The sequence below is a fragment of the Heptranchias perlo genome, chromosome 11 (genome assembly GCF_035084215.1).
Source record: "Heptranchias perlo isolate sHepPer1 chromosome 11, sHepPer1.hap1, whole genome shotgun sequence".
Classification (NCBI taxonomy): Eukaryota; Metazoa; Chordata; class Chondrichthyes; order Hexanchiformes; family Hexanchidae; genus Heptranchias; species Heptranchias perlo.
Genome location: NC_090335.1, coordinates 19,628,352 through 19,916,709, shown reverse-complemented (window position 1 = coordinate 19,916,709; position 288,358 = coordinate 19,628,352). Strand labels below are relative to the sequence as shown.

Below are 288,358 nucleotides of genomic sequence, written 5' to 3'. Positions count from 1 at the left end.
CAATGTGAGTCCTGCATGGTGTGTTGTCTCCCTGGTGCCAGGGTAAAGGACATCACTCAGAGGGTGCAGAACATTTTGAGGGGGGAAGGGGAACTGCCAGAAGTCATGGGCACCAATGACATAGGTAAGAAAAGGGTTGAGGTCCTGCAGTCAGACTTTCAGGAGCTAGGGAGGAAGTTAAAAAGTAGGAACTCAAAGGGAGTAATCTCTGGATTACTCCCAGTGCCAAGCGCGAGTGAGTATAGGAATAGTCGGATAAGACAGGTTAATACATGGCTGGAGCAATGGTGCAGGAGGGAGGGCTTCAGATTCCTGGGGCATTGGGACCTGTTCTGGGGCAGGAAAGATCTGTTCAAATGGATGGGTCGCACCTCAACAGAGCTGGGACCAATGTCCTCGCGGGGAGGTTAACTAGTGCTGTGGGGGAGTGTTTAAACTAATTTGGCAGGGGGATGGGCACCAAGATGAAACATTAGAGAGGAAAAACAAGCTATGCAGAGGACTGGGAGGAACAAGTAGCACTAGAGTGAAGAATAGTTCAAAAATAGGAGGGATCAGACAAGGGGCAAATACGAGGCCGTCTAAGATGAGATTGGAGTGCATGTACGTAAATGCATGTAGCAAGGTTGGTGAGCTACAGGCTCAAGGCGCCAAATGGGACTATGATATAGTGGGAATAACAGTGACCTGGCTCAAAGAAGGGGAGGATTGGGTACTTAATATTCCTGACTACAAGGTATTCAGGAAAGATAGGGAAGGAAAGAAAGGAGGCGGGTGTGCTGGCAGTATTGGTCAAAGAAACTATTATAGCACTGGAAAGGGACAATGTAATTGAGGGGTAAAAGACAGAATCTATTTGGTTAGAATTAAGGAACAATAGAGGAGCTATTACATTACTAGGTGGACATTAAGGCCACCAAATAGTGGGAAGGAGATAGAGGAGAACATTTGCAGGCAAATTACAGAAAGATATAAAAACTATCGAGTGATGATAATGGGGCCTTCAATTACCTGAATATAAACTGGGACAGTGACAGTGTAAAGGACAAAGAGGGGCAGGAATTCCTGAAATGTGTTCAAGAGAACTTTCTGCAACAGTTTATTTCCAGCCCAACGAGGAAGGAAACAGTACTAGATCTAGTTTTGGGGAATGAAGTGGGGCAGATGGAGCATGTTTCAGTGGGGGGAGCATTTGGGGAACAGTGATCATAATATCATTAGGTTTAGAATAGTTACGGAAAAGGACAAGGAACAATCAAATGTGAAAATGCTTAATTGGAGGAGGGCTAATTTCAGTGAGTTAAAAAGGGATCTTGTCCAGGTGGATTGGAATCAAAAATTGGTAGGCAAAACAGTAATTGAACAATGGGAAGCCTTCAAGGAGGAGTTGGTTCAGGAACAGAGTAGTTACATCCCTATGAGGGTGAAAGGAAGGGCATCCAAAGCTAGAGCTCCCTGGATGACTAAAGATATAGAGATTAAAATGAAACAGAAAAGGGAGGCTTATGACAAATATAAGGTTCATAACAGAGTAGAGAACCAGGCTGAATACAGAAAGTATAGAGGAGATCTAAAAAAGGGAATCAGAGGGGCAAAGAGAGAGTATGAGAACAGATTAGTGGCTAAAATAAAAGGGAACACAAAGGTCTTTTATAAATATGTAAATAGTAAAAAGGAATCAAAGGAAGCATGGGAGTGATTAGGGAAAAAAAAGGAGATCTTCTTGTGGAAGCAGAGAGCATGGCTGAGGCACGAAATAAATGCTTCGCATCTGTCTTCACTATAGAAGAGGATGCTGCCATTGTAGCAGGAAAGAAGGAAGGAGTAGAGATTTCAGATAGGATAAAAATAGATAAAGAGGAGGTATTTAAATGATTGGCAGTATTCTAAGTAGAAAAGTCACCCGGTCCGGATGGGATGCATCCTAGGTTACTGAGGGAAGTAAGGGTGGAAATTACGGAGGCTCTGACCACAACCTTTCAAACCTCCTTAGATATGTGGATGGTGCCAGAGGACTGGAGGATTGCAAATGTTACACCCCTGTACAAACAAGGGGAGAGGGATAAACCCGGCAATTACAGGCCAGTCAGCCTAACATCGGAGTGGAGAAACTTTTAGAGACAATAATCTGGGACAAAATAAATTGGCACTTGGTAAAGTATGGGCTAATAAATGAAAGGCAGCATGGATTTGTTAAAGGAACATCGTGTTTGACTAACTTGATTGAGTTCTTTGATGAAGTAACGGAGAGGGTTGATGAGGGTAGTGTGGTTGATGTTGTGTATATGGACTTTCAAAAGACATTTGATAAAGTACCACATAATAGACCTGTTAGAAAAATTAAAGCCCATGGGATTAAAGGGACAGTGGCAGCGTGAATACAAAATTGGCTGGGGGACTGAAAGCAGAGAGTAGTGGTAAACGGTCATTTTTCAGACTGGTGGGAAGCATACAGTGATGTTCCCCAGGGGTCAGTATTGGGACCACTGCTCTTTTTGATATATATTAATGACCTGAACTTGGGTATACAGGGTATAATTTCAAAGTTTGCAGATGAAACAAAACTCAGAAATGTAGTAAACAATGTAGAGGATAGTAACAGACTTCAGGAGAATATAGACAGACTGGTGAAATGGGCAGACACATGGCAGATGAAATTTAACACAGAGAAGTGTGAAGTGATGCATTTTGGAAGGAAGAATGAGGAAAGGCATTATAAACGAAATGGTACAATTTTAAGAGGGGTGCAGGAACAGAGAGACCTGGGGGTGCACATACGCAAATCTTTGAAGGTGGTACGACAAGTTGAGAAGGCTGTTAAAAAAGCTTATGGGATCCTGGGCTTTATTAAAAGAGGCATAGATACAAAAGCAAATAAGTTATGCTAAACCTTTATAAAACATTGGTTAGGTCTCAGCTGGAGTATTGTGTTCAATTCTGGGCCCCACACTTTAGGAAAGATGTCAAGGTCTTAGAGATGGTGCAGAAGAGATTTACGAGAATGGTGCCAGGGATGTGGAGAGACTGGAGAAGCTGGGGTTGTTCTCCTTAGAACAGAAAAGTTTAAGGGGAGGTGTTCAAAATCACGAACAGTTTTGACAGAGCAAACAAAGAGAAATTGTTTCCAGTGGCAGATGGGTCGGTAACAATAGGACACAGATTTAAGTTGTTTGGCAAAAGAGCCAGAGGTGACATGAGGAAACATTTTTTTACGCAGTGAGTTGTAATGATCTGGAATGCACTGCCTGAAAGGGTGGTGGAAGCAGATTCAAGAGTAACTTTCAAAAAGAAATTGAATAAATACTTGAAGGGAAAAGAGCAGGGGAATGGGATGAATTGGACAGCTCTGTCAAAGAGCTGGCAAAGACATGATGGACCGAATGGTGTGCACATACATGAAATAAGAACGCCCTCTTTTACTACTTTATTGTACATTAAATTACAATTGTGAAAGAGTACAAAACAAGGTTGAGAGATAATAAAGACAAAGATCAGTATTTATGTAGCACCTGTAAGATACCCTATTCTTATAGACATATATACGTAGGATTAGGATTTGGTTTAATCTCACATGATTAAGGATTTTGCTTTCCTGTGAAATGTGAACCGTGATCACGATCCGTCTGTATCGGTAGTCCCCACCTGCAGATCACCTCACTCAGCAGCAAGCATTCCAACAAATTCCTTGCCTAAAGTTTGGTTGGGAATCAGATACTGCGAGTGCCAATCATCAGCATTTCACATTGACATCAAGCATTTTGGGCCCCGGGTCAGCGTGTCAGTGTTTTCTAACCCAAATCATCACAACTGGGCCTCCTGCTCCACCTGCACCAAATCCTATCATCCTGTGTCTGGTGACTAATTCGCTGGACAGGTTCCAATCCTCCTCTCCGTGCTGTTCCCAGTGTCATGGCACCTCTGTGGAAACCCTTGTGTGATGCGGAGTTCCTGCTTCCAGTGTGCCAAGGTGGTAATCCCAGCCATTAGCACTGGAAGTGGTGCTGAGGTCAGGAATGGGATCTCTCCTTTGCATTAGCCATTAAACTCAAGTAGGAGCAGGAAAGGGAAATGGATGTCAAGGAGAGCAGAATGTATCGCAAGGGGAAGGGAGGTGGTAGAACTTATGGAAATGGGGGAAGGGAGGGCTCAGAACTTATGGCAAATATAGAATGGATTGGGAGGGGAGGAGTAAAATGCACATCGGTGGGCAGGAGTAAATGGTCATGAAAGAAAGGGGGTGGATGACAGTGAAAGAGGAGAATGAAAGGGAGGGAGAAGGACAAAATGCAGGGAAGAGGGAAGAAGAAATTCAATGCCAATGAAGGGGTAGGTAAGCGGACAACAATAGAGGGAAAGGGAAATGGATGATAATAAAGGGAAGAGGGAAGGGCACAGAAGCTGTGATCCTGTGCCTTGGAGGTAGGGAGGGCACAGACGGAGAAGCAGGGAGCAGTATTTTGAGGTGAGGGGAGAAAGGAAAATGTCAAAATTAATTGAGAGGGAGTGGGGAGGGCGAGTGTTAGTAATAACTAAGCTAGTGAGTGGGGAAGGGGAGTGTCAGCATTAATTGAGAGGGAGTGGGGAGGGAGCATGTCAGCATTAACTGAGAGGGAGTGGGGAGGGAGAGTGTCAGCATTAACTGAGAGGGAGTGGGGAGGGAGAATGTCAGCATTAACTGAGAGGGAGTGGGGAGGGAGAGTGTCAGCATTAACTGAGACGGAGTGGGGAGGGAGAATGTCAGCATTAACTGAGACGGAGTGGGGAGGGAGAATGTCAGTATTAACTGAGAGGGAGTGGGGAGGGAGAATGTCAGCATTAACAGAGAGGGAGTGGGGAAGGAGAGTGTCAGCATTAACTGAGAGGGAGTGGGGAGGGAGAATGTCAGCATTAACTGAGACGGAGTGGGGAGGGAGAGTGTCAGCATTAACTGAGAGGGAATGGGGAGGGAGAGTGTCAGCATTAACTGAGAGGGAGTGGGGAGGGAGAATGTCAGCATTAACTGAGAGGGAGTGGGGAGGGAGAGTGTCAGCATTAACTGAGAGGGAGTGGGGAGGGAGAGTGTCAGCATTAACTGAGAGGGAGTGGGGAAGGAGAGTGTCAGCATTAACTGAGAGGGAGTGGGGAGTGAGAATGTCAGCATTAACTGAGAGGGAGTGGGGAAGGAGAGTGTCAGCATTAACTGAGAGGGAGTGGGGAGGGAGAGTGTCAGCATTAACTGAGATGGAGTGGGGAGGGAGAATGTCAGCATTAACTGAGAGGGAGTGGGGAGGGAGAGTGTCAGCATTAACTGAGAGGGAGTGGGGAGGGAGAGTGTCATCATTAACTGAGAGGGAGTGGAGAGGGAGAGTGTCAGCATTAACTTAGAGGGAGTGGGGAGGGAGAGTGTCAGCATTAACTGAGAGGGAGTGGGGAGGGACATTGTCAGCATTAACTGAGAGGGAGTGGAGAGGGAGAGTGTCAGCATTAACTGAGAGGGAGTGGGGAGGGAGAGTGTCAGCATTAACTGAGAGGGAGTGGCGCGGGAGAATGTCAGCATTAACTGAGAGGGAGTGGGGAAGGAGAGTGTCAGCATTAACTGAGAGGGATTGGGGAAGGAGAATGTCATCATTAACTGAGAGGGAGTGGGGAAGGAAAGTGTCAGCATTAACTGAGAGGGAGTGGGGAGGGAGAGTGTCAGCATTAACTGAGAGAGAGTGGGGAGGGAGAGTGTCAGCATTAACTGAGAGGGAGTGGGGAAGGAGAGTGTCAGCATTAACTGAGAGGGAGTGGGGAGGGAGAATGTCAGCATTAACTGAGAGGGAGTGGGGAGGGAGAGTGTCAGCATTAACTGAGAGGGAGTGGGGAGGGAGAGTGTCAGCATTAACTGAGAGGGAGTGGGGAAGGAGAGTGTCAGCATTAACTGAGAGGGAGTGGAGAGGGAGAGTGTCAGCATTAACTGAGAGGGAGTGGGGATGAGGAGTCTCAGCATTAACTGAGAGGGAGTGGGGAAGGTGATGCACTTTGGAGGGACTAACAAGGCAAGGGAATACACAATGAATGGGAGGACCCTTGGCAAGACAGAGGGTCAGAGGGATCTTGGTGTGCAAGTTCACAGATCCCTGAAGGCGGCGAAACAGGTAGATAAGGTGGTAAAGAAGGCATATGGGATACTTGCCTTTATTAGCCGAGGCATAGAATATAAGAGCAAGGAGGTTATAATGGAGCTGTATAAAACACTGGTTAGGCCACAGCTGGAGTACTGTGTGCAGTTCTGGTCGCCGCACTACAGGAAGGATGTGATCGCTTTGGAGAGGGTGCAGAGGAGATTCACCAGGATGTTACCAGGGCTGGAGCGCTTCAGCTATGAAGAGAGACTGGGAAGATTGGGTTTGTTTTCCTTGGAGCAGAGGAGGCTGAGGGGGGACATGATTGAGGTGTACAAAATTATGAGGGGCATAGATAGGATGGATACTAAGGAGCTTTTTCCCTTCGTTGAGGGTTCTATAACAAGGGGGCATAGATTCAAGGTAAAAGGCGGGAGGTTTAGAGGGGATTTGAGAAAGAACTTTTTCACCCAGAGGGTTGTTGGAGTCTGGAACTCACTGCCTGAGAGGGTTGTGGAGGCAGGAACCCTCACAACATTCAAGAAGCATTTGGATGAGCACTTGAAATGCCATAGCATACAAGGCTACGGACCAAATGCTGGAATATGGGATTAGATTAGACTGGGCTTGATGGCCGGCGCGGACACGATGGGCCGAAGGGCCTCTATCCGTGCTGTATAACTCAATGACTCTATGAGAGTGTCAGCATTAACTGAGAGGGAGTGGGGAAGGAGAGTGTTAGCATTAACTGAGAGAGTGGGGACGGAGAGTGTCAGCATTAACTGCGAGGTATTGTGGGGAAGAAGAGTGCTAGCATTAACTGAGAAGGAGTGGGGAAGGAGAGTGTCAGCATTACCCGTGGAGTGGGGAAGTAAATTGTCCGCTATAACTGAGAGGGAGTGGGGAAGGAGAGTGTCAGCATTAACTGAGAGAGTGTGTGGGCAAGGAGAGGACCAGGATAAATTACCAAAAGGGAGGGAGAAGAATCGAATTTGAACTTGAAAGTTTGGAAGAGAAGAGTGGGGTTGTTTTTAGCTAACCCGCCCAGCGGGAAACTGACTTCAATGTAAAGTAAAATCGAGTGGGGCGTAAAACGGAGTGTAGCTCTCAGTGAACTGGGTCCACAGAGAGTACAGTGCCTTTGTGAACCACGGTGGTCTGGGGAGTGGGGTGGTGTGGTGGTGCAGGGGAGTTGGATGTGAGAGAGCAACTTTTGAGGTAATTTCTGGGTAAGTGTTGGTCTGGTTGATGTGTTGAAAATCGAAATGTCGCTTTGTTTTTCCTTTTTTAACATTAAAAATCTGTTAACTGTGAAGTATAAAATGAACCAGTACCATCATTTTTAATGTATTTTAAAAAAAATTTCAGTGGAGCATGCACCTGGAACCTCCCTGGAAATGCACCATGAATTTTGGACTACTCCTGGAGATTTTCATGGTTTTTTCCACCTCTAATACAAGTTTAGGAATGTTGGGGATTCCGACAGCTTGAGGTGCAAAGCCCATGTGTAACTACTTGTTTTCACGTCAGGGATGTTCTTGATTTGTCAGTTTTTTGGGGGCTTTGTCAGTTTTTAGAACCTCTTGGTTCTAAACTTTTGCTACTTTCTAGGCTGCATTTTCTCCACACAAGGATAGAATACAGATCTACCTTCACAGAGCTGTATAGTAGCCATGTGTTCGGTTCCATAACCTTCCATGCTGTTTGGCATCCTTTTCACTCCTCAGTCTGAATCGGTGTATCGAAGAATGGAACATTCAGTGACAGTTAAATAAAGAAACAATTGCATTTATAAAGCACCTTTCACGACCTCACGCTGTTCCAGTTAAGCATCGAATATTCCAGTCTCAAATGCCTGAGCACTGAAACGGCAGCCAAATGGTGCAGAAAATGATGGAGCAACTTGCTACAGGAAAACTATAGTTGAGGTACGGCTTTGTGAAGTCAAGTCTCTCATCTGCCCCCTTGGGCAACTGAAAGGTGTTGTGCAAAGAGAGTTTGGGAGGTAAAGTAAGAGAAGATATGTAAATGTGTAAAAATACATGATAAAAACGTATGCCTTTCTCTGTACCTTTTATGCAGGCATCTTTTGTGTCATCTTTGCTGCTCCTCTAGCCCTCATGTTTGCAGTGTGAATAATACATGCACCTTCTCTCAGCTTTATCTGTGATTTGTTCTCCACAAGGATTTCATTCAATAAAATTGCACAAAATGTTCCAGCACTTCTATTTTCCACCCAGCCCATGAGGTTTGGGCTGATTGGCCATTCTGATGTTTTGTGCTAGCCTTTTGAATTTGCAGCCACCTCCGACCTATGTTCCTCAAAGTCTGGAACGGACAGTCAGATCAGGGGCAGCAGCAGGACCATCAGAACAACAAATAAGGTGGGAATTGCAGGACTGGATTGGATCCAGTCCGAAAGCTACAAGAGGCTGGCAACTGCCACAGGTTGCACTGGGGGCCACATAATGAGTAGGCCTGCTCTGAATCAATACATACAGTTAGTGATTCATTAATACCCTCTTTCAGTCAGTGCTTTACCTGTGGCTATAGAACTTTTAAGAGAACAAACCATCAGTTACAGCACTAATTTGCTGTTCAGCCTGGAGACAATCTTATGATGCATAACTGCACATTCATGTGGTTTCCCAGCCGAGCTTATGTTTCTGAAATACGAGATAATGGTTAGTCACCAATATGATGTTTCAGCCTTCAAAGTGGGTGCTGATTGCTGCAAAAGGAAAGTATGATCGGCATGCGACGTCCAGATGTCAGCCCCGAAGAACATGAGTAGAAATCGCAGCTGTGTATAAAATAATCCGCTTGCCCATTTTTGCAGCATGTTGCCAAAATTATATTGATTTAATATTAAATTATATATATATGTCTTTCCTCAATAATTAGAGGGATTTAAGCTGTCATTCAAATTCTGTTTCGTCACATCAGATTTCCTTTGTAATAGACTGAGTATGGGGATGATGGCGTCTTAAAAACCACATCCAACTTGGATCAGCTAGCTTGTGGCAATTACATTTCTTTTAACAGATCTAAAAGATCAGTTTTCTGGAGTAAGCAAGCAGTGAAAAGAAATACATTTATATGTGTGGATGCCAGCTGCACACTGTCCCAAAACTGACTGAAGACTGCAGACAATGAAGTAAAAAAAACCTCTCATCAGCGATAGTGTGCACTGGATGTTCTTAGGCTTGTGATAATGAACTTCATGATTCATGAATACTCATTAAGAAGCACTCCTGACTCCTGGTGATCTACCCCAGTATATATATATATTTATTTTTTAAAGTTCTGAGTGCAGGGTTCTAGCAGGGTCAGAAAATTGCTTCTTAACATAATTCACTTTCAATCAGTGGACTGACAATCAGTAGCTGAATGCATGTGCCAGAGGCTGATGAGTGTTGACATGTCTGTAAGAGTCATGGGCTCAGCCAGAGAAAGAATATAAGGATCCACATTACAAATGCCAGAGTGGATAGGATAAATCAAGAAGTAACAGTGAATGAGTACTTTGCATCGGTCTTTACCAAGGAAGAAGATGCTGCCAGAGTCTTGGTAAAGGAAGATATAGTTAAGATACTGGATGGGCTTACAATTGAGAAAGAAGAGGTACAGAAAGGCTAGCTGTACTTAAAATAGATAAGTCACCTGGTCCAGATGGGATGCACCCTAGGATGCTGAGGGAAGTAAGGGTGGAAATTGCGGAGGTACTGGCCATAGTCTTCCAGACATCCTTAGATACGGAGGTGGTGCCAGAGTACTGGAGAATTGCAAATGTTACACCCTTGTTCAAAAAAGGGTGTGAAGATAGACCCAGCAACTATAGGCCAGTCAGTTTAATCTCGGTGGTGGGGAAACTTTTGGAAACGATAATCTGGGACAGAATTAACAGTCACTTGGACGGGTGTGGATTGATTCGGGAAAGCTAGCACGGAATCGTTAAAAGCGAATCATGTTCAACCAACTTGATAGAGTTTTTTGATGAGGTAACAGAGAGCGTAGATGAGGGCAATGCAATTGATGTGGTGTAAATGGACTTTCAAAAAACGTTTGATAAAGTGCCACATGGTAGGCTTGCTATTAAAATTGCAGCCCATGGAATAAAGGGGGCAATAGCAACATGGATACAGAATTGGCTAAATGACAGGAAACAGAGAGTGGTGGTGAACGGATGTCTTTCGGACTGGAGGGAGGTGTGCAGTGATGTTCCCCAGGGGTCAGTGATAGGACCACTGCTTTTCTTGATATATATTAATGACTTGGACTTGGGTGTACAGGGCAAAATTTCAAAATTTGCAGATGACACAAACTTGGAAGGGTAGTGAACAGTGAGGAGGATAGTGATAGACTGCAAGAGGATATAGACATGCTGGTGGCATGGGCGGACACGTGGCAGATGAAGCTTAACGCGGAAAAATGCGAGGTGATGCATTTCGGTAGGAAAAATGAAGAGAGGCAATATAAACTAGAGGGCACAATTCAAAAAGGGGTAGAGGGACCGAGGGATCTGGGGGTATATGTGCACAAATCGTTGAAGCTGGCAGGGCAGGTTGAGAAAGCGGTTGAAAAAGCATACGGGGTCTTGGGCTTTATAAATAGAGGCATAGAGTACAAAAGCAAGGAAGTCATGATGAATCTTTATAAAACATTGGTTCGACCACAACTGGGGTATTGTGTCCAGTTCTGGGCACCACACTTCAGGAAGGATGTGAAGGCCTTAGAGAGGGTGCAGAGGAGATTTACTGGAATGATTCCAGGGATGAGGGACTTAAATTACGTGGATAGGCTGGAGAAGCTGGGATTGTTCTCCTTGGAACAGAGAAGATTGAGAGGAGATTTGATAGAGGTATTCAAAATCATGGAGGGTCTAGACAGAGTAGATAGAGAGAAACTGTTCCCATTTGCAGAAGGATCAAGAACCAGAGGGCATAGATTTAAAGTGATTGGCAAAGGTAATATGAGAAAAAACTTTTTTACACAGTGAGTGGTTGAGATCTGGAATGCACTGCCCAAGGCGGTGATGGAGGCAGATTCAATCATGGCCTTCAAAAGGGAACTGGATAAGTACTTGAAACGAAAAAATGTGCAGGGCTACGGGGATAGGGCAGGGGAGTGGAACTATCTGGATTGCTCATGCATAGAGCCGGCATGGACTCAATGGGCCGAACGGCCTCCTTCCATGCTATAACCTTTCCATGATTCTATGAACAGATTTGAAAAGACTGTACATTGTCAAAAGACAGAGTGAAATTTGAGATCCAAAGTTGGAAAAGAGTGATTTAGAACAGAAGATGGTTTGACGAATCTCAATTTCAATATGGTGAGGATTTAGGGAGGGTTAGATCCTCTAGGACAGCACATTTGGGGTTTAGACAGAATAGGAAGGAAAGATTGTGGAGAAATGGCCATAGTGGTGTCAATAAAATAGAGAGAGATGAGAAAGGTTGTGATTAAGAGAGAGAGTTTTGAGGCTAGAGGTGAGACGAGGATATTATAGGAGTTTCTTTCTCCCACCAAAATTCAAGTTTGATTCACGAAAAGCAGCTACTGAATGACTGTCTACCTGGGGCCTAATTCAGGTACAATGGTACTAGTTGCTATTACTGGTGTCTTAATATCATGGTAGCAGAACAAACTGTGTCAACAGCTGCAACCACAGGATACAAAATTCCGTTTTTAAAAGTACTTTATATTCAAATTTGTTGTGGTGAATGAAAAATATGTCTCCAATTTTGTGGCCTTGTGGAGGGCATAGAGCAATTAGAAACATTCCATTCTAGACTTTGTGAAATGACGCATTCCAAAAATTGAAGTACAATGCATTTAATATTTTCTGAGAGTACAGTCAGCAGGATAATTGAACAGGAACAGAGCTTGGAGTGAACCAATAGTGCATGGCATGCCTGATGAAGATTCTATAATAAACAGCATGCACAATTTACTGATATTTTTGAATAGAAGTGTAACTTATTCTAAGCACAATAATCTTCAGGGCCAACAGTCACTGAGGGCTGCTTTAGGCTTAGCAGGCAACGTGAAAACTAACTTCAAAGTGTTAATTCTGATTTTGATGCAGATTTTGTTAATAGTTTATCAAGTGGGTGCTTTGGTCATATGGTTAAATCAGAGGTATGTTAAAAGCCAAATGAACATACAACATATATGCTTACATATCAAACAAAACAAATACTTGGAGGAATCCCAGGCCCTTCTGGAAAAATATTTATTTACATAATATGTCTTGGGTTCAGTGGCCACCTGAATTGTTGTTATCTGAAGAGTATTCTCAATAAAACGATGATTGTGTTTTTTGTATCAAATCTGTAATTAAAAATAGTTCAAAGGATTTTCCTTTCTTATTATGAATTCCAGAGATGGGAGCAAGCAAAGAGGGAGCACAAAATCCTAAAACTACTAGATGAGTCTTTCACGATTTTCCTATGGAATGAGATATACTGCCAAACCGAGTGATTTGGTACCAAGTACAACATTATCCAGTACATAGTTGGTCTCCTATACTCTGATCTGTAAATACTGTTGAAAGGATGAATTGGTTGCTACAGAATAACTGGTGGAAAAGTGTCCAGAGATCAATATTCAATGGGGTGAACTCACTGTGATGTCTGTGGGACAGGCGGGAATAGAATGGTGTGGCTTTTGCCCCCCCGGCATGGAGGATGCCCCCCGAGTCTTCTTTGGTCTGACCCATTTATATATTTATAATGGGCTTGCAACATGAATAATGCATGTCATTGGGAGCTTACTGTTTGGGGGATATACACCACTGCAGTATGTTTTTGGAGGCAGAAAATTCTGGGCAATCAGGAACATGGAGCAGGTAAATAGCAGAGAACGACAGTTTATTGATTCCTCTATACAGGTGTTGATGGAGGAAGAACAGGAGAGGACGGTGGCCTCAGGGACAAAAGACATGCACTATGCAATTTGTGGGAAATGCATTTGGTTGCAATTTATTTCAACTCCTTCCATTAGTGTTTTCTTGGATGGTGTAATACAAGATTTTAGCAAATATAAGGAATGGGATCTGTGGTAGCTCAGTTGGTGCAGAGATGAAATATTGGAAAAGGATTACTAAAAAATACTGTAAGGTGTCGATGTGGAGAAACTGTTAATTTATTGGGTGCATGAGGTTCTTAGGTGAAAGTTTCATCCATGAAAGCCAGCCTCGTGACTCTGGCTGCTTGCAAAGGTAAATCTCTTCTGGCGCCTGTTCATTTTGCTGGCTCCTGACTACAGGTGGCTGTCTTCCTCCTGTATCTACTTCATCATTATGTCTCTTTGTACAGCAAAGTTGTGCAGCACACAATGACAAACTTGGATAGGATGTTATGGTGGAGGTTTATAACTTACATTTATGTAGTGCCTTTAACATAGTAAAACATCCCAAGGCGCTTCACAGGCGTGTTATCAAACAAAATTTGACGCCGAGCTACATAAGGAGATATTAGATTAGGTGACCAAAAGCTTGGTCAAAGAGGTAGGTTTTAAGGAGCGTCTTAAAGGAGGAGAGAGAGGTAGAGATGGGAGAGGTTTAGGCAGGGAATTCCAGGCCCTAGGGCACAGGCAGCTGAAGGCACAGCCGCCAATGGTCGAGCGATCAAAATTGAGGATGCGCAGAGATCTCGGAGGGTTGCAGGATTCCAATTAGAATTCCTGTAATTACATACAATTACAGTACTTAGAATTTGCAGTACAGAAACAGGCCATTCAGCCCAACTGGTGTTTATGCTCCACACAAGCCTCCTCCCACTCTACTTCATCTAACCCGATTAGCTTATCCTTCTATTCCTTTCTCCCTCATGTACTTATCTAGCTTCTCCTTCAATGCATTTATGATATTCGCCTCAACTACTCCATGTGGTAGCAAGTTCCACATTCTAACCACTCTCTGGGTAAAGACGTTTCTCCTGAATTCCCTATTGGATTTATTAGTGACTATCTTATCTTTTTGATCCCTGGTTTTGGACTCTCCGAAAGTGGAAACATCTTCTATATGTCTACCCTATCAAATGCCTTCATAATTTAAAAAACTTCTATTAGATCACCCCTCAGCCTTCTCTTTTCGAGAGAAAAGAGCCCCAACCATAATGGTTATTGTAACTGCATACAAAAGGTAACTGGCCATTTTTTTTTTTATTCGTTCATGGGATGTGGGCGTCGCTGGCGAGGCCAACATTTATTGCCCATCCCTAATTGCCCTCGAGAAGGTGGTGGTGAGCCGCCTTCTTGAACTGCTGCAGTCCGTGTGGTGACGGTTCTCCCACAGTGCTGTTAGGAAGGGAGTTCCAGGATTTTGACCCAGCGACGATGAAGGAACGGCGATATATTTCCAAGTTGGGATGGTGTGTGACTTGGAGGGGAACGTGCAGGTGGTGTTGTTCCCATGTGCCTGCTGCTCTTGTCCTTCTAGGTGGTAGAGGTCGCGGGTTTGGGAGGTGCTGTCGAAGAAGCCTTGGCGAGTTGCTGCAGTGCATCCTGTGGATGGTACACACTGCAGTCACAGTGCGCCGGTGGTGAAGGGAGTGAATGTTTAGGGTGGTGGATGGGGTGCCAATCAAGCGGGCTGCTTTATCTTGGATGGTGTCGAGCTTCTTGAGTGTTGTTGGAGCTGCACTCATCCAAGCAAGTGGAGAGTATTCCATCACACTCCTGACTTGTGCCTTGTAGATGGTGGAAACGCTTTGGGGAGTCAGGAGGTGAGTCACTCGCCGCAGAATACCCAGCCTCCGACCTGCTCTCGTAGCCACAGTATTTAAGGGTATGTCTCCCAGTCACTGTAGTCTTCTGGAACTTGTTCCATCACCTTCGGGGGTCGGAGTGAGATTTTCCAGAGCTTTTTCCGAAATTGGCCTAAAGATTTTTCTCTTCTTTTTCTCTCCAAGGAGATTACGTGGCTGGTGGGCAGGTGGGAAGGGGATAGCCAGTAGGGGTGAGGGTGTGTAGAAGTCACATCATGACATTATAGGTCAGGCTCAATGGGACAGCTAGTCCTTCATTTTTGTATATTCATAATGCCCTAGAATGCTATGGACCAGCTTGGCTCAGCTATCACAATACTAAGTCTGCCACAGCAGACTGACATGGTTTTGAGCTTACATTACCAGACATATCCTGTCGGAAACATCTCAATTCCAAAGAGACCCTACTTACCTTCCCTCCATCAAGGATGAATAGGCAAACGTTGGCCAATAGACAACCATGAAATTCAGGACATATCAAACAGAGCATTTTGGGTACATTCTGCCTGACTAGTGTCAGACGGGAGAAGGGGGAAAAAAATCGTCCCTACTAAGTTTCACCTATAGTACCATTTCCAGCATGAAGGCAAAAAAAGGGTTTGCATTTCTTTCTTCAGTGCCTCCTTCGATCAGACGCTTTACTCTTCATATTGTTGCCTCTGCTATCCAGGTAAATTCTTGCCGTTGCTTCTTTAGGTCATGTACTTATTTCCCTTCATAAACATTTACTGACCATTGTACCTTGTTTTATCCCCTGTGCAAAGAGAGAATTTTTCTGTTGAATTAGCAAGCTATAAAGGGATATTTCCCCCAGATGAAAATCAGTGTGTCTGCTACCATGTATCATTAAAATGTTCAGCCTGCAGTGGTTCTCCTTTTGTTTCCACAGGAGACCTATTCCAGATTAATTGTAACCAAGCTGGCAAATTCAGTTAAAATCTTGTTAAGCACATCACATTGATATTGGAGCTAAACAAATTATGAATAATGCTTCCTGTAAACATTATGAATTTCCACAGCTAATTGTACATGAACCTGTGGAATAGTCCAAGTGATTCATACGGTTCATACAGAAACATAGAAATTAAATAGCACCTTTTCAGTTTGTAGACACTCATTGTCAAAACTGAAATGTGCAGTTTATCAAAGTCCATAAAAGCCACGTCAAGAAATAAAGTGACTTTGTAATGCAATAGTCTTTGATGAACTGCACCTTCATATGTAGGGCTCATCGAGGCACCAAAATGGCTTCTTCTCCCGTGCATGCTACCTTCAGATAAAATCAGCCAGAAATACAGTCAGCTTCCAAATATTCACTGGCATCACCCAACTCCACCTCTCCAGCACCACCACTGACTTCAGGGCCGGTGTTGCACAATCCAACTTTTTTTTATTCGTTCATGAGATGTGGGCGTCGCTGGCGAGGCCAGCATTTATTGCCCATCCCTAATTGTCCTTGAGAAGGTGGTGGTGAGCCACCGCAGTCCGCGTGGTGAAGGTTCTCCCACAGTGCTGTTAGGAAGGGAGTTCCAGGGTTTTGACCCAGCGACGATGAAGGAACAGCGATATATTTCCAAATTGGGATGGTGTGTGACTTGGAGAGGAATGTGCAGGTGGTGTTGTTCCCATGTGCCTGCTGCCCTTGTCCTTCTGGGTTGTAGAGATTGCGGGTTTGGGAGGTGCTGTCGATGAAGCCGTGGCGAGTTGCTGCAGTGCATCCTGTGGATGGTGCACACTGCAGCCACGGTACATCGGTGGTGAAGGGAGTGAATTTTTAGGGTGGTGGATGGGGTGCCAATCAAGCGGGCTGCTTTGTCCTGGATGGTGTCGAGCTTCTTGAGTGTTGTTGGAGTTGCACTCATGCCTTGTAGATGGTGGAAAGGCTTTGGGGAGTCAGGAGGTGAGTCACTCGCCGCAGAATACCCAGCCTCTGACCTGCTCTCGTAGCCACAGTATTTATATGGCTGGTCCAGTTAAGTTTCTGGTCAATGGTGACCCCCAGGATGTTGATGGTGGGGGATTCGGCGATGGTAATGCCGTTGAATGTCAAGGGGAGGTGGTTAGACTCTCTCTTGTTGGAGATGGTCATTGCCTGGCACTTGTCTGGCGCGAATGTTACTTGCCACATATCAGCCCAAGCCTGGATGTTGTCCAGGTCTTGCTGCATGCAGGTACGGACTGCTTCATTATCTAAGGGGTTGCGAATGGAACTGAACACTGTGCAATCATCAGCGAACATCCCCATTTCTGAACTTATGATGAAGGGAAGGTCATTGATGACTCAGCTGAAGATGGTTGGGCCTAGAACACTGCCCTAGAACTCCTGCAGCAATGTCCTGAGGCTGAGATGATTGGCCTCCAACAACCACTACCATCTTCCTTTGTGCGAGTTATGAATCCAGCCACTGGAGTTTTCCCCCTGATTCCCATTGACTTCAATTTTACTAGGGCTCCTTGGTGCCACACTCGGTCAAATGTTGCCTTGATGTCAAGGGCAGTCACTCTCACCTCACCTCTGGAATTCAGCTCTTTTGTCCATGTTTGGACCAAGGCTGTAATGAGGTCTGGAGCCCAGTGGTCCTGGCGGAACCCAAACTGAGCATCGGTGAGCAGGTTATTGGTGAATAAGTGCCGCTTGATAGCACTGTGGACGACACCTTCCACCACTTTGCTGATGATTGAGAGTAGACTGATGGGGCGGTCATTGGCTGGATTGGATTTGTCCTGCTTTTTGTGGACAGGACATACCTGGGCAATTTTCCACATTGTCGGGTGGATGCCAGTGTTGTAGCTGTACTGGAACAGCTTGGCCAGAGGCGCGGCTAGTTCTGGAGCACAAGCCTTCAGCACTACAGCCGGGATGTTGTCGGGGCCCATAGCCTTTGCTGCATTCAGTGCACTGAGCCGTTTCTTGATATCACATGGAGTGAATTGAATTGGCTGAAGACTGGCTCCTGTGATGGTGGGGATATCGGGAGGAGGCCGAGATGGATCATCCACTCGGCGCTTCTGGCTGAAGATGGTTGCAAACGCTTCAGCCTTGTCTTTTGCACTCACGTGCTGGACTCCGCCATCATTGAAGATGGGGATGTTTACAGAGCCTCCTCCTCCTGTTAGTTGTTTAATTGTCCACCACCATTCACGACTGGATGTGGCAGGACTGCAGAGCTTTGATCTGATCTGTTGGTTGTGGAATCGCTTAGCTCTGTCAATAGTATGTTGCTTCCACTGTTTAGCATGCATGTCGTCCTGAGTTGTAGCTTCACCAGGTTGGCACTTCATTTTTAGGTACGCCTGGTGCTGCTCCTTGCTTGCTCTTCTACACTCCTCATTGAACCAGGGTTGATCCCCTGGCTTGTTGATAATGGTAGAGTGAGGAATATGCCGGGCCATGAGGTTACAGATTGTGCTGGAATACAATTCTGCTGCTGCTGATGGCCCACAACGCCTCATGGATGCCCAGTTTTGAGCTGCTAGATCTGTTCTGAATCTATCCCATTTAGCACGGTGATAGTGCCACACAACACGTTGGATGGTGTCCTCAGTGCGAAGACAGGACTTCATCTCCACGAGGACTGTGCGGTGGTCACTCCTACCAATACTGTCATGGACAGATGCATCTGCGACAGGTAGATTGGTGAGGACGAGGTCAAGTAGGTTTTTCCCTCGTGTTGGTTCGCTCACCACCTGCCGCAGGCCCAGTCTGGCAGCTATGTCCTTCAGGACTCGGCCAGCTCGGTCAGTGGTGGTGCTACCGAGCCACTCTTGGTGATGGACATTGAAGTCCCCCACCCAGAGTACATTCTGTGCTCTTGCTCCCCTCAGTGCTTCCTCCAAGTGGTGCTCAACATGGAGGAGGACTGATTCATCAGCTGAGGGAGGGCGGTAGGTGGTAATCAGCAGGAGGTTTTCTTGCCCATGTCTGGCCTGATGCCATGACATTTCATGGATTCCGGAGTCAATGTTGAGGACTCGCAGGACCACTCCCTCCTGACTGGATATCACTGTACCGTCACCTCTGGTCGGTCTGTCCTGCCGGTGGGACAGGACATACCCAGGGATGGTGATGGAAGAGTCTGGGACGTTGGTTGAAAAGTATGATTCTATGAGTATGGCTATGTCAGGCTGTTGCTTGACTAGTCAGTGGGACAGCTCTCCCAATTTTGGCACAAGTACCCAGATGTTAGTGAGGAGGACTTTGCAGGGTCGACTGGGCTTGGTTTGCCTTTGTTGTGTCGGGTGCCTAGTGGTCCGATGCCGGGTGGTCCGTCCGGTTTTATTCTTATGACTTTTTTTGGCGAGATTTTACAACTGAGTGGCTTGTTAGGCCCTTTCAGAGGGCAATTAAGAACAAGCCACATTGCTATGGGTCTGGAGACACATATAGGCCAGACGGCATAAGGATGGCAGGTTTCTTTCCCTGAAGGACATACGAGAACTAGATGGGTTTTTATGACAATCCGATAGTTTCATGGCCACCATTACTGTGTTTCCTTTCTTTCAAATAATTTGAAATTGCTTTGCAGTTGTTTTTGTGACTGAGATTGGCTGTGGTTTCCTGTGACTTAAAGGCCCATCTTGTGCGAAACACAAAGTCAGTCCAGCAATCTACCTCGTCTGACTCAACAGCCAACATTGTTTATTCCACTGAACTAAAAAACACGAGAAAACAATGTGGGTAGATTGTATTTGTTCATTTCTCAGCATCCTGCTATTTTTATTACGTGTGGGAGCAGTCAGTGTGGGAATTAAATGGTTTTGTGAAAGAGTACAGTATGTGAAGGAAGGATAGAGACTTCTGTTTGATCGAACTCAGCAGCATCATTGCTAAGGGAACCATGGCCCCGGGGAGGCGGAGAGGGAATGGGAGCGCATGTACGCAGGGGAGGGAGGAACCCGGAAATGCAGAGGATGCGGAGGTCCTACCGAATTTAACGACAGGGCCTCATTATCATTTTCTTTACTCCCTTTCCCGCCTGGCAGACGCTCAGATTGACATGCTGGCTGCCTGCCTGGTGGGAAGGCCAGCGGCAGGAAGCAGAAGACTGCTGGGAGCGATCCCCGACCACTGGGAGACATCTCTGATTGGTGTGGCGGGGGCAGGGGGGTTGGACCAGCAATTGGGAGGGGGGGATCATTGCGGGTTTGTCGGGGGGTGGGGGTTGGCCGATCGCGGCAGATGTTTTCCTTGGGGGGCGGCCTGGGGAAAGCACTCTTGCTCCTCCTGGCCCACATGATGTGGAGATGCCGGTGATGGACTGGGGTTGACAATTGTAAACAATTTTACAACACCAAGTTATAGTCCAACGATTTTATTTGAAATCTACAAGCTTTCGGAGGCTTCCTCCTTCCTCAAGTAAATCTGGCCCACAAGCATTGCTGGAAAAGCACTTACCTGCTGGAGCTGGCTGTTCCTGCCTTCGTTTAGCTGCCGGGATTCCTGAGCCCTGGGAAACCCAGCCGACCAGCATTAAATTCAAATGGCTGCCAAAATTTGAGGAATAGAGCGCTATTAACATATTATAATGACGGATCTTGCCTCTCCAGAGCGGGTTACTTGAACTCTCCGAAACCCACCGTGGTTAAAACAGAAGCATGTGTGTTTGCAGTGGGTTGGGGTCGGGTTTCGCATATTTGCCAATTTAACCCCCCACCCCCCGACCCTCTCCCACCTGTCATGAGGGTGGGGGGGACGTTAAAATTACCCCCCATGTGTTAATTATGCATAAAATGGCTACTCCCAGCACACTTCTTCCTTATTTGCAGCCAGGTACGAGGGATCTGGGTGAATATATTAACTCAGCCAGTCACCTCCCTCTATGCAGCTCTGCCTCCTGTGATTTTGCCCCAAGCCAGGACAAAGAAGAGCAACTTTCTGATTGAAGCATTGGTAAACCTCTTAGCTTTGTGCTCAGGCTGGCAGGCGTTTTTCAGGAGTTTCTCTTCAAGTTATCGGAGTGAATTTTTGGCCTGCTGCACTCAGGCTGGTGTATTAATCATGTGAAGTACCTGAGGAATTATCAAAGGGTTCCCCTGAAAGGCATATATTCATGAATTATGCTCACAAGCTGGCACTACAGTACCTGTATATAGTTCATGCTGGAACTTCCTTGCATCAGTGTAGTGAAACCTTGAACTGAACTTTTCTTGGAACTTGAAACATAGGGAATTTTATTTTCAGAGTTATCCAAGGCTATGCTGACATTTTTATTTTAGTGTTTTGGAAGCACTTTTCCAGAATGCAAGCTCTTTTAAAGATGAGAAACTTTTAATCGAAGTGCTGTTTGAGGATCTGACAAAAACTAGTGGGGGTAATTTTACCCTGTATTCCTGAATGCTTTCTAGGAGCTGAAGCTCTCTTTCAACAGCACAGATCTGTAAAATTACCCTAGATATTCCACATATCATTGGTTTTAAGTGCAAGTGCAATTTCTAAAAGTTACTGGCTGAGTTTTCTATTATTCGTGGTTCACAAAGATAAAAAAGGATTTTTATTGACCTAATTAATGTACATTAGTGGGAGTGCTTGAGATGAAAAGTTTAAAGACAAGCATGAACAGTGGTCTAGGTCAGGAGTGCCCAAATTGTGGCTTATGGACCACAGGTCGACCTGTGAAGCTCAGTCAATTCAATATTATGTGCGGCTATATTTCTTATTCATAAATGATGCAGCGTGCTTGAGCTGCCACATATTGTGCTACAAGGTGGTAGAACATGGGCTAATGCCTCTGTTTCCTCATACAGTGAGCTGCTGATTTTGGTCATCCTGTTTAGGGAGGCACGAAGTGGAGAGCAAAGGCCTGACTTTACCCCTGTTTTCCGGGGGAGCGGGGGGAACGGAGGCGGGGGTGGGGGTGGGGGTTAAAATAGCATTTGTGCGCATCCCATTGCATTCTTGACATATTCCTACCCACCCCCATTTTAACCGCATTGTTTTTGGTTGTAGGAGAGGTGCCAGCCACAGGCAGGAGGGGGCCTCATTAAAATGTAACGGTCATGCTCCGATGATGTCATCCGGACCCCAACGCGATTTTTCCTCAAAATTGCGGAAGTTACGCCCAGTGCCCAACCCGGCAGTAAAACGTAGCTGGGTGACTGGTGTGTGAGAGCCACCAAAGCCTTATATAAAAGAGCTCTCCGCTGTAGCTCAGTGGATTGGAAGGTCTTGTTGCTGTCTGCTTTGCTGGAAAAGTTTCCTGTTTCCAAATCACTTCCTTTGCACTTTTTTTTGCCTTACCACCCTCAGAAAGCTTTCTGTGCTTATCACGGGTGCAATCATTGCTAGTTTCTTCTGGATGGAGGAACACTTGGAGCAACAGGAGCAGCAACTGTCTCAGCAACCAGCAGCAGCTGGGCCTGTCAGAAGACAGCAGGTGAAGGGTCTGCCAGTAGCCAGCACACAGGGTGTACTGGACCTATCTGACAAGCAGACCTCTGCAGTCTCCTGCAACAGCACCTGCTGCCTGCTGGACCAGGGGGCCATGCTTTCTCAGTGACTCTCAAAGTCACCACCGCACTTAACTTCTTCATCACTGGCTCCTTTCAGTCTGCTACAGGGGACATTAGCCTCATATCGCAGTCTGAAGTACACAGGTGCATTATACAGGTCATCAACGCCCTGCTCACAAGGCTAACCAGTACATCACATTCTCCATTGACCTCAACAGTCAACAGGGCAGAGTTTGGGGTCTTGCAGGAGTGACTGGCTTCCCCTGTGAACAGGGGGCATCACTGACTCCACACATGTTGCCATCAGGGCACCAGAACACCAGCCAGCAGCACTCGTCAATAGAAAAGGATACCACTCCATTAATGTCCAGTCAATGGCTTACCACACATACAGGATCACGCAAGTTTCTGCAAGGTACCCAGGCAGCTGTCAGAATGCTTTTATCCCGAGACACTCTACCGCCCTCCACCCCCCCCCCCCCCACCCCCGCCCAGTATTTGACCCTCCCAGGACCGTGCTAGGATGGCTGCTGGGGGACAAGTGATACCCCCTACAGATGTGGTTCAAGACACCCCTCCGCAACCCCACCACTACTGAGCAATACAGATCTATTTGAAGCTAGCGGACCACCAGGATTTAATTGAGCATACCATCGAGATGCTGAATCAATGGTTCAAGTGTTGCAGCAGATCTGGGAGCTGCTTACAATATGCCCCACGATAAGTCTTCTGCATCACGATAGTGCTGCATCCCACGCATCCTCACCATACAGAGAGGCCTGGATTTGGAGGAGGTAGAGCAGCAGCAGCAGTCCTCATTGGACGAGGAAGACTCGAGGGAAGACGAGGAAACAGCAGCAGGAGGGTCGCCTCAACGCCTTGCAGCAAGAGATGTGAGAGATCAGCTAATTGCTCAGCAATTCTGTTGACCTGTTCATTCATCTGCCCTGAGAACTTGCACAGAGCCCCTCTGCATTAACAGTCCTTGTTTCACCATTGATCACTCCCTTCATTCTGCCTTAAAGAACATTCAAACCTCTATATCAATGATGTACTAACAGTGCAAACTCAGAAGCTGATATGAAACCATACTGCAGACCAAAGTGTCAAATGTGATTCTTTTAATGCCAAACATAATAAATGGCTTCCATTCATTTCTCACCCAAGTGAACAACCCGTAATGCTTTACTTTAAAGAAGTTTTACTAACTCTACAGCTCTTACAAGATACTAACCTCACGGCTTCAGCAAAATTAGTCATCGTCATATCGTATTGTATCTTCACACTCTTTGCTGCCACAAGGCTACACATGCCTTGGCATTACCATTGTATTTGGCAAGGCCAGTAGCAATACAGGATTCAGACAGGAGTTGGCAGCAGAGCAAGTGGTCCATCATTCCCACATCATTACTTTTGAATGACCAGTACCAGTGCATAAGTGATTAAGGCATTGCCAATTTGGCCATGGTTCAGGAGCTCCAACTGAGAGACGCTCATCGGGTTCCATACCCAGACGATGTGGCTTATTCTGTAGATATGTTCTCCAGGCGTTAATTCTCCAGTGTTTCACACTGGAGACGAGAGGGTTGGCAGAGTGCAGGAAGTTGCGTCTCGACTTCAGTCTTCAGACTCTGAGCAGGATGGTGCTCGAACAATGAATGGCGAAGATCATTCGGTTCTGGCTCCGGCTGCACTTTGTACGTCTGGAGGCGCAATACCCGACACTAGGTAAAGATCATCTACCGTGGCAGATTTAAGGCAGCCTGTAATGCAATGGCAGCATTAAAAACTGAGTTCAATTTCTTTGCATGGGCAGAGTGCTCCCATATCAGGCAAGCATATTTGGCAGCAGAAAATCAGAGTTCCAGAGCTGTAGTCCTGATAATGTTTGGCTCAGTGCCCCAGTTTGAGTTGGCCAGATTTCGTAAGACATTATTCCAAGCTCCAACTTAGTTTTGGTCTTGATGATGTATTCCTTGTAACTCAAAGTGCAATCCAGTGTCACAACAAAGTGGACAGAGTTGAAACAATGATATAGTCTTTTCCCGTACCACTCGATATATAATTCCTGTTTGGCTTCTCTATTCTTAAGGTGGAATGCACAGACCTGTATCATATCTGGATTGCTCCTCAGTTGATTAGAGGTTTGTGAACAATTTTACAACACCAAGTTATAGTCCAACGATTTTATTTTTAATCCCACAAGCTTTCGGGGGCTTTCCCCTTCCTCAGGCGGTGTGGCGGCCTGAGGAAGGGGAAAGCCCCCGAAAGCTTGTGGGATTAAAAATAAAATCGTTGGACTATAACTTGGTGTTGTAAAATTGTTTACAATTGTTAACCCCAGTCCATCACCGGCATCTCCACATCATGATTAGAGGTATAGTATTGTGTCAGGCCAGCTTGGGCATTCCTCAGGATTCCTTTCATTCTATCAAAAGTCTGGCTTTGAGCCGTAACAGCAAGTTGGTGAAAGGCTGCTGTTCCTTATGTTGGGACCCTTGAGATGCTTGTGACCAGTGACTTTTGGGTGCTTGGGCCTTTGAGGGCCTGGCTGCAGATTGCTGCACCTCAGCTGCTGCGTGTTCCTGTGCTCTTCCAGTAAAAATCCAAGCAGGGAATGTAACCTTGCCTTAAATAAGCCTTGGGAGTTGCGCCGAATATTGTGCGCAGCAGGGCAAGCTGCCCGATTCGCAATGCGATTTGGACAATTTCAAAGAGACCGCGCTACCAAGATACATGGGCCACTTTTACATTTTTAAATGAGAAATTGTGGGTCCAACACTGAATTTTGCAGGTTTGGGTGAGGTTCTGCCCACAGTGAGAGTTTCTCTGATAAATGCTGGCACTTTAGAGAATTTGAAAGCTTGCCTGCTCAAGTAAGGAAGGTAAGTTTTTTACTTACATAGAATTACATAGAATGTACCGCAGAGAAACCGGCCATTCGGCCCAACTCGTCTATGCTGGTGTTTATGCTCCATACAAACCTCCTCCCACCCCTCATCTCATCAAGCCTCATCTCACCCTATCAGCATTACCTTCTATTCCTTTCTCCTTCATGTACTTATCCAGCTTCCCCTTAAATGCATCTATGCTATTCGCCTCAACTACTCCTTGTGGTAGCAAGTTCCACATTCTAACCACTCTCTGGGTAAAGAGGTTTTTCCTGAATTACCTCTTGGATTTATTAATGACTATCTTATATTTATAGCCCCGAGTTCTGGTCTCCCCTGCAAGTGGAAACATCTTCTCTACGTCTACCTATATCAGGTCACCCCTCAGCCCTCTCTTTTCTAGAGAAAAGAGTCCCAGACTGTTCAATCTTTTCTGATTGGCATAACCTCTCAGTTCTGGTATCATCCTTGTAAATCTTTTTGTACTTTCTCCAGTGCCTCTATATCCTTTTTATAATATGGAGACCAGAACTGTGCATGGTACTCTAAGTGTGATCTAACCAAGGTTCTATACAAGTTTAACGTAACTTCTCTGCTTTTTAATTCTATCCCTCTAGAAATGAACCCCAGTGCTTTGTTTGCTTTTTTCCTTAATGGCCTTATTAACCTGTGTCGCTACTTTTCATGATTTGTGTATCTGTACCCCAGATCCCTTTGCTCCTCTACCCCATTAAGACCCTTATTTTCCACGGAGTATGTGGCCTTCTTATTCTCCTAATTATTGATTTTTTAAAAAATTTCCATTTGTATGTATCCGTGACTGCATTTTGCTCCATACATTAATTGGTTTTATTGGGGAAACCTCCATTTTTGCATTTTTTTTCCCCTTGTCAATACTTTTCTTCATTACTCTTACATACTACTGGCTTTAATATGGCACTTTGCAAAGCAATGAGGATGGGCATTCCTTTGGGTTCTGAACATACTACTCAATTGTGATGAAGAAGAAGAGTTCATGAGGAGCCAACAAATCCAGGGATAAATGATGCCTTAGATGTTTTGGTCATGCCTGTCACTGGACCAGGAGCTGTACTTGGATAAGTCAGAGGAGACAATTATTTGCTGCCTTCACTTTACAAGATGTGGAGATGCCGGTGATGGACTGGGGTGGACAAATGTAAGGAGTCTTACAACACCAGGTTATAGTCCAACAGCTTTATTTGGAATCACAAGCTTTCGGAGCTTTCCTCCTTCATCAGGTGAGTGTAGGATTCCGTAAATGCACAGCATATATAGTCAGAGAACAATGCCTGGTGATTACAGATAATCTTTCCAAATGCCCGTTATCACACCTCGGCATATCTATGCTGTGCATTTACGGAATCCTACACTCAAGTGTAGGACACTCAGCTTTATTTGGAATCACAAGCTCCGAAAGCTTGTGATTCCAAATAAAGCTGTTGGACTATAACCTGGTGTTGTAAGACTCCTTACATTCACTTTACAAGACAGACTGTCACAGAGTTGTGCCATCTGCAGCCCAAAACATCTGGATCAGGGATGACTTTTCCTATAGAAGTGAAGCTTACCACAGCACGAAGCTTTCTTGCTACCACATCCTACCAAGCCACCAAGGAAACATCTGCGACATCAGGAAGTCTGTAGTGCACACAACCAACAAGGAAGTGGCAACTTCATCACTTTCCCTGTGGAGAAGGCATCTGATGAATAAGACACACAACTTTCACAGAATTGGCGAGTTTGCTTGTGTGCAGAGAGTGGCACGTGGTTCCCATGTGGGCATCAATGCTTTTCATATAAACCCCATGGCCTTCATGAAGAGAAAGGACTTGCACTCAATTAATTTTCAGGTGGTATCTGACCACAGAAACGTTGGCATGCATCACAGTGGCTATTATCCAGGAAGCAGCAAAGATGCCTTCATTGAGTGCCATTCCATAGTACCCACAATATTTGAATGAGAAAGAAACAGTAGGGGATGCTTCTTAGAAGAACAGGGCTTTCCCCTGCACATCCATGGCTACTGGCTCCACCAAGAAGCCTTCTAATGAGGTGCACCCCAGCCTGAATGCTTCAGCATCTGTTTGCTGTTCCTTAGCTGCTATCTCCATCTTCAAGAAAAGTATGCCATGGAGCTTTGACCCAATGAAAAAGTGTGTGCAAAAGAGCAATGGTTGTGCACTGTGCTTCAAATGGTACCTCTCAGAGGGGATGGGAGTCATACCAGCAAATTTCTGCTTCATCTGCATCAAAGCATCAAGCTGGGTGATTACACTGACTCAGTCACCAGTCTCTCTCCACGATGCTGGCCCCCATCCATTTAATACAGGGTGGCCTTCAGCCCCAAATAGGGCTACACTACTTTGGTGCATGTTTTACATAGAATTATATAGAAATTACAGCACAGAAACAGGCCATTCAGCACAACTGGTAAGTGCCGGTATTTAAACTCCATACAAGCCTCCCCCCACCCAGCTTCATCTAACCCTATCAGCTTATCCTTCTATTCCTTTTTCCCTCGTGTACTTATCTAGCTTCCCCTTAAATGCATCTATGCTATTCGCCTCACCTACTCCATGTCGTAGCATGTTCCACATTCTAACAACTCCCTTGGTAAAGAAGTTTCTCCTGAATTCCTTATTGGATTTGTTAGTGATTATCTTATATTTATGGCCCCTAGTTTTTGACTCCCCACAAGTGGAAACATCTGCTGTGGCAGGAATTCCAAGTCTACAGCATCAAAGAGAGAAGCGTTGTCTACATGTCTTCCTACACTCTGAACAACTGGGGAACTTTTCTGTCACCAGCACGGCTACCTGTTTCCTGGAAAACTACAACTCTTTAAGAACTGCCCCATTGCTAGATTTTAAACACCAAGCTGCAGCCAAGCTCTCCGGGTAAGCTTTTCCTGTTCTTTCAGTATATACAATACCTAGGGTAATAGTGAATCCTAGTTCTCCTCCTATTATGGGTTTTCCTAACTTCTCCCTTCATTCTTTTGGTGATGATCTTAAATTTATGCCAGCTAGTTACCAACTTACCAACCAGTAGAAATAATTTTCCCAATTTGCCTTATCAAAACTCTTCATTATTTTGAACATCTCCATTAGATCTTCTCTTAACCTTTTGTGTTCTGGTGAAAAGAGCCCCAGTTTCTCTCGTCTCTCCTCATAACTACATACGAACATACGAATTAAGATCAGGAGTAGGCCAATCGGCCCCTCGAGCCTGCTCTGCCATTTGATAAGATCATGGCTGATTTGATTGTGACCTTAACCCTACTTTCCCGTCTACCTACTATAACCTTTCACTCCCTTGTTAATCAGGAATCTATATAACTCAGCCTTAAAAATATTCAATGACCCTGCCTCCACCGCTCTCTGGGGAAGGGAGTTCCTCAGACTCACGACCCTCTGAGAGAAATTTTTTTTCCTCATCTCTGTCTTAAATGGAAGCCCCCTTATTTTTAAACTGTGTCCCCTAGTTCTAGTCTCTCCCACAATGGGAAACATCCTCTCAGCATCTACCCCTTCAAGTCCCCTCAGGATCTTATATGTTTCAATAAGATCACCTCTCATTCTTCTAAACTCCAATGTATATAGGCCCAACTTGTCCAACCTTTCCTCATAAAATAACCCCTTCATCCCAGGAATCAGTCGAGTGAACCGCCTCTAAAGCAATTATGTCCTTTATTAAATAAGGAGACCAAATTTTCCCACATTATACTCCATCTGCCAAATTTTTGCCCACGCACTTAACCTATCTATATCCCTTTGCAGACTCCTCGTGTCCTCTTCACAATTTACTTTCCTACCTACCTTTGTGTCATCAGCGAATTTAGCAACCATACATTCGGTCCCTTCATCCAAGTCATTGATATAGCTTGTATATAGTTGAGGCCTCAGCACTGATCCCTGTGGCACTCCACTTGTTACATCTTGCCAACCTGAAAATTACCCATTTATGCCTACTCTCTGTTTCCTTTTAGCTAACCAATCCTTTATCCAAGCTAATATGTTACCCCCTATACCATGAGCTCTTATTTTGTGTTGTAGCCTTTGATGTTGCACCTTGTCAAATGCCTTCTGGAAATCCAAGTACACCACATCCACAGGATCCGCTTTATCCATGATGCTTGTTACTTCCTCAAACAACTCTAATAAATGAGTCAAACATGATTTCCTTTTCACAAAGCCGTGTTGCCTCTGCCTGATTGCATTGAGATTTCCTAAGTGCCCTGCTATAACCTCCTTAATAATAGATTCTAGCATTTTCCCTATGACAGATGTTAAGCTAATTGGCCTGTAGTTTCCTGCTTTCTGTCCCCTCCTTTCTTGAATAATTGAATAATTCGTGAGTTGGTAACTAGCTAGCATAAATAATTGAATAATTCGCTATTTTCCAATCTGATGAGACTCTTCCGGAATCTAGGGAATTTTGGAAAATTAATACCAATGCATCTACTATCTCTGCAGCCACTTCTTTTAAGACCCTAGGATGAAATCCGTCAGGACCTGGGGACTTGTCAGCTTTTAGTTCTAATAATTTTTTCAGAACCCTTTCCCTGGTGATTGTAAATGTTTTAAGTTCCTCCCTCCCTTTCACCTCTTGATTCACAATTATTTCTGGCATGTTATTTGTATCCTCTACAGTAAAGACGGACACAAAATATCTGTTCAATTCATCCGCCATTTCCTTATTCTCCATTATTAATTCCCCAGACTCACTCTCTCTGGAGGACCAAAGCTCACTTTACTTATTCTTTTCCTTTTTAAATACCTGTAGAAACTCTTACTATCTGTTTTTATATTTCTCGCTAGCTTTCTCATGTACTCTATTCTCATTATTCTTTTAGTCATTCTTTGCTGTTTTTTATATTCTGTCCAATCGTCTGACCTGTCACTAATCTTCGTGGAATTGTATGCTTTTTCTTTCAATTTGATACTATCTTTATCTTCTCCTGGAGTCTTTCTTTCTCACTGGAAAGTATCTTTGCTGAGTGTTATGAAATATCTCATTAAATGTCTGCCACTGCATCTCCACTGACCTATCCCTTAACCTAAGTTCCCAGTTCACTTTAGCCAGCTCTGTCCATACCCTCATAATTGCCCTTATTTAAGTTTAAAACACTAGTCTTAGACTTACTCTGCTCTCCCTCAAACTGAATACAAAATTAAATCATATTGTGATCAGTGCTACATAGAGGCCCCTTTACAATGAAGTCATGAATTAATCCTGTCTCATTACACATTACCAGATCTAGAATAGCCTGCTCTCTGGTTGGCTCCAGAATGCGCTGCTCTAAGAAACTGTCCCGAAAACACTCGATGAACTCATCTTCCTGGCTACCTTTGCCAATCCAATTCTTCCAATCTGTATGTAGATTAAAATCACCCATGATTATCGCTGTTCCTTTCTCACAAGCCCCCATTATTTCTTCCTGTATACCCTGTCCTACAGTGTGGTTACTGTTAGGGGGCCTATAAACTACACCCACAAGTGACTTCTTGCCTTTACTATTTCTTATTTCTACTCAAACTGATTCTACATCTTGGTCTTTAGAACGAAGGTCATTTCTCTCTATTGTACTCATGTCATCCTTAATTAACAGAGCTACCCCTCCACCTTTTCCTAGCTTTCTGTCCTTCCGAAATGTCAAGTACCCTTGAATATTCAGGTTCCAGCCCTTGTCATCTTGCAGCCATGTCTCTGCAATGGCTGTCAGATCGTACATATTTATTTATATTTGAGTTGTCAATTCATCCATTTTGTTATGAATGCTATGCGCATTCAGATACAAAGCCTTTAGTGCTGTCTTTTTACTATTTTTCCTACCTCCAGCCTTATCTGCTGGCGCATCCTTAAGTTTGCACGCTCTGTCCCTTCCTGCCACTCTCTGATTATCATTTCTCTTATTGCTACCTTGCTCTCTTGCCTTGTCTTCTTTTTTAAATTTATTACATCTTCCCTTACTTGATCCCTCGTCCCCACTATTTAGTTTAAAGCCCTCTCTACCGCCCTAGTTATATGATTCGCCAGAACACTGGCCCCAGCATGGTTCAGATGAAGCCCGTCCCAAAGGTACAGCTCCCACTTTGCCCAGTACTAGTGCCAGTGCCCTATGAATCAAAACCCATTTCTCCCACACCAATCTTTGGTGTATTGCTGTCCTCTGGGGAGGGTGCCCTGAATTGTAAAGCAGGACAGTCCTCCTTGCACCAACATCCTGCAACTAAATGTCCATTTTGCCATAAACCAAACAGGGATTCAGGTGCTTTACCACACCATAATTTGCCCACAGAAACTATTTTGTGCCTCCACATTGGGTTTCCTTTTACACCATTTATGCCCAGCACTTCTTCCTCACCCATCCTTGGAAACCGCTTGACAAATATCTAAAACTCACGTGGAAGCTTGAGAAAGGCTGAAAAAAATGTTTGTCTCAATATGTAGTTATTCACCTTTAAGTGCACGCATCCCTTTAATTTGGACCTACTGGCCAGATTTTCTGCTTCCCTCATTACATTCGCCCCCTCCACAAGATGAAAGCTGCACAGGCAGCTGTGGGTAATTATTCAAAAGAGCTAACAGCAAAAGTTGGAACAGTCAGTTCACTGCTTTACTTTGCTCCGTCAATGTGATGCAAAAGCCACAATTGCATCAATGATGGAAAATCTCCTCCAACAGTCGAACTGAGATCTAACCAATGATTTGTATAGGTAATTTGCATTACTGCTTTGCTCTTTTTTATTCGTTCATGGGATGTGGGCGTCGCTGGCGAGGCCGGCATTTATTGCTCATCCCTAATTGCCCTTGAGAAGATGGTGGTGAGCCGCCTTCTTGAACCGCTGCAGTCCGTGTGGTGACGGTTCTCCCACAATGCTGTTAGGAAGGGAGTTCCAGGATTTTGACCCAGCAACGATGAAGGAACGGCGATATATTTCCAAGTCGGGATGGTGTGTGACTTGGAGGGGAACGTGCAGGTGGTGTTGTTCCCATGTACCTGCTGCTCTTGTCCTTCTAGGTGGTAGAGGTCGCGGGTTTGAGAGGAGCTGTCGAAGAAGCCTTGGCGAGTTGCTGCAGTGCATCCTGTGGATGGTACACACTGCAGCCACAGTGCGCCGGTGGCGAAGGGAGTGAATGTTTAGGGTGGTGGATGGAGTGCCAATCAAGTGGGCTGCTTTGTCCTGGATGGTGTTGAGCTTCTTGAGTGTTGTTGGAGCTGCACTCATCCAAGCAAGTGCAGAGTATTCCATCACACTCCTGACTTGTGCCTTGCAGATGGTGGAATGGCTTTGGGGAGTCAGGAGGTGAGTCACTCGCCGCAGAATACCCAGCCTCTGACCTGCTCTTGTAGTACAGTATTTATATGGCTGGTCCAGTTAAGTTTCTGGTCAATGGTGACCCCCAGGATGTTGATAGTGGGTGTTTTGGCGATGGTAATGCCGTTGAATGTCAAGGGAAGGTGGTTAGACTCTCTCTTGTTGGAGATAGTCATTGCCTGGCACTTATCTGGCGCGAATGTTACTTGCCACTTATGAGCCAAAGCCTGGATGTTGTCCAGGTCTTGATGCATGCAGGCTCAGACTGCTTCATTATTTGAGGGATTGCGAATGGAACTGAACACTGTGCAATCATCAGTGAACATCTCCATTTCTGACCTTATGATGGAGGTAAGGTCATTGATGAAGCAGCTAAAGATGGTTGGGCCTAGGACACTGCCCTGAGGAACTCCTGCAGCAATCTCCTGGGGCTGAGATGATTGGCCTCCAACAACCACTACCATCTTCCTTTGTGCTAGGTATGACTCCAGCCACTCGGCACTTCTGGCTGAAGATGGTTGCAAACGCTTCAGCCTTGTCTTTTGCACTCACATGCTGGACTCCGCCATTATTGAGGATGGGGATGTTTGCAGAGCCTCCTCCTCCCGTTAGTTGTTTAATTGTCCACCACCATTCACGACTGGATGTGGCAGGACTGCAGAGCTTCGATCTGATCCGTTGGTTGTGGAATCGCTTAGCTCTGTCTATAGCATGTTGCTTCCGCTGTTTAGCATGCATGTAGTCCTGAGTTGTAGCTTCAGCAGATTGGCACCTCATTTTTAGGTACGCCTGGTGCTGCTCCTGGCATTCTTTTCTACACTCCTCATTGAACCAGGGTTGATCCCCTGGTTTGTTGGTAATGGTAGAGTGAGGAATATGCCGGGCCATGAGGTTACAGATTGTGCTGGAATACAATTCTGCTGCTGGCCCAGAGTGCCTCATGGATGCCCAGTTTTGTGCTGCTAGATCTGTTCTGAATCTGTCCCATTTGGCACGGTGGTAGTGCCACTCAACACATTGGATGGTGTCCTCAGTGCAAAGACGGGACTTCATCTCCACGAGGACTGTGCGGTGGTCACTCCTACCAATACTGTCATGGACAGATGCATTTGCGACAGGTAGATTGGTGAGGACGAGGTCAAGTATGTTTTTCCCTCGTGTTGGTTCGCTCACCACCTGCCGCAGGCCCAGTCTGGCAGCTATGTCCTTCAGGACTCGGCCAGTTTGGTCAGTAGTGGTGCTACCGAGCCACTCTTGGTGATGGACATTGAAGTCCCCCACCCAGAGTACATTTTGTGCCCATACTACCCTCAGTGCTTCCTCCAAGTGGTGCTCAACATGGAGGAGGACGGATTCATCAGCTGAGGGCCACTCCCTCCTGACTGTATATCACTGTACCGCCACCTCTGGTGGGTCTGTCCTGCCGGTGGGACAGGACATACCCAGGGATGGTGATGGAAGAGACTGGGACATTGGCTGAAAGATATGATTCTGTGAGTATGGCTATGTTAGGCTGTTGCTTGACTCGTCTGTGGGACAATTTTGGCACAAGTCCCCAGATGTTAGTGAGGAGGACTTTGCAGGGTCGACTGGGCTTGGCTTGCCGTTGTCGTGTCCGGTGCCGAGTGGTCCTATGCCGGGTGGTCCGTCCGGTTTTATTCTTATTATGACTTTTTTTAAGCGAGATTTTACAACTGAGTGGCTTGTTAGGCCATTTCAGAGGGCAATTAAGAATCAACCGCATTGCTGTGGGTCTGGAGTCACATATCGGCCAGACCGGGTAAGGACGGCAGGTTTCCTTCCCTAAAGGACATTAGTGAACCAGATGGCTTTTTACGACAATCCGGTAGTTTCATGGCCACCATTACTGATACTAGTATTTTAATTCCAGATTTTTTTATTTAATTAATTGAATTTAATTAATTAATTGAACTTAAATTCCCCAGCTGCCGTGGCGGGATTTGAACTCATGACTCCGGATTACTAGTCCAGTAACATAACCACTATGCTACTGTACCCTTTATATCTTATGCCCTTAATTATAAAATGTAGCACCCTACATGCTTTGTTAGAACTTTATTTACTTGTCCTCATACTTTTAAATGTATCAGAACCCCTAAGTCTCTCTGCTCTTCTACTCCTTTTAGAGTTTTACCATTTAGTGTGCATTTCATTTTCTTAATCTTCCCCCAATATGTATAACTTCACATTTCTCTGTATTAAATTTCATCTGACATCCATCTGCCTTGTCTATGTGCTCTTGAAGACTCTAACAGTGCTCTTCACATTTAACCATGCCCTGCATTTTTGTGTCCTCTGCAAATTTTGATATTGTGCCCTTTGTACCCAATTCCAGATCATTTATTTCTATATATTGAGAAGATGGTTCTAACACTGACCCTTGCAGGCACAAATGTTCATATCCCTGTGGTCTGAAAGTATCCATAAACCACTACTCTCTTTCTATCCTTCAGCTGATTTTCTATCCATGCTGCAACATTCCTTTTAATATCATGCATCTTAATTTTATCAAAATGCCTCCTCTGTGGCATCTTACTAAACTCCTTTTGAGAATCCATATACACAAAATCCACTACATTTCCCTTATCAATACATTCTGCTATTTCTTCAAAGACGCCACTGAATTAATCAACGGTGTCATTAACATTCATATAAAAGACATGGGTTAATTAAGGACAGCCGGCATAGATTTGTAAAAGCTTGCCTTTTACAAATCTATGCTGGCTGTCCTTAATTAACCGATGTCTTTTTACGTGAATGTTAATTTTACCCTATATTGTGGCTTATTAAAATCTTACCCACTACTGTTAGATTGGCTGGTCTGTAGTTAGATTGTTTATTTATTTCTCCCTTCCTGAACAGGCATGTTACGCTGTCCCGTGTTCCAGTGTCCTACATTACTTTCATATTGAAGGATGCTTCAAAGATTGTAGCCCTATGCTCTACTATTTCCTCGCTGACTTCCCTCTGCATTTCCCAGAGACTTTTCCACTTTGACTACCACCAACTTTTTTGGTACTACTTCCTTATTTATAGTTATCTTATCTAATTGCTCCACTTCCTTCTTTATACCTTTACATTATCACTACCACACTCTTCTGTATGAAAACTGAGGCAAAGTACTCATTTAATGGTCTAAATGGAGTGGAGGAGCAAAGGGATCACAAATCATTAAAAGTAGTAACGCAGGTTAACAAAGCCATAAACAGTGCAAACAAAGCCCTGTAGTTCATTTCTGGAGGAATAGAATTAAAAAGTAGAAAAGTTATGTTAAACTTATATAGAACATTGGTTAGACCACGCTTGGAGTACTGTGCACAGTTCTGGCCTCAATATTACAAAAAGGATATATAAGCACGGGATAAAATGCAAAAAGATTTACAAGGATGATACCAGAACTGAGAGGGTACAACCATCAGGAAAGACTGAACAAGCTGGGGGTCTTAGAAGAGAAAAGACTGAGAGGTGACCTGATAGAGCTCTTCAAAATTATGACGGGGTAGATGTAGAGAAGATGTTTCCACTTGTGGGGTAATCCAAAACTAGGGGCTATAGACATAATAAATCCAAAAAGGAATTCGGGAGAAACTTCCTTACTCAGACAGTGGTGAGAATATGCAACTCCCTACCACATAGAGTGGTTGAGGCGAATAGCATAGATGCATTTAAGGAGAAGCTGGATAAGTACATGAGGGAGAAAGGAATAGAAGGATATGTTAATCGGGTGAGATGAAAAGGGGTGGAAGGAGGCTCGTATGGAGTATAAACTCTGGGCCGAATGACTTGTTTCTGTGCTGTAAATTCTATGGTCCAGAAATCGCTGGAAAAATAATGGTGATTTCATGGCATTATTAGTGTGTAAAAAAACCCAGCAATTTGTGGCGAGAAGGTTTTTGCCGTGAGTTGCGAATCGCTGGACAAATTGCTGGACAATTTGCACTGCTCCACAAAAATGGGAGCTCGCCGTCAACCTCCCCATGTGTGTCAAGAAATTGATGGATATGCATTGTAAATACTAATGAATCTCGCTACAGCCATTTAGGGCAGATACTTCATGTCGTAAGGACACCAACGTGATTTATGGTCCTGACATGCCACTGAACCTTGGAGACCCAGAAAGGGAACATTTGGAACTGTGGAGTCTCACTCCTCCAGGTAGTAAATTGTTCCTAGAGTTTTTTAAATCTTAAATCAACATTTTAAAAAAAAATTCTTACTTTTCCTTTCTGTTTCTTTTTTCTATCGCCCTTAATCCAATCTCAATTCACTGTCTTTATTTCTCTTTCTGTATCTAATTTGACTCTAATTGACCCTATTTCCTTCTCCATCGTTCGCTCTGTTCTGTTCTCTAGTCTTAAATTTCATTGGTTAAAGAAGTATATCATTGGTCCCAACGTTCAGGAGGTCCCAGACGCCCCATTGAGGTTGCCGTGCTGTTCTTAATTTCCGGTGCAAAAATAATATGATCGGAAGGGTGTGGTAAAAAAATCCAATTCACAGCCCTCACCGTGAGATGCGCTGCTCCAGCAATTTCTGGGCCTATGTAATGAACTCCACCACTTGCATGCGATATCATCAAGATGTAAATGTTGCAAGGTTGTTTTCCCCACCCTAAATAAATAATAGTTTCTGTCATTCAGTGCCACTTTAAAACTGTACCTGAAATAAGAATCAGAGCAAAACTTACATCACAGCCCCACCAGAAATAAGAAGGAACCACACCTTCATAGACACTCCCAGAAATGAATTAGGGCAGTAGACAATCCCATCAACAATTTATCAGGTAACATTTAGGCAACAAGCACTTGGAACTCATCCCTTTTTAAACAAACAAAACAGGGTGTGAGACAAAGGAGTCTCACTTGATTAAATTGAAGCTTGCTGCAAATAAACAATAACTGCTTGTGAAATCTCTTTTTCTTCATGTTACAGTCTGATTGAATATTTGTTAAAGACAACTGAGCTGCAAGTAAGCTGCACACATCAGTACCATCAAGTAGAAGCACTCTATGAGGTTCTGAATGCCTAACACCAATGGATTCTGTCCATATCATTCCTGCTTGATTGAAATTTGTCTCTTCTAGGCTCTATAAAGAAAGAAAGACTTGCTTTTATATGGCGCCATTGATGACTTCAGGCCATCCTAAAGCACTTCACAGTCAATTAAGTACTTTTGAAGCGTCGTCACTGTTGTGATGTAGGAAACGCAGCAGCCAATTTGCCACTAACACTGCAAGGTACCACAAACAGCAATGAGATAATGACCAGATTATCTGTTTTTGGTAGTGTTGGCTGAGGGATAAATGTTGGCCAGCATCCCGCGAGAACTCCCCAGGATTTTAAAAGAGGTGGCTATAGAGATAGTGGATGCATTGGTTGTCATCTTTGAAAATTCCATTGATTCTGGAATGATTCCTGCAGATTGGAGGGTTGTAAATGTAACCCCACTATTTAAGGAAGGAGGGAGAGAGAAAACAGGGAACTACAGACCTGTTAGCCTGACATCAGTAGTAGGGAAAATGCTAGAATCTATCATAAAGGATGTGATAACAGGACACTTAGAAAATAATAATAGAATTTGGCAGAGTCAGCTTGGATTTATAAAAGGGAAATCATGTTTGACAAACTTATTGGAGTTCTTTGAGGATGTAACTTGTAGAATAAATAAGGGGGAACCAGTGGATGTGGTGTATTTGGATTTTCAGAAGGCTTTTGATAAGGTCCCACACAGGAGGTTGGTGAACAAAGTTAGAGCACATAGAATTGGGGGTAATATACTGGCATGGATTGAGAATTGGTTAACAGACAGAAAACAGAGAGTAGGAATAAACGGGTCTTTTTCAGGTTGGCAGACTGTGACTAGGGGGGTACCGCAGGGATCGGTGCTTGGGCCCTAGCTATTCACAATCTATATCAATGATTTGGATGAGGGGACCAAATGTAATATTTCCAAGTTTGCTGATGACACAAAACTAGGTGGGAATGTGAGTTGTGAGGAGGATGCAAAGAAGCTTCAAGGGGGTATAGACAGGCTAAGTGAGTGGGCAAGAACATGGCAGATGGAATGAAATGTGGAAAAATGTGAAGTTATCCACTTTGGTAGGAAAATGCAGAGTATTTTTTAAATGATGAGAGATTGGGAAATGTTGATGTTCAAAGGGACCTGGGTGTCCTTGTACATGAGTCACTGAAAGCTAACATGCAGGTGCAGCAAGCAATTAGGAAAGCAAATGGTATGTTGGCCTTTATTACAAGAGGATTTGAGTACAGGAGTAAAGATGCAATTATTTAGGGCCTTGGTGAAACCGCACCTGGAGTATTGTGTACAATTTTGGTCTCCTTACCTAAGAAGGGATATACTTGCCATGGAGGGAGTGCAACGAAGGTTCACCATACTGATTCCTGGGATGGCTGGATTTTCGTATGAGGAGAGATTGAGTAGACTAGGCCTGTATTCTCTCGAGTTTAGAAGAATGAGAGGTGATCTCATTGAAACATACAAAATTCTTATAGGGCTCGACAGGGTAGGTGCAGGGAGGATGTTTCCCCTGGCTGGGGAGTCTCGAACCAGGGGCCACAGTCTCAGAATAAGGGGTAGGCCATTTAGGTCTGAGATGAGGAGAAATTTCTTCACTCAGAGGGTGGTGAATCTTTGGAATTCTCTACCACAGAGGGCTGTGGAGGCTCAGTCATTGAATACATTCAAAACAGAGATCGATAGATTTCTAGACATTAAAGGCATCAAGGGATATGGGGATAGTGCAGGAAAATGGCGTTGAGGTAGAAGATCTGCCATGATCTTGTTGAACGGCGGAGCAGGCTCGAGGGGCCAGATGGCCTACTCCTGCTCCTATTTCTTATAGCCTTATTTAGTCTTCTTCGAATAGTACCATGGAATCTTTTACATCCACCTGAGAGGGCAAATGGAGGCTTGGTTTAATGTCTCATCCAGAAAATGGCACTTCGGAACAGTGCAGTATTCTCTCAGTACTGCCCAGGCTATGTGCTCAAGACTTGAACCCACTACCTTCTGACTCAGAGGTGAGAGTGCTACCACTTAGCCAAGGCTGACACCTATAAAGAAACCAAAAGTACCTTTGGGAAAAAAAGGAAGTTGTTAAACAATAAAAGCACAATGTGAATGTAGAGCGCACAGTCCTTGGAGCGGAGGGAGCGTCCGATAAAAGGCGGGATTTCAGAGCGCTGAGAGGAGCCGAGCGGAGCTGCGACCGAGTTCGAAGTGACGTCAGGAATCAGATCGGGACGCGACACAGGGGAGGCACCTGATTGGTGAGTAGGTTCAGGTGAGTATTTCTCCTTATCTGCAGTAACTGAAGTAAAAGGAAAGGGAAGGTCTGCAGGTCTTATAGGAAGTAGCGTTTATTTTTTAGTGAATCAAGGTCCCTAGTGTAGTTAACATTCTCTAAATTGAGAACAATTTAAAGGAGTAAACTCCTTAAAGGGAGTGGTAAGTAGTTTTTCTTTCTTTTTTTTCTCTCTTGACATTGTAGTTGTTCTTAAGCTAATTTAAGGGTTAAGTCATGGCAGGAGATCCCAGCGCCGTGTCATGTTCCTCTTGTGGGATGTGGGAATTCAGGGCTCCTTCCTGTATCCCTGATTCCTTCACCTGCGGGAAGTGTGTCCAGCTGCAGCTATTGTTTGACCGCTTGACGGCTCTGGAGCTGCGGATGGACTCACTTTGGAGCATCCGCGATGCTGAGAAAGTCGTGGATAGCACGTTCAGTGAGTTGGTCACACCGCAGATAAAAATTACTGAGGGAGATAGTGAATGGGTGACCAACAGACAGAGGAAGAGTAGGAAGGCAGTGCAGGGGTCCCCTGCGGTCATCTCCCTCCAAAACAGGTATACCGTTTTGGATACTGTTGGCGGAGATGGCTCACCAGGGGAAGGTGGCAATGGCCAGGTTCATGGCACCGTGGCTGGCTCTGCTGCACAGGAGGGCAGGAAAAAGAGTGGCAGAGCTATAGTGATAGGGGACTCGATTGTAAGGGGAATAGACAGGCGTTTCTGCGGACGCAACCGAGACTCCAGGATGGTATGTTGCCTCCCTGGTGCAAGGGTCAAGGATGTCTCGGAGCGGCTGCAGGACATTCTGGAGGGGGAGGGTGAACAGCCAGTTGTCGTGGTGCATATAGGCACCAACGATATAGGTAAAAAACAGGATGAGGTCCTACAAGCTGAATTTAGGGAGTTAGGAGTTAAACTAAAGAGTAGGACCTCAAAGGTAGTAATCTCAGGATTGCTACCAGTGCCACGGGCTAGTCAGAGTAGGAATGACAGGATAGCTAAGATGAATACGTGGCTTGAGAGATGGTGCAAGAGGGAGGGATTCAAATTCCTGGGCCATTGGAACCGGTTCTGGGGGAGGTGGGACCAGTACAAATTGGACGGTCTGCATCTGGGCAGGACTGGAACCAATGTCCTAGGGGGAGTGTTTGCTAGTGCTGTTGGGGAGGGTTTAAACTAATGTGGCAGGGGGATGGGAACCGATGCAGGAAGTCAGTGGGAAATAAAGTGGTGACAGAAACAAAAGGCAGTAAGGGAGAGTGTACAGAACATGACCGGACAGATGGTCTGAGAAAGCAGGGCAAAGACCAAGGGAAGACTAGATTAAACTGCATTTATTTCAATGCAAGAAGTCTGATGGGCAAGGCAGATGAACTCAGGGCATGGATGGGTACATGGGACTGGGATGTTATAGCTATTACTGAAACATGGCTAAGGGAGGGGCAGGACTGGCAGCTCAATGTTCCAGGGTACAGATGCTATAGGAAAGATAGAGCAGGAGGTAAGAGAGGAGGGGGAGTTGCGTTCTTGATTAGGGAGAACATCACGGCAGTAGTGAGAGGGGATATATCCGAGGGTTCGCCCACTGAGTCCATATGGGTAGAACTGAAAAATAAGAAGGGAGAGATCACTTTGATAGGATTGTACTACAGACCCCCAAATAGTCAACGGGAAATTGAGGAGCAAATATGTAAGGAGATTACAGACAGCTGCAAGAAAAATAGGGTGGTAATAGTCGGGGACTTTAACTTTCCCAACATTGACTGGGACAGCCATAGCATTAGGGGCTTGGATGGAGAGAAATTTGTTGAGTGTATTCAGGAGGAATTTCTCATTCAGTATGTGGATGGCCCGACTAGAGAGGGGGCAAAACTTGACCTCCTCTTGGGAAATAAGGAAGGGCAGGTGACAGAAGTGTTAGTGAGGGATCACTTTGGGACCAGTGATCATAATTCCATTAGTTTTAAGATAGCTATGGAGAAGGATAGGTCTGGCCCAAAAGTTAAAATTCTAAATTGGGGAAAGGCCAATTTTGATGGTATTAGACAGGAACTTTCAGAAGTTGATTGGGAGAGTCTGTTGGCAGGCAAAGGGACGTCTGGTAAGTGGGAGGCTTTCAAAAGTGTGTTAACCAGGGTTCAGTGTAAGCACATTCCTTATAAAGTGAAGGGCAAGGCTGGTAGAAGTAGGGAACCTTGGATGACTCGGGAGATTGAGGCACTAGTCAAAAAGAAGAAGGAGGCATATGACATGCATAGGCAGCTGGGATCAAGTGGATCCCTTGAAGAGTATAGAGATTGCCGGAGTAGAGTTAAGAGAGAAATCAGGAGGGCAAAAAGGGGATATGAGATTGCTTTGGCAGATCAGGCAAAGGTGAATCCAAAGAGCTTCTACAAATACATAAAGGGCAAAAGGGTAACTAGGGAGAGAGTAGGGCCTCTTAAGGATCAACAAGGTCATCTTTGTGCGTAACCACAAGAGATGGGTGAGATCCTGAATGAATATTTCACATCGGTATTTACGGTTGAGAAAGGCATGGATGTTAGGGAACTTGGGGAAATAAATAGTGATGTCTTGAGGAGTGTACATATTACAGAGAGGGAGGTGCTGGAAGTCTTAACGCGCATCAAGGTAGATAAATCTCCGGGACCTGATGAAATGTATCCCAGGACGTTATGGGAGGTTAGGGAGGAAATTGCGGGTCCCCTAGCAGAGATATTTGAATCATCCACCGCTACAGGTGAGGTGCCTGAAGATTGGAGGGTAGCAAATGTTGTGCCTTTGTTTAAGAAGGGCGGCAGGGAAAAGCCTGGGAACTACAGACCAGTGAGCCTGACATCTGTAGTGGGTAAGTTGTTAGAGGGTATTCTGAGGGACAGAATCTACAGGCATTTGGAGAGGCAGGGACTAATTAGGAACAGTCAGCATGGTTTTGTGAGAGGAAAATCATGTCTCACGAATTTGATTGAGTTTTTTGAAGGGGTAACCAAGAAGATAGATGAGGGCTGTGCAGTAGACGTGGTCTACATGGACTTCAGCAAAGCATTTGACAAGGTACCGCATGGTAGGTTGTTACATAAGGTTAAATCTCATGGGATCCAAGGTGAGGTAGCCAATTGGATACAAAATTGGCTTGACGACAGAAGACAGAGGGTGGTTGTCGAGGGTTGTTTTTCAAACTGGATGCCTGTGTCCAGCGGTGTGCCTCAGGGATCGGTGCTGGGTCCGCTGTTATTTGTTATTTATATTAATGATTTGGATGAGAATTTAGGAGGCATGGTTAGTAAGTTTGCAGATGACACCAAGATTGGTGGCATTGTGGACAGTGAAGAAGGTTATCTAGGATTGCAACGGGATCTTGATAAATTGGGCCAGTGGGCCGATGAATGGCAGATGGAGTTTAATTTAGATAAATGTGAGGTGATGCATTTTGGTAGATCGAATCGGGCCAGGACCTACTCCGTTAATGGTAGGGCGTTGGGGAGAGTTATAGAACAAAGAGATCTAGGAGTACAGATTCATAGCTCCTTGAAAGTGGAGTCACAGGTGGATAGGGTGGTGAAGAAGGCATTCAGCATGCTTGGTTTCATTGGTCAGAACATTGAATGCAGGAGTTGGGATGTCTTGTTGAAGTTGTACAGGGCATTGGTGAGGCCACACTTGGAGTACTGTGTACAGTTCTGGTCACCCTATTATAGAAAGGATATTATTAAACTAGAAAGAGTGCAGAAAAGATTTACTAGGATGCTACCGGGACTTGATGGTTTGACTTACAGGGAGAGGTTAGACAGACTGGGACTTTATTCCCTGGAGAGTAGGAGGTTAAGGGGTGATCTTATAGAAGTCTATAAAATAATGAGGGGCATAGATAAGGTCGATAGTCAAAATCTTTTCCCAAAGGTAGGGGAGTCTATAACGAGGGGGCACAGATTTAAGGTGAGAGGGGAGAGATACAAAAGGATCCAGAGGGGCAATTTTTTCACTCAAAGGGTGGTGAGTGTCTGGAACGAGCTGCCAGAGGCAGTAGTAGAGGCGGGTACAATTTTGTCTTTTAAAAAGCATTTGGACAGTTACATGGGGAAGATGGGTATCGAGGGATATGGGCCAAGTGCAGGCAATTGGGACTAGCTTAGTGGTATAAACTGGGCGACATGGACATGTTGGGCCGAAGGGCCTGTTTCCATGTTGTAACTTCTATGATTCTATGATATTATCTAGTGTTATTGTATGGTATTATTCCACTGTATTTCAACTTCCCCAATATACAAAATGTTCATGCCACAGTGGCAAATAAGGGGCAATCAAGTCCCCACTAATGCAACCTCTCAAATGCTATCAATGTAATTTCCACATTTATCGGTGCCCTTATTTCTGTGGCTAGGCATTGCTCTGAATACCACTTTGATGTGACTAACTTTTTGGGACTATTACCTATTTGGCCTGGATGGCATTTTGATTTAATTTGTTATTTTGTATAATGTCAGGGTCTGTTTACCGGCACAGACCAGTTGGGCTGAATGACCTGTTTCTGTGCTGTAATTTCTATTTAGTTAAATCCCAGAAAATGCTCAAACCATTTAAAATATTGATTTGGATGATTGGGCGTGGCCTCAATGGAACAGCCAGTAAATTATGTACTTTTGCATATTATGTGAGCTTTGAGACAATGGGAAGTAATTGGGTACATTCTGTTGCAGTTCGCACCCTGGTGACAGAATGGTTTTTACACATTAAGCCTGGCAGGGGCTTAACTGAACAGGCAATGCAAGTGCCATGAGTTTCCACATCAATCTGGTGGCATTTCAAAGTGGGTAACTTTGATTGGCAGCTTGGCATGCCAATTCTGGACCACACAGCTGAGGAAGCCTCAAAGGGCAGTCTTTGTTTTCTCTCTCTCTCTCCCTCTAGAGCAGAAGTTTGGAACAGTGAGAGACACAGAGATCTCTCTCTATAGACATTCAGGTTATAGTCCAACAGTTTTATTTGAAAATCACAAGCTTTCGGAGGCTTTCTCCTTCGTCAGGTGAGTGTCGGATTCCTTGAAAATTACCGCATATATAGTCATAGAACAATGCCTGGTGATTACAGATAATCTTTCCAACTGCCCGTTACCAAGGCCATCAAATGAATTGAATAGTGTTCAGACAGAGAAACGAGAGAGAGAAACATCCGAAAGGAAGAGAAAGAGAGAGAATGACCAGTTGTATTAAAAACAGATAACTTTTTTTTCCGCTGGTGGGGTTACGTGTAGCGCGACATGAACCCAAGATCCCGGTTGAGGCCGTCCTCATGGGTGCGGAACTTGGCTATCAATTTCTGCTCGACGATTTTGCGTTGTCTTGTGTCTCAAAGACCGCCTTGGAGAACGCTTACCCGAAGATCGGTGGCTGAATGTCCTTGACTGCTGAAGTGTTCCCCGACTGGGAGGGAACCCTCCTGTCTGGCGATTGTTGCGCGGTGTCCATGGCGAGTTTGATGGTGGGATGGAACTTGTTGATGTTATTGTGTAGTCTCTTCAGTGATTCTTCGCCGTGGGTCCATAGGAAGAAAATATCGTCGATGTATCTGGTGTATAGCGTTGGTTGGAGGTTCTGTGCAGTGAAGAAGTCGTGCTCGAACATGGTTCATACTCCTGTGACTCGGCCAACATTGTCTACCTCATACGTTGCAGGAAAGGATGCCCCGGAGCATGGTATATTGGCGAGACCATGCAGACGCTGCGACAACAGATGAACAGACACCGCGCAACAATCGCCAGACAGGAGGGTTCCCTCCCAGTCGGGGAACACTTCAGCAGTCAAGGACATTCAGCCACCGATCTTCGGGTAAGCGTTCTCCAAGGCGGTCTTCGAGACACAAGACAACGCAAAATCGTCGAGCAGAAATTGATAGCCAAGTTCCGCACCCATGAGGACGGCCTCAACTGGGATCTTGGGTTCATGTCGCGCTGCACGTAACCCCACCAGTGGAAAAAAAAGTTATCTGTTTTTAATACAACTGGTCATTCTCTCTCTTTCTCTTCCTTTCGGATGTTTCTCTCTCTCTCTCCCTCTCTGTCTTTGGTTCTGGCCGTTTGTATATTCAGTAGTCTGGTATCTAATGTTTCTCTGTCTGAACACTATTCAATTCATTTGATGGCCTTGATAACGGGCAGTTGGAAAGATTATCTGTAATCACCAGGCATTGTTCTATGACTATATATGCGGTAATTTTCAAGGAATCCGACACTCACCTGACGAAGGAGAAAGCCTCCGAAAGCTTGTGATTTTCAAATAAAACTGTTGGACTATAACCTGGTGTTGTAAGATTCCTTACATTTGTACACCCCAGTCCATCACGGGCATCTCCACATCATAGACATTCAGGGAGATTAAGACACTGCAAGCCTCAGTATGAATGCATTTCACCTGTAGCAGAGAAGTCATATGCTAGTAGATTCAGGGGCAGCTGATTTGTAAATGAATTTAGTGTATAAAGGGAGCAGAATTGTGTCTTTATTTTTGTATGGTTTGAGCAATGGTAAGAAATAGAAGTCACTGGAAAGCTGTATCCTGTTTATCCATACATTTCATGTAAAATAAACACGTTTGTAACTTACAATTGGTCTCTTCTCACAAGAGTGCATTTCAATTTGCCTTCTGAAAAGACAGCAGAATGCATGTGTGGGATCATAGTATTCAGTACATGCAACAAGGCGTCTATATTCTGATCTCCAGGACATATTATTGTTTAATTAGATACTGGGCAGTAAAAGTGCACTCCTGATGATTGGGGACACAAGAGAATATCTACTATAGTCCCCTAAAATTTGTAACAGTGACACAGTAGTGCTGCAAAGATGAGAATGTCAAAAATTAATAAAATATCTGTGGACTCAAAGCAAAAGTTTCCGATAAGACATTTACACTTAATAAAACTGTCACTGTAAAGGTTTGGGAGAGAGATCAGTTGCTTCAACACAGATAGAATTTGCATCCATTCTTGCCTAGCATTCCAGCCAGTATATAGCAGATGTGTGGCAAAGTACTTTGGAGGTATATTCAAATTAATATGTTCTTATAACAAAACCAAAAACCACTTTGCATCACCAAATTTATTTTTTGTGCTATACCATAATAAATTGCCCATTGTAACAGTCTCTGTTCAAACATAAACTCAAAATAAAATCCAGCCCTATTTCTCATGAAATAATCTGAATAGCGTATTTTTTAAAAATTGGAAATGTAAACTACATTATTTTAAGAATCTTTCCGTTAATTAATTAAACTATTAACAAATCAGTTTCAGAGACATTTTTGCATAAAAAGAATGTTTTAAAATTATTCTTTCAATGCCTGCAGAGACCAACAGAGGGCAGCAGAGAATGGCTAAGAGAGGAGCTGATGGCCAACAGCCTCCTGTGGAATGTGCGAAACTAAATGCCATTTTTCAAAGGGAACTTTCAGTTCCAGCAATTGTGTTTGCAATTAGGAACCCATTAATGAAGCTGTGATTCTTGGTGGCATATTTATACATGTTTTAAATAGAGGTGCAGTTTTGAAAGCAATGGCATTGAGATGATGGTGGCAATTTTAATTCCTCCGCCCAGTGGAAACAGGGCTGGGAGTGGGCAGTTAAAATGGAGCTGGAGACTTACCCACTGGGCTCCTGCCCCAATCCTGCCAACTGCAATTTTAAGTTGCGGGTGCCATGGACACCCGCCCAAAGCCAGCGGGGTTCTTCTTTAAATATATAGATCAGGATTCGATGTGCGTCATCGGGACCTGACTGCAATATTAACCCCAGGTCTGCATGGTGAAGCCCTGGTAACTTCCCTGCCAGGCCAAACCTGTCAGGAAGTGGATCCAGGGCTAGCAGAGGCCCAGCAAGGTGAGTTATTTTTAATTTTTTGTAGTTTGAAGCCCTGAACCTCCCCTGCCCTGGCTTACCTTCCCTCCCCCCTTGACCAGGTGGCTCCCAGATGGGGCGGTCATTCTCACTTGGCTGCGTTCCCCCAAGGAGTTAAAATCGACCCGGATGAGTTTGGTCGATAAAGGATGAAGCCAACAATGGCTTTATCACGCACCATTCATCTTAAAAATACAAGTAATATAACAAAAAATATTTATAATTCAATTTTGTTGGAACAAGTTCACCATGGGATGACTGGGCTCCTAACTGGAATATCCATTTTTGCTGTATTTCTATGGTTGGGGCAGGAAAACATAATAGGCATGATTTTCTCAGCATTCTTTTCTGAGGAAGATCAGTGATCAAATGAACAATTACTGTTCATTCGGCCCTAAGCTCTGGAATTCCCTGCCAAAACCTCTCCACCTCTCTACCTCTTTCTTCTCCTTTAAGACGCTCCTTAAAACCTACCTCTTTAACCAAGCCTTTGGTCACCTGTCCTAATATCTCCTTATGTGGCTTGGTGTCAAATTTTGTTTGATTACGCTCCTGTGAAGCGCTTTGGGACATTTTACTATGTTAAAGCACTATGTAAATGCAAGATGTTGTTGTTGTTGACTGACCTGATACAAGACCAGGAACAGACCCCTCACTGTGCTGTTGGGTGGGGAGGGCAGGTCCTCTACCAAATAGAGGGAGACATTGAACAGGGTACACAGATGTGAACCTTCACTTCCCTAATGCAATCCCCAAGTACATAGGAGTGCTTAACCCAAAAGGGCATTGGTGAGACCTCACCTGGGGTACTGTGTACAGTTCTGGTCTCCTTATCTAAGGAAGGATGTACTTGCTTTAGAGGCAGTGTAACAAAAGGTACACTAGATTAATTCCTGGGATGAGAGGGTTGTCCTATGAAGAGAGGTTGAGTAGAATGTGCCTATACTCTCTGGAGTTTAGAAGAATGAGAGGTGATCTCATTGAAACATATAAGACTATAAGGGGGCTTGACAGGGTAGATGCTGAGAGATTGTTTCCCCTGGCTAGAGAGTCTAGATCTAGGGGGCATAATCACAGGATACTGGGGTCGGCCATTCAAGACTGAGGTGAGGAAGAATTTCTTCATGCAGAGGGTTGTGAATCTTTGGAATTCTCTACCCCAGAGGGCTGTGGATGCTGAGTCATTGAATATATTCAAGTCTGAGATGGATAGATTTTTGGACTCTAGGGGAATCAAGGGATATGGGGATCGAGCAGGAAAGTGGAGTTGTGGTCGAAGATCAGCCATGATCTGATTGAATGGCGGAGCAGGCTCGAGGGGCCGTATGGCCTACTCCTGCTCCTATTTCTTATGTTCTTATGACATAGCCAGGTAATGATAAAACTGCAGCGTGCTTTTAACCGCATTTCCAGAGACTTCAGTTTACTGGGAAATGTTTTGTAGAACTGCAGTTCACGGTTGTCAGAGCATGTTATCTCTTTAGTGAATATGCCCTACAACCTTGTGTGAACTCAACAGTGCTCCTGCTTACCATTCCAGGATATTGCCATTCAGACTTCCACAGAGTCAGCTGAAGATGTCTTAAGGGAAATGTCAAGAAATCATCCAGTGGCAATGTGACTCATGTTCCACTCCATAGTAAGAATGACTCCACTGGATAATGTCTCCACTGAGGATTCCTCCTAAGTTTCTTTTCCCGATCTATAAATGCAAACATTGTAAATGGTTAAGAAAACATTTTCTTGCAAAATATTCTGTTTTACCACAAGTTCCTTTCTTATAGTTAAATGTTTACAATATTGGTGGAATGTTAATTGTACTCATACATTTCTCAAAATATTTTTCCATTCAAATTTCATGCTTAATATTTCATATGTATTTAAAAAACATTTTTTTTAAGAAGTCAACATCTTTCATGTAAGGAATCGCACAACACCAGGTTATAGTCCAACAGCGTTATTTGAAATCACAAGCTTTCGAAGCTTTGCTCCTTTGTCAGGTGCAAAGCTCCGAAAGCTTGTGATTTCAAATAACGCTGTTGGACTATAACCTGGTGTTGTGCGACTCCTTACATTTGTCCACCCCAGTCCATCACCGGCATCTCCACATCATGGCTAACGTCTTTCATGGTCCGTTTACATCATAATAATTTCACTACTTTCTGTAACATTTTCCTGTGGTGTTTGAAATAAATGAAGATAGTGAGTATTATGGTGAGCATTTTGACAAGGAGTAAGCCAAGGAGAATCATAAGAAGCCTGTTCAGGCTGATATTGGCAGGGATGGCTAGCGCCAGGGAAACAAAAGCAAATGAATATTTGGAACAATCAAGTGAAGACAATGCCACCCAAACACAAGGAGATGGAGGGAAGAAAATACAGAGCCCTCATACCACCAATTCCAGTGTTGGAACAGGCCCAACTGAGATCATCAGGATGAGCCCCTTCAAAAAGGGATACCGCACACAAATAAATGTAGCTTGAGACACATGAAGGGAATGCTTATTCTATCTGATTGAGCCACCTTCCTCCAACTGAGTGAGATGCCATCATGCTTGAAAGACAACAGTTTGCCATGTGTCGATCAAATGTCCCATTTTAATGGAAGGTGCAATATAATGGGTTGGATGCAATAGAAATATTCTACTCTCCACAGTGTTGTGTTGACTTCTAAAACATTTTTCTCCTTTTTTTTCCTTGTATGTTGTAGCTGTTGTGTAATTCAAAAATCCCAAAGTAAAAAGTATGTTAAAAAAAACAGGTTTCTACAGATCAGCCTTGGAAATGCAGAAAAGATTACAGTCCAAATTGAGAAACCAACCAAATCATGATACATTTTGTGAATACAACTTTTAACTTTTAAAAGAAGAATATAAATATTTGGCATAATCTCATTGCATTTGGTCTGGGCAGGGAGGAAATTTGGATGAGACTTGGTTCCATCAGGACTGTACCAAATTTTGCATCTAACAGAGGTTCTGCTTCTTTCATCTGCCCTCTTCTGTGTGATGTCAATGAAACAGGCAGCAAGCCCATCATCCTCTCAAGTTCCTGCCAATCCCGTCTCAGTTGCCTCCGATGCATGAAGCAGGGATATATATTTTGCCAGGACCAGATTTAAAAGGCAGGTTTCCCTACGGCAATTGATCGCAGAGCAATCAGTTGCTGTGAGGAAACCAGTCTATTGGAAATGGGCATCTGTCCTCAATTTGCTTTTTATTGGTGCCCTTTTTGTCACTGTTTAGTTTGAAGTAGTATTCCAGGTTTTTTTTATTTGTTCATGGGATGTGGGCGTCGCTGGCAAGGCCAACATTTATTGCCCATCCCTAATTGCCCCAGAGAAGGTGGTGGTGAGCCGCCTTCTTGAACCGCTGCAGTCCGTGTGGTGAAGGTACTCCCACAGTGCTGTTGGGTAGGGAGTTCCAGGATTTTGACCCAGCGACGATGAAGGAACAACGATATATTTCCAAATCAGGATGTTGTGTGACTTGGAGGGGAACGTACAGATGGTATTGTTCCCATGTGCCTGCTGCCCTTGCCCCTCTTGGTGGTACAGGTCATGGGAAGTGCTGTCGAGGAAGCCTTGGCAAGTTGCTGCAGTGCCTTTTTACTTTTTTACCTTTTTATATAACGTTTACTGTCTTATTGTCACATTTTGGGGTTTTATGAACTTTTTTTCACAGAAAGGATTTGAGACCAAACTTTGTTCAAGGGTTGTATTTTACAGCAAAGTGAATTGGAATAGATTTAAAAAGTCAATGGAAATAAAAATCAGGAGAGATGTAAGACGGGCAGCTAATTCGCCATCATCTGTTTAACACTATCGCACAAAGTCAAAATTACTCCCATTAAGTTTATTAGATGTCTGCTGTTTAGCTCGTTGAACCATCTTCCATGAACTGATTCCAAGTATATTAGCTAATACCACCATAAGCATTAAGGAGGACATGAAATACTTGAGTAAATATTATTAACCAAAACAGTTCAATGGTTACCAGGCTCAAAGGTAGTATCATCGTAAGTCAGCATCAGCTGGGCTCTACTTAATACAGCACAGAGTTACACTTAATGCACAAGATTAAATGGGTCACCAAGGCTGTTTGTTTACAAAGCTGGCAGGTTAGCAGTGGAAAACAAATCTATCCAGGTATGTTTAAAGTCTATTTCAGCATATAGTTGATGAGCTTCTAGCTTTGACAATATTATTCTTGGAATACATAAATCCATGTCCTTCCACATTGACTGCACTTGAATTGAATGGTCACTCTGGGGATACCCGCAAGATGGATCGCCATCTGTAACGCATGCTCCTTCATTTTTCCCTTTGTCTGCTTTTCTTCCTGGCAGATCTAACCTTGGACCTTACTATACATGTATGCTCAGATTCAATATTGGAGAAGGATTGGAAGTGATGTACCCCAGGGATCAGTGCTGGGTCCACTTTTGTTCTCTCTCTCTCTATATATATATATATATATATATATATAGTTATATAGATGATTTGGACTTGGGTATAAGGAACATAATTTCAACATTTGCTGAAGGCACAAAAAGAGGAGGTTTTAGCAAACAGTGGGCAGGACTGTAAAAGACCTCAGATAGACGTAAGACAGGTTAGCACGGTGGGCAGATGGGTGGCAGATGCAATTTAATGTGGATAGTTGTGATGTAACAGATTTTGGGAGAAAAAAAACCAAAGGACAGGAGTATACTCTGAAGGGTGTGGATGAACAGAGAGACCTAGGGGATTCAAATATATAAATCCTTAAAAGTGTGAATCAGATAAATAAAGCCATGAAAAAGTCCAAAAGAATGTGAGGTTTTATCAAAGAGACATACAGTACAAAAGTAAAGAGGTAATGATGAATTTATACAAAACATTGGTTGGGCCACAGTTAGATCACTGTGTGCTGTTATATAGAGGATATTAAAACCATGAATAGCTTGCAGCATAGAATCGCCAGGATGATGCTAGGGATGGGAAACTACAATTATGAAGAGAGACTTCAGATACTGGGAGTATTTCCACCGGGCTAGAGAAGCTCAGTGGAGATTTAATAAAGATTTTTTAAATTATGAAGAGTTTTGAAGACTGGATAGGGAAAGACTATTTCCTCTGGTTGGAAAGTCAAGGATAAGGGGGATAAATTTAAAATTCTCACTAAGAGAGTGAAGAGAGAGGTTCGGAGAAGTTTCTTTGCAGGAAGGATTGTTGAAACATGACATGCTTTGCCACAGTGAGTGGTTGAGGCAGATACCATTGTATCTTTTACAGGAAAATTGGATAAGTATTTGAAAGGAAGATACAAAGCTATGGGAAGAAAGCAGGGCAGTGGGATTAGTTTTGGATTGCTCTAGCTAAGAACCAGTACAGACACGATGGGTCAAATGGCCTCCTTCTATGTTCTAAACTTCTATAGTTCTGTAGGTGATACACTTAACATTTGCTTATATCTGACTAGACGTCTTAAACTTTTTGAACGCCCACTCTTCATACTTTTTAGCAAACTGTCTTCATCAGCTATTCTTAATTTAGATTTCTTCAAACTTCTCCAGACCACTTTTACTTCCATCAATCTTCTGAGTTGGGTGTCAAAAACACAATTTTTTATACGCTTAATCACAAATAGTAAGGCACTTTTCCCCACCTATTTCAACGTCTGACTAATCAAACTGCATTTATTGCAAAGATTCACCTTTAGGTGTAAATTACCGTAAGCAGACACGTGTCAAGGACTTATAATGAGCAAATTGTATTTATAAGCCAAAAACCAGGCTTGCTTGTTGGCTGGTTACTCCTTTCACTTTCCTGACTTTAAAGCAACCAAAACTGCACAACACCTGATAAAATTAACATTCTTTTGATCTAAGAGGTGTTACCTGAACTTCCCAGAATGTTGAGCATTAATGCTTTCAATTTTGCCAGATGTAATACCATTTTATAGCCACCTTTAAAACACCATTTTTAAGGTAACTTTTCCTACAATGTACATCTCTGATACAGGTCTGAATTGTATTTTGCATTACAAAGGATACCTCAAGGCATTATTTTGTTTAATATATGTGGCATCTCAATGAGATAATTATCACGCGACTACTTATAACTCATTATCTGTATGGCAGCAGTCACGGTAATGGTATTTTGTCATCATTCCATGTTTGAAAATCACTGCAAAGCTAAAGGTAGTTCAGTGATACACACATTGCAGCCTCAGTACAATCCATCGTAGAGTACTAGACAGTGGGTTTACGTTCACATCCTCCATGCACCAGGAGGAAGATAGCCCTGTATGCCACTCCAGGGCATAATCTGCATAGATCAGGATTGCAGTATGTCTGGAAGGAAGTGGAGGCAGTTTTGAGGCCATAGTTGACCGTTACTGTCACTGAGTGTGCTAGGCCTAAGGTGCATGTTTATGCAGGTGTCCTTGAGGCAAATGGTACAGCTCTGCACATGGCTCTCTGTCGCTCTCAACCTGTGAATACAGCTTTGCGTGGCTGTTGCCAGGTTGGTGTGCCAGGGTCTGCAGATCTTAGCAGCCAATCAGGCTATGTTGGCTATTGATCAGTTTGGCATGCTTTCCTTCATGCAGCAGCATTTAACGCAAGACTTACTGTGATTGGTGTTTACAGCGTACCAGTCAGCATAGATTAGTCAGACCTTCATATATTGTAATTGTGCTGTCGGCTCTTTTGTCACAGCGTCCCTTGGGGACTGGAGCCTCCGCATGCACCTCTGAAAAAGTGAGGTATGTGCACCTCTGTCTGTAGATGTGATGTGAAGGTACCAGCGGGTGGGCACAGAATATCACTGGTGGAGCCTCACTTGCCTGGCATCCCGCTCTTGGTGCTTCTCTTCTTCCTCCAAAAAGCTCAGAAATAGGCTGCGTTCTCACTGGGAAATCCCCTGTGTCACTAATGGAGCTTTAGGACATGTACTTTTCAGACACTGGTAGTAAAGCAGAGGCATTTTGAGTAAATGGTAAACATCTCATTTTAGGTAAACATTATTCTCACTTGCGGTCAATGCTGTTCACTTTAATATTCTGGTTCGAACTAGTGGGATAGATTTATTCTGCTCATGCTCCTAATTTTCTCAGTGTTGAAAAGCAATCTCTTATCAGCAAAAATTATATGGCATTGATTTTTTTGACAGTTTTGTATTTCACATTTTTTGTTCAGTCCTCCCTCTTATAATTTCCACATATCATCTAGAATCTCTTTCTGAGAGAATAAGTCATGGCCAACATGTCAATGTCGCTATGTAACTAGTCCATAAAAGATATGTGAGAACAGCCTTAGGTGCCTTGACTGCTGAGTTCACTTTCATTCCTGTAGGGAGGTACATTGTCTCCATGGCCTCAACCTTCCCTATCTCTAACTTCCTCCAGCCCTATAATCCTCCGAGATTTCCGTGCTCCTCCAAACCTGGCCTCTTGCACATAATTGATTTTAAATCGTTCCACCATTGGCGACCATGCCTTCAGCTACCTAGGTCCTAAACTCTGGATTTCTTTCCCTAAACCTCGCCACCTCTCTACCTCTCCCTTCCCCTTTAAGACACTCCTTAAAACCTACCTCTTTGACCAAGCTCTTGGTCACCTGTCCTGATATCTCCTTATGTGGCTTGGTGTCAGATTTTGTTTGATAAAGCACCTAAGGATGTTTTACTACGGTAAAGGTGCTACATAAATGCAAGTAGTAGTAGTAGTAGTAGTAGTAGTTGTTGTTGTTGTTGTTGTTGTGAGTCTCCCCTGATAGTGAGTCATGGTCCAGAACTTGCCACAGAGGCCGTCATAATGACTACATAATTAAATAAATTTAAACAGTGAGGCCGTGTTTGGGAAAAACTTGTGGGAGTTTGGAAGAATTTCATTGTTATATTAAGAAAATTCAGACACAAACTCCGCTGTTCAAGGATATACAAGCTCTTCCCACAAATACATACTCTGTTCTCTGTTTATTTTCTTGCTGACAGTTAAGAATGTTGAGGATTGTTTTAAGCTATTACTCTGGGTAGGAATGTACCTTAAATGTCACATTTTAGGTGTGTTCCTTTACCCTGACCATTTAAGAATTGGACATCATTGCTGAGCCTGATCCTGTTCTCAAGTAATGTCTACACATGCTCACCTTCTTGCCAGTAGATAACAGACAGGAATGGGATTATTCTTCTCCCTAGCTGGCACATGTTGAGGCCAATTGTAGTGCTCCAGTTGATGCCAGCTATCTCAGTAAAGACCAGAGATTAAATGTGGGGCCTTCTTGTGAGTTAGTACCATTATCACTGGAAGACCTAGCCCAATTGTTCTGACCAGGAATGAATCAAAATTAAAATGAGCTTATACTCCACTGTAGTAACCTTTGCAATATATTTTTCCATGCTGTCTTGTTTTCACATAGCTATTACTCTTTCCTGAGATTCCTATTGGTTCACTTCCTGCAACTAGAATTGCTTCTCTTTCCCTTCTCAAATATAGATATTATTGCTGCTTGCACTGAGGCTATAGTGATTTCCATTGCCAAGACAACAACAACTTGCATTTATATAGCGCCTTTAATGTAGTAAAACTTCCCAAGGTGCTTCTCAGGAGCGTAATCAAACAAAATTTGACACTGAGCCATATAAGGAGACCACAACTGTTTTTCTCTGTCGTGTGTCTGCTATCTCAGAGTTTCAATCACTTTCCTTCCCAAAGCTAACTCTATCCTCTGGATACCTTTTGCGTCAAAAATTCAGTGAACTACTGATGACCTTTAGCACATCGATATACTGAAAAGTTTATTAAATTAAATTTATATGTTTCTATCTAAATATTTTTAACCTAAAAATATGTCACCAGATATATAGTTCCTTATTTAAGCTCTAATCCTCCTCACTTGTACATGTGCAATGTGGCAACCAGCTGTGCGTGGCAGAATAATTTAACAAGTGCTTGTTTTTATTAGCATTTCACATTTAGAAACACCTGCAACCAGCAAATATCCGAAGCATGTTCTATGATCTCATGGTGCCAAACTGCTGAATGTGGTATTAATAGGTGTTTCACACTGGGGAACTAAGCAATCCAATTGGCTTGCAATCCATTGCAACTTCTAATAATTTTTCACAAGCAGTGATCTAACTGAGTAGACACAAATGGCGATCACACTATTTCTGAGCATATATATAGTTGCTTATAGTTGCTATATTATTTATAGTTGCTTATTTTATATATGTCAATCTCTCTCTCTCTCTCTGTTGTTTTCTTTTCTACCTTTTCTAATATTGAAAACATTCTTTTAAATTGAGAAACTGAGATGAATGGCAAAGGCCCAAAGTGCAGGAGACCACCAAGATTGAAAAGAATAGGGAGTAAGACAAAACAGCGAGGAAGTGATGAAAAGTTTGTCTTTAAAAGCCTGTAGAATATTGGAGGAAATAGAGGTTGAGGGAAATAAAGAGTTCCACAGTTTTGAGGTTCTGGAGAAGAGTGAGTTCGAGTAGGATACGGTATGTTGAGTTTTGATTTCAACATAGTGAGGACGCAGAGAAGAGGAATGGTATGTTGGAGAGGCTACTGACAAATTCGGAGGAAAGTTCAGAGGAGTAACAACCATAATGTAAAATAGAGATCAACAAGAACAGTTGCAATGCAACAAGAACTTGCATTTCTATAGCGCCTTTAACATAGTAAAACATCCCAAGGCGCTTCACAGGAGCGTTATCAGACAAAATGTGACACCGAACCACACAAAGAGGTATTAGGGGAGATGACCAAAGAGGTAGATTTTAAGGAGTCACTTAAAAGGAGGAGAGAGAGAGGTAGAGAGGCGGAGAGGTTTAGGAAGGGAATTCCAGAGTGCAGGACCTCGGCAGCTGAAGGCACAGCCGCCAATTGTGGAACGATGGAAATCAGGGCTGTGCAAGAGGCCAGAATTGTAGGAGCAGGGCAGTTGGAGGCAGGAGGTCATGTGATGACACATCCAAGAAGATGTCCAACCAGAGTTGGCAACCCTTCTGCTGCAGTTCACAGCCCCAAAAGCACAAAACAAATTGTCTGAGAAAGAGAGGCAGAGTTAGAGAACAAGAAGAGACTTCAAATGGCAGAAGGATGAGCAGCATAGGGATGTCTGCTGTGCCAAAGCCCCAAGATTGCTAGAATCTTTGATGGAGGTAATGTTGGTAGAGGTACGGGCAAGAAGAGACAGGCTCGTTGACACCCAGGATGGGAAACCACAGAAAAGGATGGTGCAGGTGGTATGGAGGGAGGTGGCTCAGGCAGTCAGTGCCGTATTAGTAATCCAACAAATGGTAATACAGTGCAGTAAAGTTTTAATGACATCATGAGGTTGGCCAAGGTAAGCGAGGCACAGGTACTCATACAGCTCCTGAAATAATACTGGAAGCATGACTCACTTCCACACCATCCATGTCCACACAGTGTAGGTGAAGAGATGAATGAGACAGTTAATATGCACAGGATACCTCCCTAGCTCTTCTTCCTTCACATATCCCTCTACCACCATTTCACTGTTCCTTATTCCATTTCCTGAGACCAAGGATGGTAGTGTTTGAGCGAAAAGTGAAGAGATTTCTGTATAGCCTGCACCTGAAAGTATTATCTTAATGGAATGTCTGCAGACATCTGGATGAAATTACATTTTGAACTAATCATTAGGCTTTCTAAATATTTATTTTCTTTGCAAAGGAAAAGGTCACCAATAATCAGCAGGAAAGAAGTGTCACAGATCAAGGAACAGCAACTATCAAGCCCTTACATAGGCATAAAGAGGAAACAGAATGGATTGCTTACAGTACTGAAAGGTTACAGTCTTCAGACATTCTGATGAATTGAACGGCCTCCTAAAATGAATGACCTTGTGTCCCTCACAGGTGCTGATCGTTTAGGCAATGAAGGAACTGATGAGCAGCCTGGCAGCTCCTCAGTACCATTCCTGCACCTGATTCACATACTCTGTCACAGCACTTTATTTAATCAAGCACCAGTCCTGATATACCTACTTGGGGGTTGTCAATTGTGAGACAGAGAGTATATCATAGGGTGAAGTACAGATTACTGGAGTGCAGAAGGAGCTGGGAAGGGATGATACGGAACCAGCTGTCTCCCCACGTTGATGGGAGGGGCGGAAAAGACTATCCTTACAGTGGAGCCCAGGGACCCAGATCTCAAAGGCCCACCTTGTAAAGAACTATGATTCGAGAGCATAGATTGCATGTGCAGGCAGTGGATGCAGTCTAATTTATTGTATTGGAGATAATGGATAAGTTGGAGGAGTCCATGACTTGCATCTGCAACACAATGCAAGAGGTACGTCAGAACTCCCAGATGTCTCCTGGTAATAGGCCAGGAGACATCTGAGGCAACAAGATGTCAGGAAGAGCATCTAAAGGTGATCGTTGATTTGAGAGTGGCAGCCACGACTGCTTCCATAGATTCCTTGCATGAGACCCTCAAGAGCATCATGGCTCAGCACTTTGAAGAGTTACATGGGTCTATTTGGCCAGTTCTCATGCAGACCATTAGCCCAACCGTGACCATACCCAGAAAAATGGGCTGCAAGGAACGGTTGCAGATGTCACTGTTTCTCATGATGTTGACATTGTGGCTACATGAATCCAGCCTCCTCCAGTGCCAGCACAGGAGGGAACTTCTGGCTTGGGCTGTACAGGCACTGGACGTACAAGCAACACGATACCAGAAGCAGCTCCTGCAAGGACAGCAGCATCACTGACACAAGTACCAGCGTAGTCCTCCAAAGCTCCACCAGAGATGGGGAGGTGTCATCAGTCATGCCTGAAGTGGGTACCCCTAGTCTCCAAGCAATTATCTTGACACATTGTTTTGGCTAAGCAGTGCAGGTATTCTGGATTGTCTGAGAACAAAAGAATCATAGCTGCTTTCTGGGTAACATGAATTGATATTCAGATTGTGGTGGCTTGCATCACTCATAAACAGCACATTCAGTGAACTCAATCGCTTCCTGTTGATGAAATTTCAGGGCTTTTATTGCCTTATTGTTTGCTGGTGCTCACTCAGATGGCACACCACTGGTTGACAGGGACGAAGTAAATCGATATGACAGGAGAGTAGCTAATTCCTCAGACAGGCTTTAAGAATTCAGACATCAAAACCAATAGGACCAGCGGCTTCACTGGGATCAAATTTTTGAAGGGATTCTTATCCTTTTTTGTGCACTAACCCTTTAGCTAGCATTAGTACAACTAAACTTTTGTTTTTTTTTGTGTTTGAGGAAAATTAGGGAGTCTGCCATAAAGAAGACTATCCCACCCTGACTGGTGTGTCCCTTTGCATAAGTTAAATTCAGCTCCCCACATTATCATTCAAGAGTAGGCAGAACCTGGTGGCTTTGTAGGTTACTACACCTCATGGTGCGGTACTAAACCATACACACCAAAAGTCCCAAGGTCAATCCCTCGTCTGTACTGAGTAAGCTGATCTCAATCAGGGCAGTAGGTAGTTGCCTCAGTGCTCCTGGATGAGCAAGGGGGAAAATAACGGCCATGATGTCCATTTCTATCAAATAATTCACTGTCTAGGCTCACACATGAAAAATAACAATTCGGGTGCTGTATTGGAAAGCTGTCACTGTCTATGGAACTGTATCTCAGCAAAAATCAATACTTTCAGAAGAGGGTATAGAGATATTCGATATTTTATAGGAGAATTATTCTGTGGACAGATACAGGAAGGAAAGCTGTTTGCCAGAAGGGAAAAAGAGAGAATAAGTGTGTTCTGGACATTGCTTGCATATTAACAGATTGTTATAGTTTTAAAACTGAGACACTCCACTATATATAAAATAAAACAGGTAGAATTATGCACATCCTCTTTCCCAACTAGAAAATAACAGTTCTGGATCAGTGCACAAGTTTCAAAACTGAACTAATTTATTAGTTCAAGGCTGGAAATTATTGTTGGCATTATTAACAAATAAATCCTTAACCTAAGAACATAAGAAATAGGAGCAGGAGTAGGCCATATGGCTCCTTGAGCCTGCTTCACCATTCAATAAGATCATGGCTGATCTCTACCTCAATTCCACTTTCCCTCCCTATCCCCATATCCATTGACATGTTGATATATATTAATGACTGGTCTTGGGTATAGAGGGCAAAATTTCAAAGTTTGCAGACGACACGAAACTCAGAAATGTCGTAAACAGTGAGAAGGATAGTAACAGACTTCAAGAGGACATAAACAGACTGGTGAAATGGGCAGGCACATGGCAGATGCTATTTAACGCAGAGAAGTGTGAAGTGATGCATTTTGGTAGGAAGAATGAGGAGAGACAATTTAAACCAAATGGTACAATTTTAAAAGGGGTGCAAGAACAGTGGGACCTGGGGGTGTATGTACACAAATCTTTGAAGATGGCAGGACAAGTTGAAAAGGCTGTTAACAATGCATACGGAATCCATGGCTTTATAAACAGGGACATAGAGTATAAAGCAAGGAAGTTATGCTAAACCTTTATAAATCACTAGTTAGGCCCCAACTGCAGTATTGTGTCCAATTCTGGGCACCACACTTTAGGAAGGATATCAAGGCCTTCGAGAGAGTGCAGAGGAGATTTCCTAGAATGGTACCAGGGATGAAGGACTTCAGTTACGTGGAGAGAATGGAGAAGCTGTGGTTGTTCTCCTTGGAACAGAGAAGATTAAGGGGAGATTTGATAGAGATGTTCAAAATCATGAAGGATTTTGATAGAATAAATAAGGAGAAACTGTTTCCATTGGCAGAAGGGTTGGTAATCGGAGGACACAGATTTAAGGTCATTGCAAAAGAACCAGAGCCGACATGAGGACAAAAAAACTTACGCACTGAGTTGTTATGATCTGGAATGCACTGCCTGAAAGGGTGGTGGAAGCAGATTCAATAATAACTTTCAAAAGGGAATTGGATAAATACTTGAAGAGGAAAAAATTGGAGGGCTATGGGGAAAGGGTAGGGGAATGGAACTAATTGAACAGTTCTTTCAAAGAGCTGGCACAGGCACGATGGGCCGAATGGCCTCCTTCAGTGCTGTATGATTCTATGATTCAATGATATGACATTTCTCTGGCCTCTTAACCTTTTAACTGAGGCGTTAATCCATTTAAAACAAATGGGTTCAATGCCTCCAAGGACCATCGTGCGGCATGTTAAGCGTTTGTTCGATAATATTGGTTACAATAATTTCCAGTCTTTACTATTTAGCTAAGTATCTGAACAAATTCATTATTTCCATACTTTTCCCAGTGCTTCTGTTGGAACATGAGGAAATACAGGAAAGCTATCAAGGAGATAGAGGGAAAAATATATTGGGAGTAATTTTCCAAATACATCCTGGCACCAGTGAGCATATTGGAAAATTACTGGGATATTGCCCATGATTTTCGGATATGCGCTGCACTGGGTGAAGTTCTCCATTACCAGTGTGTACTCAGAAAATTACTTTTATTGTCTATAAAATTCCAATCAATACCTGGGAATGCTTACTCTAATTACCTATATCATAATTAATTCGCCATGACATTTTCTGAAATCCAAGATGCCTTTTATACGATAAAGGCTAATAGAGGTAAGACAGCAACCAACTGAAAACAAACAAAAGTCCTTGAATTATAACCAATGGTAGATAGCAAGGATGAGCCAACTGTGGCAATTCAAGAACTCAGGCAGTACTGTTTTTGATTAGCTAAGTTATCTCTGGGGATGTGGTTTTTAACCACACATTAAGACCAGAAATGTTAACCATTTGAAAAAAAAATGTCAAGTTGCTAAAAGATATTGGAGGCCGATATCGGATTCATCTGTTATTCATCTCTCCCGGTTTTCGTTTCCAGTGACGTGGATGGGAACGAAAATCAGGAGAGGTGTATAACATGCCAATGATACGATATCGCCCGTTTTACACTGTTGCCCAAAGTTAAAATTACTCCCATTTAGTCAAGCAAAAATGATCTTGGCCGACATACCATTGATATGGAAAAACCTATTCAATTAAATCGTTTTTAAAAAAGACATACTCGGTCTATCTCTCTCCTATCCACTTGTATTGCTTCTTTACAGTACTCAATCTACTAATGTTTAGCATATATCAGGCATAACACGACCAAGTCTTGCGACAAACAAACGTTTAGTAAATTCTATTTATGTTTTGCTGTGGAGAGAGATCTTGGGATAATCCCAGAAAATAGTGAAAAAAGTTCATTTATATTTGTATTTCATTTACTGCATCAATTTTGTGAAAGATAGTCGATAAAAATGTGATGACTTTTGATGAAATGAAGAGTGCTATTTGCAAAACCTTCCAGCACACAGAGGGACTGGAGAGTGAAAATTTGATGCTATTGCAATGGTGTCTTATGATTTTGAATTTTGTTTTTATTTCAGATGCAGAGGGAAAAGATTCAATGAGAGTCCACATCTCCATGCAATTTTTGTCCTCAGTTGTGTGGTCTTATGTCTTATCCCATTGAAATTGAGCCGGAATATTATTTTTGTCCATTTTAATAATATGGCAATAATAATAATAGTAGTCTGTGTGATTTCCCACAAGTATATAAGTGGTTCTCCAAAATGGTTTGGATTCTAGTAACTGGTTTTAATTTTCCAGTTGACATTGGTGATTTAGTTTTATTTCTGTCTGCTGTAATACGAAGTTTCCTTTGAAAGTTTCTGTAATTAGCTAGTGATACACTTATGGTCTGTTTTCATTTTCTCTAAATGCTCTTCTGAGGTAGTAATTCAAACCACCAGTGTTAATATGTGGCAACTGAGACCCTGATGAAAGAACATAATGAGAGAAAAAGACTTCAGCCACACAATTTTCCATGAAAATTCCAGAGATTATTAAGCATATTTTTGGATCAAGTTAAATCTGGCCTAAATCAATTTCTGACTCAGCAAGGAGCGGAGGAGGAGTATAACTTCTGTTTTTGAAGAAGATTTCAAAAAAATGATTCTGCTCAGATAAAACAAGTAAGAGCTCCTCTTGATCATGGGAAGTTGTAGAGCTCTCAGGAATATTGTAAACATTTTAGCCTATGATCATCAGAGTGGCTGATCAGATTAAGGGAGGTTACATTTGTCGAAGGTCTTCTGAGACCAGAGAAGGTCAGCCAGCTCATAGATGCTCTGCTCCATATGTAACCAGACGGGACATCCAGTTGTACAAACTCTGCAGCTGGATGGCCCAATAATATTGTCTCAAATTTGGGAATCCAATCCCTCCTAACTGTGTGACCAACTGCAGTCTTTTGAGTCTTATCCTTCTACAGCAAATTTGTGATTCATTTATCCAGATCGAAAAAGGTTTTCAGCCAGAACTTGGCTTAGAAGGGTTTGAAAACTTTCCATGAAATTGCACAGGACTCTGACGAAGAATAAAATTAAACAATCACTCCAGGTCCTTCAATTGGGAAATGGATTTCTGGACATGATATGATGGATAGCTTTGTAAAGAATTTAGCTACTATTTGGGCAACAAAGTATGTAAAACTACTAATGGACCATTTGATTGGAGAAGGAGAACCTTCCTACATAAAGTTATGCCTGAAATATTGGTTAAATTTGAGGGACAGAATCCCATTCGAGCACACTTACAAATTAAACCACATGAGGGAGGGAGACCAGGAGTCCTTCTTAAGTACAATAGAATAATGCCTCTTTATAACAAAATGTGATCGTTTCTTTTTCCTATCGTAACCCTCCACCATACAACTGCATTGTGACCACTTGAAAGAACAAAAGTAGCTTTGCTTTTCTCCACAGTCAATTTGAGAAGCAGTTTGTGTTCCTCTGAGGTTAGTGTAAGTGATGACTGCCCATTTGAAAATCCCTCTTATGGGTTAGATTTCTGGGGGAAAAAACACCTAACTAAATACCTTTTGGCATTTACGATAAGGACAGGGTCAGTGAGCTTAAACCAAAGCAATGATCATGTTGAGACATCTAATATTATTTGCTCTTCACCAATTTTCAATAAAGCCCATCAGAGCAGAGTGAATACTTTTAGGTTAAGAGATAATTTTAGGTCCTCAGATTTCGAAATAAAGTTCTTCGATTGCTGCTCAATCATAATATTGGACAGCACAAGGATCTGTTTAGTCGACTCTTACTCTTTTTCCAGTTTCACCTGAATAGCAGCACCATTAATGTATCTCGGTATGACCTAATCAGAAATGTACAACTAAAACCTGCAATAATAACAATGTTTGTCACAAAGGATTCACCTTCCAACATGATTTCAATGTACAACTGTAGTTTGTATCTTTGACTGTGAGTAACTTTAACCCTGTTGAGAAGTCTTCATTTTTGTTTAATAGCGTGGGAGTTTGACTTGGCTGTATACAAATGTTGGAATGGAAACATTGGAGGAGGCTTCAGGAGAATAGACATGGGAGTTCTGCAGAATGGCAGGAGGATTAATGCCCCACGTTGAGGGCAAAAGCATAAGTGACAAGAGAGTAATGGAGGAGGATCAGATGCACAATCATAAAAACAGGAAGGATCAGAGACTTGGAACCAGAGAGAGTTACATCAAGTTACATTGAAACTACAGCAAAGAAACAGGCCATTTGGCCAAACTGATCTATGCCGGCGTTTATGCTCCACATGAGCCTCCTCCCGCCCTACTTCATCTAATCCTATCAGGATACCGTTCTATTCCTTTCTCCCTCATGTGCTTATCCAGCTTCCCCTTAAATGCATCTATGTTATTTGCCTTAACTACTCCTTGTGGTAGTTTTACATTCTCACCACTCTGGGTAAAGAAGTTCCTCCTATTGGATTTATGAGTGACTATTTTATATTTATGATTTCTAGTTTTGGACTCCCCCACAAGTGGAAACATTTTCTCTATGTCTCCCTATCAAACCCTATCATTATCTTAAAAACCTCTATCAGGTCACCTCTCGCCTTCTCTTTTCTAGTGAAACGACCCCCAGCCTGATTAGCCTTTCCTGATAAGTGTATCCTCTCAGTTCTGGTACCATCCTTGTGCATTCTTTTTGCAGCATCCAATGCCTTTATATCTTTTCTATAATATGGAGATCAGAAATGTCCACAGTGTGGTCTAACCAAGGTTCTATATAAGTTTAACATAACTTCTCTGTTTTTCAAATCTATCCCTCTAGAAATGAACCCCAGTGCTTGATTTGCCTTTTTTATGGCCTTATTAACCTGTATCACTACTTTGTGATTTGTGTATCTGTACCCCTAGATTCCTGTGCTCCTCTATCCCATTTAGACTCTTAGTATCCAAGCAGTATGTGGCCTCCTTATTCTTTCCACCAAAATGTACCACTTCATGCTTATCTATAGTGAAATTCATTTGCCAGGAGAGGGGAAAACAAGAATGAAGATACCATTGTCCATATTTTCCCCAATCCACTAAATTCTACAATGAATTCAGTAACAGTAGGACATGTTTGAACAATGGATTTTAAGGATATGTTCAACAGATGTTGACCTTTGATTCCAATGCAAGTCCTGCCGCTGGTGTCTAACTTTGAATTGGATGATAGTAGTGAGCCTTGTTCAGGAATCGAAGAGGAGGATATTTTAGGTTGCCTCTAGCTAATAAATGCAAATGTATTCATTAATGCAACTCTCAAGCCCTACCTCAAATTTTCTTTGGTTTGTTCGTTGTTTGAAGACAAATTTAACCCTCCCTTCCTTTTTTGGGCATCTCCATGCCATCCACCATCCGTGGCCTTTAAAGGTAGATGAATGAACTGCTCACAGTCCTGTGCCGACCTGAAATTGGCCATTAGAAGGTACATGAGAGCAGCCTTCTAATTTTCTCTTCCTGTTTATGAAGAAGCACCTGACCTCTGTTTGGTGCCTCCTGAAGACTGAGTCCAGGAACTCAGCATGTCATACTCATTAAACCAGGTTAAAAACACAAGCTAACCTAGTGCATTACATTAACACCATTACTCAATGAACCATGCTCTGAATTCTGTCAAGATTAAAATATAAATTTCATGCCCCCATTGCTTAAATAACATGCCAAAACAATGTATGTATTGGATACAAATTGATGAATAATTCTGAATTTAAGTGTTTAGTGGAGAGAGCACAAACACTTTCAAAGGTTTTTGTGTCAAATACTTAGAAAAATTATGGTTATTTCTGCAGATTACAATATTGTATTAGAAAATGGTTTGATTATAGACTTATTCAAAATTTATTGAAAAAAATCACAGTCCTTACATGTGATCCTCAGGGGGAGATCACAATAATGGTCAGCATGTATTTAAGGTATAAAGGTGCACAGATGTATCCTGACTGTTTGAAGTAGGTGACTGCCGAAAACAAATGAAAAAATCATAAATATCTCAACTTCATTGAACTACTGACAAACTTGTGCTACTAAATACTTTAATGGTTGAAAATAAGAGTATCAAGATACATTTACACCGTACACCAAGCTCAATTTAAGATCTCTACTTTGATGTCTCATTTATTACAACATGTGAGTTAATAAATTTGACTTGATTAAGCAAAACTATAATTTTTTTATCTTAAAATACTTCTCCAGACAGGATCCGAAATAGGTAAAATACAAACAGTCTTAATTAAATTGGCAAATAGTTCCACTTTCTATGATAGTCAATCAAAGATTTCAACCATTAAATTTAATTTTAGAGATTATTTACTCACACTGTTGCAACATGGATACAAAATTGACTAGGGGACAGAAAACAGAGAGTAGTGGTGAACGGTTGTTCTTCCAAACTGGAGGGAAGTACAGAGCGGTGTTCCCCAAGGGTCAGTGTTAGGACCCCTGCACTTTTTGATGTATATTGATAACCTGTACTTGGGTATAGAAGGTATAATTTCAAAGTTTGCAGATGACACGAAACTCGGAAATGTAGTCAAGAATGTGGAGGATAGTAGCAGACTTCAGGAGCACATAGACAGACTGGTGAAATGGGCAGACACATGGCAGATGAAATTTAACGCAGAGAAGTGTGAAGTGATACATTTTGGTAGGAAGAATAAGGAGAGGCAATATAAATGAACGGTACAATTTTAAAGAGGGTTCAGGAACAGAGAGATCTGGGGGTGTACATACACAAATCTTTGAAGATGGCAGGACAAGTTGAGAAGATTGTTAAAAAGCAGATGGGATCCTGGGCTTTATCAATGGAGGCATAGAGTACAAAAGCAAGGAAGTCATCATAAACCTTTATAAAACACTGGTTAGGCCTCAGCTGCGGGTTTTGGCACTAAATTGGGCTGTATAGCGCCCGTTGTTTCAGCGCTACATGGCCTCTCCGACATCCGAGATGGAAGCATGTAAAGTAGGGAGAAAATGGCTGCAATCAGTGTACAACACTGATTCAAAGTGATACATGCCATTTTTGACGTTAACGCTCAACTCAAGGCACAGTCTTATCCCCGACCATCTAAACGTTTCTTACAGTGCCTGGAGGACCCCCCACCAGCGCTATTTAAAGGGCCACGCAGGTGTTGCAGGTTAGTTGCTGGATTATTGCTTCTGGCTACTGGAGGAGTAGGAAGTGTTTTTTGAAGCTCCCTATTCTTATTGAGAGTTCCAACACTACTTTTGAGAGTGGTTTGACAGGTACTGCCTTATGGGTCGGAAAGTTACAACCCTGGTGGAACAACATACCTGCCAACCATGGGCTGTCTGCTAGGGCTCCTGCTGGGCATTGAGCATGACTGGGAGCATGCAGAGGGGCCACGCCCAGCAGGTCAAGCTGCGAGGAGATGGAGGACAAGGAGGCGCAGGGCACTGAGCAGGAGGCCCTACCCAATGAGGGCCTTCCAGGATCAATTCTCTTACCTCAACATGACCGAGGAGGATTGCATCCGATGTCTGAGGTTCACCAAGGAAGCCGTCACCGAGATCTGTCAACTGGTGCGGCCACAACTGCAGCCTCAGACCAGGGCGAGGACAGCATTGCCTGTGGCTGTGAAGGTCACCATGACACTGAATTTCTAGGCTCAGGATCATTTCAGGCCTCTACTGGCGACATGTGCAACATCTCGCAGTGTGCAGTGCACTGCTGCATAAGGGAGGTCACAGACGCACTGTACCAGATGGGGAACAGGTTCATCACCTTCCCTCTCTACAGAGACAATCAGAACGAGCGAGCACGGGGGTTCGCCCGCATTGCTGGCTTCCCCATGGTGCAGGGTGCCATGGACTGCACACATATTGCCCTGCGTGCCCCGCACATCAACTCGGCTGTCTTCGTCAGCCGAAAGGGCTTCCGCTCCCTCAACATGCAGCTGGTGTGTGACTGCACGCATCACATCATGGAGGTCAATGCCCCCTACCCTGGGAGTAGTCATGACGCCTTCGTCATGCGGCAGTCCAACGTGCCAGCTATCTTTCATCCGACTCGGCAAGTCAAAGGCTGGCTGCTGGGCGACAAAGGCTATCCTCTCAAGCCATGGCTCATGACTCCGGTCAGGAATCCACGCACACGTGCACAGCAGGCCTATAATGAGAGCCATGCTGTCACACGCAACATCGCGCAGCACACCATAGGCCTCCTCAAACAATGCTTCTGCTGACTAGACCGGTCTGGAGGAGCCCTGCAGTACTCCCCTGAGTGGGTGGGCAGATTTGTGGTGGTCTGCTGCATGCTGCATAACCTCACCATCATGAGGGACCAGCCTTTGCCAGCAATGATTGGAGAAGACCCTGAGTCAGAGGTGAAAGAAGAGGAGCACGAGGAGGAAGAGGCTGAGGAGGAGCAGGAGGAGGGGGTGGAGCCAGAAGAGGAGGTGGAGGAAGTCGCAAGGTTGCAGCAGGAACCACATGCCTTGTCTGCAAGGGCTGTGTGTGCTCGCCTGATCTGTGCCCGCTATCAATAATTGGAACTACATTCCCCAACTCACCAACAGTCCTACACTCCCCACCTTTCCGCTCCCACAAGACAATCAAATTGCCCTCCATTTGATTACACATTGGTTTCCCTCTCAGCTCATTGCATAAATAAAAACCACCACCAGATGCAAAATCAAACTCTCATTTATGGATTAATAAATGAAATTATGCAAACATAACAGTGCTATTCACCCTTGTGCATTCCCTTAGTGCCTGTTGTTCGTGTGCCTTTACCTATCCTGGTGCTCCTATGAGGTGCTTCCCCAGTGGGTGGAGCATGGGTGGTGGAAGGCTGCTGGTCTTCAATGGAGGAACGTCCAGATGGCCTTGGAGGACGTCCTCGAGCAGCTCTGGGCCAGGAAGGCCCGCCTTCAGACTGCACCATTTCAGCATGGGCTGTAGCAGTCTGGCCTGGTTGGCCGAGAGGCAACAACAGGGGTATTGGCGGAGTGGCAGGGGTGGGAGCAGGAATGTTGTTGTCCTGGGAGAGGACAGCAGGTCCGACAGCCATTACGCCACTGCCACTCTCCCTGGGCGGCGCCTCAGCAATCCTGGTGATCAGCTGGAGAACAGATTGCTGGCGTGCTGTGATGCCCTGGAAGCCCCATTCCACAGTGGTCCCCAGAGTCATGTTAGCAGCAGTCTGAGCTGCAAATGCAGCAGTCAGACCTTGGATGGCAGATGTTTGTGCTGCAATGGAAGCTGTGACACGCTGCATCATGGTGGGTTCCACGGATGCGCTGATGGAGATGACCACCCATTCCATGTTGGAAAGGATGGGCTACAAGCTCTGCGCAAAGCCCTGCACCATGCTGCTTCTCATTATGCGCAGGCTTTCTGGCAGGTTTCCAGTGCCCCAAGCATTTGTTGATGTACGCACATCAGCCGTCTTCTGTAGCCTGGCCCATCGAAGTCCTCATCTGACGCCTCTGCAGCAGAACTAGTGAGCGACCTCGCCCTCCGGCGAGCTGGCATCTGTGGTATCCGTTCCCTCCGCCCCGGCTCCTGCACACTTGTGCTCGGTGTCTCACCACGTGCAGATCCCTCCTCTAACCTAACCTCTAAAGGATGCGCAGTGTCAGTCTCTGAGCTGGTGGAAGCAAGTGTCAGATCGAGTGACGGTGTGGCTTCAGTGTCCCCCTCCTCCTCCTCCTCCTCCTCCTGTGCCGTCACGTGTTCTTGGGTATCTGCAATGACAAAGGGAAACAGGTTGAGTTGTGGAGTGGGGAGAGGAGCAAGTAAGAGGTGTGTGCTGACAGCATGTGCAGCACGTGAGTAAGAAAAGGTTATGGGAGGAGGGAGATGTGGAAAAGGAGAAGGAGCATGAGATATGCAAAGACCCTCTTGACCGGAACCTCCAGAGCAGCACGTTATGACGGCTGCAGCGACGGCCCGCCTAATGATTCGCAGCAACGTCTCCTCTAGGGGGATGAGGACATGCTGATGTGCCCGTCCAGCCTCAGGTCCCTCCTGCTGCCGGGTGTTGTGCGCCACCTTCTCCTGCAAGACAGAGGACAGTGTGTCAGTCAGTGTCCTGCAAGGTGTGTGGGTGATGTGCCTGTCATGGTCGAACAGCTGCCAGTTTGTGTGACTTGTGAGTGGTGGTTGTATGGCCTGCAAGTTTGGTACTATGTGCGGGTGAGATGCAGCATTGCGTATGGATGGGCAGTGTTTGTTGGTGGGTGGGTGACGGCAGGTGTCATGCATGGAGTATTGGTGCAGTTGGTAGGATGTGCCACTTGACACTTGTATTCACTCACTTTGACCACTCGTGTCAAATCATTAAACTTCTTCCGGCACTGCACCCACGTGCATGGTGCAATGCTTCTAGCATTCACCTCCTGCGCCACAGCCTGCCAATGTCTACGCAGCTGTAGTCTGGAGGGTCTCCAGCCACCCTGTGGGTACATGCTTGCCCTCCTTTGGTCCACGCCTTCCACCAGGGCCTCCAGAGCAATGTCCGAGAATCGTGGAGCCGTCTCTCTTGCCAGTGCAGCTACTCGCAATGCATTTCTCCCTTCTCCTATTTGGCTGTGTATTTGTCATTGGAAATGTGCCTGCACCTTTAAGAAGTGCAGGCTGCTGATGACCAACAGTTTCAATGGAATGATGAGCTACTTGGGCTGAGTGATTTATATAATTATCTTGGTGGTCTTTCACTGGAAAGTGAGAAGAAGCAAGAAATCACTATGAAGTCAGCACTATCCCAGCATTCACATTGACAGTGAAAGGCCTTTATTAAAACAGTAGATCCTAGAAAACACTTGCAAATCCCAGAACTAAGTAAGCCATGAAGAGAGGAAGAGAAATACAGAAAAAGGGAGATAAATAGAACAAAATAGAAAGGAAGATAGGGAAAAAGTATAACAAAGAGGAGAGAAGAATACATTAATGCCACTTGCCATCAGTGTTCATCCATTTAGGATGAGCCTAAAGTCTCCCCAGTGTAGCATCATTTCTTAAATGATTCCAGGGTTTTCACCTACACTATTCTATCTAGGAGTTCATTCCATGTATTGATCACTCCTTGAGTGAAGAACAGCTTCCTGATATCATTCCAAAACTTACCTTTTCATTTGTTTGACTTCTTGTCCTACCCTCATAATTTAAAGTAGTTTTCTGGGTTTTCCCTTTCCGTACCATTTACAATCTTGTACGTCTCTATAAGAACACTTCTCAGATGCTTCCTTTCAATGCTGAAAGGCCCAAGATTCTCCAGTTTTTCCTCAGACCTACACAGACCTTCCTTTGATAATTCAGACCTTTAAGACTCGGAATCAGCCTTGTGGTTCTTTGCACTCCCTCCATTGCATCAATATCTCCTTTGTTGACTAGAACTGGACACAGTACACAAAGTGTAATCTGACAAGGACACTGCACAGTTTGATCATAACTTTCTCTAACTTGTATCCTACTGTTTGGTCATCTGGTTGAACATTGTAATGGTTTTGTAGATTGCTGCTCTGCATTGGTTGAACATGCTAATTTATTCTTAGCTATTTGAACACCAGTGTCTACGGGCTCAATTTTGAAATGGTGGCTGGATGGCAGCAGGGGGCAGGGGGGGTCAAGGTGCGCGCAGCAAACCCGAATAAAAAAAACTTACCTTTCCCCGAGTGATCGCAACTTAATTGATGCGCATTGATCTTGGTTCCGGGCTTCGCGCCCGGCAGCCAACCTGATTGACAGGCTAGCTGCCGACAGGAGCTGCAATGCAGAGGCGGGGGGGTGGGGGGAGAAAGAGAGAGACGTCATCCGGCATTGGGACAGAGAGTGGGGGGGGCATAAAGATCGAAGGGGTGGAGACAAAGATGGGGGGAACAAAGATTGGGGGATACATCTGGGGGGGGGGGGGTGAGAGATTGGAGAAGAGACGGGGCGTGCAGGTGACATCGTTAGAAAGGAAGGTGTATTTAATTTTTGACGTTCTGAAATGTCATTTTATTTAATTTATTTCTTTTATTTTTGCCTGATCCAGCCCTTCACGCCTGGTTTCCCAAGCCATGAATCGGAAGCCGTGGGAAAGCCGCCCAGATAAGTTTAAAATCGTTTTATCTACCTAATATGTCTGAAATAAAGTACCTTAAGAACCTCAATGAGGTACATTTGCTTCTTTAATATCGCCCGCTGGCTTTAATTGCTGGCGGGACTTCCGGGTTCCGGAATGCTGCACGCATCCAGGTAACTCTGGGTTGTGCGGGTTCCTCAGCAGGTTGGAGCTGGGAATCCTGCTCGCTCCAGAAAATCCCGACTTTTGCTGCCCCCCTTCCCCCAACGCACCCACACTTCCATTTGAAAATCGAGCACTATGTCTCCATTCATGTAGTATGTGTGTGATCATTGCTGCAGGAGTTCCTCAGGGCAGTGTCCTAGGCCCAACCATCTTCAGCTGCTTCATCAATGACCTCCCCTCCATCATAAGGTCAGAAATGGGGATGTTCGCTGATGATTGCACAGTGTTCAGTTCCATTCGCAACCGCTCAGATAATGAAGCAGCCCATGCCCCCATGCAGCACGACCTGGACAACATCCAGGCTTGGGCTCATAAGTGGCAAGTAACATTCGCGCCAGACAACTGCCAGGCAATGACCATTTCCAACAAGAGAGAATCTAACCACCTCCCCTTGACATTCAACGGCATTACCATCACCGAATCCCCCACCATCAACATCCTGGGGGTCACCATTGACCAGAAACTTAACTGGACCAGCCATATAAATACAGTGGCTACAAGAGCAGGTCAGAGGCTGGGTATTCTGCGGCAAATGATTCACCTCCTGACTCCCCAAAGCCTTTCCACCATCTACAAGGCACAAGTCAGGAGTGTGATGGAATACTCTCCACTTGCCTGGATGAGTGCAGCTCCAACAACACTCAAGAAGCTTGACACCATCCAGGACAAAGCAGCCCGCTTGATTGGCACCCCATCCACCACCCGAAACATTCATTCCCTTCACCACCGGCGCATTGTGGCTGCAGTGTGTACCATCCACAGGATGCACTGCAGCAACTCGCCAAGGCTTCTTCGACAGCACCTCCCAAACCCACGACCTCTATCACCTAGAAGGACAAGGGCAGCAGGCGCATGGGAATAACACCACCTGCATGTCCCCCTCCAAGTCACATACCATCCCGACTTGGAAATATATCGCCGTTCCTTCATCGTCGCTGGGTCAAAATCCTGGAACTCCCTACCTAACAGCACTGTGGGAGAACCTTCACCACACGGACTGCAGCGGTTCAAGAAGGCGGCTCACCACCACCTTCTCAAGGGCAATTAGGGATGGGCAATAAATGCTGGCCTCGCCAGCGACGCCCACATCCCATGAACGAATAAAAAAAAAAATCCATTTTTCATTCCTATGTGGAATATTTTACATTTGTCAGTATTAAATTTCATCTGCCTACTTACACATTTTGTCCAGCTCATTGTGTAATTTCTAATATGGCTCCTCTGATTCCACTGCCACTCCTAGTTTGGTATCACTCCACAAATATCACCAGTTTCTGAGTCCAAGTTATTGATGTAAATTAGAAACGGCAATGGTCCAAACATCGATCCTGGAGCACCGCACTCAGTACTTCACCCCACCTTTACATGACTCCTGTTGGTTTCTACCATTTAGCTAATTTCCTGTCCATACCCAAGATTTACGCTGAATTCCCACAGGATTGAATTTAATTAATAACCTTCCATTTGTCTAATGCCTGCTGGAACTCTAGGTACCTGACATTGTAGGGTTACTGCAGTCCACTTAGGATGACACTTCCTCAAATAAGTCAAGGAGTTTGGTCAGGCAAGATCTTCCCCTCTGCGTCCATGTTATTGCTGTTAATTTACACCTGATGATCAGTTCCATTATCTTACATGGGATTGAAGTTAAACTGATGGGTCTGTGGTTGTCCATATCTGTTACAGGTGCAATTAGTTGTTTGTAACCATTTCCCTGATGTGCTCCTCGATGCTTTGCTCTGGGAGAGCACTCCTTTTATGCAAATTGAAAACATTTCAACTCTTGTTCAATATTTGCTGAGAGGCAACAACTGCAATTAAATATTCGTAGGATATAAAAACATAGGGGGTTAAATTGGTTAACTCCCGAATCCGGGTGCGGGCAGCGCAGTGCATGATTAGCCCATGCCCGTTGGTTCCAATGCAGGCACCAGGAGACAATCGTGCTGCCTGGTCACTTACCTGATAGAAATGCAGCATGGGGGCCTAGCTATGATGGTTGCACCAGATTCGCACTTCCCACCAGCAGTAGAGGCCCAAATCTCACGTGATTTGCTTGCACCTTTTAAAAGTAGGCTGCACTTCTTAAAGGCAGCCTGCACCTCTTATCTCCAAAAAATAAGTTACAGGTCCTCATGGAGTCTGAACGGAGATCAGATATCGCACACGTAAAACAGAGATGTAGGTCCCATCCCTATGTTTACAAACAGTTGAGTTATGTTAAAACATTGAATAAAGGTTACACACTACTAAATCCCACATCCTCCAATCTGCACACCAGACCTCACCAATCTGCCGATCTGAGTTTGTACCGGGCCTGTGAGAGAGCATGCACCAAGGTTCTCTGATGATGCGCTAGAGGCCTTGGTGCAAGAGGCGGACAGAAGGAGGGGCATCCTATATCCGCGGGGTTGGGGGGGGGTGGCAGGCAAGAGGCCCTCCAGACACATGCTCCCGACGCAGTAGGGGACGAAGTCAATGCCAGGCGTATAGCACCACGAACATGGATGCAGTGCAGAAAGAAGTTCAATGCTTTGATATGAGTGGTCAAGGTGAGTGAGGTCAACTGTCAAGTCGCATCTCCTACCAACTGCACCACTAGCCGCATCCACTGCTCCACACACTACACCCCCCATCACCTGCCTACCAACAAACTCTTTCAATCAGTACTCAACTCTTCCAATCAGATGTTTCATCTCACCCTCACACATTACCACTGTTGCAAGCTGCAAATCCACAACTTACGGGTCTCACACACTGGCAGCTATTCAACAAAGACAGGCACATCACCCAGAGATCTTGCAGGACACTCATCGACACACTTCTCGCTTTCTTGCAGGAGAAGGTGGCACATAACAGGAGGCAGTGGCATTTAGCCCCTCGAGCCTGTTCCACCATTCATTGAGCTCATGGTTAATCTGTGACCTAACTCCATATAACCGTCATAGCCCCATATCCCTTAATACCCTTGATTCACAAAAATCTATCAATCTCAGATTTAAAATTAACAACTGAGTTAGCATCAACTGCCGTTTGCAGAAGAGCATTCCAAACTTCTACCACCCATTGCGTGTAGAAGCATTTCCTAGCTTCACTCCTGCAGGTCCTGTCTCAGAATGTTAGGCTACGTCCCCTCGTCCTCATATTCAAGTACAGGAGGCCTCCAAAAACAGGTATAAATGCATCAGCAGCCAAAAGCAAGAATCCATCAACTAACCTGTAAACCCCACATAGTCCCTTTAAATAGTGCTGGTGGGGAACGTCCAGGCCGTCTAAGACATGTTCAGATGTTTGTGCTTCAGACAATGCGTTGAATGGAACGTTAAGTGCCAAAATGGTGTCTATGCCTTTAAATCAGCGTTGCACACTGATCTAACATATATTCTCCTTACTTTACATGCTGCCGGCTTCCGTTATCTGCGCATGCGCGAAATCTCTTGCCAAGATGGTGTCCAGTGCACGTAATGCTAGAAGTGCGCGCGCGCATTCCGGACGCCATTTTGGAACTTCAGGAGGCAGCATAGTGCTGATGCAACGGCCGCTACACGGCCACCTTTCTCGCCCACTATTTCTTTATTTATTAGCGGTACTGGTTAGAACACTTAGTTATAAATTAAACTATATTTGTTTACATTGACTTTAGTGTATCCAAGAATCATGCTTTAAGGATGTGAAAGGTTGTTGCTTTCTGTAGTATGAGAGATTGCTGCCACTATGCTGTGAGTTGTTACTGCCTATGTCTTACTTACCTGGCAGGGGCGTTACATTGATCACGAAGGTCGGGCATTTAGAATCAGCTATAATTAGTTGGAGCTTTGCTGACATAAAGGTGGATCCTAGTGCTGGCCAGAGACTGGTCGAACATCTTTTTCCAGTAGGGTGAAAGCTATTTTTTTGCAGCGGACATGGCGGCCACAGCTTCCCGAGCACCTGGGCATGGGGTGTGCAACACTGTCAGGCTGACCGCAAGGACGGGTGAAGGAACCTCGCTGTGGCAGCAAAACGATTTGGTGAGGAAGGCCGCGAACATCTTCTGGCTGCAGGAGTTCCCGAGGAGCGGATACTTCGACTTGACCATCAGGGATGTCACAGGATGCCTAAATTTGCTCCAGGCCTTCAAGAAGAAGGGGAAGGAAGCGCCATTGTCACTTCACACCATGGAGTTGCTCTTCACGCTCGCGCAGGAGAAGAAACGGACGCTGACGGTCCACATGTTCAAACCGCATGTGCCCGTCATGGATGTGCTGATGTTCCTCAAGAGGTACGTGGACGGAGCGGATCAGAGCATCGACATCGAGGACATGTTCGGGAACTGGACCAGCAAGAGGAGCATCAAGGCAATGTTGAGGGTGGACGACGAGGGAAACATCGCTCACCTTCCGTCAAGTTTCGCGATTGGGACGAGTCATGGGTATGTGGTGTACCAGGGGCAGCCTAGGATGTGTCGATCCTGCAGCAAACCCAGGCACGAGGTGGCCCCACGCAAGGCGGTGATCTGCAGGAACTGCAGGAAGGAGGGACACCAGACACTGGACTGTCAGGAGGTCAAGTGCTGCAACCTGTATGGAGAGACTGGTCACCTGTACAGGACCTGTCCAAACCGCAGACATAGCTATGCACAGGCAGCGAGAGGCGAGGTGACGCAGGAGAAGACAGCACCAGTCATGGCTGCCCCAAAGGAGGCCAGACCCCTCCACCCCACCATGGCCCCCTGTGTAAGAGCCAATGACCAGGAGGAGGACAAAGAGCAGGAAGGGAGAGTCGAGGAAACCAACCAAACCCTGACACCCAATACCGAGACCCTCCCTGAGCACGCAGAGTCGATGGAAAGTGACCCAGGGCGGAAGAAGGATGAATGACACATGAAAAGAAAAAGAGGAAGTCCTGTAGGACCAGAGGAATGAACAGTAAAGGTGTGATCAGCAGCAAGAGGTGCTTGGTTTCCTCAATGACAGCAGCGACCACTCCTTGGCTGTTGAACAGAGAAAAAGGGGTAAAACCCACTTTCGTCAAAGGAAGCAGCAAAACGCGATGATGACCAGTGACACCGACAGCACACTCCAGCTCCAGGAACCCGAGAGCAGTAACACCCAGCTCCGCGGAGTGTGCTGGGAGCAGCCACGTGCCCAGCGCATCCCAACTCCGGGCTGCCGGGACCGGCGACGCGGAGAGCGAGGTCCCACAACTCCGAGAAATCAGGAGCAGCACGACGGTCGCAGAGAACGAACCATCAGCGAAGGCCGAGGAGCCGGACCAAGTCGTGGATTACATGGACACAACACCACACGAGACCCCCGCCAACAACCCCCGAGCGTGGACACTCCTCCAATGGAGGAAAGACTATTCTTCCTCAGCCCGTACAGAAGTTCCAGAAGACCCGGAGGCAGTTGATCTGGTCGGGAGGCAATGATAGTCATTCTTCAGGCCTGGGGATTCTGCTGTGAGGAAGCCAATTCACCATCACTGAGGTTAAGGAGATGGTGGGAGGCCGCCTGCTCATAGCAGATGTTCTGTATAAGAACGCCCTGCTCCGACTGATCAATGTGTACGCCCCGACACTCAGGAGCGAGTGGCTGGAGGTCTTCCAGCACCTCCCAATGCTGTTGGCGACATCCAGGCTGGTCATTCTTGCTGGAGATTTCAACAGCATCATTGATACGGCTGGACGATTCAGCAAGGTCGACAGAATACTGGACACCACGTCCAAACTCCTGATGGAAATGGTGAAAGACACAAAGCTTTACGATATCTTCAGCAACCCTGCAGATGAAGCGCCGGAGAGATACACCTGGTCCAGGCCAGACAGGTCCATCTGTTCCAGGATAGATTTCCTATTTGTGTCCCCAACGCTCAAAGTCAGATCCACCGATGACCAGTCAGTGTTCTTCTCTGGCCACTGCCTCCTACTGGCCCACTGTCAATCGCAGGAGGACCAGAAGGCAGGTGGGGGATATGGAAGCTTAACGTGAGACTGTTGACCCCGGAGAACATCGAGGAACGAAAGAGGGATTACACAAGTTGGAGGACTGTGAAACCCCTCTTTGACTCCATGGTGCACTGGTGGGAAGCGATCAAGACCAACATCAAGAGTTTCTTCATCGTCAAGGGTCTCCAGAAAAGCATGCAGGATTTGCTCCAGCTGCAGTCGATGGGGGTCAATGTTGGGGAGGAACTCAGAGAGGTGAAGGACCAGCAAGCCTTGCTCTTCGCCTCAGAGGCCTCAAAGATCATCTTCCGGTCCAGAGTCCACTCCATGGAGCAGGACAAGAAGTGCTCGTGCTTCTTCTTCCAGAAGCTGCACAGAGAGAGCTCTGTGATCAGCAGTCTGAAGGAGGAAGACAGCACGGTGACGTCTTCGCAGGCTGACATACTGAGGATCAGCAAGTCCTTTTATGCCGGGCTGTATGACGTGAAGTCCACAGAGAGCATGGCCTCCCAGTCCTTCCTGACTTTGGGCGAGCTGACAAAGGTCGTCCGGTCCTTCGAGAAGAGTAGAACTCCCGGAAGCAATGGCTTACTGGTTGAGTTGTACTCAGCTCTGTGGGACTAGATAGGCCCAGAACTGCTGAAAGTATATGGAGGTATGCTTGTGGAAGGCAGCATGTCAGAGTCCATGTAATTGTATATTTACATTCAACTGTGTGTATCCTTAAATTTTATGAAATAAAGTATATATTGAAACAAAACAAAAGTTACTGCCTATTTCTCAGTGCTGCAAGATGTTGTCCTCTGTCTCAGTGCTGTGGCGGGATTAATGCCCCCTGTCTCAGTTCTGTGGGGGGATTACTCCCCTTGTCTTATTGCTGTGGGGGGATAACTGCCCTCTGTCTCAGTGCTGTGGGGGTTTACTGCCCTCTGTCTCTGTGCTGTTAGGGATCTGTTCAGGGGCCTCAATTTTTCACCATATTTATTAATGATTTGGATGAAGGAATAGAGCATTGTATATCCAAATTTGTAGATGACACTAAATTAGGAGGAACAGTAAGTAGAGCAGATGGGAGCAGGAAGTTGCAAAGGGACAGACAGTGGGCAAAACTATGGCAAATGGAGTTCAATGTATTTGGAGGGTTAAGTTATGAGGAGAGATAGCATAAACTTGGCTTATATTCTCTTGATGTGGAGATGCCGGTGATGGACTGGGGTTGACAATTGTAAACAATTTTACAACACCAAGTTATGGTCCAGCAATTTTATTTTAAATTCACAAGCTTTCGGAGGCGACCTCCTTCCTCAGGTGAACGATGTGGAAATGAAATCCTCGAAATGAAGTCGCATTTATAATTCACAGAACAATGCTTGGTGAGTACAGACAGTTTTTTCAACTGCCCGTTGCCAAGGCAATCAGTGTGCAGACAGACAGGTGTTACCTGCCAGGTCTCAGAATATACAAATCACCAAAAAAAAAACAACAAACACAAAAAAAAAACAGAGATAGAGAGGTAGAAACATAGAAAAGACAGCAACTGACCCGTTATATTAAAAACAGATAACATTTGTTCGCTGGTGGGGTAACGTGTAGCGTGACATGAACCCAAGATCCCGGTTGAGGCCGTCCTCATGGGTGCGGAACTTGGCAATCAATTTGTCCGACCACACCCTTCAACCAGACGAAATCGAAGTTCTCAGCTGAGGGCTCAATTTCTGCCCCACAACCAAAATGGACCCCACTAGTCTCGCGGCGGACACAGAGGAATTCATCAGGAGAATGAGGCTCCGGGAATTCTACCACAAACCACAAAATTTCAGCAGCGAACCCAATGAGACAATCGACGATCCGGAACAGCAGACAGAGGGATCCGCGGTACAACAACCGAAGAGGAAAGAGTCAAACTGGACTCCTCCAGAGGGTCGTTGCCCTCAGCTGGACATGTATGCTCAAGCTGTCAGGAAATGCGTCAATGCCAGATTCATCAGCCGCACTCAGAAGACAGTCCAGAATGTCACCCGAGCACAACGCAACGCCATCAACGCTCTCAAGACCAACCGCAACATCATCATCAAACCAGCGGACAAAGAAGGAGCCATAGTCATACAGAACAGAACGGACTATTGCAAAGAAGCATACCGACAACTGGACAACCAGGAACACTACAGACGGTTACCCACAGACCCGACCAAAGAACACACCCACCAGCTCAACAAACTGATCAAGACCTTCGATCCAGACCTTCAAAGCATCCTACGCACTCTCATCCCACGTACTCCCCGCGTGGGAGACTTCTACTGCCTCCCAAAGATACACAAAGCCAACACACCCGGACGTCCTATCGTATCAGGCAACGGAACCCTGTGTGAGAACCTCTCTGGATACATCGAGGGCATCCTGAAACCCCCAGCTGAAACCCCCAGCTTCTGTCGCGACACTACAGACTTCCGACAAAAACTCGGTACCCACGGACCAGTTGAACCAGGAACACTTCTCACCACGATGGACGTCTCGGCACTATACACCAGTATCCCCCACGATGACGGCATCGCTGCGACAGCATCAATACTCAATACCAACAACAGCCAATCTCCGGACGCCATCCTACAACTCATCCGCTTCATCCTGGATCACAATGTCTTCACCTTCAATAACCAGTTCTTTACCCAAACACACGGAACAGCCATGGGGACCAAATTCGCACCCCAATACGCCAACATTTTCATGCACAAGTTCGAGCAGGACTTCTTCACTGCACAAGACCTCCAACCAACACTATACACCAGATACATCGACGACATTTTCTTTCTATGGACCCACGGCGAAGAATCACTGAAGAGACTACACGATAACATCAACAAGTTCCATCCCACCATCAAGCTCACCATGGACTATTCCTCAGAATCAGTTTCTTTCTTGGACACACGAATCTCCATCAAAGACGGGCACCTCAGCACCTCACTCTACCGCAAGCCCACGGACAACCTCACGATGCTCCACTTTTCCAGCTTCCACCCTAACCACGTCAAAGAGGCCATCCCCTATGGACAGGCCCTGCGAATACACAGGGTCTGCTCAGACGAGGAGGAACGCGATGGACACCTACAGACGCTGAAAGACGCCCTAGTAAGAACGGGATATGACGCTCGACTCATCGATCGACAGTTCCGACGGGCCACAGCAAAAAATCGCATAGACCTCCTCAGGAGACTAACACGGGACGCAACCAACAGAGTACCCTTTGTCGTCCAGTATTTCCCCGGAGCGGAGAAACTACGCCATGTTCTCCGCAGCCTTCAACATGTCATCAATGACGACGAACACCTCGCTATGGCCATCCCCACACCTCCACTACTCGCCTTTAAACAGCCACCCAACCTCAAACAGACCATCGTTCGCAGCAAATTACCGAGCTTTCAAGAGAACAGCGTCCACGACACCACACAACCCTGCCGCGGTAACCTCTGCAAGACATGCCAGATCATCGACACAGATACCACCATCACACGAGAGGACACCACCCACCAGGTGCATGGTTCATACTCCTGTGACTCGGCCAACGTTGTCTACCTCATACGTTGCAGGAAAGGATGCCCCAGAGCATGGTACATTGGCGAGACCATGCAGACACTGCGACAACGGATGAACGGACACCGCGCAACAATCGCCAAACAGGAGGGTTCCCTCCCAGTTGGGGAACACTTCAGCAGTCAAGGACATTCAGCCACCGACCTTCGGGTAAGCATACTCCAAGGCGGCCTTTGAGACACACGACAACGCAAAATCGTCGAGCAGAAATTGATAGCCAAGTTCCGCACCCATGAGGACGGCCTCAACCGGGATCTTGGGTTCATGTCACGCTACACGAACAAATGTTATCTGTTTTTAATATAACGGGTCAGTTGCTGTCTTTTCTATGTTTCTACCTCTCTATCTCTGTTTTTTTTTGTGTTTGTTGTTTTTTTTTGGTGATTTGTATATTCTGAGACCTGGCAGGTAACACCTGTCTGTCTGCACACTGATTGCCTTGGCAACGGGCAGTTGAAAAAACTGTCTGTTATCACCAAGCATTGTTCTGTGAATTATAAATGCGACTTCATTTCGAGGATTTCATTTCCACATCGTTCACCTGAGGAAGGAGGTAGCCTCCGAAAGCTTGTGAATTTAAAATAAAATTGCTGGACTATAACTTGGTGTTGTAAAATTGTTTACAATTATATTCTCTTGAGTATAGAAAATTGAGGGGTGATCTGATTGAGGTGTTTAAAATGTTAAAAGGATTTGATAGGGTAGATATTAAGAAATTATTTCCTCTGGTGGGAGAATCAAGAACAAGGGGCAGAATCTTAAAATTAGAGCTTGACCATTCAGAAGCAAAATCAGGAAGCACTTTTTCACACAAGTAGTAGAAATCTGGAACTTCCTTCCCCAAAATTCTGTGGATGTTGGGACAATTGGAGCTTTCAAGATTGAGATAGATAGATGTTTGTTAGGTAAGGGTATCAAGGGATGTGGAGCAAATGCGGGGAAATGGAGTTGTGGTGCAGATCAGCCATGATCTAATTCAATGGCAGAGCAGGCTTGAGGGGTTGAGTGGCCGACTCCTGTTTCTCATGTTCCATGATGTTCACTGTGAGAGGTTAGTGTCCCATACGAGAGTGTTGTGGGGGATTACTGCCCCCTGTCTCACTGCTGTGGGGCATTACTCCCCATCTTAATTCTGTGGGGGTGTTACTGCCCCTTGTTTCAGTGCTGTGGCAGGGGGGGTGGGATTACTGCCCCTTATCTCACAGATGGGTGGGGGGAGTTACTACCCCTTGTCTCATTCTTGTGGTGGGGGGGGGGAATTACTGCCCCTTGTCTCAGTTCTAAGGGGGGGGGGGGGGGGGGTTAATGCCCATTGTCTCACTGTTGGAGTGGGGGGGGGGTGGGGGAGTTGCTGCTCCTTGTCTCACGGCTGGGGGGGGGAGTTACTGAGTTACTGCCCCTTGTCTCACGGCTGGGGGGGGGGGGGGGGGGGAGTTACTGCCCCTTGTCTCACGGCTGGGGGGGGGGGGGGGAGTTACTGCCCCTTGTCTCACGGCTGGGGGGGGGGGGGGGGCGGAGTTACTGCCCCTTGTCTCACGGCTGGGGGGGGGGCGGAGTTACTGCCCCTTGTCTCACGGCTGGGTGGGGGGAGTTATGGCCCCTTGTCTCACTGCTGCTGGGGGGTGAATTACTGCCCCTTGTCTCACTGCTGGCTGGGGGGGGGGGGGGCAGGGACGTTGCTGCTCCTTTTCTCACTGCTGGGGGGTGGGGAGTTACTGCCCCTTGTCTCAGTGCTGTGGGGGGGGGGGGGTGAATTACTGCCCCTTGTCTCACTGCTGTGGGGGGGTCGCTGCCCCTTATCTCAGTGCTGGGGGGGGTGGGGGGGGAGTTTACTGCCCCTTGTCTCACGACTGCGGGGGGGGGGCGGGGATTACTGCCCCTTGTCTCAGTGCTGCTGGGGGATGAATTACTGCCCCTTGTCTCAGTACTGGGGGGGGGGGGGGGTGAATTACTGCCCCTTGTCTCAGTGCTGGGGGGGGGGTGAAATTGCTGCCCCTTGTCTCAGTACTGGGGGGGGGGGTGAAATTACTGCCCCTCCCCTTGTCTCAGTGCTGGGGGGGGGGGGATTACTGCCCCTTGTCTCACTGCTGGGGGGGGGATTACTGCCCCTTGTCTCACTGCTGGGGGTGGGTGGGTTACTGCCCCTTGTCTCACTGCTGGGGGGGGGTGGGGAGTTACTGCCCCTTGTCTCACTGCTGGGGGGGGGGGGTTACTGCCCCTTGTTTCACTGCTGGCGGGGAGTTACTGCCCCTTGTCTCACTGCTGGGGGGGGATTACTGCCCCTTGTCTCACTGCTGCGGGGGGGGGGATTACTGCCCCTTGTCTCACTGCTGGGGGGGGATTACTGCCCCTTGTCTCACTGCTGGGGGGGGGGGATTACTGCCCCTTGTCTCACTGCTGGGGGGGATTACTGCCCCTTGTCTCACTGCTGCGGGGGGGGGGATTACTGCCCTTGTCTCACTGCTGGGGGGGGGGATTACTGCCCCTTGTCTCACTGCTGGGGGGGGGGGATTACTGCCCCTTGTCTCACTGCTGGGGGGGGGGGATTACTGCCCCTTGTCTCACTGCTGGGGGGGGGGATTACTGCCCCTTGTCTCACTGCTGGGGGGGGGGGATTACTGCCCCTTGTCTCACTGCTGGGGGGGGGGGATTACTGCCCCTTGTCTCACTGCTGGGGGGGGGGATTACTGCCCCTTGTCTCACTGCTGGGGGGGGGGGATTACTGCCCCTTGTCTCACTGCTGGGGGGGGGGGGTTACTGCCCCTTGTCTCACTGCTTGGGGGGGGGGGGCTTACTGCCCCTTGTCTCACTGCTTGGGGGGGGGGGGGGCTTACTGCCCCTTGTCTCACTGCTTGGGGGGGGGGGCTTACTGCCCCTTGTCTCACTGCTGGGGGGGGGTTTACTGTCCCTTGTCTCACTGCTGGGGGGGGTTACTGCCCTTTGTCTCACTGCTGGGGGGGGGGGGGTAGTTACTGCCCCTTGTCTCAGTGCTGGGGGGGGGTTACTGCCCCTTGTCTCACTGCTGGGGGGTGTTACTGCCCCTTGTCTGACTGCTGGGGGGGGGGGGGTTACTGCCCCATGTCTCACTGCTGGGGGTTGGGGGGGGGGGGGGGGGGGGGAGAATTACTGCCCCTTGTCTCACTGCTGGGGGGGGGTGGAGTTACTGCCCCTTGACTCAGTGCTGGGGGGGGGGGTTACTGCCCCTTGTCTCACTGCTGGGGGGGGGTTACTGCCCCTTGTCTCACTGCTGGCGGGCGGGTTACTGCCCCTTGTCTCACTGCTGGGGGGGGGGGGTTACTGCCCCATGTCTCACTGCTGGGGGGGGGGGGGGGGGGGGGGGGGGGGAGAGAATTACTGCCCCATGTCTCACTGCTGGGGGGGGGGTGCGGTTACTGCCCCTTGTCTCACTGCTGGGGGGGGGTTACTGCCCCTTGTCTCACTGTTGGGGGGGGGGTGGAGTTACTGCCCCTTGTCTCACTGTTGGGGGGGGGGGGGTGGAGTTACTGCCCCTTGTCTCACTGCAACTGCCCCTTGTCTCACTGCTGGGTGGGGGGGGTGGGTTACTGCCCCTTGTCTCACTGCTGAGGGGGGGGGGGGGGGGGGAGTTACTGCCCCTTGTTACACTGCTGGGGGGGGGGATTACTGCCCCTTGTCTCACTGCTGGGGGGGGGGGGGGAGAATTACTGCCCCTTGTCTCACTGCTGGGGGGGGGTGGAGTTACTGCCCCATGTCTCACTGCTGGGGGGGGGGGGCGGTTACTGCCCCTTGTCTCACTGCTGGGGGGGGTGGAGTTACTGCCCCATGTCTCACTGCTGGGGGGGGGGGGGGATTACTGCCCCTTGTCTCACTGCTGGGGGGGGGATTACTGCCCCTTGTCTCACTGCTGGGGGGGGGGATTACTGCCCCTTGTCTCACTGCTGGGGGGGGGGGGGGGGGAGAATTACTGCCCCTCGTCTCACTGCTGGGGGGGGTGGAGTTACTGCCCCATGTCTCACTGCTGGGGGGGGGGGCGGTTACTGCCCCTTGTCTCACTGCTGGGGGGGGGTGGTGTTACTGCCCCATGTCTCACTGCTGGGGGGGGGGGGGCGGTTACTGCCCCTTGTCTCACTGCTGGGGGGGGGGGGGTTACTGCCCCTTGTCTCACTGTTGGGGGGGGGGTAATTACTGCCCCTTGTCTCACTGTTGGGGGGGGGGTGGAGTTACTGCCCCTTGTCTCACTGCTGGGTGGGGGGGTGGGTTACTGCCCCTTGTCTCACTGCTGGGTGGGGGGGGTGGGTTACTGCCCCTTGTCTCACTGCTGAGGGGGGGGGGGGGAGTTACTGCCCCTTGTTACACTGCTGGGTGGGGGGTGGGTTACTGCCCCTTGTCTCACTGCTGGGTGGGGGGGTGGGTTACTGCCCTTGTCTCACTGCTGGGGGGGGGAATACTGCCCCTTGTCTCACTGCTGGGGGGGGGATTACTGCCCCTTGTCTCACTGCTGGGGGGGGGATTACTGCCCCTTGTCTCACTGCTGGGGGGGGATTACTGCCCCTTGTCTCACTGCTGGGGGGGGGGATTACTGCCCCTTGTCTCACTGCTGGGGGGGGGGCGGGGAGAATTACTGCCCCTTGTCTCACTGCTGGGGGGGGGGGATTACTGCCCCTTGTCTCACTGCTGGGGGGGGATTACTGCCCCTTGTCTCACTGCTGGGGGGGGGGGGATTACTGCCCCTTGTCTCACTGCTGGGGGGGGGGATTACTGCCCCTTGTCACACTGCTGGGGGGGGGATTACTGCCCCTTGTCTCACTGCTGGGGGGGGGATTACTGCCCCTTGTCTCACTGCTGGGGGGGGGGGGATTACTGCCCCTTGTCTCACTGCTGGGGGGGGATTACTGCCCCTTGTCTCACTGCTGGGGGGGGGGGGGGATTACTGCCCTTGTCTCACTGCTGGGGGGGGGATTACTGCCCCTTGTCACACTGCTGGGGGGGGGGATTACTGCCCCTTGTCTCACTGCTGGGGGGGGGATTACTGCCCCTTGTCTCACTGCTGGGGGGGGGGGATTACTGCCCCTTGTCTCACTGCTGGGGGGGGGATTACTGCCCCTTGTCTCACTGCTGGGGGGGGGATTACTGCCCCTTGTCTCACTGCTGGGGGGGGGATTACTGCCCCTTGTCTCACTGCTGGGGGGGGGATTACTGCCCCTTGTCTCACTGCTGGGGGGGGGATTACTGCCCCTTGTCTCACTGCTGGGGGGGGGGGATTACTGCCCTTGTCTCACTGCTGGGGGGGGGGGATTACTGCCCCTTGTCTCACTGCTGGGGGGGGGGGATTACTGCCCCTTGTCTCACTGCTGGGGGGGGGGGGAATTACTGCCCCTTGTCTCACTGCTGGGGGGGGGGGATTACTGCCCCTTGTCTCACTGCTGGGGGGGGGGGGAATTACTGCCCCTTGTCTCACTGCTGGGGGGGGGGGGGAATTACTGCCCCTTGTCTCACTGCTGGGGGGGGGGGGGATTACTGCCCCTTGTCTCACTGCTGGGGGGGGGATTACTGCCCCTTGTCTCACTGCTGGGGGGGGATTACTGCCCCTTGTCTCACTGCTGGGGGGGGGGGGGATTACTGCCCCTTGTCTCACTGCTGGGGGGGGGGGGATTCCTGCCCCTTGTCACACTGCTGGGGGGGGGATTACTGCCCCTTGTCTCACTGCTGGGGGGGGATTACTGCCCCTTGTCTCACTGCTGGGGGGGGGGGGATTACTGCCCCTTGTCTCACTGCTGGGGGGGGGATTACTGCCCCTTGTCTCACTGCTGGGGGGGGGGGATTACTGCCCCTTGTCTCACTGCTGGGGGGGGGATTACTGCCCCTTGTCTCACTGCTGGGGGGGGATTACTGCCCCTTGTCTCACTGCTGGGGGGGGGATTACTGCCCCTTGTCTCACTGCTGGGGGGGGGGATTACTGCCCCTTGTCTCACTGCTGGGGGGGGGGGATTACTGCCCCTTGTCTCACTGCTGGGGGGGGGGATTACTGCCCCTTGTCTCACTGCTGGGGGGGGGGGGGGAATTACTGCCCCTTGTCTCACTGCTGGGGGGGGGGGGATTACTGCCCCTTGTCTCACTGCTGGGGGGGGGGGGGGGGAGAATTACTGCCCCTTGTCTCACTGCTGGGGGGGGGTGGAGTTACTGCCCCATGTCTCACTGCTGGGGGGGGGGGGGCGGTTACTGCCCCTTGTCTCACTGCTGGGGGGGGTGGAGTTACTGCCCCTTGTCTCACTGCTGGGGGGGGGATTACTGCCCCTTGTCTCACTGCTGGGGGGGGGGATTACTGCCCCTTGTCTCACTGCTGGGGGGGGGGGGGGGGGAGAATTACTGCCCCTTGTCTCACTGCTGGGGGGGGTGGAGTTACTGCCCCATGTCTCACTGCTGGGGGGGGGGGGGGGGGCGGTTACTGCCCCTTGTCTCACTGCTGGGGGGGGGTGGTGTTACTGCCCCATGTCTCACTGCTGGGGGGGGGGGGGGGGGGGCGGTTACTGCCCCTTGTCTCACTGCTGGGGGGGGGGGTTACTGCCCCTTGTCTCACTGTTGGGGGGGGGTAATTACTGCCCCTTGTCTCACTGTTGGGGGGGGGGGTGGAGTTACTGCCCCTTGTCTCACTGCTGGGTGGGGGGGTGGGTTACTGCCCCTTGTCTCACTGCTGGGTGGGGGGGTGGGTTACTGCCCCTTGTCTCACTGCTGAGGGGGGGGGGGGGGGGAGTTACTGCCCCTTGTTACACTGCTGGGTGGGGGGTGGGTTACTGCCCCTTGTCTCACTGCTGGGTGGGGGGGTGGGTTACTGCCCCTTGTCTCACTGCTGGGGGGGGGGATTACTGCCCCTTGTCTCACTGCTGGGGGGGGGGATTACTGCCCCTTGTCTCACTGCTGGGGGGGGGATTACTGCCCCTTGTCTCACTGCTGGGGGGGGGGATTACTGCCCCTTGTCTCACTGCTGGGGGGGGATTACTGCCCCTTGTCTCACTGCTGGGGGGGGGGGATTACTGCCCCTTGTCTCACTGCTGGGGGGGGGGGGATTACTGCCCCTTGTCACACTGCTGGGGGGGGGGGATTACTGCCCCTTGTCTCACTGCTGGGGGGGGGGATTACTGCCCCTTGTCTCACTGCTGGGGGGGGGATTACTGCCCCTTGTCTCACTGCTGGGGGGGGGATTACTGCCCCTTGTCTCACTGCTGGGGGGGGGATTACTGCCCCTTGTCTCACTGCTGGGGGGGGGATTACTGCCCCTTGTCTCACTGCTGGGGGGGGGGGATTACTGCCCCTTGTCTCACTGCTGGGGGGGGGGGGATTACTGCCCCTTGTCTCACTGCTGGGGGGGGGGATTACTGCCCCTTGTCTCACTGCTGGGGGGGGGGATTACTGCCCCTTGTCTCACTGCTGGGGGGGGGGGGATTACTGCCCCTTGTCTCACTGCTGGGGGGGGGGGAAATGAAACCCCTAAACTGTGCAACATGTGGGACTCCCCCGCGAGCCGCCCTGCAACGTGAGTCATCCGTGCACGCGATGGTCCTGACGTCGCGGTTACGCAATGGAACATGGCGGCTGCGTGGAGAGGTTGCTGCTGCGGAGCCTGAGCGCTTGACACTGCGGGTGAGTAAGGGCTAAGACTAGGATTGGGGATGAGGTTGGGCGATCGGTCGGTCGGTGGACGGGCTCCGGTGTTGTCTGTCGGGGTCGCTGTTTATTTTTTTTTTTGGCGATGGGTCGCTGTGGCTGAGCGCGGGGAGCCGCATGTCCCGACGTTACAGCTCGAGCTCCAACCGCCGCCGCTCGCGCCGGGCTGGGAGAGGAGAGGAGCGGCGCGCGGCTCAGCCCGAGCCCCAGCCCGAGCCCCAGACGCAGCCGCAGACCCGCTCCCCACGGGGGCAACAAACAGGAGCCCCCACGGGTCCCCGACTCACCTGTCGGCTCCTTCGCTCGAGATCTCGCAAGAGTTTGCAGCCCCGAGCCCGACCTTAACCCTCTGCAGCAAAAGTGGGGAACAGCTGGAGGATGGGATTCGAGGGGCTGTCCTGGCGGAGGGGATATTTTAGTAAATTGTTTTTCCTCGCTGATTTGTAATCGTTTTGCTGGAATAATTGACATCAGTAACAGTGCATGCAATACGATTGTCATCTTTACGCTTTAACCCTTTCACCTGTTGACATGTTTTTCAAGAACATTCCCCCCTCCATGTATTCTTTTGTTTTTAAAGGTTTGGAACGATAGCGTGTGGAATTAAATATAATTTTTTTTAAAAGGTAAAATGAATGGATCTGGTTTTATCTTTTGCATAGCCTGCTTAGAAAGTCAGATTTACCTTGGTTCTGGGTAGTTGTGCTGTGGAAATTATTTTTGGAGTAGGTGATGGAAATCATCTGAGTGCAAATTATTTGATCTATTTCCAAAACCCACACTCATTAAAAAAAATCTCAGCTCTTAATCCATTAAAGTTGATGATTGAATTTGCATTGGTTTATATGCTGCCTAGCTTTATCTAGGGCTCCAGTGGAAGTGTCATGAAATCATCAGCAACTCATAGATATATGCTTATAACTTTAGATTGGATGCTGATTGGTATTTGTATTTTAGAATAGTTAAAACAAAATACTCCTTGGTAATCGTATCAGAGAAGATTGTTGGTGTCGTTACGATTAGTAGTAAAGTGGAATCCAACGAATATTGGAATGTGGCAAAATATCCTGTTTGGCCTGATTAGGATTAGCCTGTTCCCTTCAGAACATCTTTTCCTGTCCATCATTTTTCATATTTTTTTTCATGGCCTTTTTGTTGCATAGAAATTTTACACAAACTACAATTTAATTCAGAGTTACAGGTGGTGATGCCCTATTTATACCGTGCCATTAAACCAGCCTGCATGCCATCCCAGTCACAAGTGACCTACTTCTATTTCTGTTTTTTTATGTTGCTCTTGATCTGACCAATAAGAAATCTTTGACCAAAAAACAGAAAATGCTGGAAACACTCAGGTCAGGGAGCATCAGTGGAGAGAGAAACAGAGTTAACATTTCAGATCGATGACGTTTCAAAGAGATTTTTGACAGTGACTCGGTGATTCAATCCACAGTCTTCCTTGCTTTAAAACATACCTTTTTTCCCTTTGGAAAATCACAAGTGGGAATCTGTACAGTTAAGTAGCAAGGTATTGTACAGTATGTTGGGGTAGTGGCACACTGTACCCTCAGGTACTTTTCTTATTTGATTTGGAGGAGTAAGGAAAGGTGAAGGTGAGTGTGTAAAGTAAGACCATCCAGAACAGGCTCAGCTAAATTAACTTGGGTCAAGTAGCCCAAAAAGCCCACTCTTTGAAACAGAATCCAGAGAGAGAAAGAGAGATGGAATAAATAAATAATATACAGAAAGCCGGAGTTGTACTGTAGTTTGAAAGAAAAAAAGCTGATCTATCGGTGATTGTGTTACAACTACTCAATTATGACTTCATGTGGCATGGGGTCTGACAAAGGGGAGCAGTTGAAAGATGGGATTGGAGGGGGTGACTGGTGAAGCCTGAGCAGAACCCATGCTACCGATTCACTTGAGAAAAACAATTACTACCAGCTTCAATGCCTTTGTTAGAAAAGAAAACCTAGCTTATTTGAAAAGCAAAAATAATTGCTTTTAAAGTCGTGTCAATAGTCTTCACTGTCATTTTTGCACTCCCCTCTCTTAAACAGCAGTTTGCAACCCAGACCACATGTAGTGCCAGATGGGCAAATTCCGATAATATTCACGTGAATTTTGAATACAGATCTGTTCCTAATAGTTAAATAGTGATAATCTCAGATGAACATTCAACAGGAAAGAATTCCAAGTACTTAAATTTTAGTTGATGATGGTTGTAAAATGGTGAGCATTTATATGAAATAATGTATTATTTATTGGTTGCCAAGGATGATCTAAGCTCTTTGACAGTGATTGGAACATGTTACCACAACTGGTTATAACTGAAATGTGAGTTACAGCTGGCTGTTCATGGGAGCTGTGTGATCCTTCAGTATTTGAAGTGGACAGAAACAAAGTGGTGGGGGTGGGGTGGGGTTGCCTAGAAGCAGTTGTGCTATGGTTCTAATACCAGTATTTTCAATTGTTGATAAAGCTCTTTGCTTGAGAATATGCAGGTTATTTTGGTTGTTATATTCAGTGTTTGTCCCTGGTTGAGATTTCATAAAACTCCTGTGCTGCATGGTAGTACCGTGCAGGCCGCACATGTTTAACAGCAGTTCGTAAAATTTTAATTTTTCTTTCTGATCTTTGCTGTGCACTTGTGTTACTGTTTGATTTCTCTGGGTGCTTGCTTTTATCCAACCTAGTTGCTGTCTTGTTTACGCAACCACTTCTTTATTCAACCACTGCTGGTGCTAATTATTGAAATCACATAATCTCTGAAGATCGTGCCACGCAACCTCACAAACCATGTCCTCTACTGCTAGGTAGAAGTGTTTCCTGGAGGTACAACTTGTTTTTATATAGCACCTTTAATGTAGTAAAATGCCCAAAGTCGCTTCACGGGAACATAATCTGACAACAATTGACTCCAAGCAAAGAAGGAGTCATTAGGACAGGTGACCAAAAGCTTGGTCAAATAGGTTTTAAGGAGCATCTTAAAGGAAGAGAGAGATGGAGAGGCGGAGAGCTTTGGGAAAGGAATTCCAGAGTTTAGGGCCTAGATGGCTGAAGGCATGGCTGCCCATGGTGGGGCAAAGGAAGTGGGGCATGCATAAGAAGCTAGAGTTGGAGTAACACAGTGTTTTTAGAGGGGTGTAGGGGTGATGGAGGCTACAGAAATAATGAAGGGCAGGGTCATGGAAGGATTTGAACATGAGCATGCGAATTTTAAAATCGAGGCATTGGTGAACAGGGAGCCAATACTGGTCAGTGAACACGGGTGATGGAATAATGGGACTTGGTGCGAGGTAGGATATGGGTAGCAGAATTTTGGATGAGCTTAAGTTTATGGAGGGTGGAAGATGGTAGGCTGGCCTGGAAAGCATTGGAATAATCGAGTCTGGAGGTAACAAAAGCATGGATGAGAGTTTCAGCAGCAGGAGGGCTGAGGCAGGGGCGGAGATGGGCGATACTACGGTGGTGGAAGTAGGTGGTCTTGGTGACGGAGAGGACATGGGGTCAGAAGCTCAGCTCAGGGTCAAATAGAATTTAGAGGTTGCAAGCAGTCTGGTTCATCCTGAGAAGGTGGCCAGGGAGGGGGATGGAATCAGTGGCGAAGGAACGGAATTTGTGGCGAGGGCCAAAGACAATGGCTTCTTTCTTCCCAATGTTTAATTGGAGGAAGTTTCGGCTCCTCCTGGACTGGATGTTGGACAAGCAGCCTGACAACACAGAGGCAGTGGAGGGGTCGAGAGGAGTGGTGAGGTAGATCCCAGCATTGTCAGTATACGTGTGGAACCTGATGTTGTGTTTTCAGATGATGTCGCTTAGGGGAAGCATGTAGATGAGAAATAGGAGGGGGGCCAAGGATAGATCCTCGGAGGATTCCCAAGGTAATGGTGTGGGGATGGGAAGAGAAGCCATTGCAGGAGATTCTCTGGCTACGACTGGATATGTGAGAGTGGAATTAGGCGAGGGTAGTCCAGCTCTGCTGGACAATGGAGAAGAGGTGTTAGAGGTGGATGGTGTGGTCAGCCGTGTCAAAGGCTGCGGAGAGGTCGAGAAGAATGAGGAGGGATAGTGCACCAACGTCACAGTCACGTGGGATGACTCTGTAAAGTTCCCCTTCCCCATACTGACTTTTTAAGAAGAAAAACGGAAGCTGTGTCAAGAGAAAATCCACAGATCCTGGTATAATGCCAGATTTACGCAGTTTATTCCAGTGCTCTCCTGACCGGCCTCCCATCTTCCACCCTCCATAAACTTGAGCTCATCCAAGACTCTGCAGCCCATATCCTAACTCGCACCAAGTCCCGTTCTCCCATTACCCCTGTGCTCGCTGACCGACATTGGCTCCTGATCCAGGAACGCTGTGATTTCAAAATTCTCATCCTTGTTTTCAAGTTCCTCCATGGCCACGCCCCTCCCTATCTCTAACTTCCTCCAGCCTCTCACCCCTCTGAAATCTCTGTGCTCCTCCAATTCTTGTCTCTTGCGCTTCCCCGATTTTAATCGCTGCTCCATTGGCGGCCATGCCTTCAGCTGCCTAAACCGTGAGCTCTGGAATTCCCTCCCTAAACCTCTCTGCCTCTCTACCTCTCTCTGCTTTAAGATGCTCCTTAAAATCTATCTCTTTCACCTATCCTAATATCTCCATATATGGCTTGGTGTCAAATTTTGTTTGAAAACGCTCCTGTGAAGTGCCTTAGGACGTTTTACTACGTTAAAGGCCTTATATAAATGCAATTGTTGCTATTTATGAATCTGATGGAGCACATTGGTGAGATTGTATGTGTATTCGTTCCAGTGATCAGCATACGTAAATATTTCTTTTCAGATATCCGTTGTAGTTACTGCTGCAGATGAAGTCGCAAGCTCAGTGTTGCAGTTGTTTTGGAAATTAAGCCAGTGATCTACATAGAACAGAAGTAGGCCATTCAGCCCCTCGAGCCTGTTCCGCCGTTCAGTTAGATCATGGATCATCTATACCTCAACTCCATTTACCTGCCGTTGCTCCATATCCCTTGATACCCTTACCTAACAAAAATCTATTTATCTGAGAGTTTTTTTTTGACTATTCTAGAATTGTGTACTTAAAATATCCTCTTTATTACAAACTCTTATGTACAAGATTTAAAAACTTTGTTTTTTGAGGTAAATATGAACAATTGTTTTGTAAATTTCATTGAAAACTGATACCCACTAATTAAGACGCTGCAGCGAATGTAACAGTCCAGTGTCCATTAATCAGAGAGCAGATGTTACTTTGCCCTACTTATTCATATATTCACTTATTCCTACTTTACACTAAAAATACTGCCTTGTAAAGATAACACTTACATCCCATGTATTGCAATGAGATACGGCACTTCCCTGTAAGGAAGAGAAAATTAGAAGGTTCGCCAGCCATTGCTGTGTTTGTGTAAATGACTCTGTTTGCCTGTGCCCTTGGGCAGGTAATGTTGATGATGGGGCAGTTAAAAGAAATTATAAACATATTCTTTTAACATGAATATGACATTTTGAGTGCTTCAACTGCAATTAAAAATAGAATCGGGTCTCTAAAGGTTATTCCTACCAGGAATTTGAGCTTAAATAGATTCCCTTGTAAAGATATTCTGACTTGTTTTTTTTAACCAGCCTTCTAACAAGATTGACCTACTTACTGTATGAAGTGTTTGTTCTTTCAGCAAAATGAGTGCAACTCTTGGGCAGAATCAGGAATGTGGTAGGAGTTATTCACTATAGTTATTTCCAGAGGCTGGTATAAGCATTTACCAGTTTGCAGAGTTATTGATCTAAAAGGCTCTTTATTTTCAGTTTCATAAAATTTGCTGAGAATTTTTTCAGTTTATTTTTAGAAAATGAATATTGGGGTAAAAATTGTGAAAAATAGATTTTTGCATTTTCTAAATGAAAAAGCTGGCAAAATTAGGTGTCAGATAAAGATTTTCAAAAGCTTTCTCACTTAGAGTTATATTACTGCTTACATGAGTTTTTTTAACCCTCCAAGCACAGTGCACTCCATTGCGGAGATGGGAATACTAAAAGATTGACCGTCAACGATTTCAACAGTTACTTATCATCTTTGACTGGAAAACTGGTCTTAAGGTTGTTTTCAACCAGTGAACACTTTTTGTTTTTTTTAAGTAAACTTATTTGCATCCCAAAATGGATGATGTGAGCCAGGACAAAATGGGTAAAGAAAAGAGAGGTTTGATTAAATTAGATAGAAATAAAATCTAAGAATGGAGGGAGGCTAAGGAAAGATATGGCGACATTTGAAGTGTTGACATTTTTCCTTTTTATTTGATTTGTAGTTTAAGGTTAGTATTCTATTAATAAAGCTATTCCTGACTGAGCAGCTTTGACTGCAAACATATTATTTTCAGCGTTGCAATAGTGTGCTCGAATCCTGCAGAACTGATTGACTCAGTGAGGTGGGAATTCCCCAAACCTGCCAGTAGTCCAACAACAAATAGCGTTTTTAATGGTGCTTCACAGGAGCATTATGAAATAAAATTTGACAGTTAATTTATTGTATAGAATATCTAAATATTTCTTGCTGGTGTATTAGAGAAGAGCCAAAAGAAAACAGTAGAAACCACACCTGTTGCTCTTGTGTGCAGATGAAAGAAACGCACAGAACAAATATGGCAACTTGAAAATCACAAGATCATGGGTCATCAAGTCTGCCAGTTACGAGGCCAGGTGCAAATTGCATTTTTTTTAAAAAAGGGGCTTTGAATAATTTTTATATCTGGGGACTTCTCAATGAAATTGTTAAAAACTGTAACAAAGTTTATTGATCGTACTTTTGTTGTGATATTCTCTTAAGTATTTGAGCATAGTTACCCTCGCTTCTGGTTTTTAAAAAATTCGTTCATGGGATGTGGGCGTCGTTGGCGAGGCCAGCATTTATTGCCCATCCCAAATTGCCCTTGAGAAGGTGGTGGTGAGCCGCCTTCTTGAACCGCTGCAGTCCGTGTGGTGAAGGTTCTCCCACGGTGCTGTTAGGAAGGGAGTTCCAGGATTTTGACCCAGCGACGATGAAGGAACGGCGATATATTTCCAAGTCGGGATGGTGTGTGACTTGGAGGGGAACGTGCAGGTGGTGTTGTTCCCATGTACCTGCTGCTCTTGTCCTTCTAGGTGGTAGAGGTCGTGGGTTTGGGAGGTGCTGTCGAATAAGCCTTGGCGAGTTGCTGCAGTGCATCCTGTGGATGGTACACACTGCAGCCACAGTGCGCCGGTGGTGAAGGGAGTGAATGTTTAGGGTGGTGGATAGGGTGCCAATCAAGCGGGCTGCTTTGCCTTGGACGGTGTCGAGTTTCTTGAGTGTTGTTGGAGCTGCACTCATCCAGGCAAGTGGAGAGTATTCCATCACACTCCTGACTTGTGCCTTGTAGATGGTGGAAAGGCTTTGGGGAGTCAGGAGGTGAGTCACTTGCCGCAGAATACCCAGTCTCTGACCTGCTCTTGTAGCCACAGTATTTATATGGCTGGTCCAGTTAAGTTTCTGGTCAGTGGTGACCCCCAGGATGTTGATGGTGGGGGATTCGGCGATGGTAATGCCGTTGAGTATCAAGGGGAGGTGGTTAAACTCTCTCTTGTTTGAGATGGTCATTGCCTGGCAGTTGTCTGGCGCGAATGTTACTTGTCACTTATGAGCCCAAGCCTGGATGTTGTCCAGGTCTTGCTGCATGTGGGCTCGGATTGCTTCATTATCTGAGCGGTTGCGAGTGGAACTGAACACTGTGCAATCATCAGCGAACATCCCCGTTTCTGACCTTATGATGGAGGGAAGGTCATTGATGAAGCAGCTGAAGATGGTTGGGCCGAGGACACTGCCCTGAGGAACTCCTGCAGCAATGTCCTGGGGCTGAGATGATTGGCCTCCAACAACCACTACCATCTTCCTTTGTGCTAGGTATGACTCCAGCCACTGGAGAGTTTTCCCCCTGATTCCCATTGACTTCAATTTTACTCGAGCTCCTTGGTGCCACACTCTGTCAAATGCTGCCCTGATGTCAAGGGCAGTCACTCTCACCTCACCTCTGGAATTCAGTTCTTTTGTCCATGTTTGGACCAAGGCTGTAATGAGGTCTGGAGCCGAGTGGTCCTGGTGGAACCCAAACTGAGCATCGGTGAGCAGGTTATTGGTGAGTAAGTGCTGCTTGATGGAAGGTGTCGTCGACAGTGCTATCACTTTGCTGATGATTGAGAGTAGGCTGATGGGGCGGTAATTGGCCGGATTGGATTTGTCCTGCTTTTTGTGGACAGGACATACCTGGGCAATTTTCCACATTGTCGGGTAGATGCCAGTGTTGTAGCTGTACTGGAACAGCTGGCTAGAGGTGCAAGATAAAATAAATTTTCTTAGAGGCGTTTTACTAAAGTATTATTGTTTAGCTGCTAAATATCTGATGTTTAAATTCATAAGACAGAAATATATGATAAGGAAGATAAGAACATTACAAATAGGAGCAGGAGTGGGCCATATGACCCCTCAAGCCTGCTCCGTCATTTAATAAGATCATGGCTGATCTTCGACCTCAACTCCACTTTCCCGCCTGATCCCCATATTCCTTGATTCCCTTAGAGTCCAAAAATCTATCGATCTCAGTCTTGAATATACTCAACGACTGAGCATCCACAGCCCTCTGGGGCAGAGAATTCCAAAGATTCAACACTCTCTGAGTGAAGAAATTCCTCCTCATCTCCGTCCTAAATCGCCCACCCCTTATCCTGAGACTATGCCCCCTACCTCTAGACTCTCCAGCCAGGGGAAATAGCCTCTTCTCATCTACCCCTGTCAATCTCTCTAAGAATTTCATATATTTCAATTAGATCACCTCTCATTCTTCTAAACTCCATAGAACGTAGGCCCACTCTTCTCAATCTTACCTCACATGACAACCCTCTCATTGCAGGAATCAATCTAGTGAACCTGCGTTGCACCGCCTCTAAGGCAAGTATATCCTTCCTGAGGTAAGGAGTCCAAAACTGTACGCAGTACTCCAGGTGTGGTCTCAGCAAAGCCCTGTACAATTGCAGCAAGACTTCTTTACTCTTGTACTCCAACCCTCTTGCAATAATGGCCGACATACCATTTGCCTTCCTAATCTGAAACTGTTCCCAGTGGCGGAAGGGTCAAGGGCCAGAGGACGTAGATTTAAGGTGATTGGCAAAAGAACCAAGGGTGACATGAGGAAAAACCTTTATCCGCAGTGAATGGTTAGGATCTGGAATGCACTGCCCGAGGGGGTGGTGGAGGCAGATCCAATCATAGCCTTGAAAAGGGAACTGGATAAGTACTTGAAAGGAAAAAATTTGCAGGGCTACCGGGAAAGGGCGGGGGTGTGAGACTAGCTGGATTGCTCTTGCATAGAGCTGGCACGGACTCGATGGGCCGAATGGCCTCTTTCAGTGCTGTAACCTTTCTATGATTCTAATTGCTTGCTGTACCTGCATGTTAACTTTCTGTGTTTCATGGACAAGGACAACTAAATCTCTTTGAACACCAACATTTAATAGTTTCTCACCATTTAAAAAATATTCTGTTTTTCTATTCTTACTACCAAAGTGAATAACCTCACATTTCCCCACATTATACTCCATCCGCCACCTTCTTGCCCACTCACTTAACCTGTCTTTATCCCTTTGCAGAATCTTTGTGTCCTTCTCACAGCTTACTTTCCCACCTAGCTTTGTATTGTCAGCAAACTTGGATACATTACATTTGGTTCCTTCATCTAAGTCATTAATATAGATTGTAGATAGCTGAGGCCCAAGCACTGATCCTTGCGGCACCTCACTAGTTACAGATTGCCAACCTGAAAATGACCCGTTTATTCCTACTCTCTGTTTTCTGTCCATTAACCAATCCTCTATCCATGCTAATATATTACCCCCAACCCCATGAGCCCTTGTGTAACAACCTTTTGTGTGGCACCTTATCGAATGCCTTTTGAAAATCCAAATATATTACATCCACTGGTTTCCCTTTACCTTGCTAGTTACATTCTCAAAAAACTCTGATAGATTTGTCAAATGCGATTTACCTTTCATAAAACCATGTTGACTCTGCCTAATCATATTATGATTTTCTAAGTGCCCTGTTACCACTTCCTTAATAATGGATTCCAGCATTTTTCTGACAACTGATGTCAGGCCAACTGGCCTGTAGTTCTCCATTTTCTCTCTCCCTCCTTTCTTGAATATTGGTGTTACATTTGCTACCTTCCAATCCACTGGGACTGTTCTAGAAACTCGGGAATTTTGGAAGATCACAACCAATGCATCCACTATCTCTGCCGCCATCTCTTTTAGAACCCTTGGACGTAGGCAATCAGGTCCAGGGGATTTGTCGGCTTTTAGTCCCCTTAATTTCTCCAGTACTTTTTCTTTACTAATTAATTACTTTAAGTTTCTCACTCTCGGGAGTACTGTTTGAGTAAATTTTGTCTCCGTACTTAATCGTGCAGAGGTCAGAAAGTATAGAATTTGATGTTTTTGTGATTAGACCAATAAACATGTTGCATATATGTCTGTCAAACCACTGGGTGTGTAGATTTTGGGCAGAAGAAAACAAATTTGCTCAGAATATTTACTTATGGCCTAGATAAATGGTTAACAACAAGGTAATAGAAATGTATGGATTTGTACCCGAGCTATACTGTATTCTTGTAAAAAAAAGTTTTTCAACTTGGACTTTTTTCTGTGTAATTTTGTTGGAATTTTCCATTAAAATTCATTTGTATGTCAACAGTTTAATGGTGAGCCAAAATTGAAAAGCCATTATACTGCATTGATAAAATCACATTTAAAATCCTAGTGGACCTGTTTTACAGTACATCTACAATATGGAGAGCATCTATCCATTTTATAATTGCTAGTCGTTTTTTTTATAATATATGTTCATGGAAGCCAAATCTTCCAGCTGTAATTTCCCACATATTGGGTACTGTAGCTTCCACGAATTGCTTGTGAGAATTTTGCACTGTTACATTACCAAGTTATATGACCAAGAATTGATGGCTGGTGCTTACTGCCACCCTGCTGAAATAAGTGGGAAGTTGTGAACCACATGGAACATGTCAACACTGATGGCTGCTTTTGTGCAAGCAGATGTAAAAATTGTTCAGGCTGCTGATTATATACAATGGCATCTTGGCTGAAAGATGGAACCACACCAGATACCTAAATTGGAGAAAATGCAAAGAAACTGTATTTAACAAAATTGCATGGCTTTATAAATTAATCCCAAAGTTATAGACGCTTTAAGTACAGGACAGGAATCTTTAGGTAAAATTTCACGCTCTCTGCTGAGATAGAAGTGTAATGTGCCACAATATGAAGAGCCTTTGTTTTAAAAATACAAATATTCTGACTTCCCTGCAGCGTGAGTCTCTGATGTTGGCTGTGCCATGTCTAAGGTGTAGTGAAGAATTTTGTACTTGCCCAAAAAGATGTAGGGAAAATGGAGGCCAAGTCATTCCATAATGTTCCTGTGCATCTTCCAGCAATCTATTTGAGAATATTGCCTCCAGGCAGATTGTCTGCATGGCATGGGAACTGTGCATGCAAGAAGAAGGGAGAACACCAACCTCAGCATCTCAAGCATGTTTTAGAAATGTTCTGTAGTGCAATTACAAGGGACAGTAGATGAATATAGTGGCAATGAAAGGAAAGCAAACTTAATATTTTTTGCTTTGATAAAGAATAACAGATTTTGCAAATACTGTTACAGTAGTAAATGTGAGCAAATGCACAATAAGTGCAGCCATTAGCACTTTCATAAAGCTCATACGAAAAGCATTTTTGCACAGAATGTAGTATTTTAAGAGAGTACATATATGGTAGAAAACATACCTTGTTGATGACGTAGAAATGTTGGGTGGCCTAATTTCCATGCTTTAGAAGTACGCTATGGAAGATCTAGCTACTGGATGCTACCTTCCTCCTCCTGTGCCTAGTGATAACAGTTAATGAACAAAAGTTATGGAATGGAAAATTAATAGATCCTGCCATTCCTACTGGGTTAGTTCTGCCCTGCCCCCTCCCCTCCCTTACTTTCCCTTGGAAATCCTTTGTTGGACTGTTACTGAGAGGTCATGCAGTCAACTTGTCCCGACATCATTGGTGAAGGATTAGTAGAATATGAACAAGTAATAATACAGATAAGGATTATGATCAGAAGTCTGTTAAATATAAATTTAAACATCTTTATGACTTACTGAATGAGAAAAACTAATTGGACCATGTTTTCAATGGTTATTCCTGAAACTTTGTGACATCCCTCATGACAAGTTATCTATGGAAATATTTCATTTGTTTGCTTGTACTGTAATTTGAAACTGAGTAAGTAGAAGCTCCTAGACGGATGCCACTGTATTTTATGGCAGTAATCCAAATTCATACGACATCATAAATGTAAATGTGAAACTTTGGCGGTTAGTCAGCTGAATTTCATTCCTCTACATTATAAAATGCTGTTTCCATGCCTCTTGTTATAAATTGGATAGCCAGGTGGTGAAGGATGGAATACTAGAGCTTAGTCTTCAGTTGCTTCCAAGCCTTTCTTCACAGAGCTCCACATTACACCCACCCCACACCCTAGATCAGCTCTCTTATAAATGGATACAAGAGTGTTCCCAATTGATATGCACCACGTGAATACAATTAATACTAATTGATATAAATCACATGGATAAAATTAACACCTCTTTCCATCCTGAATCTCCCCCGGCCCCCCAAAAACCCTCAGGAATATGCTTTCAATGCAATGCGAAAATTATTGGATGATTTTGGCCCTTGAAGGTTATCAAGTTATTTTGGATGATGGATTCAGGAAACATTCACTGTTCTCCATATATTATAAAAGCTATGTTGACCGTGCACAGGAAACACAGCTTTAGTACATGCTGCAAGATCTTCAGGCACCCTCTGCACTTTGGTGCGCATGTCAGGTGGAATGTGTGTCATTCCCCATATTGTTTCATGTTATGTTTAATACAATTTGAAATGCTAATCTTGTTCCATAGAGACAAGATAATAAACACAAGCATATCTCTTCCTAGAAAATTGGATTTTGTACATTAGGAATAGTTTAAGAATTGTTAATTGCTAACATTGTTTCTTTCAGATGGGACTGCGTTGCGACTAGATTATGACAAGTATGAAGGATGTGAATTTGATTTGTTGGACCTCCTGGCTTTATGGACACTGTACAATACCTGCCTGCGGCAAGCTACTTTTCATTATCCATAATTATGATGTGATTTGGGATCATACTTGTGGGAGAAATTTGTCTTCATGAAGATTCCTGATATTGGTAATGTGATGAATAAATTTGAAGTCCTTGGAATTGTAGGTGAAGGTAAGTTTGCGGGTCTTGACTGAAGTGAACAAGTATTCATGTAACTTTCTCCAGATTAACACATTGGGCAAGAGTCTCCGCTTTGGGCGCATTTGGGAAAATGCGCCCAAAATTGCGCTGGTTCAGTTGCCATTCAAGTTTTTGCTAAAATGCATTTGCCTAATCACAAACGTAAAATCTTCCATGAACCAGCACAGGTGCGCAGCATAATAGAACATAATTGTTTATTTTTTTTCTTTGTATTATAATGTAGTCATTGTATTTAAGAGTGGTAACCTGGTGCAGTTTTATTAATACAGCTAAAAATGGGTTATAAGAGTGTTTAGTCCTCCACCTGTGAGTAAACTGATTTTAAATCATTGAAAATAACTTTCTTATAAAAACTATACTAAACTATTTATTAGTTTCATTGGTGTACACTAGTCAGTTTCTTAGTAAATGAAATATTTTTTAAAATGTAAATATTTTTAAAACGTGCCTAATAGTGCCTGTACGTCTAAGAAAACAAGCGCAATTTGAAGAGCCTTCACGAACCAGCGCAATCAGTGGAAACTCGCAATGTCGACTTGGGGGTGTCGCCAGTTTTGTGGGCGTGGCCTGACCCGAGCGAATTGAATCTTAAACCGGCACGAAAGATCGTGGAAAACCCTAAATTAAAAAGTTTTGGGCGTAACTCACTTACGTTTAAAATTCTCTGATCTTTTGCGCTGGTTCAGCCGATCCCGCTTGGATTGCGCTGATATTACTGGCGGTAACAAGTGGATACTCTACCTTGTTATGCCTTCAGTGAAGTTCCGATTTGAATCCCGAATTTATAATTGGGCTTTTTTGTTTGACACCAGAATTGATGTAACTGGCTTTAAAAAGTATGTTTAATTATAAACTATTCATTTAAATAAGATCATTTAATGCCCACTCCAGAAATTAGTTTGATTGTTGGACACGTTTTGCACTAAAAGCTTATATATAATGTATATTGGTAATTGTCATTTCAGATTTTATTGGGAATTGTACTCCAAATATGGTTTTCTGTTTGCACTGTTGTTTTCAAATTTCAATGTTCCCTTAAAATATTTTGTTACTTTCTAGTGGTTCCTATGAACTGCTTACTAGAATGTTGTTTGGTGACCTGCTAGGGTTGTGTCAGTGCAGCTCAGTAATTGAGTGAGCACGAGAATAGCCCGGCTGTTTTGCCATCCATTGGTAAAATTTTCCTTCCTTTGGTAAGGTTAAGATGGGTTCAGGAACTCACTGATTGCAAATTTATATCCTGTATTTTGACAAAGATTTGGAAAACCATTAAAAAAAAGCATGTATTTCTGATACTATTGAAGGTATCTTTTCAACATCTTAATTTTCCTCCATAATTTTTTCCCAAAACACACATGCAGAACCTCTATGGCTCAGCAAGTTTGTCTAATGAGTAGCTGAACCATACAAACCAGGAATGTCTCAGGCTTGACCCCTCATTCTGTGCTGTGTTAGCTGATCACAGTCAAGGCAACAGAGCTCAGTGCCTTTGGAATAGGCAGGGGGACATCAGCCAGTGTTCCACTCCTGATCGCTATGCAGGTAGCCCTACTAGGAGTGCGTGTGCTGACATCGGATGAGAACAAAATCGGGCTTACTTGTGGTTGTGCCTGAGATAGAATAGCCTGCTTTCACTCTGCTGTGTGAGTAGTGGCTACTTGGGCAATGATCAGTGTCCATGGAATTGGAAGCTGACACTGAGTCGATGCCTTTGGCGTGAAGGATAGAAAGAGGGAAAAATTAATGTTTAAGATATTTGATTTCAATAATCTGAAGGCATGATTTTTTTTATTATTCTTTTGCAGGAGCCTATGGGGTGGTACTAAAATGCAGGCACAAGGTTAGTGGATTATTAAAGCCATGTGTCTTTTGGGCAAACAAAAACTTTCCAGCCAGTAGAACTCAAAATTCACATTTCAACCCCTCAATTGGTATATCCATCCAGTAATAATGTAATTATGTTGATCGGTACACATGGTTAAATGTACATGTAAATGTTCAATGTTATGTTTACCATAGGATTAACATCTCAGATTATCAACAGTGACATAGTATAAAGTCTTAAATTTTGGGAGATTTTGATGTGCAAGAAGATGAAAGTGAATATCAAAATCTGCCTAATGGCCTTTTATGGGTAGTGCTGGGAATGAAGAATTATAGTTTACAAAGGTAGAAAATAAATTATGAGCTGAACTGCAACATCAAGAAATGACAAATTGAAAACTTTGCTTTGTGTTTACCTTATATTTTCAATACCATTTATTGCACAGTTTAAGTGCTTTCCTTGAAAAACAGTATGGGTAATTTTCAACTTTGGTAGGGGGGGGCTGGAAAACTGACGTTAGTGGATTGGACCTGCTATACAACCCGCCCTATTTTCCTTTCCATTTAAGTCAAAAAAAAGGATGGATTTCAGAAGACTTGGAGAGGAGGGTACATTTTTTAGTGAGGTTTGCCTCAGCAATGTATCAACTATAGGCAGGCCTCAACCTGTCACTACGATCACTGTGTATGAGAATAGCACAGTATGATTTGCCTTCTTAATTTTAAGCCACTTTTACCTTTAGCCCAGATCTTGAAACAGTGACTGGCTGATGCACATGTACCACCACCTGGTTCTGCTCTCTCTGTTGAGTGACTCTGAAATTGTAGACCTGCTATTCATTGCATGTAATGTGTTGTAGCACTGATGGTTGCAGGGGGTGACCTGGGAGTTTTATACTGAGTCATCCTGTGTGTCAGTGTTACTTGTACACTAGTGTTAACACATTGAATGTTTTCAGTGCATTTGGCAGGCCATGTTAGCAGATCATTAGACCCATGAAAAGGAGGTTGTGTTCTGCCATTGGCTGTATAGTGTTTGAATTGTTTATAATTGTAAGTGCCATCACCGGTGTGTGACCTGCCATCTGCATTCGATGTCACCCTGGTAAAGTAAAAGTGTCTTTACTTCTGATCTCTGCAAAAACACCTCGTCTCCGCTCAGTACCTTCCTACAGCAGAACTGCTGAAATTGGCAGTTCAGTAGATTGATAGCCATGGGCACAAAGCCATGTCTCATCTTCCTGTATTTTGTCGATTTCTGCACAAAACGGTACATAGTTTGGAAGGATTATCTATCCCTCAATTTTCAAGAGACTTGGTTTTGTAGTGAGAAGAAACTGCAGATGCTGGAAAACTGAAACAAAAACAGACAATGCTGGAAACACTTAGGTCAGGCAGCATCTGTGGAGAGAACAGAGTAAGTAATATTTCAGGTGTGGACTCTTCATCAAAGCTGGAAGATATTGCTGATGACCATCCTTCCCTTTGTTTCGTTCCTTTTTAAATGGAGAAGGGGGAAAAACACACACAAGTAATGGAATGGTATGACTTGTAAAGTGCTGAATTGGAAAATAAGAAATGGTTAAATGGCAGAAATAAGAGCACGAGATAATCGGAGAGAAATCAAAGTAAGTGAAGACATTTCCGACACACACAATGTTTGAATAGCTGAGGAGGGAGGAGGTAGAGGGTAAGGCGAGTAGAAATGGAATCATGAAAAACAACTGGCAAAGCAGAGCAGACTCCAACACTCCAGAAACTTGGGAGAAGAAAAAGTAGGTTGACACCCGACTTTTTTCTTTGGTGCAGACTGCCCCAATAGCACTGTGTTCTGACGGAGGTCAACGCCCCAAGCACCAACATGTGTTACCTCTCCCCACTCTTCGCCCCCCCCAAACGAGGAGAAAGAGTGACCTAAAGTTGACGTTTAAAGTCCATGTTAAGGCCAGAGGGCTGCAGAATGCCTTGTGCAAAGATAGGATGCTGTTTCTTTTATAGTCCAACTTGTGTCAAAATGGCCATTTGTTTACTTGGAAGTGGAAAATACAATGAACTTATGACTAGATTGGGATACGGTATGATCTATAGTTTGAAAACAAGTAACAAATGTCAATTGTTCAAGTCAGGGTCTTTATATGAACATAAGAAATAGGAGCAGTCGTAGGCCATATGGCCCCTCGAGCCTGCTCTGCCATTCAATAAGATCATGGCTGATCTTCTACCTCAACTCCACTTTCCCACCCTATCCCCATATCCCTTGATTTCCTTAGTGTCCAAATATCCATTGATCTCAGCCTTGAAAATACTCAATGACTGAGCATCCACAGCCCTCGGGTAGAGAATTCCAAAGATTCACAACCCTCTGAGTGAAGAAATTTTTCCTCGTCCCGGTCCTAAATGTCAGAGCCTTTATCTTGAGACCATGACCCCTGGTTCTAGACTCTCCAGCCAGGGGAAACAGCCTCTCAGCATCTACCCTGTCAGAAATTTATACGTTTCAATGAGGTCGCCTCTCATTCTTCTAAACTTCAGAGAATATAGGTCCATTCTTCTTAATCTCTCCTCAAAGGACAATCTTCTCATCCCAGGAATCAGTCTAGTGAACCTTCCTTGCACCCCTTCTAAAGCAAGTATATTCTTCCTTAGATAAGGAGACCAAAATTGTACATCGCACTCCAGATGTGGTCTCAACAGAGCCCTATAAAATGGCATCAGGACCTCCTTACTCGTATACTCCAACCCCCTTGCAGTAAAGGCTAACATACCATTTACCTTCCGAAATGCTTGCTGTACCTGCATTTCTTAGTCTCTCATCTTTTAAAAAATATTCTGCTTTTCTATTCTTCCTACCAAAGTGGATAATTTCACATTTTTCCACACTGTACTCCATCTGCCACCTTCTCGCCCACTCAGTTAACCTGTCAAATCCCTTTGCAGCCTCTCTGCGTCCTTCTCACGGCTTACTTTCCCACCTAGCTTTGTATTGCCAGCAAACTTGGATACGTTACACTCAGTCCCTTTATCTAAGTCATTGATACATATTATAAACAGTTGAGGCCCAAGCACTGATCCTTGCGGCACCCCACTAGTTACAACCTGCCAACCCGAAAAGAATTTGTTTATTCCTACTCTCTGTTTTCTGTCTGTTAACCAATCCTCAGTCCATGCTAATATATTACACCCCCAATCCCTTGAGCCCTAGTCTTGTGCAACAACCTCTTGTGTGGCACCTTATCAAATGCCTTTTGAAAATCCAAATATACTACATCCACTGGTTCCCTCTTATCTACCTTGCTAGTTACACCCTCAAAAAAAAATCTTCAATGGGTTTGTCAAACACAATTTTCCTTTCATAAAACCATGTTAACTCTGCCTAATCATATTATGATTTTCGAAGTGCCCTGTTCCTACGTCCTTAATAATAGATTCTAGCACATTCCTTACTATTGATGTCAGGCTAACTGGCGTATAGTTCCCTGTTTTCTCTCTCCCTCCTTTTGGTGTCTCATTTATTACAATATGATGGGTTATTAAATTGTACATGATGTACTGAAATGCAGTTTATTTTAAAGTGGCTCAGCAGGCAGGCATTCAAATCAAAAAATCAGCAGTTTACAGATTAAGGAGGGGCGATCTAGGAGTGAGTGTAATAGGAAGTAAATACTTGCCTCCAGATATTTTTGGCTGTTACTGAAATATTCAAACTAACTTGCAGGCAGAGATAGTCGGTAGGAAACAGGTTTGGTCCGAGGAAGTTGGCTGGGAGCTGCCATGCTTTTGCGACTATTTGCTGCTAACCATGTGACCAATGATACAATCTGATTAGCATGTATTAATGGAGAACAGGGACTCTTCAATGCTACATACATGCATGCAACAAGAACCTGTGTTTATATAACATATAAATATTGTAAGGCGCTTTACAAGTAAACAGAAAGAAATGGACAACGAGCCCGGAAAGGAGATATTAGAAGAGCTGACAGAATGGGTTTTGAGAGTTTTTAAAGATGGATAGAGGGGTAGAGTGGTTCAGAGAGAGAGAGTTCCAGAAAGTTGGAATGAGGGAGTGAAGGCTCTGCCACAAGTCAGGGGGTGAAGAGTGGGGAGATGTACAAGAGGTTGGAGTCAAGAGGGGCAGAGCATTCAGGAGGGGAAATTGCACAAGAGATCTCGGCGATAAGGTGGGGTGAGATCGTGGAAGGATTTATTGTTGAATGTTGCAGAAAGGTTGAAGTGGGATGCCAAATATATGGATGTGGGAGTTTGTGTGTAGGGCGAGATTGAGGGAGGACAGATAGGCAGTTAATTCAGAAAGGGCTAGGGGAGTTGGTGTCGATTGAAATTGCCAAGGATAAAGAGTTGCTCAGTGCAGAGGCTAAGGGAGGATAGCAAAGATAACAGTTAATTGAGGATGTCTGTGTGGAGCTTGGGGGTTGATAGACATTGAGGATTTTGAATGCGAGGTGTGAGGGATAGCAAAGGTGATGCTGGAACAGGAATGTGCCAGAGGTATAGGGGAGTGGTCAAGGAGAGAGTTGACAATAAGGGCCAGGCTGCTGTTATGGCACACAAAATCTAAGAGCAGGGAGATAGGATAGGATTCCTTCATGTAAACCTTGATTTATCTTAAAAACTCAGCAGAGATTGACAATTAAGAGGGAAAAACCCGACAGCTGTTAGAGGCTTTTTATTGATGCCAGGGATACAAGCAGATTTTCAGTTGGTAAATTTCCCCTTCTTAGCATATTTACTGCACAGAAACTCTACAGGTTTCTTGATGGAAGAAGTGGGAATACTTAAAAAAAAAATTAAAACCTATAGAGGTAGGCACCCAACCTTCATAGACAGGTTTCTTGGGCAGTCTGAATCCAGTTCCTAGGAGGTACAGATGCCCTGTACAAAACTGGCTGTAATTTGTCAAAATCTGGCATTAACTTAGCAATCCCACCACAAGGATGACTGGTATTGGAAGTGCAAATGTTCACACGGGTGCAGTAAGGGATGATCGGAGGTTTTTTTTTGGTCAGCTGGGTGTCTGAGGGGGCCAGAAACCCATCACAACACTTGAGTTTCTAAACCCAATCAACTGATCACAAAAGTAAAGTTTCTGTTTGCCTCATTATGTATACATTCTCTTCTCATAAGGACGCACCTCACACCTAGGCCGAGAGAACATGGGTGCAGATTGGCAAGAGCCGAGACTTACGGACCCCGCTGAGCGTATGTAAGAGTACTGCTGGAGTTCAGTCAGTTATAATTGAGTAACTAATGAGCACATATATGTTTTTCAGTGCTTATCAGCAAGGATCGTCATACCCGTTGGGACTTGCAGGGTTACCTGTATTTGTATAGCAAGGCTCCCAGCCCCACTGACAGGTCTGACTCTCAAGGCCCCATCAATGTGCCACACCTGCCGCAGGACATAATTATCAACATAACTTGATTTACTGTTTTAAGAACAGTGGGGGAGTTCTCCCATTTTTCTGGCCATCATTTATCCCTCAATTATCATTAACTGATCATTCATCTCAATGCTGTTTGTGGGACCATGTTGTGCAAATTGTCTGCAACTTTTGCCTACATAACAAAAGCAGCTGCACTTTTAAAGTAATCTCTTGGGTGTTACACAGTTTGGCAGATCCTGAAGATCTGAAATTTGCTATGGAAGTAAAAGTTTTATAATATTCTAGTCTTGTACAAAGCCACACCCTGTCTCGAACATTCCTTATGAGAATGAAACTCAGTTTTTTCCTTTTTGATTGCATTGTAGGCCTCCAATGTATTGTTTTATGTTATGCAGTGACCTGAAAAACCATCTTAATATTCACTCCTTTTGGGCAGGTTGGGAGAGGGTGGGGAAATAGAAACTGCATTTGTACTTTGTAATATTAAGAATATACGTGTTTCAAATACTATACCCAGAAAGGCACCTCCAAGTTGTGTCAATGGTTCGCAATAAGACCGCGCTAAACACAACTCACCCTGCCCAACCGCACCCCTCCCCCCCCAAATTTGCACAATTTATCATTAATATCATCTACATATGCTGCCCAGCCATTACTTAAATGGTGCATTGCAGTGTCCACTTGCTCCTAGGTAGCTGATTCATTAAGCTTTCTACAAGCGCAGCACATTCTAGAGACTTTTCCAACTTCCATGCAGATGCGTCCCATCAAAACCTATTGGGTTAGATGTTAGCTCTGTAAGTCCTGGGTTGCTAAAGAGCACTGGACCTGTTGGTCAATGGCAGTAACCCATTGTTGCCAATTCAGCCAATGAAAAGGGAATTCTATTGTGAATTCTTGTTACTAAGTTTTCACATTTCATCTCCCTAATGTACCAGTTAGGATGGGGGATTGTTGGCCAATTATTGGAACAGAGTAAAGGGAACTTTAACCATAAAAAGCTGTGTACGCCTCACCTGACTACTTAGACTTCTTTTTCAATCAGTATTAACAATCCTCAGTGAATTCCACTACTTTGATGCATACAAAAACTCAATCCGAATGATTCTGTAACTGACTTTCTAAAGACAAAATAAATTACCTCATGAAATCTCATGGTTTCAGGTCAAACATGGGCAAGGAAACCTCCTGCAATTACCACCTATTGCCCTTCCTCAGCTGATGAATCAGTACTCATCCATGTAGAACACTATTTGGAAGAAATACTGAAGGTAGCAAAGGCACAGAATGTATTCTGGGTGGGGGACTTCAATGTCTCCTTATCAAGAGTGGCACGGTAGTACCACCACTGGCCAAGTCCTGAAGGACATAGCTGCCAGAATAGTCTTCAGGCAGGTGGTGAGAAAAGTGGTGGAGGACAATTAAGTGATAGGAGGAGTAGGCTTCATGGGCATCCCCATTCTCAATTGTGGTGGAGCTCAGGACATGAGCACAAAAGACAAGCTGAAGCTTCGCAACCAGTTTCAGCCAGAAATGCTGAGAGAATGATCCTTCTCGGCCTCCTCCTGAGGTCCTCACCTTCGCAGATGTCAGTCTTCAGCCAATTTGATTAACTCCCCGTGACATCAAAAAAAGGCTGAGTACACTGGACAGCAAAGACTTTTTTAACCCCAAGAACGGATTGGTTGGGGGTGGACGGGAACGTAAAAATTGTAAAAAAAAAAAAGTAAAACCCGACCCCAACTCTCCTGCAACCCGCCCACTTCTGGTTTTAACGGAGGCGGGTTGAGGGGCGGGCGACCAAGCAGCTCTCGGGAGGCATTTTTATTTTAACTCCTTCTGGCCAGGATTCCCGGGCCTTCTGATTCATGCTGCGTAAGAGGAGGCGAGAAGGCCCAGATCAACAGGTAAATGCCTGTATTGCACTGTTTGAGGGGCAGGAGTGTTTCCTCCAGACCCAACAAGTTTACCTGCCAAGACCCCACAAATGCAATGGCTCTCCCCCCACCCCACCCCAACCCCGCAAAGATCTCCGACATCCAGCCCCCTCATGACTGAGCCCCTGATGTCCGGCCCTCCCCCCCCGATCTCTTATCTGCTGGCACCTGCTCCCTGACTGCTTTCCCATTCAACTGACAGCCAGCCTATCAATCTGGCTGGCTGTTGGGCAGGAAAGCTACTGAAAAAAATTGAAAGACGTCCTTACGTCAAAATTGGAAGGACAGTCGGGAAACCCATACTTTCGGTTTCCGGTCCAGAAATCCCCTCCCACCTCCGCTTCCTGGCTCGACATTAAAATTTACCCTCACAGGTCCCAACAACACCTTGGTTGTAGTGCTGAAGACCTGTGCTCCAGAACTGTATAAAACACTAATTATGCCACAACTTGGGCACTATATACAGTTTTACGAGGATGTTGACAGGACTGGAGAATTTTAGCTATGAGGAAAGATTGGATAGGCTAGGGTTGTTTTCATTGGAACAGAGGAGGCTGAGAGGTGATTTAAATGAGGTGTATAAAATTGAGGGGCCGAGATAGAGTGGATAAGAAATACCTATTTCCCTTAGCAGAGGAGTTGGTGACCAGGGGGCATAGATTTAAAGTAATTGATAGAAGGATTAGGGGGGAGCTGAGGAGAAACTTTTCCCCCAGTTGGTGGTAGGGGTCTGGAACTCACTGCCTGAAAGGGTGGTAAAGGCAGAAACCCTCAACTCATTTAAAAATACTTGGATGTGCACTTGAAGTGTCGTAACGTACAGGGCTACGGATCAAGTGCTTGAAAGTGGGATTAAGCTGGATAGCTCTTTTTCGGCTGGCACGGACACAATGGGCCGAATGGCTTCCTTCTGTGCTGTAACCTTCTATGATTCTATGAACTAACCGTTCCCCTCGTTAAGCTGTTCCAGTACAGCGACAACACTGGTATCTACCTGACCTGTCCACAAAAAGCAGGACATATCCCACCCAGCCAATTACCGCCGTATCAGCTTACTCCCAATCGCAAACTGATCAACAATGTTAACAAATGGCACTTACTCACCAATAGCCTGCTCACTGATGCTTAGTTTGGGTTTCGCCAGGACTCGGACCTCATTACAGCCTTGGTCCAAACTTGGACACGAGCTGAATTCCAGAGGTGAGGTGAGAGTGACTGTCCCTGACATAAAAACAGAATTTGACTGAGTGTGGTACCAAAGCGCCCTAGTAAAACTGAAGTCAATGGGGATCGGGCGAAAAACTCTCCAGTGGGTGGAGTCGGAACCAGCATAATGGAAGATTGTTGTGGTTGTTGAAAGCCAATCATTACAACCCCAGGACATCACTGCAGGAGTAACTCAGGGCAGTGTCCTAGGCCCAACAATCTTCCCTCCATCATAAGGTGAGAAGTGGAGCTGCTCGCTGATGAATGCATAGTGTTCATCTCCATTTGCAATTCTTCAGATAATGAAGCAGTCCATGCCCACATGCAGCACGACCTGGACAACATCCAGGCTTGGTCTGGTAAATGGCAAGTAACAATTGTGCCGCACAAATGCTAGGCAAAAACCATTTCCAACAAGAGAGAGCTTAATCACCTCCCCTTGACATTTAATGACATTATCATAGCCGAGTCACCCACCATCAACATTCCAGAGGTCACCATTGATCAGAAATTCAACTTGTCCAGCCACATAAATGCCGTGGCTACTCGAGCATGTCAGTGGTTGGGTATTCTGTGGAGAATGGCTCACTTTTTGACTTCTCAAAGCCTCTCCAACAGCTATAAGGCACAAGTCAGAGGTGTGATGATAATACTCTCCACTTGCTTGGATGGGTGCAGCTCCAACAACACTCCAGAAGCTCGACACCATCCAGGATAAAGCAGCCTGCTTGATTGGCACCCCATCCACCACCCTAAACATTCACTCCCTTCACCACCGGCGCACCGTGGCTGCAGTGTGTACCATCCACAGGATGCACTACAGCAACTCGCCAAGGCTTCTTCGACAACACCTCCCAAACCCGCGACCTCTAACACCTGGAAGGACAAGGGCAGCGAGCACATCGGAACAACACCCACCTGCACGTTCCCCTCCAAGTCTCATACCATCCCGACTTGGAAATATATCGTCGATCGGTCAAAATCCTGGAACTCCCGACCTAACAGCACTGTGGGAGAACCTTCACCACACGGACTGCAGCGGTTCAAGAAGGCGGCTCACCACCACCTTCACAAGGGCAATTAGGGATGGGCAATAAATGCTGGCCTTGCCAGTGATGCCCACATCCCATGAATGAATAAAAAAAATATTTTCCCTTGTAAGGGATGAATATCAGTTGAAGTTCTTGCACTGCTGCCTATTTTATTCAGCTGTGCAGCTATTGTATATATGTACTCCCCGGTTAAATGTCTTCCAAAATCCCCTAGCCCATATTGTAAAATCACTGTTCATGGCCCACATATTTTTCCTACAGCAACTGTATGCTGTACAGATTAATTTGAAGTTAAGATAATTAAAATTCTTGATTCTGATGCCTGGGAGACAAATATCCAAATGTTAAGAGAGTGGCAGGGCTTGCTTTTTTTCTCGAGTAATGACCCTTCGGTTAAAACAAGTGGGAAAAATATTCTGAAGTAAGTATTGAGTCTCTGTTACTGTACATATTTTTCTGTTAAAATAGCTGCATTTTTTCATAGTGATGGTGTTTTTAAAGATATGCTGCATCACTTTTAATGGCGTTATTGTGAGTCTTCTAGAATACAGTGCCTGTGCGGCTCCACTGACGTCTGTTCCTTGGTCGTTGTAACGTCTTGGTAATTTTCTGGAAGTACAGCATACAGTATATCTGCAGTAATTGCTGGTACTATGGATCATGTCCTGAGAGACCTGAGGCTCTTGTTTAAAATAGAACCAGAATGATAGATTGATCAAAGTGGTATTATGAAAATACATTGTATGAAAACCTTTACATTAAAAATATTCCACTTATCAGAACAGATGGATTTGAAAGTATTAAGATTTTTTTGTTTTGTTTTCCCAGCTGCAAGTGGTATGTAGTATATTTGTTAATGATATTGTGGAAATATGGTAATATAATCCAAATAACTAGAACAAGTAATGGTTCTTTGAATCAACATAGAAGATTTGATGCAAATTTGTAACTTGTCCTCTAAGAGTTACATTGCTGAGCACTTGCAGTAGTAGCTCATGCCTTACTTGCTTTATATGGCCTTGTTTTAGTGTAAACTTAGTTGATTTTGGTGAAGGAATGTACCGTGCCTCTGGTTTTGGAATGCAGCAACACCCAATTTTAGAGAATCCTGTGGGAAAAAAATCTTGTTCTGCAACTTCATTGTGATCATTGATCAAAGTTCACATTTGTAGTAATCTATTGGTGGCTGACTTTAGGAAGCACAACAAATATTCTGAGAAAATTATACGATTGACTATGCCATAAACCTTTACCTAATAAATTATAACCTATTTTCTCCGTCCTAAGGATATTTTAATTAAATTCAGTGTTTTGATGGTAGTCACTGAGCCATGTAGTGTTGTATGCCAGTGTCAGTTTATCTTGCTGGCTTTTATTCCCTTACCATATACTGGCTATGAAATCAGATTGAAGATAGATTGCTAGACATAGCTTTAGTTCCGTTTGACCAACTACGCTCAGAACAGCAGACCACACGATCATGTTTCTTAAATAAAATTTTATTAAAACTAAAAAAAAAAATTAAATATGCTTGAAAAATAAACTTGAATTTTGTATTTGGTGCTAATACTGTAATAAATCTTGTTTCAAACATAATGCTACTTCAGGCATTATCTGTCTTCCACTTCGTGATTGCTCACATCCCATTTGCTAAAGATAGAAAACGTGTTTGCTTGCTGTTTCATATGTGCCTTTTAATTCACCTTCTTGCTTCACTGCAGTCAGTAATTTGGTTCCATTACACTGAATATTTTGATTGGTAGCTAACTGTATTACTTTTGTTGGTTTGTGACTTTGAAATATGAGTTAACTTAAACCATATTTGGAAGTATTTTGTTACTTGCCTAAAACTAATGCAACATTTTTGGTCCATTGTGTGATATCCTGAAATAGTATGCTGCAGAAAGGTTTTAAGTGGGTTCACTCTTGTGATTGTTATACAGTAAGTGCATCAGCCATGTTGCCTAAAGATGCTGAGTAGCAGCCAACTGTTTTCCCACAGATGAGGTATTGAAGGTAGAGTGACTTATTTCCCTCAGATTCATTGGAACTTTGGAACATGTTGCAGAGGGAGAAGTTTGGAAGCAGGTTGTATAGTAATGGCCAGTATAGTAATGTATAATATAATGTTGAAGGAGAAAGGTTTGATGTACAGCACATATCTACCCATTGACAGGTAGGTGTATTTTAACTGATAATGGTACTGTATTTGATTATTTTAAAGTAATACAGGATCACGTCAGCCACAAGGATAATTTGGGATTGTTGTCACAACAGAAGTCACCTTGTATATGCAGCCTTTTGAAGCCACACTAATTGCTTTTGAGCTACAAATTAAGTATTGGAACTCACCATGCAAGCAAATAATGTTTCGATGTTCTAAGAGACGATCCGAGGAACACTGAATATCTGTGGCCCCACGAACAGGACATTGTTGAAAGTCTAATATTAATCATAAACTAGCTAAACTGGGATAGCTGTAGGTGAAGCCACTGTTCATACAGAGCAAGCCCCTTACCAATATGAATAACATTGCACAGGCAGCAAGTTTTTTTTCACATTTATTAGGATGGGGGTAACACGAGGAAGACTGCATTATTGCCAATTCCTAGTTGCCCTGAGATGGTAGTGGTGCACTTTCTTCTTGAATGTGCTGATGGTGCTTCCATGATAGTGTTACGGAGGAAATTCCAGTATTTTTGACCCATTAATGATGAAGTGATATGTGTCCATGTTGGGGTGGTGAGTGATTTGATGGAGAACTTGGAGGTGATGACTTTCCCATGTCTTGCTGCTCGTCCTTCTTGATGGTAGAGGTCACGGGGCTGGGAGGCACTGTCAAAATAAACTTGATGATTTTAGTGGTGCCATTGAATATCAGGTGGAGGTGGTTGGGCTTCTTTGTGTTGAAGTTGATCATTGCCTGCAATTTTTGTGGTATCTGCAGCCTCAGACAGATTAGTCAATTGGGTAGATAGATGTCGAATGAAATTTATTGTGGACAAATGTGAAATAATGCATTTTGGGTGGTAGAATAAGAAAAGGAAATATGCATCAAATGGTAAGAGAGGGGAGGCGTAGAATTTCAGATAAACACTTTTTTGAATGGGAGGACAAGTTGGTAAAACTGGGAGGATCTGAGGTTTTATAAATAAGGGTATTGAGTAAAAAAGCTAAGAGGTAATGCTAAGCCTATGCAAATCATTGATTAGAATGCTGTGTCCAGTTTTGGGCAGCCTATTTTAGAAAGGTATGGAGAAGCCGGTGATGGACTGGGGTGGACAAATGTAAGGAGTCGCACAACACCAGGTTATAGTCCAACAGCTTTATTTGAAATCATAAGCTTTCGGAGCTTTGCTCCTTCGTCAGGTGAAGTGAAGAGATGCATATAGGCACAGCATATATAGTCAGAGAACAATGCCTGGTGATTACAGATAATCTTTCTAACTGTCCTTTATCACACCTCGGCAGAGAGATAATCACAGCAATCAAAGGAATGAATGGTGTTCAAACAGGTTAGTCAGGGACACATTACATCCAAGAATACTGAGGTGGGGTCACAAGGGGTTTGTATTGAAAACAGATAACTTTTTTGCTGGAAATCGCAGCAGGTCCGGCCGCATCTGTGTATGGAGAACAGGCCAACTACGACTTGAGTCTGGATGACTCTACGTCAGGTGGGGTTACATGTAGCGTGACATGAACCCAAGATCCCGGTTGAGGTCGTCCTCATGGGTGCGGAACTTGGCTATCAATTTCTGCTCGACGATTTTGTGTTGTCGTGTGTCTCAAAGGCCGCCTTGGAGAACGCTTACCCGAAGATCGGAAGCTGAATGACCTTGGCTGCTGAAGTGTTCCCCGACTGGGAGAGAACCCTCCTGTCTGGCGATTGTTGCGCGGTGTCCGTTCATCCGTTGTCGCAGCGTCTGCGTGGTCTCGCCGATGTACCATGCTCCGGGACATCCTTTCCTGCAACGTATGAGGTAGACAATGTCGGCCGAGTCACAGGAGTATGAACCATGTACCTAGTGGGTGGTGTCCTCTCGTGTGATGGTGGTATCTGTGTCGATGATCTGGCATGTCTTGCAGAGGTTGCCGTGGCAGGGTTGTGTGGTGTGGTCGCTGTTCTCCTGAAAGCTGGGTAATTTGCTGCGAACGATGGTCTGTTTGAGGTAAGGTGGCTGTTTGAAGGCGAGTAATGGAGGCGTGGGGATGGCCTTAGCGAGGTGGTCGTCGTCATCGATGACATGTTGAAGGCTGCGAAGAACATGGCATAATTTCTCCGCTCCGGGGATTTACTGGACGACGAAGGGTACTCTGTTGGTTGTGTCCCGTGTTTGTCTTCTGAGGAGGTCTATGCGATTTTTCGCTGTGGCCCATCGGAACTGTCGATCGACGAGTCAAGCGTCATATCCCGTTCTTACGAGGGCGTCTTTCAGCGTCTGTCGGTGTCCATCGCGTTCCTCCTCGCCTGAGCAGATCCTGTGTATTCGCAGGGCCTGTCCATAGGGGATGTCCTCTTTGACGTGGTTAGGGTGGAAGCTGGAAAAGTGGAGCATCGTGAGGTTGTCCGTGGGCTTGCGGTGGAGTGAGGTGCTGAGGTGCCCATCTTTGATGGAGATTCGTGTGCCCAAGAATGAAACCGATTCTGAGGAATAGTCCATGGTGAGTTTGATGGTGGGATGGAACTTGTTGATGTTATCGTGTAGTCTCTTCAGTGATTCTTCGCCGTGAGTCCATAGGAAGAAAATGCCGTCGATGTATCTGGTGTATAGCGTTGGTTGGAGGTCCTGTGCAGTGAAGAAGTAGTGCTCGAACTTGTGCATGAAAATGTTGGCGTATTGGGGTGTGTTTGGTTAAAGAACTGGTTGTCGAAGGTGAAGACATTGTGATTCAGGATGAAGCGGATGAGTTGTAGGATGGCGTCTGGAGATTGGCTGTTGTTGGTGTTGAGTACTGAGGCTGTCGCAGCGATGCCGTCATCGTGGGGGATACTGGTGCAGAGTGCCGAGACGTCCATCGTGGTGAGAAGTGTTCCTGGTTCAACTGGTCCGTGGGTGCTGAGTTTTTGTCGGAAGTCTGTAGTGTCGCGACAGAAGCTGGGGGTTCCCTGTACGATGGGTTTCAGGATGCCCTCTACGTATCCAGAGAGGTTCTGACACAGGGTTCCATTGCCTGATACGATAGGACGTCCGAGTGTGTTGGCTTTGTGTATCTTTGGGAGGCAAGACATGCCAGATCATCGACACAGGTACCACCATCACACGAGAGGACACCACCCACCAGGTACGTGGTTCATACTCCTGTGACTCGGCCGACATTGTCTACCTCATACGTTGCAGGAAAGGATGTCCCGGAGCATGGTACATCGGCGAGACCATGCAGACACTGCGACAATGGATGAACGGACACCGCACAACAATCGCCAGGCGGAAGGGTTCTCTCCCAGTCGGGGAACACTTCAGCAGTCAAGGACATTCAGCTTCCGATCTCCAGGTAAGCGTTCTCCAAGGCGGCCTTCGAGACACACGACAACACAAAATCGTCGAGCAGAAATTGATAGCCAAGTTCCACACCCATGAGGACGACCTCAACCGGGATCTTGGGTTCATGTCACGCTACATGTAACCCCACCTGACGTAGAGTCATCCAGACTCAAGTCGCAGTTGGCCTGTTCTCCATACACAGATGCGGCCGGACCTGCTGCGACTTCCAGCAAAAAAGTTATCTGTTTTCAATACAAACCCCTTGTGACCCCACCTCAGTATTCTTGGATGTAATGTTTCCCTGACTAACCTGTTTGAACGCCATTCATTCCTTTGATTGCTGTGATTATCTCTCTGCCGAGGTGTGATAAAGGACAGTTAGAAAGATTATCTGTAATCACCAGGCATTGTTCTCTGACTATATATGCTGTGCCTATATGCATCTCTTCACTTCACCTGACAAAGGAGCAAAGCTCCGAAAGCTTATGATTTCAAATAAAGCTGTTGGACTATAACCTGGTGTTGTGCGACTCCTTATATTTTAGAAAGGATATACAAAAGAGATTTGGTAAGATAGTATCAGGGATGAGGATGTAGTTAGGTGGAGAAACTGGGACTTTTCTTTTATTAGGACAGAGATGGTTGAAAGGAGATCTGATAGCAGTGTTCTGCGGGGTTTTGATAAGGTAAATAAGAAATTATTTCCACTGATCACTCAGTACATAGGAACAGGAGTCGGCCATTCATCCCTTTGAGCCTGTTCCGCCATTCTGAGATCGTGGCTGGTCTGTATCCTAACTCTAATCACCCGCCATGGCTCCATATCCCTTAATACCTTTGGTGAGCAAAAATCTATCGATCTCAGATTTAAAATTATTAATTGAGCTAGCATCTAATGCTTTTTGTGGGAGAGAGTACACCCTTTGCGTGAAGAAGTGATTCCTAACTTCTCTCCTGAATGGTCTGGCTCTAATTTTAAGATTCTGTCCCCTTGTCTGAGACTCCCCCACCAGCAGAAAAAGTTTTTCTCTATCTACCTTATCAATTCCTTTCGAAATCCTAAAAACCACAATCGAATCGCCTCTTAACCTTCTATATTCCAGGGAATACAAGCCTAATTTATGTAATCTCTCCTCATAATCTAACCCTTGGAACCCTGGTAACATTCTGGTCAACCTGCACGACACTCCTTCCAAGGCCAATATATCCTTTCTAAGATGCGGCGCCCAGAACTGTGCACAGTACTCCAGATGTGGTTCAACCATGGCTTTGTATAGCTGTTGCAAAACTTCCTCCCCTTTATATTCTAGCCCCCTCTAGTTAGAAAGGCTAACATTTCATTAGCTTTTTTGATTATTTTTTGTACCTGACTACTATATTTTAGTGATCTGTGTACATGGACCTCTAAATATCTTTGGAGCTCCACTCTTCCTAGCTTTGGTCTACAATGAATGACCTCACGCTTAGCTGCATTGAAATCCATCTGCCACAGTTTTGCCCACTCATTTAATCTGTCGATGTCTCTTTGTAATTCAATGCTCCCTTCTACACTACTTAGTATGCCACAAATCTTTGTGTTATCGGCAAACTTGGATATATGGCTCGCTATTGTGTTAACTAAGTCATTAATAAATATAATGAATAATTGAAGCCCCAGCACAAATCCTTGTGAGACACCACTGGTCACTTCCTTCCATTTCAAGTACATAGCCATTATCCCTACTCGCTGTCTTCTACCGCCAAACCAATCTCCAAACCAGGTCAACAATTTGCCTTCAATTCCATGAGCTTTAATGTTAGCTAATAGTCCCTTATGTGGAACCTTACCAAATGCCTTCTGGAATTCCATATAAACTACATCCATAGACATTCCCCTGCCTCTACTTCAGTTACTGCCTCAAAAAATGCAATCAGGTTCGTTAGACATGATCTCCCCGTTACATATCCTTGTTGGCTCTCTCTAATCAGCTCAGATTTCTCTATGTGCATAGTCACTCTGTCCTTAATTAGAGATTCCAATAACTTCTCCATTGGGGAGGGCAAACAAGGCAAGGGAGTACATGATAAATGGGAGAATACTGAGAGGTGTCGAGGAACAAAGGGACCTTGGAGTGCATGTCCACAGATCCCTGAAGGTATCAGGACAGGTAGATAAGGTGGTTTAAAAAGGCATATGGATCAGATCAAAGCTCTGCAGTCCTGCCACATCCAGTCGTGAATGGTGGTGGACAGTTAAACAACTGATGGGAGGAGGAGGCTCTGCAAACATCCCTATCCTCACTGATGGCGGAGTCCAGCACGTGAGTGTAAAAGACAAGGCTGAAGCGTTTGCAACCATCTTCAGCCAGAAGTGCCGAGTGGATGATCCATCTCGGCCTCCTCCCGATATCCCCACCATCACAGAAGCCAGTCTTCAGCCAATTCGATTCACTCCACGTGATATCAAGAAACGGCTGAGTGCACTGGATACAGCAAAGGCTATGGGCACCGACAACATCCCAGTTGTAGTGCTGAAGACTTGTGCTCCAGAACTAGCCGCGCCTCTAGCCAAACTGTTCCAGTACAGCTACAACACTGGCATCTACCCGACAATGTGGAAATTTGCCCAGGTATGTCCTGTCCACAAAAAGCAGGACAAATCCAATCTAGCCAATTACCGCCCCATCAGTCTACTCTCAATCATCAGCAAAGTGATGGAAGGTGTCGTCGACAGTGCTATCAAGCGGCACTTACTCACCAATAACCTGCTCACCGATGCTCAGTTTGGGTTCCACAAGGACCATTCGGCTCCAGACCTCATTCTAGCCTTGGCCCAAACATGGACAGAAGAGTTGAATTCCAGAGGTGAGGTGAGAGTGACTGCCCTTGACATGAAGGCAGCATTTGACCGAGTGTGGCACCAAGGAGCCCTAATAAAATTGAAGTCAATGGGAATCGGGGAAAACTCTCCAGTGGCTGGAGTCATACCTAGCACAAAGGAAGATGGTAGTGGTTGTTGGAGGCCAATCATCTCAGCCCCAGGACATTGCTGCAGGAGTTCCTCAGGGCAGTGTCCTAGGCCCAACCATCTTCAGCTGCTTCATCAATGACCTTCCCTCCATCATAAGGTCAGAAATGGGGATGTTCGCTGATGATTGCACAGTGTTCAGTTCCATTCGCAACCCCTCAAATAATGAAGCAGTCCGAGCCCGCGTGCAGCAAGACCTGGACAACATCCAGGCTTGGGCTCATAAGTGGCAAGTAACATTCGTGCCAGACAAGTGCCAGGCAATGACCATCTCCAACAAGAGAGAGTCTAACCACCTCCCCTTGACATTCAACAGCATTACCATCGCCAATCCCCCACCATCAACATTCTGGGGGTCACCATTGACCAGAAACTTAACTGGACCAGCCATATAAATACTGTGGCTACAAGAGCAGGTCAGAGGCTGGGTATTCTGCGGCAAATGACTCACCTCCTGACTCCCCAAAGCCTTTCCACCATCTACAAGGCACAAGTCAGGAGTGTGATGGAATACTCTCCACTTGCCTGGATGAGTGCAGCTCCAACAACACTCAAGAAGCTCGACACCATCCAAGATAAAGCAGCCTGCTTGATTGGCACCCTATCCACCATCCTAAACATTCACTTCCTTCACCACCGGCGTACAGTGGCTGCAGTGTGTACCATCCACAGGATGCACTGCAGCAACTTGCCAAGGCTTCTTCGACAGCACCTCCCAAATCCGCGACCGCTACCACCTAGAAGGACAAGAGCAAGCAGGTACATGGGAACAACACCACCTGCACGTTCCCCTCCAAGTCACACACCATCCCGACTTGGAAATATATCGCCGTTCCTTCATCGTCACTGGGTCAAAATCCTGGAACTCCCTTCCTAACAGCACTGTGGGAGAACCTTCACCATACGGACTGCAGCGGTTTAAGAAGGCGGCTCACCTCCACTTTTTCAAGGGCAATTAGGAATGGGCTATAAATGCCGGCCTCACCAGCGACGCCCACATCCCATGAACGAATAAAAAAAAATACGGGATACTCTCCTTCATTAGCCAAGGCTTGGAATAAGAGCAGGGAGGTTATGCTGGAATCGTATAAAACATTGGTTAGGCCACAGCTTGAGTGCTGCATACAGTTCTGGTCACCACATTACAGGAAAGATGTGGTTGCATTAGAGAGAGTATAGAGGAGATTTACAAGGATGTTGCCAGGGCTGGAGAATTTTAGCTCTGAGAAAAGATCGGATTGGCTGTGGTTGTTTTCTTTGGAACAAAGGAGGCTGAGGGGAGATTTAATTGTGGTATATAAAATTATGATGGGACTAGATAGAGTGGATAGGGAGGACCTATTTTCCTTAGCAGAGGGGTCAGTGACCAGGGGACATAGATTTAAAGTAATTGGTAGAAGGATTAGAGGGGAGCTGAGGAGAAATTTTTTCACTCCGGGTGGTGGGGGTCTGGAACTCAATGTCTGAAAGGGTGGTAGAGGCAGAAACCCTCAACTTATTTAAAAAGTACTTGGATGTGCATTTGAAGTGTTGTAACCGACAGGACTACGGACCAAGTGCTGGAAGGTGGGATTTAGCTGGAAAGCTCTTTTTCGGCTGGCAAGGACACGATGGGCCAGATGCCGTAACTTTCTATGATTACAGATGTTAGACTAACAAATCTCTAATTTACTGGTTTCTCTCTCTCACCTTTCTTACATAATGGAGTTACATTTGCAATTTTTCAATCTAAAGGAACATTTCCTGAATCGAGAGAGCTTTGGAAAATTATGGCTAAAGCATCTGCAATTTCCTCACCTATTTCCTTTAAAACCCTGAGTTGGAAACCATCAGGTTCTGGGGATTTGTCAGTCTTCAGTGCCGTTATTTTTCTAATACTGTTTTCTTGCTTATGTTAACTTTAGTGAGTTCCAGTCCTTGATTCATTATTAATTTCCCTGGAATGTCAGGTATATTATCCTCTTCCTCCACTTATTCACCAAGTCTGCCATTTCCTTATTTTCATTTGCAATATTGCCTGCATCTTTTTAAATGGCCCACATTACCCTTGACTACCTTTTTTCTTGTAATATAATTCTAAAAACTTTTTGTGTTAATCTTGATATCCCTCACAAGTTTCTTCTTCCCTTTTTGCAGCTCTTATATCTTTTTTGTCTTCCTTTGCTGTTCATATGAGGTCATAAATTTAAAAACATCACTGAAAGAATGAGAATGAAGGGAGAGTTAGCAGAATTTATTTTATGCAGAGAGTTGTTAGTTCATGGAATATAATGGAAGCAAAATACATAATAACTATTAAAAGGGGATAAATATTTGAAAAAGAAAGATTTCAAAGGACAGGGGCTAATTGGACAACTTTTTTGGAGAACCAGCGCATGATTTTTAGGTACATTATCCAATTTTAACACTGCCGTGCACAACCGTAGTTGACATTGGCTGAACATAATATTTAGGGTGGTGATATTCTTCAGTTAGTTGAAGATTGATTCTTTTATCCTCGAAGTTGCTTATTTATATGGGGAAAACAACATTTTAAACAACATGAATGATTTCTAGCATCTGCTGTTGTCTTTTTGTTAAATGTCTGCTTGATAAATGGCCTGATTTAAGAGATTGATTCAGCTGTTGGTGTTCTAGTATGACTTAGGCAACGTTGCAATTGTAGCTTGGGCAACTCATTATTTAGATTTTGTATGATAAAAGTGTTTCAAAATATATACGCCTTCACCTAAGTTAAATGTTATTTAAAACCATTTTGATAGGTACCACAGATAGCTTTCGGATGTTGGTTTGTGCCCAAATCACCTACGTGGTTTCCAGTCCCAGCTGTGTCAGGCACTGGGTGGAGTGACAGGAGGAAGGCAAAGAAGGTCACCTCTGTCTAGATTTAAATTGTAATAGGGAAGGTCTCTCAAAGGTTTGCCTATCCTGTCAACCAAGATTGTTTGCCGCACAGAGGCTGAGAAAATAACTCAGTGCTTTTTTTTCCTCTCACTTTCACATTAGCTTAATTCAGTATCGTTCTTGTTTTATTTGCAGTAGCCCCTTGATTGCTGTTCAAAATTCTGTTAAAAGACAAACAATATTTGTGCACCTCATCTGCTAGTTTCAAAAAGATTCTGCTTACTGTTGTAGGCACCACTTGTTTACTTTACAAATTGTAAACCCATATCAAGTGGATGATAAAAGGTTTAAAGAATGAGAAGGTACAACGATTTTATGCACGTTTTGGGTAACCTGATTAATACAAGTAAACTATTTATGGGACTGATGTTTCTTTTGGATGTTTATAGTTGGGATATAATTCTGGTTCAGGGATTACTCAGCTGTTTTCACACATGCTTTTGTAAATAAACACCCTGTTGCTTAGTAAGATTCATGTTTTATGGAATTTAATGATTTTATTGGAAACTGAATTAAACATTGTTGGCAAAAGTTCAAATATGATAGTGTTGATAATGTGTCTTGACTCAAATTTCACTTGGGAAGTTTACTTGGCATGACAAACTGCCTTGCAACTGAAGTTTTTTTTATTCGTTCATGGGATGTGGGCGTCGCTGGTGAGGCCGGCATTTATTGCCCATCCCTAATTGCCCTTGAGAAGGTGGTGGTGAGCCGCTTTCTCGAACTGCTGCAGTCCGTGTGGTGAAGGTTCTCCCACAGTGCTGTTAGGAAGGGAGTTCCAGGATTTTGACCCAGCGATGATGAAGGAACGGCAATATATTTCCAAGTCGGGATGGTGTGTGACTTGGAGGGGAACGTGCAGGTGGTGTTGTTCCCATGTGCCTGCTGCTCTTGTCCTTCTAGGTGGTAGAGGTCGTGGGTTTGGGAGGTGCTGTCAAAGAAGCCTTGGCGAGTTGCTGCAGTGCATCCTGTGGATGGTACACACTGCAGCCACTGTGTGCTGGTGGTGAAGGGAGTGAATGTTTAGGGTGGTGGATGGGGTGCCAATCAAGCGGGCTGCTTTGTCCTGGATGGTGTCGAGCTTTTTGAGTGTTGTTGGAGCTGCACTCATCCAGGCAAGTGGAGAGTATTCCATCACACTCCTGACTTGTACCTTGTAGATGGTGGAAAGGCTTTGGAGAGTCGGGAGGTGAGTCACTCGCCGCAGAATACCCAGCCTCTTGGATGTATGTTGTGTATCAAAATGTTTGCAATATTTCGGGTGGTAATGGCTTCACTTACATAATTAAGGAGACAGAGGTCAATAATTTGAAACAAAACTGGTGTGGAATTTGAAATAGGAACAGAAAAAGCTGAAAACACGCAGCAGGTCAATCATTGCCTGTGGAGAGAACAGACTGTCGACATACCTTTCTTCAGAATTTGGTTCCGATCTCCAATGGCTGATTTATTTCAAATATGCGAGTTGGTCGAAAAGAAAATCATAGCTCAAAGCAATTGTCCACAGTGTGGATGAAGCTAATCACAAGTTTGTGGCTTCTTAGCTTTCATATTTTATTTTTACTCAACTTTAGGTGGACCTTTGTGGTATTCATTTGAAATGCTATGGTAAGATAGTACTGAATTGGACATACGGGAGAAAAAGTAAATGTACTTTTTTTTTCTTGTTCCGCCTCCATTTTATTTTTGACCCTCCTCCTTTGAAGGTGATAACTCAACCTGGGATTTGGTCCCATGAGTGCAAGAACCCTCCCTTTACTTCAGAAAGAGGCCGTTCCTTATGTGCAAAACTGGATACTGAGTGATGGCTGCCAATTCCACTCTGGGGGCTATCACACTCATGAACTCTGATCATGAACTGCCATGGTTTCTACACAACAACTTGCATTCATATAGTACTCACATTCAGGAAGACTTGTGAGCTGTTAAATTAAAGAGGAAAAGGATATGTTGGACAATTGGACATTTTGTGGATGGCGACGGTGGTTGCCAGCAAGGATACAGGTACGCCAGATGATTTGGTGTATTTCCACTCTTCTTCCCCAACTCTCATTCTTAGTACTGAAGCCAATTGCCAATGAACTTTGCTAATGGCAGGGATTCAACCTGGCACCTGCTCCAAAAAGTTGGACACCTCTGATGTAAAGTATAAGCAGGCTGTTGGGCTTTGCAAGGCATCCAAGCTGAACCCAATCTTGTCCTCAGCTGATGTGTGTCAGCACTTTCCAGCTGTCTTTTGGATAGTGATCAGGACTGGGCATCCTGGCTCATTTTTCTCTCTTCCTTTATCCACACCCTCCTAGTTCCTGAAGTGAACTGTATTGCCTCCATCACTGTTGAAGCTCATATTGCTAATTCAGACTTCAACACAGATCAAGGATCCAATCTGGGACTATCAAGATCTTCTTTGGCTCAGTAGCATAACATTTATTCACTGAACTAGTTGAGGTGCATGAATGTTCAAAATACATTTTTGAAATGATAGAGAAGTTGGACAGCTTGAAACATTCTAGCTCAAATTTTTGAAGCTGTGTTTCGTGAGCACTGTTTTGGGGTAAATAGAAAGGTTTGGTGTTTGCCAATGTTCTCTTTTGGAGACATTTTTGTAGTAATAGTTTTTTGTGTGGTCACTCATTAAACAATCAAGCTTTGCCTTATGATTTGGCTTATGGATTTTTAGATAGCGTGTAGAGTATTTATTTGTGCTGTGGTACTGGGTGTCACTGCCAATACTGAGGGTCTCATAAAGATCAGCTTATTTTCTATCAGAGTTCTTTTGTCTGCTGCTACTTGATAGCAGCACTGCTCTGTTCTGTTATTTCCTGTGGTATCATGAGGCAGTTATTGATGACCAGATGTCAGTAGTGTCCTGTAACAATGGGTTTACTGAGTGTGTGGTGACTGTCTTTTGTGGATTATGATAATTGAGAATAATACTGTGTTCTGTAGGTTTTTGTGTACAAAAGAGTAGTGAACAACTAAGTGTTGATTTGTTTTTCCACATAATATGATGACATTAAAAGGTTGTGAATCCCATCACAAAGGCTTTTCAGTGCTTCTGTTCTCGTAAGTTTTGTTGTATCATGTGGCTCCCCTACTTTTCCCTACGTACAAACTCCTTGTGGTTATGTCAGTTTTCCCTTGTAGTTGGTTATATTTGTTTTACATTTCCAAGCTCAGGAGAAAAATTCTGTTTTCTGTATCAGTTTGGGCTTGTATTTAATTTTTTTTTAAATGCTCATTGATGTTCACGTTTTAATTTTAGTATTTTGCCCAGTGCTGGACTCTGATTTGGACAGTTTGAATGCACTGTTAGCATCTTGGTGAGCCCATCCAATGTCTCGCAAAGCTACAGGATAGAATCACACAACCTTGGTCAAGGTTTTGAGGAAAATCTCAAAGAATTGTGATTGGTAAAATGAATAAATAGTTCAAGAGTGCTAAATGACTGAATTGACTGCTACCGTCTGCTTTGTCCTTCTACTGAGGGCCATCCATCTATCAGGAAATGGGCTTCTCAGAGCCAGCATGTTGCATGTCATTTTCATAAGGCTTCATCAATGACCTCTTCATTTACACACATATTGAAAACTGCTCCTCCCAAATAAATCCTGTTTTCTATTCAATTTGACATCCTAACAACAGTTGGTGGATTAGCTGTGAAGGGATCAAGGTAGGCACTGTTAGGGCAGACCTCTGATCTGGAGATCAGCAGATTTGATGCCCCTTGTTTCTGACCCAAAAGTGGAGATTGAATTCAATTGGATAAGCCCTGAAAAGAGCCACTGCTCGTTCCTGTCATTGGTTTCTCTTTACTGCAGAATATTTTTAGATATGGACTTGTGATTTATAAACACTGCAATAATTGTTTTAAATAAATAGGGTTGTCTTCTATCAGACTAAGCCATAGATTTGACTAGAAATGTGAGTGGTCACACATTTGTGTGAGTGCACTGGTGTGCAGTGTACAGGACTTCATAATTTACAATAATAGTGGTTAATTGTTGTATACATTACTTATAATACAGCATTACCACATAGCGAAGGTAAGTTTGTACATCTCAGCAGGGAGATTTGAAATATTTATCAGCATTGGGTGCAAGACTAGCATCAGTTTATCTGTGGTGTCATGGCTCTCTGTAGTCAGAATATCATCACAATTCACTTCTATAATCCTTGTAGGCAATTACAAGGCGGTTTGAGATTGTTTTGTATCTGATGTCGAAGTAATCTTTTGATCTCTCATTCACATACAGTATAAATGCTAGCCCACAGCTAGAGTTGCCTGCTTCTCACAAAAATATAATTAGTCTTGGTGTTACAGCTTCCAGGCTGCTCAGAAATTGTTTCGTTGCTGAATTTCTATTATACCTTTTGTACCTGTTGTACCTCTAACAACGAAGACTGGATGCTTGGAGCAGTAATTAGCAAGCCTGATTAAACTTCCAAACAACAGTGCATAATCTTTAAGTAAGGTGCTGCTATTTTGCCCTCCTTCCAGTTCAGACAGCTTGTTTGTCGCTTTAATTTACTCGAGAAAAGAAAAACCCTATTTATTATTCCACTGCCTAAAGAAATCAATAAAACAATCAATATTGTAGTTGAGAAAATGTTTCAATTACGGACTCATTAATAATCTGAAACACAATTGTTGTGCTGAAATACATAATAAAAATCCTGAGAATGGGATTTCATTTAAGGTTTATTTTGCCTTTATGAGTCATTTACTGCCACTGAGGAGATGAATCAACCATGTGATTAGTTAATTGTAGTGGGTTGATTTGCATAGAGAATTCTTGCACAAGGCATCTGCTTTTTAGTAAAGGTCAAATGATGGTGATTTTTGCTCTTGATTAAAATTATTTATTTATATCGGTCTTTTTCTGTTAATGAGACACTAATTTAGGTGTGCGTGTTATATCCGCAGCTGACCAAAAATAAACGGCTGTAGCCCTGCTCATTGGAGAATTTAGCATTAATTTTCTTGTGTTATTTCAAATTGACTGGATTAAGCAATTTGTATCAGTACTCATTTAAGTACGTTGGAATTAGTTGGGCTGAGCATTTCCCCACATAAAGGAGTATATGTTGAGAAGGCTGTTTTAAAAAAATAAGTTTATGGGACCATTGGCTTTATTAACAAAGGCATAGAGTACAAAAGCAAGGAAGTTATGTTAAACCTTCACAAATCACAGGTTGAGCCCCAGCTGGAATTGTGGCCAATTCTGGGCACCACACTTTAGGATGGATGTAAAGGCCTTGGAGAGGGTGCAGAGGAGATTTACTAGAATGGTACTAGGGATGGGGGACTTCAGTTACATGGGGAGTCGAGAGAAGCTCGGATTGTTCTCCTTAGAGCAGAGAAGGTTATGGGGAGATTTAATAGTGGTGCTTAAATATCAAAGTGTTTTGATAAGAGTAAATAAGGAGAAAGTGTTTCCACTGGCAGGAGGGTCAGTAACCAGAGGACACAGATTTTAAAGGGGGTGCAGGAACAAAGACCTGGGGGTGTACGTACACAAATCTTTGAAGGTAGCAGGACAAGTTGAGAAGACTATTAAATAGGCACACGGGATCCTTGGCTTTATAAATAGTCATAGAATACAAAAGCAAGGAAGTTATGCTAAACCTTCATAAAACACTGGTTGGGCCCCAGCTGCAGTATTGTGGCCATTTCTAGGCACCACACTTTAGAAAGGATGTCAAGGCCTGGAGAGGGTGCAGAGGAGACTTACTAGAATAGTACCGGGGATGAAACTCTTCGGTTACTTGGAGAGACTAGAGAAGCTGGGATTGCTCTCCTTAGAGCAGAGAAGGTTAAGGGGAGATTTGATAGAGGTGTTCAAAATCATTAAGGGTTTTGATAGAGTAAATAAGGAGGAACTGTTTCCAGTGCAGAAGGGTTGGCAACCAGAGGACACAGATTCAAGGTAATTGGCAAAAGAGCCAGAGGCGAGATGAGGAGAAATATTTTCACGCAGCAAGTTATGACCTCGAATGCACTGCCTGAAAGGGTGGTGGAAGCAGATTCAATAATGGCTTTCAAAAGTGAATTGAACATATACTTGAATGGGAAAAATTTGCAGGTCCATGGGGAAAGAGCAGGGGTTTGGGACTAATTGGATAGCTCTTTCAAAGAGCCGGCATAGGCACAATTGGGTCGAATGGCCTCCTCCTGTGCTGTATGATTCTATGATCACTGACTGTATTCAAATAGAATTTAGAACCATTAAAAAAAATGCATAAATACTGGAAATCAAAATATAAACAAAAAACTGGAAATCAGCATCTGGAAGAGAAAGGCAGTTAACATTTTGATGCAACCCTATATCAGAACTTTTAAAGGATTTATATTGAAAATTTGATCCATCTTTGTCCTGCAACTACTATAGATGTTGGCATGTTAAATAAGTGTACATTTTGAATGATGCTACTTTGGTTCATTGACAGTTAACAAGGATAACATAATCTCTTTAAGCACATTTTTTAACGCTGTCCAATAATCTACAATACTTTTGGCTGAATGTCTTTCATAGATCTTCTGATACACTCTCATGTGTGAGCAGAGCAAGTCTTACATTAACCTTAAGACAATAAATATCCTTCTCCCAAGCATGACCCTTAATGCATCAGCCATCCAAAATGATGTCTGCCTCTTTGCCAGGCTGCAGACTAGTGTGCATTAATATTTTAAGAAAATATTACCCAATTACCAAACAATCTTAGACTTAATTAGTTGCTAAGAACATAAGAAATCGGAGCAGGAGTAGGCCACATGGCCCCTTGAGCCTGCTCTGCCATTCAATCAGATCATGGCTGATCTTCGACCTCAACTCCACTTTCCTGCCCGATCCCCATATCCCTTGATTCCCCAAGAGTCCAAAAATCTATCTATCTCAATCTTGAATATACTCAATGACTCAGCATCCACAGCCCTCTGGGGTAGAGAATTCCTAAGATTGACAACCCTCTGAGTGAAGAAATTCCTCTTCATCTCAGTCTTAAATGACCCCTTATCCTGCGACTATGCCCACTAGTTCCAGACTCCAGCTAGGAGAAACAACCTCTCAGCATCTACCCTATCAAGCCCTCTCAGAATCTTATGTTTCAATGAGATCACCTCTCATTCTTCTAAACTCCGGAGACTATAGGCTCATTCTACTCAACCCCTCCTCATAGGACAATCCTCTTCTAGGACTTCCATATATTTTAACTTGCAGGTTAAGTAAAGTTTGTACTTTGGTGGTAGACCTATGTTATTTGATCTGACATGCAGGTGGACAGACTAATTCTCTTTTTAAAAAAAAAATCAAGTTCCTGCCTAAAATTGTAACTAAATTTAACACATTTAGAAAATTTAGAGGCTAATGTTTTATTTGCTACCCTGCCCTTCTTGCTGACAGTTGAGAACTTCGATGTTATTTATGCAGATAGAGCAAGAACACTTGCTAATGACTGCAGCCTCTTTTTTGGTAACCACATCTTGGGGGAAAAACATCAGAAAACAGCATCTGGCGAAGTAGATTGCAAAGTATATACTCACTGTGTTATACTTTAATTGGCAAGGAACAAGCGGGAGAAGATAGACCTTTGGGCAAGTTGAATACCTACTGTTATAATCGTTGACTAAAAATAGTGTTGGTCATGTAAGCACTCTATTTTGTGTAGAAAACAACTGGGAAATGTTGACTTTCCTCTAATAGAGTGAGAGGGGGACAATAGGTAAGCCATATGATGGTGAGAGTTCTGTACCCAAGATAGGGGGGTACAACTTTAAGAAGTTATATAAAAGATGGTATAGCTTTAAGAAATCCTTGACCTTAATTGCCTTTAATGACTCCCAGCCATTAAGAATAAAAGACTGGGAAATGGTTCAGTTAGGGGAGACGAACAGGGAAGGTGGTCACCCCACAGCTTAAGAGAGTGCAGGCGGAGAGGGACTGGGTGACAACCGGACAGATGAGGCGGACCAGGCAGGTAGTGCAGAAGTCCCCTGAGGGCATCTCGCCCTCTAACCAGTATTCAGTTGTGAATACTGGTGGGGGAGAGGGTTCCTCTGGGGAGTGCAGTCAGAGCCAAGTCCACAGCACCATGGGTGGCTCAGTGGTACAGGGGGGAGGAGAAAGGTCAGGACAGCAATAGTGATAGGGGATACTATAATTGGGGAACAGATATGCGTTTCTGCGGCTGCAGATGAGATTCCAGGATGGTATGATACCTCCCTGGTGCCAGGGTCAAGGGTATTACCAAGTGGCTGCAGAACATTCTGGAGGGGAAGGGTGAACAGCCAGGGATCTTGGTCCATATCGGTACCAACGACATAGGTAGAAAGAGGGATGAGGTCCTGCAGGAAGATTTTAAGGAGTTAGGAAAGAGATTAATAAGCAGGACCTCAAAGGTAGTAATCTCTGGATTTCTGCCGGTGCCACATGCTAGTGAGTATAGAAATAGGAGGATAGAGAAGATGAGTGAGTGGCTGGAAAGATGGTGCAGGAGGGAGGGCTTTAGATTCCTGGGGCATTGGGACCGGTTCTGGGGGAGGTGGGACCTGTACAAGCCGGATGGGTTGCACCTCAACAGGGTTGGGACCAATATCCTGGCGGGGAGATTTGCTATTGCTGTTGGGCAGGGTTTAAACTAGCTTGGCAGGAGGATGGAAACTGAGCGTAGATTCAGAAGGAAGAGAAGCAGAGCTGGAAATGGAAGGCAGAAAATTAATAAGTGAGTTTGGAAGGCAGAGGAAACAAAGGTTAGAAACTCGACAACAAAGGAGATTGGCCGTGCTTAATGGTAATACCCCTTGCATTGAGGTATATGTGAATAAGGCAGATAAGCTATGGGCACAGATGGACACGTGGAAGTACGATATCTTAGCTGGTACAGAAACATGGCTTAAACAGAGGCAGAAATGGCAGCTCAATGTTTCTGGTTACACGGTTTTCAGACGAGATAAAGAGGAGGATAAAAAAAGAAGGGGGGCTGGCAATATTGGTTAAAGAGACAATTACGGCTGCGAGGAGGGATGATATGATAGAAGGATCATCAAATGAGGCCGTATGGGTTGAGCTAATGAACAAAAAAGGGGCAGTCACATTGCTGAGAGTGTACTATAGACCCCAAAACAGTCAGAGGGAGAGAGAAGAGCAAATATGTAGGCAAATTTTTGAGAAGTGCAAAAACAATAGGGTAGTAATAGTGAGGGATTTCAACTTCCCTAATATTAATTGGGATACAGCTAGTGGAAAAGGTATAGAGGGCGCAGAATTGTGTTCAGGAGAACTTTTTTTAGCCAGTACGTAGCAAGTCTAACAAGATGGGGGAACAGTACCGTACAGGATACAATAGCATAGTGGTTATGTTACTGGGCTAGTAATCTAGAGTCATGAGTTCAAATCCCACCACGGCAGCTCTGAAATGGCCTAGCAAGCCACTCAACAAGATGGCTCATCACCACCTTCTCAAGGGCAATCAGGGATGGGCAACAAATGCTGGCCTTGCCAGCAATGCCCACATCCCGTGAACAAATTTTTTAAAAAAAAGTTCTGGATTTAGTTTTAGGGAATGAAGCTGGGCAGGTGGAAGAGCATTTTGGTGGTAGTGATCATAATTCAGTTGGATATAGCATAGTTATGGAAAAGGACAAAGATAGAACAGAAGTAAAAGTTCTAAATTGGGGCAAGGCCAATTTTACTAAGCTGAGAAACGATATAACAAAAGTGGACTGGAAGCAGCTACTCAAAGGTAAATTAGTGTCAGCAGTGGGAGGCATTCAAGGGGGTCATTGAAGACGTTCAGAGTAAACGTGTTCCCACAAAGAAAAAGGGTGGGACTGCCAAATCTAGAGCCCCCTGGATGACAAGGAGCATACAGGGTAAGATAAGGCAGAAAAGGGATGCTTCCGTCAGAAAGCCCTCACTTTCTAAACTGAAATGTGACCTTATTTGTAATGTAATCTGGGAGAGTGTCCCTTGGGTGAAGAGTGAATCCTTTTATTACCAGTTAACGCATAGAACTTCCACTAAGTCTCATGTCACTTTCGAGGAGGTTTAATGAAGCCTTCCCAAATATTTTTACAACAGGCTAAACTGACAAATGTATTTATTCGTGGATAGAGATACTTACCGAAACAAGTAACAACAGTAAGATATTGAAGTCAGTCCAAAAACAAGAGTATTCTAGAGCCAGTTTAAGGGTTAAATGGACAAACCAGCCAGATGATGATCTTTGAAAGCATGCTTGCGAAACTTGGAATTAAACAAATGCTTTTCAAAGAGAGGTAAGAAAAAACAACAAACTGCATTTATATAACTCCTTATTACATCCTCAGGATGTCCCATCTCATGAATTACTTTTTGAAGTGTAGTCACTGTTACATAGGGAAAAGTGGCACTTAATTTGCTCACAGTAAAGTCCCATTAGCAAAAAAATATGAATCACCGGTTAGTTTTTTGATTATCTTTTAGAGAAAAATATTGATCAGGTCGTCTGCTCTTTATTGAATACTACCATGGGATCTTTTACATCCACCTGTGAGTGTCCTTGTTTTAATGTCTCATTCTCAAGATGGCACCTGTGACAATGTAGCACTCCCTCAGTGCTGCACTGAAGTGTCAGCCTAGATTATGTACTCAAGCCCTGGACTGGGGCTGGAACTCACAACCTCTGATTAAGAGGCAAAAGTGCTACCCAGCTGGGCTGAACTTACAATAGGCTATCTTCCTTAGCTAAACAACAGGATGCAGTTTATGCAGGATTCATGTATACCTAGGGAATCATGCTTCCATGTCCCATAGCTAGACAAAAATTCAAACTAACTAAAAATGCCCCAACTGAAATATTTACGCTCAATATTCTTTTTTGATCGAAGGGTTCTCGGAAGAATGTTCTGATGAGATGCACAGGTGGAATACACTATTTAGCAAATCAATCCAGCAAGCTAACAGTCTTACAGATACTAATAAATGGGCAACTCACTACATATATTAATCAGGAAGTGTTGTCCTTGAACATCAATACTCAATAGCTTTGCAATTGAAATATTAGCATTTCAAAATACATTGGGCTCAATTTTACGGTCGGGTTTCCTGTGGGTTTCCAGCGGGGGGGGCCCCGATAATCCCGATATCCAGACACGTGACTGGATCGCGCCACGATCCCGACCACTTCCGGGTTCCCCGATGACGTGCGGGGCTGCGTGCGCGGCCCCCGCTGGTGGGAATCCCGCAGGCGATTAAAGCCAGCGGGGTTCCACTTGAGTGTACTTACCTTGCTTGTTGAGGTCATTAAATGAGCTGAATCAGCTGTCAAAACAGGAAGTGTGGGATTTTACCTTCAACGCAGAGTGTTTCACACACTGGGGGAAACAGTCTCCCTCCAACCAGGCGTGTTGCAGCCAGCAGCCTGTGGCAGCTGCCAAGGTGCACTCCACGGGGGTTGGGGTGGGGGGAGAGCCCTCACCCACGCAGGAGGCCACCGCGTCACATAGGGCAACCCCTGCCCCCCACCACCCCCCGCCAAGCCAGAGGACAGACCGACGCGAAACCGCAGCCCCAGTCCGAGGAACCACCCACCTACCCTGCACAACCCCTCAGACCAACACCTGCCAGATGGGTGGTGCGTGGACACCCTCGGAGGAAGAACAGCATGACCAGCCCCAGCAGCCTCGCAGTCCACGCCGTCCGCCGCAGAGACGTGGAGCCCCCCAACACGGTGCTGTTGCACGCCCACCTGCACAGCAGGAGGGAGGGCAACCGCAGAGAGAGATGCGTCGCAGAGGGCACTACCCTCGCCACAGGGTCCACAGACCGAGGCGCAGCTCCCCGGACCTCTCCGAGCAGCAGTGCACACGGAGGCGCAGATTCACTCGACATGTAGTCGTGGAGATCTGCAGGCTCTTTCATGCCGAGCTGCTCCTGGCTGGCCCCAGCACCATCTGCTTACCTGTCGCTGCCAAAGTCACCACTGCCCTCCACAACTTCTCCTCCGCATCCTTCCAGGGTGCAGCCGGGTACATCGCCGATGTCTCTCAGTCGTCTGCGCGGAAGAGCCCTGCAAGTACACCTGCACCTACTCTGCAGTAACACAATGGGTGGCATCAGTGGTGGGTCCTCATAGTGATACCCAGGAGCAGGCATTATTGGACACAACAGACAGGATTCGCGGAGACATTGCAGTGGTGGTGCCAATATAATGTGTGATGTTTGTTGCTCTGAAATTCAATATAGGTAACACCCATGGCAAACCCTCAGACACCCTTGTGCATCCCCTTCATGCTCACGACACGTTTGCCTTACGCTGCCTACTGCACATATGTGATGCATGCCCTGTGGCTGCAGCACAGGTGGTGGCAGGTTGAGTGAGGCTGGCCGTGAGGGAGATGCACGAGAGGGTGAGTATGGGATAGAGCCATGAGATTGTATGAGGATTGGGTTGCGTGTTAGTGGCGGGGTGAGTACTGGCGAGGTGAGTAGGTGCAGGTAAGATGAGGATGGGATTTGAGTGGGTATGAGGGGTGATGTGACAGAGTAGTGTTGGCGGTGCCGAAGGAGATGTGGGGTGGGGGCAGTGTTGTGGCAGATGGAGTGTAGGGGAAAGACTACGTGTTCTCACTGTGGCTGACCTACTGCGGTCATTGGAGCGCCTCCTGCACTGTATGCAGGTGGGCGATATGTTGTTGGCGCAGGTGACCCCCTCTGCCACCTCGAGCCAGGCCTTCTTGGTGGCAGAGGCAGGCCGCTTCCTCCCACCCGCCGGGTGGAAGATCTCTGTCCTCCCCCTCCTCCTCACCCCATCTGATGATACCTGGGGTGAGGCATCATTAAACTGGGAGCAGCCTTCCCCCTGGGCTGCTCCATGCTGTAATTTGTTCTATTGGTTGCAGCATCTGTCAGTGGAGGACTGCCCCTTTAACGAGAGAGCCTCCAGCTGACAGATCGTACTGCGCATGCGCAGCCCGCCCGACGCGCAGACCAGCAGCGCGGACCCCGGAGGAGCAGGTGAGTGGCTCCAATTAGTGGATTGCCTGCTACGATCGCGCGGGCAACCCACTAATTTCAACGGGCGCGGAGGCCACGCACCCGAAACCCAACCCGCAGGCCTGCTAAAATCAGGCCCATTGTACCCATCAGTTTTTGTGGCCAGGTTGTTGTTCAATAAAAGTGTAACTTCTATTTTGAGTGCAGCATTATAATAAACCAATTTTAAACAACTGTTGGCAGTTATGAGGTTGGGAGTCTGGAGTTTGAAAGCAGTAAATGTCTCGGGGTGTGGAAATACTGACGATGGGTAGAGATTGGCAGTACTTGGAGGGGCTGGATGTTCAGGCAGCTCAGGAGGGAGATGGGAGTTATTGATATGTGTAGCTGAAAGCATTCAGGAAGGGGGTGGGGCGTAGGCCCAGATCTTGGTGCGTGACATCCAGAAATGGAGCCACCTGGGTGCTTACTAGAGGTGTCATGTCAGATTGTGGCACAGTCTTTGGCAGCAATGAGAATATCAACTAAAGCATGTGGACCATGAATGTGAGCACTACAAATAGGTGAGAGTTGTTGTCTGGGTGCAGGTGAGGAGTGTTGCAGAGTGGGCACAGCGAAAGAGACTGAACACAAGTTTGTTGGAAGATATGAAGAATGGGAGTTTATAGTTTTAAAATATAGCCACGATGTCTCTTGGGGGAGGGAAGAAACTGACGTGTGTTGATCCAAAAATCATTAGGGACGGGAAGCCCAGCTGAACAAAGAAAGCTCCAGGAAAAGAGCAAGGACCTGAGAAAGGATAGGCTTCTGGGAGTAAAACCTATTGGATGGATTTGAAAGAGGACAATGGCAATTTGATGGATCACGGGCAATTTTATGGATTTTGGAATAGTTTTCAGTGAATTATTTAGGTTTTTAAATGTTCAAATTTACTTCAAGATCGATATCCTAGCATTGCCGAGAAACCACTGAAAGCAATTGCAAAAAACGATCTGAACAATTACAATTGTTGGTTTTGTGGTTATTGCTGGTTGTTTGGTCCTTTTTTATTGCTTGGTGTGATTATTCATAGGTAACATTTTGCTGTTTGCTGATTAATTTGTGGTTTTCCAACTTGTTTGTTTTCTTCCTGTTTAATAACCATTGAGGTAATTGCCATTGCTTGGTGGTTCACAACGATCTGTTACAATTTGTATTTTTGTGAATGCTATTTAAGCCAATCCGAATTGCAAATGTGATAGTTGCTTTCCCAAACCTTCTGAATGCACACTACAGACAAAACTTAATTTGATAGCTAACACTTGCCTTTGTATAGCTTCTTATCATGTGAATGTCTAAAAGCACTTCACAAAATAAATTACTTTTGCAATGCTGTGACTGTTTTGGAATACAGTAAGTGTTACATGGACAATCACAGCAGCGATTCTTGACCCAGCATTTGTTCCACAAACAGCTGTTTTTTGTTGGTATTGTTTGAAGGAGATGCTCAGCACACTGGAAGAATGGCCTTTCACCTTTGAATGATGGCAGCTTCTATCAATATAGCATTCCCTTTGTACTTTGCTGGAGTATCAGCCTAGATAATGTGCTAAAGTCCTGGTGGTGGTTGAAATTCATAAGGCTCTGACCCAAAAGTAAGAGTGTTAACCAATTAAACCAAGGTAATGCAGTGCTTTTCCATTTCCTACATCAGCCAACCCTGATCCCTCTTGAGTGAACTTGTCAGTTACTACCGAATTAAGGACAGTTCTGTGTCTTGAACCTGAACTAGGTTCACAAAAAGAATTTCATCCCATACTTTGGAGTTGAATTTGAATTGAGATCCCAGATCAAACCCGCTAAATATCCCAGAAGAGTGTTACTTCAAAATAATTACAGTAAGTGTGTTTCGTAATTAGATGAACAAATAATGCCACATTTGACTCCTCTACATTATTCCTTGCAATTGATTTTTTTTTAAACTGTGGGTATATTTGCAGTACCAGTTCTCTACCAGAGTTCAGTCCCAGTGAAGGAGGTATTCGGAGGGGGACCAAATACTTGGTTGGAAAAGTGGGTTTTAAGGAACTCCTTAAAGGAGGAGAGGGAGGTGGAAAGGCAGAGGGATTTAGGGAGGGAATTCCCAAGCATGGGGCCTAAGTAGCATTAAGGCATGGCCATGAAGTAAAAGTACAAGAGGGATGCACAAAAAGCCAGAGTTGGTGCAATGCAGAGTTTACGAGGGGGTGATTATAGAGCTGGAGGAGGTTACAGAGATGGGCGGGAGCGAAGCCATGAAAGGATTTAGATATGGGATAAGAATTTTAAATTTGGCACATTGGGGGACCGGGACCCTATGTAGCTTGGGAGGGCATGGGTGAGGGGTGAATTGGACTTGGTGCAGGACAGGATACGGGCAGCAGAACATTGACTGAGCTGAAGTTTATAGGCGGTGCAGTGTGGAAGGCCAGCCAGGAGAGCATTTAAGTAGTCACGCCTGAAGGTGGTGAAGTCATGGATGGGGGTTTCAGTGACCGATGGGCTGAAGAAGGGGCGGCAGCAGGCCACGTCTTTGTGATAGAGAGAATATGGGGTCGGAAACTCAGCTCAGGGTCTAACAGCAAGCAGAGGTTGTGAATGGTCTGGTTTGGTCCAAGACCATGGCTTAGGGAGGGGGCTGGAGTCGGTGGCAAGGGGCTGGAGTTTGTGGAGGGGTCCAAAAGTGAGTGCATTGCTTCAGAAGGACAGGAAGCTAGGAAAAGGTAGAGGGGTGGCTCTGTTAATTAATGTACGGAGTCGTACAACACCAGGTTATAGTCCAACAGCTTTATTTGAAATCACAAGCTTTCGGAGCTTTGCTCCTTCGTCAGGTGAGTGAAGGGTTCCATAAAGGCACTGCATATATAGTCAGAGAACAATGCCTGATGATTACAGATAATCTTTCCAACTGCCCGTTATCACACCTCGGCAGAGAGATAATCACAGCAATCAAAGGAGTGGATGGTGTTCAGACGGGTTAGTCAGGAACACATTACATCCAAGAATACTGAATACACAAGGGGTCAGATAACGAAGAGAGAGAGAGAGAGAGAGAGAATGACCAGTTGTATTAAAAACAGATAACTTTTTTTCGCTGGTGAGGTTACATGTAGCGTGACATGAACCCAATGAAGCAGCGAACCCAATGAGACAATCAACGATCCGGAACAGCAGACAGAGGGATCCGCGGTACAGCAACCGAAGAAAGAGTCAAATTGGACTCCTCCAGAGGGACGCTGCCCTAAGCTTGACATGTATGCTCAAGCTGTCAGGAGATGCGTCAATGCCAGATTCATCAGCCGCACTCACAAGACAGCCCAGAATGTCACCTGAGCACAACGCAATGCCATCGACGCTCTCAAGACCAACCGCAACATTGTCATCAAACCAGCGGACAAAGGAGGAGCCGTCGTCATACAGAACAGAACGGACTATTGCAAATAAGCATACCGACAACTGGACAACCAGGAACACTACAGACGGTTACCCGCAGATCCGACCAAAGAACACACCCACCAGCTCAACAAACTGATCAAGACCTTCGATCCAAACCTTCAAAGCATCCTACGCGCTCTCATCCCACGTACTCCCCGCGTGGGAGACTTCTACTGTCTCCCAAAGATACACAAAGCCAACACACCTGGACGTCCTATCATATCAGGCAACGGAACCCTGTGTGAGAGCCTCTCTGGATACGTCGAGGGCATCCTGAAACCCATCGTACAGGGAACCCCCAGCTTCTGTCGCGACACTACAGACTTCCTACAAAAACTCAGCACCCACGGACCAGTTGAATCAGGAACACGTGTCACCACGATGGATGTCTCGGCACTCTACATCAGTATCCCCCACGATGACGGCATCGCTGCGACAGCCTCAGTACTCAACACCAACAACAGCCAATCTCCAGACGCCATCCTACAACTCATCCGCTTCATCCTGGATCACAATGTCTTCACCTTCGACAACCAGTTCTTTACCCAAACACACGGAACAGCCATGGGGACCAAATTCGCACCCCAATACGCCAACATTTTCATGCACAAGTTCGAGCACGACTTCTTCACTGCACAGGACCTCCAACCAACGCTATACACCAGATACATCGACGACGTTTTCTTCCTGTGGACCCATGGCGAAGAATCACCGAAGAGACTACACGATAACATCAACAAGTTCCATCCCACCATCAAACTCACCATGGACTATTCCTCAGAATCGGTTTCATTCATGGACACACGAATCTCCATCAAAGACGGGCACCTCAGCACCTCACTTTACCGCAAGCCCACGGACAACCTCACGATGCTCCACTTTTCCAGCTTCCACCCTAACCACGTCAAAGAGGCCATCCCCTATGGACAGGCCCTGCGAACACACAGGATCTGCTCAGACGAGGAGGAATGCGATGGACACCTACAGACGCTGAAAGACGCCCTCGTAAAAACGGGATATGATGCTCGACTCGTCGATCGATAGTTCCGACGGGCCACAGCGAAAAATCGCATAGACCTCCTCAGAAGACAAACACGGGACACAACCAACAGAGTACCCTTCGTCGTCCAGTACTTCCCCGGAGCGGAGAAACTACGTCATGTTCTTCGCAGCCTTCAACATGCAATCGATGACGACGAACACCTCGCTAAGGCCATCCCCACGCCTCCACTACTCACCTTCAAACAGCCACCTAACCTCAAACAGACCATCGTTCGCAGCAAATTACCCAGCTTTCAGGAGAACAGCGTCCACGACACCACACAACCCTGCCACGGCAACCTCTGCAAGACATGCCAGATCATCGACACAGATACCACCATCACACGAGAGGACACCACCCACCAGGTACATGGTACATACTCCTTTGACTCGGCCAACGTTGTCTACCTGATACATTGCAGGAAAGGATGCCCTGGAGCATGGTACATCGGCGAGACCATGCAGACACTGCGACAACGGATGAACGGACATCGCACAACAATCGCCAGACAGGAGGGTTCCCTCCCAGTCGGGGAACACTTCAGCAGTCAAGGACATTCAGCCTCCGATCTTCGGGTAAGCGTTCTCCAAGGCGGCCTTTGAGACACACGACAACACAAAATCGTCGAGCAGAAATTGATAGCCAAGTTCCGCACCCATGAGGACGGCCTCAACCGGGATCTTGGGTTCATGTCACGCTACATGTAACCCCACCAGCGAAAAAAGTTATCTGTTTTTAATACAACTGGTCATTCTCTCTCTCTCTCTCTCTGTCTTTGTTATCTGACCCCTTGTGTATTCAGTATTCTTGGATGTAATGTGTCCCTGACTAACCTGTCTGAACACCATCCACTCCTTTGATTATTTCTCTGCTGAGGTGTGATAACGGGCAGTTGGAAAGATTATCTGTAATCACCAGGCATTGTTCTCTGACTATCTATGCTGTGCCTTTATGGAACCCTTCACTCACCTGACGAAGGAGCAAAGCTCCGAAAGCTTGTGATTTCAAATAAAACTGTTGGACTATAACCTGGTGTTGTACGACTCCGTACATTTGTCCACCCCAGTCCATCACCGGCATCTCCACATCATCTGTTAATTAAGGATGACATGAGTATAATAGAGAGAAATTACCTTAGTTCTAAAGACCAAGATGTAGAATCAGTTTGGGTAGAGATAAGAAATAGTAAAGGCAAGAAGTCACTTGTGGGAGTAGTTAATAGGCCCCCTAACAGTAACCACACTGTAGGACAGGTTATACGGGAAGAAATAATGGGGGCTTGTGAGAAAGGAACAGCGATAATCATGGGTTATTTTAATCTACTTATAGATTGGAAGAATCTGATTGGCAAAGGTAGCCAGGAAGATGAGTTCATTGAGTGCTTTCGGGACAGTTTCGTAGTGCAGCACATTCTGGAGCCAACCAGAGAGCAGGCTATTCTAGATCTGGTAATGTGTAATGAGACAGGATTAATTCATGACTTCATTGTAAAGGAGCCTCTAGGTAGCGATGATCATAATATGGTTGAATTTCACATTCAGTTTGAGGGAGAGAAGAGTAAGTCTAAGATTAGTGTTTTAAACTTAAATAAGGGCTGGCTAAAGTGAACTGGGAAATTAGGTTAAGGGGTAGGTCAGTCGAGATGCAGTGGCAGACATTTAATGAGATATTTCATAACACTCAGCAAAGATACATTCTAGTGAGAAAGAAAGACTCCAGGGGAAGGAAGTACCATCCGTGGCTAACTAAGGAAGTTAAAGATCGTATCAAATTGAAGGAAAAAGCATACAATTACGCGAAGATTAGTGACAGGTCAGAAGATTGGACAGAATATAAAAAACAGCAAAAAATGACTAAAAGAATAATGAGGGAGAAAATAGAGTACATGAGAAAGCTAGCTAGAAATATAAAAACAGATAGTAAGAGTTTCTACGGGTATTTAAAAAGGAAAAGAGTAAGTAAAGTGAGCTTTGGTCCTCCAGAGAGAGAGAGTCTGGGGAATTAATAATGGAGAACAAGGAAATGGCGGATGAATTGAACAGATATTTTGTATCCGTCTTCACTGCAGAGGATACAAATAACATGCCAGAAATAATTGTGAATCAAGAGGTGAAAGGGAGGGAGGAACTTAAAACATTTACAATCACCAGGGAAAGGGTTCTGAAAAAAATATCAGAACTAAAAGCTGACAAGTCCACAGGTCCTGACGGACTTTTTCCTAGGGTCTTAAAAGAAGTGGCTGCAGAGATAGTAGATGCATTGGTATTAATTTTCCAAAATTCCCTAGATTCTGGAAGGGTCCCATCAGATTGGAAAATAGCAAATGTAACTCCTCTCTTCAAGAAAGGAGAGAGACAGAAAGCAAGAAACTACAGGACAGTTAGCTTAACATCTGTCATTGGGAAAATGCTAGAATCTATTATTAAGAAGGTTATAGCAGGGCACTTAGAAAATCTCAATGCAATCAGGCAGAGTCAACACAGCTTTGTGATAGGGAAATAGTGTTTGACTAATTTATTAGAGTTGTTTTAGGAAGTAACAAGCAATGTGGATAAAGGGGATCCTGTGGATGTGGTGTACTTGGATTTCCAGAAGGCCTTTGACAAGGTGCCACATCAAAGGCTACAACACAAAATAAGAGCTCATGGTATAGGGGGTAACATATTAGCTTGGATAAACGATTGGTTAGGTAACAGGAAACAGAGTAGGCATAAATGGGTCATTTTCAGGTTGGCAAGATGTAATGAGTGGACTGCTACAGGGATCAGTGCTGCTGCCTCAACTATTTACAATCTATGTCAATGACTTGGATGAAGGGACCGAATGTATGGTTGCTAAATTTGCTGATAACACAAAGGTAGGTAGGAAAGTAAATTGTGAAGAGGACATGAGGAGCCTGCAAAGGGATGCAGATAGGTTAAGTGAGTGGCCAAATATTTGGCTGATGGAGTATAATGTGGGAAAATGTGAACTTGTCCACTTTAGCAGGAGGAATAGAAAAGCAGTATATTTAAATGGAGAGAGATTGCAAAACTCTGAGGTACAGAGGGATCTGGGTGTCCTAGTACATGAATCACAAAAAGTTAGTATGCAGGTACAGCAAGTGATCAGGAAGGCAAATGAAATGTTGTTATTTATTGTACGGGGAATGGAATATAAAAGTAGAGATGTTTTGCTACAGTTGTACAGGGCATTGGTGAGACCACATGTGGAATACTGTGTGCAGTTTTGGTCTCTTTATTTAAGAAAGGACATAATTGCTTTGGAGGCAGTTCAGAGAAGTTTCTGATTCCTGGGATGAGGGGGTTATCTTATGAGGAAAGGTTGGACAAGTTGAGCCTGTATACAGTGGAGTTTAGAAGAATGAGAGGTGATCTTACTGAAACATATAAGATCCTGAGGGGACTTGAAGGGGTTGATGCTGAGAGGATGTTTCCCCTTGTGAGAGAGACTAGAACTCAGGGCCACAGTTTAAAAATAAGGGGTCTCCCATTTAAGTCGGAGATGAGGAGAATTTTTTTCTCTGAGGGTCGTGAGTCTGTGGAACTCCCTTCCCCAGAGAGCGGTGGAGGCAGGGTCATTGAATATTTTTAAGGCTGAGTTCGATAGATTCCTGATTAATAAGGGAGTCAAAGGTTATAGTAGGTAGACGGGAAAGTAGGGTTGAGGTCACAATCAGATCAGCCATAATCTTATCAAATGGCAGAGCAAACTCAAGGGACCAAATGGCCTACTCCTGCTCTTAATTCGTATGTTCGTTTGTCTTCACAGAAAAAATAAAGGAGGGGAGATGAAGAGTACAAAAATATAAATGTAGATATGGTTTTCTTAATCTATTAAAAATTTATGTAGCAGTCTTTTTGGGAAGAAAATATTTGCGGAAGAGATTGTTAAATTTGACTTGGGTGCACAGACAGTTAACACAGGGCCAACTAGAAATGCCACAGTCTTGACATCAACAGTGTTCAGTTCCATTCGCAACCCCTCAGATAATGAAGCAGTCCGTGCCCGCATGCAGCAAGACCTGGACAATATCCAGGCTTGGGCTCATAAGTGGCAAGTAACGTTCACGCCAGACAAGTGCGAGGCAATGACCATCTCCAACAAGAGTGAGTCTAACCACCTCCCCTTGACATTCAACGGCATTACCATTGCCGAATCCCCCACTATCAACATCCTGGGGGTCACCATTGACCAGAAACTTAACTGGACCAGCCATATAAATACTGTGGCTACAAGAGTAGGTCAGAGGCTGGGTATTCTGAGGCGAGTGACTCACCCCCTGACTCCCCAAAGCCTTTCCACCATCGACAAGGCACAAGTCAGGAGTGTGATGGAATACTCTCCACTTGCCTGGATGAGTGCAGCTCCAACAACACTCAAGAAGCTCGACACCATCCAGGACAAAGCAGCCCGCTTGATTGGCACCCCATCCACCACCCTAAACATTCACTCCCTTCACCACCAGCATACTGTGGCTTCAGTGTGTACCATCCACAGGATGCACTGCAGCAACTCGCCAATGCTTCTTTGACAGCACCTCCCAAACCCGCGACCTCTACCACTTAGAAGGACAAGGGCAGCAGGCACACGGGAACAACACCACTTGCATGTTCCCCTCCAAGTCTCACACCATCCCGACTTGGAAATATATCTTCGTTCCTTCGTCATTGCTGGGTCAAAATCCTGGAACTCCCTTCCGAGCAGCACTGTGGGAGAACCTTCACCACACGGACTGCAGCAGTTCAAGAAGGCAGCTCATCACCACCTTCTCAAGGGTAATTAGGGATGGGCAATAAATGCTGGCCTCGCCAGTGATGCCCACATCCCATGACCAAATTTTAAAAAAAGTCACTGCTCCTGATAGTTTTGTGAGAAAATTTTGAAGTTCTTTATTTTTTTAATTTTCATTTTCATTCTTATCTTTCTCTCTCGTTTTACTATTTAAAGCATTTTTGTTGAGAATTCTGTAAGCTTTTCAGAAGGAAATGCGCAGTATTTGCATAGTTCAGAATACTTGTGAATAATTTTTTATAATATAGGTAATATAATTTGATGCCTTTTAATCTTAGCTATTCTATTTAAAAGTAGCATGGGTTTATCTGGAATTAAGAACCACTTACCAAATAATGTTCACACATTCAGTTGAGTGGAAAGGGAATTTTAGGCAGAAATTATCAATGATGAATCAAATATGTGAAGAAATCTCCTGAGTGACTTGGGATCCAGAATTGAAGTTCGTAATGAAAAGTAGGTTGTGAATAATACCACATTGGATAAGGCAGTGTTGGAATTTACTGTCCTGGAACTTATCCACTTGGTCCATTGAATGAATTATAGCATCAACTGCTTGACATAGCACCTGACCATATTCCGGGCAAGTGCACTGACACAGCAAAAATGCCAAAAATAGTCAAGCAATTACTGTTCACTCACTAAAAGGACATTGACTTCCCCCATTTTTATCTGCCTAATAATGATCATAGCAATTAATTTTAATTGTTAGATAATTTAATTGCACCTTGTAGACACTTTGATTCCACTGAGTTTGATCTAGTCACTTGTAGGTAGTTGTTACAGGAAAGGCTGTCTCCTGACACTTGTGTCTTGTACTCAGGAGAAAGATAGGTGATGTCCAACCTTGGTCTTCTATTAACCTTTCTGTTGCACGTGTGGTCCTTTGCTAGAAACTACATCTTTCCGCTTTGGGAGCATTGCCTTCTTGTGCCTTTAACCTGCTTCCTAGGCGGCTGAGACCCGAATTTACCCCTTCATCTATAGAATTGATTTCTCTAATGCCTTCCACTCTCACCCATCATAAACTCCAATAAATCCAGAACTAATGAGTCCATGCTGATGCAAAGTCCTGCATTTCCAACACTCCTCTCCCCACATAGCTCCACAGATTTCCTGTCCTCCAGTAATTAAACTTCCAATTCCTCTTCCTTGCTTTCAAATCCCTCCATGCTCTTGTCCCACCCTATTTGAGCAATCTACCATCATATCATAGAATAATGCAGCACAGAAGGAGGCCTTTCGACCCATCGTGCTTGTACCGGCCCTTTGAAGGAGCTGTCCAATTAATTCCAATCCCTTGCTCTTTCCCCATAGCCCTGCAAATTTTTCCCCTTCAAGTATTTATCCTATTCCCTTTTGAAATTTGTGATTGAATCTGCTTCCACCACCTTTCAGGCAGTGCATTCCAGATCATAACTTGCTGTATAAATTTTTTTTTCCTCATGTCGCTTCTGTTTCTTTTGCCAATTACCTTTAAATCTGTGTCCTCTGGTAACTGACCTTCTACCACTGGAAACAGTTTCTCCTTATTTACTCTATCAAAACCGTTCATGATTTTGAACACCTCTATTAAATCTCCCCTTAACCTTCTCTGCTCTAAGGAGAACAAACCCAATTTCTCCTGTCTCCACGTAACTGAAGTCTTTCATCCCTGGTACTATTCCAGTAAATCTCCTCTGCACCCTCTCTGAGGCCTTCTCATTCTTCCTAAAGTGTGGTGCTCAGAATTGGCCACAATACTCCAGTTGGGGCCGAACCAGTGTTTTATAAAGGTTTAGCATAACTACCTTGCTTTTGTACTCTATGCCTCTATTAATAAAGCCAAGGATCCCGTATGCCTTTTTAACAGCCTTCTCAACTTGTCCTGTCACCTTCAAAGACTTGTGTACGTACACCCTCACATCTCTCCCTTCCTGCACCCCCTTTTAAATTGTGCCATTTAGTTTATGTTGCTTCTCTTCATTCTTCCTACCAAAATGAATCACTTCATACTTCTGTGTTAACTTTCATCTGCCATATGTCTCCATTTCACTAGTCTGCCTATGTCCTCCTGAAGTCTGTTACTATCCTCATTGTTTACTACATTTCCGAGTTTTGTGTTATCTACAAACTTTGAAATTATGCCCTGTACATCCAAGTCAAAGTCATTGCAGTCTATCAAAATGAGCATTGGTCCCAACACTGACCCCAGGGGGACACCACTGCACACTTCCCTCCAGTCTGAAAAACAACAGCTCACCACTACTCTCTGCTTTCTGTCCCTTAGCCAATTTCGTATCCACGCAGCCACAAGCCCTTTAGTCCCATGAGCTTCAATTTTGCTAACAAGTCTATTATGTAGTACTTTATCAAACGCCTTTTGAAAGTCCATATACACAATATCAACCACATTACCCTCGTCAACCCCCTCCGTTACTTCATCAAAGAACTCAATCAAGTTTGTCAAACATGATTTACCTTTAACAAACCTGTGCTGGCTTTCCTTTATTAAACCATATTTTTCCAAGTGCCAATTAATTTTGTCCCAGATTATTGTGTCTCAAAGTTTCCCCACCACTGACATTAGACTAACTGGCCTGTAGTTGCCGGGTTTATCCCTCTTCCCTTTTTTGAACAGGGGTGTAACATTTGCAATCCACCAATCCTCTGGCACCACTCTGAGGAGGATTGGAAGATTGTGGCCAGAGCCTCCGCAATTTCCACCTGTACTTCCCTCAGCAATCTCGGATGCATCTTATCTGGACTGGGTGACTTTTCTACTTTGTGCGCTGTCAACCCTTTAAGGACCTCCTCTTTATCTATTCTTATCGTATCCGATTTCTCTACCACCTCCTCCTTTTACTGTGATATTGGCAGCATCCTCTTCTTTGGTGAAGATAGATGTAAAGTACTCATTTAGTGCCTCAGCCATGCCCTCTGCCTCCACAAGAAGATCTCCTTTTTGGTCCCTAATCAGCCTCACCCTTCTTTTGACTATCTTTTTACTATTTATATATTTATAAAAGACTTTCGGGTTCCCTTTTATTTTACCCACTAATCTTATTTCCTTTTTCAGTTCCCTTCTACTTTTTGTATTCAGCTTGGTTCTCTACTGAATTATTAACCTGACTTTTATCATAAGCCTCCTTTTTCTGTTTCATTTTAATCTCTCTATCTTTAGTCATCCAGGGGGCTCTAGCTTTGGGTGCCTTTCCATTCCCCCTCGTGGGAATATGTCTAGTCTGTACGCATTCTATTTCCTCTTTGAAGGCCTCCCGTTGCTTATTTACTGTTTTACCTGCTGACTTTCAATTCCAATCTACCTGCACCAGATCCCTTTTCAACTCACTGAAATTGGATCTCCTCCAGTTGACTGTTTTCACATTTAATATAGAACCATAGAATGGTTACAGCACAGAAGGAGGCCATTTGTAAGAGCAACCCAGTTAGTCCCATTCCGCCACTCTTTGCCCATAGCCCTGCAAATTTTTTCCCTTCGAGTATTTATCCAGTTCCTTTTTGAAAGCCAGGATTGAATCTGCTTCCACCACCCTTTCAGGCAGCGCATTCCTGGTTATAACTACTCGCTGCGTAAAAAAGTTTTTCCTCATGTCGCCTGTGGTTCTTTTGCCAATCAGCTTAAATCTGTGTCCTCTGGTTCTCTATCCTTCCACCAATGGGAGCAGTTTCTTTTTATTTACTTTATCTAAACCCTTCATGATTTGAACAGTTCTATCAAATCTCCTCTTAACCTCTTCTCCTCTAAGGAGAACAACCCAGCTTCTCCAGTCTAGCCACATAAATGAAGTCTCTCACCCCTGGAACCATTCTAGTAAATCTCTTCTGCACACTCTCTAAGGCCTTCACATCCTTCCTAAAGTGTGGTGCCCAGAATTGGACACAATCCTCCAGTTGTGGCCGAAGTGGTGTTTTACAAAGGTTCAACATAACTTCCTTGCTTTTGTACTCTATGCCTCTATTTTAAAAAGCCCAGGAGCCCGTATGCTTTTTCAACCTGTCCTGCCACCTTCAAAGATTTGTGCTCATATACCTCCAGGTCTATCTATTCCTGCACCCCCTTTAGAATTGTACCATTTAGTTTATATTGCCTCTCTTCATTCTTCCTGCCAAAATGTATCACTTTGCACTTCTCTGCATTAAATTTCACCTGCCTTGTGTCCGCCCATTCCACCAGCCTGTCTATGTCCTCTTGAAGTCTATTACTAATCCTCCTCACTGTTTACTACGCCTCCAAGTTTTGTGTCATCTGCAAATTTTGAAATTGTGCCTTGTACACCCAAGTCCTTGTCATTAATATATATCAAAAAAAGCAGTGGTCCTCGTACCGACCCCTGGGGAACACCACTGTATATCTCCCTCCTGTCCGAAAACAACCGTTCACCACTGCTTCCTGTTTTCTGTCACTTTGCCATTCTCGTATCCATGTTGCCACTGCCCCTTTTATTCCATGGGCTTCAGTTTTGCTGACAAGCCTATTATGTGGCACTTTATGAAACGCCTTTTTGAAAGTCCATATACACATCAACCGCATTGCCCTGTTCAACCTTCTCTGTTACCTCATCAAAAAACTCATATCAAGTTAGTTAAACACGATTCGCCTACGGTAGCATAGTGGTTATGTTACTGGACTAGTGATCCAGAGGCCTGGACTAAAATCCAGAGTCATGAGTTCAAATCCCGCCACGGCAGCTGGCGAAATTAAATTCAATTAATTAATTAAATTCAATTAATTAAATAAAATCTGGAATTAAAATACTAGTATCAGTAATGATGGCCATGAAACTACCGGATTGTCGTAAAAACCCATCTAGTTCAGTAATGTCCTTTAGGGAAGGAAACCTGCTGTCTTTACCCGGTCTGGCCTATATGTGACTCCAGACCCACAGCAATGTGGTTGATTCTTAATTTCCCTCTGAAATGGCCTAGCAAGCCACTCAGTTGTAAAATCTCGCTACGAAAAGTCATAATAAGAATAAAACCGGACGGACCACCCGGCATCAGACCACTAGGCACCGGACACGACAACGGCAAACCAAGCCCAGTCGACCCTGCAAGGTCCTCCTTACTAACATCTGGGGACTTGTGCCAAAATTGGGAGAGCTGACCCACAGACTCGTCAAGCAAACAGCCTGACATAGCCATACTCACCGAATCATACCTTTCAGCCAACGTCCCAGACTCTTCCATCACCATCCCTGGGTATGTCCTCTCCCACCGGCAGGACAGACTGACCAGAGGTGGCGGTACAGTGATATACAGACAGGAGGGAGTGGCCCTGGGAGTCCTCAACATTGACTCTGGACCCCATGAAATCTCATGGCATCAGGTCAAACATGGGCAAGGAAACCTCTTGCTGATTACCACCTACCATCTCCCTCAGCTGATGAATCTGTCCTCCTCCAAGTTGAGCACCATTTGGAGGAAGCACTGAGGGTAGCAAGGGCACAAAATGTACTCTGGGTGGGGGACTTCAATGTCCATCACCAAGAGTGGCTTGGTAGCACCACTACTGACCGAGCTGGCCGAGTCCTGAAGGACATAGCTGCCAGACTGGGCCTGCGGCAGGTGGTGAGCGAACCAACACGAGGGAAAAACTTACTTGACCTCGTCCTCACCAATCTACTTGTCGCAAATGCATCTGTCCATGACAGTATTGGTAGGAGTGACCACCGCACAGTCCTCGTGGAGATGAAGTCCCGTCTTTGCACTGAGGACACCATCCAACGTGTTGTGTGGCACTACCACCGTGCTAAATGGGATAGATTCAGAACAGATCTAGCAGCTCAAAACTGGGCATCCATAAGGCGCTGTGGGCCATCAGCAGCAGCAGAATTGTATTCCAGCACAATCTGTAACCTCATGGTCCGGCATATTCCTCACTCTACCATTACCAACAAGCCAGGGGATCAACCCTGGTTCAACGAGGAGTGTAGAAGAGCATGCAAGGAGCAGCACCAGGCGTACCTAAAAATGAGGTGCCAACCTGGTGAAGCTACAACTCAGGACTACATGCATGCTAAACAGCGGAAGCAACATGCTATAGACAGAGCTCAGCGATTCCACAACCAACGGATCAGATCAAAGCTCTGCAGTCCTGCCACATCCAGTCGTGAATGATGGTGGACAATTAAACAACTAACGGGAGGAGGAGGCTCTGCAAACATCCCCATTCTCAATGACGGCGGAGTCCAGCACGTGAGTGCAAAAGACAAGGCTGAAGCGTTTGCAACCATCTTCAGCCAGAAGTGCTGAGTGGATGATCCATCTCGGCCTCCTCCCAATATCCCCACCATCACGGAAGCCAGTCTTCGGCCAATTCGATTCACTCCACGTGATATCAAGAAACGGCTGAATGCACTGGATACAGCAAAGGCTATGGGCCCCGACAACATCCCAGCTGTAGTGCTGAAGACTTGTGCTCCAGAACTAGCTGCGCCTCTGGCCAAGCTGTTCCAGTACAGCTACAACACTGGCATCTACCCGACAATGTGGAAAATTGCCCAGGTATGTCCTGTCCACAAAAAGCAGGACAAATCCAATCCGGCCAATTACCGCCCCATCAGTCTACTCTCAATCATCAGCAAAGTGATGGAAGGTGTCGTCGACAGTGCTATCAAGCGGCACTTACTCACCAATAACCTGCTCACCGATGCTCAGTTTGGGTTCCGCCAGGACCACTCGGCTCCAGACCTCATTACAGCCTTGGTCCAAACATGGACAAAAGAGCTGAATTCCAGAGGTGAGGTGAGAGTGACTGCCCTTGACATGAAGGCAGCATTTGACCGAGTGTGGCACCAAGGAGCCCAAGTAAAATTGAAGTCAATGGGAATCAGGGGGAAAACTCTCCAGTGGCTGGAGTCTTATCTCGCACAAAGGAAGATGGTAGTGGTTGTTGGAGGCCAATCATCTCAGCCCCGGGACATTGCTGCAGGAGTTCCTCAGGGCAGTGTCCTAGGCCCAACCATCTTGAGCTGCTTCATCAATGACCTTCCCTCCATCATAAGGTCAGAAATGGGGATGTTCGCTGATGACTGCACAGTGTTCAGTTCCATTCGCAACCCCTCAAATAATGAAGCAGTCGGAGCCCGCATGCAGCAAGACCTGGACAACATCCAGGCTTGGGCTCATAAGTGGCAAGTAACATTCGCGTCAGACAAGTGCCAGGCAATGACCATCTCCAACAAGAGAGAGTCTAACCACCTCCCCTTGACATTCAACGGCATTACCATCGCCGAATCCCCCACCATCAACATCCTGGGGGGTCACCATTGACCAGAAACTTAACTGGACCAGCCATATAAATACTGTGGCTACGAGAGCAGGTCAGAGGCTGGGTATTCTGCGGCGAGTGACTCACCTCCTGACTCCCCAAAGCCTTTCCACCATCTACAAGGCACAAGTCAGGAGTGTGATGGAATACTCTCCACTTGCCTGGATGAGTGCAGCTCCAACAACACTCAAGAAGCTCGACACCATCCAAGATAAAGCAGCCTGCTTGATTGGCACCCCATCCACCACCCTAAACATTCACTCCCTTCACCACCGGCGCACTGTGGCTGCAGTGTGTACCATCCACAGGATGCACTGCAGCAACTCGCCAAGGCTTCTTCGACAGCACCTCCCAAACCTGCGACCTCTACCATCTAGAAGGACAAGAGCAGCAGGCACATGGGAACAACACCATCTGCACGTTCCCCTCCAAGTCACACACCATCCCGACTTGGAAATATATCGCCATTCCTTCATTGTCGCTGGGTCAAAATCCTGGAACTCGCTTCCTAACAGCACTGTGGGAGAACCGTCACCACACGGACTGCAGCGGTTCAAGAAGGTGGCTCACCACCACCTTCTCGAGGGCAATTAGGGATGGGCAATAAATGCTGGCCTCGCCAGCGACGCCCACATCCCGTGAACGAATATTATAAAAAAACAAATCCGTGCTTGCTTTCCTTTATTAATTCACACTTGTCCAAGTGACTATTAATTTTGTCCTGGATTATCGTTTCTAAAAGCTTCCCCACCACCGAGGTTGAACTGACTGGCCTGTAGTTGCAGGATTTATCTGTCTTTTTTGAACAAGGGTGTAACATTTGCAATACTCCAGTCCTTTGGAACCACCCCCATATCTAAGGAGGATTGGAAAATTATGGCCAGCATCTCTGCAATTTCCACCCTTACTTCCCTCAGCAACCTAGGATGCATCCCATCCGGACCCGGTGACTTATCTACTTTAAGTACAGCTAGCTTTGTAGTACCTCTTTATCAATTTTTAGCCTATCCTGTATCTCAACTACCTCCTCTTTTACTTGTCTTTTTCCATAACTACTCTAACCCTAATGATATTGTAATCACTGCTTCCCAAATGCTCCCCTACTGAAACACGCCCCACTACATTCCCCAGAACTAGATCCAGCACTGCTTCCTACCATGTTGGGCTGGAAACATACTGATCAAGAAAGTCCTCTTGTACATATTTCAGGAATTCCTCCCCTTCCTTGCCCTTTACACTGATTATGACAATTCAAGTCCCCCATTATCACTACTCTAAAGTTCTTGCATCTTTCTGCAATTTGCCTGCAAATTTGCTCCTCTATCTTCTTCCCACTATTTGATGGCCTATAGTGTACACACAGCAGCATAATAACTCCTCTATTGTCCCTTAATTCTAACCAAATAAATTCTGTCTTTGAATCCTCAAGTACATCATCCCTTTCTAGTGCTGTAACAGTATCTTTGATCAATATTATCACCCACCACTTTTTTTCCCCTTCCCTGCCTTTCCTGAATACATTGTAGCCAGGAATATAAAGTGGCCATTCCTCCCCTTATTTGAGTTAGGTCTCCGTTATTGCCACTCCATCACAATCCCATGTAGCTACTCGTGCCTACAGCTCACCAACCTAACTTAACATGCTGCATTTACGCACATGAACTCCAAACCCATCTTAGTCTGCCTCGCATTTTCCCCCTGTCTGATCCCTCCTGTTTCTGAACTATTTATTCTTATGCTGCTTGTCTTTCCCAGTCCTCTGTTCACCTTGTATCTCCTTTCCAGTGCTTCATTCTGGTGTCCCTCCCCCTGCCAAATTAGTTTAAACCCTCCCTCACAGCACTTGTTAACCTCCCCGCCAGAACATTTGTCCCTGCCCTGTTGAGGTGCAACCTGTCCATTTTGTACAGGTCCTTCCTGTCCCAGAACTGGCCCGTGCCCCAGGAATCTGAAGCTCTCCCTCCTGCACTATTTCTCCAGTCACGCATTAACCTGTCTTATTCTACTATTCCGATACTCACTAGCATGTAGCACTGGGAGTAATCCAGAGATTACTACCTTTGAGTTCCTGCTTTTTAACTTCCTCCCTAGCTCCTGAAACTCTGACTGTAGGACCTCAACCCTTTCCCTACCTATGTTATTGGTTCCAACATGGACCACGACTTCTGGCTGTTCCCCTTCCCCCTTCAAAATGTTCTGTACCTGTTCAGCGACGTCCTTTATCCTGGCACCAGGGAGGCAACACACCATGCGAGACTGTTGAATCCCCAATGACAACTGCATTTCTACACTTTGCTGTACCCCCCTGTGCAGTCATTTGCCCTATGTTGCCGTGGATGTGCTCTAGACTGCACTCCCCCAAGGTGCCGTCACCCTCATTGGTATTCAGCACTGAAAACTGGTTTGAGACTGCCACACTCCCAGAGGATTGCTGCACTGCCTGCTTCTTCCTACGCTGCCGGTTGGCCACCCACTTACAATCCTCCTGAACTATCTGTGGCTGCGGGGTGACCGCCTCCTGGAACGTGCGATCCAGGAAATTCTCGGCCTTCCAAATGCCCTGCAGTGACTGCAGCTGCTCCTCAAACTCGCAAACCCTGAGCTTGAGTTGGAGCAGCTGGAGGCACTTCCTGCACACGTGGTTATCCCGGACACATGAAGCGTCCCGGTGTTCCCACAGGGCACAGGAATTGCAGGCAACGGGCCTCAGCTGTCCCATCATTTTACTTAAATCTATCTACTTATGTTGTATACATATCTCTCATGTTTGTTTTAGTTTAGTATCCCCTTAACTCCTATTTATTACTTTTATGTACCAGATTTTTATTTAATGCAATTCAGATCCCTTTAATGTTGATATCCTCTACTTAGTTAATTTAATCTCCTTAAATCTAATTAATTACTGATTTTATTTATTTATATTTATGTTTATATATATATATATGTGTAATATATATATATATTTTCTCACTTATTTACTGTTGTCCCTTGGTTTAAATTACCGAGCACCTCCATCCCCCTTTGCACCTACTTACCACTCTCAGCAAATTTGTTTTTGAAGTCCTCACTCTGTTTGCAATTCGCTCTGTTTTTGAAGATTCACTCAGTTCTGTGCTCAAAGCTGTCCCATCCTTCCACTCTATTCCTCTCACACTGGCCTACTGTTCTTTACTCACTTCCTTCACTCCTTGGAAGCCATCCTTTCAGCCGTGAAGCCCAGATTCTTTGGAATTCTTTCCAGAAAGAGTTTTCCTTGCTACCTGTCCCCTTCCTTCAAAATCTCTTTCGAACCTATCTTCTCAACTGTGTGTTTGATCCCTTTTTTTAACCATTCACATGTCCCCATTGCTATAAGATATTGAACTAGCTGGAATGGGCATTATAAGATGTGACTGGTTATGGTACTTTTGTCACAGTATGTGACATGCATAGATAGTGTTTTCCATATACTACTACTCTGGAGCCTGCATTTTTAGCTTTGTTATAAACAAACTAAAGCTTTGAAAATACTTTCATATGTTTTTACATAATTTTGTAGTTCCTTAACAACTAGCCTATAGTTAATTTTCATTGCCATATGAAAATAGCTTGATTTTTTTTGTCAAATGTTAATACCTGCTTTCAGATATCAAATAAAATCATAATACTAATTAATGGGTTTAAATCACTATCTTGGGATTTTATTTTTGCTAATTTTGATTTTCATTTGTTGTAGGAAACCAATGAAATTGTGGCTATCAAGAAGTTCAAGGACAGTGAAGGTATGTGCATCCTGTAGGAACATTTGCAAAGAACAAATTACTGTACTGCCTCGTGGTCATGGTGCTACAGCTGTTGGTTACTACAAAACGAGTTTATCATAACCCTTGTGCATCATAGAAAATATTTTCTACGTAATGTGACCAATTTTATAATCTTGTTCCTGACATATACTCATACTTAAACCTTCATACATGTAGCTTCATATTAATGACTGTGTGATATTAATAGTCACTTAAATAACAATAATACTCTGATTTTATGATAACACATTGCTTCATTCCCCATTATGGCATGGCTCCCTTCACCCCATTTAAAAATGCACCCATGTCAGCCAATGGTTACATTGGCTGAGTGTAACAGCTGATTATTTCTATACCAACTGGTATTACATTCAGTTTGCGTTGTACTCACTGGCTCATTTAAGCGGCATGCTTTGTGCAGCGATGTTAAATTCAGGAGCTCCACAGTACTGATATCAATGAAACTGCTAACTTCAAAATTAATATAAACCTTGCCTGCTTAAATGTTGGGAGTCAACTGGGACAACAGCAAGAACTTGCATTTATATAACACCTTTAACAGAGTAAAAACATCCTCTGGCGCTTCACAGGAACATTATCAAACAAAATTTGACACTGAGCCACATAAGGAGATATTAGGACAGGTGACCAAAAGCTTGGTCAAAGAGATAGGTTTTAAAGAGCATCTTAAAGGAGGAGAGAGAGGTGGAGAGGTTTAGGGAGGGAATTCCAGTGCTTAGGCAGCTGAAGGCACGGACGCCATTGGTGGAGTGATTAATATCGAGGATGCGCAAATGTGCAGAATTGGAGGAGCACAGGGACCTCGGAGGGTTGTAGGGCTGGAGGAGGTTACAGAGATAAAGGGGGCAAGGCCATGGAGGGATTTGAAAACAAGGATATGAATTTTAAAATCAAGGTGTTGCCGGACTGGGAGCCAATGTATGTCAGTGAGCAGAGAGGTGATGGGGAAATGGGACTTGGTGCGAGTTAGAATACAAGCAGCAGAGTTTTGAATGAGCTCAAGTTTAAGGAGGGTGGAAGGTGGGAGGCCGGCCAGGAGTTTATTGGGATAGTCAAGTCTAGGGTAAGAAAGGCATGGATGAGGCAGGAGTGGAGACGGGCGATGTTAGAGGTAGCAGTAGGTGGTCTTGGTAATGGAGCGGATATGTGGTCGGAAGCTCATCTCAGGGTCAAATAGGACACCATGGTTGTGAATGGCCTGGGTCAGCCTCAGACATTGGCCAGGGAGAGGAATGGAGTCAGTGGCTGGGGAACAGAGTTTGTGGCGGTGACTGAAGACAATGGCTTTGGTCTTCCCAATTTTAGCTTGGAGGAAATTTCTGCTCATCCAGTACTGGATGTCGCCAAGCAGTGTGACAAATCAGAGGCGGTCGAGAGAGGTGGTGGTGAGGTAGAGCTGGGTGTTGTCAGCGTACATGTGAAACCTGACCCGTTTTCGGGTGATGTCGCTGAGGGGCAGCATATAGATGAGAAATAGGAGGGGGCCATGGATTGATCCATGGGGGACTCCAGAGGTAATGGTGCGGGAGGGGGAAGAGAAGCCATTGCAGGTGATTCTCTGGCTACAACTGGATAGATAGGAATGGAACCAGGCGAGGGCAGTCCCACCCAGCTGGATGTTGGAGGGGGATGGTGTGGTCAACCGTGTCGTAGGCTGCAGACAGATCGAGAAGAATGAGGAGGGATGGTTTACCATGGTCACAGTCACATCTGATGTCATTTATGACTTTGATAAGGGCCGTTTCAGTGCTTGGCAGGAGCAGAAACCTGATTTGGATGGGTTCAAACATGGAGTTATGAGAAAGATGGGCACAGGTTTGGGAGGCGACAACAAGTTCAAGGACTTTGGAGAAGAAAGGAGGTTGGAGATGGGGCGGTGGTTTGTAAGGACAGTGGGGTCAAGGATGGGTTTTTTGAGGAGGAATATGATATGATGACGGCAGATTTGAAAGGGAGGAGGACAGAACCTGAGGAGAGGGAACTGTCAACAATATCAGCTAACCTGGGGGCCAGGAAGGGAAGTTGGGTGGTCAGCAGTTTGGTGGAAATAGGGTTGAGGGAGCAGCTGTTGGGTCTGATGGACAAAATGATTTCGGAAAGGACATTATGGGAGATAGGAGAGAAACTATAGAAAAACGCGAGTTCAGGGCTAGTGCGGGGGGGAATCCTTAGGGGAAATTTGACTTGGAGGGCATGGGGAAGGGAGGGAAGTGGCGGAGGCAGCTGAATGGATGGGCATGGGTCACTCACTCGGAACTTGCCAGCCAGTTACAACAGAAATGACCACATAGAGGCAATACCATTATAAGCAGCTTGAACTATAATTTTTTTTAAAACTATTTCAGAACTGTGCCAACTTTTAGTATTAACCCACAGTTTGTCCCCTGCTTGGTAACATAGTTGAAGACATCAATTTTGTTCCACTTTGGACATTTTGGGATTTCTGAATTGGGTGGGAGGGAAAAGGTGATGCAAACTTCTGGCACACTCTTCCAGGTATGTCCTGGTCAAATCTTATTCAGTGAGTTCAATGTTCATGTTGTCGGCAGTATCACAATTCTAGACCTACTGAACCACCTTCTTTCCTATTCTCATCATCTCCTTCGTGGTCTGCTATATATTTGGGTTAGGAGAACGAGTTAATTTTTGTCAGCCCGGAACAGATGAACTTTATGTAATCTCAATGGCCACTCATTTTCCCTTGTAACAATTCATTTACATTTGAAAGAGTCTTGCACAACAAAGACGAACCGCATGAGAAGAGCTTTGCTGCATGGGGCAGGAAAGGGATGCTTCCACAGCACCCTACAAATGCCAGTGACTGATGAACTTTATTCAGTAGATGATTCAGATTTAGTCTATAGCTCGGATGCCTTATGACCCTGTAAGGTCAACACTTTTTTTTCGTGAATTCTCAAAAGTGTGATATTCACTAATATTTTATGACTATGTATTTAAAATGACAAAGGGATTCGATAGGGTAGATACAGAGAAACTATTTCCTCTGATGGGGAATCCAGAACAAGAGGGCATGATCTTAAAATTAGAGCTATGCCATTTGTGTGCATGATTTGTGTGCGCTGTGAATGTGACTATAGGATTTTAATCCATTTCCAAAGTGTGATTCAAATGCCATTCTCTCACGTGTTGCAAGGCAGAATTTTCTCTCCACTTGGGTTGAAGACCTTTTCTGCATCCAGGGAGAATAGCAGTTTAGGCATGTTGGTGCTGTTACAGTGGTGATTCACATTGACTCGTCACCTGGTTTCAACAAAACACTTCTAAAAGTTGATGATATGGTGAAGATTGCAAAATTACTTCCAGCAGTCTTCTGACATTTAGATGGGAGTACAGTATGCTGTTTATTTATTGCCAGAATGGCCACAGAACTTTAAAGCAAAATTTGAGATTAGGTAAAATAACTCTTTAGGGAACAGGTCAGCAACATGTTGCAATTAAAAACACTAACAATACCCCAATACTGCTCCAGTTATAGACCCTTACAGGTGAACAGCTTCTTAAATCAGTTAGTTGACTACTTTAATCAGTGCTCTTCGGAAAATTGTTGCTGCACACCTGGGTTCAAATGATCTAGGAAGGAAAACAAAAGGTTGTAGGAAATAATCTTACTATTCAAGTCTGATGGTCACACATTTAAGTTCAGTCAATTCCTTTACCACTGGTCAAGATAGGAGGGAGAACCCAGCACCTTGTGGCAACATGAGATTTCATCTTTTTCAACTTGAGTGAAGGAGGCTTCCAAGAAAACATGTATTGGACCTCAGTGTCAGTCTTGTAATTCATACCATACTGACCCTACCAGAGCAAATGGAAGCTTTGTAATTAATTTGCTCCTTTGAATGAAGAGAATGAAACAGCAATTTTGGAAGGAAGGAAGAAATAAAGGAGCAAAAGTTCTGTTTTGTCTTTCATCAGGCAAAATCCTTTTAAACTAATGAATATTAATTTACAGTATGTTTAATAAAATGTAATGTTTTACCAATTCTTGAAGGGGAAACAAAGTTGTAGCATCTAATTATATTTGATGTGTTTGTTCCCAGAAAATGAAGAAGTTAAGGAAACAACATTAAGAGAGCTTAAAATGCTCCGTACTCTAAAGCAAGAAAATATTGTTGAACTTAAGGAGGCTTTTCGAAGAAGAGGAAAACTTTATTTAGTCTTTGAATATGTAGAGAAGGTGAGTGATGATACCAGAAGAACTTCTAAGTTAGAGGTTTTCTGCCTGATTTCAGAGGGGGCTTCTCCTTCAACAATTGCAGGTGGAAAGTTATCCCCAATTGCTCAGTGTATAAATGCATTACATGACATGGTAGTCAGCTCTACAGACCACAAAGGTCCCAGTATCCACCTTTTTTCTGCTGGGTTAGGAGCTGTCAACCAAAGGGCTGATTGGGTTACTATGGTCGCCTCACTTTGTCTGGGCTCAGGATGAGAAAATGAGCCCAGGGTTCCTGCCCCTGATAACTACCCAGTGACCCTTGCTGAAAATTTGCAAAGTGCACAGGTGAGGACAGGAGGAGGCTTGGCTGTGATGCCATCCACAGTCACATCTTCCTATACTCTGCTGTTGAGGCTAACATGAGCAAAGAACAGTAGAGATCCCACGGACAGGGAGAAATATAAGGAACTGCAAGACTGAAATCGATGGATATTTGGACACTAAGGGAATCAAGTGAATGTGGGGTTAGGTCGGGAAAGTGGAATTGAGGTAGATGGTCAGCAATGGTCTTATTGAATGGCAGAGCAGGCTCGAGGGGCCATATGGCATACTCCTGCTCCTATTTCTTAAGTTCTTATCTTGTGTCCTGGTAGAGAGCTTAAGTTTGCTGATGTCACTAAGTTATGTGGCACAGTAGATAGAGCAGAAAGTTACAAAGGATATTGATAGATTGAGTGGACAAAACTGTGGCAGATGGAGTTCAGTGTTGGAAATGTCATGCATCTTGGATCGAAGAAAGATAGATCAGAGTATTTTCAAAATGGGGAGAAGTTAGGAACCATGGATGAGCAGAGAGATTTTGGGGTCCAAGTACAGAAATCACAATAAGCCAGTGGATAGGTACAAAAAATAATTAAAAAGGCTCATGTAAAGTTGGCTTTTATCACAAGTGGGCTGGAATACAAAGGGGTGGAAGTTATGTTACAGTTATATAAAGCTCTGGTTAGACCTCATCTGGAGTACTGCATTCAGTTCTGGGCACCGCACTTCAGGAAGGATATGTTAGCCTTGTAGGCAGTTCTGCGCAGATTTACCAATTCGCAGATCAAAACAACTCGGTGCGGAGGTTTTTTTGTCCTCATGTCGCTTCTGGTTCTTTTGCCAATGACCTTAAATCTGTGTCCTCTGGTTACTGACCTTCTGCCACTGGCAATCAAACAGTTTCTCCTTATTTGCTCTATTAAAATTCTTCATGATTTTGAACACGTCTATCAAGTCTCCCCTTAACCTTCTTTGCTCCAAGGAGAACACTCCCAGCTTCTCTAGTCTCTCTACGTAACTGAAGTCTTTCATTCCTGGTACTATTCTAGTAAATCTTCTCTGCACCTTCTCCAAGGCCTTGACATCCTTCCTAAAGTGTGGTGCCTAGAATTGGCCACAGTACTCCAGCTGGGGCCTAACTGGTGATTTATGAAGGATTAGCATAACTTCCTTGCTTTTGTATTCTATGACTCTATTTATAAAGCCTATTTAACAGCCGTCTCAACTTATCCTGCCTCCTTCAAAGATTTATGTACGTACACCCCCGGTCTTTCTGTTCCTGCACCCCCTTTAAAATTGTACCTTTTAGTTTATATTGCCTCTCCTCATCCTACCAAAATGAATCACTTCACATTTTTCTGCGTTAAATTTAATCTGCCATGTGTCTGTCTCGTGAATACCTGATCACGTCCTGCAATGCTGGTGTGACTGTTTAAATAATTTGTTTGCTTAATTTGTTGATGGTGAAATTATTAATAATGAAAGGATCTGTCCTGTAGAGCTGATGTTTGATATTCCCATTTTAAAAAAATAACTGCGACATATACATTTTTCAAACACTGGCAAAATCCAAATGCAGTATCATAGAATCTTCAAATGGTTAGAATCATAGAATCATAGAAGTTTACAACATGGAAACAGGCCCTTTGGCCCAACATGTCCATGTCGCCCAGTTTATACCACTAAGCTAGTCCCAGTTGCCTGCACTTGGCCCATATCCCTCTATACCCATCTTACCCATGTAACTGTCCAAATGCTTTTTAAAAGACAAAATTGTACCCGCCTCTACTACTGCCTCTGGCAGCTCGTTCCAGACACTCACCACCCTTTGAGTGAAAAAATTGCCCCTCTGGACCCTTTTGTATCTCTCCCCTCTCACCTTAAATCTATGCCCCCTCGTTATAGACTCCCCTACCTTTGGGAAAAGATTTTGACTATCTACCTTATCTATGCCCTTCATTATTTTATAGACTTCTATAAGATCACCCCTTAACCTCCTACTCTCCAGGGAAAAAAGTTTCAGTCTATCCAACCTCTCCCTATAAGTCAAACCATCAAGTCCCGGTAGCATCCTAGTAAATCTTTTCTGCACTCTTTCTAGTTTAATAATATCCTTTCTATAATAAGGTGACCAGAACTGTACACAGTATTCCAAGTGTGGCCTTACTAATGTCTTGTACAACTTCAACAAGACATCCCAACTCCTGTATTCAATGTTCTGACCAATGAAACCAAGCATGCCGAATGCCTTCTTCACCACCCTATCCACCTGTGACTCCACTTTCAAGGAGCTATGAACCTGTACTCCTAGATCTCTTTGTTCTATAACTCTCCCCAACGCCCTACCATTAACGGAGTAGATCCTGGCCCGATTTGATCTACCAAAATGCATCACCTCCTAAATTTTCATCCAAATCATTAATATAAATAACAAATAACAGCGGACCCAGCACCGATCCCTGACCGCTGGTCAGCACCAAAAGAGGCCATTTGGCCCATCGAGCCCGTGCCGGCTCTTTGTAAGAGCAATCCAGTTAGTACCGTTCCCCTGCTCTTTCCCTGTAGCCCTGCAAATTTTTTCCCTTCAAGTATTTATCCAATTCCTTTTTGAAAGCCACAATTGAATCTGCTTCCACCACCCTTTCAGGCAGCGCATTCCAGATCTTAAGCACTTGCTGCATAAAAAAGTTTTTCCTCATGTCGCCTTTGGTTCTTTTAATTTTTTTAGTTTTTAATTTTATAGGATTTGCTTTTCTGTTTACTTGCTGTGTGAAGTATGGAAAGAACATCATGTTTGTTTGGTTTCCAGAATATGCTTGAATTACTTGAAGAGATGCCAAATGGTGTTCAACCTGAGAAAGTGCGAAACTATATCTACCAACTAATCAAAGCAATTCACTGGTGCCACAAGAATGATATTGTTCATCGAGGTAACCACTGCAAGTGTTATAACTTTGGAGTCCTTTGTTTCAGCAATAACACACATATCCTAATTTTCTACCTTTTTTCAATCCATATTTAGTAAAATACTTAAATTTATTCTCACAGGAATTCTGCAAAGAACAGTATGATTTCACTCAGCATTGTGCTGCTGTTTATGATGGTCATGAGGAAAAGTCAAAGAAGTTATTGCAACTGATTTTGTCAATTGCTCAATCAGTTATCTTTGTAGTTGAGCTTGCAATTTCTCTGAATCAATTTACCAGTTGATTATGCATGCAATGCAACCTTTTGAGGACTTACTGTTTCATCCCATATCATGAAAATTAGAGTGTAAATTGGTCCATACACACTGATAATAGGATATCCATTTTATATTTAACATCTGCTCAAACATGGATTTAATCTTCATGTTTTCTGATGGAAAACAGATTTGTAGGATCAGGGTTACTGGGCATATTGATTTACAGGCATGATCTTAGTTTGAAATAAAACTGATATACTACTAGACTTTTTTTTTGTTCATTTTTCCACTTTCGTATTTCTCCGCTCCTGTTCTTAAGGCGAGACTCCTGCCAGAGTATGGTTGATTGTTACTTACTGCACTCTGGTACCTTGCCTGTATGGTTATTCTTCATGTGTCACTCATGGTGAACGTTAACAAACTTTGATCTTCTCGGGAGGGCGAGGGCGGAGGGATCACAGCCTAACTGTTCACTTTCTAACAGGAATCAATAGACAATAATCGGGATGGAATCGCTATCTGATATTTTCTTCCCCTTTTCCCCCAAAGCCCAGGCCCCTGAGGCCAATAATAGTGTCAATACTGCTGCCCAACTGAGATTACCTAACTCAGCATTGACCAGGGATTAAATCTGGTACCTTCCAGATCTGTCTGGCTCAGTTCGATGTCAGGTAGTGCGCTTAAAAACTGAGCCATGGGTGATGGGGTTCCATTAATGTAAATACTTCAAATAGAAGCAGTCATTTTAAACTTTTGCCCCATGTCTAAAAGACTCTTCTCTCTGCTCCCTTCTACCCTCTCTTCCAAACTTCTGCCTGAGATGAAAGCTAGGCAATCAGCTCCCAAGCATTGTGTGTGGGTCAGAGTAACACACAGGTTTTTTTTTGTTTTGTTAGCCCTTTACATAATCTGGCAACATTTAGATGGGCTGGGTAGTTACTGTGTGGGGAATTGCAAAATGCAGCCTTCAGCATTGAAGCAAAGTATTGGCACTGCCAGGCCAGCTAACATAGGCACTTCTACAAATAAAAATCAATGTAGAGAAGCTTGCCCATTATTGACGAGCAGGTAAGAGTCAGCCATTAATTAGCCTCATTTGCTTTGATCTTAAGCTTAAGTTTTGTCTAACTGTTCTGGTGAGGAAAGATTTGGTGGAACTTGATTTCCACCTCCTGCAAAGTTATTGTAAAACTACCTCAACAGACAAGACTGAGAAGACCGTGTCCACATTCTGTTGATTCTTATTCTGTAATATTTTTATATTGACTAGTTAATATCCAGCGTCTGATAAACTTGTACAAGTGGGATAATTTGTAGTGTATTCCAGAGATCATTATGTAGGGTTTAAGTGGGTTAATCAGCTACTGTGAATTCCATTTTATATAATGTTCATAACTTTTGGAAATAAATTAATTCTAAAATAATTCTGCACAATTTGGTGGGAGATTAGTTTTTCAGAACTGTCAGTCAGATGAGATTCTATTTAAAGTCCTGGTTAGCTAACTGTGATAATGTGTTCTTTTTTAGACATCAAACCAGAAAACCTTTTGATCAGCCACAATGATATGTTGAAGTTGTGTGATTTTGGTAAGTAATTCATGAATTATGCTTATGACATTCCTCTATATTAAACTAACACACTGATTCAGTAATAAGGGAATGCATCTACAAAATTCAGATTATGATATATTGGAAGCCAGATCCAAAATATATAATGGTCAATTCGATCCATTTGCCAATTTTACCAAATGCTGTTGTGTACTGCAGGAGGAGAGTCTACAGTTCATTTGTCTATGGATGCAACTTACCACATGTGTCTTTGAAAACCAATCTCATATTCACCAACCTCAATGAGGAATTTTCAGTCATATGACTTTTGTTATTTATGATATTAGGTGATCTTGTGTATATTTTTATGCATGCTCATAGAAGGATTTCTGGGCTCAGTAAGTTGGGTTTATTTTGGGGAAAAAAAATGGAGTGATTTTGGACACTGAATTCAATTTTCTAAAAAAAGTTGATGACAACTTCCTGCTTGTAAATGATTATCAGCTTCCAAAAACAATAAGATGCTTCAAGTTTAATAAAATAAAGTTGTTTGTGATAATGATTTGCACAAATGCAGAAACTAATTTTGTGGCAAAACTAAGTGCAATAGAATGATTTTTGAAAGTCTGTACAATTTACACTGTTTGCATGCTTTATTCATATAGGCCCAGAATTTGCTGGTAAAATAACGGAGAGTAAACGCGCATGCCATTATTAGTGTGTATAAAATCCAGCAATTTGTGGTGAGGAAGAGATACGCCGTGAGTTGTGAATCGCCACAAATTGCTGGATGATTTGCGCTGCTCAGCCGTTAGACTCGCAAAAACCGGAGCTCACATCATCTTCCCCATGAGTGTCAAGAAATTGCTGCATTTGTGCTGTCAAAACAAATTAAACTCGCCGCAGAAAATTAGGGCTGCTATTTGATGGCTTAAGGACACTATTAATGGGGCAATTTCTGTTTCCAATGGTCTTCCATTTGAAATCAGTTAGCAATTAAATGATAATTGTTCTGCTCATGCCATGTAAAATTTGCAACTGGGATGCAAATTAAACTGATTTGTTTAACTGACTAAACTGATTTGTTAAATTGATTTTTTTGTGGATTCTGGTTGGGACTAAAGTCGATGCTAAATTCATGCCATCTTGTCTTATTCGTATGTTTGTGTTGTGTTCCAAAGGCAAAAAAACTTAGAACTTCACATTTTCCTGCATGTAATTTGGTGATCAACTTTGTTTAAATAATCAGATGTCCAAGATGCCACTTCAGAGCTTTGCTGACCATTCAAATCCTTAAATTTAATTGGTTAAGGAGATAGACAATTGGTCCCATCATTTACCAAGGCCTCAGATACCCAGTTGACTTTGCTGTGCCGTTATCAACTCTCACCCAGCAATTTGCGGTGTAAATTTAATTGGAGCTGAAGGATGAGGAAAAAATATCTAATTCATGCCGCTCACCGCGAGATGCCCTGCTCCAGCAAATTCTAGGCCATAGTTTTCTTACAGAATGATTTGTGTAACCACATTTATACAAATCCTTTGAGGGGGGAGGTAGAGGAAGGTCACCATTACTCATAGTCCTCGTTTTATCTTACATCGCACTGCAGTCTTCGAATTTATATACTGTTGTATACTGTCTCAAACTCTATTCGACAAATTGAGATCTTTGAACTATGGACTCGAGCAAAAGGAATGTTTGAACACTGGAAGATCACAAATTTGAATTCCAGCATATCTTCCCCAGATTGGCAAGGCTGTTCATCTGTTCTTCAGTTGAATAAATAGTGGAGCATCACATGGCGTTAATCTTTGATGGAGAATAGAAAAAGTCACTGAGAACCATTAATGCTTGTGAAGAATTGCAGAGCAGACGATTGTATCCTTGCAAATTGCAAAAAGATAAAGGAACGAAATTGCATTTATATACTGCCTTTCACATCTTTAGGACACCAACCAATCAATTACTTTTGAAGTGCAGTCACTGTTGTTGGCAAACGCAACAGCCAATTTGCGCAAAACAAGGTTCCACAAACAACATAAGAACAGGAGTGGGCCATTCAGCCTCTCGAGCTTGTTCCACCATTCAATCATATCATAGCTGATCTGTACCTCAACTCTATTTACCCATCTTTGCTCCATATCCCTTGATACCCTTACCTAACAAAAATCTATCAATCTCAGTCTTGAAAATGTCAATTGACCCAGCACCCACAGCCTTCTGGGGGAGAGAGTTCCAAATTTACACTACCCTTGTTTGAAAATGTGCTTCCTGATTTCATTCCTAAATGGCCTAGCAATAATTTTATGGTTATGTCCTCTTGTTCTAGATTCCCCCACCAGAGGAAATATTTTCTCTGGCCCATGGTAAACAAGGTTGGTGAGCTGCAGGTGCAAATAGCCACATGGGAATACAATGTCATGGCGACAACAGAGACCTGGCTCGACAAAGGGCAGGATTGGGTACTAAATACTCCTGGATACAAGGTGTTCAGGAAAGATAGGGAAGAAAGAAAGGAGGGTGGGGTGGCAGTATTGATTAAGGCAAATATTGCAGTGCTGCAGAGAAAGGATGTCCTGGAGGGGTCAAGGACAGAATCTATTTGGTTAGAGTTAAGAAACAAAAGAGGTGCCATTACACTACTGGATGTATTCTGTAGGGCAACAACTAGCGGGAAGGATACGGAGGAGTAAATTTGCAGGGAAATTACAGAGAGGTGCAAAAGCTATAGAGTAGTGATGACTGGGAACTTCAACTATCCTAATATAGACTGGGATAACAACAGTAATATAAGGGGCAAAGAGGGGCAGGAATTTTTGAAGTGTGTTCAGGAGAACTTTCTTAACCAGTACGTTTCCAGCCCAATAAAGAAGGAGGCATTGCTGGATCTGGATTTGGTTTTGGGGAATGAAGCAGGCCAAGTGGAGCAAGTGCCAATGGGGTAACATTTAGGGAACAGCGATCATAGTATCATAAGGTTTAGAATAGCTATGGAAAAGGACATAGACCACTCTTAAAGTGAAAATACTCAATTGGAGGAGAGCCAATTTCAGTGGGATGAGAACAGATCTGGCCCGGGTAAATTGGAATCAAAGATTGGCAGGCAGAACTGTTATTGAACAATGGGCGGCCTTTAAGGAGGAGATGGTTCGGGTACAGTCTGGATACATTCCCATGAGGGAGAAAGGTAGGGCAACTAAAGCCAGAGCTCCCTGGATGACAGAAGAGGTAGAGAGTAAGATGAAGCAGGAAGAAGGGGCGTATGACAGATGTCAGGTTGACAACACAAGTGAGAACCAGGCAGGATATAGTAAGTTCAGAGGGGAAGTGAAAAAGGAAATAAGAGGGGCAAAGAGAGGGTATGAGAATAGACTGGTGGCCAACATAAAAGGGAATCCAAAAATCTTCTATAGGCATGTTAGTGGTAAACGGGTAGTAAGAGGAGGAGTGGGGCCGATTAGGGATCAAAAAGGAGATCTACTCATGGAGGCAGACGGCATGGCTGAGATACTAAATGAGTACTTTGCATCTGTCTTTATCAAGGAAGAAGATGCTGCCAGAGACTCTTTAAAGGAAGATGTAGTTGAGATACTAGATAGGCTAAAAATTGATAGAGGTGATACTAGAAAGGCTAGCTGTACTTAAAGTAGATAAGTCACTGGGTCCGGATAGGATGCATCCTAGGTTGCTGAGGGAAGTAAGGGTGGAAATTGCAGAGGTACTGGCCATAATCTTCCAAACATCCTTAGATACGGAGGTGATGCCTGGGAACTGGAGAATTGCGAATGTTACACCCTCAAAAAAGGGTGTAAGAATAAACCCAGCAACTGCAGACCAGTCAGTTTAACCTCAGTGGTGGGGAAACTTGTAGAAACGATAATCCGGGACAGAATTAACAGTCACTTGGATGAGTGTGGCTTGATTAGGGAAAGCTAGCACGGATTTGTTAGAGGCAAATTGTATTTAACTAACTTGATAGAGTTTTTTGATGAGGTAACAGAGAGGGTGGATGAGGGCAATGCAGTTGATGTGGTGTATCGGGACTTCCAAAAGGCGTTTGATGACGTGCCCCATAATAGGCTTGTCATCAAGTTTGAAGCCCAGGGAATAAAAGGGGCGGTAGCAGCGTGGATACAGAATTGGCTAAGTAACAGGAAACAGAGTAGTAGTGAATAGTTGTTTTTCGGAAGGTGGTGTACAGCGATGTTCCCCAGGGGTCTGGTACTAGGTCCACTGCTTTTCTTGATGTATATTAACGACTTGGACTTGGGTGTACAGGGCACAATTTCAAAATTTGCATATGACACAAAACTTAGAAGTGTAGTGAACAGTGAGGAGGATAGTGATATAGATAGGCTGGTGGCATGGACGGATACGTGGCAGATTAAATTTAACGCAGAAAAATGCGAGGTGATACATTTCGGTAGGAAGAATGAGGAGAGGCAATCTAAAGTAAAGGGCACAATTCTAAAAGGGTGTACAGGAATAGAGATCTGGGGGTATATATACACAAATCGTTGAAGGTGGCAGGACAGGTTGAGAAAGCAGTGAAAAAAGCATATGGGATCCTGGGCTTTATAAATAGAGGCATAGAGTACAAAAGCAAGGAAGTCATGATGAACTTTTATAAAACAACTGGAGTATTTTGGCCAGTTCTGGGCACTACACTTTAGGAAAGATGTGAAGGCCTTCGAGAGTGTGCAGAAGAGATTTATTCCAATGATCCCAGTTACGTGGATAGACTGGAGAAGCTGGGGTTGTTCTCCTTGGAACAGAGAAGGTTGAGAGGAGATTTGATAGAGTATTCAAAGTCATAAAAGGTCTAAACAGAGTAGAGAGAGAGAAACTGTTCCCATTGACGGAAGGGTCAAGAACCAGAGGACGTAGATTTAAGGTGATTGGGAAAAGAACGAACGGTGCTATGAGGAAAAACTTTTTTACACAGCGAGTGGTCAGGATCTGGAATGCACTGCCTGAGGGGGTGGTAGAGGCAGATTCAATCATGGCTTTCAAAAGGGAACTGGATAATTACTTGAAAGGAAAAAATTTGCAGGGCTACGGGGATAGGACGGGGGAGTGGGACTAGCTGGTTTGCTCTTGCATAGAGCTGGCACGGACTCGATGGGCCAAATGGCCTCCTTCTGTGCTGTAACCTTTCTATGATTCTATGATAAATACCTCGATTAGATCATCCTTCTTCCTTCTGAAGGGGATACAAGCCAAATTTATGCAACCTGTCCTCATAATTTAACCTTTCAGTTCTGGTGAATCTGTGCTGTACCCCCTCCAAAGCCAATATATCCTTTCTGAGGTACTCCAGATGGGGTCTGACCAAGGCTCTGTGCAAGTGAGGCATAACTTCCTCCCCTTTTTCCAGTGCCCTTGAGATAAAGGCCAACATTCCATTAGCCTTTTTGATTATTTTTTCTATTTGTGTGATTTTAGTGATTTGTGTAAGTGGACAATCAAATCCTTTTGCTCCTGCACAGTTCCTGGTTTCTCACCATTAACACATTATTCCGATTTGTCTTTCTTGGATCGAAAATGGATGACCTCACACCTTCCCTCATTGAACTCCATCTGCCATAGTTTTGCGCACTCACTTAATCTGCATATGTCCCTTTGTAACTTCCTGCTCCCATCTACACAATTTACTGTATCTCCTAACTTAGTGTCATCTGTGAACTTGGATACACCACTCTCTATTCCTTCATCCAAGTCATATATCGTGAAAAGATGAGGCCTGCAGCAGGGGAGCACCACTTATCAGACCCTTTCAATCAGAGAACATTCTCTTTATCCCGATTCCTGACACACTGTAGTGCTGCCACTATCCTGTACTTAATTGTTCATTGTATAGCAGTTATTTATTTATCTATTTTGCATGCTATCTGATTCACCTTTATATTAAATTACAGTTATGATGGATTTAATTTGATTTCTTTCAGTTACTTTTATTGCTTAGTTTAGTTTATTTAGCCTATTTCGTCTATTGTTAATATCAGTGTTTGTTTAATTTTTATTTACTTAAAGCTGCTACAAAGGATTTTGTCCTTGCCTCTTATTAGTTCCTATTTTTTAAAGTTTAGTAGCCTCGTAACCTACTATAACATTAAGTACTAAATGGTGATTAAATAATTGAGCACTTGCTTTCGGTTGTTCCTCCATTAATTTATTTAGCAGCTCCTTCGCCCTCTGCAATGAATTCCCTCTCTCACCAAATTCCCGTTTCAGAAATCCTCACTCTGTTCCCAGCTCACTTTGTTAATCAACTCACTCTGCTGTGCACTTGGCTCTCGCAAGTATCACCCTTTGTATACCTTTCAGACACAGACCAGTTGACACAGACCAGTTTCAACTGGTCTATCAGCCGCCAACCACACAGTATCTAATTAACACCTGCCAGTGACCTACTTACAGTGGAGTGATAGGTAACAGCCAAGTAACTTGTCATTTTTTAAGTTTAAAAACTGAGCTTAAGCTTCAGTTTGATAAAACACGATTTCTGTACTACTTATCCACAACTACTCATGGTTTCTCTCCTCCTCACCACTTTCAACAAATTCCTGTTATGGATGTCTTCACTCTATTTCCGGCTCACATCGTTACTAGCTCTCTCTGCTCTGCTCTCAACACAACCAGCAAATGATGACTTACCAGTTAATCTGTTTTTAATAGAGTTGACAGAGGGATGTGTGTTGGCTAGGACACCCCAAGAGCTATCTCATCTTATTCAAATAGTAGCCATGATGTGGAGATGCCGGTGATGGACTGGGGTGGACAAATGTAAGGAATCTTACAACACCAGGTTATAGTCCAACAGTTTTATTTGAAAATCACAAGCTTTCGGAGCTTTCCTCCTTCGTCAGGTGTGTGAAGGTTTCCATTCCAGGTTGCTTTTATGGAAACCTTCACACACCTGACGAAGGAGGAAAGCTCCGAAAGCTTGTGATTTTCAAATAAAACTGTTGGACTATAACCTGGTGTTGTAAGATTCCTTACATTTATTCAAATAGTGCTATTGGATCTTTAATGAGCAAGCAGACGAAGCTTCAGTTTAATGTCTCGTCCAAAAGATGGCACCTCTCACAATGTAGCACTCCCACAGTATGCACTGAAGTAAAAAAGATGCATGTTGCTATGCAACAGGGAGAAAGACGGAGCATTTAGTTTATTCATCTTTTTAGAAGATCCTGGCTCTAGATTTCACTATTGTGTATTCAGACTAAGGTAATTGCAGTGTTATTAGTTATGAAAGTTTTATTGGGCCAATTATAGGAATGATGCATTTGTATATAACTGTTGGAGAAAAATAACTATTCAATTTGTTTTGAATGTGAAGGGGTATGAATGTGCAAGGCTGATCAATTAGACACAGATGGTTTCAATTCCAGTCTTGCCCCAGGTATTTGAACCCGATCAGGCCTTGTAAAAGATGCTGGGTGGGCCTGATATGTTTACTTGGTGGCATGGCTTTGCTTAATATAAAATGTTTCACTGTATGCTGAAATGACAGCCCTTTATGGATTTGCATCTCTCACTCTCCGACTCCCCAGCCTTTCATCTTTGCATTATTTCATAATGTCGATAGGGATAACTTGGGGTGTGTATAAAATGTCAGATACAGAGGGAATGGATTGTAGGCAGCTTCCAGCCTAGGCAACAGCAGCAGCTAGCCAGACTCTTGGTAACGTTCCAACATCCTGACGCTTAGATGTCCATGTAACAGGGGGAGGGAGAAAAGGATGCAACAAATACTCATTAAATTGGAAAAATTTCACAGCTGCACCAGGCAGCATGACATCACCGGAAATTCATGCAGTGCCGGAACAGAGCAGAGATCAAAGTTAATTTACCAAGTTTCCATTTAAAGCATGTTTTCCCACTGCCCAAAACAACTTGATGGCAGTGAATGTGGAGTCCTTACAGAAGCACTTTCACACTGATATTTTATTCCCCTTCATTAATTTTCTCTCCTCCCTTCTCTTGAAGGAATTGGCTTTTTACCAGGGTATGGTTCCATGGGTACCAGGCATCCTCTGCCACCACGCTCAAGTGACCAGGAATTGAACCGGAGACCTTCCTGGTCTGTTTGACATGGGTATTCGCTAGTTAAACTTGCTGAGTCATCAGAGAAGCCCACTACTTTATGGTTTAAATCAAAGGGTCCTGAGCAGAGATTGGTAATCAGAGTAACTAACCATTTGAATGCTTGTATTTTCCCTGGATGAACATGTAACTGCAAATATTTTTTTACTGTTCCCTCCTCTTACCATGTGCTCGCCCTCCCAATCTATTCTTCTGTTGCCTGATTAACCCGTGGCTCTGTGCCATCTTTGGTAGGAGGCAGATTTGGTCAATCCATGGCCATCATTATTGCCACCGCAGTTATGATCTATCATAGTGAATGATGAGATGTAAACGCCCTTCGGCAGGTTTCTTCTCCTGCAAGTAGGTTAACTATCTGTCTTTTAATTTCATCAACTTGAATTTAAGTGTTTTGGTGCGTTCCCTATAATATCGATGCCATTGATGACCTCAATATGATTCCGGACACTACAAGATGATCATAGGTGATCTGTTGGAGTTTAATTAAACTTTTTTTTGAGCAGGAATGTCAAACCTTTTGGAGCTCAGGGTTGCATAAACCAACATCAAAACCCACTTAATCTCTCCAATACACTAAAAATGAGAGATCCCTCCCATGCACACAAAATGAAACTTCCATACATCCAAAAATCAAGACCCTGTGCTCAATATATACAAAATGCAACACCTTAATATATACAAAATACGAGGACCCCAATACATGAAAAAAGTGATTCCATGTATAACATACACACGTGGAACCCTCATAAATAAAAATGCGAGACCCCCAAACGTGCAGAAAGTGCGATTCCCAAACACAAACAAGCAAGACCACCTCTACTGCAAAGAGAAAGGCCCGCCTCCTCTCCACTATTTCCTCTCCCGTCCTGCCACATCTCCCTCCTTCCACCTGCCCAAAAGTAAGTCAAGTTTTTGACTAAAATGTATAACATTCAATGATAATAAATGTATGACTTTTAAACAAGAAGTGGCTTTTGAGAATGAGCAAGACTACAAATTATTTTCAGCAAAGTTGTTGGAAAAAATCTTGCTGGTGGCAACCACAATTACATTTTTACTGAAATCCTGGTGACAACCCTAAATTTTTTTTAAAAGAGCATTTACATGAAGTCTTGTAATTTTTAAGATGTTAAATAATTATTTCCAGAATTTGGAGAGTTTCCAAGACATAATTTGCTCACATTTTTGGCTTCTTACAATAACAGGATTTGCTCGGAACTTGTCAGAGGGTAGCAATGCGAATTACACAGAATATGTGGCCACTAGGTGGTATCGTTCACCTGAGCTACTACTCGGGTAAGTTGTTGAGCTGCACCAGAATTGTCAATTGGTCAATTGTTGCAAAAATCAAAATTGTTTCAGCAGATTTTTTTTTTAAATGAAATGAGCATGAATTGAAATTACCTGAATTGTTTGGATACTCAGTGAATTATTCTAAGATTCACTACAAAATGAATCTTTTGAGGACTGGGTGGCTTTTTTTGTGTGATTATTGCTCTATAACGAATGAGCTTCATGCTCAGCCAAGTAATTGGTTGTAACGATGCAGCACTGGACCAGAAAGCCAGTTGATGTTATGTCCCCAATTAATATTAGAACTCTGCTGTCTTTGACAAATGCATCACCACAACATTGGGAAGGGGTTTACTACTATACCATTGTGAACAAGTACTCAACTTTTCTGTCCCCACCACAACTTCCCCTTTAATGGTGAGCTGTAGCTGATCTTTCTGGGCAAACTTTTCATACATCCTATTGCAATTGGGGGAGAAAGCAGTTTTTTAAAAGTAGTTTTGATACAAGTTAGGGCACAATAGGGATTCGCTGAGAAATTATGCACTGTTTTATATTAGAACAGAACTCCTGTACATATTGAAATAGTTTGACCAGATGACTCAATAAGGATGAACAATCTCAGTGTTAGTATATATAATATCTTATTTCACCTTGGTCTTACGTTGCTTTCCTTTCAGAGCTGTTTTCTGGGCACTGTTGTGTGGTAGAAGAGAAAATCCGCTTTTATATTGGGTTTAGTGAAGTGTTGAGCCCACTAGCTGCTGATGCACGGGGGTCTAATGGAGCCAATGGTAATCCCTAAAGCAACTTTACAGCTTTTCCAAGCCCACGAAAACATGGTTAAAAAATGTCTTCCAACAACTAGCCTTAGTGAATCCAGCATGTTTAATTTGGAGTTGCTGCTCGCTGTAAGAGACAGACATTTCAGGAATCAGGAGATCTATCATGGCACTAAACACAACATAAAAGCTGGAGAAGAGTCAGCTGACTACCAAATCCTTCATTTAATACTAAAACTTGACACAAGATTAGTCACCAGCAAGTAACTTGCTTGAAAGGGACAAGACAGTACTTGTCGTTATTCTGCTTAATATTGCATCAAACTGAAAAGTTATCCCTCCTAGGCAGTGTTCAAGTCACATGGCTAATCCTTTTAAAGTGGTACCATATTCAAATATATGGAAGCATGAGGATAATACAGTAGATTACATTTTGTTTGAAATGATGATGGGTGGGAATGACATGAAAAATTATTTTTATTGAGTACAAATTTCATGTATTTAATGACAAGATACATAAACTTTACTCTTTTACATGATAAGGATTTTTATATTTACCCATGCAGCACAGCCACAGTTGCTTGCCACTGTTTGTTTAAATTTTATTACTGAACAAACTCCTTTTTTCAACATCCCCCTCTTAAAGTTTGCAATGTCACAGATTTGTTCATATGTGGTCAGTTGAAGCTGTCAATTTGACTGATTTGGGATTGCTAATCAGTGGAAATCTGTGCAGTAGGGATTAGCTGGGTTATATTTTCACTGACTGTTGCAATCAGATATATTTCATCAGTATATAACTCTGGGCTCCTCTGGCAACACTACACTGTTGCCGTATCGCTCCACCTCACTGTTAGCCACTGTTAATTGCCCATCATCAATATAACTTTACAATATATGCCGTATCCTTTTTTAAAAAATAAACTTCTGAAATATTTAAGTAAAAATGGCAGTTGTGATTTAAGATATTTACATGCAGAACGTACTAGATTTCAGAATTTTACATTACAGAAGAGTTTGCCATGTTTACCATCTTGACCACCTCCCCACCCTCCCCCCTCTCAAAAAAGGGGATAAGCTATGTTTTTGTAACATTTCTGACACTATAACAATCGTGTTTTGTTTTTCTTCTCTTCCTTTGTAGAGCTCCATATGGAAAGGCTGTCGACATGTGGTCTGTAGGCTGCATACTTGGAGAACTAAGTGATGGACAACCCCTGTTTCCAGGAGAGAGTGAGATAGATCAGCTTTACACAATCCAGAGAGTATTGGGACCACTGCCACCTGAGCAGATGAAGCTTTTTTATAGTAATCCACGTTTTCATGGGCTGCGGGTACAGTGTTTAAAAATATTGAAGTCAAACTAAGATTCAGGACATACCAAGAGTTCTCCTATGCAAATATTACCATAAGTATATTTATTAGGACTATAAGCTAGCCTGTTCTGATCAAATACTTCAAATTCAAGATATGATTTTCTAATTGCAAATTGGAGAAAGTTGGATTACATTCATTGAGCTTGTTACTTTGCACAAACTTTGAAATTGTAAAATCTATATTTAGACGAACATGTGGTTTAAAAAATATTAAGTTTGTCTCACATTCCTTTATGTAGCTATTAGGGCTGTCAATCGATTAATAAGTTTAATCACAATTGATCAATTAAAATTTTAATCTGTTAATCTTGATTTTAATTGCATATTACATATTTAATTGATACAATTGCTACATCCATGTCATTCAAGTTTGTTTTATTACTGACTATTATTAACATCATCCAAAAAACAACCCACCATGAAAACAACTGCTTATTGTGAAGAGAACATCAAAAACCCTTTGAGTCATTATATCCAAAAATGCAAATTTTCTTTAAAAAGAAAATTGGTAGACTTTACTTAACTACACACAAAATATGCAACACAACCTAAATACTGTCTGATTCTCATTTTAAAAAATAACAAAATGAAGGTCAGAATAACTGACTTGTGAGCCTAACACAGATTCATGGGTTTATTTCTGTAATTCACTGTCTACTAATGTGCATCATACATATACAAGCACTAATGCAGTAAAAATACTTGCTGTTAAAGAACATTGTTGCAAATACTCCCACAGCTTTGCTCTGTTCTATTGGGGATCATAAAGCACAATAATTAATTCTGGCAAAAATTGCATGCTAAAACAACATGTTTTAAACTCCTTTCATTCCAGTCTGCCATCATCTGGCTCTGGAATGCACCACATTACATCTGCTGCCAAAAGTCTGGTTGGCAAACATCCTTTTTCTTTCTCATTCTGGTATCTGCAACAATGTGACTAAGAGATGCACGTCTTTCCTGCATACTGCAGCATCCAGTCATGTTGTGGCTAATGAGAGTTATGAGGCTCACGGATCCAGGCAAGTCCTGTTATTTACAGACAGACACCATAAAGTGCCACGTAATAGACTTGTTCGCAAAATTGAAGCCCATGGGATTAAAGGAACAGTGGCGGCGTGGATGCAAAATTGGCTAAGAGACAGAAGGAGAGAATAGTGGTGACTGGTTGTTTTTCAGACCTAATGGAAGTATACAGTAGTGTCGCCCCAGGGCTCGGTATTAGGACCACTGCTCTTTTTGATATTTTAATGTCCTGGACTTGGGTATAAGGGGCATAATTTCAAAGTTTGCAGATGACACAAAACTTGGAAATGTAGTAAACAGTGAGGAGGATAGTAGCAGACTTCAGGAGGACATAGACAAACTGGTGAAATGGGCAGACACATGGCAGATGAAATTTAATGCAGAGAAGTGTGAAGTGATGCATTTTGGAAGGAAGAATGAGGAAAGGCAATATAAATTAAATGGTACAATTTTAAAGGGGGAGCAGGAACAGAGACCCCTGGGAGTTCACGTACACAAATCTTTAAAGGTGGCAGGGCAAGTTGATGCAGCTGTTTTTAAAAAAAAAAGCATACGGGATCCTTGGTTTTATAAATAGAGACATAGGAGTACAAAAGCAAGGAAATTATACTAAAACTTTATAAATCACTGATTAGACTTCAGCTGAAGTACTGTGTCCAATTCTGGGCATCACACTTTAGGAAGGATGTCAAGGCCTTGGAGAGGGTGCAGGGGGGATTTACTAGAATGGTACCAGGGATGAGGGACTTCAGCTATGTGGAGAGACTAGAAGCAGCTAGGATTGTTCTCCTTAGAGCAGAGAAAGTTAAGGGGTGATTTAATAGAGGTGTTAAAAATTATATGGGGTTTTAATAGAGTTACAGTTTCCACTGGCAGGAGAGTTGGTAACCAGAGGACACAGATTTTAAGATAATTGGCAAAAGAACCAGGGAGGAGATGAGAATTTTTTTTTAAGCAGCGAGTTGTTACGAGTTGTAATGCACTGCCTGAAAGGATGATGGAAGCAGATTCAATAGTAACTTTCAAAAGTGAATTGGATAAATAATTGAAAAGGAAAGATTTGCAGGCTTTGGGGAAAGAGCAGGGGAGTAGGACTCACTGGATAGCTCTTTCAAAGAGCCGGCACATGCACAATGAGCCAAATGGCCGCCTCCTGTGCTGTATGATTCTATGATTCCATAAAGAAACAAAAGATCTGAATATAAGTCTGTGCTGGCTCATCAACAGCTGCCATCTCCCTGCAGTCGCTCTTCTCCTAGCGCAGATCTCACTGTTAATATGGGACCATGCTGCATGATGGGAGTTGCAGTTTCCAGGCAGCATATTAATGATCTATTTTGATTTGTTAATAAATCCTATGATGTATAGTTATAACGCTTTTATCAAAGAATTTCATAATCCCATTGGTCAGAATAATGTGCCTGATGTGGACCTGTGAACATCTGGAGTAAACAGCTGCATGAGCTGTTCCCATAAAGCAATTCTGAGCACGAGCGGGAATTCACTAAATTGGAACATGTAACATTTCTCTAGCTAGCAAAACAACCATACCTCCTGGAAAAACAGAGCAGTTTGCCAGTTGTATCAGTATCCCAGGCTATCAAGAGAAGCAAGGGAGGAAATGGCAGAGGCACTGACCATCATTTTTCAGTCTTCCCTGGCTACAGGCACGGTGCCAGAGAATTGGAAGACTGCTAACGTTGTACCATTGTTTAAAAAGGGAGAAAGAGAGATCAAGTAATTACAGGCCAGTCAGCCTAACCTCGGTGGTGGGCAAATTATTGGAAACAATTCTGAGTGACAGTATTAATCGTCATTTAGAAAGGCACAGATTATTCAAGGACAGTCAGCATGGATTTGTTAAGGGAGGGTTGTGTCTGACTAACTTGATTGTTTTGAGCAGGCAACAAGAGGGTCGATTGAGGGTAGTGCGTTTGATGTAGTCTGCATGGATTTTAGCAAGGCTTTTGACAAGGTCCCACATGGCAGACTAGTTAAAAAAATAAAAGCCTTTGGGATCCAAGGAAAAATAGTAAGTTGTATCCAAAACTGGCATAGTGGCAAGAAGCAAAAGGCGTTTTTGTGACTGGAAGACTGTTTCCAGTGGGGTTCTGCAGGGCTCAGTACTAGGCCCCTTGCTTTTTGTGGTATATATTAATGATTTAGACTTAAATGTAGGGGGCATGATTAAGAAGTTTTCAGATGATATAAAAATTGGCTCTGTGGTTGATAGTGAGGAGGAAAGCTTTAGACTGCAGGAAGATATCAATGGACTGGTCAGGTGGGCAGAAAAGTGGCAAATGGAGTTCAATCCGGAGAAGTGTGAGGTAATGCATTTGGGCAAACAAGGCAAGGGAGTACACAATAAATGGAAGGATACTGATAGTTGGGAACTTTGGAGTGCATGTCCACAGATCCCTGAAGGTAGCAGGACAGGTGTTTAAGGTGGTTAAGAAGGCATACAGGATACTTTCCTTTATTAGCCGAGGCATATAATATAAGAGCAGGGAGGTTATGCTAGAACTGTATAAAACACCAATTAGGCCACAGCTTGAGTACTGCATACATTTCTGGTCACCACATTACAGGAAAGATGTGATTGCACTAGAGAGGGTTTACAACGATGTTGCCAGGACTGGAGAATTTTAGCTATGAGGATAGGTTGGATAGGCTGGGGTTGTTTTCTTTGGAACAGAGGAGGCTGAGGGGTGATTTAATTGAGGTGTATAAAATTATGACGGACATAGATAGAGTGGATAGGAAGGATCTATTTCCCTTAGCAGAGATGTCAATAACCAGGGGGCATAGATTTAAAGTAATTGGTAGAAGGATTAGAGGGGAGCTGAAGAGAAATGTTTTCACCCAGAGGGTGGTGGAGGTCTGGAACTCACCGCCTGAAAGGGTGGTGGAGGCAGAAACCCTCATCACATTTAAAAAGTATTTGGATATGCACTTGAAGTGCCCTAACCTACAAGGTGACTGACCAAGTGCTGGAAAGTGGGATTAGGTCGGATGGCTGTTCTTCAGCTGGCACAGACACGATGGGCCTAATGGTCTCCTTCTGTGCTGAAAATTTCTGTTATTCCATAATTTACTCTCTGTGTAAGTTCCGCAATTAATGCATGTTAAAAAATTAATCACCAAAAGTAGTAATGCGTTAATTGCAGAAGTTAACTGTGATTAATTGACAGCCATGGTAGCTATTACATGATAGGTCTTCAATGATTGCATAATGTATTTTGGGGCGTTTCCTAGTTTCTAACAAAAAAAATGAAATGAACTAAGATATTTGGATCCAATTTAAAACATATTTGTCTGTATTTTTTATTTATTCCTTGCGCAAATATGATTAACCAACCCATCTACTTTATCTGCTTATAGTTTCCTGCTGTAAACCACCCTCAGACTCTGGAGAGAAGGTACCTGGGCGTTATTAGTGGAGTTATGCTAGACCTCATGAAGGTATGGAACTGTAATGGTGTTACTACTCAACAACATCAGCATTACACTGATTTGTGTGATGTGGCATTTGGTTAAATATTTTGTAGTGGATATAATTCTGGCCAATCTTGTAGGATAATGGTTTTAAGGACTGTGAACCTTGGTTTCCAGTTTTTAATTTCCATATTCTGTTTGCTTCCGCATTAATAATTACTTACTAAGATAATATGTTCTGAAGGACCCTTGTAAGTGATGTGTATTGTTTAATTTTAATTGAAAAATACACATCAAATAATACCTCTGGGTATGCACCATGAACAAAAAAATTAACTGCCTGAGTAGATTACACTGTGTGGATAAATTTGTATTATTAATTTTCTTTTGTTTCTCTTCAAAGAATTTGCTGAAACTGAATCCATCTGAAAGATACCTAACAGAACAGTGCTTAAACCACACTGTATTCCAGACCCAGAGACTGTTGGACAGGTCTAGTGGCTCTTCCCCTACTCGGTTAGCTAAAAGAAAACCTCATCATGTAGAAAACAGGTAAAAATAATATATGGGTATAGAAATGCCATTGTCCCTCTGTTTGGCCACCCACCACCAATTCTGGCTGGACCACATCAAGCACTGCTAAGCCTCACTCTGCCAAAATTGCCTACGGCTCTAGGGTTATCTTGGAGAGCAAAGATAACCCCAGCTTCTTTTCTCCACTACCAACTGTCTCCTCAAACCCCTCCCCCCAGCCCCCTCCACCCTCACCTCTAACATCAAGTGCAAGGAAGTCATTGATTTCTGTGTCACAAAATTGAGACCATCCGATCAGCTACCTCTGCTGCTTCCTCCCTACTCCCCTTGCAAAACCTCTCTCAAGGCTCTCCCCTGCCCTAGCCCTGAACCACGTCCTTCTCTACTTTTTCTCCTATCTCCCCTAATGCCCTCTCCAAGCTCAGCTTGTCCACGAAACCCACATTCTGCTTACTGTTCTAGAACGAGCTGGTGAGTTCTCCCCTTTGTCCTGGGCCAATATTTGTCACTCAACCAATATCACTGAAACAGATTGTCGGGTCATTCATCTCGTTGGTGTTTGTGGGAGTTTGCTGTGCGCAAATCAGCTGCTGCGTTTCCTGCGTTACAGCAGTGACTACACTTCAAAAGCACTTCATTGGTTATGAAGCGCTTTGGAATGTGCTGAGGTTGTGAGGGGAGTTATATAGATGCAAGTCTTTTTTTATGGGTAATGTGTTCTGGAACAGGGAGATTTAACTTGTGTGAGGAGGCTCGTGTGGAGCATAAACGCCAGCATAGACCGCTTGGGCCGAATGGCCTGTTTCTGTGCTGTAACTCCATGTAACCCTCCCTTTCAAAACAGCTGTCATCATCCGCCTCCTCAAAAAATCTTACCCTTGACTCCTCTGTCCTTACTTACCCCCAAGGATCTATCCGTGCTCCTTCCTCTTCCTCATCTACATGCTGACCCTTGGCAACATCATCCAAAGACATCATTCAAAGCTTCCACATGTACAATGACAACACCCAGCTCTACCTTTCTACCACCTCTCTTGGACTGCTTCACTGCCTCTGTACCGTCAGACTGCTTGTCTGACATTTAGTTTTGGATGACCCAGAATTTTCTTCAGTTAATACATTGGGAAGATTAAAGCCATTGCCTTTGACCCACGCCACAAACTCCTTTACCCTTGCCACACATTACATCTCTCTCCCCAGCCACTGCCTGACTTTGAACCATACTGTTCGGAACTTGCCTTCCGTTTCAACCCCGATTCCGATCCAATATCCTTTCCACCACAAAGTCTGCCTACTTCCACCTCTGTAAATTCACCTGCCCCACCTCAGTCCGTGCCTTTGTCAGCTAAATATTCCAATTCTCTGCTGGCCAAACTCCCATCATCCACACTCTGTAAACTTCAGTTGATCCAAAACACTGCTGTCTGTATCCTATCTTGCACCAAGTCCTGCTCACCCATCACTCCTATCATTGCTGATCTACGTTGGCTCGCAGTTCCCCAACACCTTCAATTTAAAAATCTCATCCGTATTTAAATCTCTCATGGCTTCACCCCTCCCTATCTTTGTAACCTTTTCCAGGACTACAACCTGTCCTGAACTCTCCATTCCTTCCTCTATGCCCCTTGGCATTCTTTCCCTCTCGCTGCCCCATCATTGGCAGCCATGCCTTTAGCCGTCAGGGCCCAGTACTCTGGAATTCCCTCCCTAAACCCCTTTACCTCCAAGACCCCTTTAAAACTCTGCGCTTTGATCAATCTTTTAGTAATTTCTCCTAATGTCCTTCTTTGTCTTGGTATCTATTTTTGTCTGATTGTGACTCCGTGAAGCGCCTTGATACTTTTTTCTGTGTTAAAAGCACTATATAGATGCAAGTTGTTTTTGAATGTAATCTGAAAACTGTATAAGGCACATAGTATTTATCTGGATTTTAAAAAAATCATCCTTACTGTACTGAAGTAGAGTAAGTAGGTCATATTGCACATCTGTTTTTTTTTGTGATGCCATAAAATGCAGCATAAATTTTAGCAGCACAAGCTTTGTACCAATCTGTACCAACCATTTTGTCCTACCATAGATCCATTTTAAATGCCCTTATGGAAGATTGACATTATTTGGGCATTGAATTGAATAATGACATGGGTAAAATTAATTTTCAAAATCCTATTTTGGAAAAAATATATTTCTGAAAGTCTTTAGATACTTTGTATGAAGATACTGCACTTTTGTCTTCAAAGCTGGTACTTTTGCATAATAGTTACAAAAGTATTAAATAAAATGGATGTTGAATGTCTTAACACAAAAGCAAAATACTGCGGATGCTGGAGATCTAAAGTAAAAAGCAGAAAATGCTGGAAACACTCGGAAGGTCAGACAGCATCTGTAGAGAGAGAAACAGTGTTAATGTTTCAGGTTGATGAATGTTGACTGCCTTTGTTGTTTAAAGTTTGAATTATGTTACAGTAATTAATTTATTTAATTGCAGTTTATAATATGTGATAGATTACCTTCCAGACTGAGGGATAGGAATGAATCCCCATATATATTTTTTTCTTAAAATGATTTTTGTACTCAAGTTCATGTCTCCAATATGAGCTGGAAGTTATAGTTCTGCAATTTGTGCAAAACTGGAGTAAAGTAGGTAAGTGCTGAGGATAATCACTACCACAAAATAATATTTCTTTGATTATCAAACATATTGTTTTCTTGTTTTGCAGAAATCATGGCAGCAAAAGTACATCTTTGACATCTCGATCAGATAGCCGAGATCAACAGAATCTCGGTGTCAGTTTTAAGCGAGGAGATGACAACAGTCAGCATGATGGCTTTTCTAATGAAAGCTCAGCTCAACTCAGCCCAACCCTTATTCCCTTGCCAGACTATCAACAGACTAAACAGAATCTCTCTGGTAACAAGGATTTAACCAACACTAGTTTACCACTTCTTCCCAGCCCACGACTAACCTCAAAGGAAGCACATTCTAAAACTAAAACTGATTTCCAGGCAGACCAAAAGGTTGCAGAAGGCCCAGGTGCAAAATACTTAAAACCTAATGCAAAATCTCAGCAGAATCGACACTCATTTGTAGAAATGCCACAAAATAAAACAGGAACTCTGCCAATTGAAAAACCCAACCGTCACAGTTACATAGAACCAATACAAGGTTCTATATCTCAGCAGTCAAAGAACCCAGCAGTTTTAACACCATCCAAAACTTACAGAACATTGAGTGACTCAAGGTCAGTTGGAAACCTTAGTGACATGAAAATGCATGGGGAGGATCAGACATCCAGGTATTTCCCTTCAAGCTGCTTGGAACTCAATGCTTCAAACAATACTACATCAACTGGACCTATTGAAAATAGGCCAGCGCAAAATCCGCCTGCTATGAGTAAAGGCCTAGAGACTCGCAGACCAGCCACAAGACACTCAACAAATGAAGAAGAGCTAAAGGTTCCTGCTAGCAATCATGAGGGGGGTCATTCGCATTCAATGTCTGCTCCACATGAGTCTTTTCCTTATGACCTAAATTATCCCAGTCCTTATGCCTCCAAACCACGTTCTCAGAGACACTCTATGTATATCCCAAGAAAACAAGCATCTGAAATTAGCTCTGGAGGTGTGGGACAGGGAATGCCTACTAGGACAAATAGCTTACAGATGTTATCTCCTCAAATGCAACATGCTCGGACGTCTCTTACTAGAGGTTCTGTGGGCTCCTCTCGTGAGGACTGTGCAGATACCCCTGGGGTCAGTGTTAACTTTGCTCTGGCGGCTTTTGAATCGGAATAGCAGTTGTTTTGATGTTTTTTAATTGTAAGTAGAAGAACTGAAAAAATTCAGATTGGCAAATGTTCTCATTTTGATTCTCCATATTGAAGAGCCAGGTTTTACCACTTGCTGACAAAATTCTTATCACCAGCATTACTAAGCTTTATCGGTGACATTAAGCAGTTTTATTTTCAGTGCCGACTGAATTGGTATTATTAACTGCAATTCTTGGACTTAATCAACTGTTGTGAACCATTGAAAGGATCAGCCCCATCCATCTTAAATTTACAAAATGGGTCCCTGATTTAATGGAATAGTCCTTAGCTGATGAAAATGATATGCATTAGTAGAAAACTCCACCAGTTCTGGGATTAGGGCTTTTTCAGTCATTACTTGAAGAAAATGTCAGTGTGAAATTTGTCTCCTGAACTAAATGCTGCAATACTTGTTTCCCATTAGGAATGGAAGCTGCGCTATTTATGTTGCTCACTGGGGGTATCAAATGTCAGAAATCCAGTCCATCAGTACAATACTAGTGCCTTGGTAAAATTACTGAGGACCTTAATGTTTGATATGCTCAAGTCTTCAACATGTATGAGCATAGTATTTTTTTTATCTAGTTTCAAAATTCTTGTTTTATTGAGCAATGAGAAAGCTGTATGTTCCAGTAGAGAAAACTTTAAATTGCTAAATAATGCAGTTGTGGGAAAGTGCACAGACAACATTATTTTCTGCAGACTGGAGGAGGCTGCTTGGCAACAGGCGTCCCTTCGTGACAGAATGAAAGTGCAAAAAAAGAAATTCTTGGTACCACGGTGAGGTGAAACATTGGAGCACTAATGTTCAGTGCCATGGGATTGGAAAATGCAGCTTCGAACCCCACTCTGCTCAATCCCTGGCCTGATCTGAGATGTGTTGAGTGGGGAGAGCCCAAGCAGAAGTTGTGGTGACTCACTGCTGAAGAGAAAATTGAAGTGGGTAGTCCAACTTGGATGGTTTCTCTTGCCTCCCTTGACAAAATGCTAAACGGTATTAGCAGAGTTGTGGGACTTGGCTTCTTGACAGCAGAAAGTATCAATTCCAGGCGGACTGCAGAAATCGAATGTTAACCTGAAAGAAATCAATACAAATAAAATAAATTGTTTTTTTTAAAAAAGAATTCTGTTGATTAAACTAATTTTTTAGATAATTTTGTGATTTTTTAAAAAAGCGCACACCCTAAAAATTGTGGAAACTGGGCACTACGGTTTATTTTGCGGAACATATATTTTAGTACATTCCGTGTTCACCACCAACTGCTGGTTTATCTTAAATGATCCATAGGAAGGTTGGTGGGGATAGTCTTAGGGGACAATAACCATTAATTTTTTTAATACAATTATCCTGACACTGGAAATGTACAGCTGTGGCAGTGAGAACAGTCTAAACTGAGATGAAGAACTGATAACATTTCACTAACATTTATTTGTGTGCTTATAATATTATGGCTGAGATTTATCTCAATTAAGCATGGATGTAAGCCAATCAAAGAGTTGCCCTTTTACTTCAAACCTTTCATTAACATTTCAAAACAAATCTCAACCTATTCATATTAATTTTTTTTATATAATGGTCATTGTAAAAATAAATGCCTGTACATATATTGCTATGTTCAGGCACAAAGTAATCCTCTGAAATTGCTGGTAAATTTTAATCCTTATACAGATCACAAGAAATAACGTATCTAATATGTGAATTTTTATCCTTAAAAATTCATACTAAATTTCTGCACTGAAATCAGAGAAAAGTAGTTTATTCAGTTTATTTGAAAAATAATGAATTAGTGGTTGGTCTTCCTACAAGGGGATTCCATAGTGCCCTAGGTGCACAGAGCCTAGGGTCTCTTTTACTTACCATTTTTGGCTGGGCATTACGCTTCTTCCCAGTTGAGGTCAATTTCTGGGAGGTCCTTTTCTACATTGCTTTGCCAGTTTATTGACTTTTGATTCCCTTTTTCCTTTTGGCTAATAATGTAGTGCTTGGTACCGTATTCTGGAGTCTTGTATTCTGAGCAAGTTACCTAATCAGTTGTTGTATTTTTGTTTCAGAAGTTGCTTTGTTCTTTCTCTGACTGTCTTGCTCATCACTTTTTATCCTGAGGATCTTGCACACTCATTTTTAGTTGGAAGCTTCAAATTTCTTCTCTATAGCCTTTGTCATTGGCCAAGTTTAGTGGTACATAGCAAGGTTCAGTGGTACAAAGCAACTTCACTGTGCATTGTTTTGAGGCATGCACTATTTTTGCAAATGTTATACAGTCTTTAAAAGCACTAATTGTATGCAGTCTTTCAAAAGCATGAACAACTTGAGTTGGCAAAGCATATAACTGTCTTCCAATATTAGCATTGAAGAAAGGTGAAGTGGCCTATGTTTTGTAGTATCTTCTCTGAACTTGATGTTAGCTTTGGTATCCTCTATTCCAACTAAAGATGAGCTTTGTTCTCTGAGAGATACTTAGTCTGAATCTTGTTGTCTTTTCCTTTGCATTGTTTCTTCTCTTTTTTTTGTTCATTGTGGAACATGTAATGTGCTGTAATCATCAACAAAATCTAGGTCTGTGACTGTTTACTTCCTCCATCTAAGTCTGCCTCCTCCTCTTGTTTATTAGCATTATTTGGTCTACTGCTAGCCCAAATAATAGAGGTAACAAGACACAATCCTGCTGGACACCAGTTTTTATTTCAAACTACTGTTGCATTCTCCACTTTCTCACAACATTCCATTCCATCACAAAGTTCCTTAATGTTTTTGCATTTCTGGGGATATCCATAATAGTGCAAAATTTGGCATAATGTAAACCTACCTAGGCTATCAAAAGTCTTCTCAAAATTAACAAGTTAATAAAACTGACATCCTGTTTATTCATATCATGCATTAACATATTAGAGTTCAAAGATTTGATCGTTACATTATTTTCCATTTCTAAACCTAGCCTGATTACGCATTCTCATGTCTGCAACCTTGTTCATAGCATTGTTGGATCCCTTCCCTGGAACTGATGGAAAGTCACCCCATTTCAGTTGTCGTCTTCATCTCCCCATTTTTTCCTTTGTATTCTCTTCCTGTACCCATTCCATATTTGAAAAAGGGGTTGTCTCTTTTGCTATGATGTCTCTGCTAGTCTTGATTATTTTTGGTATTACTTTTTGAGCTCCTGCTGCCTTTTAGTTTTTAACTTGGTTATGGCTTCCTAGACTTGAAGCTCAAATGCTCCCTTCTGTTAGTATTTTCTTTGGAATCTTCACTTTTTATGGCTCAGTTTTACATACAAACAATGACGGACAGGAAATGACCCTCTGGTCCATCCAGCCTATCCCACACGTTTGTAATAACTGTATCATTCTCCACCCCCACCCAAAACCATGTGAACTCCTAGGAGAGGTGAAAAACCAAATAAAAACCCAGGCCAATTAAGACTTTATTGAATTCTGTGGCAGGTTTGATATCACAATGATGGGAGTTAATCTATCGTCTGCTATCCTGCTGCTCAGACTGCTATTTTACAAAATGCAGGACTGCTATCTAACTTTTTAATGGAGGGTTGTCACAACCTAGGTTGTGTGTCAACCAAGATACGCAGAGACAACCTCTATAACTTGTGTTACTGTTAAGCAACCTTCCCTTAGTTTATGGTACAAGGTCTTCTCTTATGGGCACAGGAGTATTCATTTAATGCAAGACACTGAATAATGGTCTTTTGCAAGACAAGGCCTTGCTATTCATCCTCACCCTTCAGCATTTTCTCACTGAGTGTATACTCTCATTCCTTGTTTTTCTTCCTAACATGTAATACCTCCAAGTGGGAGAAGCAGCATGCTAATGCTTAGGGCATTGCAAGTCTTTTAACCTTAAACCCAGGATGGCCTGTGTTTCTGTACAAGTCTCAAACTCTATCTTTTGGAATTTGCAGAAATTAATTTTATTGTTGCATGTGAAAAATGTACATATTTTGAAAACCTGAAAGGATTTTCATGAAATTTTTGCATTGAGAATATTTAATTTTTTTTTCCTATTTTGTGTGTACTGCAGTCTTAGTGAAGACCTGTCCAATTCAGTGATCTTTTAACCGATTGTGAGATTGATAAGTGTATGGACACAGAAAAATGATTGCTCAGCTATTAAGATCCTAAAAGGTGGTTTGTATTGGGCCCATTAAAAGTGATATTTTAAATGAGGATAAAATATTTTTTTTAGATAGCCACTTAATTTTTTTTTTGCAGCTTTCTACTCGTCCTCGAGACCATTAACTAGCTGGAAAATCGTTCCAAGGATACCAGCAGCCCTTCGGTACATTGCCCAAGTTACCATCCTTCATAATGAGAGTGTTGGCACATCATTTAATTGGCAATCACATTTGAGCCCAATCCTGTCCTCACCTGACATCCATATACACGCATTTCCCAGCAGGAAATCATTGAATGGCAGTCAGGTGAAGGAACCTTGTTTGTGTATTTCCTACTCTTTCTTAAACCAGGCACAGTGCGACCAATTGCAGTGCCCGCACAACCACCCGGATTGAGGTGTAAATATTTTGTCCTACATCCTTCCCCACATCTGTACCTAACCTGACTGCTAGGAAATAGCCCTATTATCTCTCCACCAAGGTTAAGGTGTGGAACTTATATGAGAAACCAGAAGCCTTTTATTCTTGGAAAAAAGAGACTCGTCAATTTTATTGGGCAAAATTTGATCCCAGAAGTTGAAAAACACTTGCTAACTCATGGAGTTACGGCTTTGTTGCCTTGAAATTATACTAGTTATACTGAGAGGTTCTTAAACTTCAGATAGGAATCTGCAAACTAATTTAACTATTAGTCTTATATGTAAATTTATATAAAGTTTTTGGAGGTTGCTGCAATCGCCTATAAAAGAGATTTCAAAGAACTGCACTTTATCTGTAGATCTGGGTGAAGTCATAATTGCCTTCATTTGTATATTTGATATGACTTCACCTGTCTTTGTAGATGCAGTTAGGTGTCTTCTCCAAACTATTAAAATAGATATTATTGTTACGGGATTGCTACAGGAAGAGTTAGAAAGCAGGAGGATCAGGCCTAGCACCACAGTTGCACAGTTGAAATCGAAAAGTGGAACCACATTGAATAGAAGTCTTTATTCCATTTAATTTAAATGAATGTTAATTTAACTTAAATTAATCTGAGCAGCCTCTATCAGCTAATCATGCATTGAGCCTGGAAAGTAGCCAGTGTAATACCTTTGCACAAAACGGAAAAAAAGGATAAACTGGATAACTATAGATCAGTTGCTCTAACATCAGTTTTCGGCAAACTCTTAGAATCCATAATTCAAGATAAAATTAGTAAGCATATCGAAATGGATGGGTTAGACTTGAACAACCAGCATGGATTTATTAAAGGCAAGTCATATTTCACAAATTTTTCAAGGAAGTGAGCAATTGAATAGATAAAGGGAATGCAGTAGATGTAGTGTAAAGGGATTTTGAGAAGGCATGCAATAAGGTATATCACAAGATTCTTGTTAGAAAATTTCAGGCATATGGTATAAGAGGAAATATAGCAGCATAGATAGAAAATTGGCTTACGGACAGAAAATAGTTAGAATAACTGGATGTTGCTTGGATTGGAGAAGGATTGGATGTGGTGTACCCAGGGATCAGTGCTTGGTACTAGGTGATTTGGACTTTGCATAGTGAGCGCAAGATCAAAATTTACTGATGGTGTAAAGTTGTGGTGGGGGGGGGGAGCTGTTGTTGACAGACAGCAAGGAAGACAGTGATAGGTTAACAGAATGGGCAGACAGGTGGCCACAGCAATTTATCAGTGTAAGGTAATACATTTTGGGAGGAAAAGCAAGAAATGGGAGTATATGCACAATGGAAAGATGCTGTAGGGTATGAAAGGAAGAAAGGCTTGCATTTATATAAAGCCTTTCATGACCTCAGGACGTCCCAAAGCGCTTTACAGCCAGTGAAGTACTTTTTTGCATTGTAGTCACTGTTGTAATGTAAGAAACACGGCAGTCAATTTGCACACAGCAAGCTCTCACAAACAGCAATGTGATAATGACCAGATAATCTGTTTTAGCGGTTTTGGTTGAGGGATAAATATTGGCCAGGACACCGGGGAGAATTCCCTTGCTCTTCGAAATAGTACCATGGGATCTTTCACGTCCACCTGAGAGGGCAGACCAGGCCTTGCTTTTAACATCTCATCCGAAAGATAGCACCTCCGACAGTGCAGCACTCCCTCAGTACTGCACTGGAGTATCAGTCTGGATTTGGTGCTGAAGTCCCTGGAGTGGGACTTGAACCCACAACCTTCCGATTCAGAGGAGAGAGTAATACCCACTGAGGCACAGCTGACACCAGGATGAATAGCATTAGGAGTTCAAGTATATAATTTCCTGAAAGTGAATGCAGGTAGATAAAACTGTAAAAAAGGCCAACAGCATTTTAGGTTTTACAAGATTAGAGAAGTTATGTTAAATTTGTACAAACATTGGATTGGCCGTCTTTAGAGTACTGTGTGTAGTTTTGGCATGCCATTATAGAAAGGACATCAAAGTCATGGCGAGTGTACAGCATAGATTCACCAGGATGATGCCATGGATGGGAAACCATAGTTATGAGGAGAGGCTTGAGATATTGGGAGGATTTCCACAGGAGCAGAGATGGCTAAGAGGAAATTTAATGGATTTTTTTAATTAGGAAGGATATTGATAGAATGAACTATTTCCACTAGTTGGAGAGTCAGCGAAGATTAAAATTGTCAGAGAATGAGGAGGGAGGTTAGGAGAAATTCTTTTATGCAGAAAGTTGCAGGAGCATGGAAAGCTTTGCAATAGGGAATGTTTGATGCAAATACAATTGCATATTTTAAGGGAAAGTTGGATAAATATTTGAAGCAGAGGAAGGTACAGGGCTATGCGGGAGAGCCTACCAGTGATTCATTTTGCATTACTCTAGTAAAGAACTGGCACAGGCATGCAGGGCCAAATGGCCTCCGTCTGTGCTTTGGACAATCTTGCTGAGAGCTGATGGGGGTATAGATGGAAAGTACAAGAAGAAATAATGCTGATTTGGGGGTGGGGGGGGTGCGCAAAGAGAGTGGCAGACTTGTGTTGTAGAATATTGGAGAAGTGTAAGGGAAGACTAACACATTTAACCTGTTCTCACCATTGAGTGGCTACTATCATTGTGCAAATATATTGATTGTGACCAAGATGAAATTTAACATCTCACTGAGCATCAAATTCATAAAACTATATATTTCAGTTAAGAAAAAAATATATCACTTATATTTTATGTAATCTACATTATTGCAAAGCAAACTCTTCCTACTTCCTATGTGGCTTTAACACGTATAGACTGACTGACCCAAAGTCACTTGGGATTGTATATACGTTAATAAATCAGCACTGCAATCCATTACTCAGTACATAACAGCACAGGTCATAAAAATTAAAAAAGAGGATAATTGAATAACATAGAAAAATATCCCCTTGATTGCTGTAATAAAGTCCTTGTAAGAGGGGGTTGGGAAGGGTCGGGTTATATCTCAATCTGCTGTACTTTCCAAATGAGTTTTCATTGCTATTCACACTGTTACGATGACTCTTCAACCCCACTAAAGTGACTTCATTTTTATGACTCAATGTTTTTTTCAAGAGATTTTCAAAAATCAAAGTTTTGTATATGTGTATGCAGTCTTTGTATAAACTACAACAAAAGATATGCTGCATTATTTTTGATTCCTTTTTTGATATTTAGATAATTTCTGTATCATGCTTGCAGACGGACCAGTCCTTATCTGATGGAAAGCACAGCAGACCACCAATCAAAGATTCTACCAGGGACAATGCAGCGTCATTTCACAGCCACCAACATCAGATTGAGGTTAGAGCTATTAATTTTCACCTCCTCAACCCTCAGATTGGCAGAAGCTTTCTGTTCTCTCTGTGAAGCTTGACAAATTTTCATTGAACCATGCTTTTTCCACCTTTCTCACTTACAGCACCAAAATAATTTATTGTGCATTACATGGTAAAATACTCTTATCCTTATCAAAGTTTATTATCCTCCAATTTACTGTGAGCGATGCCATAGCAGATCCATTAGTCCTAAAAAAAACACAGAAGATAAACACCAAATAATAATTAAACTGTGACCCGAGGCTTTGTTTATTTAAGAATTAGACTGTTGTCTCAAAAGTACACAGTTCCACCTTGGGAGCAGAATAATATATATTATCAGATATGACACTGCAAGCCTTTTAAAACAATTTGTCATTTGACTTGAGAGCAGTACCACAAAAGATTGGCTACACACACATATATATTCATTCTCTAAAGTCCACAACATGTTTGCATGCGATTAGCTGTGTGACATAACTTTATTTTATTTAATATCTATCCCATCTTACTTTGTCCCAATTCCAAGGCATAGAAGAAGACTGGATTGATGCTGTTTTATAGCAATATTGTTGATTTATAAGGGTGCTGCAAACTGTCCGAGGTATTCGGGGAGAAACTGTTGCATCTACCTTTTTCTTTGACGTATTTAGTACAATACAATATCAGCACATACCCCATAACAGCAAACATTCCACTTATACAGACACAGGTGATACGGTATAGATAATAAGGTCATGACAGACTTGTTAAACAAATGCTTTCTATCTGTTTTCACAGTAGAGGAAGAGGATAACATACCAGTGATAGATGGAAAACTAAAAATAAATCAAGGAGAGGAACTTATTGTATTCATTATTAGTAAAAAAAAAATGGTAATGGAGAAAATAATGGGACTTTGGATGGATAAATCTCTAGGGCCTGATTGTTTCCACCCCAGGGTATTAAAAGAAGTAGGTGAGGAAATTGCAGAACCATTAGTTATAATCTTTCGAAGCTGTCTTTATTTGGGAATTGTGTCATTACACTGGAAAATTGCTAATGTCACTCCATTATTTAAGAAGGGTGGGAGAGAGAAGCCAAGTAATTTACAGGTCTGTCAGTTCAACATGAGTTGTGGGGAAGCTACTAGAATCTGTCACTAAGGATTGAGCGACTGAGCACGAGCAAATATGACCTGATCAGAGAGAGCCAACGTGGCTTTGTCATGTCTCAATAACTAGTTGAATTTTTTGAGGAGGTCACTAATAAAGTAGACAAAGGAATGTCTTTGGATGTTATCTATATGGACTTCCAGAAGACATTTGATTAGGTTCCAAACAAAAGATGACAGCGCACGGAATTGGAGGTGGCCTTTTGACTTGGTTTGCAAATTGGTTGGGAGGTAGGAGACAAAGAGTGGGGATAAAGAGTTTGTACTCAGATTCGTGACAAGTGGACTTCCTCTGGGATCTGTTTTAGAGCCTAAACTTTTTACCATATTTATTAATGACTTGGATGAAGGAATAGAGAGTTGTATATCCAAGTATGCAGATGACACTAAGTTAGGAGGTACAGTTAATAGTATAGGAAGTTGAAAGGGACATAGACAGATTAAGTGAGTGGACAAAACTATGTGGGCAATTGTGAGGTCATCAACTTTGGACCTAAGAAAGATAAATCAAAGTATTTTCCAAATGGTGAGAAACTAGGAACCGTAGAGAGAAATTTGTGAGTCCAAGCACACAAAACATTTAAAGCTAGTAGCAGGTACAAAAAGCAATTAAAAGGGCTAATAGAATTTTGGCCTTTATCTCATGGGGGCTGGAATACAAAGGGAAGGAATTTATGTTTCAGTTGTTTAGAGCCTTGGTCAGACCCCAACTGTGTTTAGTTTTGGGCACCGCACCTCTGGAAGGATATATTGGCCCTTGAGGGGGTACAGGGCAGATTCACCAGAATGCTAAAGGGGTTAAATTATGAGGACAGGTTGTTTGTATTCCCTCAAGTATAGAAGATTATGGAGTGATCTGATTGAGGTGTTTAAAATGTTTAAAGAATTCAATTGGGTAGATATAGAGGAACTTTTTCACACAAAGGGTATTGGAAATCTTGACTTCTCTAGCCCAAAAGACTGTGGATGCTGGGACAATTGGAGCTTTCAAAACCAAAATCGTTAGATTTTTATTAGGTTAGGGTATCAAGGGAAATAGAGCTGAGTTGAGGTACAGATCAGCCATAATCTAATTGAATGGTGGAGCAGGCTCAATAGGCTGAATGGCCTACTCCTGTTCTTATATTCCTATATTATCCAACTTACCATGAGCAATGCTACTGGAAATGTTCTGGTCTGTATGTGCGATTGTGTTTTATTTATATTTTATCTTCTGTAGTGCTTGTGTTAAATTGGATGATTATGCTTATTAATGGCAATGCCATGTAATGCACAAGGTATCACCAGGGCCACTGATCTATGGTGATTCTTAAATTTTGTTTTTATAACATAGGATTCTGGGATTATTACATGTGTTTTGGGGATCGAATTCTGCAATTTTGTTGTTTTTCGTGAAAACTATAAATCGGTGGCCTTGGTATGTTCTTTCACATAATACATTTAAATTTTATGTCAACCATTTTTCAAGCTCAGCATATACAGCAAAGATAGTAAGCAACTAAGCAATATGTAATTATATGGGGTTTTGCCATAGTAGAGCAGGCGCTTGCATTTCGCAACAATTATGGGAGAAGGGGAACTACTGCCATATTTCACAGTACTGTCAGAACCTAAAATTAGGCTCTCAGCTGTTTGGTCGCACTGGGAGTGATTTTGGGGTAAACTATTATTGCTGAAGTGAAAACTAGGATTTATAACACTAGAGTTGGAATGTTGGGTTTGGCCTTTTGGTTTATTACGGAGTCTAGTAGTAGTGTGTTGGGGGGGCGGCGGGGGGGGCGGTATTCAAAGGACTGGCAACAATAGAGAGGTCCTGGCATTGGGGGAAGAGGTCCTACAGACTGGCTGCACTAGGTGTTGTTGGGATCTGGAGCACTGAGATATGCTAGAACTGTGAGAGGGAGTCCCTGAATGTGTTAGGACTGAGGGAGGTAGGGTCCCATTGTCTGGGAGCATGGGAGCAGCAGGGCTTGGAGCTCTGGGTGGTGTGAGAACAGGAAGGGAGGTCCATTCCCAACCTCTTTCTGGCCTCAGTATATAGTAGACAAATACAGTATAAGCGTGGTTAATGCTATACACTGGCTTTAATAATTAATGCTTTGATAATTAATAGTCTCATTCTCAAAGAAAATTTAGCTTTATAAGCTGGAAAATTTGGGGTTCAGTAGCATCATAGAGCATTCATTTGAGAGTGTTTCGAAGATTCCAAAATACTTAAATTCCAATACGGCAGCATTTTGGAGAAACTTTTGTTTAAGACTACATGAAGTTATTTTCTGGTGAAGAAAAAAGCGGTCATAGCAGATTGGCCTTGATTTATTCTTGTATGTGTAACAATATGGCCGTGTGCTATGGAGTGTACTGCCTAATTCTGATGATTCATTCATGAATTTATAAATAAGCATGGTAGCAATTTTGGCTTATACAAGTCTGATGTTCCATGTGATATTTCTACTTTCAAATTGATAGGAGATTTAGAGTCATAGAAGTTAGTCGGAATATTACGTAAACTCCATTGTTCATTATTTCTGCAAATTAGGGTATTTAATCGAGGCTATGCAATGTAAGAGATGCATGCACGAGGGGCATGACTCATTCCTGAGAAGTCTTGTACAACTCTTGAAAGAGTAGTGTTCAAAAAGCCTGAGCTGTAATATTCAAGGTTACTTTAGATATAATTGTTTTCTCACTCAAGCATTGTCAAAAGGTAGTATTGTATGATGCTTGAATTTCTATTAGGCATCATAAACAGTTTCTGATTTAATATTATTTACAAAACAGGGTACACAAGAAGTAAAATTGTTCTACTATGTTTACATTTTAGCCTGGAGGATATCATGACATACACTTGGAAGATGGTATATCCACAAAAGAAAATAAATATGTATTTTCTGATACAGTGCCCAGGGATAGACGAGTACGAAGTTATTATGAAGGTAAGTGTAGAGCTTGTTGGTCAGTAGATCATTTGATTGAGTCCAAGATGGTGATGCAATATTTAATAATGTTACTGTTTGTGCAGACTATTCTTCTTTGGAGGGAACATTCAATGAGAGAGGTCCAATGAATGTACCAGTGACCAGTAACACTAAGTCAAAACATTCCAAAAGACATACTGCTTTTGATCTTTGGTAAGTAGGCAGTTATCTTTCACTTTGTTTTCTCTGTTCTTTAAAATTAGAACTTTGAAAGAAGCTTGCACAAGTGCAAAAATAAATGCAATACCACCTTGGTACCTTGGCTGTCTGGATCTTTGCAGCCTTTGGAAAAAAAACCTCACTATTCACTTAAGTCAAGTCGGCTTTAAGTAATATGTGCAGAGTGAATACATAATTGAATTATGTGCAAAACTGCACTTTCATGTGTGGAATTACCAATAGGAATTCCAGCACAAGCATCTTCCTGCACATGAGGAGTGCTGAATAAATGCAACTTGTTGGGATAAAAAGGGTTACGGTTTAAAATTGTCATTGTAAAATTAATTTTAATATTTACCTGTTTAAATGTGGGTCAAAAAAGGTTTTGACCATTGAAAATAAAATGAGCAATCATAATCTTCTGAAAGTTTGTTTTTCATTTCAAGAAACTTCCCAGTTTGTATTCTGAGATCACTCAAGTCCTCAGTGTCGTACTTAGTGATGGTAATTTGTAACATTTTTCTGATAAACCACAATCCCAATGTTTGACGTGTGTTCAGTACTGCACCAATGTGGTGTTTCCAGTCCCTCATTTTGATTAACTACTTATGCAGTGTGTTGGAGCACTAAGGTTTAGTGCTGTGGAATGAGAGGATGCAGATTCAATTTCTCTCATTCTGCACATTTCCCAGTCTTAGCCACACCCATTAGAATTCACAGTATGTCCATGCAGGGAAAGAAAAAAGTGGGATGACATCCCTGATTGGGTGACAGCTGGCCATCAAAGGATGTATTGTTGGAGATTTGTCATCAGGCTGTTTGTTTACTTTTGAAATGTAGGTATGAGTTCAGGCAGACTAAAAATAATATAGGGGATAGCTTTTGAGGATATGGGAAATTAAAATTTTAAAAACTCAGCCTCATATGCAATGTTTAATTAATGTCACATGTGGGTCTTTAATGTTAACAGTGAAGCATAAAACTTGTGTGTTGTACAGAATAGCGACTAGCATAGACGCATTTAAGGGGAAGCTAGATAAACACGAGGGAAAAAGGAATAGAAGGATATGCTGATAGGGTTAGTTGAAGTAGGGAGGGAGGAGGCTCGTGTGGAGCATGGACGTGTTGGGCCGAATGACCTGTTTCTGTGCTGAATATTCTGCATAATGAGTATTTTTATTTGGTTTAATTTTTTGTTCATGGTGATATTTAGGGGCAGTTATGATGCTAGTGCTTGTGTGTCATTAATCTCAATATCAGGAAGGGTGTAGGAAAAGAAGTGTGTGTTTGCTCACGTGGAAACTAAACCAATATGGTAAGTTGCAAGATATAATATAAACTATTTTCATTCTAGCATCTTATGGTTTATTACTGTCAACATATTTAATTATCACTATTTGATAACTTTAAAAAGTAACTGTAAAGGCATTAACGCTTAAGATCTGTTGTCCCATCTATCATCTCCTAAAGTAATATTATCCAGAGATTTATCCAACTCACATGGGTTTCATTAGGTTTTCAGGCAGCAAAGTTGAAGCAATTTACAGATGTGATGAAACACCAAGAACGCCCTTTTCTGAATTCTAGGTATTTCTTTAAAGCCAAGCACCGAGAAGCTGCTAATTACAAGAGTATACTGGGAAATTTTCCTTCTACTTGCTTCTAGAGTACTTGCCCTGTTGCGAATGTTAGTGTACTGATGGGGTGAATATTTATTTTCTTTTTTTTGTTAACTTTTCTTATATCTTAATAGCATGTAAACTTGGCAGGGGACTATTTTTCACTTGGTTCAACTGGATAGTTTTCTCATGTTATCATAGAATGACACAGTACCGAAGGAGGCCATTCGCGCCTGTGCCAGCTCTTTGAAAGAGCTATCCAATTAGTCTCAGTTCCCTGCCCTTTCCCCATAGCCCTGCAAATTTTTTCCCTTAAGTATTTATCCAATTCTCTTTTGAAAGTTGTTATTGAATGTGCCACACACAATTCTTCAGAATGGATTCCATTCATTGTTCTTAAATCCAAATCAGTTTCTTGTAGCTGTGAACTTGAAGATTAATCTATTGCTCTTAATTTTAGGAAAAGTACAGAGAATCTTAACCTAAGCCCTCCTGAGCAAACTAAGGAAAAGGGAAAGGGTTTTTTCAGAGCAATAAAAAAGAAAAAGAAGAAATCACAAACTGTAAGTTTTGATTGCTGTCAAAGAGTATTTACAATGGATTGTGGAGTGGGGAGAGGCTCTTAGATTTGCCTTTTGAAAATATTTTCTAAATGCTTATTTTGTGGAATGAGCTCCAGATCTAATTGCTTTCTGGCAGTTCTCCAAATGAGGAATTGTTAATACAGCCAATGGGATAAAAGGAATACAAAAAATCTTTGTCTAAGGGTCAGTGGATAAACTGTGGAGGTGGTGGAACTGTTGGTTTTATGCATATTCTGGAGCTGTTTAACATGGTAGCACAGAACTTTAGTTTTTAAATTGTAGTCAAATGATTTTATTTATTAGTTTGAAAACACATATCCAATCACGTGACTAGAATTTCAGACCAGTAATGCCAGGTGTGGGACTACAATATTATGCTGAATTATTTTCAGGGGTTCCTGATAAGCTATATTTTTTGGCTAGGACATGATACTGGTTTACAAGAAAAGCCAATCTGGCTTCCCGATTTAGTGTCCTTGACTGAGAATTTTACAAGTTTTACGATTGATAAATTGCTGTAGCTTTTCTCATCCAAGTAATTATATCAGCATGAAAATGGAACTTCCAACATGAATCGTAACTAGTCAAAAACGAGGAGGTGCAGCTTCTTTCCCAGACCAACTTCAACTAAAAATAGTGTAATATTTATAACCAGAAAAGTAGAAGCCTCATTTTAAATCACTCAAGTATACTGCTGATGTAAAAGGCATTTGTAGCATGATGGATCTTCGCTGTAAAATTGAGTAGCCTAAGCGGTGCTGCGTTTCTGTGCTCAGTGGAAATTCTCTCCCTGATATGAACTGAGAGGTTTTGAAAGTACAAATTGATGTTTTGTTTCTGAATACAAGCTTAATGTGAAATAAACAGAATATGTAGTCTTTTCGTACAGTCTTTTGTAAGTTTGACTTTTTCCTGTAGCTTTAAGTTTATAGAAACTTTATTGCTACCTCAGTTACTCAACCTTCACATATAAATAATAAATTGCTGTTTCTTAAGGTGTGGGGGGGGGGGGTCTCACACAGGGACATTGTTCTTATTAGAAGTTTGCATTTTTGGGCTGTTATTTTGGTCTGGTGATTTTCATCATTCTTGGGTGCATCCATTTGTTCTCACCATTCTTAACCAGATAATATCTTTTTGTTGTTGCTACTGCCTCACTATGAATTTGTGTATTTTTGTAGCAAAAGGGTCACAGTTTTCTCATAGACCTTTTTTTCACCTTTTGTCAAGATTTAGCAAAGTTTTACTTTTGCATATTCATAAATACCACCATGGCAGGCCCCACACTTGGGTAATGGTACACCATGGCCTACTGCAGCTACTTCAGTTCTAATTGGTGCCAGCTCCTGTTTTAAGATTTGTTACATTCTTAGTGACAAATACCCATGACACTTGCCTGCACTGTCTTTCAACAGCATACAACTTTCAGGAGTAATCGGGAAAGTCATATTGGGGCTGTACAAATTAAGCAGTTATTGTCCATGAACCTATAAAACCATCAGCACAGTGTTAAACTGCAGTTTAAAAAAATGGCTGTTGCATTGCTCTAAGGGAGAGATTTAGTACAAATTAAGAGAATTTGTATTATTTTTGAATATTGGTCAGACCTTCATCTGGAGTATTGTGTTTAGTTCTGGCTTACCAAATCACAGGAAGGTTGTTATTGCCCCTGAGGGGCTACAAAGACGAGCAACGAAGATGATTTCAGATATCAGAAAGTTCAGAGGTGAACTGGAAAAAGGAAATAAAAGGGCAAAGAGAGTGTAAGGGAAAAATTAGGAGGTAACATAAAAGGGAACACTAAAGTCGTTTATAAACATATAAGGAGTAAAGGGATAGTCAAAGAAAGGATGGGGCCGATTAGGGACCGAAAAGAAAATCATCTTGTGGAGGCAGAGGGCATGACTGAGGTACTCAATGAGTACTTTGCATCTGTCTTCACAAAAGAAGAGGCTGCTGCCAATGTCACCTGTAAAGGAGGAGGGGGTAGAGAAATTCGACAGGATAAAAATAGATAAATAGGAGGTCCTTAAAAGGTTGCCAGTACTCAAAGTAGACAAGTCACCCAGTCCGGATGGGATGCATCCGAGGTTACTCAGGGAAGTAAGGTGGAAATAGCGGAGGCTCTGGCCACAATCTTTCAATGCTTCGAGGATATGGGAGTGGTGCCAGAGGACTGGAAGATTGCAGATTACACCCTGTTCAAAATAGGGGAGATGGATAAACCCGGTAACTACAGGCCAGTCAGCCTAACGCATAGTGGCGGAACTTTTAGAGACCATAATCCCAGATAAAATTAATTGTCATTTGCAAAAACATCGGTTAATAAATCACAGCATGGATTTGTTAAAGGAAAATCGTGTCTGACAAACTTGACTGAGTTCTTCGATGAAATAACAGAGAGGGTTGATGAGGGTAATGTAGTTGATGTTGTGCATATGGACTTTCAAAAGGCGTTCGATGAAGTGCTACATAATAGACTTGTTAACAAGATTGAAGTCCATGGGATTAAAGGACAGTGGTAGCATGGATACAAAATTGGCAAAGAGACAGAAAGCAGAGAGTAGTGATGAATGGTTGTTTTTCAGACTGGATGGAAGTATACACTGGTGTCCTCCAGGGGTCTGTATTGATATATATTAGTGACCCTAGACTTGGGTATAAAGGGCATAATTTCAAAGTTTGTAGATGACACGAAACTTGGAAATGTAGTAAACAGTGAAGGATATTAGCAGACTTCAGAAGAACATAGACAGACTGGTGAAATGGGCAGACACATCCTTCAAAGGAAGAATGGGGAGAGGCAATATAAACTAAATTACAATTTTAAAGTGGGTGCAGGAACAGAGAGACCTGGGAGTTCACATACACAAATCTTTGAAGGTTTGTGTATGTGAACAAGTTGAAAAGGCTGTTTTTAAAAAAAGTATATGAGATCCTGGGCTTTATAAATAGAGGCATAGAGTATAAAAGCAAAGAAGTTATATTAAACCTTTATAAATCACTGGTGAGGCCTCAGTTGGAGTATTGTGTCCAATCCTGAGCACCACACTTTAGGAAAGATGTCAAAGCCTTGGAAAGGGTGCAGAGGAGATTTACAAGAATGATACCAGGGATGAGAGACTTCGGTTATGTGGAGAAATGAGAGAAACTAGGGTTATTTTCCTTAAAGCAGAGAAGGTTAAGGGGAGATTTAATAGTGGTGTTTAAATATTGAATGGTTGTGATTAGAGTAAATAAGGAGAAACTGTTTCCACTGGCAGGAGGGTCAGTAACCACAGGACACAGATTTAAGATCATTGGCAAAAGGACCAGAGGGGAGGTGAGGAGAAATGGCCTCCTTCTGTATTGTATGATTCTATGATATCAAGGGAGTTTATTGTAAGAAAAGGTTAAAGAAGTTGGGCTCGTTCCTTTGGAAAAGAAATGACTTTGAGGTGACCCAATTGAAGTTTTCAGGGTTATGAAAGAAATTGACAGAATTGATCCAGACAAATTGCTCACTGTGATGAAGGGTTCAAATATCAAGGAACACAAGTTAAACATTTTCACCCAACTGGTAATAGCATTGCGGATTACGTTATCATTGAAATGGACAGTATAAGTGGGCTTGAGACAATTGGATGCATTTCTGGAAAGGGGATTGATTTTAGGAATATGGTGAAAAGTCAGTTAGGTGGAGGAATAGATCTATGAAAAAAAAGGGTAAGCTGATCAAGCGTAATGGCCTTTTCCTGTTCCAAAACATTCTGATGTTCTTATGGTTCAGTGATTTTTGGTCCATCAGGGAAGACTTGGGATTCTCCAGATTTACAATGAAACTACAGCCAATGGAAAACGTATCCTTTATCGGCGTCTGCTATTAGATAATGTGGGGCATGGTCTTACCATCACCAGAGAGGCTTGCAGTCATTCAGTCAAAATTTCCAAGTCAGCCATGATGGGGCACAAGATTATGTGCAAATCTTACGTGCAAGAAGCATCCCAAAGAGTTTTATAAAAAGGAAAATGAAAAGTGTACGCTAAGCAAGAGAGGGAAAAGTGTAGAGGAATTGGGCGAAGGAACCAAAGGCGTGGTTGAGGAGAAAGGTTTCCTGCAGGTTTTGGAAAGACAGGCAGGAGGTGGGAAGTCAGAGGGAACAAGCAGTCACCAATGATTGAGCAAGGGACAAGGAAAAGCCAGTGTTACAGAGGTGGAAGGTGGATGCAAGGACGTGAAGCTGGGAGACATCACTATGGTAGGTTGGGACGAGACCAAAGAGAGATTTGAAAGTGAGGACAAGAATTTTGAGATCTCACTTGCTAGTGTGGTGGGCACCAAGGGAGGTTGGAGAGGATGGGATGAAAGTGGAACCTTGTGTGGGTCATTGCACGACTGGCATTTTGGATGAGTTGAAGCTTCCCCTTAATACCTTATAATACCTTGTGGGGAAATTGCTGGAGTCTATAATTAAGGATAGGGTGACTGAACACCTCGAGAATTTTCAGTTAATCAGGGAGAGCCAGTATGGATTTGTGAAAGGTAGGTCGTGCCTGACAAACCTGATTGAATTTTTTGAAGAGGTGACTAAAGTAGTGGACAGGAGAATGTCAATGGATGTTAGTTATATGGACTTCCAGAAGGCATTTGATAAGGTCCCACATAAGAGACTGTTAGCTAAGTTAGAAGCCCATGGAATCGAGGGAAAAGTACGGACTTGGTTAGGAAATTGGCTGAGCGAAAGGTGACAGAGAGTTAGAGATAATGGGTAAGTATTCACATTGGCAGATGTGACTGGTGCAGTCCCACAGGGATCTGTCTTGGGGCCTCAATTATTCACAATATTTATTCACGACTTAGATGAAGGCATAGGAAGTCTCATATCTAAGTTTGCCGATGACACAAAGATTGGTGGCATTGTAAGCAGTGTAGATGAAAACAGAAAATTACAAAGGGATATTGATAGATTAGCTGAATGGGCAAAACTGTGGCAAATGGAATTCAATAGAGACAAATGTGAGGTCATCTCCACTTTGGATCAAAAAAGGATAGAACAGGGTTCTTTCTAAATGGTAAAAAGTTTAAAAACTGTGGATGTCCAAAGGGACTTAGGGGTTCAGGTACATAGATCATTGAAGTGTCATGAACAGGTGCAGAAAATAATCAAGGCGGCTAATGGAATGCTGGCCTTTATATCTAGAGGACTGGAGTACAAGGGGGCAGAAGTTATGCTGCAGCTATACAAAACCCTGGTTAGACCGCACCTGGAGTACTGTGAGCAGTTCTGGGCACCGCACCTTCGGAAAGACATATTGGCCTTGGAGGGAGTGCAGCATAGGTTTACTAGAATGATACCCGGACTTCAAGGGTTAAGTTACGAGGCGAGATTACACAAATTGGGGTTGTATTCTCTGGAGTTTAGAAGGTTAAGGGGGGATCTGATCGAAGTTTGTAAGGTATTAAGGGGAACGGATAGGGTGGATCGAGAGAAACTGTTTCCGCTGGTTGGGGATTCTAGGAGTAGGGGGCACAGTCTAAAAATTAGAGCCAGACCTTTCAGGAGTGAGATTAGAAAACATTTCTACACACAAAGGATTGTAGAAGTTTGGAACTCTCTTCCGCAAACGGCAATTGATACTAGCTCAATTGCTAAATTTAAATGTGAGATAGATAGCTTTTTAGCAACCAAAGGTATTAAGGGATATGGGCCAAAGGCAGGTATATGGAGCTAGATCACAGATCAGCCATGATCTTATCAAATGGCAGAGCAGACACGAGGGGCTGAATGGCCTATCCTGTTCCTATGTTCCTAAGCTCGTGGAGGGTTGAGGCAAGGAGGTTTGCTAAAAGAGAGTTAAAGATGTTTAGCCTCAAGGTGATTAAGATGTGGAGTAGGTTACTGTAGGGGGGAGAGGTAATGGCAGAGATAGGCAGTGTTGTGGAAGCAGAAGAAAGCAGTATTGATAACGGAGTAGATGTGGAGGAGGAAACTGAGATCACGGTTGAGCAGGACTGATGGCACCAATTTTATGGTTCCAAATGCAAAGCCTGCTCTTGAGACCATTGCAGCTTGGCCCACTTAACTTGGCATGTCGCTAGGACAGTAGTTAGATGTGTCATTTTTGCATGAGATTGTATCTGATTTTCATTTGTCTAAGGAAATCATAGTGGCAGTTTTATCCATCACTTGTTTTTTCTGTTAAAAAGTTCTTTGCGTCTTTGTATTTCAGCTGTCCATATAGATAGAATGTTGGCATGTTTGTTTCTTACGTGAACAAAACCTTGAGTTAACTCGACGCTAAATGAAAGTCAGCAATTTGAGTAGAATGTATTTTTCTGTTTTATTCCCAAAGAGAAGAACCAATGGGGAATATCAGATCCTTTTCTCTTGTTGTGCCCACATCTTGACCACAGAGGGACGTATGCAGAACAACCACTTATAGCAGTTTACTTGCTTTTGCCAACAATCTATGATGCTACAGTGCTCCAAGCAAGCCTGAACATGCATCTCTCGAGAGTACTAGCGACATTATTTGTGATGTAGCATATTCCGATTTGTGAATGAATGAAGAGAAATATATTGCCTACTTTAGGTGTGACTTTTCTCAATCGCTATATGCAAAGCTTCTGCCTAGTTTACTCTCCAGTTCAGTTTTTAACTTGGATCTGTTTTAGTTTGTGTATGTCATATTATGCTTGAATTTTCAGTATTATTACAGTCAGTCAAAAAAAAATGGGTGTGGTTCTAGGCAAGTTGTTGCACTCGGTGGATTGGGGAAGATCACCTGATCAAATTGATGTCACAAAAAAAGTGACCCCAGATAGTCCCAATATTTTTGAAGGTTGAACTTTAAAAGAATGAGAATGGACACATCTATGATTGGTAATCTAACATTGTTACTGCAAAACTTGCACAAAGGAAAATGTCCCTGGCTGTACAGTTATTGATGATTATTTGAAGAAATCAAGACTGTGCAATGAAAAGACACAGGAATATATAGAAGCTTGTGTTGCAATATCTATGCACTTGGCATATTTGTATCTTATATTACAGACAGAAAACAACGATGGAGAAAATCCAAGTATCAGAAAATCCCTCTTTCCTCTTTTTAGTGCAAAGAGTCATTTAAAACATATCTCTTCCTCAAGAGAACTACCTGTAGTCAATCTTCCCATGGTATTCATTTTTAAATACTGTATTCCTAACAAACAACTATAATACTTCAATGCAAATAACTGCTAGAGCATGCACATACTGGGTATAAATTTATTTGAAATGGGTTTAAGCTTGGGTCTTCCCCTGAATCCTCATAAATAATGTTGGGAATGCATTCAGGAACTTAACTTATGATCATTACTAGTTACTCTCAATTTTGTTTCTGGGCAAAAAGAAGCTTTCCTTTCTTGCTATTGGACTAACAGCATGTACAAAAATCAGACGGTTCCAGATTTAGAAAGCAGCAACAAGGCACAGCTGCATGCAATCGGGGAATGCTGAATTATGCACATAATCTAACTATGGTGCTTTTTAGAGGAGAAAAAATCTGATGTATATTTTGCATGCAGATTAGTTTATGACCATTTCAGAGGCACACCTACAGATGAATGTTGTAAATTGAACCACACAGACAGAACACTATCCTTGTAACTGTTTTCTCACTAAGGATAGTCTAGTATTTGAGGTGGAAATCAGGTGCTTTTGCACATGGCTGCAGACTTTTGTTGCTGCTGATCTGTTCCTCATATTCAAGCTCATTTATAGCACTAACATGGACTTTCTTGAAGATGTTTTATTTATTTTTTGCAGTAGAATATAGTTTTGTGCAGTTGATGCAACATTGTGCTTCTATTATGGCAGGTAAATCTACAATGTTGTTTACTGGATTTGTATTTTCTGATTTGGATGTAATATGGTTAATGGAGTTGGAACACAAGTTTTGTATGATATGAGTTAATCAAAGTACAAGGTGATTACCTAGTGGTTTAATTGGCTCCAGGACATCTGCACAATAGGACCAACCTTCCCATTTTCTAATCACTAGTCCACAACAACAACTTGCATTTTAGTACATAGCCCCTTGCAAAAACGGAGACAGTACCTTTTTAACATTTAATTTTTTAGAATGTGTGAATATAGCAAGCAGCTGTTCCACAAATAGTTGTTAAAACAATTAATCTTTGCATAAATGTTTTTGAGGACTGCTCATATTTTAATGGTCTCCCTCCTCCTCTGATAGGCACCATAGAGATTAAGGCAACTTTTTGGACAAAGCTATGTAATCTTTTGTTTAGTCTAATTTTGACATACCATCTTGACTACCAACTATATATATCTGCTGTATTACCCAGACTCTCTCCATTCTGTTTCTAGGCTGTGATCAGGCTAAACACTAAAGAATGCATGTCCTTACCAAAACTGAATTCCGAGTGCTATAAATTATTTTGCTTCAGATTACCCTGCTAATATACATCTCTTCATTTCAGATGCCTAGTAGTGATGGCCACGATCGCCTGGCATTACAAAAGGCTATACACTCCAGTCAAAACAGAGGGAGAGACTGGCCTTCAGACAAGATGGCCGATGTTCAGTCTCAGGTATTTTATTTAAAGAATATACAGTTAACTCTTGTCATATGAAAAACTCTGTGTAGTCATTCAACCCAAATGAAGTATATTGAGTTGAGAGTTCTAATATTTAAGCCTATTTTCTACCTAGTACCCCATATGCATTTTTTCAGCTTCATCAACATGTCTACCTACTTTTAAAGATTTGTGTATGTGGACCCCTAAGTCTCCCTGTACTTTTACTCTGTTTAAAATTTTACCATTTAGTCTATATTTCCTTTCCTTTTTCTTCCTCTGCAAATGTATCGCCTCATATTTCTCTGCTTCTGTCTGCCCAATCTACTAAACTGTCTATCCTCTTGAAGTTGCTTACAGTCCTCTTCACAATTGACCACATTCCCTATTTTTATGTCATCTACAAATTTTGATAGTGTTCAGTTCATTGGATCATTTTATGTGTGTATTTGTATGTATATATGTGTGTAGATCTCAGGGGGACAGAAGTTTACGTCCATCCAGCCTGTGGCCACTGCTCTGGTATCTATCCTTCAGCTAACTTTCTATCCATGTTGCCACATCCTTTAATGCTGTCTTGTATGTGGCACATTATTAATTGCCTTCCGAAAATCTATGTATACAACATGCACTGAATTTTCTCTGTCAATACAGTCTGTTATTTCCTCAAAGAGCTCTGTTAAATTTGTTAGTCACGACTTGCCTTTAACAAATCCTGCTGGCAGAGCCTCTGCTCATTCCTCTTTGACTTCCCTCAGCATTCTAGAATGAATGCTATGATGCCTTTTCCACTTTTAAGTTCCATCAAGTTTTTCAGTACTAGTTATCTATAGTTAGCTTATCTGATTGATCCAGCTCCTCCTCTTGCACATTTTCAGTCCCACTATCACGCTCTTCTGTGAAAACTGAGACATAGTACTTATTCAACATCTTTGTCTTGCCTTCATCTTCCATGAGATATCCTTTTTTGTCTCTAAATCGGTCTTACATGTTCTTGATCTACTCATTTACTTTTATGTGTTTATAAAATCCTTTATAATTTGCCTGCCAGTCTTTCTTCATACCTTCTCATAACCTTTCTAATCATTTTTCTTTTCTGTCTGTTTTCTATACTCCGCTTGATTTTCTCTTGTATTATTAGCTCTACTCATCAAAAAAGTGCCAGCTTTTACTTGTGGAAATATGTCCAGTTTGTACTATAATCATTTTCAATTTGAATGTTTCTCGCTGTCTACTGTCTTATCTGCTAGTTTTTCTTCCCAGTTTATTTGGGCATGTCCCCTTGTTATCCTGTTGCAACATGTTTTTCTCCAGTCAAGTATCTTTATCTTTGATTTCTCCTTTTCAACTCTTACATCATTCATTAAAGGGTTGTGACAGCCCTATCAGGCACTTAATCTGTCCTTTTTAACCAGTACTAAATTTTAAAATCACTGCTGCTCAATAGACATAGAGGACCAAAATAGATGCCAGTCACCGCTAAATCTATGGAGCTACTCACTGAGTAATTCACAGCAAATGGCGGGATTGCTTCTTTCAAACCAAAAATGCAGATCTCCATGTGGCAGCAACAAGGAGATCTCACTGGTTTGAGTTTTTAAAAAGATATTAAGTTGAATAAGTATTTTACATTGTAGGTGCTGTCTTATCTCACCCATTGTAAACAATTTTACAACACCAAGTTATAGTCCAACGATTTTATTTTTAATCCCACAAGCTTTCGGGGGCTTTCCCCTTCCTCAGGCGGTGTCCACACCACCTGAGGAAGGGGAAAGCCCCCGAAAGCTTGTGGGATTAAAAATAAAATCGTTGGACTATAACTTGGTGTTGTAAAATTGTTTACAATTGTTAACCCCAGTCCATCACCGGCATCTCCACATTATCTCACCCAAGTAATGTTGCTTTTTAACCGTGCCCTAGAATTCATCCTACCAGTGAATGTTTGTTTCTCATGGCTCTCAGAAAGATGTCTATTACTGCCACCTGCAAAATCAAAATATTTATTTATTGATCCATTATAGACGGTTAGGAAAGAAATAAATGCCTTTATATATTGCGTTTCACAACCGCAAGACGTCCAGAGCGCTTTACAGCCAGTGAAGTACTTTTGAAGTGTAGTCACTGTTGTTATGTAAGGAAACTTTGTAATTTTGAACAAAATCAGAATTCATTTTTTTACCCTTTGCAGTACCAGTTTTAATGTGAATGTTTGCTCCAATCCTCAAATGGGACTGCATACCAATAGTGTTATTTTCTACTAAGCAGAAGAATTTAAAACCAAAAAAAAAGCTTTGTTACCAGCTTAACTAATCCATGAATGAAAGTTTTCTTTTAAATGTTCCACAGAAACACCCCTTGAAATCTCTGCGAAAGTTTCTGCAGCTTCCTACTTCTTTCGGTCACTCTGCTTCCTCAGACGTGCGGTTTCAACCTTTGCCAAACCAGCCAGCCAAATCTTCTCATGGTGAGGGTCGCATCCACGCAGTGGGACAGACTCATAATAGCAATGTACGACAAGATTCCCAGGCAAAACCCAGGTCAACTTTCCAACTACCTGGCCAAATGGAACCCATCTGGCACGTGCTACCAAGTGGCAGGACTGGAATTGATGGAACTATGAACCCTGACCAGATGATCTCCAAATCCAGTCAGAATGGTCATTCTCTACATTTAACCAGAACAGCACGCCCCAGAATGCCAAATCTAAATGATTTAAAGGAAACAGCACTATAGTTGTATTTCATGTCATCATTTTAAAAGCTGAATAGTAGTCCTATTTCAGATTAATAACCAGGCCCATGTAATAAACATTACTAATGTAATGTTTTAAGTAACTTTTTAAAAAACTTAACAATTACACCAGTGATCCATTTTGCAGAATTCTTTTAAATTGTTTGAAAGGTTTTGCACAGCAGCACCAAGCAGCTGTGTAGGAATGACAAATGTCCACAATGATTTCTAACAAATCATATGGTGTTGGAATTACTCTAACAGTTTGTAGTTATAGCGAATATTATATTTGTACATTGTTGGGGGGAACTCGAAATTGTCCTGAGATCCATGTTTTCATAGAGCACAATGTTACAGTGTACTAATGCACAGTTTATTCGCAAGCTTTTTGGCATTTGGTACACTTTCTTCCTCATAACTATTATAAACTTGCATTATATTTAAGCATATGGATGGTGAAATTTCAGCGAATATACTGGTAGTTACTTATATTTGGTGTGTGGTTAGTAGCTTGTCAAAGTTTGATAAAAGGATTTTATTTTTGGTATGTAATATAGAATCTGTACAAAGTACTTTCTGAAAATGATATATAGAATAACTCAAATTACAAATTGTTACACGATTGTAACATGTCATTAACTGAAAATGCAACACTCAAGTGGTTCATCAACATCATTTAAACTCAAGAGGTGTTGTTGAAACATGATTGAGCCTGTTATTTTGCAGTATATGCAATTGAGATGATATCATTTTCATTCTTTTGGACAGTGATGGATATTAGGATTCAATCGAATCATATGGCTTGAACTTAAATGCTACTGCACCAGGTGAATTGAACTGTAGGGATATTGGGTTTTAATTTACTACATGTTATGGTAAATAGTGAACGACATATATATTGTATAGAGAATTAAAGTTCTAATGCACTCGGCTCAGATTATAAAAGTTGCAAGAGTACAGATGCAACGTTCAGATCTCTAGTGTCTTCTAGCTTGTAAAAATTATTTTTCAGTAATATCATTGCAGCTTTTCTTAAAAAAAGTTTATTTCTGTTCTTTCCTGTATGAGTTTTGTATTATTCATTATCATTATGACCTGAGTTTTGCTATATAGCTGTGCTAAATTTGCTTTGTCTCCTCTCGCCCTCTGAGAATTTTATGCTAGTTTATATATCTGTGCAGTAATTTATATTTTGCTTACTCAGGAGGAAATATTGATACATTAGTTGTACATATTGGTACATAAGTGTTGCTTCATTGATGGTGGCCATGGACAATGTTAGCTGGGAGTGCACCAGCACCAGAACTACACTACCTTTTCTAGGGGTGCCATTTGGTTCGGTCATTATTGTTGAGGCACCAAGAGCATAAAATGTGGAATTTCCATCTTCCCTCTGATCAGTCTGCCCTTCCCTCATTTGGAGTTTGCTGTGGAGTTGATGGGCAAGGTTTCTAGAAAGGGGTCCAGACTGCATAGTAGTTTTTCAATTTTGTGTGGATGTTGATCATTACACGCTCTTCCCAACATGCCCTGTAAATGACCAATGCCTATGTTAGTGGTGGGGTTGGGGCGCTTCACCAAAGCAGGAGACTGTCACCTTCTTGCAGCTGGTAACACATGTAATTATCTGTGGGAACTCGACCCCAGGAAACAAGCCCAGCAAGCAAGAGAAATGAGTCAACACCCTCAGATCCACTCCCTAAACTGGTGTTCAATGCAAAATAAACGGCTGTGGCCTTATGTGACAGGAAAACTATTTAACAAAATTGTACTTTTACTGGATTATGATTGTCATGTATGTTTACCTTGCTGTAGATTGTGTCCTCTTGTGTTAGAACATGCAAGTTATTTCCATGTAATTTTGCATTTCTAGCATCCGACACCTATTTTTTGCATATGCCTTATCTTGTGCCTCTTGTTCTTCATTGTTGGTCTCTTTACTTGTGCAGTGATCCCATAGACAAAAAAATATATATTTTAGGGCAAAACAATGACAAAAAGAGAAATTAAAGGTTTGTGCAAGGTCCCACTTTAGCTCTGGCTTTGCAAATGGACAAGTAGAACACCACTTAGGCACATGTGCAGGTCAGTAATTCACCCCATACCACCAAAAAGTAATGCTTTGTGATTTTGATAAGGTGGTTAAATTAAGGTCTTAGGCAGAGTCTAGGATTTGTTTTTCACATGAAATTGTCTCATTTGGAATACCCTGTCGCCTTGTCGTAAATACCAACATAGGAACAACCAACAACGGCATGTAATTACACTTGTCGTGTAATTTGTCTTTTAGTGTCTTTTTTTCTCCCTAAAATATACAATTTAGGCGAATGGCAGGATAGCAGTGTAAGAGGTTACACTTGTTCATTGAAAACCTGGAATGCTCAAAGGAAGTATGCAGCAGGGGCAGTAATGAACCGTTAATGAGCTTGTGACCACATTCTAATCTCAGTCCCAGGTACAGTCCTTTTAATATCTCTTAATCACAACTGTCACCATCTACACAGTATGCTAAAACATTTTGATTTTCCAATAGTGCAAGAAGCTAGTTACTTTTTTTTTTAAAAGTCAGACTGATGACTTTGATAAGACACATCAAGGAAATTTTACAAAGCCCTTTTTTTTAATATGTTGTCTGTATATTAACCTGACTGATCAAAATCAATTTTTCACATTCACAGATCTCACAAGAATGCAGAATTTGTACTTGTATGTGGTTGAGGTCTCTGTCTTAAGAGCAATGTTGACAACTGTTGTGGAGGGGATCATGAATCAATAGAACCGTTTCTATTGTTTAGTAACAAGTGGGTTCAAATGAATGAAAAAGGTTATATGCTTTCTGTACTCACTCATCGGTAAGAAGTGATGAGTCACCGACAAACTAAAATATTTACCAGATTTTAAACAATTTTGAGAAAAACGTGGAGTTCTCTCTATGAATGGGCATTTTCAGAACCATCTGTACGTCTGTCCTTTTTAAGAATTTGTAAAAGGTGATGTGCCAGCTTAATAACATTGAGTTTTGCAAGTGAGACTTGACCTGTAATTTCATCCTTTATCCTTGTCACATTAACAATTTAATAACATCAAACTCATTTAGGGACTTTATCTTGTTCAACTTGTGATCTCAAAATAAAGACCTTATTAGATTTTTAAGCAAGCTTTAAGTGAATTTCTCTCATTAAACACTAGAGTTCCATTTTTAAAATATATATGTAGGTTCCAAACTTTCCATTAGTACAAGACACTAAATTTGTGGCATGCCAAAAATGCCCAGACACTTCCTGCAAAAAGCATGTTTAACTAATGACATTACACATATACTTCTCCCTGAAAATAGTGCCTTGTTGGTTTACAGTTAAATTTGCACAACATTGTGTGATTTCTTTCAATGGTATCTTGCCTGATTTTTTTTTGAAAGATTTCCACGACTTCTGTATCAACATCTTTTCTAGGGACGACTGTTTTGTGAATATGGTTTGTGTTTGCAATTGAAGAAGTTGAATGCTTTCTTATGTGCTGTACCAATATTTCACAATATTGTCACATCTATGTTCCTGCTACTGTGACGTATGGTTCGTTCTTCCAAGATTATTACATGATCTGGTTAGTTACACTGCCTAGATTTCTCATTGAGCTTCTTACTTTTCACAATATATTCCATATTATGTATTCAAAATGGCTCAGACTAAAATAATTTTTCAACGAATATATATGTTAAAGCAATTGATGAACATGATTTCTTTAAAGAGGTGGGATATTCAGCACAGAAGGACATTGTAATGTTATTATTTTCAGTAAACAGGTATTGATTGGCTTCTATCATTAAAATCATAGAATCATAGAAAGGTTACAGCACGGAAGGAGGCCATTCAACCCATCGAGTCCGCGCAGGCTCTTTGCAAGAGCAATCCAGCTAGTCCCACTCCCCCGCCCTATCCTGTAGCCCTGCAAATTTTTTCCTTTCAAGTACTTATCCAGTTCCCCTTTGAAGGCCATGATTGTATCTGCCTCCACACTCCCTCAGGCAGTGCTTTCCAGATCCTAAACACTCGCTGTGTAAAACAGTTTTTCCTCATGTCACCTTAAATCTATGTTCACTGGTTCTTGACCCTTCTGCCAATGGGAACAGTTTCTCTCCATCAACTCTGTCTAGACCTTCCATGATTTTGAATACCTCTATCAAATTTCCTCGCAAGCATCTCTGTTCCAAGGAGAACAATCCCAGCTTCTCCAGTCTATCCACGGAACTGTAAACTCCCTCATCCCTGGAATCATACTAGTAAATCTCTTCTGCATCCTCTGTAAGGCCTTCGCATCGTTCCTAAAGTGCGATGCCCAGAACTGGACACAGTACTCCAGTATTTTATAAAGTTTCATCTTGACTTCTGTACTCTATGCCTCTTTTTATAAAGCTGAGGATCCCGTATGCTTTTTTAACTGCTTTCTCAACCTGCCCTGCCACCTTCAACGATTTGTGCATAAAAACCCCAGATCGCCCTCTCTTCCTGTACCCCTTTTAGAGTCGTGCCCTCGTTCTTCCTGCCGAAATGTATCACTTCACATTTTTCTTTGTTAAATTTCATCTGCCTCGTGTCCGCCCATGTCACCAGCCTGTCTATATCCTCTTGAAGTCTATCACTATCCTCCTCACTGTTCACTACCCTTCCAAGTTTGTATCATCTGCAAATTTTGAAATTGTGCCCTGTACACCCAAGTCCAAGTCATTAATATATATCAAGAAAAGCAGTGGTCCCAGCACCAACCCCTGGGGAACACCACTGTACACCTCCCTCCAGTCTGAAAAACAACCCTTCACCACTACTCTCTGTCTCCTGTCCCTTAGCTAATTCTGTATCCATGTTGCTACTGCCCCCTTTATTCCATATGCCACAATCTTGATGATAAGCTTATCATGCGGCACTTTATCAAACGCCTTTTGAAAGTCCATATACACATCAACTGCATTGCCCTCATCTACCCTCTCTGTTACCGCATCAAAAAACTCTTAACAGGTTAGTTAAACACTATTTGTCTTTAACAAATCCATGCTGGCTTTCTCTAATCAGTCCACACTCATCCAAGTGACTGTTAATTCTATCCCGGATTATTGTTTCTAAAAGTTTCCCCACCACTGAGGTTAAACTGACTGGCCTATAGTTGCTGGGTTTATCCTTACACCCTTTTTGGAAAAGGGTGTAACAGTTGCAATTCTCCAGTCCTCTGGCATCACACCCAAATCTACAGATGTTTGGAAGATTATGGCCAGTACCAACGCAATTTCCACCGTTACTTCCCTCAGCAACCTAGGATGCATCACATCCACACCGGGTGACTTATCTACTTTAAGTACAGCTAGCCTTTATCAATTTTTAGCCTATGCAGTATCTCAACTATATCTTCCTTTACTGAGACTCTGGCAGCATCTTCCTTGGTAAGACAGATGCAAAGTACTCATTTAGTGCTTCGGCCATCTGCTCTGCCTCCATGAGTAGATCTCCTTTGGTCCCTAATTGGCCCCACCCTTCCTCTTACTACCTGTTTACTGTTTACATGACTGTAGAAGACTTTTGCATTCCCTTTTATGTTGGCTACCAGTCTATTTCCATACTCGCTCTTTGCCCCTGTTATTTCCTTTTTCACTTCCCCTCTGAACTCTCTATATTCTGCCAGGTTTTCACTTGTGTTATCAACCTGACATCTGTCATACGCCCCTTTTTTCCGTTTCATCTTACTCGCTATCTCTTGTGTCATCCAGGGAGCTCTGGCTTTAGTTGCCCTACCTTTCTGCCTCGTGGGAATGTGCCTACACTGTACCAGAACCATCTCCCCTTTAAAGGCCGCCCACTGTTCAATTACAGTTTTGCCTGCCAATCTTTGATTCCAGTTTAGCCGGGCCAGATCTGTTCTCATCCCATTGAAATTAGCCCTCCTCCAATTGAGTATTTTTACCTTAGAGTGGTCTGTGTCCTTTTCCATAGCTATTGTAAACCTTATAGTACTATGATCGCTGCTCCCTAAATGCTCTCCCACTGACACTTGCTCCACTTGGCCCGCCTCATTCCCTAGAAATAAGTCCAGCAATGCCTCTTTCCTCATTGGGCCGGAAACGTACTGGTCAAGAAAGTTATCCTGAACACATTTCAAAAATTCCTCCCCCTTTTTGCTCCTTATATTGTTATCCCAGTCTATATTAAGATAGTCGAAATCCCCAGTTTTCGCTACTCGTTAGCTTTTGCACCTCTCTGTAATTTCCCTGCAAATTTGCTCCTCTATCTCCTTCCCACTGGTTGGTGGCCTATAGAATACACCCAGTAGTGTAATGGCACCTCTTTTTTTCTTAACTCTAACCACATAATTTCTGTTCTTGACCCCTCCAGGACATCCTCTCCAGTACTGCGATATTCTCCTTGATCAATGCTGCCATTCTGATTGATGGGGAGTTTGTATTCCTTGTGAACAAGCATTCACCCTAATTCCCATTGTGAGATGTGCTTATTTACAAGTATTACAAAAAGTATCAATTCTTTGATTTGTGATATTGGTGTTTTCTAAATGTCATTGCACACAAGGCTCAGATGGTCAGTTTCAGTATTAATGAGATCAGTTACGAATTTCAGTGTCTCCAACAGCTAAAATGTAAAACTGGCATTGACTTTGAAACAGGTTGCTCTTATATTCTGCAGAATTTTAAGTTTAAAATTTTACAGTTGCTGTTACCTTTAGCATTGCAAAGATTTTTTTTTAACATCTACGCTCTTATATTAAACCTTACATGAAAAGATCAGTTTTCAGAGTTAAAACTTAAAGAAAAAAAAGTCATTGCACAAAACAACTAATATGCAGAGATTTTTATGCCACATTTTTAAAACAACTTTTATACAATGGTAATTGATGCAGTGTAAACCCAGGGTCTAAATAATTCAGCAGAATATAAACCAGCAGGTGTAATTAGTGTTTATGTATATATTTGTCTAAAGAATTGTGTTTCATGCATGCAGATCTAAGTACTTCACACAGGTTTGTATGTGTGTAAAACAGGTGTATTATCTATTACATCTTAATAGTACATATGTATAGGGGTTAGAAATTGCTGTTGGGGAGCTTATAGTATTAATAGGGGAAAACCTAATAAACGTAAATTGCTATTTAGTATAGTTCTGTTAGGATATTATCCCAGGTGTACAAACAACAGGGGAACAAAAGTTACATTGAGGGAGTGTGTATGTAAGTTTCAAAAGTGTTTAATGACTATAGTCACAATTTAAATTATATTTTAGGCAGTTACATTTTTTTTAAAAAGTGTGCACATGTTTTCAAGAATTCAGGTCTCAGCTCATGTAAAGTCCTGGTTTTCTGGGATTCTTTATGGCAGCGTGTGTGTTTGTCACATAGTTGCATTTATGTTTTGTTTTCTTTAAACTTTTGCAGTTTTTCCCTTTTTTAAAATAATTGATGCAAGATATAAAACATTTGTAAATTGTTTATATAACATTTATATGTTTGTATATTCAACCTTTATGGTGTGTTTTCCATCTGTATGTACAGCTATGTTGTAAATTTTAATCATAATGTTTGAGTTGTCACTGAATATTGGCATGAAATTGGTTCATTTTTACTAAGCACAATGTATTTTTGAATGGATCTTGTAAAACACGTCTTTATAAAAATGCAATTTTTTGCACTAAAATGTCAAGCATTCTTGATTTTGTTCCTAGTATTTAGGTTTAATTGTGTAATATTGGGGGGGGGGGGTTCTAATCACAGTTGGTTGTGGGATATGTAAAGAGACTCTGGCTTTATGGAAAAAATATTGGGTCTCAAAGGGCATGTGATTGATATAGGTCTAACATAATTGCTTTTTTTCTTTAAAGTATTAAATCTTGCCATATAACTGGTTGAAACTGGAAAATATTGTTTTGCATCTTACTCACTGAAATGTTATGTTTACTGAAAGTAGCGAATATTCCATGAGCAAAGACTCGATGCTGAATGAAACTTCATTCTTTTTTCTGCTTGACATGAAGCCTCTGTTTTGATTTGGCTGAAAATCTCTAAATTAGAACAAAGCAGGGATTCTGATGCATTGCCTGTGTAATTCTTCACCCTCTGGACCAGAGACAAAAGGACCAGAGGAAAGATGGAGTCCATTACATTTGTGGGAGGAGAACGTCGGGTTGTGCAAAATAAAAAGCACAATACAAAGAGTTTAAAGGCTGCTGTTGTATTTGTGTATTTTCCATATTATGCAAACAGCTTTCCCAAGTTAAAGACAATAATTCAAAAGATAAATCTTCAATCATCAATCTATGTGTGGCTACATCTCTTGCTTGTGTGGTCTACAGATGATCTATTTCTTCAAGGCCTATTTTCATTGCCTTGGCACAGCTTCCAACTACTTTAAACAGATGTTCATCACTCTCGAGATTGCCACAATGGTCTTTCTATGCATGTCGCACAGTTGATCTGCTTAAACACATCTTACTCGCTTGGCTTTCCTTATTTTTCACGTGCAGTTCTTATCCCGACAACTTCTCCTAAACCGAGCAACTTTCTTGTAAGAACCACCCTGAGTCACTGAAGGCATCAGAGCTCAATGGAGCATTGAATGATAAGGGATCATGATGCCCATACATAGTAGATTTCACCTGAATGTAACATAATTTAATCAATAATTTAGGGGTACGCTAGTGTAGCGGTTATGTTACTGGACTAGTAATCCAGAGGCCTGGACTAATAATCCAGAGAACATGAGTTCAAATGGCAGTTTGAGAATTTGAATTCAGTTTTTCAAAAAATGTGTATAAAATACTGATATAAATAAAAGTGACCATGAAGCTGTCGGATGTTCGTGAAAACCCAACTGGTTCACTAATGCTCTTTGGGGAAGGAAAACTGTGATTACCCAGTCTGGCCTATGAGACACCAGTTCCACACCATGTGGAACTGGTGTCTCATAGGTGTCTCTTAACTGCCCTCTAAAGTGACCTAGCAAACTCTTTAGCTTTATCAAGGCAAGCAGGAATGGGCAATAAATGCCTGCCTTGCCAGCGACATCCATAATCCCGAAAATGTTTAAATTATTTTTCAATCTCCAAACTACACTTCATGATCTCTTGAACCTAGTAGACTTTGGTTTTTCAACCACAGTTTATTAGGCTATATATTAAATTGTCTAAACTCAACCCTTAGTAAAATGTAAAACTAAAACAGAAAACACTCAGCAGGTCATGCATCACCTGTGGAGAGAACAGAGGTGTTGACATTTCAGGTATGAACCCTATGTTTTGACAAAGGGTCCACACCTGAAACATCAACTCCTCTGCTCTCTCCACTCAGCCTAAGCTGCTGAGTGTTTCCAGCAGTTGCAGTTTTTTGTCATTAGTAAAATGTGCCATGGGGACACTGGCCTTCTACCTGTGGCCTAAGAACTAAGGTCCACCTCACTGGCCCTGAGGATCATTGACTTGTATATAAGACCTGCAATTATCAAGCCCCAGGTATATAATACTGTATGTGCACCTGGCTGTTTCTGTTGTCTTGTAAGCTGTTGGAATTCTGTCCTTTGTGTTGATATGTTCAGTTTCTATCTGGGTTCAAATTCAGCCCAGACTGAAGGGATGAAAGTCTCCTCTGCTGGCTGGAAGTCTTAATCCAGTTTTTAGTAGGCATGGGTGCTTCACATAGGTGATTGCAGATGCCAAGCAGTAGAATAGTTAGGTAAGATAAGCACAGGTGCAGTTTTTTAAAAAAATTTGGAGCGACTTTTAAAGGCAGGAAGGGGAGAAGCGAACACAGGAGGTTTTGGGGGGGTCGGTGGGGAGTTCTGGACACTAGGGTCAAGATAGCTGAAGGCTCTGCCCCCGGTGCAAGAGATGAGGAGAAAATACAGGAGGCCAAAATGAAGACTTGAGCTTGGGCTGGGATGTAGGGTTGCCAACTCTGGTTGGATGTATTGCTGGAGGTTTCATCACATGACCTCCCGCCTCCAACTACCCCACTCAGTCAAACAGCCTTTTTCTCCCATCTCCAATATTTTTATAATTAATAAACAAAAGTGTTGAAAGAAAATGGGAAAAAAAAGATTTTTCTCCTGGATTGCTCGCAGCACTGTCCAGGAGATTAATCTTTAATTAATCTGAGGTTTGGCAACCCTTGCTGGAAGAGGTTGCAGAGGTAAGGTGGGTTGAAGCCACAAAGGGATTTATCGATGAGGATAAGGATTTTGGATTTGGTGTATTGGAAGACGGAGCCAGTGGAGGTCAGTAAGGACAGGGATGATAGGTGAATGGGCTTTAATGCGGGATTGTCATCCCATCATATCTGGGCTGAATTCAAACTCGTACTGCAGGGCAGGAAAGAGTGTGATTACTCAGTCCCTGCAGAAGTTTTTAATTTCATTGTACTACGGACTGCTTTTCAGTAGAGTCATGAGGTCTGTAGAAAACTCTCACCACTATATTACTGGATTAAAATTGACAAACTTGTTATGTGAGTACTTGAAGTACATTTTGTTTTAAAACAAGATTAAATGGGAGCAATGATCATTTAATTATTGGTAATTTAGTTTAGATATATTTTTAATCTTAACTGTAGCCTGGATTTTTCTCAATAGGATGTGCTACTCCTTTCGACTGTGTCGTATCAATGTTTAACCTGCTTATGACTGGCATTTATTCATGCATTCAAGCAACTCCATCCTGATAGCAATACGAACATGCCAGCCCAAGGGTATAATCCTGATGTATCGAGCTACAATTGGAGGACGCAGGAAATTCTGCACAGAAGACGATCTGTCTGAGTTCCCATAAAATACCTGTGAGAGGGAAAAAAATAATCCTGAAAAACTGGATTGAGTAAATCATTTTTAAAATCAAAGCTTTGCAACTTTGTACAGATAATAGAGATAAATTAAACCTCCAATTAGCAGGAGAGCTGTTTTTGGTAAATATTCAATATGCAATGTGTCATCAAAACAAGAAAGCACACTGCAAGAGAACCCTGCCTCAACCCACCTTACCTCTGCAACCTCTTCCAGCAAGGGTTGCCAAACCTCAGATTAATTAAAGATTAATCTCCTGGACAGTGCTGCGAGCAATCCAGGAGAAAATCATTTTCTTCCCATTTTCTTTCAATACTTTTGTTTATTAATTATAAAAATATTGGAGATGGGGAAAAAAGGCTGTTTGACTGAGTGGGGTAGTTGGAGGCGGGAGGTCATGTGATGAAACCTCCAGCAATACATCCAACCAGAGTTGGCAACCCGACATCCCAGCCCAAGCTCAAGTCTTCACTTTGGCCTCCTGTATTTTCTCCTCATCTCTTGCACCGGGGGCAGAGCCTTCAGCTATCTTGACCCTAGTCTCCAGAACACCCCACCGACCCCCCCCCCCCAAAACCTCCTGTGTTCGCTTCTCCCCTTCCTGCCTTTAAAAGTCGCTTTTTTTTGGTGAACCTAGGTCCCTAGTATAGTTAACATTTTCTAATTTCAACGTAATTTAAAAGGGGGAACGAAGCTAAGGCAAGTCATGGCAGCAGACCTCGCACCTGTGATATGCCCCTCCTGCAAGATGTGGGAAGTCATGGACACTACCAGTGTCCCTGCCGACCATGTGTGCAGGAAGTGTGTCCACCTGCAGCTACTGACCGATTGTATCTCGGAGCTAGAGCTGCGGGTGGATTCACTGTGGAGCATCCGCGATGCAGAGAAACTTGTGGATAGCACGTTTAGCGAGTTGGTCACACCGCAGGTAAAGGGAGTACAGGCAGGAAGTGAATGGGTGACCACCAGGCAGAGTAAGAGGTGCAGGCAGGTAGTGCAGGGGTCCCCTGTGGCCATCCCCCTCTCAAACAGGTATACCGTTTTGGATGCTGTTGGGGGAGATGGCTCACCAGGGGAAGGTGACAGCGGCCAGGTTCATGGCACCGTGGCTGGCTCTGCTGCACAGAAGGGCAGGAAAAAGAGTGGCAGAGCTATAGTGATAGGGGACTCGATTGTAAGGGAAATAGACAGGCGTTTCTGCAGACGCAACCGAGACTCCAGGATGGTATGTTGCCTCCCTGGTGCAAGGGTCAGGGATGTCTCGGAGCGGCTGCAGGACATTCTGGAGGGGGAGGGTGAACAGCCAGTTGTCGTGGTGCATATAGGTACCAACGATATAGGTAAAAAAAGGGATGAGGTCCTACAAGCTGAATTTAGGGAGTTAGGAGTTAAACTAAAAAGTAGGACCTCAAAGGTAGTAATCTCAGGATTGCTACCAGTGCCACGGGTTAGTCAGAGTAGGAATGACAGGATAGCTAGGATGAAAACGTGGCTTGAGAGATGGTGCAAGAGGGAGGGATTCAAATTCCTGGGCCATTGGAACCGGTTCTGGGGGAGGTGGGACCAGTACAAATTGGACGGTCTGCATCTGGGCAGGACTGGAACCAATGTCCTAGGGGGAGTGTTTGCTAGTGCTGTTGGGGAGGGTTTAAACTAATGTGGCAGGGGGATGGGAACCGATGCAGGAAGTCAGTGGGAAGTAAAGTGGTGACAGAAACAAAAGGCAGTAAGGGAGAGTGTACAAAACATGACCGGACAGATGGTCTGAGAAAGCAGGGCAAAGACCAAGGGAAGTCTAGATTAAACTGCATTTATTTTAATGCAAGAAGTCTGATGGGCAAGGCAGATGAACTCAGGGCACGGATGGGTACATGGGACTGGGATGTTATAGCTATTACTGAAACATGGCTAAGGGAGGGGCAGGACTGGCAGCTCAATGTTCCAGGGTACAGATGCTATAGGAAAGATAGAGCAGGAGGTAAGAGAGGAGGGGGAGTTGCGTTCTTGATTAGGGAGAACATCACGGCAGTAGTGAGAGGGGATATATCCGAGGGTTCGCCCACTGAGTCTATATGGGTAGAACTGAAAAATAAGAAGGGAGAGATCACTTTGATAGGATTGTACTACAGACCCCCAAATAGTCAACGGGAAATTGAGGAGCAAATATGTAAGGAGATTACAGACAGCTGCAAGAAAAATAGGGTGGTAATAGTAGGGGACTTTAACTTTCCCAACATTGACTGGGACAGCCATAGCATTAGGGGCTTGGATGGAGAGAAATTTGTTGAGTGTATTCAGGAAGAATTTTTCATTCAGTATGTGGATAGCCCGACTAGAGAGGGGGCAAAACTTGACCTCCTCTTGGGAAATAAGGAAGGGCAGGTGACAGAAGTGTTAGTGAGGGATCACTTTGGGACCAGTGATCATAATTCCATTAGTTTTAAGGTAGCTATGGAGAATGATAGGACTGGCCCAAAAGTTAAAATTCTAAATTGGGGAAAGGCCAATTTTGATGGTATTAGACAGGAACTTTCAGAAGTTGATTTGGAGAGTCTGTTGGCAGGCAAAGGGATGTCCGGTAAGTGGGAGGCTTCCAAAAGTGTGTTAACCAGGGTTCAGGGTAAGCACATTCCTTATAAAGTGAAGGGCAAGGCTGGTAGAAGTAGGGAACCTTGGATGACTCGGGAGATTGAGGCCCTAGTCAAAAAGAAGGAGGAGGCATATGACATGCATAGGCAGCTGGGATCAAGTGGATCCCTTGAAGAGTGTAGAGATTGCCGGAGTAGAGTTAAGAGAGAAATCAGGAGGGCAAAAAGGGGACATGAGATTGCTTTGGCAGATAAGGCAAAGGAGAATCCAAAGAGCTTCTACAAATACATAAAGGGCAAAAGAGTAACTAGGGAGAGAGTAGGGCCTCTTAAGGATCAACAAGGTCATCTATGTGCGGAACCACAAGAGATGGGTGAGATCCTGAATGAATATTTCACATCGGTATTTACGGTTGAGAAAGGCATGGATGTTAGGGAACTTGGGGAAATAAATAGTGATGTCTTGAGGAGTGTACATATTACAGAGAGGGAGGTGCTGGAAGTCTTAACGCGCATCAAGGTAGATAAATCTCCGAGACCTGATGAAATGTATCCCAGGATGTTATGGGAGGTTAGGGAGGAAATTGCGGGTCCCCTAGCAGAGATATTTGAATCATCGACAGCTACAGGGACTGATTAGGAACAGTCAGCATGGTTTTGTGAGAGGAAAATCATGTCTCACGAATTTGATTGAGTTTTTTGAAGGGGTAACCAAGAAGATAGATGAGGGCTGTGTAGTAGACGTGGTCTACATGGACTTTAGCAAAGCCGCATGGTAGGTTGTTATATAAGGTTAAATCTCATGGGATCCAAGGTGAGGTAGCCAATTGGATACAAAATTGGATTGACGACAGAAGACAGAGGGTGGTTGTAGAGGGTTGTTTTTCAAACTGGAGGCCTGTGACCAGCGGTGTGCCTCAGGGATCGGTGCTGCGTCCGCTGTTATTTGTTATTTATATTAATGATTTGGATGAGAATTTAGGAGGCATGGTTAGTAAGTTTGCAGATGACACCAAGATTGGTGTCATTGTGGACAGTGAAGAAGGTTATCTAGGATTGCAACGGGATCTTGATAAATTGGGCCAGTGGGCCGATGAATGGCAGATGGAGTTTAATTTAGATAAATGTGAGGTGATGCATTTTGGTAGATCAAATCGGGCTAGGACCTATTCCGTTAATGGTAGGGCGTTGGGGAGAGTTATAGAACAAAGAGATCTAGGAGTACAGGTTCATAGCTCCTTGAAAGTGGAGTCACAGGTGGATAGCGTGGTGAAGAGGGCATTCGGCATGCTTGGTTTAATTGGTCAGAACATTGAATACAGGAGTTGGGATGTCTTGTTAAAGTTGTACAAGACATTAGTAAGGCCACACTTGGAATACTGTGTACAGTTCTGGTCACCTTATTATAGAAAGGATATTATTAAACTAGAAAGAGTGCAGAAAAGATTTACTAGGATGCTACGGGACTTGATGGTTTGACTTATAGGGAGAGGTTGGATAGACTGAGACTTTTTTCCCTGGAGAGTAGGAGGTTAAGGGGTGATCTTATAGAAGTCTATAAAATAATGAGGGGCATAGATAAGGTCGATAGTCAAAATCTTTTCCCAAAGGTAGGGGAGTCTATAACGAGGGGACATAGATTTAAGGTGAGAGGGGAGAGATACAAAAGGGTCCAGAGGGGCAATTTTTTCACTCAAAGGGTGGTGAGTGTCTGGAACGAGCTGCCAGAGGCAGTAGTAGAGGCGGGTACAATTTTGTCTTTTAAAAAGCATTTGGACAGTTACATGGGTAGGATGGGTATAGAGGGATATGGGCCAAGTGCAGGCAATTGGGACTAGCTTAGTGGTATAAACTGGGCGACATGGACATGTTGGGCCGAAGGGCCTGTTTCCATGTTGTAAACTTCTATGATTCTATGATTCTAGTGGCTTGACATTTTAATGTGCCCAAACCATTAAAATGGATAGCTCTTAGAATCCTGCAAATCCAATTATATTCAAAATAAGCTTGAAATAACCGTCACAGAACTAATGCCAGGGTAAGTGCACCAAAAGACTAATTGCAAGTTAAAGTGCACAATGTTCCTATTATTTCACACTAATATTCTCCTTGAAGTGCTGCCTTAGGTGTCAGATGTGCCTTAGTGGGTAGTACTCTCCTCTGAGTTGGAAGGTTGTGGGTTCAAGTCCCACTCCAGGGACTTGAGCATAAAATCTAGGCTGAAATTCCAGTGCAATACTGAGGGAGTGCTGCACTGTAGGAGGTGCCGTCTTTCGGATATGACGTTTAACTGAGGCCCTGTCTGCCCCCTCGGACATAAAAGATCCCATGGCACTATTTCGAAGAAGAGCAGGGGAATGACCTGGCTAACATTTATCCCTCAACCAACATCACAAACAGATTATTTGGTCATTATCACATTGTTGTTTGTGGGAACTTGCTGTGTGCAAATTGGCTGCCGCATTTCCTACATTACATCTGCAAAATAAGTAATTCATTGGCTGTAAAGCACTTTGGGATGTCCTGAGGTTGTGAAAGGTGCTATATAAATGCAAGTCTTTCTTTTGGAGCATTATGCAAATTGCTACCACGAGGTGTCTGGCAAAGTTTTTTGAAGTACAATTTCAAAATTTGCAGACATCAAATGGGGGTGCTGTAGTTAATACAAAGGAAGAATGCATCAAAATGCAAGAAGACAATAATAAACTTGCATGTATTTGGCAAATGAATTTCAGTATAGATAAGTGTGAGGTGGTGCATTTTGGTAGGAAAACTAAGGAGGCCACATACTGCTTGGATAATAAAGGTGTAAATAGGGTAGGATCTCGGGGTATAGATACACAGATCATTAAAAGTAGCGATGCAGATTAATAAGGCCATATAAAAGCCAAAGCAAGTACTGGGGTTCATTTCCAGAGGGAAAAAATTGAAAAGCAGAGAAATTGTGTTAAACTTGTGTAGAACCTTGGTTAGACCATACTTAGAGTGAGTACTATGCACAGTTCTAGTCTCCATATTATTAGAAAGCCTATAGAGGCATTGGAGAACATGCAAAAAAGATTCCCAAGGATGATACCAGAACTGAGAGAGGATATAATTATCAGGAAAGACTGAACAGGCTGGGGCTCTTTTCTCCAGAAGAGGGAGGGCTAAGGGGTAACCTGATTGAGGTCTTTAAGATAATGAAAGGATTTGATAGGGTAGACATAGAGAAAATGTTTCCACTTGTGGGGGAGTCCAAAACTAGAGGTCATAAATATGAGATAGTCACTAATAAATCCAATAGGGAATTCAAGAGAAACTTCTTTATCCTAAGAATGTGGAACGCGTTACCATAAGGAGTAGTTGAGGCAAATACCATAAGTGCATTTAAGGGGAAGCTAGATAAGTGCACGAGGGAGTAAGGAATAGAAGGGTATGCTGATAGGGTTAGATGAAGTAGGGAGGGAGGAGGCTCGTGTGATAAATGCCACGTGGACCAGTTGGGCTGAATGGCCTGTTTCTGTGCTGGCTCGATGTAACTCAATATGACTGTTGAACTTTAAGGAAACAGAAACTCTCAGGACCAGTTTCATGAATGATTAGAACGTACCTGAATTTTTTTTAAAAACTCATTTACTAATGATTCCATTTACAACCTCCTCTGTGTAGTCCTGTTTTCACCCTTTATCACGAGTCCTCTAAATGGGTTTACTTGGAAACTAAGTTGTTAAAAATAAGGGGAAATAATCTTTGTTAATAATTTTCTAAATTAACTTTTTAAAAAGGTCTATCTTTTACGAATTTTAGATATATTCCATGTCATAATAATTAGCCTCATTGGCATTCACAATTATGAATCCTGGAATCATTCCACTATGAGATAATAACTGAATTGTTACATTTACATATTCAAATCAAGTTATGTTATGTCAATAAAGTATTGTAATTTTTTTTATATAAGAACAGTTTCTTCTCCTCCTTTCCCCTATCTCTAATTTTGATGAACTTTCCATTGTTGGACTTTTATTCTTGGAAATAGTTGATGTCCCTTAGACTTATCTCACAGGAATGGGCTAATTGCAAGATCAGTTACCAATATGATTTGCAGGTGTTTCATGAGTGTGTAAAACATACAACTCAATGGATTGACACAAGCCAGAATGAGAGAGCTCTAAGAGTCACACAGGACAGAGAGGACCTCACTGTTGCACTTAGCTCAGCCCTTGGCTTCTTTCTGGATAGGAACTGGTACTTACTCGATTGTTTCCTGTCTGGTCTTTATAGTAAACCCAGTTAAAAGTTTCGTCAGATCTGTACAGTACACTGTACTTTGTCATCCATTCATCAGCATCACATCGTCCTTGAGTAATGATCCCAGAAATAACTCTGATCTCCTTCAGGTCAATCTGAAGCCATTGCCGATTATCCTGGTACCTTGATAGCCATGCACACCTGTAATAATACATTTATATATTTTTAAATGGCATTAGTGAAAATATTGGAAGAAAAATACCTGTTGAAATATAGATTTTGAATTTAGAAGCAGCAGATAGGTCAGGGACTATAACCTTTAAACTATATTGTCCACGTGTTAGTATATGGACACTTATAGAATCATAGAATCATAGAAGTTACAACATGGAAACAGGCCCTTCGGCCCAACATGTCCATGTCGCCCAGTTTATACCACTAAGCTAGTCCCAATTGCCTGCACTTGGCCCATATCCCTCGATACCCATCTTCCCCATGTAACTGTCCAAATGCTTTTTAAAAGACAAAATTGTACCCGCCTCTACTACTGCCTCTGGCAGCTCGTTCCAGACACTCACCACCCTTTGAGTGAAAAAATTGCCCCTCTGGATCCTTTTGTATCTCTCCCCTCTCACCTTAAATCTGTGCCCCCTCGTTATAGACTCCCCTACCTTTGGGAAAAGATTTTGACTATCGACCTTATCTATGCCCCTCATTATTTTATAGACTTCTATAAGATCACCCCTTAACCTCCTACTCTCCAGGGAATAAAGTCCCAGTCTGTCTAGCCTCTCCCTGTAAGTCAAACCATCAAGTCCCGGTAGCATCCTAGTAAATCTTTTCTGCACTCTTTCTAGTTTAATAATATCCTTTCTATAATAGGGTGACCAGAACTGTACACAGTACTCCAAGTGTGGCCTCACCAATGCCCTGTACAACTTCAACAAGACATCCCAACTCCTGCATTCAATGTTCTGACCAATGAAACCAAGCATGCTGAATGCCTTCTTCACCACCCTATCCACCTGTGACTCCACTTTCAAGGAGCTATGAATCTGTACTCCTAGATCTCTTTGTTCTATAACTCTCCCCAACGCCCTACCATTAACGGAGTAGGTCCTGGCCCGATTCGATCTACCAAAATGCATCACCTCACATTTATCTAAATTAAACTCCATCTGCCATTCATCGGCCCACTGGCCCAATTTATCAAGATCCCGTTGCAATCCTAGATAACCTTCTTCACTGTCCACAATGCCACCAATCTTGGTGTCATCTGCAAACTTACTAACCATGCCTCCTAAATTCTCATCCAAATCATTAATATAAATAACAAATAACAGCGGACCCAGACTTAATGTGTTCCTATGAAATTTATTTGCTGTTTTAATTAAGATGTTAATTCATTTATTTTAAGTAGGTTTGTAACAAAAATAGCAACTTTTACCCTTAAGTTTAAATAGGGTAATTCAGTATTAAAAATGGTATCAGCCAGCTGTGTCTTTGGACTGCCATAATGCATTTCTTTCATGCTATGGTAAAGTTAGTCTTTAGAGGACTAAGTGATATGGTCTGTGGCAGTGCAAATAGCCATTGGCACTGTTCGCTTGCATAAGAGCACTTTGTGTTGAACATTCATCTGAGCCCTCTGTCAGTTGAATCCGTCAGGCTGTAGCTTTTTAATCATAATCTGTGTGAACGTCTGGATTGATTGTCCATAGTGGTTATGAAGGGTATTCCAACTTCAGCGAATTAACAGCTGTGAATATATGGTCACTTGTTCTCAAACAAGCTAAGCAAACGAATTTCCATTGTAAATTGTGCTGTGCCATGAGGAAAGATGACAAGGAATTATCCCAGAATCTTTTATCCCAGAATCTTCGAATGCTCATAAGTTCTAATCACCATGTCACTATATGGGGTGGGGGCAACAGGATTTTGTGAGCAGCATTGACATATTTCCCATGAGAAACTGTCTTTTTGCTGAGAGAAGCTGCAAAAACGAGGGACTCTCAGTATTTGTATGTATTATAAATTACTCGTAGTAATCTGTAGTGCTTTGCCTACGTTTTTGCTTTTGGGTATCATTTTATTTGTAAATTAAAATGTACAGTGATTTAGTTTGTTCAACGTGATCTAGCAGTGAGAACATCCTCTGCCTTTTGAACTGACAAGATGTAGTGGGGATCCAACGTGTTCTCACTAAGCAATTTAACGAGATCGGGGTTAATTGAGCATACCTCAGGTTTAACACTGGGTGCGGCAGAGAATAACAGATGCATGGTTCAGTTCACAAGCTGTTTAAACAAGTTTAAGGTGTGGAAAAAGCCCAAACCCTAAGAGGGAAACCTCTCCATTCATGTAGCTGACAGAGGAATTTTATACAGATGTGCTAAAGCTAATATTCACACAGCATAATTTCAAGGATTATGGGTCTTGTAATATCAAAAAGTACTAGTATCACTTTTCTAATAAATTTAATTTTGCAGAAGTTTCATTCAGAAGATTAAATAGGTGATACATGGATTTGATGAGCCAAATTACGGTGTTTCGTGTTTATCATGTTATGTTGCACAGCTCCATCAAAGCTCTTGATTAAATCACAAACTAAAATTGCAATAAAATGGAGGGAAATATCCTAAATTCCAATGGTGTGTTGTGCCACGGGTTGATGCAAGATTCTGCCATGTGATTACTTACCCAAAACCCTGGCTGTTCATTCTTGCTTTGTATGACATCCATGAGGAATACCACCCTGTGTATTGATCTTCATTGGAACAACTTATCTGCTCTTTTGTAACAGCTCCAGATTCAACCCCAATGGCTTTGTGATAAGGACATTCTGTAAATCAAAAACAATTAACATAACGTTCAGAAGTTTATGCAGCAAAGCCCCGTTCAACATTGTTGTAATAGTGTAATAAAATAGTCCACTTTCAACCAGACATTTCCTATTCCACAACCTAATTACTTGATCAAAGATATTCTACGTAATGCTCTAAACTTCTTCAATCTAGAATACTAACCCACAAAAATACCGCCATGCGAGTCTCACAGCTAGAAAATACTGATCAGGTGGTGCAGAAAAGATGACACCTACAACACTGCAGCACACCTTCAATTTCTCATTGTGGTATGAATCCATGTGTTCAAATCCCGTAATGGGGCTTGAACCCACAATCTTCTAATTCAAAGGTGAAAGTGCTGCCAATGGCACCAAGCTGAAACTAAAACTGGCTATATCTTCAATGTTTCCTAATAGTTCCTTGTGAAAAACATAGTGATTTATAACATATTTTGCCTGTCATGTTGCAATTTTACTCAAAAGTGAATCTGCAAACGATTAAGAAAACAGTGAAATTCTACAGAATCAGATAAAAAAGACACAATGGGTAAATTTAACCACCACAGTTGAACGGAGCAAAAATTAGTGATTGGCTAAGATATGGACTTACCTGTTAAAGGACTTACCATCTAATTGACTAAATGTGAACAAATCAAAAACGGTTCAATTCAATTGGCAAGTACAGATGAGGAATGAGTAAAGTAGCTGAAAACGGAGCAACTAAGTTGTTCATTTTTTTTTTAAAACTACCAATTCGGAACTGACGAGTAGCAGCAAGTGACCATATTTTTTTTAAATTATGGCGTTGTTTTGAACTCCTACCTTGACTTTTCCCCCATTATTTCCTCCCAGATTAAACCATTCTGATTTTTTAAAAAAACTTATTACTCAGAGTTGCCTGTACAGTGTTGTAAATCCCAGGAAAATATGTTCTTGGAGAGATCTGCTGATTGTATGCTGTTAATGTCAATCGTTCCTCTTCATTTTGGCTTCTGAATACATGTTACGGGTCTATCTTTTCTGAGTCTAATGAGTGGTGTGACAGGATTTCATGTTTCATGTTTGTAAGCCCTGCCCACCCCCTGAAGCTTGTGAATTTGTTTTTGTATAGAACATCAAAACAATGTAACTTCATGAACTTTGGAATTTAGTTGAGTAAGTGAAGTAAGTAATTGGAATAATAAATAAAAATACATGACTGCTTTAATAAGCCTAAATTGTACAAGTAAACAACACTCTTGTATATACAGACTCCTTCCACTTTCCCAGGTCATTCACTCTATGAGGAGTACTACTATGGTTTACCAAATGCTCAATGTGCAGCCCTCTGCATTCTTACCAAACCTAAGCAATTAAACACAATGTGTCCCCACCTCCTACCTAACTTTACTGGACAAAGACTTACGCAGTCACTTCGTCCTGATACAGAAGAGGAGAAAGCCGGCAGGGGTAGAGAGGAACTAAGGATTATTTGGGGCTGGTCAGGCTGCGTAGGTCTCCTGCCCACTCTGATTACTTATCTAGCTATGTCTCTTCCTGACCATCCACCATCTTGAATGAGAGAGGAAGGTGAAAGGGAGAAAGAAGTTAAGCAAAAGAGAAAAAAAGTGAGGTAGAGATAGTTTAGAAGAGAAAGACGACACACACAAGTGGAGGAGGAGAAAGAGCAAGAGAACTTGAGGTTCAATTCAAAGAAGTTTGAGTACCACAGAATTAGATGGCCTGGTCTCCATAGAAAAACATCTTCACAGTCACTTCAGCCTTACCTTCTCTACATTACATGTTTCTCATTGCCCACATTTCTGCTTCTCACCACTGTTGCAGACTCTGCCGTGCTGCAGCAGGCGCTGTGTTCTATTGCCAGGTAAGGGCATTCACAGACCTGAGCCAGCACTCTGAACCAGGGCCTATTCTTGGGGCTCAGCTGTATGTCTTGAACTGTTTCCAGCCCCACATCTTCATTGCTTCCAACCTTCATCTCCCCCCTCAGTTTACAACCAGATAAATAGCTGGATTTGTCCACACAGCGGGATCTTAAAGGGACAGGTCAAACTAATAACTAAACATTACAATCATGCTTAAGGCTACCAGTGGCAGGCAAAAAAAACATGAAAGATGTTACTAAGCATTCAGAGTTACAAATATATTTTTGACAAGTGTTCTTGGAGCATCCCTTTCACATAGTACAAAAGGGTTTCTATCCATGTAGCCAGTTCTTGACACCCTAATGGAAAATTAAATTTCCTTGGTTTTCTGATGCTGCAGTGCACTAACATAATGGCCTAAACCAGGATATATTGATTTGAAGCTGAGCCTCTATTGACCTTTCTACCTAGACGTTCCTGGGTAACCTGGCGTCAACTGAACAGAATTGGTCTTACATATTTGTTAGGTCTCTGAAGCTTATTCATTGCCCTAAAGGGTTGCACTGAAGGATAATCCATTTAATCTTCAGTGATCATCAGTATTCATCTGAAGATCACACTGAGGTAAGAAGATTAACTAGTGACCTTGTGTGCTTTTCTTATCACCATTATAATACTAACAAATAAGAATGACCTACACTTTTGTAAGAAAAAAATGATCAATTCTCAGGTAGCAGCCAGTAGCCAATACTGTGCTATAAGTCTTACTGGGAACAGTCAGCTAGATAACCTACTCAGATGGAAGGGTTCATTCCAGAATCAACATTAAATTTGATTACAGTGATTTATTAAAGCTTTAATGAAGTAGTTGCTTTTGTTTCCAGATTATAGACTTCCAACTCCCTCTTAGGCAACATTTCAGCAGGCTGGATCTTCAAGAATACCTCCTCAAGATTGAGGGAAGTGCCTCCTAATACCATATTAAAATTATATAATGGTCTCTCTTACCAGGCATACAGTCCAGCATCGATGATCCTGGTGTCATTCCCCAAACCGTGTTGGGTCTATCATTGCAATCACATTTGCAAGTCTTGTTACACCACTGATCCACCTTTTCATCCTGACATAAATACAGGAACAGTAGAGGAGTCTCACCAAAAGCCTATGAACCCTGCTGGATGACTCATGTGAATACTTTGCTTTGAAGCTGCTGAAAATTGTTCTGGTAAAGTACATTGACAACATATCTAAACTATTCACAAATCTGATTAAGCAGAATAATGAAAATGGAGTGCTTTCACAGGAAATTAAAAGTGAAATTATTCATATTTTCATTAATCTACCCCACATAAGATAATTTGTAGAGTATCACGAGTGAGGGGGAGCATTTAAATTACCCTTTTTAAATTTTCTGTTCTTTATTCCACAACCCATACAACGCACAGATGTTTTAGTTTATCCATATGAACTTATTGGTGGTATGGGGATATAATGAGTTGATTACGATTACTTACTATTGTTATCAGTTATCAATTCGTCCAGCATTTGAAGAGTATTTCTTTTAATTTACACTACATTTTAAATGATTATCTATCTAATTGGTCTATCTATCCTTGGAAAGTAATGAGCAACAGTTAAACAATATTGTCTAAAAATACTTTAACAGTATCAGCCATTATACTGAGCCTCATACCTCAGTAGCAGATAGCGATGTAAAAGCTTTTCCAAATGAGAAGAATTTGAAAAAGATAAAGAGAGAGAAGACAAGGTGTTATTTTCTCGAATACCACAAATACAATTCCTTTTATTTCACATTTTATAAAATTACAAAAGTAAATCAGAGAAGACATTTAACTGTTCTATTACTAGTATTGTATAAGGGCCTCTCTCACTAATGGGAACTTATACATATCTTCATCACAGAGCCCAGGTATTATACAGTCACTGAGGTATTATCGCACGTCTTTGAAGAAACTCAAAGAAAGTAATGAGACTTTCTCATTTGTGACAAAAATATACTGAATAGAGAAAAAGGATTTACTACTTTTGATTTTTTTTTTGAACAATTTTTGTTACATACTCCTTATCCTACCAGAAAATGCTCAACATACCTTCAAATAAGAACAGAATGGAAAACAGGATGTTTTCTCCCTTCATCTTTTCAAGATTATGCACTCAGCAAATTGAATAACTGCTGTAGATCCAAGGGGATTATCTTAATTCTCCACGTCAGCATATTTCATAAGAATCTTAACCCTTATCGCTTCTTAACCGCTTGTCACCTTATTTTCTTTTTATTTATTGTTCATTACTTTTATGAAACAGACACAAAGAAGTATAGTGGAGGACAAAAATTTAGATTGGAGTGTAAAAGAAAAAGAAAGACTTGTATTTATAGAGCCCCTTTCATGACCTTAGGACATCCCAAAGCTCTTTGCAGCCAATGAAATACTTTGGAAGAGTAGTCACTGATGTAATGTAGGGAAACGCGACAGCCAATTTGCACACAGCAAGGTCCTATAAACAGCTATGAGATAATGGCCAGATAATCTGTTATTTAGTGATGTTGGTGGAGGGATAAATATTGGTCAGGACACCAGAAAGAACTCCCCTGCTCTTCTTCAAAATAGTGCCATGGTATCTTTTACATCCACTTCTCATCTGAAAGACGGCACCTCCAACAGTGCAGCACTCCCTCAGTACTGCACTCAAGTGTCAGCCTGGATTATGTACTCAAGTCCCATGAGTAGGACTCAAACCCACAACCTTCTGACTCAGAGGTGAGAGTGCTATCACTGAGCCAAGGCTGAACCCTTGTATGGTGGTGAAATGCATTTGTACTCTAATGAGCTATGCCGTGGAATGGTAGAACATGATTTCAGCCTGTGAATCTCTATGTGACACATTTTTAACTGCACAATTACCTTCAGGGTATCCCAAGGTTCTATTCTTGATCCCTCCTTTTTCTCGCCTAAATATTGTGTTTTGGAGACATTATCCAGAGGTATAGATCAAGTTCCACATGTACCCAGCTCCATCTCTCTACCACCACCTTCATCTCCACAAGCACCATTGTGGTGACAGACTGTTTTTCTGACATCAAGACATGGATGAGACAAAATTCTGTTCAACTAAACATTGGGAAGACCAAAGCCATATTATCCAGCTCCCACCCTGACACCCCCTGCCTGCTTGCTCAGGCTGAACCGGATGCTGCATAACCTTAGTGTCCTGTTTGACCAGGATCTTAGCTTCAAATCCCATATTGTACCCACCACCAAGATTGCTTACTTCCATATCCACAACATTCCCCACCTCTGTCTTTAACTCACCCCCACTGCTGCTGAAACCCTTATCTACATTTTTGTCATCACTAATCTTAACTTCACGAATGCCCTAATGGCCTCCTGAGCTCCACCCCACACAGACTCTAACTTATCCAAAACTCCATTGCCAACATTCTGTCCTTCACTTACTGACTTCACTGGCTTCATGTCTCATAGAACTAGTTTACAACACAGGAGTCAGTTTGACCTATCATGTCTGTGTCATCTTTTTGCTAGAGTAATCCAAAACTAATCCCATTGCTCTGCTGTCTCCCCATAGCCCTGTATCTTCCTCTGCTTCAAATATACATCCAATTTTCACTTAAAAGACGCAATGGTGTAAGACTTAGCAATGTTGTGCAAAGCATTCCATGCTTCCACAATTCTCTGTGTAAAGAAATTTCTCCCTACCCCTCTCCTCACTCTTTTAGTGACAATTTCAAATTGATGACCCTTTGTCATTGACCTCCAACCACAGGAAACAGCTCTATTAAATCTTCTCTTAAGCTTCTTCATTCCATTGGAAATAGTCCCAATATCTCAAGTCTCTCCTCATAACCAAATGTTCCCACCCCTGGCATTATCCCGGTGCATCTATGCTGTATGCTGTCTGGCTTTAATGTCCTTTCTGTAATGGGGTGCCCAAAACTGCACACAGTACTGTAACTGTGGCCTAACCAATGCCTTGTACAAATTTAACATGACTTATTCAATCTTCTACTCTAAGTCTCTATTTATAAAACCTAAAATGCTGTTGGCCTTTATTATGGCTTTATCTACGAGCATTCACACTTCCATGGAATTATATATTTGAACCCCTATGTCTCTCTGTTCATCCACCTCATAGCAGCACTAGACTAGGTAAACAAGCACACAAGACATGCAGTAAGAGTTTGAATAAGATTTGTAAATATGCATGATTCATTTAACCATTTGTCAGATCAAGACTGGAGTATTTTGGAGTAATGAAGTAAAATGTTTTGTTTTGGTATAACTGTTGGTCTTCATGACCTTAGTGATGTAACACCCATGAAGTTGTACTGTTTGAGAGCATTGATATGGTGGTTGTTAGGACAGGGTCAGATGGAAAGAGGGGACGGTTTGTGTTCTGGGAAAGGGAGGGAGTGTTCAGGAGAATCTCCTCAATAATTTGCTGCCTTATAACTCTGGCAGCTCGCTGTACTGCTGGGCCATGCTCTTCCTCTGCATCCTTTGGTTCCTCATCCCCTTCTTCATCTTCCTCTTCCACTTCTTCCTCCTTGGGACACTCGAAGGCAACTCACCTTTGAGCATGCAGCAAATGATTATGAATCTTAATACTCACTCTGAGCTGTACTAACGGTCTCCTCCTGAGCTGTCCAGACTGTGGAACTGTTGTTTGCTTAATCAGAACCCTTGCTATTGCACGGCTCTAATTATATCGGCACTCCACATCTGTGCCTGGGTTCCTAACAGGTGTCATGAGTCAGTTGGTGATGAGCCTTCTCCCCAGCAGCCAGCCTGCCATCCGATGGTCTGAGTGGAAACCAGGCACAGACCAACATCACTCGTTGCCTGTGGTCACAAACAAGTTGAACATTGAGCGAACGGAAGCCCTTCCTGTTGAAAAATAGTTGCACGGCAAATTGACTGAGATGTAATACACTTTGTGAGGAATAACAAGGAATGGGAGTATGCACTCAATGGAATGGAGCTGAAGGGTGTGGATGAACAGAGAGACCTTGGGGTTCAGTGCTCCAATCAGGACACATCTTGAATACTGTTCAGTTTCGATCGTTGAAGCAAAAATCAGTATAGAGAGGTTACAAGGCCAATCCTTAGGGCTCGATTTTCGCACCCCTGAGCGGGTGCATTCGTGGTGGGGGGGGCTGCAAAAATTGGGGATTCCCGGGGCGGGTCCGGAGCCCAGCTCCAACCCGCCCACTTCCAGGTTCCCCAGTGACGCGCTGACATGCGCGCGCAGCCCCTGCATGTGGGACTCCTGCCGGCAAATAAAGCCGGCGGGGTGCCACTTAAAGTAATTACTTAGGTGCTTCAGGTCGTTTACAGACCTGATTAACATGATGTTTTAGGAGGGGTGGGATTTTCCAAACAACTGGGACTGTTTCCCGTACTGGGGGAAACAGTCCCAGTTCAAATGGACGTGTTGCAGCCATCAGCCTGTGGCAGCTGCAAAGGTCCATTTGACAGATGGGGGGGAAGACCCTCACTCATTGCAGGAGGCCACTCTGTCACTTTGGACAAAGTTTGGCCTCCACCACCCTCCTCCTAACAATCAAATTCACAAACTTGCACACTTACCCCGGTGTCCAGACACATTTACCTACCTTGCGGACCCCCTCAAATGTACATCTTCCGGATGGGGGCTGTCGTAGCTGCAGTCATGACGTCCTCGGAGGACGAACAGCATCACTAGCCTCGCCGGCCACGCTGTCCACCTCTGACACGTGGAGCCCCACAACACAGTGCTGTGACACATCCACCTGCACAGAAGGAGGGAGGACAACGGCAGAGAGAGATGCGTCGCAGAAGGCACTACTCTCGCCACAGGGTCTACAGACCGAGGCTCAGCTTCCTGGACCTCTCTGAGCAGCAGTGCATACGGAGGCTCAGAGTCACTCGACATGTAGTCGTGGACATCTGCAGCCTCCTTCATGCCGAGCTGTACCCGGCTGGCCCGAGCACCATCTTCTTACCTGTCGCTGTCAAAGTCACCACTGCCCTCAACAACTTCTCCTCCGCATCCTTCCAGGGTGCCACCAGGGACATCGCCGACGTCTCTCAGTCGTCTGCACAAAAGAGCCCTGCAAATACACCTACACCCACTCTGCAGTGTCACAATGGGTGGCATCAGTTGTGGGTCTTCATAGTGATCCTCAGGAAAGAGCATTATTGCACAAACCAGACAAGATTCGCAAAGACATGGCAGTAGTGGTGACAAGATAATATGTCATGTGAGTTGAAATTAATTATAGCTAAAAACCATGACAAACCCTCAAACACCCTTATACATCCCCTTCATGCTCACGACACGTTTGCCTTACGCTTCCTACTGCACATATGTGATGACTGCCCTGTGGCTGCAACACAGGTAGTGGCAGGTTGAGTGAGGCTGACCGTGAAAGAGAAGCATGAGAGGGTGAGTATGAGATAGAGCCATGAGATTGTATGAGGATTGGGTTGAGTGGTAGTGGTGGGATGAGTACTGGCGAGGTGAGTAAGTACAGGTAAGATGAGGATGAGCTTTGAGTGGGTGTGAGGAGTGATGTGACAGAGTAGTGTTGGCAGTGCAGAAGGAGATGTGGGGTGGGGGCGGTGATGTGGCAGACAGAGTGTCGGGGAATGAGTAAGTGTACTCACTTCGGCTGACCTATTTAGGTCATTGAAGCGCCTCCTACACTGTATGCAGGTGCGCGATATGTTGGTGGTGCAGGTGACCTCCTCTGCCACCTCGAGCCAGGCCTTCTTGGTGGCAGAGGCAGGCCGCTTCCTCCCGCCGGCCGGGGGGAAGATCTCTGTCCTCCCCCTCCTCCTCACCCCATCTAATAATACCTGGAGTGAGGCATCATTAAACCTGGGAGCAGCCTTTCCCCTGGGCTGCTCCATGCTGTAAATTTTCTTATTTTCTGCAGCATCAGTCAGTGGAGGACTGCCCCTTTAAATAGGGCTCCTTCAGCTGACAGCCTATGCTGCGCATGCGCAGTCCGCCCACTGCACAGCTCTCCAGCGCGAAACCCGGAAGCAATTAGCCTGCGATTGCATGCGGAGCACCCCGATTTCACCGGGCGCGTTACCCACGCACCCAGTCGACCCCCTGCTGCGAACCCACCGCCCTCCTAATATCGGGCCCTTAGTGTCAGAAGACTGAGTTATGAGGATGCTAGAAAATTTCAACTGTTCATCCTTGGAAGGAGGTGAATGAGAGGGTTTCTTATAGAGGTTTATATAAGTTACAAAGCGGAATAGAAAACATTAATCTAGAATGCTATTTTAAGTTAAACCATGACTGCAAAACATGGAGACATAGCAGAGGTGACTCATCAGGTGAGGCAACTGAGGCACTACCTCACCTAGATTTCGTGTGGAGGTTGTTGTTGTGTCTCAGACTACAAGCGGCTGACAGTTCCATCTGGGACTCAGACAGTTCATGGTTCCGCCTTTTGATGGTCAGGTAGCTCCCGGTGCAGTTGTTTCTTTTTTTTTCGCTGTTTCATCATGACAACAACTCGAAAATGGCAGGCAGATTACTGGCTTGTGTCCTCAACAGTGGCACAGGGTGTAGGAGATGAACGAAGGGCCCAATGCCATGAGAAGAAACTAGCTTGGCTAGGCATGCATAATCGTATGCCTCACTGGTCCGAAAGATCACGAGCCACTGGGATATAAGTATCAAACTAATAAACGGAAAGTTAAAGATTGATGTCAAAAAGCACTTCATGCAAAGAATGTCTAATACCTGGAATGGTCTTCTGAGTAGGCTAATGGAGGAAAAAATTCTAGCAAATTAGATTAAAGGGCCTCCTTCATCTGTACTTATCTTTGTGAATATAAATAGCAGGTTTGCCCATCCTACTCTATCAAATTCTCATCATGTAAAGTTATGCTTCCGCAAAAGCCGCATGAACAATCTCTTTGACTCCACCAAATGTAATTCATTTTTAAACTCTGAAAAATGTAAATGTTAAATTCAGGCCATTATACTCCAGAAATTCAGGCACAGCCGGCTGCAACAAGTATAGACTGGCTGGCACTTCATCAACTGTACATGAGTTCACTCTACACTCACCATGACTCGACTGGCTTGATCGGATGAGCTCCTGCTGGTAGTGACGGTGTAGCTACAGGAAGTGTCATGATGCTGTGGTGTGTTGGGGACTCTGAGGTACTGCAATGACTCAGACTGTTACATTGAAATACACGTTGCACAAGTCCAGATGACATTTAAAAGAAACTCATGTCAGTCTGCACAGCTTTCAGTTTATATAAAAGAATTAAATTCTGAATGGTACACTTGAGCATTTCAACATGACTGTTACGCACATCACAACCAAAGGATGTTTTAGCACAACAGTACATAGGCATCTAATGTGCTTATCCACTTCCCATATTACATTTGTAGGTAGAGACAACATCCGTTTTCCTATTTTCTTTAACTTCCGACTCAGAAAATGAGATAATTAATAGCGATTCTTTGGGTGCTGTACAGCATTGCACTCCTGACCCCGTGATTATGGTTCTAAACTTGACTGCTTTTCCAACTTATCATTGCCAAATCTTACTGGCCGATTTTCACCAATGGCATATTGACAGAAAGGGTACTCATCACCAGTGCTCCACTTCTGAGGACAAAAGGGATATAAATTTGGAAGACTAGTCCTGCTCTGCAGAAGCACAGTTCATGTTGGCTGGTTATGGAGTGAAATGAACAGCTGTGAAGGTCTACAGATCAGACTGTCCATCCTTTAGGCTGAAAGAGGAAACAAAGAGACAACAGTTATGGAAAAAATGAGGGGAAATATCTATATCTATCAATATGGAGGAAACATTATTGAAGATATTTCAAATAATGAACAGGATGGTTAAGTTTAATCATTTTATTGTGAATTATGTAATTTTTAATATGTTTATTATGTTACAGCGTATTTTAATGCTGTGTTGCTCAGCATACTGACAAGACATGATGATGTGTAGAAAGATTTGCAAAAATGATTTCCAGCAATGTCATTTGTTCACCTTTTCTTCTTTGCTAGCTGTTTGTGGTAGCGACTTGCTGACTGCTGATGTTTTTATTGGTAGGTGTAGTAGCTCCCCGGCTGGCAGTTTCTGTTCCAGTTTGCTACTTTGTTACTGGTACGTTCTCAACCTCTTGGCTGTGAGTTGTTAAAATGTAATGCCTGAAATGGGACACAAGTGCATTAGCCATAAGACTTTCTACTGTGTACACACACACATTATATATATTCTATATTGTTATATATGTGCATGTTCATTGTTTGTTTAACACATTTGCTTAATTATTTAAACTAAAACGAGATCTGATGTAATTGTCTAATGCTTAATCCTTATCGAGAATTGAAGCAAAATCATGTGGAGGCATAGGAATAATTCCAGTATCTTAAAAATAATGAACAGAATGAAGGGTAGAAAAGACTTAAATTGTAGCCGGGGTGTTAAGGCCAAGCTCACTTCCACCCTTGCTCAAGGCCCACACTCAACATCTACATATACACACATTTTTGCACCATAGCCCACATGGGTGCTGAAGCCATTTGTAGCACTGTTGCCATTGCGGCTAAGATCAGCTAATGCAGCAAAGACCAGGGCCAGGATTTTAGCCCAGAGCCGGGTTGGAGGGGGCGGGGGGGGGGGGGGGGGGGTCGAATCACAGACGGCAAACCCAGAAGTACGGGTTTCCTGGATGTCCTTACGATTTTGACGTAAGGGCGTCTTATTTTTTTGTCGGTTTGCTGTCCGACTGGCTGGCCTGATTGACAGGCTTGCCTCAATCGGACAGCAGAGCAGCCAGGGAGGGGACGTGAAAAGGTAAGTCCAGGTAAGTCTTTCATTGTATGAATGGGGGTGGGCACGGGGCGACCGATGGGCATGGGGGTCACGGGGTGGGAGAGTCAGTCATCAGAGGAGTAAGTCATGGGGTGGTTAGGATCGGGGGTCATCACGGGGGTCCGCGATCGTTGGGGGTCGGGATTGGAGATCGATGTGGGGGGTCGCTGCGGGTAGGCTTGTTGGGCCTGGGGGAAGCACTCCAGCTCCTCTGCGCCCACAAGCTGTGCCAGAAAGGCACACCTGCAGTTTCAGCCTTCCCACCTCCTTTCACATGGCATGAAGATGACGGCCCAAGAATCCCGGCCCCCAGGGGTTGAAATCGAAAAACCTTTGAAAATAGTGGCCCGCAGCCTCCTTGAAAGGTTTTAGTGACCAACCCACCTCCTGGGAGCGGGTTCGTTGCCCGCCCCTCGTCCCACCCCGGTGAATATCGGAAATGGGCAGGTTGGAGGCGGGTTGGGTGTGGGTCTGAAATTGATGCAATTTTCATTCCCCCCCCCCCCACCCCCAACCCACCCGTTTTTCAAAGTTAAAATTTTGTCCCAGATATCAAATCTGGGACCACCTGCTCTGTATACATCAGTTACATTCTGCTTTTATCAGGTTAGATCCTTCCATCTTTTTTTTCTCTTTTAGAAAACAGTATTCTTCATTTATTCTATTCTTCATTTATGGTCTCAGTCCTTGGATTTGTGAAAAAAAATTGGGTGACTCAATTCCTATTTGCAACAAACTATAATATATTAAAAATCTTCTACCTGTAACACTTCCTGTGTACAAAACCTTAGTTACTGTTGTCACATTTTTGTCACAGTGTTAACTCTTTCCCATTATAAATTAATGTGCTACATTTATAATGGAAACTGCTTATGTAAACTTGTCACCTTCCATTAGTGGTGATGTTGTAGTGACTCAGTTTTTCATCTCCCAGCTCCTCACTCAGTTCTGCAGAGAAACTCCTATGCTCCAATCAACTCTACGTTGTTGCTTCCCAAGTGGTTGTAAATTTTTCTATTTAAATATAAATAAGAATATGAAATCAAAGAATAACATAAAAGTAAGGGCAGGATGAATGACTTTAAAATAGAGACTGAATTATTGCACCCTGGTCCAATTATCCTCTATCCTTTAAATCTGCTTCACCTTTAGACTACACTTGGTTTGCTTTTTTGACCTGGCTTACCCAGAAGCTGTGTTTCTTTTGCTGAACACAAACTGAAACCAGAGTTGGGCTGTCCACAGCAAAGCAGGCCAGATTGTTTAATCTGGTGAGTAATCAGATATGGGACCTATGTTTGTAAGAGGAGGTAAGTCTACAGCATGCAACAACTCCTGGTTAATCCAGATGATGGATATTCATTAACATGGAATGTGAGCATTTCTTACTTTTGTGTCTTTGTTCTGGCTTGATTGACAGTTCTCTATCCAAGGCATATATTCTGCAGGCTGTTGGCTATTTCTTCAGTTTACTCATTTGAACCATATCCATGTCACCATGGTGAGACGGAACTCTGTGGTAGTTGAGGTTGCTCCACATAATAAATATCAAATGACTCAGTGAAAGGACTCCAAAGGGGTGAATTTAACCCACCCTGCCTGGTGGGAATGGGCAGTTAAAATTACATATCGCTCTGTACTCACCGATCGGCCTTTAAACTGCGCAGTTTTTCTTGCACAGCACAGCGGATGAGGAAGGCCAGGCTGAAGACGAGGAAGCAGCATAAGAAGGAAGGCTGCTTCAACGCCTTGCAGCTAGTGATGCCAGGGATGAGTTAATCGCACAGCTATTCCAGTGATCTCATTCCCCTGCCTTGATAAATTGCACAAAACTCCTCCGCATCAACACGCCCATGTTACATCCTTCACGGCTCCCTTAATCCTGCATTCATCCAACTTCTGTATCAATGACATACTGACAATGCAGACTCAGAAGCTGCTTTAGAACCACACTGCAGATCAAAATGCCAAATGTGATAAAGGTGATTAATTTAATTCCGAACACAATAATTGCCTTGAATTCATTTCTCAAGTGTCAACTCATGGTGCCTGTCATAAAAGAAGTTTACTAATTCTACTACTTCTACAAGGTACTCCCTTAATGTCCTCAGCAACGTTGGTGGAACACTGGTGCTGCTTAAGTGGGGACCCTTGAGAGGCTCATGGCCATTGACTTCAGGATGCTCGATCCTGTGAGGGCCCGGCTGCAGACTGTTGTGTCTCAGCTGTGCTGGGGCAGTCAGGCCAAGCTGACTTCCTGGCAGGTGAGTTCCTCCCCTGGTCTTACTCCTCTCTTTGGTATTGTGTGCTGTTTTCTCCTGCAGAAAGATAAAGCGAGAGTTAGTCTTGAAAAGGAAAGTGGACATGTGTAGGGCTTGTGCATATAATGCATCTGCTGAGAGCTGGAGAAGAAGCAAGATGGAGTCAGGATGCAAAGGTGATTAATGTAAAACCGAGTGTCTGGAAGTGAGAAGTGAGGAAGGAGTCCTGAGAAGAGTGCTGGTTCTGCAAGTGCTAGCATGTGAGAAAAGAATGTTATTACTGTCTGGTATGAAGACAGCAAAGGAAGAGGTGAGTGTATTTGGAATGAGGAAGAGAAATGTTGCAGTGTACCCTTGTGATTGGATGTTGAAGGAAGTAATGGAGGGGAAGGAATTGTTGAGAGTGGTAGAGAATGGGTGAAAGGAGTGTTGACAGGTGTTATTGAGAAGGATAGAGAGCTGTACTCATCCTTGCTGCTCTTTTGAGGTAATTGAATCTCTTTCTACATTGAAGTTCTTAGGGGTGACGCTGCTGGCACTGACCCTCTCAGCCATCTCTGTCCAGGCCTGAACTAGATGGTTTGGCACCACTGTGTTTTTCCATTTTGCAAAGAGATCAGGAGCATATGATAAGCATCCCACATGAATACCGGTGCTGAACCCAGCAGTACCAGATTATACTGTTTGCACCCGATTTGTGTTCACCACATGCCTTACATTTTAACATTCTGTTCATAGGGAATGTATATTTGTCTATGGAAATTGCAATTTGCTGTAAACATCAATAGAGTTTGGAGAGGGCCTATATTGTAACAATTGGGTCTGACAAGATAGATATGATGAGGAAGACTACATAGCCCACCTCTGCTCATGATTCTAGAAAGACTCTATGGTCCCCCCCATCCCAACATCCATTTTTTAATACAATTCCTTTATCTGACCAGAAGTCTACTCCACATATTGATCACTGTTTGTGTGAAGCAGAACTTCTTGACACAGTCCTAAATATGTCTTTCACTGCTTTTTACATGTCTCCTTGCGGTACTATCACTGTTTAACTTGAAGTAGTGTTCCAGATTTCCTTTTTCTTTTCTGTTTACTTATACATCTGGTTGCAGTCCCCTCTTAATCACTTAATTTCAACAATAAATGGTGCACATTTTTGTTATCTTTCCTCATAATTCAGTCTGTAGCTCTTCTTTGCATCATTTCCCTTTTCTTTGAAATGAATAGCAGCGAATCTAAACTTAACCTAATAGAAACAAAGAAACAGAAAATAGGAGCAAGAGTAAGCCATTCGGCCCTTCGGGCCTGATCTGCCATTCAAAATGATCATGGCTGATCGTCTAACTCAGTACCCTATTCCCACTTTTTTCCCATATCCCTTGATCCCTTTAGCATTAAGAAATATATCTATCTCCTTCTTCAATACATCTAATGACTTGGCCTCCACTGCCTTCTGTGGTACAGAATTCCACAAGTTCACCACCCTCTGAGTGAATAAACTTCTCCTCATCTCGGTTCTAAATGGCATACCCCGTATCCTGAGACTATGACCCCTGGTTCTGGACTCCCCAGCCATCGAGAACATCCTCCCTGTGTCTAGTCCTGTTAGAATTTTATATGTTTCAATGAGATCACCTCTCATCCTTCTAAACTCTAGTGAATATAGGCCTAGTCGACCCAATCTCTCCTCATACGTCAGTCCTGCCATCCCAGGAATCAGTCTGGTAAACCTTCGTTGTACTCCCTACATGGCAAGGACATCCTTCCTCAGATAAGGAGACCAAAACTGCATACAATACTCCAAATGTGGTCTCACCAAGGCCCTGTATAACTGCAGTAAGACATCCCTGCTCCTGTACTCAAATCCTCTTGCAATGAAGGCCAACATACCATTTCGCATTCATAACTTCTTGCTGCACCTGAATGCTCGCTTTCAGCGACTGGTGTACAAGGACACCCAGGTCTCGTTGCACCTCCCCTTTTCCCAATCTATCACCATTCAGATAATAATCTGCCTTTCTGTTTTTACAACCAAAGTTGATAACCTCACATTTATCCATGTTATACTGCATCTGCCATGTTCTTGACCACTCACCCAACTTGTCTAAATCACATTGGAGCCTCTTTGCATCCTCCTCACAGCTCACATTCCAGCTTTGTGTCATCTGCAAACTTGGAAATGTTACATTTAGTTCCCTCATCCAAATTGTTGATATATATTGTGAAAAGCTGGGGCCCAAGCACTGATCCCTGCGGCACCCCACTAGTCACTGCCTGCCACCCGGAAAAAGACCCGTTTATTCCTACTCTCTGTTTCCTGTCTGTCAATCAATTCTCAATCCATGCCAATATATTCCCCCCAATCCTATGTGCTTTAATTTTGCACACTAACCTCTTGTGTGGGACCTTATCAAAAGCCTTCTGAAAATCCAAATACACCACATCCACTGGTTCTCCCTTATCTATTCTACTAGTTACATCCTCAAAAAACTCCAGTAGATTTGTTAAGCATGATTTCCCTTTCATAAACCCATGCTGACTTTGTCCAATCCCATTAATGCCCTCCAAGTGTTCTGTTATCACATCTTTTATAATAGACTCTAGCATTTTCCCTACTACTGATGTTAGGCTAACTGGTCTGTAATTCCTTGTTTTTTCTCTCCAACTTTTTTAAATAGTGGGATTACATTTGCCACCCTCCAATCTGTAGGAACTGTTCCAGAGTCTATAGAATTTTGGAAGATGATCACCAATGCATCCACTATTTCCAGGGCCACTTCCTTTAGTACTCTGGGATGTAGATTATCAGGCCCTGGGGATTTGTCAGCCTTTAGCCCCATTAATTTCCCTAGCACTATTTTTTTTACTAATACTAGTTTCCTTCAGTTCCTCCCTCTCACTAGACCCTTGGTTCCCTAACATTCAAAGTCACAAATTACATCCTATGTAACTGTGACCGTTGTGCACTATCTCTCCTCATCCTTCTCAACTTGTCTGAAGCCTTTGGCATAATCAACCACTCCATCCTCTCCCAACGCCTCTCCTCCAGCTGAGTTGGACTGCCTTTGCCTGGTTCCACTCTTACATAACCATCATAGCCAGAGAATCTCCTGCAATGGCTTCTCTTCCCGTACCCACACTCTGCGTTCCAAATACTCTGGCCTCATGCATCCCACAACTCCCTTCACCCTACCATTGGCGGCCGTGCCTTCGGCTGCCTTAGCCCTAAGCTCTGAAATTCCCTCCCTAAACTTTTCTGCTTCTCTATCTCTCTCCTCCTTTAAGACCTTCCTTAAAACCTACCTCTGAACAATCTTTTAGTCACCCCTCCTAATATCTCCTTCGGTCGGTGTCAATTTTTGCTAATTACATTTCTGTGAAGCACCTTGGGACATTTCTTACTTTAAAGGCACTATATGAATGCAAGTTGTTGTTTATGTAATTCTGATATATCTAATAATATACACACTATATGGTATCTTTTGAATCTGTTTTTAGCGTAAAATCATACTGGTGCTCTTGATCAATCAGGAGTCCAGTTTGCTGGGTGTCTGATGTAGATAGCAAATCTGTGCGAACAGGTTAAAAAAAAATCAACTCTGGTAAAGGCAGGCCGAGCCTCAATGTCACTGGCAGCATAATTTATCTCCTAGCTATTTGCAGAAGTCATCTTTTGGTCTGCCACCTCAAAACAGTTCCCATTTACTGTATTTACATGTATTTTACTAAGGCTAGAAATATCTTAAAAATTGCTAACCTTGGGCCAGAGGAAATTTCCCCTTTTATAAAACTGACTCTATCAATATCTAGTTTTCTGCTGTCAGTGTTGTCTTGGCATTAATCTCAAACAACAGACAATTCCCCCAAAAAAACATTGTAAAATAATATAGTAAAAATATATGTAGCCACTTTTTTCCCTAAATATTCCAATCATGGGGAGTTTGTTATTGCAACCTGTTTTCACATACAGAATACTAATCAGAATAAAATAATAGTCGAGTAACACACTATCTGGTTGTCGTAACCTAGTAAGAAAAAGTGATACAGGTTGGTGAGAATTCAATGGGATTTTGTACAAGCTGTGTAGCAGGGCTGAAGATATTTTCTGTTAGGTGTATTTACACCATAAATCATATTGCCATAAATCAGTTTTATGAAAAGAGTACATTATCTAGAGATTGATACTGTAGGGAAGCTAATGCAAACTCTGGACATTTTGTGTAGTAGCACTAAAGATATTGTCAGTTTGGTGTATAAATCATTTTTATAAAAGTACGACACCGTAGTAAAACTGGCTGTAACAGTGGTCTTTGAGCTTACGGCTTAGAGACAATGTAAGAGATTATTTTTAACTATTCGTAAGAGATACTGAACATAATATTGGGTTAACAGAGGCTGAAGAATTCAGGGGATTAATATAATGTAACTAGATTAAAGGAAAGGAAGGAAATGACTTGCACTTATATAGAGCCTTTCACAATCTCAGGACGTCCCAAAGCCAATGAAGCACTTTTTGAGGTATTGTTGCAATGTAGGAAAACACGGCAGCCAATTTGCGCACAGCAAAGTCCCATAAACAGCAATGCGACACATGACTAGATAACCTGTTTTAGTGATGCTGATTGAGGAATAAATATTGCCCAGGATACCGGGGAGTTCCTCAGGGCAGTGTCCTAGGCCCAACCATCTTCAGCTGCTTCATCAATGACCTTCCCTCCATCATAAGGTCAGAAATGGGGATGTTGGCTAATGATTGCACAGTGTTCAGTTCCATTTGCAACCCCTTAGATAATGAAGCAGTCTGTGCCCGTGTGCAGCAAGACCTGGACAACATCCAGGCTTGGGCTCATAAGTGGCAAGTAACATTTGCACCAGACAAGTGCCAGGCAATGACCATCTCCAACGAGAGAGAGTTTAACCACTTCCCCATGACATTCAACGGCATTACCATCGCCGAATCCCCCACTATCAACATCCTGGGGGTCACCATTGACCAGAAACTTAACTGGACCAGCCACATAAATACCGTGGCTACAAGAGGCTGGGTATTCTGCGATTCACCTTCTGACTCCCCAAAGCCTTTCCACCATCTACAAGGCACAAGTCAGGAGTGTGATGGAATACTCTCCACTTGCCTGGATGAGTGCAGCTCCAACAACACTCAAGAAGCTCGACACCATCCAGGACAGCCCGCTTGATTGACACCCCATCCACCACCCTAAACATTCACTCCCTTCACCACCAGTGCACCGTGGCTGCAGGGTGTACCATCCACAGGATGCACTGCAGCAACTCGGCAAGGCATCTTTGACAGCACCTCCCAAACCTGTGACCTCTACCACCTAGGAGGACAAGGGCAGCAGGCACATGGGAACAACACCACCTGCACGTTCCCCCTCCAAGTCACACACCATCCCGACTTGGAAATATATCGCTGTTCTTTCATCGTCGCTGGGTCAAAATCCTGGTACTCCCTACCTATCAGCACTGTGGGAGAACCTTCACCACACGGACTGCAGCGGTTCAAGAAGGCGGCTCACCACCACCTTCTCAAGGGCAATTAGGGATGGGCAATAAATGGTGGCCTTGCCAGCGACGACCACATCCCATGAACGAAATAAAAATCTGTACCACGGCAATGTCAGATTAAGAGGCCTTCTTAACAGCAGATGCTGCGGGATGAAAATGTGTTAAGGGAAGCATATGCTGCCCTTTACAGAGTTTAAAGTACCTTGTTTGCTTATGCTGAGGCAAAAATCATAGAAATCCCACCAAACAGTTATCACTGATATGTTCTGAAGTCTTGCAAAGGTTAAGTGATCCTTGCTGATGGAGCTCCAACATTAATCTGGAACGAGTGATGTCAGACAGGCTGTTTTGATTAAAGGTGACCAAAGGGACCATTTTTACTGTAGAATTTAGATTTGGATAATTTGAAAAGGAAGTGCAATCATTTGCAGTATCTGAGCAGAAAGCAGGATATCATTTAGAGATTGTTAGGATAAAAGGAGAAGTGTTGAAATGCTAGAAGTGTATAGATAGAAGGAGGAAACGTGGAACAAAGTTCACTTAGTAGCACAAGTTTTAGAAGTATAAGAAACCTATCATGACAGTTTAAATATGTGTAAGATGTTAGCCAGAAGAAAGGAAAAGATGGTTGACACCCCAAGAAAGAACATTATTGACAACTCAAAGATATAATCCGCAGTTGGTACCGTGCACAGCAGAGAGAGGCTGGGCTATTTCACACTATAAGTTAAACAGCTACCTGAGTAGAGAGTGCCTATATTTTATTGAACCTCATCCAAAGCACAAGTTAAAACGAGAAGCATACGATTGCTATGTGTTACTCTGCAATATGAACTGATGAGCCATCTGCTATAATCCACAAAGCAGAATGGTATTCATATGCTATGTTAAACTGAGCTCAGCTAAGGTTGTATTGGAAACCTTGAAACTAAGTGCTGAATTACATCATATTAAATTGAACCCATCTAATTGCAATCTTGAAACCAAGTTATTGTACTGTTATATTGACAGTTGTAGTATCCTTACACTGAAGTAGCAAAATAAAAGAATTAGGACTGATCAGACCTTAACAATTCTAAAAAGATTAATAGTTAAATGCAAACCATTGTTGTACTGTATTCCAGCTGATGGCTGAAAAATTGCTGAAACAATATTAGTTTGACTTGGTTTATTTAGGGTGATTCAGTCAGATTAGGCATCACAATAATAAACTTTAGACACAATCGTGAATCGTAAGCCATTTTTCCTATAGGGCGCACAATGTCACTGTGATGAATACAGTAGATGTAATATATTTGAATTTTCAAAAGGCTTTCGATAAGGTACCGCATTGTAGACTCATGGCTAAGGTCAGAGCATGTGGAGTCAGGGGACAGGTAGCAGAATGGATAGCAAGCTGGCTATAAAACAGAAAACAAGTAGGAGTTAAGGGTAGCTACTCGGTCTGGCAAAAAGTGGGAAGTGGCGTTCCACCCATGGTGCTTTGGAATTTCCAATTGTCCCATCCCCAGAATATTTACTATTAATATATTTATTTTTCCTACTATTCTTATCAACTGCCTCCACACCACATTCTGAGTAGCAGTTGTCATTTAATGCCCCTGGTGTCACCCTGTTTTCCCAATTTTTCCTGTGTGTCACTTTACTTTTTATCTGTGTTGCTTTCCTCGTCTGTCATTTCCAATTCTTTCCGATTATTTTCTACTATTTCTTCCACTTTCTCTTTCTTGACCTGTATGTCTGTTCCTTTTTCCACTTCGATTTCATAGTATCATGGCAGGTACATAAGAACATAAGAAATAGATTCTCTGGGTTAGAGAATTCCAAAGATTCACAACCCTCTGAGTGAAGAAATTTTTTCTCAACTTGGTCCTAAATGGCTGACCCCTTATTGAGGCTATGAGCCCTAGTTCTTGACTCTCCAGCCAGGGAAAACTGCCTCTCATCAGCTACACTTTCACGCCCTCTAAGAATTTTATACGTTTCAATGAGATCACCTCCCATTCTTCTAAACTCCAGAGGTACAGCACAGGAGGAGGCCATTTGGACCCTCGTGCCTGTGCCAGCTCTTTGAAAGAGCTATCCAAATAGTCCCATTCCCCTGCTCTTTCCCCATAGCCCTGTAAATTTTTTCCTTCAAGTATTTATCCAATTTCCCTTTGAAAGTTACTATTAACTCTGCTTCCACCATCCTTTCAGGTAGTGCATTCCAGATCATTACAACTCGCTGCATAAAAAAATGTTTCCTCACGTCGTCTCTGATTCTTTTGCCGATCACCTTAAATCTGTGTCCTCTGGATACTGACTCTTCTACCACTGGGAACAGTTTCTCCTTATTTACTCCATCAAAACCTTTCATGATTTTGAACACCTCTTTCAAATCTCCCCTTAACCTTCTCTGTTCTAAGGAGAACAACCCCAGTTTCTCCAGTCTCCCCACATAACTGAAGTCCCTCATCCCTGGTACCATTCTGGTAAGTCTCTTCTGCCTTGTCATTTTTCCTAAAATGCAGCACTCAGAATTGAACACAATAATCCAGCTGAGGCCTAACCAATGTTTTATAAAGGTTTAGCATACTCTATGCTTCTACTAATAAAGCCCAGGATCCCATATGCTTTTTTAACAGCCTTCTCAACATCCTGCCACGTTCAAAGATTTGTGTACATACACCCCCAGGTCTCTCTGTTTCTGCACTCCCTTTAAAATTGTACCATTTAGTTTATATTGCCTCTCCTCATTCTTCCTTTCAAAATGCATCACTTCACACTTCTCTGCGTTAAATTTCATCTGCCATGTGTCTGCCCATTTCACCAGTCTGTCTATGTCATCCTGAAGTCTGTTACTATCTTCCACATTTACTACATTTCCGAGTTTCGTGTCATCTGCAAACTTTGAAATTATACCCTCTAAAACCAAGTCCAGGTCATTAATATATATCAAAAAGAGCAGTGGTCCTAATACTGACCCCTGGGGAACACCCCTGTATACTTCCCTCCAGTCTGTAAAACAACCGTTTACCACTACGCTCTGCTTTCTGGCCCATAGCCAATTTTGTATCCATGCTGCCACCGTCTCCTTAATTCCATGGGCTTTAATTTTGCTTACAAGTCTATTATATGGTGCTTTATCAAATGCCTTTTGAAAGTCAATACACACATCAAGCGCACTACCCTCATCAACCCTCTCCATTACTTCATCAAATAACTCAATCAAGTTAGTCAAACACGATTTGCCTTTAGCAAATCTGTGTTGCCTTTCATTTATTAGCCCATACTTTTCTAAGTGCCAATTAATTTTGTCTCGGATTATTGTCTTTAAAAGTTTCCCCACACCGACGTTGGGCTGAATGGCCTGTAGTTGCCAGGTTTATCCCTCTCCCCTTTTTTGAACAGGGGTATAACATTTGCAATCCTCCAGTCCTCTGACACCATCCCCATATCTAAGGAGGATTGGAAGATTGTGGCCAGAGCCTCTGCAATTTCTACCCTTATTTCCTTCAGTAACCTAGGATGCATCCCATCTGGACCGGGTGACTTTTCTACTTTGACTACTGCCAATCTTTTAAATACCTCCTCTTTATCTATTTTTATCTTATCCAATATTGCTACTACCTCCTCCTTTACTGCTACAATTGCAGCATCCCCTTCTCTAGTGAAGACCAATATGAAGTATTCATTTAGTGCATCAGCCATGCTTTCTGCCTCCTCAAGAAGATCTCCTTTTTTGACCCTAATCGGTCCCACCCTTCCTTTGACTTTTCTTTTACTATTTATATGTTTATAAAAGACTTTTGCGTTCCCTTTTATGTTACCCGCTAATCTATTCTCATACCCTCTCTTTGCCTGTCTTATTTCCTTTTTTAGATCGCCTCTGTATTCAGCTTGGTTCTCTACTGCATTATGAACCTTACATTTGTCATAATCCTCCTTTTTCTGTTTCATTTTAATCTATATCTTTAGTCATCCAGGGAGCTCTAGCTTTGGAGCTCTTCCTTTCCCCCTTGTGGGAATGTGCCTACTCCGTACCCGAACCGTCTCCTCTTTGAAGGCCTCCCATTGTTCAATTACTGTTTTGCCTACCAATTTTCACATTTGATTGTTCCTTTGCCTTTTCCATAACTATTCTAAACCTAATGGTATTATGATCACTGCTCCCCAAATGCTCCCCCACTTCATTCCCCAGAACTAGATCTGGCACTGCTTCCTTCCTCATTGGGATGAAAACATACTGTCCAAGAAAGTTCTCTTGTATACATTTCATGAATTCCTCCCTCTCTTTGCCCTTTAAACTGTTACTGTTCCAGTCTATATTGGGATAATTGATGTCCCCCATTATCACTACTCTATAGTTCTTGCATTTTTCTGTAACTTGCCTGCAAATTTGCTCCTCTATCTCCTTCCCATTATTTGGTGGCCTATATTATACACCCAGTAGCATAATGGCTCGCCTATTGTTCCTTAATTCTAACCAAATAGATTCTGTCTTTGACCCCACAACTATTTGTATCAGATCTGGCTCCATTTCACTTCTTTTCCTGTTATTCTGTGTCTAACTGGTCTCTCCCATTTACTTGCAAGAAAAGTAAAATAAATACAAAATAAAAAACAATGACAGTAAATCATGCTGAAATGTACAATCCATGCAAACTGCAGGAAAAACTAGGGTTAGAAAAATCAACTGTAACTTTATTGATATTGTCTATAAAAGACTAGTGCACTTGGAGATCAATTTATTTCACCCCCTCCCCATTTATTGGTCTTGTAGTTCCAACTTGCTCTCTGGATTAACTCTCATCCCCTCACTAAATCTCTGCAGAATTCTGCATCTGACAACATCTGTTATTTATGGATCCAGATTGAACCTCTTATTGTGACGCTCCCCCAACAAGAGAGAGTCTAACCACCTCCCCTTGACATTCAACGGCATTACCATCGCCGAATCCCCCACCATCAACATCCTGGGGGTCACCATTGACCAGAAACTTAACTGGACCAGCCATATAAATACTGTGGCTACAAGAGCAGGTCAGAGGCTGGGTATTCTGCAATGAGTGACTCACCTCCTGACTCCCCAAAGCCTTTCCACCATCTACAAGGCACAAGTCAGGAGTGTGATGGAATACTCTCCACTTGCCTGGATGAGTGCAGCTCCAACAACACTCAAGAACAAAGCAGCCCGCTTGATTGGCACTCCATCCACCACCCTAAACATTCACTCCCTTCACCACCGGTGCACAGTGGCTGCAGTGTGTACCATCCACAGGATGCACTGCAGCAACTCACCAAGGCTTATTCGACAGCACCTCCCAAACCCGCGACCTCTACCACCTAGAAGGACAAGAGCAGCAGGCACATGGGAACAACACCACCTGCACGTTCCCCTCCAAGCCACACACCATCCCGACTTGGAAATATATCGCCGTTCCTTCATCGTCGCTGGGTCAAAATCCTAGATCTCCCTTCCTAACAGCACTGTGGGAGAACCTTCACCACATGGACTGCAGCGGTTCAAGAAGGCGGCTCACCACCACCTTCTCAAGGGCAATTAGGGATGGGCAATAAATGCCGGCCTTGCCAGCGACGCCCACATCCCATGAACAAATAAAAAAAAGGTACTTCCACATGGCTTAAAATGTCCTTGAAATACCTAATCTGCTGGTGTGAATGAACTGCATCGAATAACGTCTCCTCAATCATGCTATCCAGGCTACACTGGCTGCACACAGTTACGCACTTCAGCTGCCTCACACTTGAAGTACTACTATGCATTCACCTATGATTTGCATAAATGTGCGTGTGCAGTGGTGCTGTCAGTTTGAGGAAGCTGGAGCACTCCTGGCTGCGTACATTACATTTAGCAGTGGCTAGTCACTGACCCAAGAGTCAAACCTATGTTGCTATGTAGGTATAAACAACACACAACTGCAACTCTGAAAGCACAGCAACTTTTAGAATTAGAATGTGTTGATTTGATTCTGATTGTGGCCATCAGCAAGTCAGTACAAAATTCCAACAGCAGATTAGATTAAGGCAAACTTTAGAAAGATGTTAAGCAGGCTAGCTGAGGTGAGGTGAGGTGGAAGGAGAAATTGGCACACAGAACTGTAGAGCAACAATGGGATGTTTTTAAAAAAGAGATTGCAAAAGTACAGAATAAGTATATTCCACTAAAAAAGGAAACTACTAGTTGTTTCAAGATGCCACGGATAAATAAAGTTAGAAACCAATTAAAATTGAAGAAGAGGGCTTATATGAATCACAAGAGAAAAAACTAAAGAGAATCAGAAAATAAGAAGAGGTTAAGAGTGGTTTAGGGAGATTATGAGGAAAACAATTCAAAAAACATCAGAAGGAACACAGTAAAGTCTTTTACAAGTGTATCAGTAAAAAGAGAATTATTGAAAGTGTGGTAGGACCCCTGACAGGACAGAATTGTCAATTTGTAAATGATGATCACAAATAGTGGACGTTTAATAAGTACTTTGCAAAGGTCATTACTAAAGAGAAGGATAACAGAGAGGAGATGTACCCTGAAGTGGTTAAGAATGAGATGAGTGATATTATGATGGATAAAAGGAAAATTTTAGATAAGTTAGTTAGGCTAAAGGAAGACAAAGCACCCGTTAGGATATATCCTAAGATCCTGAGGGAGATGAAGAGAGAAATTACTGAGGTCCGAGAAATTATTTTTCAAGATTCTATTTTGTGTTGAAGTTTACCGAAGACAGGAGAGTGGCCAGTGTTGTATCCAGTTTTTTTAAAAAAGGAGACAGAGCTAATCCGGGTAAGTACAGGCCCATTAGTTTATCTGTGGTAGGCAAAACTTTAGAATTTAAAATTAATATGCAGTTACCACATGTCTAGATAAAGAGAAAATACTTAGGAAAATTTTGCTGGGCTATGGGGAAAGAGTGAGGGAATGGGACTAATTGGATAGCTCTTTCAAAGAGCCGGCATTTTACAGCTGTGCTGTAAAATTCTATGATTTAGAAGTAACCAGCATTGATTTCAAAAGGGACGATCGTGCTTGTCACAGCTCATAGAATACTTTGAGGAAGTAATAGATGGGTTTATTATATAAGGACATTAAAGATAGCATCTTAGATTGATAAGGCTGTAAAAAGCGAAAGCTAATGGAATTCTAGGTTTTATTACAAGAGGTATCGAATATGAAACTCAAGAGGTAATGATGAGCCCATATAAAACCTTAATAAGATCTTAGTTAGAATACTGTGTGCAATATTGGGCTTCACACTACAGGAAGAATATTGAGGCTTTAGAGAGTGTACAACGCAAATGAACTATGATACTGCCTGGTATGAGCAAATACAAATACAAAAACAACTTTTTAGAACAATGCATATTTCATGGCAATATGATAGAAGTGTTTAAAATTATGAAAGGATGGGACAGGGTAGATAGAAGTAGATAGAAGCAATTCAGGACCATAGATACAAGATTTAGAACAGAAACCAAGAGATACTTCTTTACACAGATAGTTGCGAGGCTGTGGCATTCACTTCCAGGGTTAGTGTTTGAGACAGAAACATTCACCCTTCAAGATCAGATTGGATAGGTGGACGAAGGAAAAGGGGAATAAAGGGATATTGGAAAATGGTGGGTAAATTTATTTAAGATTATTTGCTTGCTCGGAGGCCGACACATACTGGTTGGGCTAAATGACCAGTTTCTTTGTTGTAACTTCTATATACTGGAACTGAAGGTCCCATTATCTGCCTCATAAGGCAGAACCAAGTAATCTAGAAAATACATGATTTGAAGTAAATACTTGTTACACTTAAAGAGATGGATTACTTACCTCTAGTACTGTTTTTCTCATTCTACGATAGATGCTACCTTCCACGCGCTACAAAAAATATGGGTGCTAAATTGAGCCGTGTAGCGCCCCTTGTTTTGGCGCTACAAGTCTCTCCGACATCCAAGATGGCGTCTTGGATGCGCACGTACATTTCCAATGTGACATGTGCCAGACGCCATGTTGGTATAGGAGTTAGTGCAGGCGCAGATAGCGAATGCTGGAATCATGTAAAGTAGGGAGAAAATGGCTTCAATCGGTGTGCAATACTGATTTAAAGTGATAGACAACATTTTGGCACTTAACGCTCAACTCAACACACAGTCTTAACCCTGACCATTTGAACGTGTCTTAGAGCACTTGGAGGACCCCCCACCGGCGCTATTTAAAGGGATCATGCAGGATTTACAAGTTAGTGGCTGGATTATTGCTTCTGACTGCTGAGACATTTGTAACTGTTTTTGGAGGTCTCCTAGACTTCAATACTTGGACACGTAGACATATCCTAACATTTAGAGCCAGGACGTGCAGGAGTGAAGTTAGGAAATGCTTCCACACGCAAAGGGTGGGAGACATTTGGAATGCTCTTCTGCAGATGGCAGTTGATGCTAGCTCACTTGTGAATGTTAAATCTGAGATTGATAGATTTCTGTGAGTCAAGGGTAGTAAGAGATATGGGGTTAAGGCGGGTATATGGAGTTAGGTCACAGGTCTGCCATGATCTCATTGACTGGCGGAACAGGCTCGAGGGGCTAAATGCCACTGCCATTTTCTGCCTCCTGATATGCGTCACCTTCTCCTGCAAGATAGCGGGACGTGTGTCTGGGTAATGTGCCTGTCATGGTTGAATAGCTGCCAGTGTGCGTGGCCTGAGAGTTGTGGGTGCGCAGCTTGAAACAGTGGTAATGTGTAAGGGTGAGAGGAAGCATCTGGTTGGAAGAGTTGAGTACTAATGGAAAGAGTGAGTTTGTTGGTAAGTGGGTGATAGGCGGTGTAGTACGTGGTGCAGTTGGTAGGAGACGCCACTTGACAGTTGACCTCACTCACCTTGACCACTCATGTCAAAGCATTGAACTTGATGTTCATGATGCTGTGCGCCTGGCATTGACTTAGTACCCCGCTGCCTCCCACTGCCTTTTGGATATATGTCTGGAGGGCCTCTTACTCTCCCACCCCCCCTGCGGATATAGGATGTCCCTCCTTCTGTCCACCTCTTGCACCAAGGTCTCTAGTGCGTTAGCAGAGAACCTTGGTGCATGCACTCTCGCAGGCCTGGTACCAACTCAGATCGCCAGATTGGAGGATGTGGGATTTAATAATGCGCAACCTTTATTCAATGTTTTAATAAAACTCAGTGTGTAAACATAGGGATGGGACCTGCATCTGTGTTTTACGTATGCGATGTCTGATCTCTGTTCAGATTCCGTGCAGGCAGTAGACTGTCATTTTTCAGCAAATAACAGGTACCAGCTACCTTTAAGAGATTTCTAAGAAGCATCCTCCCTTTAAGAGATTGAGCTCCCCCTGTAGTGGAAAGTGCGAATTGCATTGATTCCATGTGCAAGACCTGGAATGGAATGCTGATTGCGGGTCCTCGGGTTGGCCGAAACTTGCGTCCTGCCTGCGCAGGGGTCATTGGGCGCGGGGTAATAGCACATCACGCTACCTACATCCAAAAACGGCCCCTATCCAATTTTTTCCCCCTATATGTTTTAATCAGGTCATCTTGATTCTTCAAGTTGTTAGCTCTAACTGTCCTTTTTGCTTCCCCTTGGTCTGGAAGCATAGCAATGCACCCACCATAATAAAATATGTTTTCCCTCAATTCTGAAAATTAAAAGTAGTTAATTATTAATCCAGTAGTAACCTGGAAGGCGTGTGTGCCATACAGCAAGAATGTGTCCTTCTTACTGACTTCAGAGGGCAATTAAGAGTCAACCACACTGGTGTGGGACTGGAGTCACATATCGGCCAGATTGGGTAAGGATGGCAGGTTTCCTTCCCTAAAGTGCATTAGTGAACCGGCTGTTTTTTTACGACAATCAATAATGGTCACTTTTACTGGTTCCAGTTTTTTTTATTTCCAGATTGTTTTGAAGTGAATTCAAATTCTCAAAATGCCATGGTGGGATTTGAACTCACATTCTCAGGATTATTAGTCCAGGTCTCTAGATTACTAGACGGGTAAACGTACACATTACACGACCACACCTTCTATTCATTGCTCTAGAATGAGTGGCTGCGTTGTAAGAAGATACTAAATGCCAAGGGAGGTTTCAAATATTTTGTCTACATTGCTGCAAACAGATACCACTGAGCTAAGGCCGAAACATATTATGACCAACAGGTGAATTGATTTACACACACCACAGGAAGACGCCACGTAGATATCACTAAGACTGCATTCCAACATAAAATTCCTCAAAGGTTACAAGTACAGCTTCCATACTTGAATGATTGAACAATGGTTAAGCCTACAGAAACACAGCACTTCTGAAAATGAAGGAGAAAAACTGCCTGGAAATCTATTGAAATCAACATGGAATACACTTCATTTAGAATTTGCAGGAAATTAGAATGCTTTTTTTTGAATGACAGTTTGGTGTCAAAAACAATAGAATGATACCTTTCTGCATGTAACAAATATTGAAATTTACTGTATGCTTAATCTATTTAATTTCAATTTAAAATTGATGATGCAGGGCTTATTGAGATAACTATTGTATTTTTCACCAAAGTTGTTACATTCATTTACAAGGAAATTTGTCAGTGTGACTTCTTTGATGCCTGAAACAGTAACCCGAGCTAAGTAATGTTTCTTTTAATGTGCAATTGAAATTCAAATTTCTAGTTTGCTAGATTTGTTTGAATTAAACATTAATTAATTATTACTTATGTAGATAATTTTTCAACAAAGTAGTTGCATTCACTTGCAAGAAAGTTTGCCTGGTACAACTTTGGTGGTTGCAAAACACACTATTGGTTTAAGATGGTTAATGTCAAAAAGTGCTGTTAGGAAGGATGTATGATGGTGTGATTTTTCAAAATGTTGCAACTTTGACAATGCATATATTTTTAAAAATAAAGGGGGAAGTAACTTATTAGTCTGACTTTTCTAATGAAGAACGAACAGGTGTTTTAAAAAAGCAAAAACCAGCTCAAATAAGAATAAAACCGGACGGACCACCCGGCATCGGACCACTAGGCACCGGACACGACAACGGCAAACCAAGCCCAGTCGACCCTGCAAGGTCCTCCTTACTAACATCTGGGGACTTGCGCCAAAATTGGGAGAGCTGTCCCACAGACTAGTCAAGCAACAGCCTGACATAGCCATACTCACCGAATCATACCTTTCAGCCAACGTCCCAGACTCTTCCATCACAATCCCTGGGTATATCCTCTCCCACCGGCAGGACAGACCCACCAGAGGTGGCGGTACAGTGATATACAGTCAGGAGGGAATGGCCCTGGGAGTCCTCAACATTGACTCTGGACCCCATGAAATCTCATGGCATCAGGTCAAACATGGGTAAGGAAACCTCCTGCTGATTACCACCTACCGTCCTCCCTCAGCTGATGAATCAATCCTCCTTCATGTTGAGCACCACTTGGAGGAAGCACTGAGGGTAGCAAGGGCACAAAATGTACTTTGGGTGGGGGACTTCAATGTCCATCACCAAGAGTGGCTCGGTAGCACCACTACTGACCGAGCTGGCCGAGTCCTGAAGGACATAGCTGCTAGACTGGGCCTGCGGCAGGTGGTGAGCGAACCAACACGAGGGAAAAACTTGCTTGACCTTGTCCTCACCAATCTACCTGTCGCAAATGCATCTGTCCATGACAGTATTGGTAGGAGTGACCACCGCACAGTCCTCGTGGAGATGAAGTCCCGTCTTTGCACTGAGGACACCATCCAACATGTTGTGTGGCACTACCACCGTGCTAAATGGGATAGATTCAGAACAGATCTAGCAGCTCAAAACTGGGCATCCATAAGGCGCTGTGGGCCATCAGCAGCAGCAGAATTGTATTCCAGCACAATCTGTAATCTCATGGCCTGGCATATTCCTCACTCTACCATTACCAACAAGCCAGGAGATCAACCCTGGTTCAACGAGGAGTGTAGAAGAGCGTGCCAGGAGCAGCACCAGGCGTACCTAAAAATGAGGTGCCAACCTGGTGAAGCTACAACTACATGCATGCTAAACAGCGGAAGCAACATGCTATGGACAGAGCTAAGCGATTCCACAACCAACGGATCAGATCAAAGCTCTGCAGTCCTGCCATATCCAGTCGTGAATGGTGGTGGACAATTAAACAACTAACGGGAGGAGGAGGCTCTGCAAACATCCCCATCCTCAATGATGGCGGAGTCCAGCACGTGAGTGCAAAAGACAAGGCTGAAGTGTTTGCAACCATCTTCAGCCAGAAGTGCAGAGTGGATGATCCATCTCGGCCGCCTCCCGATATCCCCACCATCACAGAAGCCAGTCTTCAGCCAATTCGATTCACCTCACGTGATATCAAGAAACGGCTGAGTGCACTGGACACAGCAAAGGCTATGGGCCCCGACAACATCCCAGCTGTAGTGCTGAAGACTTGTGCTCCAGAACTAGCTGCGCCTCTGGCCAAGCTGTTCCAGTACAGCTACAACACTGGCATCTACCAGACAACGTGGAAAATTGCCCAGGTATATCCTGTCCACAAAAAGCAGGACAAATCCAATCTGGCCAATTACCACCCCATCAGTCTTCTCTCAATCATCAGCAAAGTGATGGAAGGTGTCGTCGACAGTGCTATCAAGCAGCACTTACTCACCAATAACCTGTTCATTGATACTCAGTTTGGGTTCCGCCAGGACCACTCGGCTCCAGACCTCATTACAGCCTTGGTCCAAACATGGACAAAAAAGCTGAATTCCAGAGGTGAGGTGAGAGTGACTGCCTTTGACATCAAGGCAGCATTTGACCGAGTGTGGCACCAAGGAGCCCTAGTAAAATTGAAGTCAATGGGAATCAGGGGGAAAACTCTCCAGTGGCTGGAGTCATACCTAGCACAAAGGAAGATGGTAGTGGTTGTTGGAGGCCAATCATCTCAGCCCCAGGACATTGCTGCAGGAGTTCCTCAGGGCAGTGTCCTAGGCCCAACCATCTTCAGCTGCTTCATCAATGACCTTCCCTCCATCATAAGGTCAGAAATGGGGATGTTCGCTGATGATTGCACAGTGTTCAGTTCCATTCCCAACCCCTCAAATAATGAAGCAGTCCGAGCCCACATGCAGCAAGACCTGAACAACATCCAGGCTTGGGCTGATAAGTGGCAAGTAACATTCGTGCCAGATAAGTGCCAGGCAATGACCATCTCCAACAATAGAGAATCTAACCATTCAACGGCATTACCATCGCCGAATCCCCCACCATCAACATTCTGGGGGTCACCATTGACCAGAAACTTAACTGGACCAGCCATATAAATACTGTGGCTACGAGAGCAGGTCAGAGGCTGGGTATTCTGCAGCGAGTGACTCACCTCCTGACTCCCCAAAGCCTTTCCACCATCTACAAGGCACAAGTCAGGATTGTGATAGAATACTCTCCACTTGCTTGGATGAGTGCAGCTCCAACAACACTCAAGAAGCTCGACACCATCCAAGATAAAGCAGCCTGCTTGATTGGCACCCCATCCACCACCCTAAACATTCACTCCCTTCACCACCGGCGCACTGTGGCTGCAGTGTGTACCATCCACAGGATGCACTGCAGCAACTCACCAAGGCTTCTTCGACAGCACCTCCCAAACCCGCGACCTCTACCACCTAGAAGGACAAGAGCAGCAGGCACATGGGAACAACACCACCTGCCTGTTCCCCTCCAAGTCACACACCATCCCGACTTGGAAATATATCGCCGTTCCTTTATTGTCGTTGGGTCAAAATCCTGGAACTCCCTTCCTAACAGCACTGTGGGAGAACCGTCACCACACGGACTGCAGCGGTTCAAGAAGGCGGCTCACCACCACCTTCTCGAGGGCAATTAGGGATGGGCAATAAATGCCGGCCTCGCCAGCGACGCCCACATCCCATGAACGAATAAAAAAAAAATGTATACTTGCTGATACATACAGATTTGAAGGACCCATCATGTCTAGCTTCCTTACAATATTGTGGGAGATTATTATTGGATAGTGTCACAAGCAATGAGCTACTCAAAAGGGAAGCACAAAGTTGAGATTGGATTCTTTTTGTTCAAAGTAGTGCCTATTTTTATGGAAGAAAGTAAGACTGACCATAAATTTTTTTTTGTTCTCCAGTCCAGTTGAATAAATAGTATTGGAAATAGTGCAATGAGCTTAATGGCCTCCTTCTGTGCTCTATTTTCTGGGACTCTGGGGTTAGGCAGCTCTCAGACTTGTTTGAAGTCATCAGGGTCGATTTTAGGATGGTCGAGCGGGTGCGTTCGTGGCGGGGGGGCTCCAAAAATTCGGAATTCCCGGGGCGGATCTGGAGCCCGGCTCCAACCCGCCCACTTCTGGGTTCCCCAATGACGCGCTTAGATGCGCACGCAGCCCCCGCATGCGGGACTCCCACCGGCAATTAAAGCCGGCGGGATCCCACTTAAACCAATTAATTTGATAGTTCAGGTCGTTTGCAGACCTGATTGGGAGGATATTTTAGGAGGGGTGGGATTTTCATGTCAACTGAGCGTGTTTCTCGTACTGGGGGAAATACACCCAGTTGAAACAGACGTGTTGCAGCCACCAGCCTGTGAGAGCTGCAAAGGTCCATTTGACAGGTGGGGGGGAGACCCTCACTCATTGCAGGAGGCCACTCTGTCACTTTGGACAAAGCTTGGCCTGCACCACCCTCCTCCTAATACTAACATGCGTCTCTCAGTCGTCTGCACAAAAGAGCCCTGCAAATACACCTACACTCACTGTAGAATGACCCAATGGGTGGCATCAAGTGTGCATGTCCGTGGTGAACCTCATGAAAGGGACTTATTGCACAAGCCAGTCAAGAATGACTGCCCCTTTAAATAGGGCTCCTCCTGCTGACAGCCTGTGATGCGGGTGCGCAGTGCACCTGCTGCGCAGGTCTGGAACGGGAAACACAGAAGCATGCGTAAGTACCTTCAATTAGGCTGTGATCGCGTGTGGAGCACCCCGATTTCACTGGGCGCGTTACCCACGTGCCCAGTCGACCCCCCGCTGCCAACCCGCCTCCCTCCTAATATCGGGCCCATAAACTCTGCAGTCTGTCATGGAGCTCCTTTTGAGATCCACGAGGACAGTCACCATAATTGATGTCAGTGAAGCAGCCAAGCAAGGAGGAAGACCTAACTTGAGGGCCCCGTGTAGTGAGAAATTTACTTAAAAAAATAAATTTACAGTCAGTGTATTTTCTTCTATAAAAGGGGATGGGGGTGGGGGCTAGGGGGGAGGACTCTGAACAAAAAGTATTCTCCTTTTTCTCTTTTACTCTTATTTTTGTGGCTTTCCCTTTTGATTTTGAGAAATTATATCATGTAAATTTCTAACGTGGGAATTAGAATAGATAATCAGGAACATTTCTGCTTTTTAGACACTTAATTGACATAGAATGAACTGTTCTTGACCTAATTTTTCCACAAATATCTCTCTATAGGGAGGAGCAAAATGTTTGTTTCACTGATTGCTTCCCAACTTGTTTTCTTCAGTTGTGTAATGACAATGTTAAATAACCTAAAATGCTGAAAGCTATGGACACAGACCAGGATTATATTCCTGCCAAATTTTTTTATTTACCCAATAAAAACCATTTCAATTCTGCAAAATTAGAATTCTAAGTCTTGGAACCATTTTTGTTCTTTAATGTATCAACATTTTTTCAAGATATTTTCAAGATATTGGTTGCATAAAACTATATCGGGGTATTAGAAATCTATGTTTATCAAACAGTTTACAGGGTTAAACAACCTCCTTCAGTTTTGCTTTTAAATTCCTTCAAAATGCCACCCAAGATGCAGTCTTTACAATATTTTTGCAAAAAGTTGATAATCACAGATTATTTTCCACTGGACACTCGTCTATTCTGTGCATGTGTTTTATGTTTCTTGTACTAATGTTAGTAACCACATATCTGTCCACATTAAGGCCTACTTGTCAACCCTTACCATATATTCCTTTGAATAACATCAAGCTCAACTTTTACATATTCCTAGATGTACCCTCCGATTCATTTGTGAATACCACAACCCGGGAACCCAATACTCCACTAATTAATCTCTAATCCATATACAATCCTATTTGGTACAGGTCAATAATTTAGAATATCATGACTTCCAAAATAGAAAGGTTATCAGCAATTGTTTAATAGTGCAAGAAAAAATAACTTCTGTTCTGCCCTGGCATATGTAAATTTTCTATCATTCCCAAAACAATGCTGGCCATTAACCGCAGGTGGTGCTGTGGTTGGAGGCATCACTAACTAGCCTTGTGATATTAAGATGTCAAAATGGGGTTAGTTCCAGAAAAATCACTTGTTTTGCTATAGCAGTGCCATCCATAGTATTGAGATAATATTCTTTCCTGCAACAATAATGTAATTTTAACACTACCAAGTTTTAATGTGCGCTTTCCATTTCATTACAGCATTTTAATTTTGAGAATTGGAGACAAATACAAATCCTAAATCAATTTACAGTATTCATTAAATTTTCTAATTTTGTTGCATCTTTAATTTAGCACAGAAACCATGCTGCAGCCCTCAAAATATGAAATTTTTAGAATTAAAAAAAAGTTTTATAACTGCCAAGTACCTCTGCCCTCCAGGTGCAAGCTCTGGACCAAAATTGTTGCCTTGACTTTGTCCATTCTCTGAACCTTTTTACACCATTAGTAATATATGCCCCTTTTTCACTTCTGGAATATGCAGAAACATGGTTGTGTGCTCTGGTTACAATTGTGGGGAGAGCTATAAACAAATACATTTCACTGGCGATGGTGGTTGGAAAATAAGAATTGATCTCAAAATATCTATAGGAGAGCCAAAGACAATCACATTACTAAAGCTTATCTGCTAAAATCGTTTGCAATACTGAGTTTAAAAGTTCAGAAATATAACATTGAATCTTTCCCATCACAAAGAATTCCCTGTTTCATACAGGAAGTGGCCACATAAATGATTTAGGAGAAATGACAAAGTGTGTTTGTGTCTCAGCTATTTCATATAACCATTATTTTGTTTTTTCCTGCGCTACCAAAACAGTGAAAAACAGCAGGTTCGTGTCATCAACCTGCCAAGCATACCTGTTTGATTTTTTTTTTGATTCTATAGTATTACAACAACAACTACTTGCATTTATATAGTATAATTAACATAGTACAGCGTCCCAAGGTGCTTCACAGGAGCGTAATCAGACAAAAATTGATACCGAGCCAAAGAAATGACATTAGGATAGGACAAAAGGAGCATCTTAAAAGAGGAGAGAGAGATGGAGAGGCAGCGATCTATAGAGAGGGAATTCTACAGCTTAGGGCCCAGATGGCTAAAGGCACGGCCATCAATCATGGGGCGAGGGAAGTGGGGTTGCACAAGAGGCCAGAGTTGGAGGACAGAGTTCTTGGAGGGTTGTAGGGCTGGAAGAGGTTGCAGAGATACGAGAGATGCAGAGAGCGAGGCCAACACGAGGATGAGAATTTTAAAATCGAGGCATTGGTGGACTGGACTAGGTCAGCAAGAACAGGAATGATGGGTGAACAGAATTTGGTGTGAGTTAGGATATGGGCAGGAGAGTTTTGGATGAACTCAAGTTTATAGGGGATGGACGACGACAGTCCAGCCAGGAATGCTTTAAAAAGATGGGTCTGGAAGTAACAATAATATGGATAAGGGGTTCAGTAACAGATGGGTTGAGGCAGGGGCGGAGGTGGGCGATATTACGGAGGTAGAAATAGGCAGTCTTGGTGATGGAGAGAATATGGGGTTGGAAGCTCAGCTCAGGGCCAAATATGACGTTGAAGTTGTGAACGGTCTGGTTCAGCCTGAGAGAGTGGCAAAGGAGAGGGATGGAGTCAGTGGCTAGAGAATGGAGTTTGTGCTGGGGGCCGAAGATAATGGGTTCTGTCTTCCCAATGTTTAATTGGAAGAAATTTTGTCTCAATCAGGACCGGATGTTGGACAAGTAGTCTGACAACACAGAGGCAGTGGAGGGGGTTGAGAGAGGTGGTAGTGATGTAGAGCTGGGTGTCGTCAGCGTACATGTGGAACCTAACATTGTGTTTTTGATGATGTCGTCGAGGGGCAACATGTAGATGAGAAATAGGAGGGGGTCAAAGATGGATCCTTGGGGAACTCAACAGTGCAGGGGCGGGAAGAGAAACCATTGCAGGAGATTCTCTGGCTATGACTGGATAGGTAAGAATGGAACCATGCGAGGCAGTCCCGCTCAGTTGAACAATGGAGGAGAAGCATTGGCGGAGGATAGTGTGGTCAACTGTGACAAAGCCTGCAGGCAGGTCGAGAAATAGTTCCCCAGAGTCAGTCACAGAGGATGTGATTTGTGACTTTGATTAGGGAAGTTTCAGTGCTGTGGCAGGGGCCTGATTGGAGAGGTTCAAATATGGAGTTGTGGGAAAGATGAGCATGGATTCAGGAGGCAACAACACATTCAAGGATTTTGGGGAGGAAAAGGAGGTTGGAGATGGGGCGGTAGTTTGTAACAACAGAGAAGTCAAGGGTGGGTTTTTTGAGTAGGGGGGTGATTTCAGCAGATTTGAAAGGGAGGGATTTGAAAGGCAGAAGAGTGAAACATTTACAATATCAGCTAGCATGGAGGCCAGGAAAGGAAGTTGGGTGGTCAGCAGTTTAGTGGGAATAGGGTCGAAAGAGCAGAAGGTGGGACTCATGGACCATGAGCTCGAAGAGAGCTTTTGGTGCACAGATCTTCAGCACTGCAGCCGGATTGTTGCTGTGTGTCCAGTACATTTGGCCACTTCTTACTGTCACGTGAAGTGAACCAAAGTGGCTGGACATTGGTATCTATGATGGTGGGAACCTCGGGAGGAGAATGAATAGGATTAGCACTCTTGGCAGAAGAAAGTTGTAAACATTTATGCTTTATCTCGTACCTATATGCTGGACTCCACCATGGTTGAGGATGGGGATATCCATGGAGCCGCCTTTTCCTCCTGTTAGTTACCAGATTGTCCACCATTCTCCAAGGGATGTGGTAGGGCTACAGAGTTTTACTTTGATCCATTGGTTGTGGGACTGTTTAGCTCTATCTATAACCTGCTGCTTTTGGTATTTAGCATGCAAGTGTCTCTGTGTAGTAGCTTCACTAGATTCATACCTCGTTCAAAGGTATGCCTGGTACTGCTCTTGGAACACCCTTCTACACTCCACATTGAACCAGGGTTGGTTTCCTGGCTTGATAACCAAGAAGTGAGGAATGTGCCAGGCCATGAAGTTACAGATTGAGACCTAATGTAGCCCCTTACAGCCATTCCAACCGAGATCAGCTCATGCTCATCTGGCCCCAGATGATCTTCTGGTCTCAGAAGCCTATCACAGCACTGAAGATGCAGGCAGCCTCTATGATGCCTGTTATAAGGATCAAATATTTTGAAAAATTTCAGGTTTCCTCCTTGGCTTATGCAATCCATTGCGTTATGAGCTGTTCACAGGCTCTGGTAAAAAGACTCGAAAGACTTGCATTTATATAACGCTTTTCATGACCTCAAGATGTCCCAAAGCGCTTTACAGCTAATGAAGTACATATGAAGTGTAGTCACTGTTGTAATGTAGGCAAAGCAGCAATTTGTGCACAGCAAGGTCCCACAAATAGCAATGAGGTAATGACCAGATAATTTGTTTGTTTAGTGATGTTGGTTGAGGGATAAATATTGGCCAGGACACTGGCAAAAACTCCCCTGCTCTTCTTCAAAATAATACCATGGAATCTTTTATGTCCACCTTAGAGGGCAGTCGGGGCCTTAGTTTAACGTCTGATCCAAAAGAGGGCACCTCCAACAGTGCAGCACTTCCTCAGTACAGCACTGGAGTGTCAGCCTAAGTCTCTGGAGTGCGACTTGGACACAGTCTCCTGACTGAGAGGAGAGAGTGCTACTTACTGAGCCAGGGATGACAGCTAAATATTCTCAAGCTCCCTCTATCATCATAGCAACACTGGATGCCAACTTCCATTTTCCATCTCGCTATCCACCAGAAACGAAAATGACGCCTACTTTGCCCCTCGCGAGCATAACCGCCCCGAATTTAAAAACCGGTTGCTATGGTTACAACCGACCACGCAAATGATCGCGATATCTGGCGCTCTAGCTCGTGCAGTCCCCGCCCATGCCCCCCCCCCCTCCCATCAACCATCACCACAAAACTGTCCGCCAGCGGATACCCACAGACACACCACCAATCGGCAGCCCCGGGGCGGACAGACGGCGAACAAAGATGTACGGGGCCGTGACGGAGCTTGAGTGAGTGGAGTGAGTGAGGTGGCAGCAGCAGCAGCCGCCGCCGCGGGAAGGGGGAAGCGCCTGAGCGTCTCTTCATCTTCAAACTCTTCACGCGAGTTCGGGGGCGATCGGCAACTGGAGTCCGGCGAACATAAATGGGTGAGTGCAGCACACGGAGAGTTAACGGGTGGGGGTGCTTCTGCTTCTGCCTCCGATCTCGAACTCGGCTGGTTTCCCCTCCCCATTTCAAAGAGGCCCCATCCTGTCACCGTCCGCGCGCCCCCGCCTGACACGTTTGCAGCGGCGAGGGCACCGTTATTCTAGCTGTTGCTGCATCGTCCGCGCTCAACTGATTCTTCCCGCCCCCGGACAAGTTTATGGGTAAGCAGCAGGCCGAGATGTCTTCTCCCCCCCCCCCCCCAGCAAGGGAGATGAGGGTCACTCGAAACCCATGCACTTAGATTTGGGGGGGAGGCGGGGGTTTGCTTGTGGCCCATTAAAGGGGCCGGCTGAGTGGTGTAGGGGTACTGTACAGGCGCGGCTTTTGAGACAGTCCATTGCAGCAGACTACACATCACTGCTAAATACAGTGGAATCTTTGCACAACTGGGAAACTATTTTCCAGTTTAAATTCATTTTACAAGACATCCATAATGATTGTCCTAAACCTTCACCTGTGCCGCGTTACTGTATGACCATTATAAATCCAAACATCAATGTGTCTCCTCCCCCCCCCCCTTCCCCCGCTGGTTTAATTTTTTGCGTGATAAACATTTTCCTCTCCTACTCTGGAGGAAGCTTTGTACTGTTCTAACTGTCGGGTGATGCTTCTGTGCCAGGCCGTACCTTGGTTCTGGTACAGAACAGCGTTGAATAAATTAGATCAAGGCTGGTTTAGTCCCGTAACCCTCTAGTATCTAGTGCCAGGTTAAATAATCTTGAAGGAGGAAGCCATTTCCGCTGTTAAAATAAATAATGATAGCCCCACATCTACCTATTACTACACACTTGACATATATTTATCAGATTGTATGAGACAAAGATACTTGTCTTGTGGAATTGATCAATACTCTATCGTAATTATAGGCTGTTTTGTGTTAGACCACTTTCATTGCTATACAAATGGAAAATGTTTCTAATTGTTTGTTTTCCAATTTAGCTTTCATTACTATAATTTTTTTTAAATGTAGAGATTTTTACTTATTTTTCCTAAACTTCAGCAGGTCCTTTTTTTTATGGAAGTTAAATGACTCCACCAAGACCTGCTGATATCTGTCTGGAACTTTTACTTTGTCAGCCGGGTACTCCATATCCTTTCCAGTTTAGTATTTTCGGATGTTGAGTCAAATGCAAATTTTGTGATGCTGAATGAATGGAATTTTATCCATTGGGAAGAAAGATCAGATTACCCATAAATCAGTTGAGAAGAATGCAAGACTTCTTGCATAGGTTACCATTCAGTATTCTATACATGAAGTACCTAATTTTAGAAGAGAACAAATCTTTGGCTTCACCAATAGTGAGGGGACAAAAGGCTATCTTAATGCTCGTTAACTCAAATGAATCACTTTTTTTCCCCTGATGGGACTAGATACTGTCTTGATACTTTATATGATTCCTTAATATGGTTGGAGTCATGAAGCTGAAACAAACTCTTAGCTCTGACTTGATGTGGACCCTCAAAAGCAAAATACTTAAGAATTTCACTAATACATAAAATTAAAAAATGTTCTACTATTGGCTTATTTCCTTGGGCAGTTACTGCTCATTAGCCAAATTGATTTGAGTAACCATATTTTTGTCTTATCAAGTCAGCAGTAAAAAAAAATCCATTGGCATGGTGACTGGATTTTATTTTGCTTGCTTATTTATTTAAAGATATTTTATTTTTCCAATTTTGCTTATATATTAGTCTCTAATATCTAAACATATCGACTCCACTGTTTTCTTAGCAGGGCACCTAGCTATTTCTTAACTTTCTTGGCCTCAGCCACCCTTTCCACGAGTCCATTCCAGCTGTTGATCACCCTCTGTAAAAAAAATACTTCATTCGCACCTCTTGTGGACAACCCTGAGCCTGTGCTGCCTTGTCTTGCTGCCTAGGACATTTGAAAGTATTTTTTGTATGTAATATTAATGTTCACCTTATTTTAAAAGGGAGAGGGGAAAACCCTACACAATTTAGAAGTCCAGCAGAATTAACTGGTCCAGGTTTATTATCAAAATAGAATCTGTTGTGGTGCCAGGGAACTGTTGAGTGATGGTGTGTATTTGTAAATTGAATTGCAAAGGAAGTCTTCAATTAATGAAACTTTAAACATTGATATGATACAATTGTTGCTATAATGATTTCTCTGCGTGCAAGCTGCTTAATTTTGACGTGTTGCTTTGCAAAATGTGATTTTTATGCACAATGGAAGTATTTATGCACTTTTATTTTAATTTAAGTAGCAAAGTAGCTTGCTTCAGACACTGAATTGGGGAATTGTCTGTTCTCAGTATCTTTCCATCTTAATATTAACTAGTGGATTTTCTTTTTGACCTACATTCTCTTGAGCAATTGGCTTAAAGTTCAAACTAAACTTTTGATATTGATGGATGTAAGCTTAATGAGAACTAAAATAAACTGGGTATTACAATCACTCTGTCATGCATACCAAATGATTGGAAATGTAGGTAATTGTTGCTGTCTCTTCTAATAATATTCTGTGTATTTTTTTCATTTCTTACTATTGTAAGGTGAAATCTAAGGGGCACCAAAACTAATTGGAAACCATAAAATAGTAATATGCAATGCAGGAACAAGAATAAAAATCTGAGCAGCTGAATGAAGAGTCTCGGGGGAAGTTCAAACCAGTCTGTTATATCATTGCTGCTCTAAGGACATCATTAGGGTGTTCTAGATAAATTTGTGGACGCTTCTGTTATACTGTCTTATTGCATTGGTTTGCCCCAAAAGAAGCGATCTGCCAATGCATCAGAAAGGAAGCTGTAATAGGTCACATTTGCAAAGTAGCTAGCTAACCTCAGGCTGCAGCACTTAACAGAAATGCAAACTTCAAGCCATGAGATGTAGGGTTGGGTTCTGAACATTTTTCACAGATTTTGCTAATGCTTATATTTGTTCAAAGGAGTCTAGCAAGTTTTGCACAGCATTTCTAACTTGTATTTTGTTTAGTGTATGTGTAAAATAAGGGACTGATAGCACTAGGGAACAGAACAGTATAGTTATATTGCTTTCCTGCCCGTAGCCTATTTCTGCAGAGTAAAGCCCTGCTACAACAATGTGTCTCTTTCCTAAACTCAAGTTAGCACTCCTACTGTTAGAATTTTTTTTCCTCTCTGCCCAATCAGCCAGCTTCATAGCTTGGGTGAAATTATGAATTCAGTACTAAATTGTGGTCCGTTTTTTGCTATGTGGCCAAACTCACTTGAAAGAAGTTTCTGCTTCGCAGAGATACTGAAGTCGCAGTATAAATCAGGAACCAGCTATTGACCTGACTGGAGAGAAATGGTGTGAGACTCCTTAGAGGAAATTGTGTTGCATTGTTTCACTTTTGACACCTCAGGGAATGTAACTCCAATGTAATATCAACTTAGGGTTGCCAATTCTGGTTGGATGTATTCTGGGAGGTTTCATCACATGACCTCCCTCCTTCAACTGCCCTGTTCCCACGCTCCTGTCATTGGTTGCACAACACTCCCATCCTTTCATTCCCTCACCAATTAGAAAGCTAACCAACACTCGTTACCCGATTGGATGATTGTTGACTTAGTCAAACAGTCTTTTTACCTCCTCTCCAATATTTTTATAGCTTTTTAAAAAAAGCATGATTTTGTAATGCACCTAATGGTTTTTCTCCTGGGTTGCTTGCAGCAGTGTTCAGGAGATTAATCTTTAATTAGGAACTGGAGTAGGCCATTTAGCCCCTTGAACCTGTTCTACCATTCAGTGGTTGATCTGTGACCTAACGCCACATACCCACCGTAGCCCCATATCCCTTAATAGCTTTGGTTAACATTCTGAGATTTAAAGTTAACAATTGAGCTAGCATCAACTTCCATTAGCAGTAGAGTTCCAAACTTCTACCATCCTTTGCGTGTAGAAGTGTTTCCTAACTTCACTCCTGAAAGTCGTGGCTCTAACCTTTAGGCTATGTCCCCTAGTCCTAGACTCCCCAACCAGTGGAAATAGTTTCTCTCCATCTACCCATTCAGTTCTCCATAATATCTTGAAAACTGATCAAATCACCCCTTAGTCTTCTAAATTCCAGGGCATATAACCCTAGTTTGTGTAATCTCTCCTCTTAATTTAACCCTTGGAGTCCAGGTATCGTTCTAGTAAATTTATGCCACACTCCCTCTGAGGCCAATATATCCTTCCTAAGATGCAGTGCCCAGAACTGAACACAGTACTCCAGGTGTGGTTTAACCAGAGCTTTGTATAGTTGTAGCATAACTTCTACCCCCTTGTATTCTAGTCCTCTAGATATAAAGATCAGCATTCCATTATCCTTTTTGATTATTTTCTGTACCTGTCCATGACATTTTAATCATCTATGTACGTGGGCCCCTAAGTCTCTTTGGACCTCCACTGTTTCGAGCTTTTCACCATTTAGAAAGTACTCTGATCTATCCTTTTTAGGTCCAAAGTGGATGACCTCACTCTTGCCTACATTGAAATCCATTTGCCACAGTTTTGCCCATTCACTTAATCTATTAATATCTCTAATTTTATGCTTCCATCTACAGTGCTTACAATGCTACCTATCTTTGTGTCAACAGCAAACTTGGATATGTGGCTCTGTATCCCGTCATCTAAGTCGTTAATAAATACAGTGAATAGTTGAGGCCCCAACACAGATTTCTGTGGGACACGACTTGTCACATCCTGCCAATTTGAGTACCTGCCCATTATCCCTACTCTCTATCTCCTACTGCTCAGCCAACTTCCTAACCAGGTCAATAATTGCCTTCAATTCCATGCGCTTCAACTTTAGCTAAGTCTTTTATGAGGGACTTGATCGAATGCCTTCTGGAAGTCCATGTAAACAACATCCATAGACATTCCCCTGTCCACTACTTTAGTCACCTCTTCAAAAAATTCAATCAGGTTCATCAGGCATGGTTTGAGCCCAGATCCTATTGGGCATGTGTTGAGAGCACTAAATTGGCAGTCTCTCTTGGAGAGGTCACAGGATGTGGAATGTGGAAAATGGCACTCTTGGAGGTACCCTCTTTGAAGTTAGGCAGACCATAAAATCTTTACTGTTTCTAACCTTGCTAAAGCTAACTCTGAGGACCTGGAATGGGATAGTTTCCCTTTCCCTGTGCTAACTTCCTCCCCTTGATAAGCATGACATTATAAACAAATACATTGTGGACCATGGGTTTGTACCCATGGCCATCCGCTCAACTGAATTAACAATCTGAATTGAGGGAAAATGGGCACCATGCTGTTGTACAGAAGTCTGGTTGGTTGAACAATGTGGGTGGAGGTCGGACACAAGTTGCCTGACCTTATGGGATGTATATTCCGAGGACTTGAGGAACACCTTGACAAAGGAGTAAATACTAATTGCATAGAAAATATTTAACTTGAATTTCACCACGTGTGTCAAATTAGGTATACATTGAAGGAGAACACGTTCAATTTGGAGAGGAATTTACATGGAGTTCAAATGTGTAACTGGCCATTTCGTGCCTAGGTAAATAATATGAAGTTCTTTGGAGAACTTTTGATATGAAGTCTTTTTTAAAAAATATTGATATTGCACTGTGTGACTATTTGGACGTTCAGCAGGTAAAGTAACTTGTGTGCTGAAAGTTTATTTTTTTTCTTTCCAGTGGAAGCGATTGTTGAGTTTGCTTATAAAGCTCAGCATGAAGATGAGCTGACCATCTCTGTGGGAGATATTGTAACTAACATCAAGAAAGAAGACGAAGGATGGTGGGAGGGTGAACTCGATGGCAGAAGAGGTTTGTTCCCTGACAACTTTGTAAGAGTGAGTACAATATGGTATACATCAGTTACTATCATTATGCAACATTTGGTGTTGGCAGACATCTATAGTGGAGTTTTTTTTTGTAGGGAAAGCCTACGTGGTCTATCCTGTTTACAGACGTATTTTGGCACAGAATGTTTTAAAACTCAATGAAGATCTAGTCAATATAAGTCTTCCACCCCCACAGTAAAAGCTGTGATGCATTTGCTGCTCCCTTTTTAAAAAATTGTACTGCTTGTATGCTTAACAGATGTTTCTAAATTATTCACTAAAATATTCTACCAATTGTTAACACTTTCTTAACCAGAAGTTTCACAAATCTCCCAATTGACAAAATTGAGAGGAATTTTCACTTGTTTTTACTGATCAAGATTGCTTTCATAAGTAGTTACATGAAGAGTTTTCGATTTGTGAAGTAATGGGTGGCAGGACTAAGTTGCTAACAGATTTTTGGTATGTCATGTATTTTTAAACTCTCTTCTGGAGGAGGCAGTTTAAATCTGATGAGATGAAATTTCACTGTCACTTTCTCTTACCACTTTCTCCCTTCCCAGTTATGAAAATAATTAGTTTTGGCAGTCTCAAGTTTGCCTAGTATAAATGGGTCAATTGCACAAAACTGCAGCCACAATCCACACTTGTCATGATTTTTTGTAGACCAAATTTACCAAGCCACATTATTTCAACTCTATGCACTCTTAAAATTGTGTATGTTGCTGACTTATATGTAAACACTTTTTTTGAGCTACCAGTTGCACCAGGAAGATGTGTTAAAGTAATGCTTTCTACCTCTGCGCATCAGCTAGCTGCCAACATCTGCACTGCTGAAGAAAGCAGGAAGCTGTGGTAAATAATTGCTTGGTTGATTTCAGATTTATTTAAAATAAAATGTGAGTTGGTAGTGCATGTGGAGAAATGATGTATCCTTTTTGTAAGACTCTATTTCAGCAAGCTGCTGTCACCAGGCACATCTTGGGTTGTCATTATCTTAGATTAGAAAAACATCATTACATGAACCTCAAAAGTAAATACATACAAGCTTACTATTATAATACATGCAAAAATACTTCTTGCTTGTTGAGCTTAAATAGTTTTTAAAAAACTGATTCACAATTGGTTCAAAAAATGTTTCTGTAAAGGCACCACCGTGTGGTACTGAGCCACAAAGACCAGAAGGAGCTTGTGTTCAGTCATTGGTTTGTGGTGAGTCAGCTGGTCGCAATTGGGTCAGTGATGGGCGTACAGCAGATGGTTTCAGTGTTCCTGGGTTAGAGGGAACAATTCAGTGCAGCTAGGGTTTTTGTTCCTAATTAGCTATGCCTTTTCCTATGCTGAAAAGCTTATGTAGTTGATAGGCTACCCTTCCTCTCCCGCACCCCCTCGCCAAATAGGAGGCATGTAATGGTGACCTTGAGATCTGCTCAGATTGGAATGTTTGGTGTGTAAAGTTGAGGAACATTGCAGAATCACTGCATTCTTCAAGATTGAATGCATCTTGCTTGTGATGCCAATTCTCAATCCTGATTTATTGCTTTTAGTCCAAATTACATTCTTCAATGATCAACACAGATGGAAAAACAAGGTACTGATCTTGTGGGCTTCGATAATTGAGCAGGTAGAGTACATCCTCTGTAGATAATGGCAGATTGGGTGTAGTTGGGACTTTTTTTGTTCAATTTGTTCAATAGTTTATAAAACACATGTAAAGAGAACAAATAGAAAATCAAAATAAAAGGTAATATAACTTATTTTGATGCTGTCTATTTTAGTACAGCATACCCTTGCTATAATGTTCTGATAAATGCAGCTGATTTTAATAGGGTGGATTGAGGGGAGGGCAGAAGGCCTTTTTCTAATTTCTCTCATGCCCACAGGCTACGTATGGTTTTGCTTTTGTCTATCCAGCTATTTAATCTCCTGTATGAAGGTATTACAAAATTTCTCTGTGCTTCAAAAAAAATCTGGGCTAGCCCCAGAATATCACCACTGAACATACTAGCTGCATCTTTCAGTGGTCACAGTAGCTCATAAACCAATATATTCTGGTCATTATGAGCTCTGTTGCTAATTAGAGATATGTCATAAATATGTTCCACATATCCACGAGTTTTCTGCGCACTCATTCCAATTTAAATGGCCTGCTTATTTCTCCATGTATCTTGTCATTTTAAAGACTTGATGGTGTGCCCCCTCGCATTCTTAATTCTCTTTTTTTAAAAAAAAACAATTCTTTGAATGTTTCAATAAATTAGAGCCCTAAATCACAGTGTAATTCTTATTGTTCTTTTCTGAACTCTGTCCTAATATATTAATGTCCTTTTTAGAGGTAGGGTGCCCAAAATTGTACACAATATTTGTAATCTGTAGGATTTAAGGAACATTTAAAAAAAAAATCTTTTCAACTCCAATGTGCTTGTGCCTCTGAGACGTTAGATTATATGTGACCTTTATGCATTCAGATCTGAAGTCCATGAATCAAGGATGTGGTTGTGCATGTGTGCACACCTTCCTGTGAAGTGATACATTCCTTGCAGCTAAGAAAGCAGATTGGGTGGACTGTTCTCAGGTTGACACTACTGTTCATTGGCTAGCTCATTGGAGAATACCCATTGGATTTTTTTCCTTCTACCTCTCGTCTTGGGGAGACAGCAACAACAACTTACATTATTATAATGTCTTCAATGTAGAAAAATGTCTCCAGGTGCTTCAGAGGTTTAAGGAAAAATGGATGCTATGCCAAAGCAGGTAAAATTGAGAAGAGTGATCAAAAGCTTGGTCAAAGGTGAGTTTTAAAGAGCTTCTTAGAGTTGGAGAGGAACGTGGAGCAGCAAAGCTTTGGGGGATATTTTGGGGCTGGAAGAGGTTAGAGATGAGTGATTTTAAATACAAGGATAAGAATTTTACATTTGAAGCATTGGGGTCATTGAGGATGGGAGTGATGGGTGAGCAGGACTTGGTGTGAGTGGCACAGAATTGTCAGAGCTTTTGGATGGGAGGCCAGCCAGGAGAGCATTGGTAACGTTGGGCATGATATTAGGAGGGCGGCGGGTTCGCAGCGGGGGGGGGGTTGACTGGGCACGTGGGTAGCGCGCCCAGTGAAATCGGGGTGCTCCGCACGCAATCGCAGGCTAATTGGAGCCACTTACCTGTGCTTCGGGGTTTCGCGCTGGAGAGCTGCGCAGCGGGCGGACTGCTGTCAGCTGGAGGAGCTCTATTTAAAGGGGCAGTCCTCCACTGACTGATGCTGCAGGAAATAGGAAAAATTATAGCATGGAGCAGCCCAGGGGGAAGGCTGCTTCCAGGTTTAATGATGCCTCACTCCAGGTATTATTAGATGGGGTTAGGAGGAGGGGGAGAACAGAGATCTCACGCCCCCCCCCCTCCCCCGGCAGGCAGGAGGAAACGGCCTGCCTCTGCCACCAAGAAGGCCTGGCTCGAGGTGGCCGAGGAGGTCACCTGCACCACCAAAATATCGCGCACCTGCATACAGTGCAGGAGGCACTCCAATGACCTAAGTAGGTCAGTCGAAGTGAGTACACTTACTCATTCCCCTACACTCCGTCTGCCACATCTCCTTCTGCACTGCCAACACTACTCTATCACATCACTCCTCGCACCCACTCAAAGCTTATCCTCATCTTACCTGTACTTGCTCACCTCGCCAGTACTCATCCCACCATTACCACTCTACCCAATCCTCATACAATCTCATGGCTCTATCTCATACTCACCTTCTCCTGCATCTCTTTCATGGTCAGCCTCACTCAACCTGCCACTACCTGTGCTGCAGCCACAGGGCATGATATGTGCAGTAGGAAGCGTAAGGCAAACGTGTCATGAGCATGAAGGGAATGCACAAGGGTGTTTGAGGGTTTGTCATGGTTTTTAGCTATAATTAATTTCAACTCAACATATTATCTTGTCACCACTACTGCCACGTCTTTGCAAATCTTGTCTGGTTTGTGCAATAATGCCCTTTCCTGAGGATCACTATGAAGACCCACACCTGATGCCACCCATTGTGTTACTGCAGAGTGAGTGTAGGTGTATTTGCAGGGCTCTTTTGAGCAGACAACTGAGAGATGTCGGCAATGTCCCTGGTGGCACCCTGGAAGGATGTGGAGGAGAAGTTGTTGAGGGCAGCGGTGACTTTGACAGCGACAGGTAAGAAGATGGTGCTCGGGCCAGCCGGGAGCAGCTGGGCATGAAGGAGGCTGCAGATGCCCATGACTACATGTCGAGTGATTCTGAGCCTCTGTATGCACTGCTCCTCAGAGGTCCAGGAAGCTGAGCCTCGGTCTGTAGACCCTGTGGCGAGGGTAGTGCCTTCTGCGGCGCATCTCTCTCTGCGGTTGCCCTATCTCCTGCTGCGCAGGTGGATGTGTCACAGCATTGTGTTGTGGGGCTCCGTGTGTCAGATGGACGGCGAGGCTGGTGATGCTGTTTGTCCTCCGAGGAGGTCATGACTGCAGCTACGGCGGCCCCCATCCGGAAGATGTATGTTTGAGGGGGTCTGCAAGGTAGGTAAATGTGTCTGGACACCGGGTTAAGTGTGCAAGTTTGTGAATTTGATTGTTAGGAGGAGGGTGGTGGAGGCCAAACTTTGTCCAAAGTGACAGAGTGGCCTCCTGCAATGAATGAGGGTTCCCCCCCAACCAACCTGTCAAATGGACCTTTGCAGCTGCCACAGGCTGATGGCTGCAATACGTCCATTTGAACTGGGAGTGTTTCTCCCAGTCCCAGTTGTTTGCAAAATCCCACCTCTCCTAAAATGTTATGTTAATCAGGTCTCTAAACGACCTGAAATACCTTAATGATTACTTTAAGTGGCACCCCGCCGGCGGAAGTCCCACATGCGGGGGCTACGCGCGCATGTCAGCGGGTCACTGGGGAACCCGGAAGTGGGCGGGTTGGAGCCGGGCTCCAGACCTGCCCTGGGAACCCCTGATTTTCGCAGCCCCCCGCACCCCCCCCCCCCCCACCACGAATGCACCCGCTCGGGGGGTGCGAAAATTGAGCCCATTGAGTCTGGAGGTGATAAATGCATGAATGAGGATTTCAGCAGCAGATGGTCTGAGGTCCGGTTGGAGGCTTGCAGTGTTAGAGGTGGAAGTAGACAATATTTGTGATTGAGACCTGGTATGCACTTAATGCCTCCCCAACAAGATTGGGAACTCAACAGAATGGGAGATTGAGCCAAGATGCACCTCCACCTTGAGATACCCTTAAGTTGCTATATGTTGCTGCTTGCCCTTGAAGGCAGTTCATCATGCTCCTGCTTCAGGATCAGAATCAGAAAATTTTGCTATCAACCAGTTACATGATTGTGTTGTTTCTGAGCTTGAGACGCTTGATTGATATCCATCTTTAGATAAGATGTTGGACCTCTGTCTTCCTAAATGCAGTACCTTGCTGGCTTATCCTGTAACTTGTATCAGAATAATTCCATGCTGAAATCTGGACCTGAAATGGCAGATTTATATATTTACATGGTGAATATCTCTTGCAGAGTAGGAATTTTTTTTAAGTAAAAGCACTGGTCAAGATATGGGTGCAGGGGCAGAAATCTATCCTGCTTCAGGTCACGAGTCTGTGCATTACATGTTATTACTGTAAAACTGTGCCTTAAAAGTAAATTTCAAATGTAATTTTAAGGAGGCCATCTTCCTGAGACTTGTAAAATGGATTTCGGCCAACAGAAGCTGTTGTTTCTGCAGCTTGGTACGTGAAGTCGTGTCATCTGATTTGATGCCTCTAGTAGCTCTTTGAACACTTGCTAACCAAGTTATGCATTCTTTGTGGAACATTGGATGTTTTGTTTTGGGTATTGCATTCCTCGACACCTGTCTGATTGAAAGCCAGTAGATGTGAGTTAATTGTTTGTGATTGTTGTCCCATCAGGGGTCTCCTGCTAAGATAGATGGCCCATTGAGTTTTTGAAAGCTGATTTGATTGACGACTGTATGCTCACTGGCCTCCTAACAACAGATGAATACTGCAGCCTTTGGCTAGGTCTTCAGTTCAGTTGTCTGAGTTACTGTGGCATGAAGGGACTCCATTGTCCTTAAAGCCATATTTTGCTTCATCACAAATTTAGTTTAATGTGCACTGAAAAGGATTAAAAATCTCTAAATGATTTGATATATTAATGTAATATGGAAGTTAAGTTCTGCATTTATTTTCATCTGCTGATTTTGCTTTTGCATCTATTTAATCACAATGGAGTCTCTTTGCACCACAGTAACTCAATGGTAGCATAGTGGTTATATTACTGGACTAGTAATCTAGAGGTCTGGACTAATAATCTGGAGTCATGAGTTCAATTAATTAAATAAAATCAGGAATTTAAAAAACTAGTATCAGTAATAGTGGCCATGAAACTACCGGATTGTCGTAAATACCTATCTGGTTCACTAATCCCCTTTAGGGAAGGAAACCTGCTGTCCTCACCTGGTCTGGCCTATATATCACTCCAGATCCACAGCAATGTGGTTAATTCTTAATCGCCCTCTGAAATGGCCTAGCAAGCCACTCGGTTGTTCAGAAGGTGACTCACCACCAACTTCTCAAGGGCAGTTAAGGGATTGGCAATAAATGCCGGCCTTGCCAGTGACGCCCACATCCCATGAACGAATAATAAAAAAAGTAAACTGAAGACCTGGTTCTGAGAGAGGCTGTATTTTATTTCTGTTA

At 43.2% G+C, this 288,358-nt stretch overlaps 3 protein-coding genes and 1 long non-coding RNA gene across 10 annotated transcripts in view; 2 read left to right on the top strand and 2 right to left on the bottom strand.

Annotated features, from left to right (window-relative positions):
- The first annotated feature begins 90,436 nt into the window (after positions 1–90,436).
- cdkl5 (cyclin dependent kinase like 5) lies at positions 90,437–223,023 on the top strand. Of its 2 annotated transcripts, XM_067992656.1 has the most exons (19): positions 90,437–90,500; positions 103,663–103,896; positions 105,732–105,766; positions 159,999–160,044; positions 164,148–164,284; positions 167,397–167,517; positions 169,299–169,358; positions 178,635–178,725; positions 180,649–180,838; positions 185,288–185,368; positions 185,745–185,893; positions 188,593–189,625; positions 197,460–197,561; positions 201,553–201,664; positions 201,751–201,859; positions 203,945–204,047; positions 211,103–211,225; positions 212,533–212,643; positions 214,975–223,023. In XM_067992656.1, the coding sequence occupies exons 2-19, from the start codon at positions 103,833–103,835 to the stop codon at positions 215,359–215,361; spliced, it is 3,054 nt and encodes a 1,017-aa protein (XP_067848757.1). In that variant the 5' UTR covers positions 90,437–90,500; positions 103,663–103,832; the 3' UTR covers positions 215,362–223,023. The 2 variants fall into 2 exon arrangements, with proteins under 2 accessions (XP_067848757.1, XP_067848758.1); XM_067992657.1 differs by lacking the exon at positions 211,103–211,225.
- Positions 223,024–225,983: 2,960 nt separating this feature from the next.
- rs1a (retinoschisin 1a) lies at positions 225,984–239,913 on the bottom strand. Its single transcript, XM_067992286.1, has 6 exons — positions 239,820–239,913; positions 239,402–239,427; positions 238,717–238,828; positions 235,699–235,840; positions 233,004–233,199; positions 225,984–226,171 (listed from the first exon to the last, which is right to left on the bottom strand). The coding sequence occupies exons 1-6, from the start codon at positions 239,863–239,865 to the stop codon at positions 226,016–226,018; spliced, it is 678 nt and encodes a 225-aa protein (XP_067848387.1). The 5' UTR covers positions 239,866–239,913; the 3' UTR covers positions 225,984–226,015.
- Positions 239,914–246,000: 6,087 nt separating this feature from the next.
- On the bottom strand, positions 246,001–249,340 carry LOC137326901 (uncharacterized). 2 transcript variants are annotated; one of them, XR_010964285.1, is made up of 4 exons: positions 248,985–249,340; positions 248,483–248,609; positions 246,768–246,928; positions 246,001–246,501 (listed from the first exon to the last, which is right to left on the bottom strand). It is a non-coding gene; the product is annotated as an uncharacterized lncRNA (long non-coding RNA). The 2 variants fall into 2 exon arrangements; XR_010964284.1 differs by lacking the exon at positions 246,001–246,501 and having other exon boundaries at positions 246,649–246,928.
- Positions 249,341–275,562: 26,222 nt separating this feature from the next.
- sh3kbp1 (SH3-domain kinase binding protein 1) overlaps positions 275,563–288,358 on the top strand; it is a 253,846-nt gene continuing 241,050 nt past the window's right edge. For 3 of the 5 annotated variants that reach the window (XM_067992652.1, XM_067992653.1, XM_067992651.1), the window contains exons 1-2: positions 275,563–275,819; positions 281,508–281,665. In XM_067992652.1, the coding sequence (XP_067848753.1) occupies positions 275,816–275,819; positions 281,508–281,665 (162 nt within the window). In that variant the 5' untranslated portion in view covers positions 275,563–275,815. Of the gene's footprint in view, positions 275,820–281,507; positions 281,666–288,358 lie in introns of those variants that run through there. The other 2 variants (XM_067992655.1, XM_067992654.1) reach the window with 1 other exon arrangement.

Excerpts from the sequence above, each read along its gene's own strand:
- cdkl5 (XM_067992656.1), top strand. The coding sequence starts at position 103,833 with ATGAAGATTCCTGATATTGGTAATGTGATGAATAAATTTGAAGTCCTT. Across the intron at positions 105,767-159,998 it reads TACTAAAATGCAGGCACAAG|GAAACCAATGAAATTGTGGC; the intron begins GTTAGTGGATTA and ends CATTTGTTGTAG. Across the intron at positions 197,562-201,552 it reads GCCACCAACATCAGATTGAG|CCTGGAGGATATCATGACAT; the intron begins GTTAGAGCTATT and ends TTTACATTTTAG.
- rs1a (XM_067992286.1), bottom strand. The coding sequence starts at position 239,865 with ATGAAGGGAGAAAACATCCTGTTTTCCATTCTGTTCTTATTTGAAG. Across the intron at positions 238,829-239,401 it reads CATCGCTATCTGCTACTGAG|GATGAAAAGGTGGATCAGTG; the intron begins GTATGAGGCTCA and ends TATTTATGTCAG. Across the intron at positions 235,841-238,716 it reads GATGCTGGACTGTATGCCTG|AATGTCCTTATCACAAAGCC; the intron begins GTAAGAGAGACC and ends TTTGATTTACAG.